This window comes from Ranitomeya variabilis, chromosome 3, assembly GCF_051348905.1.
Source record: "Ranitomeya variabilis isolate aRanVar5 chromosome 3, aRanVar5.hap1, whole genome shotgun sequence".
In the NCBI taxonomy this organism is placed as follows: domain Eukaryota; kingdom Metazoa; phylum Chordata; class Amphibia; order Anura; family Dendrobatidae; genus Ranitomeya; species Ranitomeya variabilis.
Window position 1 is genome coordinate 469,667,393 of NC_135234.1, and position 288,358 is coordinate 469,955,750.

Consider the following 288,358-nt stretch of genomic DNA (forward strand, 5'->3'; position numbering starts at 1 on the left):
CCAGCACTGATGTTACTAGGGTAGGGGATAATTGGATGGGTGCCTCTATATACCAGCACTGAGGTTACTAGGGCACGGGATAATTAGATGGGTCCCTCTATATACCAGCACTGATGTTACTAGGGTAGGGGATAATTGGATGGGTGCCTCTATATACCAGCACTGATGTTACTAGGGTAGGGGATAATTAGATGGGTCCCTCTATATACCAGCACTGATGTTACTAGGGCACGGGATACTTGGATGGGTCCCTCTATATACCAGCACTGAGCGGCCCTGTCACAGATCAGCGGAGAAGGAGCAGCTCTGCTGAGGCTCACACATTCAAATCTCGCGGTTCAGTTACTATTCAGCAGTTGCCTAGCAACTCAATCCAAGCAACTGCTGAAATATGTCCGCTCCTGAATACAACTGCGCCAGTGACAGAGGTGTGCTGCCATGGGGCAGCAGTGTACAGGGGCAATGCTCCTCAGGGATGGATCTATGCAAGAATGGGGCAGTGCATGTGGCATGTGCAGACCATAGCACTGTACAATACAACCGGGCATGTGGCATGTGCAGACCATAGCACTGTACAATACAACCGGGCATGTGGCATGGTGCAGCAGATCAGGTGTTATAGGGGAGCAGGGCTATCTCTCTGCACGTGTGCCACATACAGGTGCCATGCCCAACCCTTTATAGCGAGCGAGCTCTGAGCATTGCAGGGGGCCACCAGTGTTGGGCTGTAGTGTGCTGGAGCCGATGGGATCCCTTGGTTTAGAGGCAAAAATGACAGTAACCCCTTACATCGGTGGTCGGGCACTAAGCAATGTTCCGTGCACATTGGATAATGAGTGCCTATGGCAAGGTAGATTTTTTTTTAAAGTAATGAAATCCTGGCAGATACTAATATATATAATCCTGAACTTATCACATTACATCAAGTAAAAAACGGTATTAAGGTATGGAGCATATATAAATATAGAAATGTGTATATATGTGTGTGCGTATATACAGTATATAGAGAGAGATAATTATCTATCTATCTATCTATCTATCTATCTATCTATCTATCTATCTATCTATCTATCTATCCATGTGTGTATGTATGTATATGTGTATATATATATATATATATATATATATATATATACATACACACACTTATCTACATGTACATATGATGTACTGATATATATATATATATATATATATATATATATATATATATATATATATATATGTATATATATATATACTCCATGCCTTATGTATGTGTGTGTATATATATTAATAAACACACGCATACACACCGTGGCTCAGTTTAGTGCCGCTTTTTTTACTTTATTAAAATACTTTATTAAAATATAACTTTCTACAATTTCCTTGTCTGATACATAATATATATGTGTGTGTGCATATATATATAGATATATATATATATATATATACACATATATATATATACACATATACTTTTACAACTATATATATATGTAACTATACGTCTCTGTATACACAATGATAGATGGCTAAATAGATAGGTATCATTGTATATATGTGTGTGTGTATATATATATATATTATTTATATATATATATGTACCTATATGTACTTGATTACTTATATTTCTACATTCTCTGCATACGCCTTATGTAGCAGGGTGGGTTTGGAGAGTGGCATTGGGGTCGTGTACCCTCAGACTGCAGAGCACACTGTGAACCGTTCAGTACACTGCCCTCTTTCCTATATATTCTTACAGCTGTCATTGCTAGTTGCCACTCGGTATCCAGCAATATCTAAGGTAGAGCACAAATAGTTAAATTACCCATATTAACGTTTCCTTGTGAAGTGAAATAAGAAGTACTGCAGCAGGACCCCTTCCTGAGCCAGTGGCAATCGGCAGGCTGGGGGTGCTCCCGGCCACTGTGGCCCCCTGGCAGTTGAAGCCCCTCTGTGCCCTGTGTGCAGCACGTGTGTGTCCAGTCTCCGCCGTGTGTGTACAGCGCCGCATGCAGCGGTTATTAATTGATGGCTATACCGCGGAAATGACATTGCAGAGGGAATGTATACAATTAGTTGCTTCACAAATTATACCACACGGCAGATCTCCCACTTGTGCAATTAAGACAATAAATCGGCAAGCTCTTTGCATTTCGGAAGGTGTATGTTATCTGGGGGATTGGGTCCTGCAGAGGAGATGAATGGGAGTGAAATCAATATTCCATATAAAAGAGAACAGATTGGCGGGTACGGGCCAGCCAGCGAGACATTGGGGGGTCAATGGGGATCATCAGGTGGAGAGGGGGGGCTTGGTGGTCTCAGCGATCGGAGCATCGCAGGCACAGATATCGGGGTCTTTCTTCTGTTTTTCACTCTCATGTAACACGCTTTCATAAGAGAAAAATATTGACAAATCTATGTACATGCACACACATATTTAATGTGTCTATCTATTTAGTAATTATGTTTCTATTAAATGCAATAGAAAATCATTGTTCTCAGAATAAATGTGGGTGAAAGCAAAACAATACAAAATTGAGGAGGTTATTTCATATTTCATATTTTTTTTATTTATTTATGCAGCTTATGACATTGCATTATTTTTAAGAGAATTACTTCGATTGTATTGAGCTGTTTCTCACTTATATAGTTTTCTGCTCAGTTTATTCATCTGATGTAAGGGGATCAGTTTATAACCTGCAAGGGACATGTGTTATATAACTGTATATGGCAAGAAGGCACAACATTAAATTATGTCCATAAAGATCATTTATATGTGTGCGCCTTGTGTCATGCTATGAGACAACATGCCTTTAATTAGCTGACTTTAGTATATTTAGTTATATGTATTTTTTTTCCCCGATTTAGTTTTTTTTTTTTAAATGTTTTAAAGAGAAAAAGCCATACACCTTACAATTGTAGGTCAAATGAAGATACTTATATTTTAATAGATTTTTCTAGATACATAGATATTGTGTGTATTTATATAATGCATGATCTAAGCTATGGGAATTAGCATACAGATTTAGTATTCATAAATATCCATTTGTTTTTGCGTAATGCGGCGTTTCCAATACGAAGTAAATAAGTGGCGCGGCTATACAAATTCTGATGGTGCGTTAAGTTAACGCTGGACATTGCGAGTTCTTTTAATGCCTGCAATATCTGTACACTTGCAACAAAAAGTATAACAGCCACCACATTTTTCTAACACTTTCCTTCTAGTTTTTGGAACATGGCTGCAGGGAGTTCTGTCTATACACCCACGAGAACATTAGTGAAGTTGGGCACGGACGTTGGGTAATAACTTGGGCTGGCTCATGGTTGGAATTACACGTGACACCAAAAGTGTTGTATGGGATTGAGGTTAGGGCTTTATGCAAGCTAGACAAGTTCTTCTACATCAGGCTTGGCAAACACGATTAATGGAATGTACTTGAATAATAAGGCAAAAAAGAACAAGCTATTAGTGCTTTCATCTGACTTTCTTTATGGTTCCTTTTAATACATGCTTTTTCACTGTAATTTTTTGATATATAAAATAGCTTTTTCATGGACCAATCAGTTTGCAACTGTCATCATTATTTCTCATAAGGAAATGTTTAAGCTCCAAGACCCCAATACATAATCTGTAACAGGACCCCCTACCTCTCATGTGCCATATGCTAGTGTCTGTCTATGTGATACAGGGGCTGTGGGTCTTCTCAGTCACCAAAGCCCAGGTTTAGCTTCTACTTCAGCTCCACTAAGCATAGCTTCACACTTCTGGCATCAGAAGGCCAGGCCTGAACACTGAGCCTCCTAACCTAAACTAACTGCTTTAGACCATGTTCACACTAGCTGTATTTGGTCAGTTTTTTACAGCAGTATTTATAAGCCAAAACCAGGAGTGGGTGATAATTACAGAAGTGGTGACGTGTTTCTATTATACTTTTCCTCTGATTGTTCCACTCCTGGTTTTGGATTCTGAGGTAAAATACTGAGGTAAAATACTGAGGTAAAATACTGAGGTAAAATACTCAACGTGTGAACGTGGCCTTCTAGTCATATATGAAGCAGCTACGTGAAGCTGGAGACCAGGTGCTCAGACTGGATCCGCTTATCCGAGCACGGTTGATGTGCACAGACCATGTGAAACCCTGAGGCCGGGGTCACACTATCAGTATTTGGTCAGTATTTGGTCAGCATTTTACACCAGTATTTGTAGCCAAAACCAGGAGTGGGTGATAAATACAGAAGTGGTGACGTGTTTCTATTATACTTTTCCTCTGATTGTTCCACTCCTGGTTTTGGATTCTGAGGTAAAATACTGAGGTAAAATACTGAGGTAAAATACTGAACGTGTGAACGTGGCCTTCTAGTCATATATGAAGCAGCTAGGTGAAGCTGGAGACCAGGTGCTCAGACTGGGTCCGCTTATCCGAGCACGGTTGATGTGCACAGACCATGTGAAACCCTGAGGCCAGGGTCACACTATCAGTATTTGGTCAGCATTTTACATCAGTATTTGTAGCCAAAACCAGGAGTGGGTGATAAATGCAGAAGTGGTGCATATGTTTCTATTATACTTTTCCTCTGATTGTTCCACTCCTGGTTTTGGCTGGAAATACTGATGTAAAATACTGACCAAATACTGATAATGTGACCCCGGCCTTATTCAGACAGGTATATTAACCATCAGGGTGATGTCTGTTTGCAAAGCGAGTAGCATTCATATCACACTGACCAATGCAAGTCAATGTGATAATGCATATGAATGTTTTTACGCATGGACTGATGGTCTGTGTGTAAAAAATCACAGCACACACTTTAATCTGTATTTCACATAAGCATGATGCACTATATGGCATGTGTTTTTCGCACATCCAGTAAATTATTAACATAGCTGACTGTATTTGTCCTTTTATTAATTATTAAATTGTTCATGTGAAAACTGGATGCCATATGGATGTCCAAAAGAGACACATATATTGCATACGGATGATAACATGGATGAAAAATTGCTTTTTTTCCTGTTGAAAAATGGACAATTTTGTATATACTCAGATCTGAAGCTGGACTATGGCTGGTTTCATTTAAATCCATTGCATCAAATTTAGTTTTTTGGGACTGATGAAACATAACATATGAGAACTGATGCAAAACTGCATCAGTTGCCATAAGGCTTTTTCTCCATTTACCCTCTTGCGCTGGTTCAAGGCTGGATTCCAATAACTGTCCAGTTCAATAACTGATATGCTGAACAGGTGGAAATGATCCCTTTGCAAACAATGGGATCAGGTCCTGCATCAGTTTCTGCTGGATGGAAACGACGATGTAGTGCCAGCCATATACGACCTAGCCTTATTGCGATGCCCTGTGTCATGATTAGATTTTGCGCACAGAATGTAATCTATTTTTTTTTTAGATCAATAGAACAACTAAGGCAAATGTATGTCAAATTGTCAGCCGGTGTTAAACCCATTTAAGGTCTGTTGACAGGTACGTTTGTTCTTTTTTGTCAAGTTCTGCTGCTCCATAGCAAGCACAATAGCGTAGCATGCTGCACCATTTTATATAGCACAAAGAACACAAACCTAACGAAGCCATTTTTATGTAATGGCAACCATCATGATCTGTTATAAACTGAGAAATGAAAGGTCCATCACATTTTCAATGGCTTCTTAAAAAACTCAAACACTTCTGTGAATGTTGCTTAAGTTGCAGAGGAAAAAGACACATTGTAAAAATGCAAATGTGAACTTGACCGGAAGTGAGAACAATGGCAGGCAGCCTTTTATTTTAACTGTTGTATTGGGAGAAATTTGTTATTTTCTTATGGACCCAGTGCAGAACTAGTCAAATGAATTCCAAAATTTGCCATCATGTAGATAAAAGAATACAACGCTCTGGTATTGGTGCACTCATCCAATCACTTGGGTTCACTATTGTCTATCTATCTGTCTGTCTGTCTATCTGTCTGTCTCTCTATCTATCTATCTATCTATCTATCTATCTATCTGTCTGTCTGTCTGTCTGTCTGTCTGTCTGTCTATCTATCTATCTATCTATCTATCTATCTATCTATCTATCTGTCTGTCTGTCTGTCTGTCTGTCTGTCTGTCTATCTATCTATCCATACGGGGAATCATTTCTACAACCACAGCTATTGATATCAAGATTGAATGGACTAAGGTGTCATTGGCATATCAACTGTAAGGTCGCTTCTAGTGCCCGATTATGCAGGAAACTGTAAGACAGCCCTAATTATGTAACCAGGAATTTCTTATAGGACCTTGTACATTGACACTCCCAGGCCAACACAACCTGATTCACCAGAATGGACTGTATTGCGTTTTTCATCAAAGCGGGTGCCCAAGAGCACCATTGTGCAAGGAATGAGCCTAAGGGCTCCTAGCCGGATGAGTCTCGCACGGCAATACCCCGGCACTGCACCTGGCACAGAGGAGCGGAGCGTGCAGCTGCATGTATTCCTATGCGGCCGCACGCCCCGATCTGAGTGCCGGGTGCAGAGCCGGGTTTTAACCATGTGAGACTTATCCGAGTTGCTCGCAAGTGAGTAGGAGCCCTAAGGGTCCATAACCAGCACTTCTTCTCCCTCATTCTCATGATTTATGGGGTCCCAACAGTCAAGACCCACTGGGCAGCACATAATACCAATATTCTATCAATAACTATATTGAGAAAACGCTTTAACCATTTTGTGAAAAAATAAACAATGTAAGCATAGAATCTTTGTATATGTTGGGTGTATAATGTAGGTACAGAATAGAGCACATCCTAACGACTAAGTCATGTATAGAAGGGAGCAGCTCACATGGGAGTATGCACGGTACAATGGAGGCCACTTCCCCAATGCCTGATGCAGGGGTTCTGGGAGAACTCTTGTTTTGGAATGGAGAAATGATAATCATTTACAGTTTCTGACAGGTTTCATAAAAGCAGTGCTGCAATACATAAATATAAAGCCAGCACATTACACACATGATCATAATTAAGTATGCATTTAAGCTGCCTTCCCATATTTAATGCATTATCTCACAGTGCTTAACATACTAAGCTGAGAGGATTCACTGATCTCACCTCTAATAACAAGCCAGGCAGATAAAGAAAACCAGAAACTCAGCGGAAAAAGTTTACAGCTGCTAACAGATACTAGGACTATCCATGATTCCAAAAACTCAATAGTCATTGCAAAGGGAACTCTGTTACTTCTTTTTTTTTCAAGTGAATTTACAGTGGCATGTAAAAGTTTGGGCACCCCTGGTCAGAATAACTGTTATTGTGAACATTTAAGCAAGTTGAAAATGAAATGATCTCTAAGAGGGCTAAAGTTAAAGATGACACATTTCCTTTGTATTTTAGGCAAAAAAAATACTGTAGGTGCTTCTCACAAATGTATAATATCATCAAAAAGTTAATTTATTTCATTTCTTCAGTACAAAAAGTGAAACTCATATATTATATAGAGTCATTACAAACAGAGTGGTCTATTTCAAGTGTTTATTTCGGTTAATGTTACAGCCAATGAAAACCCAAAAGTCATTATCTCAGTAACTTAGAATAATTCACAAAAACACCTGCAAAGGCTTACTGAGCATTTACAAAGGTCCTTTAGTCTGTTTCAGTAGGCTCCACAATCATGGGGAAGACTGCTGACTTGGCAGATGTCCAGAACGCAGTCATTGACAAGGAGGGTAAGCCACAAAAGGTCATTGCTAAAGAAGCTGGCTGTTGACAGAGTGCTGTATCCAAGCATATTAATGGAAAGTTGAGTGTAAGGAAAAAGGGTTGTAGAAAAAGGTGCACAAGCAAACCAGGATAACCGTAGCCTTGAAAGGATTGTTAAGATGATTCAAAAATTTGGGGGAGATTCACAAGGAGTGGACTTCTGTTGGAGTCATTGCTTCAAGAGCCACCACACAAGGTGTGGACATGGCTACAAGTGTCACATTCCTTGAGTCAAGCCACTCACGACCAATAGACAACGTCAGAAGTGTCTTACCAGGGCCAAGGAGAAAAAGAACTGGACTGCTGCTCAGTGGTCCAAGGTGTTGTTTTCAAATGAAAGTAAACTTTGCTTTTCATTTGGAAATCAAGGTCCCAGAGTCTGGAGGAAGAGTAGAGAGGCACACAATCCAAGCTGCTTGAGGTCTAGTGTGAAGTTTCCACAATCAGTGATGGTTTGGGGAGCCGTATCTTCTGCTGGTTTAGGTCCACTGTGTTTTATCAACACCAAAGTCAGCGCAGCCATCTACCATGAAATTTTAGAGCACTTCATGCTTCCCTCTGCCAGCAAGCTTTTTGGAGATGGAAATTTCATTCTCCAGCAGGACTTGGCACCTGTCCACACTGTCAAAAGTACCAATACCTGGTTTAAAAACAACAGAGTTACTGTGCTTGATTGGCCAGCAGACTCCCCTGACCTTAACCCCATAGAGAATCTATGGGGTACTGTCAAGAGGAAGATGAGAGACACCAGACCCAACAATGCAGATGAGCTGAAGGCTGTAATCAAAGCAACCTGGGCTTCCATAACACCTCAGCAGTGCCACAGGCTGATTTCCTCCATGCCATGCCGCATTGATGCAGTAATTGATGCAAAAGGAGCCTGATCAAATATTGAGTGTATGTACTGAACTAATTTACTGAACATACATTTCAGTAGGCCAACATTTCGGATTTTAAAATAATTTTTCAAACTGGTGTTATAAATATTCTAATTTACTGAGATAATTACTTTTGGGTTTTCATTGGCTGTAAGCCATAATCATCAACATTAACAGAAATAAACACTTGAAATAGATCACTCTGTAATGACTCTATATAACATGAGTTTCACTTTTTGTATTGAAGAACTAAAATAAATTAACTTTTTGATGATATTCAAAAAGTATGTGCACACGCTGCGGAATGGTGTGCAGATTTTTCCGCACTGATTTTGGTAAATCCGAATGTAAACCGCACTGCGGATTTACCGCTGTTTTTCCGCGTTTTTTGTGCGGATTCCACCTGCGGTTTTACACCTGCGGATTCCTATTGAGGAGCAGGTGTAAACCGCTGCGGAATCCGCACAAAGAATTGACATGCTGTGGAATATAAACTGCTGTTTTTGTGCACTGCAGACTTTGTTTTCCATAGGTTTACATAGTACTGTAAACTCATGGAAAACCGCTGCAGATCCGCAGCGTCAAATCTGCTGTGGATCTGCAGCAAAATCCGCAGCGTGTGCACATAGCCTAATTTTGTGAGCAGCACCTGTAAATTCATCTTTCACATTTTAAAAATTACAAAAAATGAATTTTTAATTTCAGCTTTGTTTCAAATGTTGTTATGTTTGCATCAAGAATTTGTTGAAATGAAAATCATTCATGACTGGAGGTATTTTCATTTTTGCGTTTTCGTTTTTCACTCCCCTTCTTCCTAAAGCCATAACTTTTTTATTTTCCAGTCAATATGGCCATGTGAGGGCTTGTTTTCTGCGGGACGAGTTGTTATTTTGAAAGACAAGATTGCTTTTAACATATCAAGTACTGAAAAATGGGAAACAAATTCCAAGTGCAGTGAAATTGCAAAAAAAGTGCAATCCCACAGTTTTTTTGTTTTGCTTTTTTACTACTATGTTCACTAAATGCTAAAACTGACCTGTCATTATGATTCTCCAAGTCATTATGACTTCATAGACACCAAACATGTGTAGGTTCTTTTTTATCTAAGTGGTGAAAAAAAATTCCAAACTTTGTTAAAAAAAAAAAAAAAATTGTGCCATTTTCTGACACCCGTAGCGTTTTCATTTTTCGTCATCTCGGGTTGGGTGAGCGCTTATTTTTTGAGCGTCGACCTGACATTTTTATTGATATCATTTTGGTGCTGATGCAATCTTTTGATAGTTATTGCATTTTAATGTAATGTCGTGGCAACCAAAAAAACATAATTCTGGTGTTTTTGCTTTTTTTCTCACTACGCCATTTAGTGATCAGGTTAATTCTTTTTTTATTGATAGACCGGGGCGATTCTGAATACGGTGATACCAAATATGTGTATGTTTGATTTTTTTAAATTGTTTTATTTTGAATGGGGCTAAAGGGGGGTGATTTGAGCGTTCATATTTTTTTATTTTTTTTTATATTTTTAAAAACTTTTTTTTTTAACTTTAGGCATGCTTCAATAGCCTCCATGGAAGACTAGAAGCTGCCATAACCCGATTGGCTCTGCTGCATACAGGCGATGATCAGATCGCCTGTCTGTAACAGAATTACTCACGGGCTATGAGAGCTGACCACCGGGCGGCGCTCATAGCAATCCAGCGGTGACAACCATAGAGGTCTGCAGGAGACCTCTGGTTGTCTTGCCAACCTATCAATGACCCGCGATCACGGGACGGGGTCACCGATGGGCAGATTTTCAGCACGCTTGCTGGAAACGCGTGTTAACGGGTTAACAGCCACGGGAGGATCGCGATTCCTCCCGCGGCTGTTAGTGGCATATATCAGCTGTTCAAAACAGCTGACATGTGCCAGAAAAGATGTGGACTCACCCCCGTAAAATATTCCCCATGTCATTGGCTACAACACAACCCCAAAGCATGATTGGTCCACTAACATGTTTAATGGTTGACAAGATATTCTTTTCCTGAAATTCTGTTCCTTTTTAGCTTCACACACCTTTGATCATTGTGGCCAAAAAGTTCTATTTTAACCTCATCGGGCCACAGTACTTGTTTCCAAAATGTATCAGGCTTGTTTAGATGTTCTATTGCATACTTAAAACACAGAATTTTATGGTGAGGATGCAGGAGAGGTTTTCTTCTGACGACTCTTCCATGAAAGCCATAGTTGTGCAGGTATCTCTGAACAGTAGAAAAATGTATCACAACTCCAGAGTCTGCTAAATCTTTCTGAAAGTCTTTTGCAGTTAAGCAATGGTTCTGATTTGCCTCTCTAGCAATCATACAAACAGCTCTCACTGAAATTTTGCTTTGTCTTCAAGAAATTATCTTGACCTTCAATGTTCATTTAACTGCCATTTCTTAATGACATTTGAAACTGAGAGGCAGGCAACTGGAAACACTTTGCTATCTTCTTATAGCTTTCTTTTGCTTTGTTGGCCACCACCAGTTTAATTTTCAGAGTGCTAAGCAGCTGCTTATTAGAACTAGTGTTGAGCGATACCGTCCGATACTTGAAAGTATCGGTATCGGAAAGTATCGGCCGATACCGGCAAAGTATCGGATCTAATCCGATACCGATACCCGATACCAATACAAGTCAATGGGACTCAAGTATCGGACTGTATCCCTGATGGTTCCCAGGGTCTGAAGGAGAGGAAACTCTCCTTCAGGCCCTGGGATCCATATTACTGTGTAAAATAAAGAATTAAAATAAAAAATATTGCTATACTCACCTCTCCGACGCAGCCTGGACCTTACCGAGGGAACCGGCAGCCTTCTTTGCTTAAAATGCGCGCGTTTACTTCCTTCCGTAACGTCACGGCTTCTGATTGGTCGCGTGCCGCCCATGTGACGGCGACGCGACCAATCACAACAAGCCGTGACGTAATTTCAGGTCCTGAATGCCTAATTCTAGGCATTCAGGATTTGAAAATTACGTCACGGCTTGTGATTGGTCGCATCGCGGTCACATGGGCGGCACGCGACCAATCACAAGCCGTGACGTAATTTTCAAATCCTGAATGCCTAGAATTAGGCATTCAGGACCTGAAATTACGTCACGGCTTGTTGTGATTGGTCGCGTCGCCGTCACATGGGCGGCACGTGACCAATCAGAAGCCGTGACGTCACGGAAGGCAGTAAACGCGCACATTTTAAGCAAAGAAGGCTCCCGGTTCCCTCGGTAAGGTCCAGGCTGCGTCGGAGAGGTGAGTATAGCAATATTTTTTATTTTAATTCTTTATTTTACACATTGATATTAATCCCGATACCGATTCCCGATATCACAAAAGTATCGGATCTCGGTATCGGAATTCCGATACCCGCAAGTATCGGCCGATACCCGATACTTGCGGTATCGGAATGCTCAACACTAATTAGAACCCATTGTTGCAGATTTTTGTCATAAGGTTAGAAAAGGCTGGGTTTTTAAAAAGCTGGGAAATTTGCATCACCTGGCATTTCCTAGCGATGATAGTGATCAAGCTATAATCCTAACAGACTAAATAAGGTCTGAAATTTTGGTCATAGTTATCTTAGCACACAAATCTCCAAGGATGCCTAAATGTTTGTATCGGCCCATATTCTTTTTTGTAATTTTTAAAATGTCAAAAATATATTTTTTTATTTTACCTAAAATACAAAGGAAATGTGTCAGCTTTAACTTTAGGCCTTTTAGACATCACTCCATCTTCAACTTACTTAACTGTTCACACCAACAGTAATTTTGAGAAACTGTTCATGTAGGAATGCTTGGACCTGACACCCAAGATGGTGTGCCACCACATTATGGGTGTCAGGTCCGAGCATTCCTACATGAACAGTTTCCGGGAAAGTGGATTGGTCATCGTGGGCCAGTTGAATGGCCACCAATGTCTCCCAATCTGATCACCTTAAGGTACCGTCACACTAAACGACTTACCAACGATCACGACCAGCGATACGACCTGGCCGTGATCGTTGATAAGTCGTTGTGTGGTCGCTGGGGAGCTGTCACACAGACAGCTCTCTCCAGCAACCAACGATCAGGGGAACGACTTCGGCATCATTGAAACTGTCTTCAACGATGCCGAAGTCCCCCTGCAGCACCCGAGTAACTAGGGTAAACATCGGGTTACTAAGAGCAGGGCCGCGCTTAGTAACCCGATATTTACCCTGGTTACCATTGTAAAAGTAAAAAAAAAAAACACTACACACTCACATTCTGATGTCTGTCACATCCCCCGCCAGCGTCCACAGGGTTAAAACTGCTTTCGGCAAGAGCGCTACTAATATGCATGCGCTGCTGCCGAGAGCTTCCCTGCACTGAATGTGTCAGCGCCGGCAGTAACAGCGGTGACGTCACCGCTGTGCTCTGCTTTATGGCCGGCGCTGACACAGTCAGTGCAGGGAAGCTCTCGGCAGCGGCGCATGCATATTAGCAGCGCTCTTGCCGAAAGCAGTTTTAACCCTGTGGACGCCGGGGGACGTGACAGACATCAGAATGTGAGTATGTACTATTTTTTTTTTAACTTTTAAAATGGTAACCAGGGTAAATATTGGGTTACTAAGTGCGGCCCTGCGCTTAGTAACCCGATATTTACCCTGGTTACAAGTGAACACATCGATGGATCGGCGTCACACACGCCGATCCAGCGATGACAGCGGGTGATCAGTGACCAAAAAAAGGTCCTGATCATTGCCATCGACCAACGATCTCCCAGCAGGGGCCTGATCGTTGGTCGATGTCACACATAACGAGATCGTTAGCGGGATAGTTGCTACGTCACCAAAAGCGTGACGTTGCAACGATATAGTTAACTATATCGTTATGTGTGACTCAGCCTTTAGACTTTTATCTTTGGGGTCATCTGAAGGCAATTGTCTATGCTGTGAAGATATGAGATGTGCTGCATCTGAAACAATGGATGCTGGAAGCCTGTGATAGCATTTCTTCTGTGGTGTTGCTAACAGTGTGTCAAGAGTGGGAGAAGAGGGTTGCATTGACAATCCAACACAATGAGCAGCACTTTGAACACATTTTATAAGTGCTCATAAACTTGTAAATAACTAACAAAAGAATAAAGATACGTTAAAACCAAGCACATCATTGTTTTTCTTGTGAAATTCGCTATAAGTTTTATGTGTCACATGACCCTCTTCCCATTGTAAAAAATAAAGTTGGATACAAAATGTCTGACTTCAAAATGGCTGCCAAGGTCACCAACCATCTTGAAAAGTTTTCTCCCTCCCATATACTAATGTGCCACAAACAGGAAGTTGATATCACCAACCATTCCCATTTTATTTAGGTGTATGCATATTAATGGCCCACCCTGTATATTGGCAGTCAGACTGATGCCACAGATTATTTTACAAGATCTACTATAATCTTTTTGTATGTCTGTAATGAATGGTTATCTGATTAATGTCTTAATTTCAATTTATTGTAATGTACTGTATATGGATTGTTGTTGGGGTAGTATTACACTTTGTATATCGCACATGTAGGTGACAGTTTGACATACTTTGGCTCTATGGACACAGCCATTGCAGCACCCATACAAGTGTATGGTCCACTGCTATAAATTTGTATATACGGTAACTTCATATGGTAAAACACAGGATTTTTCTGTACAGTTCAGACTGAAAATACTGATGGACACGACATTGGAGGCTCTATGCACAAAGTTATTCTCTCTGAGAAATATGTTGGAGATAATTTGGAAGGCTGACACCATCAGATATTTCAATCCAGCAATCGTTGATTAATCCAAAGTGTAAAATAATTAATCTGATATGACTGAACAAATTTACTGGCATCAGTATCAATTTTCCAGAAACTAATAAGATCTAGTTTTCTAACAAATACTTTTCCTGCACTATATCAGTTCCTTGGGGGTGGAGTGCTGTATTTCTATAATACAACAGAAAAAAATGTAATGCTTAATGCAATTAAAGGGAACCTGTCACCCCCAAAATCGATGGTGAGGTAAGCTCACCGTCATCAGGGGCTTATCTACAGCATTCTGTAATGCTGTAGATAAGCCCCCGATGTTACCTGAAAGAGGAGAAAAAGAGGTTAGATTATACTCACCGAGGGGCGGTCCCGCCGTGGTCCGGTCCGATGGCGTCTCAGGTCCGTTCCGGCGCCTCCTATCTTCATTCCATGACGTCCTCTTCTGGTCTTCACGCTGCGGCTCCGGCGCAGGCGTACTTTGTCTTCCCTGTTGAGGGCAGAGCAAAGTACTACAGTGCGCAGGCGCCGGGCCTCTCTGACCTTTCCGGCGCCTGTGCACTGCAGTACTTTGCTCTGCCCTCAACAGGGCAGACAAAGTACGCCTGCGCCAGAGCCGAGGCATGAAGACCAGAAGAGGACATCATGGAATGAAGATGGGAGGCGCTGTACCGGACCTGAGACGCCCATCGGAGCGGGACCGCCCCTGGGTGAGTATAATCTAATGTCTTTTTCTCCTCTTTCAGGTAACATCGGTGGCTTATCTATAGCATTACAGAATGCTGTAGATAAGCCCCTGATGACGGTGAGCTTACCTCACCATCGATTTTGGGGGTGACAGGTTCCCTTTAAAGGGATTATGTCCTACTTAATGGGCCTAGGTTGGTTTAAAGGGAATCTGTCACATTTGATCTATGTAAGCTATTAATATGGACATACAGGTATAGACTCCTGAGGAGAGTGACACCTGTATGCCTCATCAGATGACTTGTTGTTGATAAATCATCTTTTAGCACTTTATGTAAATTACCTCATCCAGACCCTGGGGAGGATGGTGCCTGGAAGATAACTCTGCCTCCAGAGATTATTTTACATGAAGAAGGAGTGTGATGTGATGTTTGTACCAGTGTGATGCCCGCTCTCTGCTCTCTGCTCTCCTGATCTCACTGCAGAGCTATGTGTGATTATAACTGACACATCAGCAGGTTCCTCTCAGGCTTCACCTTCCATCTCACAGGCAGACAGGGTTGCAATAGTTTTGCAATACAGCAGAGCTGTGAGAGCTGCAGCTGCTAATGTGTTTGTTATGAGACAAAGTTCAGTTCTACTGTTTTGTGCTAGTACTTGTCTCACACTGGTAACTTCCCCTTTTATTTATAATAATCTCCAGAGACATAGTTATATTCCAGGGAACATCCTCCCCATAGCCTGGAAGAGGTCATGTACAAATAAGAAAAATGTGGATTTCTTTGGAATAAGACATCGGACTACAGATATCAAGGTATCCTTTTATTCCGCTTCCTATGTCCTACATGCCCATATAGACAGGATAGGAGAGTGGATTCTACTGACAGATTCCCTTTAAAGTTAACCTCCCTAAAATGCTATATACCAGCAGATATAGTGGTAATCTGCATGTAAATAGCACTTAAATCACATTAGGCTTGTTCATTGGACGTGCATTTATGCAGAGTAGATTGTCAGTTAAGGAGAGGGGGAGTGATTACAGCATGCACACAGGGTAGGGAGCAGTGACTGTTACAGCCGTCTGTACCGCCCTGATGACTGGAAGTGAGCAACTGTTGGGAAAATATACAGTAGCTTAATATTCTCCCTGTGTCTGCACTTCCAGTACATCAGCCTAAAATGATTGAAAGCCTAACAACTGTTTCCAATTGTATTTCATAAATTAATAGTGCACATGAAAATAAGCAACTTTGTAATATACAGTCTCTTACCAGAGGAATCCGATTCTTTTTCTGCCAGAATTGATCAGTCATTATCAAAATTCTCAATTCTGTCACTAGATTTCTAGCTCTCTGAAGAGACTATTTGCATAATTAGCATATTACCCAGAGGAGCATTGCGGCTTTAAGTCTCCTCATCTCGGCATACTTAGCATGTCAATCTCCGCAAGGAGAAACGATACTTCTTGGATAACGGTCGGACGCCTCTCACACAGCAAAACCAGATCTCCGCTTTGCACTGATGAAGGGCAGTACCTCGAAATACAGTCTGCAAATTCAGATTCTGGTTTGGCTATTATCCTAAGTCATGTGACAAGGCTCGTTAAAGGGTCAACATTGACTTGTAGGATTGCTACCTTCCAATAGGTGGCACTAGAGTTCTAGCTCTCTTCCTCTCTGAAGAGACGATTTGCATAATTAGCAATTCTGAGGTAAAATCTGTATTCAGTGAAGACAGACTTTCCCATTTCTGAGATATGAGATGTTCCTCTCTTTTGTTATCAGCAATACATAGAGAATGGCCTTCCGGATTTTGGTGGAATTTTTCAGATGTTAAATACCAGCCGTTGATAAACTACACCAGAAAATGCTTCAAGCACAGATTATTGCTAATTTTGCATGTTCTTTATTCACACCACAAAAGTTACGGGAGTAATGTTTAGGGTATAACACCCTTCATTATATGTATAGCAATAGAGTGGTGGATATTTAGTACAGGAATTCCCAGGTTCATGGTGGACTTCTTCAGGGAGCAAGCCAAGGAACACTTGTGTATCTCAGATGTTGTGCCTGATAAAAGGTATTATAGCTAAATGTTGCTCTCTGCTTTTATCTATCTGCTTCTATCTATCTGTGCCTATTGTGGTGAGAAATTAATAATCGTGTTTTTCGCATTTTCCTCTGCCGGTTTGTTCCTCCCTTTATCTGGCTTATTTCGAATGATGGGAGCAAAGTGGTCACCTCTTTAAGAACTAACACCCACCGTATCCCACATAACAATTTCTGGGATGTCCTGCCTCCCCTGTTTTTGATTTAACCCCCCCAGTCGGCAGGAGTTAACCTATTCTGACAGGTTCCATTTTTTTTCATCAGTGTAGTCAATGGAGAAACATTTTTCTATTTCTATACCTGAAAAATAGAAGCGTGACACTAGTGTGAACACTCCTTCACTATAGTGGTTCTTAATTACCTAGCAATAACATTAAAATAAAACAGCATAGGTTAAAACAGGGAAATAAATCATTGCTCATGAATATACAATGGACCGTATAGCTGAAATGTGATTTTCTGTACAGTACGGGCAGTACACAGCAAACATGCAATAGGAATACGTCACACTGTATTAGTTGCTTTCATGATACCACATCTATCTTTATCTATAAATATATCTGTAAAAAACAGGAAGATTTCATAGTACCAAATAAAATAATATATACAATACAGATCTAAGAATATATAGCTGTGATATCTGAATACCCACACAGTTCAGAAAGAAATACTTCTCTGGCTGTGTTCCCAGAAATAAATATGCCACATACATATAATCAATATGAAAAGAAAACCAGGACACAACTGTCTAAATAAAAAGTATGCACAGAGAAACCCCCACTACCACCTTCTGTCAGTATAGAATGTAGCTGACCAGGGCTAAAGAGAATCAGGAACCTGCCCCGTAGTACATGCACTGTGGACACCGTGGTATAGAGAAGGAAAAGCTGAGCAGAAGGATATATAGGTTGTTCGAATAGGTTTGGTATAACTTGCTATTTATCCATTGAATTTCCTAGTGTTTGTATGTATAGGAGTCCAGTGGGCAGTCTTAGTAGTGATTGACACCTATCGCTATATGCATAATCATACAGGGAAGACTGTCAATCACTGAATAGGACCGCCCACTGGACTCATATGTATGCACTACCAAGGATTTCCATGAATAAAATACAAATTTTACTGAACTTTCTCTCCACAAAAATGTACATTAATCTGATCAGCTACTTCTGCTCCATAACACCCTACCTGCAGGTCAGATACCATTTCCACCATGACAGGTTCCTGTTAAAGTACTGCAATCCGCAATGAGTTGTAGTTTTTAATGACAAAATTCCAGGTGCCGTGAAAAGTAAAAAGAATAAAGCAATTTTTCCATTGGTTTTGGGAATTTTTTTTTTTAACAGGCCTAGAAACTTGATTATTCAGCTAAGTATGATTATGAAAGTACCACAATTTCATCTCTTTTTTATCTAAGTTTAACTGGTAAACTTTTTTTTAGAAGTCTATAAAAAATATATTGTTTTTTGACAACACCATTTTCCGAGAGCTGTAATGTTTTTTTATTTATCTGTCAATAAAGCTGTGTTATGGCCCTTCTTGTACCCTAATCTGACAGTTTTATTGATAACAATTTGGGGAACATACATTCAGAGTTATTGCATTTTTTAGGGAGATGTGGTGGTGACCAAAAAGCCACAATAACATAGCCCATGTGCACATGTTGAGTATTTCAGTTTTTTACCTCATTATTTATAAACCAAAACCAGGAGTGGAGCAGTCACAGGAAAAGTATAATAGAAACACGTCACCATTTCTGTGGTTATCACCCACTCCTGGTTTTGGTTTATAAATTCTGAGGTAAAAAACTCACCAAATACTGAATGTATGCACGTGGTCTTACAAAAAAGGCATATATGCACAAAGAAATAAGTATAGGGCGCTACATCACCATTGATACAAGAATCAGAACCAAGAAGAAACCAATACTAAATGGTGTGCACACCAGTATATAGAAACACATATCAAGCTTTATTAGGCCAGTTTCACACGTCAGTGGCTCCGGTACGTGTGGTGACAGTCTCCTCAGGTACCGGAGACACTGACACATGTAGACACATTAAAATAAATGTGTCTCTGCACATGTCAGCGTGTTTTCACGGACCGTGTGTCCATGTGCAAAACACAGAGACATGTCAGTGTTCGTGGGAGCGCATGGATCACACGGACCCATTAAAGTCAATAGGTGCGTGTAAGCACGTACCGCACACGTCAAAGTCATAGGGTTAAAATTGAAACAAATTGTTTCAATACACGGATGGCATCCGTGTGCGGTACGTTTGATTCTCAAATCACCTATAAGATGAAAAACCCAGGAAAAGGTCTACTTTCAGACATGAAAATATTGTGAACTGAAAAATATGTCTCAATAATCCCCCATGATGAAGGTATGGTAATCCACCAGAATGACAACATCAAAGTATTGGTGCTTTCATTCTGATGGGCTACCCTTTACTACCCTTATGATAAATTGTGTCTTCTGAATGTCATTAAGAATCATGTCTAATAAAGTTTATTTTTATGTATACTGCTGTGCACACTATTTAGTATTGGCTTCATCTGGGTTTACGGAAAAAAAACACTATTCTCTCATTTTCATTTTTTTTTTCACATGGGTTTATTTATTTTAGATCTTAGTAGATCTGATTTTTACAGATGCAGTGATACCAAATAAGTTTATTTTATTTTTCATTTATTTATTTTTAATGGTAGAAAAGTGATTTAGGGATTTGATTTTCTTTATTATATATAAAACATTTTTACATTCTTCAGGGGAGTTTAACCTTTAGTATTGCAATATATGATAAAAACTTGGTCTCCCATGTAGCTGAGCCTGGGTGAGTTTCACTGAAGTACCAAGATGGCAGCAATGGGACCTTCAGAAGGCCCCTGGCTGCCATGGTAACTTATGGGAAATGGCTCCATTTAAATTCTAATAGGTTGACAATGTAATTTGTACGGTTAACAGAGGAGATCATAGCTCAGCTCCAGCTTCCGTTTTTAGACACAAATGCTGTGCTGGCTATGTAAGATTGCCACCATCTACAGCATGTGGAAAGAGCTAAGCTTCTGAGCCCACCTCTACAGATGTTCGCCCCAGTGCTGATGTACATATATATCATTTTGTATCAATGCTCACAAGCAGTCTTTATTAACGTGGCTAAAGCGGTGACATCATATGATATTCAGCAGTCTCATGTTCTCTACCTCGGCATGACCATTGACCGGTGGCAGAAAAAACATCTGTGTGACTGGCGCCTTATGCAAGCCTTTTCCATGTGCATTTCTGATGCTAGGCAACCACTCCCTCCATGAATTGGTAGATGTGTCTATGACTGTTTCATCAGTATTTTGCGCTTGTGTTGTCTCCGCCTATACCATAGGAATCTACTAAATCTTGTAAGTGCATTTGTTTTTTTGACCCGTGTTGGAAGATATGGCTGTCTTTTGTCTTTTCCCTGCCATGTTGTTTGGATTCTTTTGCTATGTTTGTGCAGCAGCAGAGACCACCAAGAAGTAGCTGAAAGGTAGTTTGGAGCGGCAAATAATAGATAATACACACTATTATCTATTTTACTATTTTCAAAAAGATCAATTCTTTGTGCTATTAAAGTTTAAAGGGAACCTAGTATTTAGCGTGTAAACTGTCCCCAGTGCGTTGTTAGTGGTGCAATGTGCATCACAAACATGTTTTTCTCCATAAAAAATGGTGCTTTTTAATCATGTGAAAAAATCACTTTATATAGTTAGATCATAACTGCTCATTTAGTCATAGGGGTGTGCTTCATTTCATTCAATCACGGTTGTCAGAGGCCACGCAATTTGAATGATGTTCTCGGGGTTGCGCAGACGTTACTCAAATCTGCTGTGAAAAACCCCGCGCTTGTGCAGTGTATTGTAGAGCTGTGCATGCGCCGTAACGTGTGCAATGAAGCTGTGTGTAGTATCCAGGTTCCCTAACTGTGTAATCGGAGCCACTAGTCATGGCGCAAGAGTGAGTACCCGCTCGTCGCGGCTCCCAGATCGACACTGCGCAAGCGTGGGAATTTCAAAGCAGATTTGAGGGAACATCATTCAAATTGCGTTGGCGGCGCCAACTGTGACTGAATAAAATGAAGCATACCCCTAAGACTAAATGAGCAGGTGCGATATAACTATATAAAGTGCTTTTTACAGACAATTTTAATGAAATAAACATGTTAGTGATGCACATTGCATCACTAACAATGCACTGGGGTCAGTTTACATGCTAAACATGGCATGGCGGGATCCCCTTAACACAAGAAAATGATGCCCCGCATTCAGCAAAATATATATGGGGATAGTTCATAACTGAAACATTGACTCACATAAATGTGTTCATAAATAAATTTACCTAATATCAGACCTAAAAAAAAAATAAAGTTTTGTATGAACATCATTTTTGTGTTGTCTAATCCATGATATGTGAACCTTTGAGTTTTTGTGCTAATAGACATTGTCTCAGTACTAAAAATAAAATCGTGCCAGATGAACCTAAATGCACAGTAGTCCTGGAATATTTACATATACATAATATATTAATGTAAAAAATTACACTTGCCAACTTTTTTGGACATCTGCGGACTAAAGGCCTTCTACATTACATGGAAACCTAAGGGCCCCTTCACACTGTGCAATCAAAGTCTGAACGAGCGTTCGATTTGTGACGTTTATCCGTCCTCGTTCCGAGGTTGCAAAGTGTGACATGGCGTTACGATTTGCGACGCAGCCCAGCATCGTACGATGTGAAAGAAAGAGCAGAACTTTCTTTCGTCGTAAATGTCTCGCTGTGGCGGTCGAAATCGTAGTATGTGACGGCGGTCATACGAGCTCGTAATGCGACTACGTGGGTTGGGCTTCCGCATACCTGTCTCCTGATTGGGCGTGACGTTTTAGCACGCCCATGCTGGTAATACGTCACGCTCGGAGTCGTAGGACTATGGCGGTGTGAAGGGTAGCGTACGATTGCGACGCGTGACGTTCACATCGCAACTACGTCAGAAAAAGCGTTAACATCGTAGAGTGTGACCGCTGGCTACGAGCTCGTACTGCGATGTCGAATATGACGCAAATGCGTCGTAATCGTAGCAGAATCGACCAGTGTGAAGGGGCCCTAAGCGCTGCTATTGAAATACGTGCGCTATCTACACATAACATCAGCCAATCCAGCTGGGCGACCCTTGTACAAAGCGTGTACTTGCAGCTTGTGTGCATTTCCTGCTGAGGAAACGTCCCACATGAGGCAACACTCTGCCAATATGCAAAATCAGTCCCTGGCATAATTTGCAAACTAGAGCTTGAAAAATACATAAAATACTGGCCTTGTGTTGAAAAACTGTTACGTTCTAAACAACCAATAAGATCACTTCTTTCTTTTCTAAATGTTCTCTAAAAAAAGTAAGGAAAGTGCTGATTTGTTACTTCGAGCGTCAGTGACACTTTTTCTACATGATTTTAATTTCATGCATTCAGCACCAGACACTAGCTGCCCGGTACGAACAACAAATTTTTATGTTCGGGTTCGTTCATTTCTAATAATTTTTAACTAATTGCAACTTTTTATGCATGTTAAAAAGTTAAGGTTGCCACAGTTATTTGCCCTCTAGAATATTCAATGTTTTTGCACCTTTTATATAGATATTCATCCATAAATAAGTCGTACTTCACACCAAAATATTAACCGTGCCCACTTTTTTCATGATTTAAAATTTTTGGTGTAGGTAATAAAAAAATCGTGTAAAAAATGGCATAAAACCTTGATAAACTTGACGCACAAATTGAGCAAATTTGGGGTGTAAACACAGTGATCAATGTCTCCCTGTATTTTTGACAATATAATTATGGGAGTGATACATAATACAAAGGCTTATGGAGAAAAATGGGGATCTCACAGTAAATGTACTGAATTTACAAAATTAATGTGCTCTTATCTATAGATAGGGGCTGCACAAAATTATTTTGGTACTATTAATTAAAAAAAAGTCATGCAAAGCATAGGCTTTAGTACTTGCCACAAAAAAACAAAACATTTGCTAAAAATGTGAATAAAATTGGTAAAAACAGAACATTTTTAAGTCTCTCTGAAGAAGTGGAGAATACATCTAAATTCTTGATTCATTTTTGATTATATTTCTTTGCCATTTGGAAAATATTAGCATTGTGAGTGCATTTATGTATTAGTGAATTGTTACAGTTTTTGTCCCAAACTTAACAAGTGAATGTATAGCAGTGCCAACAATGTTGCTGATCCTTTATACAGGAAACCGGATACCCTCCAGTCCTTAGCAAGGTGATGATTATTAAAAAAAAAGTGTAGGCAAAGGTAACCCCTTCAAATGGAAACATATGTTATTTTAATGTTTTCCTTCAAATATAAGAGCACTCTGACATGAGATGTAAGTGGCTCGATACGTCTCTATTCTACGACTGTAATAAGATCTGAAGGCAAAAATGTACTGACTTAGCAATCGTCCCAACAGAGGGATGGGGCACAGCGTTTATACTGTGTGGATGAATGGATTCTGGTTTTACAAAACATGCAGATATGCCTGACTTTTCACTAGCATCGTGTGCAATTTCCACTGATATTAGCCAGTATAAAGAAGCACAATGTATAATTTGTCACATATGCCTGCCTCCTCCTATTCATTACACCCACACACACACACCACATATACATCCTATACTCAAAGAAAAGATAATGCCCTGTGCTTGTTCTTTTTTCTGCCTCCAGCTTTGTGGCTCTTTTTCCCCGTACATTTCATGTTCTTAGTCTCTTCTTAATACTGCTTTTTCTATAAGCTGATACCATCATCCAACTTACTATGAGACATAATTGGAAATATTAATGTGTGTTTATTTTTTGGAACTAACGTGATTGATTCATCTTTCATTTTTTATATTAATACTCTACAGATGTTCATCTGTCCTAAGACGCTATCTTTGTAGGATACCTAAGCCTTTGTGTTTTTGGAACATTTTTCTGAATATTCGTGTTGTTTCTGCATGATATTTGTTTGCACTTTGAATAATGAGGACATTGATAAAAACTGGTATAATAGGATTATTTCCAATATGTTATATTCTGCACAAACCTAGATGCTGAAACTACATATTCTCCATTTAGCACACACGGCAATGAGCAACTTGAAATTTTCTTTGTTATCTCTTTAACGCTAGTGTTAAAGTCGTTAGACCATAGCTTCTACAGAAAATTATTGAGTTTCACAATTTGTGCAACTTGATGCTTCTACAACTTCTGACTTATTTGTTATTTGTTAGATCCTGTTAATATTAGCTCACATTCAGTGTATTTTTGATACTGGGGAAGAAATACCAATGATTTTTTTTGCTCAAGGACCCCTATCAACACAGATCAGTCCCTGGACACATGACATTGTGATCCAGTCTCGAATTGATGCACATTGTTTAATAGCAGCATCCATACTTTAAGATCAGTGCATTAGGGAAATGTGGCTGTGATGTTTTCCATCATATAATTTCTATTCTGTATAATTCACATGATTATGCTAATCAGGGCCGGGACAAGGTATTTTGGTGCCCTAGGCAGATGAATCTGACGGCACCCCTTCGACCCCTGATGAACCCTCAGCCCCCAAGTAAAGGAATGGGTCAAAGACTAAGGTAAAAGGACCCCTAAAGTACCCCCCTTTTCATAAAAAAATACTAGCAAAAGAAAAAAGTGATGTACTTTAGGAGTGAGGCTCAACAGGGGTGGGGTTATTTGGTTTCAATTAAAGTGTCCATCATTTGGCAGATGGCCTAATGGAAACTAAACAGACTTAATTATAGATAAAGGGATGTGGATACATATAATTGTTTTTAAACAAAGCACTCCTCCCATCAAAATTTACATTGTCTTAATATATTGCAGTCATCATATTATATAGCAATGTGCACTTACTATTGCTCATTTTGCCTTTCTACCCAGTTAAAAGGAACCTGTCACCCCCAAAATCGAAGGTGAGCTAAGCTCACCGGCATCAGGGGCTTATCTATAGCATTCTGGAATGCTGTAGAAAAGCCCCCGATGTAACCTGAAAGATGAGAAAAAGAGGTCAGATTATACTCACCTGGGCGGGCGGTCCGATCCGATGGGCGTTGCGGTCCGGGGCCTCCCATCTTCTTACGATGACGTCCTCTTCTTGTCTTCACGCTCCGGCGCAGGCGTACTTTGTCTGCCCTGTTGAGTACTGCAGTACGCAGGCGCCGGGCCTCTCTGACCTTTCCCGGCGCCTGCTCATCTTTCAGGATACATCGGGTGCTTATCTACAGCATTACAGAATGCTGTAGATAAGCCCCTGATGCCAGTGGGCTTAGCTCACATTCGATTTTGGGGGTGACAGGTTCCCTTTAATTCTTCCCTATTCCATTAGGTCTATGACATAATTTGATTAAAAACTGACTAGCTGAATCCTTCTAAGTCAGGTGCATATATATTTGTATCTCATGATCCTACAACTTGTCAACTTCCAGTATGTCCTTAACAATGGTAAGGAGATGCTGGCCGTTGTTATCAGTCATTATCAGACTGTGGACCATACAGGAACCAGAGTACTGATGAGATCTATTCTGTATCAACAAGAAAACATTTACATCCAGGTACCTTATGGGTGATCTCTTCTCTGATTGAGTGATTTCTTTCTTTTCGTCTCCATCTTGGCCATACGTCATGATAACTTTTCACATGATGCCCTTTAAAAATAACAGTGTTATTAAAATTCCTTCTACATAAAAAAATCTGTCCATCTGTACATACTAAATAAGTCTCCTTTTGTATATGGCCTTTACACTGTCCGCCTTAATGAGCTATAACCACCACACTGTCTGCCATTATCAGCTCTCACCGCCACAGCGGCTGACGTTATGAACCATGGCCTATAACATGTCTGTCCCCTCTTTAGTTTTCCTTTACACTCTCTATATCTTCACACTGTCTCCCCGCCCTGCTAACCTCTCTCCATACTGTGACCCCATTTCACGCTGCCCCCTCTCCATATCCATTCTGTGCCCCTTTTCACACCATGCCCTCATACTGCCCACCACGTTGTCCTCTCCAAACTGTATCCCCTCTCACACTGTTCCCCTACATAGTATGATGGTGAACACAGCCGCACTATGATGTCCAACACAGCCCCCCAATATACAGTATGATGTCCCCTAAAGCCCCTTATTCAGTATGATTTCCCCCCGCAGCCCCCTATTCAATGATGCCCCCCACATATCCTATATAGTGTGATGTCCCCCCAGCCCAGGTATAAGGTCCCCAATAGCTCCCAGTATAGTGTCCCCCATAGCTCCCAATATAATGTTCCCCACAGTCTCTGACATGTGATGTCCCACACAGCCCCTCTTGTGATAGCTCCCATAGCCAGCCTCTCATATGTCCTCAGAGCCAGCCCGACATATGTCCCCCACAGCCAGCCCATCTTGTTATCCCACAGCCAGCCCCTCAAATGCAAAAATATCTTAAAGGGGTTTTTCCATGAACGAAAGTTGATTTTGATCAGTAGATCTTGGAATAATAATGAGTTCCACAATTGGATGTGTTTAAATAAAATGTTCCTTGACTCCCTACCCTTCCCGTATCCCTACCCACCACTGCCCCTTGTTTTTTAAACTCTTCTTACAGCCCTTTTGGTTCGCAAATCTGCAGCCATGTAGTGTTATCGCTGTGGTTTATTAAGATTGTTTTTTTTGTTCTTTTACTATTTCTGGAAAATATTTACCCATTTTTCCTTTCCTGTTATATTATTGAAATTCTCTAAATAAAGAATATATACAAAAAAAAAAATGTTCCTGATAATCTTATAAATGTGCCCCTGCTGTGTACTGTGTGATGTCTGTATCTGTCTGTACAGGAACATGGTCTGATCATACCACATCTCCTTGGCAGGGGAGGGAGCAAAAAGTTATATAGAAATTACAGTATGGAATCACATCTGATTCTTTCCATGAGGTAAAACATTTCCCTGTCTGCTTTTAAACAATGTTTTACATCAAAGAAAGAATCAGCTGCGATCCCTTGCTGTAATGTCTGTATACTTTCTTTTGCTTCTCCCCTTCCCTGCAGCTGTGGTATGATCAGACCCTATCCTGTACAGTCAGACACAGCCATCACACAGTACACAGCAGGGGCACATTTATAAGATTATCTCAGCACAGGAACATTTTTTAAAACACATCCAATTGTGGAAATTATTATTATTCCAAGATCTATTGATTAAAATGTACTTTTGTTCATGGGAAAACCCCTTTAAGGCTATGTGCACACGCTGCGGATATTGCTGCGGATCCACAGCGGTTCCGCAGCTGCGGGTCCGCAGCAGTTTCCCATGCGTTTACAGTACAATGTAAACCTATGGAAACCGCAATCCACAGTGCCCATGCTGCGAAAAAAAACGTGCGCAGCATGTCAATTCTTTGTGCGGATTCCGCTGCGGTTTACACCTGCTCCATAATAGGAATCCACAGGTGTAAAACTGCAGGTGGAATCCACACAAAATCCGTATAAAAACCGCTGTAAATCCGCAGGTAAAACGCAGTGCCTTTTACTTGCGGATTTCTCAAATCTGCTGCGGAAAAATCCGCAGAGCTCCAAAATACGTGTGCACATACCCTTAATATAGTTTCTACCAAAAATTGCCAACAAGACATCTGGAAACATACCCCCCAAAAAGGAGAGATACAACTATATGCCACAAAATTTGTTTATAAAAAAAAAAAAGCTTACCGAAAAGTTGGATGGAAAATTAAAATGATATATATTATCTAATTCTAAAACATGTGGCTTCAACACAACATCAGCCAATCTGATAGTTCCCAATGGCATAAGAAGGGATAATATCTCATTCTTTAATCAATTGACTGCTGAAAACTGTGTTTAGCTGCCGAAGTTGAGTGACTAGAATGGGACATCATTGGATGAGTCTCAGCCGCTCTAGTCGACATCATTGTATGAGTCTCTGCCGCTTTAGTCGACATCATTGTGTGAGTCTCTGCCGCTCTACTGTAGTCGACATCATTGTATGAGTCTTTGCCGCTTTAGTCGACATCATTGTGTGAGTCTCTGCCGCTCTACTGTAGTCGACATCATTGTATGAGTCTTTGCCGCTTTAGTCGACATCATTGTGTGAGTCTCTGCCGCTTTAGTCGACATCATTGTGTGAGTCTCTGCCGCTCTACTGTAGTCGACATCATTGTATGAGTCTCTGACGCTTTAGTCGACATCATTGTGTGAGTCTCTGCTGCTCTAGTCGACATCATTGTATGAGTCTCTGCCCCTTTAGTCGACATCATTGTGTGAGTCTCTGCTGCTCTAGTCGACATCATTGTATTAGTCTCTGCAGCTTTAGTCGACATCATTGTGTGAGTCTCTGCCGCTCTAGTCGACATCATTGTATGAGTTTCTGCCACTTTAGTCGACATCGTGTGAGTCTCTGCTGCTCTAGTCGACATCATTGTATAAGTTTCAGCTGCTCTAGTCGACATCATTGTATGAGTCTCAGCCGCTCTAGTCGACATCATTGTATGAGTCTCAGCTGCTCTAATTGACATCATTGTATGAGTCTCAGCCGCTCTAGTCGACAAACTCGACATCATTGTATGAGTCTCAGCCACTCTAATTGACATCATTGTGTGAGTCTCTGCCGCTGTAGTCCCCTGATCACAGGCCTCAGCAACTGACAAAACCAGAGTTTTTTGATTCATATTCGCCTAACCTGCTATGAGCTATAGAGGGTAAGAACACATCATTTTATTATTTTTTACCCAACCTTACTAATGTTGGGCTACCTCTTTGATGCTTTTATTGAAGGAAATTTGGACATGCATTTGTTCAGAAAGCTTGGAGATTTTTTTTGTTTTCACCCTCCTACATTAATAGCCATAGTGGCATTACCTTTTTAATTTTTCCATAAATATTACTATATGAGGTCTTATTTATGTGAGATAAGCTGTATTTTACTTAGCTAGCACTTGACTGGTTTGTTATGTTTATTAAACCCCTTAAAGATGCAGACATTTTTTAATTTTTGAGTTTTCCTTTTTCTTTTCTAAGAGACATACCTTGATTTTTCCATTAGCATAGGCGTATGTAGGACGAGTAGTTTTCAATGACACTGTTCATTTAAACATATAATGTGCTGAAAAATGGAGAAAACCTTCCAAGTGGCTTAAAAAATTTGGTTTGTGTTGCTATTTTTGCGGCCCATAACTTTTTTATTTTTCCATCAATGGAGCTACATTTTGTTGTATTGTAGTTTATCGCTATACCATGGGATATATGATGTTTTGATTGCTTTTCATTGCTCTTCTGGAAGTGTGGAGACCAAAAATCTGTTAGTTTAGATTTTTTTTTCTTTACAGCATTTAATTTACGGATTAAATAATCTTGTTTTGTTAGATTGGACTTTTATTGATGAAGCAATTCTAAATATGATAATTTATTGAATTTTTTTAAATGCAGAAAAGTGGGATGAGTCGACTGTATTTTTAGCCCCTATAAAGCCTCATTCAGACGTCTATGTTGCATGTACATGTTGTATTCATGTCTTTCACGGATATAACACGTACCTATTCTAATTTATGGCACTTTTCACGTGTGTGTTTTTTTCGGACCTTGTATCTGCAAAAAGCATGGAGACGTGTGATTTTTTTACTGGTATCATTGATGGAAAGTACCAATACAAGTCTATGGGTCTGTGAATATCGAAGACAGCACACAGATGGCATCAGCGTGCAGTCTGTGTTCTGTATATATTCTGCATATATTTATACATACGTAAAAATCACTAATCACACCCAGATGATAAAAACGGACACTGACCGAATATTGCTGAAACTCAAATGCAAATCACCGATGACACAATATTTTCATGTACATGTTTAAGCGCGGGCGCCTTAATGAGGCCTAAGGTACATTGACTTGTGAGCTTTTGCTCACTTGTACAACATACTGCAATACTTACTTAATATATAGAGAAAATCATGATCGGCCATGAAACCCACACACTGTCTCCTATTAACCTGTGATCATTTGATCACTTATTTTGTACTGTATTTTCAGAATTGCAGTATATACTTCAGCAGAGGCAGTCAGAAATTGCACAGAGTCCCTGAGCAAGTAATGTCCCCGGGCCTCCTCTTCCCCAATACTGACAAAGTTACCCATGACGCCCATTGCTGATCATGAATTTTGCTTAGGATTTGTACTGTCCATATGTATGGCATAGTGTTGGAAAGCGTTAACCACTTAAGGATGGGGCTTATTTTGGCCTTGCAGATTATTTTGTATTTTTTTCTTCTTTGATGGTTTTCCAAAATCCCCTCGCTTATGATCCAGTAATCACTATTTATTGCTGGTATCTCAATTAATGTCATAAGTTTGCTTATGGTAGAATCACTTTTAGGGCAGAGACAGACTGCCGTATTTCTCGTGTCAGAATCGCACCGCACTGCATGGACTGGCATGTCACCTCTCCTGACCTGAGCAAGACAGCGTGAAGGAATACTATATAGCTGTCAAGCTCAGGTCAGGAGAGCCGACAGCCAGGATGAGGTTTACGATGTGATTCTCGCACGAGAAATATGGCAGTCTGTCTCTGCCCTTAGAAGGCAGATTTCCATTCTCACTGATAAAGTAGGGTCTTGAGTGTGGATTACCCTCTGAGATGCCTATATGAGTAAAAAGTTTATCTGGGGAGTAAATGTTTTCCTTTTTATGGAAAAGGATGGATGGATGGGTTGATGGATGGTTGGGTTGATTGGTGGATGAATGGGTTGATGGGTGGATGGATGGGTTGATGGGTGGACAGATGGATGGGTGGGTCCATGGGTGGGTGGCTGGATGCACAGGCAGTATTTTAGCCCCTGTATTTCAGGTATACTGTATATAATGAAAATCAAGGTCTCCTATGATGCCCAGCTGGCACTAGCTCGGTGTGAAGTGGGCTCAATTCCTGAACTCACTCTGTATACTGCCACTGTCATCCATGACAATGGTTGCCTAAATACATGCCCATCAGGACCCAGCAACTCAGATTAGCAATTAACTGACTTACCATATAATATTCTGACAAATGCAAAAATAACTGCATTTACTGTACAATATGCCTTGAAATCAGAATTCTGTAGTCAGAGAAAATTCTCTCTCACCCCGTAGTCCAGTCTGTAGGTCACTGATGGTGTTTTTGCCTTTCACACTACAGGACCTGGGTTTGAATCCCACCAAACACAAGCCACAATGAGAGGCTGTAAATTAAATATATAAAGGCTTCTTGTTAGCAAAAATAGCACAATGGAAAATATTAGCATTTAGTTTTTGCTTTATTACCAAATTATAGACAAAAAAACAAGAGATTCGTCAGAATTTGATTTTTTCCTTGAGTTATTCAAGTATCTTTCAAAGATGTGTCTGATGATGGTCAGCTTCTCATTCACGTTGCTGCAGAGAATCTTGCCTGAAGGTGGAGAATAAGAGACACCATTATATACTGAACCACTATGTAGAAAAGCAAAACAAGATGTGGTAATTTGGACCCATGACAAGTTTTTAATATATTATGATAGGCATCCTATTAAACTACAGCAAGTCTTGCTGACGGGGCTAGCTGAGGGTTACTGTGGGAAAACAGCTCTATTGTAGGAGAAAATATAGTGAAGTACTGCAGCAAACTAGACTTTGAAATAGTTTCAAGAACCCTTTTTTCTTGGCAGTGAAATGTTTACAGACATAGGATACAGCACAGAGCGGAGTTATGTGTGCAAGTTTCTCATCACAGATTTTAAGTGCACAATATGCTCTTTTACATATTTAAGGCTTCTGTATTCATCTCTGATTAAGTGCTTATAAATGTAGAATATTAATGCCGGATATTTCTTATTAATTAAATCATCATAAAGGTGAATGCACCAAGTGAGAACAGTTTAGTTTAAAAAATATATACAGTGTATATAAAAACTCTACACACCCCTGCTAAAATGCCAGGTTCTTGATATGTAAAAAAATATAAGACCATGAAAAGTCATTTCAGAACGTTTTCCATTTTTAATGTCATCTATGAGCTTTGATAATCCATTTGTAAACAAACTGAAACCTTTTTGGGTGAAAAAAGAAAAATAAAGCGCTAAAATTATGTAGTTGCATAAATTTGCCTACCGTTAAACTAATACTTTGTTGAAGTAGCCTTTGAATTTATGACAGCATTTAGTCTTTTTGAATAGGAGTCTATCAGTATGGTACATCTAGAATTAGGCTACTTTCACACTAGCGTCGGGAACAACCCGTCGCTGCGCGTCGGGCCGACGTTCCCGACGCTAGTGTGTTCTCCGCCGCACAACGGGGGCAGCGGATGCATATTTCCCACGCATCCGCTGCCCCATTGTGATGTGCGGGGAAGTGCGGGGAGGTGGGGGCGGAGTTCCGACTGCGCATGCGCGGTCGGAAAAAGCGGACCGTCGGGAGCAAAAAACGTTACATGTAACGTTTTTTTCTCCCGACGGACCGCTACCATACGCCCAAACGCCGCCAAACGCATTCACCGTTTTGAAATGCGTCGCAAATGCGTCGCAAATGCGTCGCTAATGTTACTCTATGACGAAACAACGTATCCAGCAAAAACTTTTGCTGGATGCGGCGTTTCGCAAAAACGACGCATTTGCGACGTATTGCAGTTAACGCTAGTGTGAAACTAGCCTTAGCAATCTTGTCCCACTCATCCTTGCAGTAGGGCCACAAAACTGTCAGATTGTGAGGTCATCTCATGCGTACAGCCCTCTTCAGGTCGCCCACAGATTTTCAATCCCATTCAGGTCTGGACTCTTTTTGAACTTCTGGTGAAGCCATTCTTTTGTTGATTTGGATGTATGCTTATGGTCACTGTTATCAAAAAGGTGAAATTCCTCTTAATCTTCAGCTTTTCAGTAGAAGTTTGAAGGTTTTAATGCAAAATTGGGTGCATTTTGAAACTGTTCATAATTTCCTCCAACCTTGACTTTGGCTTCCTTTCAAATTCCTTTTTTTTAGGGCTTTAACCTCTTCATGACCGGAGCTTTTTTTTGTTTTTGCGTTTTCGTTTTTCGCTCCCCTCCTTCCCAGAACCATAACTTTTTTAATTTTTTCGTCAATATGGCCATGTAAGGGCTTATTTTTTACGAGGCGAGTTGTACTATTGAACAATATCATTGGTTTTAGCATGTCGTGTACTTGAAAATGGTAAAAAAATTCCAAGTGCGGTGAAATTGCAAAAAAAGTGCAATCCCACACTTGTTTTTTGTTTGGCTTTTTTGCTAGCCTCACTAAATGCTGAAACTGACCTGCCATTATGATTCTCCAGGTCATTAAGTGGTAAAAATAATTCCAAAGTTTGCTAAAGAAAAAAAAAAAGCGCCATATTCCGATATCTGTAGCGTCTCCATTTTTCGTTATCTGCGGTAGGGTGAGGGCTTATTTTTTGCACGCCGAGCTGACGTTTTTAGCGATACCATTTTGGTGCAGATATGTTCTTTTGATTGCCCGTTATTACATTTTAATGCAATTTCACGGCTGCCAAAAAAACGTAATTCTGGCGGTTTGATTTTTTTTCTTCCTACGCCGTTTAGCAATTAGTTTAATCTTTTTTTTATTGATAGATCGGGCGAATCTGAACACGGCGATACCAAATATGTGTATGTTTGATTTTTTTATTGTTTTATTTTGAAGGGGGGCGAAAGGGGGGTGATTTAAACTTTTATATATTTTTAAAAAAATATTTTTACAAATATTTTTCTTTAAGTTTTGGCATGCGTCAATAGTCTCCATGGGAGGCTAGAAGGTGCCACAACTTGATTGGCTCTGCTACATAGAGGCAATGCTTAGATCGCCTCTAATTGACACCAAAGGAGGCTCTACAAAGTACAGACAGTAGGGGGTGAATAGTTATGCACATTGAAGTTTTCAGTCATTTTCTCCTATTTTTTGTTTGCTTCACAAAAAAAAAAGAAACAAAATGTTCACAGCTGTAGGCATGTTCTTTACATGAACTGATGCACACCCTCAGAAAAAACCACAGTGAAATTCTAGGTTGTGAGGTAGCAAAACACAAAAAATGCCAAGGGTGGGAGGGGTGAATACTTTTGCAAGCCACTGTACGTCTGCCATGCAGCCTGGTGCACTGAATGGCATTGGCAGCTAGCCACAATGAGCTTTATGACATAATAAAGAAAAAAATTAATGTCCACAGCTTAAATAGATATGTATTAATTGGCTTAAAAATATCAATGTGAAGCTAATGTAGTGGGGTGAATTTTTGGTGCTTGATACAGTGGCATTCCTAGCATAAGTTTACACATGGCTGCTGCTACAGTAGCAGAACACTTATGCCATTTAGACTAACAAGGGGCATTGGAAAAAGAATATCCTACTGGTTATAAACACTTGGCACATCATTGGGTGTGAATCTGATGATAAATCCCTTTCACCTTACACAGGGTGTTTCAGAATTTGTCAATAGACTTAAAGTTTAACAAAATGCTATAATAATAAAGGTTTTTTGTTGCTGAAGAAGAGCATATACCTCACCTTTATTTTCCTTTGAGCATCCACTTATAAACCCAAGGCGATTAAGACTGTTTTTCACTTTTCTGATTCCAAATGCCGTTTTTTTATTCACTTGTTCAGCGGCTTAAAAAAAAATAAAAAATGTGTTAATTTTTTTATATGCAAGGAAAAAACTGAAGAACTTAAGTGATTACTTAAAAAAATAGAAATAAAAATCACATATAATGAATACCATTAAATAAAGGTGATTCGCTGAATTTGGCTGATTTCCGTTTGCTTGCAAATTATTTGCGCACCTCTTACTAAATGGGTGCAATTTGTAAAACCTTGAACTATATCTGTTATGAAGCCTCTTTACTTCATAATTACAGAACAAGCTCCACTTTTTCATGCAATTGAGTCAAATTGTTAATGCAAGTTCCTACAATCTCAGTAAATGTATTTCATAAAAACAACTCTAAATGTTCAAATTGCATCAATTTAGTGTTTGCAGGTCTCCAAACGTCTTGTAATTAGCCACACATACAACCAGCCATCTTGAAATACTGTCTACTAGTTTTCTTAGGAAGAGTTGACTTTTTGATGCAATTTTTGCAGGTATTAATGCCAAATAGAGATGAGCAAATATATTTGAGTAGAATCGAATACTACCCAAAACATTTTGTAATTCTCTTCCGTGTGGATTCAGCAAAATGACGGCTGCTGGACCCATTTTTCTGAACCATAAATGTCAGTCAAAAGGTTAAAAAATAAAATCCTTATACTCACCTCACTTCTCCGACCCTACTTGTCCTCATCACATCTTCATATCACAGCCCTTTGTGCAAAAATCTATGGGCATCCTCATCCTGGGCCGGGACTTCCAAGTCTGATGAGATCCGATACTGTTTTGTGCATGACGACGTCACGAGCTTTTGCGTGCTTATGTAGAACCCACCCGGGACTCATCAGCTCAGGAAGTCCAGTGATTTCAGCATGAGAGGCGGTGATTAGGGTTGAGCGAAACGGATCGGACATTTTCAAAAGTCGCCGACTTTCAGCAAAGTCGGGTTTCATGAAACCCGACCCGATCCCACTGTGGGATCGGCCATGCGGTCGGCGATCTTCGCGCCAAAGTCGCGTTTCATATGACGCTTTCCCCGCCATTTTTTCAGCCAATGAAGGAGTGTGGGCAGCGTGATGACATAGGTTCCGGCTTGCTTTGTGCGGCGTCACAGGGGGTAAAACCGCCATCTTAACATTTGGGATATAGCGATTTGCACAGTGAAACACAAACTTTGCAGGGACGGAGGAGAGAGAGAGAGAGAGAGAGAGAGAGAGAGAGAGAGAATATTAAATAAATACCCATTGACCTGCATTGGGTTTCGTGTTTCGGTTGGCCCCCGACTTTTCACAATAATCGGCCGATTTCACACGATCCGGCTTTTGAGACAGTCGGGTTTCACGAGACCTGACTCGATCCTAAAAAAGCAAAAGTCGCTCAACCCTAGCGGTGATCAGAACATGCAGCGAGGACTGGGCGGGTGTCAGTGAGGAGCAGAAGGGCCGAAGACATGGACAATAAGGTAAGTATAAGGATTTTTTATATTTTTTACATCTTACATTTATTTTGATCCGGAGCCTGAAGAGACCCGAGTGCATAATAAGGGATGAAAATTGATGAAGAAAAACTGCTCTGGGAAAAGTTGTGCAAATTTGAATTTTGCCTCCTCTCTAAGGTCAAATAAGCTTGATGTAATATGTTCCAGCCAATGCTGTACACTGGGTGCACCGCAATGCACTTTTATCTGGGACTTGTATCCCTGATCTTTATAGTATTGTCTCAAAGTACTAGCTAGACTTTTTCATAAAAGAGTTTTGATTTCAAAAGTTTCCTAAACTTACTGTAGCAGCTAGGGTTTGCCGCTGGGTCTACCTTAAGGAAGCACTTCCATCAAAAATGTTATCCTCTTAATATATTGCAATCATCATATTCTATAGTGCTGTGTACTTACAATTGCTTATTTTGCCTTTCTATCCAGTTAGTTCTTTTCTTTTCCATTAGATCTATGACATCATGTCATTGAAAACAGACTAGCTCCCTTTAAGTTTTTTGTAGAAATAGGATGTCTCTATTCCCTGTCTAAGTCATCACTGCAAAGGTCCTTGGCAGGGGGAAGAGCAGAGCAGCTGGGTCAGGAGTTGAAGAGGAGGAGAAAGAAAAGAGAAAAATTAACTGGGTAGAAAGGCAAATACACAGTGCTATATAATATGACGATTGCAAAATATTGAGGATGAAAACTTTGATGGGAGTGCGTCTTTAACAAAAACTCCCTGTACTACCTTAAAATGAGTTTTACACTTTTTAGAAAAGTGGTCCCCAAAAGATATCAGATAGTAGTGAAATAATTACAGATAGCACTACAGTGACATTTAGAAGTTTGGGCACTCCTGATCAAAATTACTGATATTGTCAACAGTTAAGAAAGTTGAAGATGAAATGATCTCTAAAAGGCCTAAAGGAAAAAAAATATTGTCATTTAAAAAAAAAAAATAATTACAAAAAGGAAAATAGGACAATGCAAAAGTTTGGGCACCCTTGTAGATTTGTGTGCTCAGATAACTTTGATCAAGGTTTCAGACCTTAGTTAGCCTATTAGGGTTATGGCTTGTTCACTGTCATCATTAGGAAAGGCCAGGTGATGCAAATTTCTCAGCTTTATAAAAACCAAGCCTCCTCTAACCTTGTGCCAAAAACATCAGACATGGGTTCTTCTACACAGCTGCCTATCACTCTGAAAATAAAAATAGTGGAGGCCCACAAAGTAGAAGAAGGCTATAAGAAGATAGCAAAGCATTTTCATGTTGCCCAGTTTGAAATGTAAGTAAGAAATGGCAGTTCACAGAAGCAGTGGAGGTCAAGATAAGGTCTGAAAGACCAAGCAAAATTTCAGTGAGAGCTACTCGAAGGATAGCTAGAAAGGCAAATCAGAGCCCCTGCTTGACTGCAAAAGACCTTCAGAAAGATTTAGAAGACTATGGAGTTGTGTTACATTATTCTACTGTTCAGAGACACCTGCATTAATATGGCCTTCATTGAAAAATCATCAGAATAAAACTTCTCCTGTGTCCTCACTATAAAAGTATTCAAAAGACTATCTAAACAAACCTGTTGCATTTTGGAAAAAAGTCCTGTGGACCGATGAGGTTAAAATAGAACTCTTTGGCCACAAGAATCAAGGGTATGTGTGGAGATAAAAGGGCACAGAATTTCAGGTAAAGAATATTTGTTTATTTAATTATTCATTTATTTATTTATATTTATTTATATAGCACCATTGATACCATGGTGCTCTACATGAGAAGGGGTTACATACAAATTACAGATATCACTTACAGTGGGCAAACTAACAATTACAGACTGATACAGAGGGGCGAGGACCCTGCCCTTGCGGTTTACATTCTACAGGACGGTGGGGAAGGAGACAATAGGTTGAGGGTTGCAGGAGCTCCGGTGTTGGTGAGGCGGTTGCTTTGATAGTGGTGAGGAGGCAGTGGGGTCAGTGCAGGCTGTAGGCTTTCCTGAAGAGGTGGGTTTTCAGGTTCCGTCTGAAGAATCCGAATGTGGTTGATAGTTGGACGTGTTGGGGCAAAGAATTCAAGAGGATGGGGGATATTCGGGAGAAGTCTTGGAGGCGGTTGGGTGATTTACGAATAAGTGTGGAGGAGAGAAGGAGGTCTTAGGAGGACCGGAGATTACGTGAGGGAAGATATCGGGAGATTAGTTCAGAGATATATGGAGGAGACAGGTTATGGATGGCTTTGTAGGTTAGTATTAGTAATTTGAACTGGATACGCTGAGGGAATGGGAGTCAGTGAAGAGATTTGCAGAGGGGGAAGTGGAGGAGTAGCGAGGAGAGAGATGAATTAGTCGGGCAGCTGAGTTAAGGATGGACTGGAGAGGTGCAAGGGAGTTAGCAGGGAGGCCACAGAAAAGGATGTTGCAGTAGTCAAGGAGGGAGATTATGAGGGCATGCACAAGCATTTTAGTAGATTGACGGTTGAGAAAAGGACGGATTCTGGAGATATTTTTGAGCTGGAGGCGACAGGAGGTGGAAAGAGCTTGGATGTGCGGTTTGAAGGATAGGGCAGAGTCAAGGGTTACGCCGAGGCAGCGGACTTCCTGTACGGGGGAAAGCGTGATGTCATTAATTGCGATAGATCAGATAAGGAAGATCTATGAGATGGAGGAAAGATGATGAGTTCAGATTTGTCCACATTGAGTTTGAGGAAGCGAGAGAAGAAGAAGGAGCATATGGCTGATAGACACTCCCGGATTCTGGACAGCATGGAGGTGACGTCTGGGCCAGAAAGGTAGATCTGAGTGTCATCAGCATAAAGGTGGCACAGGAATCCATGAGACTTTATGAGTTGTCCCAGGCCAAGTGTATAGATTGAGAATAGTAGGGGTCCTAGAACAGAGCCTTGGGGGACTCCAACAGAGAGAGGGTGGGATGAGGAGGTAGTGTGGGAGTGGGAGATGCTGAATGTGCGGTTGAAAAGGTATGAGGAGATCCAGGATAGGGCGAGGTCTTTGATGCCAAAGGAGGAGAGGATCTGTAGTTGGAGGCAGTGGTCAACTGTGTCGAAAGTAGAGGACAGATCTAGAAGGAGGAGTTCAGAGTATTGTCCGTTAGCTTTGGCTGTAAGTAGGTCGTTAGTAATTTTGGTCAAGGCTGTCTCAGTTGAGTGATGGGGCGGAAACCAGATTGTATATTGTCAAAGAGCAAGTTAGATGAGAGGTGGAAGGAAAGTTCAGCGTGGGCGTGCTGCTCCAGGAGATTGGAAGCTAATGGGAGCAGCAATATTGGGCAATAGGTGGACATAGCTGTTGGATCGAGGGTAGGCTTTTTAAGGATTGGTGTGATTGTGGCATGTTTGAAACCAGAAGGGAAGGTGCCAGAAGTTAGTGATAGGTTGAAGAGGTGGGTTAGGGATGGGATAAGAGTGGTGGTGAGGTTGGGGAGGAGGTGGTATGGGATGGGGTCGAGCGCACAGGTGGTGAGGTGCGATTTGGAGAGGAGACAATTAAGCCCCCCTTCAGTGATGTTGGATAGGGAAGTTATGGGGTTTGGTCATTGGTCTGGTATACAAAGGGGTTGTGGTGGTTGAACAATAAAGACTTGCCTTGTTTGGTTGATCTGATTTTTAAAATGTGTAGCAAAGTCCTCAGCAGAGATGAGGGAGGTTGGAGGGGGCAGTGGGGGGCGGAGGAGGGAGTTAAAGGTTTTGAATAACTGTTTGGGGTTGTAGGATAGGGAAGATATGAGGGTTGTGAAGTAGGCCTGTTTAGCCGAGGTGAGAGCAGATTTAAAAGCAAGTGTTGCCTATTTGAATGCAGTGAAGTCATCTTGCGAATGTGTTTTCTTCCAATGCCGCTCTTCAACCCTGGACACTTGCCGGAGCTTTTTAGTGGTGTTATTATGCCAGGGTTGTCTATTGATACTTCGCACTCTGCCATGAACGAGAGCGGCAACCGTGTCAATAGCTGATGCGAGAGTGGCATTGTAGAAAGCAGTGGCATTGTCCGTGACGTGGAATGAGGATATGGATGCCAGTGGTAGGATAGAGTCAGAGAGTGTGTGGGCGTCTAGGTGTGCAAGGTTTCTGCGGGGGTGCGCATGTTGCTGGACATGTGTGACCAGTGAGGAGGACAGGGATGAGAAGGTGAGCAGATGGTGGTCAGATAGAGGGAGAGGGGAGATGGTGAAGTTAGATAGAGAGCAGAGACAGGTGAAGACCATGTCTAGTGTATTTCTGTCTGTGTGGGTGGCTGCGGAGGACCACTGAGTAAGTCCAAAAGATGAAGTAAGGGACAGAAGTTTGAAGGCTGTGGACTGAAGGGTATCAGTGGGGATGTTGAAGTCATCCATGATGATGGTGGGAATGTCAACAGAGAGAAAGTGAAGAAGCCAGGTGGAGAATTGGTCAATAAAGGCAGTGGCCGGGCCTGGAGGTTGGTGTATGACGGCCACTTGGATAATATATGAGGGCACACAGGGGCCAGTACTAATATATATGGGCACACAAGGGCCAGTAGTAATATATGTGGGCACACAGGGGCCAGTAGTAATATATGGGGGCACACAGAGGCCAGTAGTAATATATAGGGGCACACAGGGGACAGTAATAATAATAATAATAATATTGATTTATATCTCGTCAACCATTAAGCATAGGGGTGGATCAATCATGCTTTGGGGTTCTGTTGCAGCCAATGGCATGGGTAACATTTCATAGGTAGAGGGAAGAATGGATTCAATGAAATTTTAACAAATTCTTGCTGCAAACATAACACCATCTGTAAAAAATCTACAGTTGAACAGAGGATGGCTTCTACAAATGGATAATTATCCTAAACACACATCAAAAATCCATAGTAAAGTACCTCAATAGGTGCAAGCTGAAGGTTTTACAATGGCCCTCACAGTCCCCTCATCTGAATATTATAGAAAATCTGTAGCTAGACCTCACAATAGCAGTGCATGCAAAAATTGACTGGACATTGAATGACTGAAAATCCCTCAAACAAGAATTGAAAGACTCTTATCTGGCTACAAAAAGTAATTATAAGCTGTGATACTTTCAAAAAGGGGAGCTACTGGGTACTAACCTTGCAGGGTGCCCAAACCTTTGCATCTGCCCATTTTCCTTTTTGTAATTTTTAAAATGTAAAAGATGACAATATACAGATGTGTGAAAAAGTGTATTTTTACATGAAGTTCTTTATTATTAAGGGAAAAAGAAATCCAAACCTACAGGGACCTGTGTGAAAAAGTCATTGCCCCCTAAACCTAATAACTGGTTGGGCCATCTTTAGATTCAACAACTGCAGTCAATCATTTGTAATAACTGCCAATGAGTCTTTTACAATGCTCTGGAGGAATTTGGGCCCACTCATCTTTGCAGAAATGTTGTAATTCAGTCACATTGGAGGGTTACTGAGTATGAACCGCCTTTTTAAAGGTCATAGAAAAGAGGGAGACACAAAAGCGCAAATAGGGTCTTATCAAACGTTACACAAAGTTGCCCACCAAGAGAACTAGTCACCTGGTGAGATTGAAGGAAGGACATATATTAATGGTGGCTGCTGCAGATCCACAGGTCAGTGCAGGACCTGCTTGAAACACACACTTTGGTAGGAGAAAAAAGGATCATCCCCGCGCTGCCGCAAGAAGAATTCCAAAAATTGTAGAGGTTTCAACGTGGTTTATTCTACGCATTTCAGGGTTCAGGTGACCCCTTCATCAGGACATACCACAAATATTGTACAAGAGTCATAGGTTTACAGGGTTTAAGTACACATCAGCATTTGGAAGCGACGCCCAATGGATCAGATAACACCCAGTGTCAGAGTTCAGGCTCATCAGGAAGTTCACATGACAAGATTAAATATCATCAGAGAAATACAAATTGATATTTTACACATGTAGCCTTATTTTTGTTTATAGGATAACAAAAATTGAAAAGAGAGAAGGCCAAAAAAAAAAGAGAAGCACGGTCTCACTGAGAGTGGAACCGAACTCACATCAGAAAAAATTTGCCTTCACCTCTGAATTTGTTTCATTTTTTCCGATGTGAGATCGGTTCCACTCTCAGTGAGACCGTGCTTCTCTTTTTTTTTTTTTGTCCTTCTCTCTTTTCAATTTTTGTTATCCTATAAACAAATTAAGGCCAAATGTGTAAAATATCAATTTGTATTTCTCTGATGAATTTTAATCTTGTCATGTGAACTTACTGATGAGCCTGAACTCTGACACTGGGTGTTATCTGATCCATTGGGCGTCGCTTCCAAATGCTGATGTGTACTTAAACCCTGTATACCTATGACTCTTGTACAATATTTGTGGTATGTCTTGATGAAGGGGTCACCTGAACCCTGAAACGCGTAGAATAAACCATGTTGAAACCGCTACAATTTTTGGAAATCTTCTTGCGGCAGCGCGGGGATGATCCTTTTTTCTCCTACCTAAAGGCCCCGTCTCACTTAGCGAGATCGCTAGCGAGATCCCTGCTGAGTCACAAGTTTTGTGACGCAACAGCGACCTCAGTAGTGATCTCGCTATGTGTGACACGTAGCAGCAACCAGGCCCCTGCTGTGAGATCGCTGGTCGTGTCGGAATGGCCTGGGCCGTTTTTTGATCGTTGAGGTCCCGCTGGGTAGCACACATTGCTGTGTTTGACACCTTAACAACGACCTCGTTGACGACTCAGACACTGAATCGTCATAATAGCTCCCATGTGACATCGTTGTACAGGTCGCTACAGGTCGCTGGTGAGATGTCAAACAGTGAGATCGCAGCAGCGATCGCTGGAAGATCTCACTGTTTGACATCTCACCAGCGACCGCATAGCGACGCAGCAACGATCCCTGACAGGTCGTATCGTTGTCGGGATCGCTTTAGCGTCGCTAAGTGAGACGGGGCCTTAAGTGTGTGTTTTTCAAGGTCATGCCACAGTATCTCAATCAGATTAAGGTCAGGACTTTGACTATGCCACTGCAAAGTCATGCATAATTGCCCTGTCGAGTAACTCAAGTGCGCTTCAGCTTGAGGTCACTAACAGATGGCTGGATACTCTCCTTCAGGAATTTTTGGTAGGCAGCACAATTCATGGTTCCATTTACCACAACAAGTCTTCCAGATCCTGAAGCAGCAAAACAGCCAAAAACAATCACACTACCACCACCACCATATTTTACTGTTGGAATGATGTTCCTTTTCTGAAATGCTGTGTGTTAGGGCTGGCGGAATGCACCGAGTAAATATTGAGATTATATAGGTGCGTTCGCAGCCCAGGGTCCACCATGCAGGAGTGGAACCTACTTCTAGTATATGGCAGGACTATATGGTGGTACAACGCCTGAATAGACACGGGTTCAGTCACTCGGTCTATATAGGAGCGAGCTCTGTTGCTTCACAGAGTCGCCGGGATTAGGATAACACTGTGCCCTTTTAACCTCACAGAGGATCACATCTAACTAACAGAGCAGGTAGCATACAGTGGTCATACAGTCAGCATAGCACAAAAATAACTCCTCTCCGGAGGTACCGGAATTCTAGTGGCTATACACCAGCCCTAAATTCACATACACAAACTCCTCTCCAGAGGTGCCAGAATTCTAGTGGCTCTACAGCCGACCCTGAACACATGCAGACACAGACCACAAGGTAGCTAAGCTCATAAACATAGGTTGATAGTAGTGCAGCGCCCCAGAGTCCTGGTCGTTGCAGTACTGTTGCTCCGCCACTAAGGGGGGCTATGGTACGTCTGATGGCACTGAAGGAGTTCATCTGACCAGGTATCACAGACACCAATACATTTCACAGTCTGGCCTCCAGGGGGAGCTAAGGGCACTATGCATTAGGCCACTCCTCACAGTCTGGTAAAACTGGGGGTTGGATAGGAAGTTAGATCAGAAAGCTGACTGGGTTGGAACCAGGCAACACCTTGTGGCAGAGGGTGTTGTAGGGGAAGATTCAGAGGGGTCCCTGTCAGGGGTGGGATCCTGACAGAGGCCTAGCAACCAGAGAGAACGCTACGGGACCGTGCCTGCACGATATAGCGGCGGTACCCCAAGAAAGGACAAGAAGCGAGGTTTATTGTGCTGAGTGAGAAACGAGATCAACGCAACAAGGTGAATACCAGTAGGAGTCGTGCTGTAAGACGAGGCAACATCCTACTGAGGCGCGTAACCGGTGGCCGGAACGCCGAGGAAGTATAGAGCTCCAGGCCAAACTTCAAACCTACGGCAGGACAGTCAGTTATAGGCGGGCTGTCTCACCCAATTGACCTAGGAAGACACAGGGGGGTAACAACAGGAGTGGGGCGACGCTAGAGTCCCGGAAGAGCTCCGAGCCTCCCCGTCATACGGGTGCGTCCTAACCATAAGATCTGGGGGACGTGGAAGAACATCAGAATCGAGTTGTGAGGGAACACGAGAAACAGACACAACAGTTGTGGGGACTATCCCGTAAGCACAGCAGGGGAGGACCACAACACACAAGCGCTAGAAGGTAGGCACAGATTTCCACCTGCAAAGGGAGCTCTGGATGTGCCATCGGACTGGCCAGGCTTGCGCGGCCCGGTTAACCGTATTCCGGATTGAGGATCCTGAAGCCTTCAGTAAAGAGGTAAAGAGACTGCAACCTGGTGTCCTCGTTATTTACTGTGACCGGCACTGCACCGCACTACCACCACCATCCACACCTTTCATTGGGCGCCCCTCAGCAGGGTCACGGACCGGGCCTAGCCACCGTGACAATCCCAGAGCAGAGACTCAGAGGCCCGGTACCGGGTACCCGTCGGCCCTGCGGCAGTGGGGGCGCTACAACTTGGATCTAGGATCTACTTAAGCCTGAAGAATCAGGTCATGTGTGCCTTGGAACTGTGATTTATTATACTTGGACTGTGACTTATCGCAAAGACTGTGTATTGCCACTTGCCGCCAAAAGTTCCGCCAAAACCCGCCGCCATTGCAGCACCACAGGGAGCGCAGAGGAAGAAGGAGGGCGTGCCATGGGAGGAGACCACCAAAGCGGCGCCAAAAGTAGCGACCGCCCCCTCCGACTTCTGCTGCGAGATGACGACCTGCCCAGCAGCAGAGGAGAACCACCCCCTGATTTGCAACGGCGGGAACGAGGTGAAGAGGGAGCTCGACCTCGGAGAAATGGCGGAGCCAGGTGCATGCGTTGCCGCCGAATGCCGGACAGCGATGATGATCAGCAAGTGCCTGAGCAGCGGCGAAGTGATCCCGGCTTGCCCTCACCCACTAGAGGCGGACTCGCGTCCACCGCCGCTGAAGGAACTGAACTCCTTGGAGTCACAGGCGGAGGAGCTGAGCCTACCTATCCTGACCACGGAGCCAGCGGGTGCGGAGCCATGGAGAGCGGAGCCACATCGAGATGCCACCTTGGAAGAGCCGCGGTCCGGGCTGCAGCCGATTTCAGTGTCCTTGTCAGCGGAACGGATCGACATCGGTGGAATCACATCAGGCGCAGGTATGGAAAGCGCCCCTACTCCCCCGGCCGATTCTGCTCCCCCGACCGATCCTGCTCTCCTGACCGATCCCGCTCCCGTGACCGCTCCTCACCCCAGCAATAACTGTGTCCTCTCAGTGGAACGGGTGATCCTCACCCCCGACGCGATGGGGAAGCTGGTACCTCCACTACCGACCAAGATGGGAGAACCCATAGACGTGGGCCCAGACGGGGTGATCCTCCGGTGGGACACCCCCTGGATCGAGCCGGATGGAGCTCGGGGGGATGGCCTCACCCTTGTTGTGCTCACTTGGGAACAGTGTAAACAATGTTTAATCCTGCATTGGAGACACCGAAACGGGACGGAACAACCTGACACGCCAAAAATGCAACGCAGAAAGTCTGCGCACGGCAGGAAAGACGTGGTAAAGCGGGGAATGGTGCTGGCCTTCCACCCGAAGAGGGGTTGGGGCTCCATACAGGAACCGGGACTACCGACTGACGTCTTCGTTACTAGTTACAACGTGAAAACTCCCTGCTGCAACCAGTATGGCGACCCATTGCAAAGGGGGGATCAGGTGATCTACACCCGCCACCGGAGTGCGCAAGGATGGTGCGCTCGGAACGTCCAACGCTGTGAGCCTGAAGGGGCATCACCTGTTGCCCCGACCATGACTGATCCGGGCTTGACAGATCTTGTTACTATCACCACCGTCCGCCTTGTAGCGGCTACTGTCATGGTTCCCAATGGCAAGGGAACGTCAGAGAACATAAATAACAGAACAGCTCTTGGGTGATGGAATCTCGAGCTGACCGTGAGCTAAACCTACCACACAACTAACAGTGGCCGGGTGGCGTACCTACGTTTTATCCCTAGATGCCTAGCGCCAGCCGGAGGACTAACTAACCCTAATAGAGGAAAAGACAGACCTGGCTTACCTCTAGGGAAATTCCCCCAAAAAGGAGACAGAAGCCCCCCACATATATTGACGGTGAGTTCAGAGGAAAAGACATACGCAGTATGAAGGTAGGTTCAGCAAAGCGAGGTCCGCTTACTAGATAGCAAGAAGATACAATAGGGAACTTCACGGTCAGCTGAAAACCCTATTAAAATACCATCCCGAAATTACTTTAAGACTCATGTGTCAACTCATGACACCGGAGTGGCAATTTCGGCCCACAAGAGCTTCCAGCTACAGAAAAATAACATAACTGTGAACTGGAACAAAAATACAAAACAAACTTAGGACTAAGAGTCCAACTTAGCTGATAGTAGTCTAGAAGCAGGAACATGCAACAGAAAGGCTCTGGTTACATTGATGGCCGGCACTAGAATAACTGAGCAGCAAGGCTAAATAGGATACACCCATATCCTGATGGAAACAGGTGAACAGAGAAAGTGAAGCACACAAGTCCAGTACCACCAGTGACCACCGGGGGAGCCCAAAAACCAAACTCACAACAGGCTACCGAACTTGCAAACAGGGTTAGCCTTCAAATCCAGACACCGGGTGATCTGACGGCACCTGAGAGATCAACCACCGGTACTGACATTGCAGCGGCCGGGGACCAAGGATCGAAGCTGCCAGAAACTGAGTAAGCAAGAATGCTTCATCATTTGTATATAGTTAACTGTTTGTCCTTCTGATGTTTTTGCTGCTACAACCCGATCAGGGTTAACTCTTAAAGGGGTCCCTTTGTTTACCTGGGATCCCTTCTTCTGCTTTTTGTTTTGTTTCCTGTTTATTCATCATTGAAAGAACTGCTGAATCATGAACAATGCATGATTACAAACTTTTTTTTGTACATAGTTTGCACCTTCTTAAAGGTGCTCTCTACTGGTTTTACACAAGGAAAGGACTCTTTGTGAAGACACTGGTCTTGGAACCAGCACCGGAGTCCTTACTGCGAACAGACTTGCAGCTTGAGAAGTTGCACTACCTCATAGAGACTTGGTCCCCTCTTAAAGGGGATGTTCACATATTGCACTTATGAACAGTGTTGCCTTAAGATGGTTAAATGGCAATAATGTCTTGAAAGAAGAAGTTAAATGTAGCTAACTAGTTGATTGTGAGGAATGTTTAATGATGTTGATAGAAGAATGAGGACAGAAAGTGAACCCGTACGGGGTTAGTCAGTGAGTCCTCCTAGGAGCCATACAGAGATGGCTCAGTAATCCTGAACTGAAAGATGGATGATAAGTTCTATACCGTGTATAGTAGTAGAAAGGCAGTAGGCCCGGGCAGAAAGGGACGGTCCTGTACAGAAAGGAGAGGCAGTAGGCCTGGAGCAGATAGGACAGGCGGTCCTGCAGATGTAAAGAAGGAGAATGCAGAAAAGTTGATTAGCCTTATAATGTTTTATAAGAAGGTCTTTAGTGGATTCAGCGAGTACGTCCTTAAAGGCAAAGTTAAATTATTGTTCAAAAATTTGCACTTAGTAGAATACCCGGTTGGGTAAAAGAAGTTATTTATAGTATGTTACTTAAATATTTAACCATGTTTGTAACGTTCAAGTGTCCTCACCTCCCATAAAGGGAAGCTTTGTTAAAGTTTACTTGTTATTGCATTTCAAAAATTGTATGTCTTTTTGCTGACATGTATTGTTGTTTTCTTCCCAGTCCAGGAGTACTGGATATAACCGGGGGGGAGTGCAGCGCCCCAGAGTCCTGGTCGTTGCAGTACTGTTGCTCCGCCACTAAGGGGGGCTATGGTACGTCTGATGGCACTGAAGGAGTTTATCTGACCAGGTATCACAGACACCAATACATTTCACAGTCTGGCCTCCAGGGGGAGCTAAGGGCACTATGCATTAGGCCACTCCTCACAGTCTGGTAAAACTGGGGGTTGGATAGGAAGTTAGATCAGAAAGCTGACTGGGTTGGAACCAGGCAACACCTTGTGGCAGAGGGTGTTGTAGGGGAAGATTCAGAGGGGTCCCTGTCAGGGGTGGGATCCTGACAGAGGCCTAGGAACCAGAGAGAACGCTACGGGACCGTGCCTGCACGATATAGCGGCGGTACCCCAAGAAAGGACAAGAAGCGAGGTTTATTGTGCTGAGTGAGAAACGAGATCAACGCAACAAGGAGAATACCAGTAGGAGTCGTGCTGTAAGACGAGGCAACATCCTACTGAGGCGCGTAACCGGTGGCCGGAACGCCGAGGAAGTATAGAGCTCCAGGCCAAACTTCAAACCTACGGCAGGACAGTCAGTTATAGGTGGGCTGTCTCACCCAATTGACCTAGGAAGACACAGGGGGGTAACAACAGGAGTGGGGCGACGCTAGAGTCCCGGAAGAGCTCCGAGCCTCGCCGTCATACGGGTGCGTCCTAACCATAAGATCTGGGGGACGTGGAAGAACATCAGAATCGAGTTGTGAGGGAACACGAGAAACAGACACAACAGTTGTGGGGACTATCCCGTAAGCACAGCAGGGGAGGACCACAACACACAAGCGCTAGAAGGTAGGCACAGATTTCCACCTGCAAAGGGAACTCTGGATGTGCCATCGGACCGGCCAGGCTTGCGTGGCCCGGTTAACCGTATTCCGGATTGAGGATCCTGAAGCCTTCAGTAAAGAGGTAAAGAGACTGCAACCTGGTGTCCTCGTTATTTACTGTGAGCGGCACTGCACCGCACTACCACCACCATCCTCACCTTTCATTGGGCGCCCCTCAGCAGGGTCACGGACCGGGCCTAGCCACCGTGACAATCCCAGAGCAGAGACTCAGAGGCCCGGTACCAGGTACCCGTCGGCCCTGCAGCAGTGGGGGCGCTACACTAGCACATGGCCGTGCGGCCATGCAAACCTTTTATAGAGAGAGCTCTACAGGACCTTCCTAGTGGTCCAATAGGAACTGCTTCAGGACCTGAGCATGTGACCCCCAAACCCCAATGAGAGGTCGTCCCATGGGCATGCTCAGTAGCAGAAAAGCAGGACTTAGTCCCAGGAGCATCTGCTCGCCGCAGAACAGTGCTGGTTACAATGGCTGAGCCTGGAAGATCAGCAGTAACCAAGTGCACAGTATCTGCCTGAGCCAGACATTGGGACCGACATCTCCTCTGAGCAGGCTCCACTGCGGCTGAAGAAGAATGGGAGACCGCAGTGGAGGTGGCTCGAGATTCCTCTTGTGCAGTGGTGGGAACTCGACATCTAACACTGTGTTACTTCTATATCAGATGTAATGGGACATAAACCTTCCAAAAGTTCAACTTTTGTCTCGTCAGTCAACAGAGTATTCTCACAAAAGTCTTGGGGATCATCAAGATGTATTTCAGCAAAACTGAGATGAGCCTTTATGTTATTATTGCTCAGCAGTAGTGTTGAGCGATACCGTCCGATACTTGAAAGTATCGGTATTGGAAAGTATCGGCCGATACCGGCAAAGTATCGGATCTAATCCGATACCGATACCCGATACAAATACAAGTCAATGGGACTCATGTATCGGACGGTATTCCTGATGGTTCCCAGGGTCTGAAGGAGAGGAAACTCCCCTTCAGGCCCTGGGAACCATATTAATGTGTAAAATAAAGAATTAAAATAAAAAATATTGCTATACTCACCTCTCCGACGCAGCCTGGACCTCACCGAGGGAACCGGCAGTGTTCTTTGCTTAAAATGCGCGCTTTTCCTTCCTTCCGTGACGTCACGGCTTCTGATTGGTCGCGTGCCGCCCATGTGGCCACGACGCGACCAATCACAGCAAGCCGTGACGTAATTTTCAGGTCCTTCTAGGCATTCAGTATTTTAAAATTACGTTCCGGCTTTGTGATTGGTCGCGTCGCGGTCACATGGGCGACGCGACCAATCACAAGCCGTGACGTCACGGGAGGCAGGAGACGCGCGCATTTTTAAAATTACGTCGCGGCTTGTGATTGGTTGCGTGCCGCCCATGTGACCGCGACGCGACCAATCACAGCAAGCCGTGACGTAATTTCAGGTCCTGATGCCTATTTCTGCATTCAGGACCTGAAATTACGTCACGGCTTGCTGTGATTGGTCGCGTCGCGGTCACATGGGCGGCACGCAACCAATCACAAGCCGCGACGTAATTTTAAAAATGCGCGCGTTTCCTGCCTCCCGTGACGTCACGGCTTGTGATTGGTCACGTCGCCCATGTGACCGTGACGCGACCAATCACAAAGCCGGAACGTAATTTTAAAATACTGAATGCCTAGAAGGACCTGAAAATTACGTCACGGCTTGCTGTGATTGGTTGCGTCGCGGCCACATGGGCGGCACGCGACCAATCAGAAGCCGTGACGTCACGGAAGGAAGGAAAAGCGCGCATTTTAAGCAAAGAACGCTGCCGGTTCCCTCGGTGAGGTCCAGGCTGCGTCGGAGAGGTGAGTATAGCAATATTTTTTATTTTAATTCTTTATTTTACACATTAATGTTGTATTTTACACATTAATGTTGTTTCGATACCGATACCCGATACCACAAAAGTACTTGCGGTATCGGAATGCTCAACACTACTCAGCAGTTGTTTTCGTTTTGGAACTCTGTCATGCAGACCATTTTTGCCCAGTCTCTTTCCTATAGTGGAGTCATGAATACTGACATTAACTGAGGCAAGTGGGGCCTGCACTTCTTTGAATGTTGTTGTGGGGTCTTTTGTGACCTTTTGGAAGAGTCGTCGCTATGCTATTGGGGTAATTTTGGTCAGCTGGTCACTCCTGGGAAGGTTCATCACTCTTCCATGTTTTCACCATTTGTGTATAATGGCTCTCACTGTGGTTTACAGGAGTTCCAAAGCTTTAGAAACGGCTTTATAACATTTCCAGACTGATAGATCTCAATTACTTCATTTCTCATTTGTTCCAGAATTTCTTTGGATAGTAGCATTATGTCTAGCTTTTGAGTATCTTTTGGTCTACTTCACTTTGTCAGGCAGGTCCTATTTAACTGATTTCTTGATTGAGAACAGGTGTGGCAGTAATCAGGCCTTGGTGTGGCTAGAGAATTTGAACTCAGCTTCCCAAAATGTGATAAACCACAGTTAATTTTTGCTTAAGGGGGTAGGGCAATCACTTTTTCAAACAAGGCCTTGTAGGTTTGGATTTCTTTTTCCCTTCAGTTAAAAACTGCATTTTGTGTTTACTTGTGTTATCTTTCTCTAATATTTATATTTGTTTGGTGTTCTGAAACATTTAAGCATGACAAACATGAAAAAGAATAGGAAATTAGGAAGGGGCAAACAGTTTTTCACACAACTGTATATTATATAAAATATATCCCCCCCCCCACCTTAAATACTAAGGAAATGTGTCAAGCTTAACTTTAGGCCTAATAGATTATTTCATCTTAAACTTGGGTAACTGTTCACAATAAGGCTATGTGCACACGTTACGGATCTAGATGAGGATCCATAGCGTTTTTGGACTCGCAGAATTGCATTAAATCTGCAGTGTAGTGCACAAGCAATGTTAGTCAACGTGAAATTGACATTTGGTGTGCACATGCACATGACAAAAAACAGGCGGAATCGCAGGTTTTTTTTTCCGCAGCATGTCAACTCCATGGGTATTAACCCCTTCCCAGGCTAGAAACATCGGCCCCCAGCCATCGGTTTTCCCTCTCTGGTGCAGAAAATTGCGCAGGAGCCCACCCCATTTTTTTTTTAAATTAAAGATATTGTGTGCAGATTTGGTGTGTGTGTCTTTATTTAACTATTTATGTGCTATTTTATTAGGTTCATTACTAAACATCGGCCTTGGTATTATCTATCTATCTATCTATCTATCTATCTATCTATCTATCTATCTATCTATCTATATCATCTATCTATCAATCATCTATCTATCATATATCTGTCGGTCTATATCTGTCTGTGTAAACATTATTCTTCAATGCAATGGAGTATCTATATATATAATTGTTTAAGGGTTTTTCTGTCTGTCCTGGAAATCCCGCGTCTCTGATTGGTCGAGGCACAGTATCGACGTAGATGTCATAATGGTTGCCATGGCGACAATGATGTCATAAAGGTTGCCTCGACCAATCAGCGACGGGCACAGTCTGCCGCGAATTCTGGAATCATCATTGTCCATATACTACGGGGACATGCATATTCTAGAATACCCGATGCGTTAGAATCGGGCCACAATCTAGTGTAAAATAAGAGGTTGGACAAAGAAATTACATCACAATTCTTTTTTTTGTTGTTAAATAATAGATCTTTTCTTAGGTTGCAAAAACGCAGACAAATCTGCGTGAAAAGATGCATGAAAATCCGTGCAAAAAACGCATCAAAAAAGGGGTCAAAAGCGCATAAAAAACGCATCAAAAACGCATGGATTTTTACCTGCGTTTTCTGCCAAGAGATGCAGATTCTGTGCAGAAAATTCTGCAGACAAATCTGCAACGTGTGCACATACCCTAACAGTAATTTTGAACAGGGGACTTTCTGACCTTCCTATGTGGTATAACGTCCATGCTATATTCACTTTGCTTATTTCATTTTTTTTAAACATGATGAACGAGTTTATAGTTGTGCGATCATTGGCCACCAGTTTTCTCTGATCATATTCTTGTATATTTGTTCATAATTGTACATCTTGTATTCAACATTGTATATATGCTGTTTTCATATAGATAACCTTAACAAAGGCCAGCATGTCGAAGATTAACTGTAAACATTGAGGAATAATAAAAGCACTACATTATGCAAAGCAACTTACCATCTTCTTATTAATTCAGTACTGAAGTTTTCCTTGTATAGTAATGTTCTACTACAGTATTTGTACTAAGAATTATCACTAAAGAAAAAAATATAAATAATTTCAGCTCACCACTATGATGGCCGTTTCAGACGCTCCAGCACGGAAGTAGTTCAGTCCAGACTAAGCACAGCTGTTTGCAAGCAAAAAGAGGAGTGTATCCAGCGAGCCTTGAAGGAACAGTGAATCAAAAAATGTGAATCAAAAAATATTACATGTATACGTAAAAATTTAACCCCTCATCCCCCTAAAACTGTGTTTCGGCAGATGCCTTTTTCAAGTTGAAAAAGGCATCTGCCGAAATGCGTAGTTTTAGAGGGGGTGAGGGGTTAAATTTTTGTCTATACATGTAACATTCTTGGATTAATTAATTATTGTGAAGTTCTTTGCAAAAACATCACTGCTCCTTCTACGCTCGCTGGATACACTCCTCTTTTTGCTCAGAATTATCACTGTGTAATTCATGGCGTTTCATTAGGCTGCAGTAATAATGTACTGTATTATTTGTTCTCAGAGAGTTATCACTGTTATCCACAATGTTACGTAAGGCTCATTGGCTGCAATACAACTACCATATGTTGTTTATGGTAAATAATAATAATTTTTATTTCTATATCGCCAACATATTCAGCAGTACTTTGCATTTTAGAGGGCACTTTTACAGACATTAAAGATATTACAGAAAACACTTAAAATCAACAGATACCAAAAGGAGTGAGGGCCCTGCTCGCAAGTGTACAATCTATGAGGAAATAGGGGAGACAAGAAAGGAGAATGGTAAAAAGTACTTGTGTTGTGCAGTCCAGCCATCAATAAAATACATAGGGAGATTGACAATGCTGCAAGAACCGGTCACCAGCCAGTATATGTACAAGTACAGACACAGATGGCTAATAAGTGAGTGGAGGGTGTGCGAAGAGATGCTAAGAGGGTTCTGATTTGGAAGAAAATGTTGTGTGGGTAAAACAAGGGTAGTTAGATAAGTGTGTTGAGGTGATAGGTCAGTCTAAAGAAATGTGTTTTTTAGGCCACGCTTACAACTGTGGATATTAGGGATTTATCAAATTGTCCTGGGTAGTGCATTCCAAAGAATTTGCACAGCACGTGAGAAGTCTTGAAGACAGGGGTGGGAGGTTTGGATTATTGAGGATGATAGTCTTAGGTCATTAGCAGAATGGAGGGCACAGGTAGGGTAGTAGAGTGAGACGAAGAAGGAGATGTAGGGTGATGCTGAACCATGGAGCGCTTTGTAGATGAGTATGATAAGTTTATATTCAAAAACTCATAAGAAACAACAAAGAGCTTTACATGTCCTAGTAGTAGTATGGATATACCAAAAAAGCATCTGTAAAATTCAATTCAACAGAGACTACAAGAATATATATAAGAATAGTCTTTATTATAACAAAATATTTAATATCAAACAATACAAATTAAAAAATCCATACTGAATAAACAATTAGTATGTTAAAGAACAGCGGGCAGCAATTATATAGAACTCTATAGCGGATGGGCAGCCAGTGTAATGACAGGCACAGGGTGGAGGCATCGGTGTAGCAGTTGGAAAGGAATATGATCCTGTCTGCTGCATTCAAGACAGTTTGGAGAGGGAACAGTTTAGTGAGAGAGACCGATCAGTAGACAGTTGAAATAGTACAGATGAGAATGGATAAGAGCTACAGTTAGGGTACTGTCACACTCTGCAACTTTCCAACGATCACGACCAGTGATACGACCTGGCTGTGATCGTTGGAAAGTCGTTGTGTGGTCGCTGGAGAGCTGTCACACAGACCGCTCTCCAGCGACCAACGATGCCGAAGGCCCCGGGTAACCAGGGTAAACATCGGGTTACTAAGCGCAGGGCCGCGCTTAGTAACCCGATGTTTACCCTGGTTACCATCGTAAAAGTAAAAAAAAAAAAACAGTACATACTCACATTCCGGTGTTCGTCAGGTCCCTTGCAGTCTGCTTCCCGCTCTGACTGAGTGCCGCCGTAAAGTGAAAGCAGATCACAGCGGTGACGTTAGTATGTACTGTTTTTTTTTTTTTACTTTTACGATGGTAACCAGGGTAAACATCGGGTTACTAAGCGCGGCCCTGCGCTTAGTAACCCGATGTTTACCCTGGTTACAAGCGAACGCATCGTTGGATCGGTGTCACACACACCGATCCAACGATGACAGCGGGAGATCCAGTGATGAAAGAAAGTTCCAAACGATCTGCTACGACGTACGATTCTCAGCAGGGTCCCTGATCGCTGCTGTGTGTCAGACACAGCGATATCGTATGGATATCGCTGGAACGTCACGGACCGTACCGTCGTAGCGACAAAAGTGCCACTGTGAGACTGTACCCTAAGAGTTTTTGCTGAGTCAAAGGTAAGAAAAGGTTGAATTTTAGAAATATTTTTGAGGTGTAGATGACATGAGCGAGCAAGTGAACGGATGTAGGGGGTCAAGGAAAGATCTAAATCAAGAGTTACTCCAAAACAGTAAACACGTTGCTTGGGGAGAAATGGTAGCGCCATACATGGAAATGGCAATATCGGACATAGGTAGATTTGTGGAGGGAGAAGTTCAGTTTTTGACAAATTCAGTTTTAGATAGAGCAGGGGTGTGAAATCTTTGTTCTGCCAAGGGCCATTTGGATGTTTATACCATTGTTCGGAAGCCATACAAATTGTTTTCTACCTCTGCCCACAAATTACATCCTGAAGCTGGCACTGGTGTCAGGACATAATATTTCATTGTGTGTGCCTCGGCATCCAGCAGTAAATATTGTGTTCACTCACAAAGCAAACAAAAAAATTAATTGGCCAGCAGCCATCAAAATATAGCCACCGGCCCAAGCACTGCGGTCCCCAGGAATCTGCCCAGGTGCCGGATAAAAGGTCATCGAGGGCGTAAACGGCTCCCGGGCCTGAGGTTCCCCACCTCTGATATAGAGTGTGGACATAATGTCAGAGACAGCGGAAAGAAAATCCCCAGTATTTTCTAGTAATGCAGGGGTGATATGAGGAGACGATGTGTATAATTCAGTATCATAGAGATGGTACTGAAAATCGAATCTACGGTTGGTTTGTCCAATAGGGGCAGTATACAAGGAAAAGAGGAGGGGGCATAGGACTAATCCTTGAAGAACACTAACAGTAAGGGGAAGAGGAGAGACTATAGTGAGGGCAGTTTCAGTAGAATGTTAGGAGCGGAAACCAAATTATAAAGGGTCAAGAAGAGAGTGATCTGAGAGATAGCAGATTAGATGGGAGTGGGCCAAGCATTCCAGGAGTTTAGATATGAATGGGAAATTAGACATGGCCTCTGCGCGCCGGGAGCGCCTCCTCTTCCTCCAGTAGCGTCCCCGGCGCCTGCGCAGTTGTTTTTTTTTTTCGGGCATGTGCAGTTGCGCTGCCCTTCGAACTTACAGCGCAGACGCCGGGGACACTACTGAAGGAAGAGGAGGCGGGGAGGTGACAGGTTCCCTTTAAGCATAAATTTATAATGGATGAAATCTTTGGCCAGACTGGATTTTCTCTACAGACATTTAGCACAACAGGAGCACCGCTGGAGAAAACAAGTTTTCAGTATGTGCCATGTGTGCTGAGTTGTTCTATGTGTAGGAGGTGCAGCTTCATCCAGGGAACTATGCAATGTATCATTGTAATATTTCAGTGCAGAGTCAGAACATGAGAGGAAGGAGATTGGGGCTAATAATGATTGCAAAAGTTTCTGGATATTAAAGGCACGTATATTTCTATATGTGTGGTAAATGGGGTTGTCCTCAGCAGGGTGACTGTTCTTGACAGACAAAGAAAGAAGGTTGTGGTCAGAGAACGAGAGAGGGGAGTTAGTAAGAGCTTGCACTGAGAAAAGCCAGGAGAAGATCAGGTCCAGAGAATTTCTGTCTTTATGTGTAGGATAGTTAGTAGCTGTAAAAGGCTGAAGGAGGAAGTTAGAGATAAAAGTTGAGTGGCAGATGGGGAAAGGGGATCAGCAATGGGTATATTAAGCTCACACATGATGAGGGTGGGATGTCACAGGATAGGAACTGTGAGAGCCCGGAGGCAAAGTGATAAAGGAACTGACTGAAGGGGCCCAGAGAGTATTACACAACCGCCACTTGCAGGGAGAAGGGTCTTGTAGATTCTGACAGTGTGGATCTCAAAAGAAGGGAAGATAAGTGAGGGTACTGGGGGGATAACTTGAAAACTACATTTTAATGAGAGAAGCAGACCAACACTTCCAGTATGTGAAAAATGTAGGCCACCATATGAGAGAGCATCAGCAGTTGAATCTGACTGCTGGATCCAGGTTTCAGTAAGAGCCAGGAGTTTAAGGGAATTTGAATGGAAAAAGTCATGGATGTAGGAGAGTTTATTACAGGCTGACCTTGATTTCCAGAGAGTGCAGTTAAAAGAGACAGAAGGCATGCAAGGAATATTAATGAGATCTGCGGCCTTCTGAATGATGGAGGGATTAAACTTGCTAGTACAAGAAGGGCCGGGGATAGGAGAGATATCTCCTGGGAGAAGGAGAATAGAGAGAGTGAGCAGATGGTTAAATGATTTCTGAGAGCGTCTCTTGTGTTGTATGGTAGAAGTGAATGGATCACTGTGGTTCAAGATTGTGAAAAGAGCATGAGAGCTGTACATACGAGAAGACAAGAGAGAAGCTGATATGTATTGAGTGCACAGAGTATCAAAAAGGGCAGCTGATGTGAGTGATTACAGCAGCTAGAAAGTAAACAATACAAATACTGCACATGTGAATTTATGTCTACATGTACAGTGAATATATTTTGCAAATGACTTAGAAACAAATTTCTTTGAATGTTTTGCATATCTTACCTGCCTCCTTCCCTGTCTATCTGCCATGTTTAGCTGTCCTGGCACTTTAAAAAATATTAACTGCCCTGGCACTTTGAAAAATATGGCACTTGGATAACGTCAGCATAAGTGCGCCCGGCATGAATGCTTCTGCAGCGCCCCCACTGCCGCAGGGCCGAGGGGTACCCGGTACCGGGCCTCTGAGTCTCTGCTCTGGGGTTGTCACGGTGGCTAGACCCGGTCCGTGACCCTGCTGAGGGGTGCACAATGAAAGGTGGTGGTATGGTGCTGATGTTATGGTGCGGTGTAGTGCCGGTCGCGGTCAATAACGAGGACACCAGGTTGCAGTCTCTTTACCTCTTTACTGAAAGCTTCTGAGTCCTCAATCCGGAATACGGTTAACCGGGCTGCGCAAGTCCGGCCGGTCCGATGGCACCTCCAGAGTTCCCTTTGCAGGTGGAAATCTGTGCCTACCTTCCTGCGCTTGTGTGTTGTGGTCCTCCCCTGCTGTGCTTACGGGATAGTCCCCACAACTGTTGTGTCTGTTTCTCGTGTTCCCTCACAACTCGATTCTGATGTTCTCCCTCTACGTCCCCCTGATCTTACGGTTAGGACGCACCCGTATGACGGGGAGGCTCGGAGCTCTTCCGGGACTCTAGCGTCGCCCCACTCCTGTTGTTACCCCCCTGTGTCTTCCTGGGTCTGGGTGAGACAGCCCGCCTGTAACTGACTGTCCTGCCGTAGGTTTGAAGTTTGGCTTGGAGCTCTATACTTCCTTGGCGTTCCGGCCACCGGTTATGCACCTCAATAGGATGTTGCCTCGTCTTACAGCACGACTCCTACTGGTTTTCTCCTTGTTGCGTTGATCTCGTTTCTCACTCAGCACAATAAACCTCGCTTCTTGTCCTTTCTTGGGGTACCGCCGCTATATCGTGCAGGCGCGGTCCCGTAACGTTCTCTCTGGTTGCTAGGCCTCTGTCAGGATCCCACCCCTGACAGGGACCCCTCCGAATCTTCCCCTACAACACCCTCTGCCACAAGGTGTTGCCTGGTTCCAACCCAGTCAGCTTTCTCTCTAACTTCCTGCCTAACCCCCAGTTTTACCAGATTGTGAGGAGTGGCCTAATAAATAGAACCCTTAGCTCCCCCTGGAGGCCAGACTGTGAAATGTATTGGTGTCTGTGATACCTGGTCAGATGAACTCCTTCAGTGCCATCAGATGTACCATAGCCCGCCTCAGCGGCGGAGCAGCAGTACTGCAACGACCAGGACTCTGGGGCGCTGCACTCCCCCCCGGTTAAATCCAGTACTCCTGGACTGGGAAGAAAACAACAATACATGTCAGCAAAAAGACATACAATTTTGAAAATGCAAGTACAAGTAAACTTTTTAACAGAGCTTCCCTTTATGGGAGGTGAGGACACTTGAACGTTACAAACATGGTTAAATACTTTAAATAACTTACTATAAATAACTTCTTTTACCCAACCGGGTATTCTACTAAGTGCAAGTGCAGTGCCCCAGAGTCCTGGTCGTTGCAGTACTGTGGCTCTGCCACTAAGGGGAGCTATGGTACGTCTGATGGCACTGAAGGAGTTCATCTGATCAGGTATCACATACACCAATACATTTCACAGTCGGGCCTCCAGGGGGAGCTAAGGGTTCTATTCACTAGGCCACTCCCCACCATTGTGGGTAAACTGGGGGTCAGGCAGGAAGTTAGATCAGAAAGCTGACTGGGTTGGAACCAGGCAACACCTTGTGGCAGAGGGTGTTGTGGGGGGAGATTCAGTAGGGTCTCTGTCAGGGGTGGGATCCTGACAGAGGCTTGGCAACTTGAGTGAACGTAACGGGACCGTGCCTGCTCAGGATAGCGGCGGTGCCCAAGGAAGGATCAGAAGCGAGATAGATTGTGCTGAGTGAGAAACGAGATCAAAGCAATAAGGAGAATACCAGTAGGGGTCGTGCTGTAAGACCGAGGCAACATCCTACTGAGGCGCACAACCGGCGGCCGGAACGCCGAGGGAGTATTACAATATTCAGCTTCAAGCAATACTCTAAACAGCGGCAGGACAGTCAGTCTAAGGCGGGCTGTCTCACTTAAATCACCTATGCAGTCTTGGGGGGCAACCTGTGGAGAGGGGCGACTCTAGGGTCCCGGAAGAGCTCCGAGCCTACCCGTCAAACGGGTGCCGTCCCAACCGTAACATCAGGGAGGGACGGAGGATTAGCAGAACATCATCTAATCGAGTTGTGAGGGAACTTAAGAAACGGACACAACAGTTGTGGGGACTTTCCGTAAGCACAGCAGGGAAGGACCGCAACACATAGCGCTAGAAGGAAGGCACAGATTTCCACCTGTTAAGAGAACTCTGGAGGTGCCATTGGACCGGCCGGACTTGCGCAGCCTGGTGGACCGTATTCCAGACTGAGGACTCAGAGATCTTCAGTAAAGAGGTAAAGAGACTGCAACTTGGTGTCCTCATTATTTACTGCACTGCACCACCATCATCATCATCTATCCACACCATTTCTATCAGTTACCGTGCGCCCCACAGCAGGGTCACGGACTGGGCCTAGCCACCGTGACAACCCCAGAGCAGAGACTCAGAGGCCCGGTACCGGGTACCCCTCGGCCCTGCGGCGGTGGGGGCACTGCAAATGTTGGCGTCACGAACAGGATCTACTTAAGCCTGAAGAATCAGGTCATGTGTGCCTTGGAACTGTGATTTATTGTGCTTGGACTGTACTTTATTGCAAAGGCTGTGTGTTACCATTTACCGCCAAAAGTTCCCGCCAAAAGTCGCCGCCATTGCAGCATCACAGGGAGCGCAGAGGAAGAAGGGCGTGCCATGGGAGCAGACTACCAAAGCGGCGCCAGAAGTAGCGACCGCCCCCTCCAACTCCTGCTGCGAGAGGACGACCTACCCAGCAGCAGAGGAGAACCGCCCCCTGATTTGCAACGGCGGGAACAAGGTGAAGGAGGAACCCGGCCTCGGAGAAATGGCAGAGCCAGGTGCATGCGTTGCCGCCGAATGCCAGGCAGCGACGATGAACAGCAAGTGCCCGAGCAACGGCGTGGTGATCCCGGCTTGCCCTCACCCATCAGAGGCGGACTCGCGTCCACCGCTGGTGAAGGACCTGAACTCCTTGGAGCCGCCAGTGGAGGAGCCGAGCCTACCTATCCCAGCCACGGAACCATGGAGGGCGGAGCCACATCAAGAGGCGACTCCGGAAGAGCCGCGGTCCGGGCTGCAGCCGATTCCAGTGTCCTTGTCAACGGAACAGGTCGACATCGGTGGAATCACATCAGGCGCAGGTATGGGCGGCACCCCTACTCCCCCGGCCGATTCTGCTCCCCCGACCGATCCGGCTCCCCTGACCGATCCCGCTCCTGTGACCGCTCCTCACCCCAGCAATAATCGTTCCTTCTCGGTGGAGCGGGTGATCCTCACCTCTAACGCGATGGGGAAGCTAGTGCCTCCGCTACCAACCAAGATGGGAGAACCCATAGATGTGGGCCCAGACAGGGTGATCCTCCGGTGGGACACCCCCTGGACCGGGCCGGATGGAGCCCGGGAGGACGGCCTCACCCTTGCGGTACTTACATGGGAACAGTATAAGCAGTGCCTGATCCAACACTGGAAAAATCGAGATGAGACTGAACAACGTAAGACACAACGTAAAAAGTCTGCGCATGGCAGGAAAGACGTGGTAAAGCGGGGCACTGTGTTGGCATATCATCCGAAGAGGGGATGGGGCTCCATACAGGAACCGGGGCTACCAACTGATGTCTTTGTTACTAGCTACAACGTAAAAACTCCCTGCTGCAGTCGAGACCGTGACCCACTACAAAGAGGGGATCAGGTGACCTACACTCGCCACCGGAATGCACAAGGATGGTGCGCTCGGAACGTCCATCGGTGTGAGCCTGAGGGAGCGTCACCTGTTGCCCCGATCACAATTGATCCAGATTTGCCAGATCTTGTTACTGTCACCACCGTACGCCTTGTAGCGGCTACTGAACTTGCAAGCGGGGTTAGTCTTCAAATCCAGACACCGACTGATCTGATGGCGCCTGAGAGACCAACTACCAGCATGGGTGCTGCCTCAGCCAGGGGTGGGGAACCACCTTCTGTACCGAATGATGAGTAAGATAATACTACTCTTAAACATGTAAATAGTTCTTTAACTGTTTGTTCGTTTCCTGATTTTTGCTGCTAAACCCGTTCGTGGTTAACTTTTAAAGGGGATCCCTTTGTTGACCCGGGATCCCTATTGTTTCTGCTTCTTTTTGGTTTGTTTTCTAAGTTTTTGCACAAGTTTCCAGAACTGCCGCAATCATGAACAGTGCATGATACAAACTTTTTGTAAATAGTTTGCACCTTATTAAAGGTGCTCCCTACTGGTTTTACTTCAAAAAGGACTCTTTGTGAAGATACCACACTGGAACCTTTGTTGAGTATGGACTGGTAGCTTGAGAAGATATGCTACCTCATAGAGACTTGGTCCCCTCTTAAAGGGGATGTTCATTTGTTGCACTTAAAAAAATGGTATTGCTTTAAGACTAAGAGGTAGCAATAATGTTTTGATAAAGAGAACGTGATGATAATGTTTACGTGAGAAAGTTATATGTATCCAACTAGTTAATTGTAGAGAAATACTGATGATGTTCCCTGAAAGAAAGTGAAAGCTAGAGGAGGGATGCAGTGGGTCCGTAGGGGTAGACGTAGTGACCAGCATACATGTCAGTAAGAAAATAATGAGAAGGTTTGATGTTCTATAGAAAATGTTTGATAATGTTGATAGACAACGAGGATAGAAGGTGAACCCTGAGTCCTCCTAGGAGCCATGTAGAGATGGCTCGGTGCTCTTAAACTGAAAGTAATGTTATGTTCTATACTGTGTATAGTAGTTGAAAAGACAGAAGGCTCGGGCTGAAAGGAGCGGTCCTGTAAGAAAGGAGAGGCAGTAGGTCTGGTGCCGTTAGGGCAGGCGGTCCTGCAGATTTAAAGAAGGAGAATGTAAAAGTTAAATTGCCTTATAATGTGATTATAAGAAGGTCTTTAGCGGATTCAGAGTGTACATCCTTAAAGGCGATGTTAAGTTATTGTTCAAAAGTTTGTACTAGTAGAATACCCGGTTGGGTAAGAAAAGTTATTTATAGCATGTTGCTATGATATTTATCCATGTTTGTAACGTTCAAGTGTCCTCACCTCCCATAAAGGGAAGCTCTGTTTACATATACTTACTGTTATTGCACTCAACAAAACTGTATGTCTTTTTGCTAACTTGTATTGTTGTTTTCTTCCCAGTCCCGGAGTACTGTGTTTAACCAGGGGGGAGTGCAGCGCCCCAGAGTCCTGGTCGTTGCAGTACTGTGGCTCCGCCACTAAGGGGAGCTATGGTACGTCTGATGGCACTGAAGGAGTTCATCTGATCAGGTATCACATACACCAATACATTTCACAGTCGGGCCTCCAGGGGGAGCTAAGGGTTCTATTCACTAGGCCACTCCCCACCATTGTGGGTAAACTGGGGGTCAGGCAGGAAGTTAGATCAGAAAGCTGACTGGGTTGGAACCAGGCAACACCTTGTGGCAGAGGGTGTTGTGGGGGGAGATTCAGTAGGGTCTCTGTCAGGGGTGGGATCCTGACAGAGGCTTGGCAACTTGAGTGAACGTAACGGGACCGTGCCTGCTCAGGATAGCGGCGGTGCCCAAGGAAGGATCAGAAGCGAGATAGATTGTGCTGAGTGAGAAACGAGATCAAAGCAATAAGGAGAATACCAGTAGGGGTCGTGCTGTAAGACCGAGGCAACATCCTACTGAGGCGCACAACCGGCGGCCGGAACGCCGAGGGAGTATTACAATATTCAGCTTCAAGCAATACTCTAAACAGCGGCAGGACAGTCAGTCTAAGGCGGGCTGTCTCACTTAAATCACCTATGCAGTCTTGGGGGGCAACCTGTGGAGAGGGGCGACTCTAGGGTCCCGGAAGAGCTCCGAGCCTACCCGTCAAACGGGTGCCGTCCCAACCGTAACATCAGGGAGGGACGGAGGATTAGCAGAACATCATCTAATCGAGTTGTGAGGGAACTTAAGAAACGGACACAACAGTTGTGGGGACTTTCCGTAAGCACAGCAGGGAAGGACCGCAACACATAGCGCTAGAAGGAAGGCACAGATTTCCACCTGTTAAGAGAACTCTGGAGGTGCCATTGGACCGGCCGGACTTGCGCAGCCTGGTGGACCGTATTCCGGACTGAGGACTCAGAGATCTTCAGTAAAGAGGTAAAGAGACTGCAACTTGGTGTCCTCGTTATTTACTGCACTGCACCACCATCATCATCATCTATCCACACCATTTCTATCAGTTACCGTGCGCCCCACGGCAGGGTCACGGACCGGGCCTAGCCACCGTGACAACCCCAGAGCAGAGCAAATAGATAATGGCTGCACTCAAGTTTATTGTGCTAAAGCAAGGAAATGTGCAATACATGAAATGTGAACAGCATAATGGCTTGTGAAATTTATGAAAAAACACATGAGATTTTTAGCACAAAATTTGGCCAAATGTTGTGAGCCCATTCACCAAACGTCAAGGTAATCTCAGATCGAATGGGTAACTAACCTGTCTGCCTAGTGTGAACACTTACCTAATAGCCATAGGTAAGTGTTCACACTAGGCAGACAGGTTAGTTACCCATTCGATCTGAGATTACCTTGACGTTTGGTGAATGGGCTCACAACATTTGGCCAAATTTTGTGCTAAAAATCTCATGTGTTTTTTCATAAATTTCACAAGCCATTATGCTGTTCACATTTCATGTATTGCACATTTCCTTGCTTTAGCACAATAAACTTGAGTGCAGCCATTATCTATTTGCTATGTAAGACTTTTTGGTTATGCACCAGTTCAGACTAGATGGCTGTTCAGTCAGTTTTTCTATATTTTCTATGAACCCCAGAGCAGAGACTCAGAGGCCCGGTACCGGGTACCCCTCGGCCCTGCGGCGGTGGGGGCGCTGCACAAATCTTTGAACAATAATTTAACTTTGCCTTTAAGGACGTACTCGCTAAATCCACTAAAGACCTTCTTATAAGACATTATAAGGCTACTCAACTTTTCTGCATTCTCCTTCTTTACTTCGGCAGGACCGCCTGTCCTAACTGCTCCAGACCTACTGCCTCTCCTTTCTGTACAGGACCGCCCCTTTCCGCCCGGGCCTACTGTCCTTCCACTACTATACACGGTATAGAACATATCATTTTTCTTTCAGTTCAAGATCACTGAGCCATCTCTGTATGGCTCCTAGGAGGACTCACTAACTAACCCCGTACGGGTTCATTTCCTGTCCTCGTTCTTCTATCAACATCATTAAACATTTCTTACAATCAACTAGTTAGCTACATTTAACTTTCACATAACAGCATTATTACGTTTCCTTTTAGAGCATCATCATTCTCTAAGTACTATCAATGAACATCCCCTTTAAGAGGGGACCAAGTCTCTATGAGGTAGTGCAACTTCTCAAGCTGCAAGTCTGTTCGCAATAAGGACTCCGGTAATGTTTTCAAAAACAGTATCTTCACAAAGTGTCCTTTCTTTATGTAAAACCAGTAGAGAGCACCTTTAAGAAGGTGCAAACTATTTACAACATCAGTTTGTGAATCATTCACCGTCCATGATTCGGCAGTCTTTGGATAACTGAGCAAAAGTAAAAAAACAAACAAATCCAATAGGGATCCCGGGTCAACAAAGGGATCCCTTTAAGAGTTAACCCTGAACGGGTTTTAGCAAAGCAGCAGAAAAACAATGAACTATTTACAATCAATAAAGCATTTTTGCTTACTCAGTTTTCTTGTAATGTGTTAGGATAGTTACTTGAACCACTCAGGAGGCAGCACCGGCGGAGGCAACCCCCGAGGGTATTGCGCACCGCCTGGTACTGCGTAAGGGGAAGTGTTGTCCCATCTGGGGGTCTGCGTACCCACTGTCTTCAGTTCTGGAGCAGCAAGAGCACCACCCACCTGAAGAGGTGCCTCCTTGGCCACGAGGGTGGTCGAGGTGACAATGCTACATGTCGTGGTCTTGACCATAGTGCACGTTGGGGTGACCTCGGTGGTCCTGGTGACGATCATGGGCTGACCACAAGGGGGCACCTTTGCTACAGGAGTCAGCTTCACTGGCACCTTAATCGAGGGTATCACGGGGCTGCGCTTTTTGTGGACATTCAGGGCAAACCACCCCTTTTCCCCAAAGTGCCTGGTGTAACTAACTTCGTCCCCCGGGTAGAGATCCCGGTCTGGGTGGCCCTCTCTGAGATGCGACTCCACATCCCGCCGGTTGACGAAGACTTCGGCGTATAGGCCCGGCTCTTTGATAAAGCCCCAGCCTCCGCGGAGCTTGAAAGTGGTGATGGTGCCCTGCCTGCGCGGGGCCTGGTGAGCGGCGGGGTCCTTGCGGGCCCGGTCCTTGACCGCCAGGTCTTTTTGATGGTGGGCCTCCAGACCGGCCTGGTACTCCTTCTCCCTTTCCTCCCACTGCTGTTCCAGCTGGGTCTAGTATTCCTCCCAGCTCAGGGCCTGCACCATCTCCCCTTCCCGTGTCTTCACCCCGGGGAACCCCATGAGGTTGGATCCTGGGTTCACCCAGCGGCATACCGTGCGCTCTGCATGGGCTTCACACAGCAGGGTAGTTGGCAGAATCGGGGCTTTCAGGAGGTGCTCCATACCCGTTGTCTCCTCCCACGGTAACAGGCGCTGGAGTCTATGGGTCCCAGGGAGAGGGGGTGCCGCAACGGGGCCTACTAACAAGCCCTCTGCCAGCGGGACGGGGTCGGCGGACTCACCAGCCGATGCAGGCTCCTCCTCCACGGCGGGTTCCGCTGGCTGTGTCGGCGAGGGTCTCAGCAGCGACTCCGGTAGCGGTACAGGATCCGATGCCAGAGGTCTTCCTTCCGGCGCCACCTGGTGCGGAGCCTGGGCCTTCACGTTCAGCTGAAGGAGCTGGTGGATCAAGTTTCCCATCTCAGCCTGCAAGAGATCAGCGCTGTCCGTGGAGAATTGGCTGCGGTGCTCGTCCGGGTAGTTGGGGGAGACTTCTGTTCCAACCCCACATTCGGGTTCCGAGCTGCTGGCCATGGCGTCCTCCACGTGGGTCGCTTCCTGATCCTTTTCCCGCTCTCTCCTTCGTGGGCGGTTTCGTTTTCTCTGTCTCCGCCCACCATTGAGAATCAGGAGGCGGATCTCGGCTGCTGACGGACACGTCCTCACGGTGCAGAAATATTTAGACTGGGCGGCCATTGTTTTTCGCGCTCTCCAGCTTGTCTACGCCCACTCCACGCCCCTCTTCTTCTCCTGCGCTCTCCTCAGCGCTGTAATGGCGGATTTTGGCGGCAAGTGGCGTGGCACAGTCTTTGCAATAAGTCACAGTTCAAGCATAATAAATCACAGTTCCAAGTATAATAAATCACAGTTCCAAGTATAATAAATCACAGTTCCAAGGCACACATGACCTTATTCTTCAGGCTTAAGTAGATCCTGTTCGTGACGCCAAAATTGCAGCACCCCCACTGCCGCAGGGCCGAGGGGTACCCGGTACCGGGCCTCTGAGTCTCTGCTCTGGGGTTGTCACGGTGGCTAGACCCGGTCCGTGACCCTGCTGAGGGGCGCACAATGAAAGGTGGTGGTATGGTGCTGATGTTATGGTGCGGTGTAGTGCCGGTCGCGGTCAATAACGAGGACACCAGGTTGCAGTCTCTTCACCTCTTTACTGAAGGCTTCTGAGTCCTCAATCCGGAATACGGTTAACCGGGCTGCGCAAGTCCGGCTGGTCCGATGGCACCTCCAGAGTTCCCTTTGCAGGTGGAAATCTGTGCCTACCTTCCTGCGCTTGTGTGTTGTGGTCCTCCCCTGCTGTGCTTACGGGATAGTCCCCACAACTGTTGTGTCTGTTTCTCGTGTTCCCTCACAACTCGATTCTGATGTTCTCCCTCTACGTCCCCCTGATCTTACGGTTAGGACGCACCCGTATGACGGGGAGGCTCGGAGCTCTTCCGGGACTCTAGCGTCGCCCCACTCCTGTTGTTACCCCCCTGTGTCTTCCTGGGTCTGGGTGAGACAGCCCGCCTGTAACTGACTGTCCTGCCGTAGGTTTGAAGTTTGGCTTGGAGCTCTATACTTCCTCGGCGTTCCGGCCACCGGTTATGCGCCTCAATAGGATGTTGCCTCGTCTTACAGCACGACTCCTACTTGTATTCTCCTTGTTGCGTTGATCTCGTTTCTCACTCAGCACAATAAACCTCGCTTCTTGTCCTTTCTTGGGGTACTGCCGCTATATTGTGCAGGCGCGGTCCCGTAACGTTCTCTCTGGTTGCTAGGCCTCTGTCAGGATCCCACCCCTGACAGGGACCCCTCCGAATCTTCCCCTACAACACCCTCTGCCACAAGGTGTTGCCTGGTTCCAACCCAGTCAGCTTTCTCTCTAACTTCCTGCCTAACCCCCAGTTTTACCAGATTGTGATGAGTGGCCTAATAAATAGAACCCTTAGCTCCTCCTGGAGGCCAGACTGTGAAATGTATTGGTGTCTGTGATACCTGGTCAGATGAACTCCTTCAGTGCCATCAGACGTACCATAGCCCCCCTTAGCGGCGGAGCAACAGTACTGCAACGACCAGGACTCTGGGGCGCTGCACTTCCCCTTAGCTCTGTCTCAATATATAGGAGGTATGCTCTTATATTTAGCACTAATTTAACTCTTTAAGCATTAATCACATAACTTAAGACAGCAGGAGGCAATAAAATGCAGATACAAACAATCTTGCAGGCCAACATGGATCATCAACTGTAATAGTAAATGAGATGACCACAACATCAGGGATTAAAGAATTACATATGTATACCATTGAATAGTGGAGCTTTACATACATGGGAGTGGGATGCAAGCCTCAGAAGGGTTAAAACACAACAGATGAATGAAATATATACATATATTCCATTGCATAGCAAAGCTATATGGCACTAATCTCACCAAATGATGGAAAATATGCACTTCCTCAGTGTCCGAGGCCTTGCTGTAACTGAAATCTCTGCTCGACTTATAGCTACATATAAATAAATATATGTATATATATTAAACAACCCATATCCCCAAGGCTATGTTCACACATTGCATTTTTGCATCGTGTTCTTCATGCCAATTTTAAGTTGCGTTTAAGCTGCTTACAAAATGCAGGTTTTCTTAGTTTTTCTGCGTTTCGGTGCGTTTTTGTCAGGGCACATTTTTCTCTTTCGCATGTGGATAAAGGTTAGTGTATAAAAAATATGATTCAACTTCATCAAATTTTGGTACCAAAAATGCAGCAAAACCTGATACCTGCGTTTTTTCAGCGTTTTTTGCACTACCCATTACATTTAATGTGTGAAAAACACTGAAAGAAGTGACATGCTGCATTTTGCAATATGCAACTCTTTGACAAAACAGTCAGGAAAAAAAGACAAGGTGTGTGAATGAGATTTCTGAAATGTCATAGACTTTGCTAGTACTATGAAACACAGCTGAAAATTTGCATAAAAAATACTGAACAGCAAAAAAAAAAAACGCTATAAAAACGCAACATGTGAACATAGCCTGGTCAAAATCATTTGAGCACACAAATCTCCAAGGGTGCATCCGACCATTTTCTTTTTTGAAACTTTTAAAATGTAAAAATGACATTATATTTTTTGGGGCTAAAATACAAAGGAAATGTGTCATCTCATCTTTAACTTTAGGCTCTTTAGAGATCATTCATCTTCAACTTGCTTAACGGTTCACAATAACAATAACTTTGATCATGGGTGCCCAAACTTTACATGCCACTGTATGTATGTATGTATGTATGTATGTATGTATGTATGTATGTATGTATGTATGTGTATATATGTATATATATATAAATATATACAGTACAGACCAAAAGTTTGGACACACCTTCTCATTTAAAGATTTTTCAGTATTTTCATGACTATGAAAATTGTAAATTCACACTGAAGGCATCAAAACTATGAATTAACACATGTGGAATTATATACTTAAAAAAAAAGTGTGAAACAACTGAAAACTTGTCTTATATTCTAGGTTCTTCAAAGTAGCCACCTTTTGCTTTGATGACTGCTTTGCACACTCCTGGCATTCTCTTGATGAGGGTCAAGAGGTAGACACCGGAAATGGTTTTCACTTCACAGGTGTGCCCAGTCAGGTTTAATAAGTGGGATTTCTTGCCTTATAAATGGGGTTGGGACCATCAGTTGTGTTGAGCAGAATACACAGCTGATAGTCCTACTGAATAGACTGTTAGAACTTGTATTATGGCAAGAAAAAAGCAGCTAAGTTAAGAAAAACGAGTGGCCATCATTACTTTAAGAAATGAAGGTCAGTCAGTCTGAAAAATTGGGAAAACTTTGAAAGTGTCCCCAAGTGCAGTTGAAAAAACCATCAAGAAACTGGCTCACATGAAGACTGCCCCAGGATAGGAAGACCAAGAGTCACCTCTGCTTCTGAGGATAATTTTATCCGAGTCACCAGCCTCAGAAATCGCAGGTTAACAGGAGCTCAGATTAAAGACCAGGTCAAGGTTCTAGCAGCAGACACATCTCTACAACAACTGTTAAGAGGAAACTTTGTGCAGCAGGCCTTCATGGTAAAATAGCTGCTAGGAAACCACTGCTAAGGACAGGCAACAAGCAGAAGAGACTTGTTTGGGCTAAAGAACACAAGGAATGGACATTAGACCAGTGGAAATCTGTGCTTTGGTCTGATGAGTCCAAATTTGAGATCTTTGGTTCCAACCATCGTGTCTGTGCGACGCAGAAAAGGTGACCGGATTGACTCTACATGCCTGGTTCCCACCGTCAGGGCCGGTTTTAGGCAAAGTGGGGCCATAGGCAAAAGTTTAAAATGGGGCCCCAAATACTAACATATTGCACATCACACAGAAACATTTTGGTTGTAGCTACATGTGCTTATTTCAGGCCACTAATCGAGTGTGATCAACAATATTAAAGTCATTCGCTACTTGTTTCGCAGCCTCTTTACACTGGCTGAGGAATAATGATGGGGACAGAATGGTTACTAGTAAATAAATCATCTTAGCAGCATATCTGCAGTTTTCACTAGGCGATGTGCTGATGAGAACAATGATTTTTGTTCCGGCATAACCAATCTAATTACTTGATGAATATCCTGAATTTTGCACTCCCTCTAGTCCTCCATATAGTATAATACACCCCCATAGTCCTCCATATAGTATAGTGCACCCCCATAGTCTTCCATATAGTATAATATACTCCCCCTAGTCCTCCACATAGTATAATACACTCACCATAGTCCTCCATATAGTATAATAGACTCCCCATAGTCCTCCATATAGTATAATACACTCGCCATAGTCCTCCATATAGTATAATACACTCCCCAGAGTCATCCAGAGTCTAATACACTCCCCATAATCCCCCATAGAGTATAATACACTCCCAAGAGTCCTCCATAGAGTATAATACACTCCCCAGAGTCCTCCATAGAATATAATACACTCCCCATAGTCCTCCATAAAGTATAATACACTCCCCGTAGTCCTCCATAGAGTATAATACACTTCCCATAGTCCTCCATAGAGTATAATGCAACCCCCACATAGAATATAATTCAGCCCCCCCCCATAGAATATAATGCAAGCACCCATGGATTATAATTCAGTCCTACAGTATTATGGCCACCATATACTGACTCGCTCACTGATATATACCGTATTCATGGGCGTGCAGAGCAGTGAATATTCATTCCCTTTAGTAGAGGGCACATGTGATTGCCCAGCAGCAGGAAGCCTGCAGCTGAGGCTACTGTGCCCGCTATTAAAGTGAAATGAATATTCACTGCTCTCCACTCCTATAGTCCCACCCAGCTCTGGAAGCCGGCTTCAGTGCATAGCGGTGGGAGGGACTATGGGCATGGGGAGCAGTGAATATGAATTTTTCTGTAACAGCGGGTACAGGCACTAGCCACAGCAGCCGACTCTTGCCTCCAGTCACCCACTGCTCCGCTGCAGCTTCACTGACAACGGGCAGGCAATGGGGCCTGACTCAGGGGCCCCATAGCAGCTGCATGGTGTGCCGCTATTAGCGACACACCACTGGCTGGGGGCCGGGGCAGACACTAATAGCTTGGGGCTCCTGTTCAAGAACTGTGTCTGGGCCCCCTCCCTGCCCGGTACGCTGCTTTTGATGATTGCAATCTGGCAATGGGACCCTGGAGCCTCGGGCTCTGAGAAACAAGTCAGAATGCCCTCATTATTACTGCCCTGCAAGCAGGGCATACTTAGCAATCACAAGGCCCCCTCAACTATAAAAAATATGTATTTAGATTTTTTCACTGAGATGGAGATGACAGCAAGTGTGCAAAGTGCCTCCTCGTTGTTATGTGATACTAGATGGTGGCCCGATTCTAACACATCGGGTATTCTAGAATATGTATGTATGTATATAGCAACCACATAGTATATAGCACAGCCACGTAGTATATAACACAGCCCATGTAGTATATAACACAGACAGCCACGTAGTATATAACACAGCCACGTAGTATATAACACAGCCACGTAGTATATAGCACAGCCATGTAGTATATAGCACAGCCATGTAGTGTATAACACAGCCCATGCAGTATATAACACAGACAGCCACGTAGTATATAACACAGCCACGTAGTATATAGCACAGCCACGTAGTATATAGCACAGCCACGTAGTATATAACACAGCCCATGTAGTATATAACACAGACAGCCACGTAATGTATAACACAGCCACGTAGTATATAGGACAGCCACGTAGTATATAGCAGCCGCAAAGTATATAGCAGCCACAAAGTATATAGCATAGCCCACGTAACACAGACAGCCACGTAGTATATAGCAGCCACGTAGTATATAGCAGCCACATAGTATGTAGCAGCCACGTAGTATATAACACAGCCCACGTAATATATAGCACGGCCCATGTAATATATAACACAGCCCACACAGTATATAACACAGGCCACGTAGTATATAACACAGCCCACGCAGTATATAACACTGCCCACGTAGTATATAGCAGCCAGGCAGTATATAACACAGCCCACGTAATATATAACACAGCCCATGTAATATATAACACAGTCTATGTAATATATAGCACAGGCCACGTAGTATATAACACAGACCACGTAGTATATAACACAGCCCGCGCAGTATATAACACAGCCTGCGCAGTATGTAACACAGCCCACGCAGTATATAACACAGCCCACGTAGTATATAGCACAGCCCACATAGTATATAACACTGCCCACGTAGTATATAACACAGCCCATGCAGTATATAACACTGTCCACGTAGTATATAACACAGCCCACGCAGTATAAAACACTGCCCACATAGTATATAGCAGCAAGGCAGCATATAACACAGCCCACGTAATATATAGCACAGCCCACGTAGTATATAACACAGGCCATGCAGTATATAACACAGCCCACGCAGTATATAACACAGCCCACGCAGTATATAACACAGCCCACGCAGTGTATAACATAGCACACATAGTATATAGCAGTGTGGGCACCATATCTCTGTTAAAAAAAAAAAAGTTATATACTCACCCTCCGGCGTCCACCGAAGCTGTCCCGATGTGCGCGATGCTGCCGCCAGCTTCCTTTCCCAGTGATGCATTGCGAAATTATGCAGATGACTTAGCAGTCTCCGCTAAGTCATCTGGGTAATTTCGCAATGCATCACTGGGAACGGAAGCTGGCGGCAGCATTGCGCGCATCGGTGGATGTCGGAAGGTGAGAATAGCACAATTTTTTATTTTTTATATTATTTTTAACATTATATCTTTTTACTATTGATGCTGCATAGGCAGCATCAATAGTAAAAAGTTAGTCCGGGATGGGTCGACACACTGGCACTGACTGGAGGGGAGTAGGGAGGGGCCAATTCGCGGCTGAACTAAGCTTGTCGCTGATTGGTCGTGCCCGGCTGGCCGCGACCAATCAGCCACGTGGGATTTCCGTTACGGAAGTTACAGACAAACAGACGGTAGTACCCCTTAGAAAATTATATATATAGATTACATAACCACGATATGTCTGGTATCTGCTCTACATATACTGTACAAGCATACACACATATACCGTACATACATACACTGTACATACACACAGATACACATACAAATACAGTATATGCAAACACTCACATATACCATTCATACACACAGATACACATACATATACCGTCATACATACACATACTGTACATACACACATGCATATACCGTACATTCACACACATACCGTACATACATACAGATACACATACACGTACTGTACATACACACACATACCGTACATACACACATACAGTTATATACACATATTGTATACACATACCGTACATACATATACCATACATACACACAAATACACATACAGTACATATAGTATACATACATACATACACATACCGTACATACATATACCGTGCATACACACAGATACACACACATACTGTATACCGTACATACATACAGATACACATACACGTACCGTACATACACACATACAGTATATACACATAGTATAAACATACCGCACACACATACATACACATATACTGTACGTACATGCACATAAACATACATACACACATATACCGTACATACATACACAGATACACACACAGATAGAAACATACACATAGATACACACACATACACAGATGCACACATACATACATACACATACAAGCATATACATACACACATACCAATCTGTGATATCAGGTGATCAGATGAGCCCTTGGATGAGGTCACATAGTTCAGCTGGAGAGGGCTGCAGACCCCACTGTGGGGGATGGGACACAGAGGAGACAGGACTGATATCAGCCCCCTGATGAGGCTGTGTTGTCCCGTGCAGTGAGCTCCTCCCCCATCTCATCACAGTGAGGAGACGGTGCAGCCTGCTCTGAATAGAACAGTGGAGGGAGCAGAAGGCACACTGTAAGTCCTGCTCTTCCTCTACTGCTGTCTCTATGTGCTATGCCCTGGGGCCCCTGACTGTAGGTGAGGTGAGCACTCACCATTGGGATGCGCCATGCAGCAGGACAGATGGCAGCCAGTGAGGGCTCTCCTCAGTCTAGTGAGGAAAGCGTTCATTGGCCAGCGTTTCTCCCTGCATGACACGCCCCCTATTTGATCTCCTGCACTTCGTGCCCCGCTCTCTCCCCGACACCCAGTGTTCCATGATTACAGGAGGGAGTGAGAGGGGCCCGATCCTGCATGATACCGGGCCTGCCTGCAGGGGCCCCCTCCACCTCTGGGCCCTGGAGCAGTGCCATCAGCAATATGTCCACCACTGGCTGGGGGCCCCTAGGGCAGCAGGGGCCCTAGGCAGCTGCCTAGTCTGCCTGCCCCTAATGCCGGCACTGCCCACCGTGAAGCATGGAGGTGGAGGTGTGATGGTGTGGGGGTGCTTTGCTGGTGACACTGTTGGGGATTTATTGAAAATTGAAGGCATACTGAACCAGCATGGCTACCACAGCATCTTGCAGCGGCATGCTATTCCATCCAGTTTGTGTTTGGCTGGACCATCATTTATTTTTCAACAGGACAATGATCCCAAACACACCTCCAGGCTGTGTAAGGGCTTTTTGACCAAGAAGGAGAGTGATGGGGTGCTACGCCAGATGACCTGGCCTCCACAGTCACCAGAACTGAACCCAATCGAGATGGTTTGGGGTGAGCTGGACCGCAGATTGAAGGCAAAAGGGCCAACAAGTGCAATGCATCTCTGGGAACTCCTTCAAGATTGAACATGTGTTAATTCATAGTTTTGATGCCTTCAGTGTGAATGTACAATTTTCATAGTCATGAAAATACAGAAAAATCTTGAAATGAGAAGGTGTGTCCAAACTTTTGGTCTGCACTGTATATATTATATATATATATATATATATATATATATATATATATATATATATATATATATATATAGTAAAGATTGTTTGTTTTTGAATAGACTAACCAAAAGAGCAATTTCATTTAAAAAATAATGAATTTCTAATGTATTAAACTATGTATAAATGAACACGTTTAATGAAAACCATATGTGATCTTTGTCTTTCTATTTCGGGGTATGTCACATGAATTTTTTTTTGCACTTTTGGAAAACATGATTAGAAACTGAATCAGAAATTATAATGTTTCTCGGTTTACAGTTTCAGAAATCCGATATATGGTAATGAAAGCTGATGAATGATGATCCATTGAAATTATTATTAGTGATTCAAATTCTTTCAGGTTATAATCTGTAAAATAATAAGGTTAAAATAATGAGGTTAAAAGAGGTCAAAGAAAAATGCAATCCATGATTTGCCAGTTTCATTTTGCTAGTGGATTTTACAATAAATGCAATTGTTCTGTTTCTCTTCCAGTGTGGTGACGGTGCCCAGCTGTTACTATTGTGGAGGCGTTTTCTGATGTACCATCAATAAGTGCCAAAATTTGTTGCTGTTATATTTTTTTTTAGCTTCTCTTGATGGCAGTCCTGTTTCTAGTTTGTAAATCTGCTTAGTTTTCTTAGCTTTCTCCTTCACATGAAAACACTTCCAAGCAGATGCAATGGATATAGTTTTCTGTCTTACTCTAGCTGCATCTTCCTATCCATCAGGAAAATTGTTGAATTCCTCATTAAAAGGAATCTCTCACCAGGTTTCTGAAACCAACATAATAAAGAAGAAGAGACCCTGATTCCAATGATGTATCACTCAGTTTACTTGGTGCAGCAGTTGTGACACAATCTGAGTTCTAAGAAATAGCATGTAGCACAGCTGAGGAAGCTAGCCCCGTCCACACCAGGCTTTCTATGTACATTGTCTATTGACAGTGAGCTGCTTATCAGAGGAGGGGGTGTGGTCAGACCAGGGCTCATGGGAGCTGTAGTCCAGGCAGTGATAATCTCCTGGTGATAAAAACACTCATTGTATTGAAACAACAATACGCAGCCTAATAAGTCACACATCCCTGAAATCTACATCTTAACCCCTACCTTATGTTGTCCTCAGATTACATAGCAAAATCCTGCTGACAGATTCCCTTTAAATACTTTATTAAAATTGAAAGACGCTCTGAACTTTAAGGAGGTGTTGTTTTCAGCTAGTCATTAGGACACAATGGCATTTTTCTAAGCCCAAATGGTTGTATACATTTTAAGCCCCAATTCATTAAAGCTTTGTGAAAAGTTGTAGGGACTGCTAGTCCTAATATACAAGTCTGAAGAAAACATTTTCCGATATACATCTTTTTTGCCACCTCCAATGCGATTCCATTATTAAAGACTTGTAATCATATCAGTTGAATATGATTTTCCCACTAAGCAATAATAGTTATGGCCATGTGCAAATTTTATTCTTTAATACACTTAAAAAAAAAAATATTGATCTAAATAGTGGTGTAAATACTGAGCTGGAGGCACAGGGCAACCGATAGGCTTGACATCAAGATGCTTCTGAGAGAAAGTGATGAGGGGTTAAGAGTTTCTCAGGTTTGCTCTTGAACTATCACATCAGGTCAGGTTGGGGGGCTTTTCTTAATCACACACAGGTGAGTTAATCTGTTTGGTTTAGTCAGTAATTACTCCTCATGATCCCACCAAAGGAAACCCTTAAAAGTTGACCTATTGGGCATGTTTAATGACTAAAGTTGAGAAACTTTAGCTTAGAGTTCTCACCAGTAACCTGACCTTTAACCTCTCCCTCTATTACTTTCCCTACTCCATTGCCCTATGCTTCCTGCACTTTCAGTACCAACATGGGGAAAAAAATGACATTTTAGGCGCAACATTATAAAAATCCCCTGACCATAGCATACATGCAAGCAAAATATTTGTTATTAAACCTAGTATGTGTAGTGGAACTATTTCCATGCAAAGTACAAAATATTTCCCTAAAGGTTAACTATGAAATGTATGATTAATTATTAATGTAATGCAGATTATTTCATTATACTATACTGTCTATGTTACGTTTACAACAGTAAGACCACCCAAGGTTCTGCTGATCCAAACTAGGTTTATCAAAAAATTAAGGGGTTCCATCTATAGTGACCATAATATTGAAGTGCAACAAATGACACACGGGGGAAAATGCCTAATATGGTGCCATACATCTATTTATATGGTGCCATACATCTATTTATATGGTGCCATACATCAATTTATATGTTGCCACACATCTATTTATATGGTGCCATACATCTATTTATATGGTGCCATACATCTATTTATATGGTGCCACACATCAATTTATATGTTGCCACACATCTATTTATATGGTGCCACACATCTATTTATATGGTGCCACACATCAATTTATATGTTGCCACACATCAATTTATATGGTGCCACACATCAATTTATATGTTGCCACACATCTATTTATATGGTGCCACACATCTATTTATATGGTGCCACACATCTATTTATATGGTGCCGTACATCTATTTATATGGTGCCTTACATCAATTTATATGGTGCCATACATCTATTTATATGGTGCCATACATCTATTTATATGGTGCCGTACATCTATTTATATGGTGCCTTACATCAATTTATATGGTGCCATACATCTATTTATATGGTGCCACACATCTATTTATATGGTGCCGTACATCTATTTATATGTTGCCTTACATCAATTTATATGGTGCCGCACATCTATTTATATGGTGCCGAACATCAATTTATATGGTACCATACATCAATTTATATGGTGCCTTACATCAATTTATATGGTGCCGAACATCAATTTATGTGGTGCCTTACATCAATTTATATGGTGCCACACATCTATTTATATGGTGCCAAACATCTATTTATATGGTGCCACACATCTATTTATTTGGTGCCATACATCTATTTATATGGTGCCGAACATCAATTTATATGGTGCCTTACATCAATTTATATGGTGCCACACATCTATTTATATGGTGCCAAACATCTATTTATATGGTGCCATATATCAATTTATGTGGTGCCATACATCTATTTATATGGTGCCACACATCTATTTATATGGTGCCACACATCTATTTATATGTTGCCACACATCTATTTATATGGTGCCGAACATCAATTTATGTGGTGCCTTACATCAATTTATATGGTGCCACACATCTATTTATATGGTGCCATACATCTATTTATATGGTGCCACACATCTATTTATATGTTGCCATACATCAATTTTTTATGGTGCCTTACATCAATTTATATGGTGCCACACATCTATTTATATGGTGCCACACATCTATTTATATGGTGCTATACATCTATTTTTATGGTGCCAAACATCTATTTACATGGTGCCACACATCTATTTATATGGTGCCACACATCAATTTATATGGTGCCACACATCTATTTATATGGTGCCTTACATCAATTTATATGGTGCCATACATCTATTTATATGGTGCCACACATCTATTTATATGTTGCCACACATCTATTTATATGGTGCCACAAATCTATTTATATGGTGCCACACATCAATTTATATGGTGCCACACATCAATTTATATGGTGCCGTACATCTATTTATATGGTGCCACACATCTATTTATATGGTGCCATACATCTATTTATATGGTGCCACACATCTATTTATATGTTGCCTTACATCAATTTATATGGTGCCTTACATCAATTTATATGGTGCCACACATCAATTTATATGGTGCCGTACATCTATTTATATGGTGCCTTACATCAATTTATATGGTGCCATACATCTATTTATATGGTGCCACACATCTATTTATATGGTGCCACACATCTATTTATATGGTGCCACACATCAATTTATATGGTGCCGTACATCTATTTATATGGTGCCACACATCTATTTATATGGTGCCATACATCTATTTATATGGTGCCGTACATCTATTTATATGTTGCCTTACATCAAATTATATGGTGCCTTACATCAATTTATATGGTGCCACACATCAATTTATATGGTGCCGTACATCTATTTATATGGTGCCTTACCTCAATTTATATGGTGCCATACATCTATTTATATGTTGCCACACATCTATTTATATGGTGCCGTACATCTATTTATATGTTGCCTTACATCAATTTATATGGTGCCACACATCTATTTATATGGTGCCACACATCTATTTATATGGTGCCATATATCAATTTATATGGTGCCACACATCTATTTATATGGTGCCACACATCTATTTATATGGTGCCACACATCAATTTATATGGTGCCACACATCAATTTATATGGTGCCGTACATCTATATATATGGTGCCACACATCTATTTATATGGTGCCGTACATCTATTTATATGGTGCCTTACATCAATTTATATGGTGCCACACATCTATTTATATGGTGCCACACATCAATTTATATGGTGCCGTACATCTATTTATATGGTGCCAAACATCTATTTATATGGTGCCTTACATCAATTTATATGGTGCCATACATCTATTTATATGGTGCCATACATCTATTTATATGGTGCCACACATCTATTTATATGGTGCCGTACATCTATTTATATGTTGCCTTACATCAATTTATATGGTGCCTTACATCAATTTATATGGTGCCGTACATCAATTTATATGGTGCCATACATCTATTTATATGGTGCCACACATCTATTTATATGGTGCCACACATCTATTTATATGGTGCCACACATCAATTTATATGGTGCCGTACATCTATTTATATGGTGCCACACATCTATTTATATGGTGCCATACATCTATTTATATGGTGCCGTACATCTATTTATATGTTGCCTTACATCAAATTATATGGTGCCACACATCTATTTATATGGTGCCACACATCTATTTATATGGTGCCATATATCAATTTATATGGTGCCACACATCTATTTATATGGTGCCACACATCTATTTATATGGTGCCACACATCAATTTATATGGTGCCACACATCAATTTATATGGTGCCGTACATCTATATATATGGTGCCACACATCTATTTATATGGTGCCGTACATCTATTTATATGGTGCCTTACATCAATTCATATGGTGCCACACATCTATTTATATGGTGCCTCACATCAATTTATATGGTGCCGTACATCTATTTATATGGTGCCAAACATCTATTTATATGGTGCCGAACATCAATTTATATGGTGCCACACATCTATTTATATGGTGCCACACATCTATTTATATGGTGCCTTACATCAATTTATATGGTGCCACACATCTATTTATATGTTGCCTTACATCAATTTATATGGTGCCGCACATCTATTTATATGGTTCCATATATCAATTTATATGGTGCCACACATCTATTTATATGGTGCCAAACATCTATTTATATGGTGCCATATATCAATTTATGTGGTGCCATACATCTATTTATATGGTGCCACACATCTATTTATATGGTGCCGCACATCTATTTATATGGTGCCGAACATCAATTTATGTGGTGCCTTACATCAATTTATATGGTGCCATACATCTATTTATATGGTGCCATACATCTATTTATATGGTGCCTTACATCAATTTATATGGTGCCATACATCTATTTATTTGGTGCCATACATCTATTTATATGGTGCCGAACATCAATTTATATGGTGCCACACATCTATTTATATGTTGCCTTACATCAATTTATATGGTGCCGCACATCTATTTATATGGTGCCGAACATCTATTTATATGGTGCCATATATCAATTTATATGGTGCCGCACATCTATTTATATGGTGCCATATATCAATTTATGTGGTGCCATACATCTATTTATATGGTGCCACACATCTATTTATATGGTGCCACACATCTATTTATATGTTGCCACACATCTATTTATATGGTGCCACACATCAATTTATATGGTGCCACACATCAATTTATATGGTGCCACACATCTATTTATATGGTGCCACACATCTATTTATATGGTGCCACACATCAATTTATATGGTGCCACACATCTATTTATATGGTGCCACACATCTATTTATATGGTGCCACACATCAATTTATATGGTGCCACACATCTATTTATATGGTGCCACACATCAATTTATATGGTGCCACACATCAATTTATATGGTGCCACACATCTATTTATATGGTGCCACACATCAATTTATATGGTGCCATACATCTATTTATATGGTGCCATACATCTATTTATATGGTGCCGCACATCTATTTATATGGTGCTGAACATCAATTTATGTGGTGCCTTACATCAATTTATATGGTGCCTTACATCTATTTATATGGTGCCACACATCTATTTATATGGTGCCATACATCTATTTATATGGTGCCACACATCTATTTATATGGTGCCACACATCTATTTATATGGTGCCACACATCAATTTATATGGTGCCACACATCTATTTATATGGTGCCGTACATCTATTTATATGGTGCCATACATCTATTTATATGGTGCCACACATCTATTTATATGGTGCCATACATCTATTTATATGGTGCCATACATCTATTTATATGGTGCCACACATCTATTTATATGTTGCCACACATCTATTTATATGGTGCCACACATCAATTTATATGGTGCCGTACATCTATTTATATGGTGCCTTACATCAATTTATATGGTGCCATACATCTATTTATATGGTGCCACACATCTATTTATATGGTGCCACACATCTATTTATATGGTGCCACACATCTATTTATATGTTGCCACACATCTATTTATATGGTGCCACACATCTATTTATATGGTGCCACACATCAATTTATATGGTGCCGTACATCTATTTATATGGTGCCTTACATCAATTTATATGGTGCCATACATCTATTTATATGGTGCCACACATCTATTTATATGGTGCCACACATCTATTTATATGTTGCCACACATCTATTTATATGGTGCCGTACATCTATTTATATGTTGCCTTACATCAATTTATATGGTGCCATACATCTATTTATATGGTGCCACACATCAATTTATATGGTGCCACACATCTATTTATATGTTGCCTTACATCAATTTATATGGTGCCGCACATCTATTTATATGGTGCCATATATCAATTTATATGGTGCCACACATCTATTTATATGGTGCCAAACATCTATTTATATGGTGCCATATATCAATTTATGTGGTGCCATACATCTATTTATATGGTGCCATACATCTAGTTATATGGTGCCGCACATCTATTTATATGGTGCCGAACATCAATTTATGTGGTGCCTTACATCAATTTATATGGTGCCACACATCTATTTATATGGTGCCGCACATCTATTTATATGGTGCCGAACATCAATTTATGTGGTGCCTTACATCAATTTATATGGTGCCATACATCTATTTATATGGTGCCATACATCTATTTATATGGTGCCTTACATCAATTTATATGGTGCCATACATCTATTTATTTGGTGCCATACATCTATTTATATGGTGCCGAACATCAATTTATATGGTGCCACACATCTATTTATATGTTGCCTTACATCAATTTATATGGTGCCGCACATCTATTTATATGGTGCCGAACATCTATTTATATGGTGCCATATATCAATTTATATGGTGCCGCACATCTATTTATATGGTGCCATATATCAATTTATGTGGTGCCATACATCTATTTATATGGTGCCACACATCTATTTATATGGTGCCACACATCTATTTATATGTTGCCACACATCTATTTATATGGTGCCACACATCAATTTATATGGTGCCACACATCAATTTATATGGTGCCACACATCTATTTATATGGTGCCACACATCTATTTATATGGTGCCACACATCAATTTATATGGTGCCACACATCTATTTATATGGTGCCACACATCTATTTATATGGTGCCACACATCAATTTATATGGTGCCACACATCTATTTATATGGTGCCACACATCAATTTATATGGTGCCACACATCAATTTATATGGTGCCGTACATCTATTTATATGGTGCCTTACATCTATTTATATGGTGCCTTACATCTATTTATATGGTGCCACACATCTATTTATATGGTGCCACACATCAATTTATATGGTGCCACACATCAATTTATATGGTGCCGTACATCTATTTATATGGTGCCTTACATCAATTTATATGGTGCCATACATCTATTTATATGGTGCCATACATCTATTTATATGGTGCCGCACATCTATTTATATGGTGCCGAACATCAATTTATGTGGTGCCTTACATCAATTTATATGGTGCCTTACATCTATTTATATGGTGCCACACATCTATTTATATGGTGCCATACATCTATTTATATGGTGCCATACATCTATTTATATGGTGCCACACATCTATTTATATGGTGCCATACATCTATTTATATGGTGCCATACATCTATTTATATGGTGCCACACATCTATTTATATGTTGCCACACATCTATTTATATGGTGCCACACATCAATTTATATGGTGCCGTACATCTATTTATATGGTGCCTTACATCAATTTATATGGTGCCATACATCTATTTATATGGTGCCACACATCTATTTATATGGTGCCACACATCTATTTATATGGTGCCACACATCTATTTATATGTTGCCACACATCTATTTATATGGTGCCACACATCTATTTATATGGTGCCACACATCAATTTATATGGTGCCGTACATCTATTTATATGGTGCCTTACATCAATTTATATGGTGCCATACATCTATTTATATGGTGCCACACATCTATTTATATGGTGCCACACATCTATTTATATGTTGCCACACATCTATTTATATGGTGCCGTACATCTATTTATATGTTGCCTTACATCAATTTATATGGTGCCATACATCTATTTATATGGTGCCACACATCAATTTATATGGTGCCACACATCAATTTATATGGTGCCGTACATCTATTTATATGGTGCCTTACATCAATTTATATGGTGCCATACATCTATTTATATGGTGCCATACATCTATTTATATGGTGCCGCACATCTATTTATATGGTGCCGAACATCAATTTATGTGGTGCCTTACATCAATTTATATGGTGCCTTACATCTATTTATATGGTGCCACACATCTATTTATATGGTGCCATACATCTATTTATATGGTGCCATACATCTATTTATATGGTGCCACACATCTATTTATATGGTGCCATACATCTATTTATATGGTGCCATACATCTATTTATATGGTGCCGTACATCTATTTATATGTTGCCTTACATCAATTTATATGGTGCCATACATCTATTTATATGGTGCCATACATCTATTTATATGGTGCCATACATCTATTTATATGGTGCCGTACATCTATTTATATGGTGCCTTACATCAATTTATATGGTGCCGTACATCTATTTATATGTTGCCTTACATCAATTTATATGGTGCCGCACATCTATTTATATGGTGCCGAACATCTATTTATATGGTGCCATATATCAATTTATATGGTGCCACACATCTATTTATATGGTGCCAAACATCTATTTATATGGTGCCATATATCAATTTATGTGGTGCCATACATCTATTTATATGGTGCCACACATCTATTTATATGGTGCCGCACATCTATTTATATGGTGCCGAACATCAATTTATGTGGTGCCACACATCTATTTATATGGTGCCACACATCTATTTATATGTTGCCATACATCAATTTATATGGTGCCACACATCTATTTATATGGTGCCATATATCGATTTATGTGGTGCCATACATCTATTTATATGGTGCCATATATCGATTTATATGGTGCCACACATCTATTTATATGGTGCTGAACATCAATTTATGTGGTGCCTTACATCAATTTATATGGTGCCACACATCTATTTATATGGTGCCATATATCGATTTATGTGGTGCCAAACATCTATTTATATGGTGCTATATATCAATTTATATGGTGCCACACATCTATTTATATGGTGCCATACATCAATTTATATGGTGCCACACATCTATTTATATGGTGCCATATATCGATTTATATGGTGCCACACATCTATTTATATGTTGCCATACATCTATTTATATGGTGCCACACATCTATTTATATGTTGCCATACATCAATTTATATGGTGCCTTAAATCAATTAATATGGTGCCACACATCTATTTATATGGTGCCACACATCTATTTTTATGGTGCCAAACATCTATTTACATGGTGCCACACATCTAGTTATATGGTGCCACACATCTATTTATATGGTGCCTTACATCAATTTATATGGTGCCACACATCTATTTATATGGTGCCACACATCTATTTATATGGTGCCACACATCTATTTATATGGTGCCATACATCTATTTATATGGTGCCACACATCTATTTATATGGTGCCGAACATCAATTTATATGGTGCCACACATCAATTTATATGGTGCCTTACATCAATTTATATGGTGCCACACATCAATTTATATGGTGCCTTACATCAATTTATATGGTGCCACACATCTATTTATATGGTGCCACACATCTATTTATATGGTGCCACACATCTATTTATATGGTGCCACACATCTATTTATATGGTGCCTTACATCAATTTATATGGTGCCACACATCTATTTATATGGTGCCACACATCTATTTATATGGTGCCACACATCTATTTATATGGTGCCACACATCTATTTATATGGTGCCTTACATCAATTTATATGGTGCCACACATCTATTTATATGGTGCCACACATCTATTTATATGGTGCCACACATCTATTTATATGGTGCCTTACATCAATTTATATGGTGCCACACATCTATTTATATGGTGCCACACATCTATTTATATGGTGCCAAACATCTATTTATATGGTGCCATCCATCTATTTATATGGTGCCATACATCTATTTATATGGTGCCAAACATCTATTTATATGGTGCCATACATCTATTTATATGGTGCCATCCATCTAATTATATGGAGCCACACATCTATTTACATGGTGCCACACATCAATTTATATGGTGCCATTCATCAATTTATATGGTGTCATACATCTATTTATATGGTGCCATATATCAATTTATGTGGTGCCATGCATCTATTTATATGGTGCCTTACATCTATTTATATGGTGCCACACATCTATTTATATGGTGCCATACATCTATTTACAGTAGGTGCAGTGGGGGAGGGAGGACAGTGCATTGTATGAGGGGTTGGGAGATAACTTCTTGTTGGATATGGTAAATTTTTTCTTTGAAATAATTGGCCAGATCATCAGCGCGGAGATCCATGGTTGGGACTTACTCTCTTGGGTTGAGGAGGGAATGAAAAGAGTCAAAGTGAAGTTTCGGGTTATTGGACAGTGAGGTGATGAGGGTGTTGAAATAGGTTTGTTTGGAGAGGTGAAGGGCAGTGTTGTATCTTTTAAGCATAAACTTAAAATGGATGAAATCTTCGGGTAGATTAGATTTTCTCCAGTCTTTCGGCTATCACAGATAGAACTCGTAGGTGAAAAACTGGCTTCTGAATCACTCCTAAGTAGGGTTGAGCGACTTTCATTTTTTTAAGATCGAGTAGGGTTTTGGGAAACCCGATTTTGTCCAGAGTCGAGTCGAGTGCAGTCGGCCGATTATCGCTAAAAGTCGGGGATCGACCGAAACACGAAACCCAATGCAAGTCAATGGGGAAGCATAGTCGGCAGTGAGTGGAAGCCAGGAAAACACCTACAGTGCCCATTTTAATGCCAAAAACATCCATTCTTGTTTCTGAAGCTTGCCAATCTTAATTAACTGTATAATAATAGTTGGGCATAGGGAATTGGGGGAAAGTTGTGGGGGGAGTAGGGCTGGCTCAAGTTTTTCGTGGGCCCAGGAAATGCGGACTACGTCACGGCGGTGTTGCAGGGAAAGGTAAGTATTTAAAAGTTGCAAGTGCTGTGATCCTGAGCAAGCAGGGGGGGGGCCCACTCGTTCGCATTGCCACTGGCACAGGGCCCCTCAAAGTACGGCGGTGTGTTTGCATGGCGGGGGCGCCTCCCACCAGCAGCGACACTTTTGCGTACTCTGAGGGGCCCTGTGCCAGTGACGTCGCCAACGAGTATGCCCCCCCACCTGATGAAGGAACCTGCACTTTCATCTGCACCTTCCTCTTTGTCCCTGTGTAAGGTGGTATAACATGCGGGAAGGGGAACCTTACTTTCAGCAGGGACAGATTCTGGCTGTGTAGAGTACAAGGGGAATGTAGTGGTCTAGGTCAATGTACCAGCAGACTCATTTAGCAGTGGCTGGGCAATGGGCAGGATGAGGAGGAAACAGATATAGGGCCAAAGAATAAAGTAGGCTACATGCAGTTCAAAATTGGTAACAGGACTAAACAGGCGGCATTGCTTTGTTCAGTGGAGTAGCAAACCCAAGAGCAGCAGACACTGTTTCAAGGGCCTAACCACACTAGTAGGCCAAATGCAGTTTAATATCTGATAGTATAGGGCGAAAGCCAGAATGTGGAAGCTCAGCTTTGTTCAGTTGAGGACAACACCAGGGAGGGGCAGACACCTTTAGTAGGCCGGAAAAGCCTATTGCATTTTTTAAAATGGTAATTTGGAGCAGAAGGTTGAAGCTCAGCTTTATTTAGTTGAGGACAACACCAGGCAGGGGCACACAGACAGACACCTTTAGTAGGCCGGAAAAGCCTATTGCATTTTTTAAAATGGTAATTTGGAGCAGAAGGTTGAAGCTCAGCTTTATTTAGTTGAGGACAACACCAGGGAGGGGCAGAAGCCGTTAGTAGGCCCTAACCACCATTTTTTTTTTTTTAAACCACTTAATGAGAGCCGGAAGGTTGAAGCTCAGCTTTATTTAGTTGAGGACAACACCAGGCAGGGGCACACAGACAGACACCTTTAGTAGGCCGGAAAAGCCTATTGGTTTTTTTATAAAATGGTAATTTGGAGCAGAAGGTTGAAGCTCAGCTTTATTTAGTTGAGGACAACACCAGGGAGGGGCAGAAGCCGTTAGTAGGCCCTAACCACCATTTTTTTTTTTAAAACCACTTAATGAGAGCCGGAAGGTTGAAGCTCAGCTTTATTTAGTTGAGGACAACACCAGGCAGGGGGACACAGACAGACACCTTTAGTAGGCCGGAAAAGCCTATTGCATTTTTTAAAATGGTAATTTGGAGCAGAAGGTTGAAGCTCAGCTTTATTTAGTTGAGGACAACACCAGGCAGGGGCACACAGACAGACACCTTTAGTAGGCCGGAAAAGCCTATTGCATTTTTTAAAATGGTAATTTGGAGCAGAAGGTTGAAGCTCAGCTTTATTTAGTTGAGGACAACACCAGGGAGGGGCAGAAGCCGTTAGTAGGCCCTAACCACCATTTTTTTTTTTTTAAACCACTTAATGAGAGCCGGAAGGTTGAAGCTCAGCTTTATTTAGTTGAGGACAACACCAGGCAGGGGCACACAGACAGACACCTTTAGTAGGCCGGAAAAGCCTATTGGTTTTTTTATAAAATGGTAATTTGGAGCAGAAGGTTGAAGCTCAGCTTTATTTAGTTGAGGACAACACCAGGGAGGGGCAGAAGCCGTTAGTAGGCCCTAACCACCATTTTTTTTTTTAAAACCACTTAATGAGAGCCGGAAGGTTGAAGCTCAGCTTTATTTAGTTGAGGACAACACCAGGCAGGGGCACACAGACAGACACCTTTAGTAGGCCGGAAAAGCCTATTGCATTTTTTAAAATGGTAATTTGGAGCAGAAGGTTGAAGCTCAGCTTTATTTAGTTGAGGACAACACCAGGCAGGGGCACACAGACAGACACCTTTAGTAGGCCGGAAAAGCCTATTGCATTTTTTAAAATGGTAATTTGGAGCAGAAGGTTGAAGCTCAGCTTTATTTAGTTGAGGACAACACCAGGGAGGGGCAGAAGCCGTTAGTAGGCCCTAACCACCATTTTTTTTTTTTTAAACCACTTAATGAGAGCCGGAAGGTTGAAGCTCAGCTTTATTTAGTTGAGGACAACACCAGGCAGGGGCACACAGACAGACACCTTTAGTAGGCCGGAAAAGCCTATTGCATTTTTCAAAATGGTAATTTGGAGCAGAAGGTTGAAGCTCAGCTTTATTTAGTTGAGGGCAACACCAGGCAGGGGCACACAGACAGACACCTTTAGTAGGCCGGAAAAGCCTATTGCATTTTTTAAAATGGTAATTTGGAGCAGAAGGTTGAAGCTCAGCTTTATTTAGTTGAGGACAACACCAGGCAGGGGCACACAGACAGACACCTTTAGTAGGCCGGAAAAGCCTATTGCATTTTTTAAAATGGTAATTTGGAGCAGAAGGTTGAAGCTCAGCTTTATTTAGTTGAGGACAACACCAGGCAGGGGCACACAGACAGACACCTTTAGTAGGCCGGAAAAGCCTATTGCATTTTTCAAAATGGTAATTTGGAGCAGAAGGTTGAAGCTCAGCTTTATTTAGTTGAGGGCAACACCAGGCAGGGGCAGAAGCCGTTAGTAGGCCCTAACCACCATTTTTTTTTTTTTAAACCACTTAATGAGAGCCGGAAGGTTGAAGCTCAGCTTTATTTAGTTGAGGACAACACCAGGCAGGGGCACACAGACAGACACCTTTAGTAGGCCGGAAAAGCCTATTGCATTTTTTAAAATGGTAATTTGGAGCAGAAGGTTGAAGCTCAGCTTTATTTAGTTGAGGGCAACACCAGGCAGGGGCACACAGACAGACACCTTTAGTAGGCCGGAAAAGCCTATTGCATTTTTTAAAATGGTAATTTGGAGCAGAAGGTTGAAGCTCAGCTTTATTTAGTTGAGGACAACACCAGGCAGGGGCACACAGACAGACACCTTTAGTAGGCCGGAAAAGCCTATTCCATTTTTTAAAATGGTAATTTGGAGCAGAAGGTTGAAGCTCAGCTTTATTTAGTTGAGGACAACACCAGGCAGGGGCACACAGACAGACACATTTAGTAGGCCGGAAAAGCCTATTGCATTTTTTAAAATGGTAATTTGGAGCAGAAGGTTGAAGCTCAGCTTTATTTAGTTGAGGACAACACCAGGGAGGGGCAGAAGCCGTTAGTAGGCCCTAACCACCATTTTTTTTTTTAAAACCACTTAATGAGAGCCGGAAGGTTGAAGCTCAGCTTTATTTAGTTGAGGGCAACACCAGGCAGGGGCACACAGACAGACACCTTTAGTAGGCCGGAAAAGCCTATTGCATTTTTTAAAATGGTAATTTGGAGCAGAAGGTTGAAGCTCAGCTTTATTTAGTTGAGGACAACACCAGGCAGGGGCACACAGACAGACACCTTTAGTAGGCCGGAAAAGCCTATTGCATTTTTTAAAATGGTAATTTGGAGCAGAAGGTTGAAGCTCAGCTTTATTTAGTTGAGGACAACACCAGGGAGGGGCAGAAGCCGTTAGTAGGCCCTAACCACCATTTTTTTTTTTTAAACCACTTAATGAGAGCCGGAAGGTTGAAGCTCAGCTTTATTTAGTTGAGGACAACACCAGGCAGGGGCACACAGACAGACACCTTTAGTAGGCCGGAAAAGCCTATTGCATTTTTCAAAATGGTAATTTGGAGCAGAAGGTTGAAGCTCAGCTTTATTTAGTTGAGGGCAACACCAGGCAGGGGCACACAGACAGACACCTTTAGTAGGCCGGAAAAGCCTATTGCATTTTTTAAAATGGTAATTTGGAGCAGAAGGTTGAAGCTCAGCTTTATTTAGTTGAGGACAACACCAGGCAGGGGCACACAGACAGACACCTTTAGTAGGCCGGAAAAGCCTATTGCATTTTTTAAAATGGTAATTTGGAGCAGAAGGTTGAAGCTCAGCTTTATTTAGTTGAGGACAACACCAGGCAGGGGCACACAGACAGACACCTTTAGTAGGCCGGAAAAGCCTATTGCATTTTTCAAAATGGTAATTTGGAGCAGAAGGTTGAAGCTCAGCTTTATTTAGTTGAGGGCAACACCAGGCAGGGGCAGAAGCCGTTAGTAGGCCCTAACCACCATTTTTTTTTTTTAAAACCACTTAATGAGAGCCGGAAGGTTGAAGCTCAGCTTTATTTAGTTGAGGACAACACCAGGCAGGGGCACACAGACAGACACCTTTAGTAGGCCGGAAAAGCCTATTGCATTTTTTAAAATGGTAATTTGGAGCAGAAGGTTGAAGCTCAGCTTTATTTAGTTGAGGGCAACACCAGGCAGGGGCACACAGACAGACACCTTTAGTAGGCCGGAAAAGCCTATTGCATTTTTTAAAATGGTAATTTGGAGCAGAAGGTTGAAGCTCAGCTTTATTTAGTTGAGGACAACACCAGGGAGGGGCAGAAGCCGTTAGTAGGCCCTAACCACCATTTTTTTTTTTTAAAACCACTTAATGAGAGCCGGAAGGTTGAAGCTCAGCTTTATTTAGTTGAGGACAACACCAGGCAGGGGCACACAGACAGACACCTTTAGTAGGCCGGAAAAGCCTATTGCATTTTTTAAAATGGTAATTTGGAGCAGAAGGTTGAAGCTCAGCTTTATTTAGTTGAGGACAACACCAGGGAGGGGCAGAAGCCGTTAGTAGGCCCTAACCACCATTTTTTTTTTTAAAACCACTTAATGAGAGCCGGAAGGTTGAAGCTCAGCTTTATTTAGTTGAGGGCAACACCAGGCAGGGGCACACAGACAGACACCTTTAGTAGGCCGGAAAAGCCTATTGCATTTTTTAAAATGGTAATTTGGAGCAGAAGGTTGAAGCTCAGCTTTATTTAGTTGAGGGCAACACCAGGCAGGGGCACACAGACAGACACCTTTAGTAGGCCGGAAAAGCCTATTGCATTTTTTTAAATGGTAATTTGGAGCAGAAGGTTGAAGCTCAGCTTTATTTAGTTGAGGACAACACCAGGCAGGGGCAAACAGACAGACACCTTTAGTAGGCCGGAAAAGCCTATTGCATTTTTCAAAATGGTAATTTGGAGCAGAAGGTTGAAGCTCAGCTTTATTTAGTTGAGGGCAACACCAGGCAGGGGCAGAAGCCGTTAGTAGGCCCTAACCACCATTTTTTTTTTTTAAAACCACTTAATGAGAGCCGGAAGGTTGAAGCTCAGCTTTATTTAGTTGAGGGCAACACCAGGCAGGGGCAGAAGCCGTTAGTAGGCCTTAACCAAAGTTGAAGGCCAAATGCAGTTTAATTTCTGATACTATAGGCCGAAAGCCAGAAGGTGGAAGCTCCGATTTAGACAGTGGAGGACAATTTGAATTAGGGACTGCAGACAGACTTAGTAGGCTGTCCCCTGTGGACCATGCATCCACCACATTAACCCATTGCGCCGTAATGGACACGTAATCTTCCGTGGCCATGCCTACAGGTCCATGCGTCTGTTGTCAGGTGCACCTTTGTACTCACAGATTGCCAGAGTGCATGGACAATGCGGTCTTCTACATGCTGGTGGAGGGTTGGAATGGCTTTTCTCGCAAAAGAAGTGTCGACTGGTTAGCTTGTAGCGTGGTACAGCGTAGTCCATCATGGCCTTATTAATAGTAAATAAAATATATAACTAGGCTCTATGAACTTTTAAATAGGTTCCAGGGGTACACGGGCAGCATTGGTGTGGTCAGTGGAGGAGTATTGCAAGTAGGGGCTGCAGACAGGCTATCAAAGGCCTAAAATAACAAACAGTAGGCAGTCATGGCAGTTTTACATCGGTTACATGGATACACAGGCAGGCACTCCAGGCAGCATTGTGGTCAGTGGAGGAGTATTGCAAGTAGGGGCCGCAGACAGGCTATCAAAGGCCTAAAATAACAAACAATAGGCTCATTGCAGTTTTACAGCGGTTACATGGATAGACGGGCAGGCAGCTTGGTGGTGAGTGGAGGAGTATTTAAAGTAGGGACCGCAGACAGGCTATCAAAGGCCTAACATAACAAACAATAGGCTCATGGCAGTTTTACAGCGGTTACATGGATACACGGGCAGGCAGCTTGGTGGTCAGTGGAGGAGTATTTAAAGTAGGGACCGCAGACAGGCTTCAAAGGCCTAACATAAGAAAATGGGCTGGCTGTAGGCACTTTATAATTGGTTCCAGGGGTACACGGGCAGCAGTGGTCTGGTCAGTGGAGGACTAGTGGAAGGAGGGACTGCAGACAGGCTTCAAAGGCCTAAAATAACAAACAATAGGCTCATGGCAGTTTTACAGCGGTTACATGGATACACGGGCAGGCAGCTTGGTGGTCAGTGGAGGAGTATTTAAAGTAGGGACCGCAGACAGGCTTCAAAGGCCTAACATAAGAAAATGGGCTGGCTGTAGGCACTTTATAATTGGTTCCAGGGGTACACGGGCAGCAGTGGTCTGGCCAGTGGAGGACTAGTGGAAGGAGGGACCGCAGACAGGCTTCAAAGGCCTAACATAAAAAAATGTGCTGGCTGTAGGCACTTTATAATTGGTTCCAGGGGTACACGGGCAGCAGTGGTCTGGTCAGTGGAGGACTAGTGGAAGGAGGGACCGCAGACAGGCTTCAAAGGCCTAAAATAACAAACAATAGGCTCATGGCAGTTTTACAGCGGTTACATGGATACACGGGCAGGCAGCTTGGTGGTCAGTGGAGGAGTATTTAAAGTAGGGACCGCAGACAGGCTTCAAAGGCCTAACATAAGAAAATGGGCTGGCTGTAGGCACTTTATAATTGGTTCCAGGGGTACACGGGCAGCAGTGGTCTGGTCAGTGGAGGACTAGTGGAAGGAGGGACCGCAGACAGGCTTCAAAGGCCTAAAATAACAAACAATAGGCTCATGGCAGTTTTACAGCGGTTACATGGATACACGGGCAGGCAGCTTGGTGGTCAGTGGAGGAGTATTTAAAGTAGGGACCGCAGACAGGCTTCAAAGGCCTAACATAAGAAAATGGGCTGGCTGTAGGCACTTTATAATTGGTTCCAGGGGTACACGGGCAGCAGTGGTCTGGCCAGTGGAGGACTAGTGGAAGGAGGGACCGCAGACAGGCTTCAAAGGCCTAACATAAAAAAATGTGCTGGCTGTAGGCACTTTATAATTGGTTCCAGGGGTACACGGGCAGCAGTGGTCTGGTCAGTGGAGGACTAGTGGAAGGAGGGACCGCAGACAGGCTTCAAAGGCCTAAAATAACAAACAATAGGCTCATGGCAGTTTTACAGCGGTTACATGGATACACGGGCAGGCAGCTTGGTGGTCAGTGGAGGAGTATTTAAAGTAGGGACCGCAGACAGGCTATCAAAGGCATAAAATAACAAACAATAGGCTTATGGCAGTTTTACAGCGGTTACATGGATACACGGGCAGGCAGCTTGGTGGTGGTGAGTGGAGGAGTATTTAAAGTAGGGACCGCAGACAGGCTATCAAAGGCCTAAAATAACAAACAATAGGCTCATGGCAGTTTTACAGCGGTTACATGGATACACGGGCAGGCAGCTTGGTGGTCAGTGGAGGAGTATTTAAAGTAGGGACCGCAGACAGGCTTCAAAGGCCTAACATAAGAAAATGGGCTGGCTGTAGGCACTTTATAATTGGTTCCAGGGGTACACGGGCAGCAGTGGTCTGGTCAGTGGAGGACTAGTGGAAGGAGGGACCGCAGACAGGCTTCAAAGGCCTAAAATAACAAACAATAGGCTCATGGCAGTTTTACAGCGGTTACATGGATACACGGGCAGGCAGCTTGGTGGTCAGTGGAGGAGTATTTAAAGTAGGGACCGCAGACAGGCTATCAAAGGCCTAAAATAACAAACAATAGGCTTATGGCAGTTTTACAGCGGTTACATGGATACACGGGCAGGCAGCTTGGTGGTGAGTGGAGGAGTATTTAAAGTAGGGACCGCAGACAGGCTATCAAAGGCCTAAAATAACAAACAATAGGCTCATGGCAGCTTTACAGCGGTTACATGGATACACAGGCAGCTTGGTGGTGAGTGGAGGATTAGTGCAAGGAGTGTCTGTCCCAGTACTCCCAAAATATAAATAGATGTTAATGTCTCGCAAAACAACCAAAACAAAAAAAAAGGTGGCATACTTAGGTACAGGGGTGGGCTCATCTACTGAGTTTCTGACATAGTAATTTGGCAGTAACTATTTAATGGTGCCAATATAGGACACAGACACAGACTACTTTAAGTTGCATCATAGATGTCTACAAATTTGTATTGTCAGTGCCAGACATTGAATGATGTCAGCGAATAGACTAAAGATTGGTGGAGCTGTGCGACATAATTTTGGACGTGGTAGAGCACATTTTGAGCTGGGGTAGGGGGGAACTCTCTTGAGGCCGGCGGGACCGCCCCAGGGCCCCTCATGTTACAACGGTGTGTCTGACGTTGGGTGCGCACCACCACCGCCAGAGACACTACATTGTACTATGAGGGACCCAGTAGCAATGCCGTCAACCAAAAGCGAGCACACTCACCTCTTCAGACAAACAGCAGTCTCACGGGTGCTTGCGCCAAGTCGCGATACCACGGCCCCGTGTGGGGAGTTTTGCCATTTAGGGAGGTGTAAACATGTCGTATGCTGTACAATCAGCTGCAGCAAATTAGACATTAGAAAAGTAATTCACAGGCAAGAGCTTTTCATAGGAAAGCTAGGTGTCGGCCGGGCAAGGTGGGGCAAAAGATTTCGAAATCCAGTTGTGGTTCATTTTAATGAATGTTAGATCGTCAACATTTTGGGTAGCCAGACGAGTCCTTTTTTCGGTTAATATTGAACCTGCAGCACTGAATACTCTTTCTGATAGGACACTTGCTGCCGGGCAAGCAAGCTCCTGCAATGCATATTCTGCCAATTCTGGCCAGGTGTCTAATTTGGAGGCCCAGTAATCAAATGGGAATGACGGTTGAGGGAGAACATCGATAAGGGATGAAAAATAGTTAGTAACCATACTGGACAAATGTTGTCTCCTGTCACTTTCAATTGATGCAGCAGTACCTGTCCTGTCTGCGGTCATAGCAAAATCACTCCACAACCTGGTCAGAAAACCCCTCTGTCCAACGCCACTTCTGATGTGTGCACCCCTAACACTCCTAGTCTGCTGCCCCCTGGAGCTCGTGTGAGAACGATCACGTGCGCTGTGTGCTGGGAATGCCTGAAGCAAACGGTCAACAAGAGTTGATTGTTTGGTTGCTAATATTAGTTCCAAGTTCTCATGTGGCATAATATTTTGCAATTTGCCTTTATAGCGTGGATCAAGGAGGCAGGCCAACCAGTAATCGTCATCGTTCATCATTTTCGTAATGCGTGTGTCCCTTTTTAGGATACGTAAGGCATAATCCGCCATGTGGGCCAAAGTTCCAGTTGTCAAATCTCCGGTTGTGATTGCTTGAGGGGCAGTTGCAGGCAAATCTACGTCACTTGTGTCCCTCAAAAAACCAGAACCCGGCCGTGACACGCAACCAATTTCCTGTGCCCCCGGGAAAGGTTCGGCATTAAAAATATACTCATCCCCATCATCCTCCTCGTCCTCCACCTCCTCTTCGCCCGCTACCTCGTCCTGTACACTGCCCTGACCAGACAATGGCTGACTGTCATCAAGGCTTTCCTCTTCCTCTGGTGCAGACGCCTGCTCCTTTATGTGCGTCAAACTTTGCATCAGCAGACGCATTAGGGGGATGCTCATGCTTATTACGGCGTTGTCTGCACTAACCAGCCGTGTGCATTCCTCAAAACACTGAAGGACTTGACACATGTCTTGTATCTTAGACCACTGCACACCTGACAACTCCATGTCTGCCATCCTACTGCCTGCCCGTGTATCCTCCCACAAATAAATAACAGCACGCCTCTGTTCGCACAGTCTCTGAAGCATGTGCAGTGTTGAGTTCAACCTTGTTGCAACGTCTATGATTAGGCGATGCTGGGGAAGGTTCAAAGACCGCTGATAGGTCTGCATACGGCTGGCGTGTACAGGCGAACGTCGGATATGTGAGCAAAGTGCACGCACTTTGAGGAGCAGGTCGGAGAACCCAGGATAAGTTTTCAATAAGCACTGCACCACCAGGTTTAAGGTGTGAGCCAGGCAAGGAATGTGTTTCAGTTGGGAAAGGGAGATGGCAGCCATGAAATTCCTTCCGTTATCACTCACTACCTTGCCTGCCTCAAGATCTACTGTGCCCAGCCACGACTGTGTTTCTTGTTGCAAGAACTCGGACAGAACTTCCGCGGTGTGTCTGTTGTCGCCCAAGCACTTCATAGCCAATACAGCCTGCTGACGCTTGGCAGTAGCTGGCCCATAATGGGACAACTGGTGTGCAACAGTGTCATCTGCTGATGGAGTGGTTGGCAGACTGCGTTCTGTGGAAGAGCTGTAGCTTCTGCAGGAGGACGAGGAGGAGGAGGAGGAGGGGGTGCGAACGCCTACAGCCAACTGTTTCCTAGACCGTGGGCTAGGCACAACTGTCCCTAAATTGATGTCGCCTGTGGACCCTGCATCCACCACATTCACCCAGTGTGCCGTGATGGACACATAACGTCCCTGGCCATGCCTACTGGTCCATGCATCTGTAGTCAGGTGCACCTTTGTACTCACAGATTGCCTGAGTGCATGGACGATGCGCTGTTTAACATGCTGGTGCAGGGCTGGGATGGCTTTTCTGGAAAAAAAGTGTCGACTGGGTAGCTCGTATCGTGGTTCAGCGTACTCCATCAGGGCTTTGAAAGCTTCGCTTTCAACTAACCGGTAGGGCATCATCTCTAACGAGATTAGTCTAGCTATGTGGGCGTTAAAACACTGTGTACGCGGATGCGAGGATAAGTACTTCCTTTTTCTAACCAGAGTCTCATGTAGGGTGAGCTGGACTGGAGAGCTGGAGATCGTGGAACTTTCGGGTGTGCCGGTGTACATGGCAGACTGAGAGACGGTTGGAGACGGTATTGTTTCCGCCGGTGCCCTAGATGCAATATTTCCTCCTACAAAACTGGTGATTCCCTGACCCTGACTGCTTTTGGCTGGCAAAGAAACCTGCACAGATACTGCCGGTGGTGCGGAAAATGGTGGCCTTACAGTGACGGAAGGGATGTTGCGTTGCTGACTAGCTTCATTGGCCGAGGGTGCTACAACCTTGAGGGACGTTTGGTAGTTAGTCCAGGCTTGAAAATGCATGGTGGTTAAGTGTCTATGCATGCAACTAGTATTTAGACTTTTCAGATTCTGACCTCTGCTTAAGCTAGTTGAACATTTTTGACAGATGACTTTGCGCTGATCAGTTGGATGTTGTTTAAAAAAATGCCAGACTGCACTCTTCCTAGACTCGGATCCCTTTTCAGGGATTGCAGACTGAGCTTTAACCGGATGGCAACGCTGTGCTCCAACAGGTTTTGGCTTTGACACGCGTTTTGGGCCAGATACGGGCCCGGCAGATGGAACCTGTTGCGATGTTGATGCCTGCTGCGGCCCCTCCTCCACCTCCGCTTCTGAACTACTGCCGCCTGCACCCTGTTCCCCCAATGGCTGCCAATCGGGGTCAATAACTGGGTCATCTATTACCTCCTCTTCGAGCTCGTGTGCAACTTCGTCTGTGTCACTGTGTCGGTCGGTGGTATAGCGTTCGTGGCGGGGCAACATAGTCTCATCAGGGTCTGATTGTGGATCTGTACCCTGAGAGGGCAATGTGGTGGTCTGAGTCAAAGGAGCAGCATAGTACTCTGGCTGTGGCTGTGCATCAGTGCACTCCATGTCAGAATATACTTGTAATGGGCATGGCCTGTTAAATGTTTCACTTTCTAAGCCAGGGACGGTATGTGTAAAGAGCTCCATGGAGTGACCCGTTGTGTCGCCTGCTGCATCCTTCTCTCTTGTTGTAGTTTTTGCTGAGGAGGACAAGGAAGCGACTTGTCCCTGACCGTGAACATCCACAAGCGACGCGCTGCTTTTACATTTACCAGTTTCGGAAGAGGAGGCAAAAGAGCTAGAGGCTGAGTCTGCAATGTAAGCCAAAACTTGCTGTTGCTGCTCCGCCTTTAAAAGCGGTTTTCCTACTCCCAGAAAAGAGAGCGTTCGAGGCCTTGTGTAGCCTGACGACGAAACTGGCTCCACAGCTCCAGACTTAGGTGGAATATTTTTATCCCCACGACCACCTGATGCTCCACTACCACTACCATCATTACCAGCTGACAATGAACGCCCACGACGACCTCTTGCACCAGACTTCCTCATTGTTTTAAAATCTTAACCAAAGTAACTTTATTTGTTGCTGTCAAACAACTTACACGGTGAGCTATAACTTCAGTATGATTTCAATATCCCTTAACAGGTTGGTGAGACCACAAGGAAAATCAGGCACAATGTTACACACTCTGTTTTCTGTGGCACAAAATCACAGAGATGACACACACGCAGGACTGTCACTCAAGCACTAATGTCAATATTAATCTCCCACCTAATTTATTTATTTTTTTTCTCAGGGAGACTTTAGAAACCAAATAATATTAAAAAAAAAAAAAAAAAAAAAAAAAGGCTTTCTATGGCCCACTGAATGAGAGAGAGAGGTGGCACACCCAGGAGTCAAGCCTGGCACACAAGCTGAAAGGGCAATATTACTCTCCCACTGTTTTTTTATGTTTTTTTGTTTTTTTAAGGGAGACTTTAGAAACCCAATAATATTTAAAAAAAAAAAAATAAATAGGCTTTCTATGGCCCACTGAATGAGAGGGAGAGAGGTGGCACACCCAGGAGTCAAGACTGGCACACAAGCTGAAAGGGCAATATTACTCTCCCACTGTTTTTTTAGGTATTTTTTTTTTTTTCAGGGAGACTTTAGAAACCAAATAATATTAAAAAAAAAAAAAAAAAAAAATAGGCTTTCTATAGCCCACTGAATGAGAGATAGCACACACAGCAGTGGCACACAAGCCCTGACTGAGGCCAATATTTTTCTCCCACTGATTGATGTAGTGTTTTTGTGTTGAGGTAGATTTTAGAACACAAATCAAGGAAAAAAAAAAAATGCTTTCTATGGCCCACTGAATGAGAGAGAGAGGTGGCACACCCAGGAGTCAAGACTGGCACACAAGCTGAAAGGGCAATATTACTCTCCCACTGTTTTTTTATGTTTTTTTTTTTTTTTTAAGGGAGACTTTAGAAACCCAATAATATTTTAAAAAATAAATAAATAGGCTTTCTATGGCCCACTGAATGAGAGGGAGAGAGGTGGCACACCCAGGAGTCAAGACTGGCACACAAGCTGAAAGGGCAATATTACTCTCCCACTGTTTTTTTATGTATTTTTTGTTTTTTAAGGGAGACTTTAGAAACCCAATAATATTTAAAAAAAAAAATAAATAGGCTTTCTATGGCCCACTGAATGAAAGGGAGAGAGGTGGCACACCCAGGAGTCAAGACTGGCACACAAGCTGAAAGGGCAATATTACTTTCCCACTGTTTTTTGTATGTGTTGTTTTTTTTTTTTCAGGGAGACTTTAGAAACCAAATAATATTAAAAAAACCAAAAAAAAAATAGCCTTTCTATGGCCCACTGAATGAGAGAGAGAGGTGGCACACCCAGGAGTCAAGACTGGCACACAAGCTGAAAGGGCAATATTACTCTCCCACTGTTTTTTTATGTATTTTTTGTTTTTTAAGGGAGACTTTAGAAACCCAATAATATTTTAAAAAAAAAATAAATAGGCTTTCTATGGCCCACTGAATGAAAGGGAGAGAGGTGGCACACCCAGGAGTCAAGACTGGCACACAAGCTGAAAGGGCAATATTACTCTCCCACTGTTTTTTGTATGTTTTTTTTTTTTTTCAGGGAGACTTTAGAAACCAAATAATATTAAAAAAACAAAAAAAAAAATAGCCTTTCTATGGCCCACTGAATGAGAGAGAGAGGTGGCACACCCAGGAGTCAAGACTGGCACACAAGCTGAAAGGGCAATATTACTCTCCCACTGTTTTTTTATGTATTTTTTGTTTTTTAAGGGAGACTTTAGAAACCCAATAATATTTAAAAAAAAAAATAAATAGGCTTTCTATGGCCCACTGAATGAAAGGGAGAGAGGTGGCACACCCAGGAGTCAAGACTGGCACACAAGCTGAAAGGGCAATATCACTCTCCCACTGTTTTTTGTATGTTTTTTTTTTTTTTCAGGGAGACTTTAGAAACCAAATAATATTAAAAAAACAAAAAAAAAATAGCCTTTCTATGGCCCACTGAATGAGAGAGAGAGGTGGCACACCCAGGAGTCAAGACTGGCACACAAGCTGAAAGGGCAATATTACTCTCCCACTGTTTTTTTATGTATTTTTTGTTTTTTAAGGGAGACTTTAGAAACCCAATAATATTTAAAAAAAAAAATAAATAGGCTTTCTATGGCCCACTGAATGAAAGGGAGAGAGGTGGCACACCCAGGAGTCAAGACTGGCACACAAGCTGAAAGGGCAATATTACTCTCCCACTGTTTTTTGTATGTTTTTTTTTTTTTTTCAGGGAGACTTTAGAAACCAAATAATATTAAAAAAACAAAAAAAAAAATAGCCTTTCTATGGCCCACTGAATGAGAGAGAGAGGTGGCACACCCAGGAGTCAAGACTGGCACACAAGCTGAAAGGGCAATATTACTCTCCCACTGTTTTTTTATGTATTTTTTGTTTTTTAAGGGAGACTTTAGAAACCCAATAATATTAAAAAAAAAAATAAATAGGCTTTCTATGGCCCACTGAATGAGAGGGAGAGAGGTGGCACACCCAGGAGTCAAGACTGGCACACAAGCTGAAAGGGCAATATTACTCTCCCACTGTTTTTTTATGTATTTTTTGTTTTTTAAGGGAGACTTTAGAAACCCAATAATATTTAAAAAAAAAAAAAATAGGCTTTCTATGGCCCACTGAATGAAAGGGAGAGAGGTGGCACACCCAGGAGTCAAGACTGGCACACAAGCTGAAAGGGCAATATTACTCTCCCACTGTTTTTTGTATGTTTTTTTTTTTTTTTTCAGGGAGACTTTAGAAACCAAATAATATTAAAAAAACAAAAAAAAAAAATAGCCTTTCTATGGCCCACTGAATGAGAGAGAGAGGTGGCACACCCAGGAGTCAAGACTGGCACACAAGCTGAAAGGGCAATATTACTCTCCCACTGTTTTTTTATGTATTTTTTGTTTTTTAAGGGAGACTTTAGAAACCCAATAATATTTAAAAAAAAAAATAAATAGGCTTTCTATGGCCCACTGAATGAGAGGGAGAGAGGTGGCACACCCAGGAGTCAAGACTGGCACACAAGCTGAAAGGGCAATATTACTCTCCCACTGTTTTTTTATGTATTTTTTGTTTTTTAAGGGAGACTTTAGAAACCCAATAATATTAAAAAAATAAAATAAATAGGCTTTCTATGGCCCACTGAATGAGAGGGAGAGAGGTGGCACACCCAGGAGTCAAGCCTGGCACACAAGCTGAAAGGGCAATATTACTCTCCCACTGTTTTTTTATGTATTTTTTGTTTTTTAAGGGAGACTTTAGAAACCCAATAATATTTAAAAAAAAAAAAAATAGGCTTTCTATGGCCCACTGAATGAGAGGGAGAGAGGTGGCACACCCAGGAGTCAAGACTGGCACACAAGCTGAAAGGGCAATATTACTCTCCCACTGTTTTTTTAGGTTTTTTTTTTTTTTTCAGGGAGACTTTAGAAACCAAATAATATTAAAAAAAAAAAAAAAAAAATAGGCTTGCTATAGCCCACTGAATGAGAGATAGCACACACAGCAGTGGCACACAAGCCCTGACTGAGGCCAATATTTTTCTCCCACTGATTGATGTAGTGTTTTTGTGTTGAGGTAGAATTTAGAACACAAATCACGGAAAAAATAAATAGGCTTTCTATGGCCCACTCAGTGAGAGATGGCACACACAGGGATGGCACTGTAGCAGAAATGCCAATCTTAATCTCCCACAAAAAAAAAAAAAAAAAAACTGTCCTACAATTACTATCTCCCTGCAGTAATGTAAGCCAGGTATGGCAGGCAGCAATAGGAGTGGACTGATGCACAAATTAAATAAAAAGTGTGGACAAACAAAAAAGATAGCTGTGCAGAAAGGAAGGAACAAGAGGATATGTGCTTTGAAAAAAGCAGTTGGTTTCCACAGTGGCGTACACACAGCAATACAGCTATCACGGAGCCTTCTAGGGCAGCCCAATGAGCTACAGCGCTGAGGGGAAAAAAAAAAAATAGCTTCCACTGTTCCTGCACACCGAAGGTGGTGTTGGACAGTGGAAATCGCTGCAGCACAAGCGGTTTGGTGGTTAGTGGACCCTGCCTAACGCTCTCCCTGCTTCTGACGAAGCGGCAGCAACCTGTCCCTAAGCTCAGATCAGCAGCAGTAAGATGGCGGTCGGCGGGAACGCCCCTTTATAGCCCCTGTGACGCCGCAGACAGCAAGCCAATCACTGCAATGCCCTTCTCTAAGATGGTGGGGACCAGGATCTATGTCATCACGCTGCCCACACTCTGCGTTCACCTTCATTGGCTGAGAAATGGCGCTTTTCGCGTCATTGAAACGCGACTTTGGCGCGAAAGTCGCGTACCGCATGGCCGACAAGCACAGGGGTCGGATCGGGTTTCATGAGACGCCGACTTAGCCAAAAGTCGGCGACTTTTGAAAATGATCGACCCGTTTCGCTCAACCCTACTCCTAAGAGTTCCAAATAATTCTACTTGGACATTACGTGAAATGGTCCTGGACTCCGCTGCACTGAGACATCTCTTCTTTTGAGTGCCCTGATGGAAATCGAGGATGAAGATGACTAAAACTCTCAGCATCATGACGTGAGCATTGTTATATGGGTCACAAATTTAAAAAAGTGTCAACTGTAAGGAAAACATACTAACATTATAATAGATTGTTTTGTTTCTACATAACTTTTCTAACCTCTTACAAGGGTTAGTACTGAGACTAGGCTTAGGGTTAACTTTGGGGTAATAAAATAATTAATTAAAAAAAATTGTAATACATATAACAATACACAACGCTTTATTTTTAACAATTTCTTAAATAACAACTTGTGCTTGTTGCATAAAGTTCAAGACTGGTCAAGGAATGCTTCCAGTCCAAAGATTTGAAGATGCTAAATTCTTGCCTAGTTAGGCCAGGCGTTTGTTGCTTTCCCACCGCCATGAAGCTTTATTTTTAAGGCCACTGACCTAGTCTTCTTTGCATTATAAGTACAGTATGTTATTCCATTTTTTCCTCCAAAAAATCGTTACTTTGCCTGTAAGAATAGCCTGGAGTCGGTAGTGAGGCACTTTCTATTACTGAGCTGTAGGAACTCTGTGTGTCACTACATAGGATAGATGTATGGCACCATATAAATTGATGTGTGGCACCATATAAATAGATGTATGGCACCACATAAATTGATTTATGGCACCATATAAATAGATGTATGGCACCACATAAATTGATTTATGGCACCATATAAATAGATGTATGGCACCATATAAATTGATGTATGGTACCATATAAATTGATGTATGGCACCATATAAATTGATTTAAGGCACCATATAAATAGATGTATGGCACCATATAAATAGATGTATAGCACCATATAAATAGATGTATGGCACCATATAAATAGATGTGCGGCACCATATAAATAGATGTGTGGCACCATATAAATAGATGTATGACACCATATAAATAGATGTATGGCACCATATAAATTGATGTATGACACCATATAAATAGATGTATGGCACCATATAAATTGATGTAAGGCACCATATAAATTGATTTAAGGCACCATATAAATAGATGTATGGCACCATATAAATAGATGTATAGCACCATATAAATAGATGTATGGCACCATATAAATAGATGTGCGGCACCATATAAATAGATGTGTGGCACCATATAAATAGATGTATGACACCATATAAATAGATGTATGGCACCATATAAATTGATGTATGACACCATATAAATAGATGTATGGCACCATATAAATTGATGTAAGGCACCATATAAATAGATGTATGGCACCATATAAATAGATGTATAGCACCATATAAATTGATTTAAGGCACCATATACAGTTAAGTCCATAAATCAACTCCAGACCTTTTATCTGCTTAATTGAGAATGACAAAACAAAGGGATTGCCCACACCTGTCCATGAAATAGCCTTGGAGTCAATTGTCCAATTACTTTTGGTCCCTTTAAAAACAGGGTGGCACATGTTAAGGAGCTGAAACTCCTAAACCCTTCATCCAATTTTAATGTGGATACCCTCAAATGAAAGCTGAAAGTCTGAACTTCAACTGCATCTGAATTGTTTTGTTTAAAATTCATTGTGGTAATGTCTATAACCAAAATTAGAAAAATGTTGTCTCTGTCCACATATATTTGGACTTAACTGTAGTTAACCAGTCACAGAAGAAGAAGTAATCAGGCTCCTTGCATCTTCTCGCCCGACCACTTGCACCAGTGACCCAACTCCTGGAACGCTTGGTCCACTCCCGTCTTATCCGCTATCTCTCAGATATCTCTCTTCTTGACCCTCTACAATTCGGTTTCCGCTCTTTACACTATACTGAAACTGCCCTCACTAAAGTCTCTAATGACCTACTAACAGCTAAATCTAATTGTCACTACTTCATGCTAATTCTCTTGGATCTCTCCGCAGAATTCGACACTGTGGATCATCAGCTCCTCCTCACTATGCTCCGCTCCATTGGCCTCAAGGACACTGTTCTCTCCTGGTTCTCCTCCTATCTTTCTGACCGCTTCTTCACTGTATCTTTTTCTGGCTCCTCTTCCTCTTACCTTCCCCTTACTGTTGGGGTTCCTCAAGGATCAGTCCTAGGCCCCCTCCTCTTCACTTTGTATTGGTCAAACAATCAGTAGATTTGGTTTCCAGTACCATCTCTATGCTGTTGACACCCAATTATACACCTCTACTCCTGATATCACGCCTGCCTTTTTAGATAACACCAGTGATTGTCTTACCGCTGTCTTTGACATCATGTCCTCCCTCTATCTGTGACTGAACCTGTCAAAAACTGAACTCCTTGTGTTTCCTCCCTCTGCTAATGTACCTATGCCCGACATTACCATTTCCATGTGGTTCCTCCTTTACTCCCCAGCAACATGCCCGCTGCCTTGGGGTCATACTTGATTCTGAGCATTCATTCATCCTCCTCACATCCAATCACAGGCTCACTCTTGTTATCTACTGTACATCTCAAAAACATTTCTAGAATTTGACCTTTTCTTACTTTCGACTCTGCAAAACTCTTACTGTTGCTCTTTATTCATTCTCGTCTGGACTATTGTACTCTCTACTAATCGGCCTCCCTCTTACCAAACTCTCCCCGTTCCAATCTGTCTTGAGTGCTGCAGCCAGGCTCATATTCCTCACCAATTGGTATACCGATGACTCTACATTGTGCCAGTCATTACCTATCCACTCCAGAATCCAGTACAAACTTATTACCCTCACCCACAAAGCACTCCTTGGCTCAGCACCACCCTACATCTCCTCTCTGGTCTCAGTCACCCACCCTACCCGTGCTCTCTGTTCTGCTAATGACCTGAGGTTGGCATCGTCAATAATCAGAACCTCCCACTCCCATCTCCAAGACTTTTCATGGGCTGCTCCAATTCTCTGGAATGCACTACCCAGGTTAATCCCCAATCCCCTCAGTTTTAAGTGTGCCCTAAAAACGCATTTGTTCAGACTGGCCTACCGCCTCAAAGCATTAACCTAACTATCCCTGTGTGGCCCATTCAAAATTTGTACCATAACCAGGTCCCTTGCATCATGTTCTCTCATGATTTATGCATTTATAGCCCTCTGTATCTGTACTGTTACATACTTATGCCAATAACTGGTTCATGCAGCTTTACAGGAACACCTGATTATTACACTATGGCTGGTCCGAACATTGAAAGCAATTTACCATCCACCTCTCGTGTCTCCCCTTTTTCCTCATAGATTGTAAGCTTGCGAGCAGGGCCCTCACTCCTCTTGGTATCTGTTTTGATCTGTGTGATTATTGTTATGCTGTAATGTCTATTGCCTGTACAAGTCCCCTCTATAATGTAAAGTGCTGCGGAATATGTTGGCGCTATAGAAATAAAATTATTATAATTTATTATCATTATAGCATTCATACCTATTTTGGTCTATGGGGCTGTTTGCATGTCTGTATATTTTTGCAGACATGTCAGCACTATCCGATGCTTTACCGTGTAGCACTTGGCCCAATGTCACACTATGGGACATTGCAGATCTGCTTTTTTTCTCATGCTGATTCGGCATAAGAAAACAATTGCAGCATATTGCTGGTGTCTGATGATCTGATCACGCGCACCCATACAAGTCTATGGGTGTGACTGAAACATTGCACTGCACTTGGATGTCATCCGAGTGCAGTCCAATGTACATGCACAGAGATAATGGAAAAGATGGAGAAATTATATTCTCTCATGTGAGATTCTCAAATGCATTCACAGCATTATGTGATTGTTTTCTCATACCGAATAACATTGGACTGTCGTTTGATGGATTGCACTCATCCCCATGGTATTCAATGAGGCCGTGCACATGTCCAAAATATTGCAGCATGCACGATTTGTCTCCAATAATCAGATCACACTTAGCCATTCATGTCTAGGGGTTCATGGAAAACATCGGCCCACACTCAACTGACATACGAGTGCACTCCAATTTTCACGGACAGACTGAATGAAGAAGGTGGAGAATCTTTTTTTTCCTCGACCTCTGGGAAAATCAGATCATGCTATGTTCACTACAGGAGTGTGTTCCACTGGTTTTCATTTCCTACAGTTCTCATGCACTGGCCTAAATAGGATCTGTGAGAAGGTAAAAGTCAAGGTTTGCTCTCATTTTATTCCCTCTGCTTCTCTAAATATTCAGCTTTTTTATTTTATTTTTAAATCCATTATACGGTTCTAGAGATATGGGCAGTTTTATTTAGTGCCAATGTTTATGGTCTTTTCCAAGGGGGCAGTGCTCACAGGATTCTCTGAGGCTGCGCTGTATTATTACACCTTCTTGTTAAAGACCATAAAAATGAATGCTAAATTAAAAAGCCCATATTTCTGTAACTATATTGTAGATTAAAAAAAAAACTTGTGGGAGTAGCAGGAAAAGATTAGAATAACATTATTTATTTTTTTTTAACTGGGGCAGATTCTCTTTAACAAGGCAGATCCAAATGGAAAAAACTGGCACATAGACCCGGATTCATCAAGACTGGCATGAACAACGCTGGTTTTAATGAGGGGACATTTTGCAATCAGACGCTCCTTACTCATTAAGAAGCATGTCTCTTAATGAATCCACTGCATCTGACAAATCACGTGCGCCTCTGGGCGCCTCGGCACAAACCTTACTCCAGTCTGGGACTGAAGTAAGATTTCTGGAAAAAGCTACCCCACAGCTTGTTATAAATTAGGTAAGGTGTATCTTCACACTCCCGTTCCTCCCCTGTTCTGCCCCAGCACCAGGTATTTAGGCAGAGTTGACTAAAAATGGAAAAGATGCAAAATATTTGCTCACCTTTGGATTGCGCAAAAAATGTGTGACTTTTCAAATCGGTATTTTCCAGAATTCTGGCGTAATCAGATTGATGGATCAAGTCATAGAATCATAGAATATTAGAGTTGGAAGGGACCTCAAGTGTCATTGAGTCCAACCCCCGGCTCAATGCAGGAGTCACTAAACCATCTCAAACAGATGTCTGTCCTCTGCTGTCCAGCCTCTGTTTGAAGACTTCCATTGAAGGAGAACTCACCACCTCTCGTGGCAGACTGTTCCACTCATTGATCACCCTCACTGTCAAAACGTTTTTTCTAATATCTAATCTGTACTTCTCCTTTTCAGTTTTATCCCATTGCTTCTCGTGTTTCCATGTACAAATGAGAAGAATTATAATCCCTATACACTGGGACAGCCCTTCAGTCCTTGTCCTTAATTCTTCCTCCTCTTGGCTATTCCAGGACTTGTAGCTATTTTATTATACCGATCACAAAGCTGGAATTATAGCCTTCTATATAATGTTAAGGAATAATGTTAAGGATGTGAGAGTTGTATAAGATTAAAAGGAATAGTTTGTTTCTTGTTGAAGCAGAATTACTCTTTTTCAAAATCGGTGTGGGATATTTGTTATGCCGATTTCAAGGAAAAGCACACTGGCATAAAATGCACCTGACCTATTAAGAGTCACGCGCCTATTAATAAATTACACCAATTGCATGCACTTTTTAAGTGCTGTGACTATTGGAGAAAGCTTAAAAAGGCACATTTCTGACTAGTTTCGGTTGTAGTCGCACTGGTAAATATCCCCCTGGTTTTGTAGTTAACACCATTTACAACAATGTTTAGCAATACCAGACACAGACCGGATACATAAGGCTACGTTCACATTTGCGGTCAGCGCCGCAGCGTCGGGCGCCGCAGCGGCGCCGCATGCGTCATGCGCCCCTATATTTAACATGGGGGCGCATGGACATGCGTTGTGCTGCGTTTTGCGCCGCATGGCCGCAAGCGTTGGACGCAAGAAACGCTTCAAGTTGCATTTTCTTTGCGTCCAACTTTCGGCCAAAAAGGACGCATGCGGCGCAAAACGCAGCGTTTTAGCGTGCGTTTTGCCGCGTTTTTGTTTGCGTTGTGCGCTGCGGCGCCGACGCTGCGGCGCACAACGCAAATGTGAACGTAGCCTAAGTGGTGCTGTATCTACAAGGAAGAAGCCGTGTGTTCAGTAATCCCTTACAGACCTTCCAATATTGTGAATAATCTGCTACATTAATAAGGAATAGTTGATTTTATATCTTCTTAATATACTTATACTATTGTTTCCTCCACGCCATCATCATCATATACTTTGTTGTTTGAAATAAATAATGTATTATCTTGAATGAATGATATCAGAGGTTAGTTCTATACTCGCCGATAAGTGTTTAATGAGCACGACCTAATATTCTGTCAGATCTGATTCATTTTATATATAAAGCAATGAGAGTACCAATAAAACAAAACCTTTAATAAACAATACTAAGAAGAGCCATGCTCATATAAACACACGGAATATATAAAGGTAGAAATGTTAAAAATGCAAAATATTAATAGACAAAAAACTATGCTTTAGAATGCAAAAGTGCCCACTACGAAAACAGTGCAGTTAACAAAACGCAATGTTCTCACCCATATCATTGGTAGCCGATATAGACCAAAGGAAAAGGAGCTGGAGGAAGGAGAAGAAAATCAGGTAACCATGTTCAAAACGCGTCGCTTGCTCTTGTTCCTGTCCACCATTTTTTTAATTGTTTTTTGATGGAATAAATAGTACCCTGAAAATTTCACCAGAATTTCTTTTTGCAACCCTAATATCCCCTGTCCTGCCCCATTCATAGACTGTTGCCCTAACTAGGGCTGTACCCAAGAATAGACCTACTGTATAGGACCTCCAAAGTCCCAATGTGTATCAGCCTCAGTATCAAGACCTCAACAGGGGAATCAAAAGTTCTGGGGGAGGGGGAAATTGCAAGTAGCATGTCATATGGTCAGATAACATGGTCCTATGTAGGGCTGTGCAGTGGCACTGTACCCTGCTAGATGCTTAAGGGATCTAGCCTAAAGAGTTCCTATACCAGAAGAAAGATTTGTGGTCACCAGCAATAGGGATCACATCTAGCTGACTCATATCAAATCTGACTTATTTATCAAGGAGTGAGTCCCACTACATACTGTATGTGTAATTTGAACATGGCATTGGTCTTCTGAAAGTTTACACAAGATCTAAAAAACACATATGTTCCAACTTCTAGAACAGTAAACCATGTTACCATGTAAAGCTCCAGAGGACCCAAGGAAATGCAGCACTCCCACAATAGAAAACATTGTGTCAATGTCAATGAAATCCATCCATGAGACATTCCTGGTCTTTACTGGTTAGTACATGAAAAGTAACATTTTAGATATGTTTGTCATCTTATAACATGGCTAAATGATTACTCCATGTATCCAGTATGACTATACTGAGGGAATGAAGTGAGAAATGTAAGTAAATCTAAGATATAAGACATTTATTACAGTAACAATGAGCAGAATGTTTCCAATGTTATTGAGTTTCCACTGATTATATAAAGTATAGTGGTTTATATGCCTCAAGTAAACAGAATACAAGTCATTGAGCTCCCGAGTATCAGAGTAGGATCCCATTGCTCCGTAAAATCCCTGAGAGACTGATAATGAGATCAGAAAAGAAACTGACAGTTTAATCCCTCAGCCATAGCTCACCCCCTTCATAGACACAGAGCAATATAATTATTTCCAAGTAATGGGTGATCAAATTCTTCAGACATTATGTATTGATTTCAAATGTGCCACATACATAGAGATAATTGCTTGGTTCAATGAATACGGTCATGTTACAACTTACAAGCTAAAATTGTTGCACATGTTGGCAAGATTACTCAAATGAAATCATGTTGCTTTAAAAAAAATGACCATTCGTTCTTTCCTGATAATTCTTATATTCCTGTTTATAATTTCCTGCAGAAGTAAAGAGTAGCAGAACGACTGTCACATGTACTATTAGAAGTCATTGGACATTTGGTGCTACGAAAACCAAGTGTTCAAATGGTTTTAAGTGGATGACAATAGTCAACATCTTTGTTAGGCTATACTCATACAAAAATAGTACAGTATACTTCCACTTAGCTAACATACAGAACAAATGGAATATATGTCCTTTAAATATTGTACACATGTGGACAAAAACGTTGGAACCCTTCCGTTAAAGTGAGAAAAAGCCATATTGATCACTGAAAAAAACTTGAAACTGACAAGAGTAATGTTCAACTTAAATTTACTGAATATCAACTAATGAAAATCAGACATTGCTTTTGAACTATGGATCAATGGATCAACTGAAAAAAATCTCAATCAACTAATAAAAATGGTCAGGACAAAAATTATAGTATTCCTAGAAAAGATTGAAAAAATGTGACTATAGGGACATGTTAAACTAAGGTGTGTCCAGGGGTGGATTATAATAGGGTCAATCTGGGTGGTAGCCCAGGGCCCAGTGGTGTGGGGGGGCCCTGGGCTACCGCTCAGATTGCCCGCCACCATTGACCGGGCGTATGGGCCCAGTGGGCAGAGGGGGCCCACATCGGGCCCCGTCTCATCTGCTCACCGGGCCCCTTCCAGCGCTGCGGCACGCTATTGACGTGCGGGTGCGCGCCCGCACGTCAATAGTTAACAGCCACCAGCCAATCGGAGGCTGGCAGCTGACATCAGCCACAGCGCGCACGTCGCCGGCGTCTGATGTCATTGTCAGTCGCCAGCAAGTGCGCGCTGCTGGAGGGAGCTTTGCCGCTGGAGCACGGACAGGTGAGGAGAACTCGTTTTTTTTTTTTTAATGCGAATGGCAATCCAGGGGGCCCGGGGCAGAGATGCTGGACACACTGGGGGCATTATGCTGGACACACTGGGGCAGAATGCTGGACACACTGGGGGCAATATGCAGGACACACTGGGGGCAATATGCTGGACACACTGGGGGCAGGATGCTGGACACACTGGGGCAGATTGCTGGACACACTGGGGGCAATATGCTGGACACACTGGGGCAGAATGCTGGACACTGGGGGCAGATTGCTGGACACACTGGGGGCAGGATGCTGGACACACTGGGGGCAATATGCTGGACACACTGGAGGCAATATGCTGGACACACTGGGGCAGAATGCTGGACACACTGGGGGCAATATCCTGGAGACACTGGGGGCAGTATGCTGGGAAGAATGCTGGACACACTGGGAGCAGAATGCTGGACACACTGGGGGCAGGATGCTGGACACATTGGGGGCAATATGCTGGACACACTGGGGCAGAATGCTGGACACACTAGGGGCAATATGCTGGAGACACTGGGCCAGAATGCTGGACACACTGGGGGCAATATGCTGGACACACTGGGGGCAGGATGCTGGACACACTGGGGTAGATTGTTGGACACACTAGGGGCAATATCCTGGAGACATTGGGGGCAGAATGCTGGGCAAAATGCTGGACACACTGGGGGCAGGATGCTAGACACACTGGGGGCATTATGCTGGACACACTGGGGGCAATATGCTGGACACACTGGGGGCAATATGCTGGACACACTGGGGGCAATATGCTGGACACACTGGGGGCAATATGCTGAACACACTGGGGGCAATATGCTGGACACACTGGGGGCAATATGCTGGACACAATGGGGTCAATATGCTGGACACACTGGGGGCAGGATGCTGGACACACTGGGGCAATATGCTGGACACACTGGGGGCAATATGCTGTACACACTGGGGGCAATATGCTGGACACACTGGGGCAGAATGCTGGACACACTGGGGCAGAATGCTGGACACACTGGGGCAGACTGCTGGACATACTGGGGCAGATTGCTGGACACACTGGGGCAATATGCTGGAGACACTGGGGCAGATTGCTGGAGACACTGGGGCAATATGCTGGACACACTGGGGGCAGGATGCTGGACATTGGGGGCAGAGATGCTGGACATTGGGGCAGAGATGCTGGACACTGGGGGCAGAGATGCTGGACACTGGGGGCAGAGATGCTGGACACTGGGGGCAGAGATGCTGGACACACTGGGGGCACGACTGGAGACATGGGCAGAATGTAGATACGGGGCATGATTGGAGACACAGGGCAGAATGAAAGACGGGGGGCAGGATTGGAGACAGATTGTGCAGGATCATGGGGCAGGATGGATACGATGGAGACTGATGGGGAAGGATGGGGAGACCATATGGGGCAGAATGGATACTCATGAGGGCAGGATGGGAGAACATATGGCTGGAGCCAGGAATGAGCTACACGGGGCCAGGATGGGGGATATTATTATTACCATAGGGGCTAATTAAGGGATATTATTACTGCAGTGATGTATTTATTTTATTTTTTGAGGACACTATTTTAAATGGGGGGGGGGTCCTGTTACTGTGTAGAGTGACACTATGTTGCCTCTTTTTCTTCATGTGGTGTAATGTAGAAGTTGTGAAAAATTAAGTAATGTGTTCTGCAAGCGGAGCTCGAGATAACTTTTATTTCCTGTAGAGACGAGCCTGGCAAGAAGAAGTGATGGCGATCTGTGCTGGATGAAAGATGAAGGACTTCACCTAGAGACGTCACTGGTGAGTCAGTGTTACCTATACACTGACACTATACACTGTATACTATATACAGAGCTGCTGTGTATAATGTCACTGGTGATCACTGTATTACCTCTACACAGACACTGCATAATAAGTACAGAACTCCTGTGAATACTGGCACTTATAGTGATAGTATCGTGTTTTTTTTTTCCTTCCTAACTGAAGGGTAAATTGACTAGATCAATGGATGTTTGACAGGTTATAGTTTCACACAGCAACTATTTTTCTGGAATAATCTGGTTCAGGTATATGATGACCCCGTCGCATGACCCCATCACATGACCCCGTCACATGACCGGGGGGCCCAGAGTGTCTGAACAGCCCGGGGCCCTGGCTACCCTTAATCCACACCTGGGTGTGTCCATGTAATTAGTGTCACAGGTGACTACAAAATCCTGTAATCAGGCTTCCTATTTAGAGGGTGAAAAGTAGTCAATGTACTGTTTGGCATCCTGGAATGTACCACACTAAACATGGACCAAAGAAAGCTAAGTGTCACGGACACCGCATCGAATTCACCAGGTGCGCCATGTGGCTGCAGCTGTGAGTGAGATGTAGGTCAGCAGGACCTGCGGCATGTGACCACCGGGGAAGTGGCTGGAGGTGGAGTCACGCCCCAAACCCCCGAGGATGTTAGCGCGGGCCAGCAGAAATGAGAGAAGTGTCAAGCAAGCCAAGGTCAAACCAGAGGATGGCGGAGTAACCAGAGGGAAAGACAAATAGTGTAGTTAGAAGCGAGCCAGGGTCAGAAGCCAGAAAGAGCAACGTGGTATCAGAGGGACAAACTAGCAAAAAGTCAGGGGACATAGCTGAGGTCTAACCAGGAGAGACACAGGAGGTACAGGATCAGAAGACAGATATCAAACGGGAAACAGACCGGGTCATACACAAGCAAACTTACAGGAACAGGCAGTGCACACAGATATATGGGGTCAGTTGCTCAGCCGAGTACGGAAGTATCACTGACGAGGATCTCGACACAGAGGCGGGTACATATAGCCCACCCTAATTCAAATGGAGGCCACACAGAATTAACCCTAAGAAGATGGACAAGGGAATCCCATCTATGACCATGACACTAAGGAGAGAGTTGTCTCAGATTATTAAGATATTATTATAGATTATAGGCAAACATGTTAAAGGTACGAGATACAAGACCCTCTGCAAACAGCTTGATGTTTCTGTTACTATAGTTGTACAAATTATTGAGAAGTTTAATGTCTATGGGACTGTAGCTAACTGCTCTGGATGTGGCTGCAGGCAGAAAATTGATACATAAGTGTCAGATTGCACCAACTGCTGCTGCCTTGGACAAAGTGGACTTTATGGAAGAAGACCACTGTTGAAAGAAAATCATAAAAAAATCAAGACTGGAATTTGCCAAAACTGAACCTTTTTTGGCAAGTCACATCAGCTCTATGTTCACAGAAGCAAAAATGAAGCATACAAATAAAAGAACATTGTACCTACAATGAAACATGGAGGAGGCTCGAATATGTTTCAGGGCTTCGTTGCGGCATCTGTCACAGGGTATTTTGAATCTGTGCAGGGTACAATGGAATATCAGAGAATTCTGGAGCAAAGTGTACTGCCCAGTGTCAGAAAGCTTGGTCTGAGTTGTGGGTCCTCCAACAGGATAATAACATAAAATACACAGCTACAAACATCCAGGAGTGGTTAAGATCAAAGCACTGGGCTATTTTGAATTGTCTTCTATGAGCCTTGATCTAAATCAGGGATGTCAACCTTTAATACATAGAGGGTCAAACTTTAAAACTTGGACAAAGTCAAGGGCCAACCTTGATATTTATTTTAAAAAATCTACAATTGATGGAGTTTTTCAATAGCATCAAATATAATGATGAACATTTTCATATGGAAATAAACTTAAAGTGGTTGTCCCACAAATAAAGTACATTATAATGAATAAATCTTAGAGTAAAATAAACACATAATCGCAAATGAGGCACACTGGAATAATATAATATGTTACATAAGCAATAGCATGTAGCCTAATTACCTAATTTAATATGTGAAAGTGTAGAAAACCTTGAATTAATAAATACAGAAAATAAAGCATGATGCTAACAAGTGCCACTCACAGTATGATACCTCCAGTGAATTCCTCCACAGTACCCTCCACAGGCAGAGTATGATGACCTTACTCTACTCCTCAGCAAAGCATAGTGATCCCAACACAATATGATGCTCCAACTGTGATCCCCCCACAGTATAATGGTCTTCATATAGTCCTCCATACAGTATAATGACCCAACATAGCCCTTCATACAGTAAAATGGACCCACATAGTGCTCCATACAGAATAATGGGCCCCACATAGTCCTCCATAGAGTACAATGGCCCCACATACAAAAGAAAGAAAAAATTGTGTAAGCCTCACCATGTAGTGAAGATAATGATTGCTTTTATAAGCATCGCTTCAATCCATAAGCCGCTGACCATCGTAAGTATACAAAAAAAGTATAATGGGCCCCACATAATCCTCCATACAGTATAACGGCCACATGTAGTCCACCATACTGTATAATGACCCCACATAAAAAAAGAAAAAACTCACCTCACCCCAGTCCCAGCTGCTCCACTCTCCTCAGCATGGCTTTTGCAGCTCTGAATTGCTCAGCACAGCGGGCACAAAATAGTGACATCATCGCAATCGCTGCGATGTCTGATGCAGAGGGAGAGTAATGATGGAGGGAGAGATCCAGGATGCTGATACAGTTGAAAGTGAGATGATGGGAGGGGGGGAGGTGCAGGCATCAAGGGCCCAATATAATCATCTTGATCATCAGATTTGGCCCGTGGGCTAGAGTTTCACATGTATGATCTAAATACTGACTCTCAGCAACCCTGCAGTTCTGTTGATTCAAGGGTCTTGTGGCACTAACATGAGCGCAGTAGCCCCTTTAAAGAGAACCTATCAACAGGTCTAAAGTTTTCACTCTCATTTTTTTCTTGTTGCTCCCCAGAGCGTTCCTTTGTTTTTTTCTTAAAGAGCGTTCCTTTGGGTTTTTTAATACGGTTCAAGAACTATGTGATTTTTACTTAGTGCTAATTTGTATGTCCTTTCCAAGGGGTCGTTGCTCACAGGATTATATAGGGGTTTGTCTTTAGGCTGTTCTGTATTATTACCCTGTGACCCACGCACCCTTGGTGTATACAATAAAAATTAGCATGAAATAAAAAGCCCCATATCTCTGAAACCTCATGACGGGTAAGGAGTACTCAGGGGAGCAGTGGAAATAAAATAAGAGCAAAAACTGGCCACTTTTGACCTGGTGAGAGTTCTCTTTAAGGTTTTTTTACTATCGCACGCAATCGCTAGGACATGCATATACAATAAATGTGATAACTACCTTCATCCAGTTTTAGAGATAAACTTACATCCATTCAGGTTAATAGCATGCTTTTTTCTTTTCGACAGATGATCTGGAAGCAGTCCCAATCTTTCTGTAATATACATTTTAAACATTTGTAGACATTAAAAATATGTCATCACTCAATTTCATACACTTGCTTTTCCAATTATGACATTTTATTTAACTAATAATTGTATGTATGAGACTCACCTTACTAATAAGGAGCATCTGGATATTTCAAATCATTATTGGCGGAAATATGTTTCCAAGTAAAAAGAAAATAAACATACATACCTAGAAAATAAGTCTGAAATGGGGAGCAGAACTTTACTGATTTATGTTTACAACAGTATGCAAAAAGGAACCCATCAGGAAAAATGCATATTATATGATAGCATATGTGGTTTGATATACAATCATGGCCAAAAGTGTTGGTACCCTTCTAATTGTTCCAGAAAATGAAGTATTTCTCCCAGAAAATTATTGCAATTACATAAGTTTTGTTCTACACATGTTTATTTGCTTTGTGTGTATTGGAACAACATAAAAAAGAGAAAAAAAGGCAAATTAGACATAATTTCACACAAAACCTCAAAAATGTGCTGGACAAAATTGTTGGCACCCTCAACTTAATATTTGGTTGCACACACTTTGGAATAAATAACTGCAATCAAACACTTCCTATAACCATCAACAAGCTTCTTACACCTCTCATCTGGAATCTTGGACCATTCTTCTTTTGCAAATTACTCCAGGTCTCCCATATTAGAAGGATGCCTTGCCCCACCAGCAATTTTAAGATCCCTCTACAGGTGTTCAATGGGATTTAGATCCGGACTCATTGGTGGTCACTTCAGAACTCCAAAGCACTCTGTTTCCATCCATTTTAGGGTGCTTCATGAAGTATGTTTGGGGTCAGGGCCGTATTTGCCACTAGGCACGTGAGGACACGTGCCTAGGGCGGGGACAATGCAGGGGGCGGCACCTGAGCAAGGTTTGGTTGTTTTTTTTTTTTTTAAAGCTGGGTCACCTCCCGACCGACCCGCTCCCCCCCCGCCAAGGCCGCCCGCCTCCCACCCACCCTCCTTGAAGACGATACTCACCCTGCTCCAGCGATGCCTGGTCTTGGCATCTGGAGCTCGTCCTGAATTAGCATATTCATGACCTTAATGAGCGGTATCACCTGACCGCTCACGCAGGAAGAAGGTGCAGCGCCGGGAGTCGGGACAGCCAGAGGGACATCGCGGCCGCGCGGTGAGGAACAGGTGAGTATGAGGGATTTGGTCCACAAGTAGAATTGGCCATTTACACTCACTATAATAGACCCATTATGCACAAGGATCCATTCTATGCTTGTCTGAAAGAGCCCTTTGCCTGACAGGCGGCCAATGTATCCCCATCTCCAGAAGGATCGTACAGGCTATGGCATATGTCAGACCTGTATGGGGGGACAGGTGAGGGGGGAAGAAGGAGGATGGTAAGCCGCGCCATTCAAGATTGGGGGTGGTGGTGGAGAGATGAGCGATGCATACAGGGGGGGTGGAATATGAGCCATGCATAGGGGGGGTGAATGTGAGCCATGCATACAGGGGGGGAAGAATATGAGCCATGCAGGGGGGGTGAATATGAGCCATGCATACAGGGGGGTGGAATATGAGCCATGCATACAGGGGGGGTGAATATGAGCCATGCATACAGGGGGGGGGAATATGAGCCATGCATACAGGGGGGGAATATGAGCCATGCATACAGTAGGGGGGTGAATATGAGCCATGCATACAGGGGGGTGAATATGAGCCATGCATACAAGGGGGGGAATATGAGCCATGCATACAGGAGGGGGAATATGAGCCATGCATACAGGGGGGGGATATGAGCCATGCATACAGGAGGGGGGTCATTATACAGTATGGAGAACTGTAGAACCACAAAAGAATGGAGTAATAAAGTCTCAAACAACATAGTTGTAAAATAACCTTAACATCAAACTTTATTATAATAACAAAGACATATAACAATTATTGATGTATACACACTGTGTGCAGTATATACCAAACAGGAAGGTGTAATGGAGGAAACGTATCAGCACGCCGGGTTACATACAGTCAATACTATTCATCTCTGGGGTGTGCATAGTAAAGCATATCAAACACAAAGGGTCCTATATCTGCTGATCAGAAAACGTATACCCCTAATGGTGACCCCAGTGCATTTATAAATAAGCATGCTTACCCATCGGTAGATCAGAGGGATAGACTGCACTGCACCCGGCGACCCCCGGACGCGCGTTTCGCGGTTAGCTTTCTCAACAGGTTGAGAAAGCGAAACGCGCGTCCGGGGGTCGCCGGGTGCAGTGCAGTCTATCCCTCTGATCTACCGATGGGTAAGCATGCTTATTTATAAATGCACTGGGGTCACCATTAGGGGTATACGTTTTCTGATCAGCAGATATAGGACCCTTTGTGTTTGATATGCTTTACTATGCACACCCCAGAGATGAATAGTATTGACTGTATGTAACCCGGCGTGCTGATACGTTTCCTCCGTTACACCTTCCTGTTTGGTATATACTGCACACAGTGTGCATACATCAATAATTGTTATTGATCTGCTGCAAAATGTGACTTTCACATCAGCGATTCTTGCCAAGGTCACTGCCGATAGAGTCATACCCACCAAAGGGGGAGGCAGCGCTAAAAGTGCCTAGGGCAGCAGAAACTCTAAATACGGCCCTGTTTGGGATCATTGTCCTACTGTAAGACCCATGATGTACGATGCAAACCCAACTTTCTGACACTGGACACTACCTTGCGACCCAAAATCCATTGGAACTATTTCAGATTTCATGATGCCTTACACACAGTCAAGCCACCCAGTGCCAGAGGCAGCAATACAACAAGGAAGAGTTACCAGTGTGAGACATGTAACTAACACAGGACAGTAGAGCTGAACCTTGTCTTCTTACAAACACATTGGCTGCAGCTCTCACAGGTCTGCTGTATTGCAACACTATTACCACACTTACTGCCTATGAGATGGAAGGTGAAGCACTGAGATGAACTTGCATATGTGTCAGTTATAATCACACACAATCCATATAGATGGCTTAGGAAAGTTGGACCTACTGACTGATTTCCTTTAAATGCATCACGCTAAAATGGTATCCATGGTGAATGCAATATTTGAGTGAAAGCGGTGTAAACCACTCCTGTCTTGAGAATTATGTTCCCAGGTGGTCTCAGACTCCATTGCAAGGCATTCTCCATTTACTTCTATGGTAATTAAAAAAAAACAGCTAGCATACTTGCTTGGAACTTTTTAGACATCTCTTAGTTTTAAATGGAGGAACATGTAATTGACCACTCCCAGAGGCACAACACAGTTCCCCATTCTTAAGAATAGGGAACATTCCACAGTTGGGATCCACCTCTATCAGATATTTATGGCATATTCTATAAGTTATAAAAGTATAAGATAAGAATAACTTTCTAAACCATTGAAATGGACTCCACACAATATCTAGAATGCTCTCCAGACTACATCTGACCCACTTTCCCCCAGTCATTACAGGGTGTCCTCCCTCTAATTCAACAGAAATATGAGAACCTAATTTACATACACTTCTAATAATTTATTTATGAATACCAAATTGTAATCCTGTATAAATTTTCTCTTTATTAAATGCTCTTCCCACAAGGAAGCCTTTTGGCACCAGTCAGTATGCCTACAGATGAATCCAGACATTTTTTCTTAAGACTGCCGTCATAATGCGGGCAAATTGTAGTCTGTCATACATCTGCAGCACCAAACCGCCTGCTGTCCAGCAACTAACCAAACCTAAATCATGTCAGGGGGTTTGCAACTGGAATATGGTTACAGAAAGCATTACTGGCATCTGCAGGTGGCCTTGGGTTTAAATGCTGTTCAGTATTACAAGCGTAACACTTTACTGTTCAATTGACATTAACCCCTTCACCCCGAAGCCTGTTTTCACATATGTGACAGGGCCAATTTTTACAATTCTGACCACTGTTAATTTATGAGGTCATAACTCTGAAACGCTTCAACGGATCCTGGTGATTCTGACATTGTTTTCTTGGGACATATTGTACTTCATGATAGTCATAAAACTTCTTCGATATGACTTGCATTTATTTGTGAAAAAAAAAAAAAATTTGTCGAAAATTATGAAAATTTAGCAATTTTCAAACTTTTAGTTTTTATGCCCTTAAATTAGAGAGTTATATCACATAATATAGTTAATAAACAACATTTCCCACATGTCTGCTTTACATCAGCACAATTTTGGAAACATAATTTTTTTGTTAGGGAGTTATAAGGGTTAAAAGTTGACCAGCGATTTCTCATTTTTGCAACAAAATTTGCAAAACCATTTTTTTTACGACCACCTCACACTTGAAGTGACTTTGAGGGGTCTAAATGACAGAAAATGCCCAAAAGTGACACTATTCTAAAACCTGCACCCCTCAAGGTACTCAAAACCACATTCAAAAAGTTTATTAACCCTTCAGGTGCTTCACAGGAATTTTTGGAATGTTTAAAAAAAATTGAACATTTAACTTTTTTTTCACAAAATTTTTACTTCAGATCCAATTTGTTTTATTTTACCAAGGGTAACAGGAGAAATTGGACCACAAAAGTCGTTGTACAATTTGTCCTGAGTACGCTGATACCCCAAATGTTGGGGTAAACCATTGATTGGGCACATGGCAGAGCTCGGAAGGGAAGGAGCGCCATTTGACTTTTCAATGCAAGATTTGCTGGAATTGAGATCGGAACCCATGTCGCGATTGGAGAGCCCCTGACGTGCCTAAACAGTGGAAACCCCCACAAGTGACACAATTTTGGAAATTAGACCCTCCAAGGAACTAATCTAGATGTGTGGTGAGCACTTTGAACCTCCAAGTGCTTCACAGAAGTTTTAATGTAGAGCCGTAAAAAAAATGTCATACTAATTTTCACAAAAAATGATATTTTTGCCCCAAATTTTTTATTTTCCCAAGGGTAACAGGATAAATTGGACCACAAAAGTTGTTGTGCAATTCATCTTGAGTACGCTGATACTTCATATATGGGGATAAACCACTGTTTGAGCGCATGGCAGAGCTCGGAAGGGAAGGAGCGCCGTTTGACTTTTCAATGCAAAATTGGCTGGAATTGAGATCGGAACCCATGTCGCGTTTGGAGAGCCCCTGACGTGCCTAAACAGTGGAAACCCCCCACAAGTGACCCCATTTTGGAAAGAAGACCCCCTAAGGAACTTATCTAGATGTATGGCGAGCACTTTTAACCCCCAATTGTTTCACTAAAGTTTAGAATGTAGCGCTGTGAAAATTAAAAAATCGTTTTTTCTTTCCACAAAATGATGTTTTAGCCCGCAATTTTTTTTCCCAAGGGTAACAGGAGAAATTGGACCACAAAAGTTATTGTCCAATTTGTCCTGAGTACGTTGATACCCCATACATGGGGGGGAACCACTGTTTGGGTGCACGGCAGAGCTCGGAAGGGAAGGAGTGCCGTTTGAAATGCAGACTTAGATGGATTGGTCTGCAGGTGTCATGTTGCATTTGCAGAGCCCCTGATGTACCTAAACAGTAGAAACCCCCCTCAAGTGACCCCATATTGGAAACTAGACCCCCCAAGGAACTTATCTAGATGTGTTGTGAGGACTTTGAACCAACAAGTGTTTCACTACAGTTTATAACGCAGAGCCGTGAAAATAAAAAATATTTTTTTTCCACGAAAATGATATTTTAGCCCCCACATTTTATTTTCCTAAAGGGTGACAGGACAAATTGGACCCCAAAAGTTGTTGTCCAACTTGTCCTGAGAACGCTGATACCCCATATGTTGGGGGAACCACTGTTTGGGCGCACAGGAGAACTCGGAAGGGAAGGAGCACTGTTTTAGTTTTTCAAAGCAGAATTGGCTGGAATTGAGATCGGACGCCATGTCGCGTTTGGAGAGCCCCTGATGTGCCTAAACAGTGGAAACTCCCCAATTCTAACTGAAACCCTAACCCCAACCCTAACCCCAGCCCTAACCCTAGCCCTAACCCCAACCCTAACCCTAGCCCTAACCCTAGCCCTAACCCTAATGGAAAAATGGAAATAAATACATTTTTTAAAATTTTATTATTTTTCCCTAACTAAGGGGGTGATGAAGGGGGGTTTGATTTACTTTTATAGCGGGTTTTTTAGCGGATTTTTATGATTGGCAGCCATCACACACTAAAAGACGCTTTTTATTGCAAAAAATATTTTTTGCATCACCACATTTTGAGAGCTATAATTTATCCATATTTTGGCCCACAGAGTCATGTGAGATCTTTTTCTTTGCGGGACGAGTTGACGTTTTTATTGGTACCATTTTCGGGCACATGCCATTTTTTGATCGCTTTTTATTCCGATTTTGGGAGGCGGAATGAGCAAAAACCAGAAATTCCTGAAATTCTTTTAGGGGGGGCATTTATACCGTTCCACGTGTGGTAAAATTGATAAAGCAGCTTTATTCTTCAGATCAGTACGATTACAGCGATACCTGATTTATGTAATTTTTTTATGTTTTGGCGCTTTTACACAATAAAAACTATTTTATATTAAAAAAAAAATTGTTTTTGCATCGCTTTATTCTGAGAGCTATAACTTTTTTATTTTTCTGCTGATGATGCTGTATGGCAGCTTTTTTTTGCGGGACAAGATGACATTTTCAGCGGTACCATGGATATTTATTTATCGCGTGTTATTCCACTTTTTGTTCGCCTGTATGATAATAAAGCGTTGTTTTTTGCCTTGTTTTTTTTTTTTTGCGGTGTTCACTGAAGGGGTTAACTAGTGGGATAGTTTTATAGAGTGGGTCGTTACGGACGTGGCGATACCAAATATGTGTACTTTTATTGTTTTTTTTTAATTTACATAAATAAATGGATTTACTGGGAAATGTTTTTTTTTTCTTTATTTGGGGATTTTTTTTTTTTTTTACCTTCTACCATTGTCCCAGGGTGGGACATCACTGTATTAGATCAGATCGTTGATCTGACAGTGTGCATAGCACTCTGTCAGATCAGCGATCTGACAGGCAAGTTCAGGAGGCTTTCCGGTGCCTGCTCTCAGCAGGCGCCGGCTAGCCAGGTCATTTCATGACCCGGAAGGAGTCCCGCGGCCATCTTGGATCCGGGGACTCCTTCCGGATCACCAGAGCAACGTGATCTCATCGCGTTGCTCCGGTGGGAGAGCGCAGGGAGCCCCCGTCCCTGCGCGATCCCCCTCTATGCCACTGTCACTACTAACAGCGGCATCAGAGGGGTTAAATGCCCGAGATCGGCGCTAGCGCCGATCGTGGGCATTGCTGCGGGGTGTCAGCTGTCATATACAGCTGACACCCGCACCCGATCACCGCGGCGCTCAGCGCGAGACTGCGGTGATCGGTGCTCTGTACTAGTACTGCGGCTGGCACAAATGCAGTGCCGGCAGCGCAGTACTAGTACGGCGCATGGCGCGAAGGGGTTAATGATGAAAAAATCTCCATCTGCAGAATTATTGTCTAATAAAGTCGAACAAAGAAAATGTATATTCAGAAAAAGACAAATAATGACTGAAAATCAGTTTTTTTGTTCAATTAATTTTTTCAAAATTTTGGTAAGGGCTTTTTTTTTATCACAAATTGTATTAACAAATAGAAATCTTGTCATTTTCATTTGAGCACCTAATACTTAATGTTCCTTACAGAAGACTTTTCAGAAGTCTCATTATCATCAAAGGCAGGATTACAATAACACCTCTACACACATCTAATAACACCACATTCATAATGTCACAGCTGACCCTGCTCCCTCTCACTCTGCAATGAACTTTGCACCTGCTTATTAGACACTTCAAGGCAAACTGTAGGGCCAGAATCAGTCTGTTGCTGCTAATGTAAATGTCAACTTCCTAAAAGAACAGGAAGTATGAGTCTAGAATAGCACAAGTGGACAGTGTGAAAATTTCAAAATTTTTAATTTTTTTAATACAGATTGTGATTAGTAATATAAAAAAGACAAAAACCATAATGAGCCTGACCCGGGAAACAAAACAACACAAGTGTGATAATGAATAATAACCCGGGCGCTTAATTCATTGCTCCAGCAACATTATATGAAAAGGAGAAACAAGGAGCCGAAAGTACAAATGTACAAAGATAGTTTATTAATTAAAAATAGGACAAAAAGCAAAGTAATGGGGAATACCACAACAATACATAAGGGGGACAAGAAAGGGAACACCTCAGTCGGTCAACCCCCCCACACACAATGTAATGACCGTACATAAGTACAGATAAAAGATGGAAAGATAATACATGCCAATATAATACGCAGTGCTGGAGAAGTAGGAAGCACAAAGCACCTAATATAAGCACAGTGCTGTGCGGTCATAGAAAAGAGATAGTAGTAAAGTAAGGGCCAGTGCCCTATATATTTATACAAAATCTCGCCACACAGCAATAAAAATGGAAAGGTGCCATGCTTACCACAATGAGGGGAGGTAGACAAAAGAGGGTCCCACTGGTGAGAGTGCCCCAACGCACGTTTCGCAGCGCTCCAACGCTGCTTTCTCAAGGGGAAGTGGTGTGAAAGGAAAAAGGACCTGCTTTTACCCTCCCTGACCCCGATCACATGGTCAGTGACCACCAATCATGTCGGCGCTGTCGGCGCATGCGCACTGCGGCAGAGCGGCGCCGCACAAGGACCCGGCGTCAGGCCCGATGCGCAGACCGGGAGACAGATCTCCAGGTCCGCGCAGCAAGCCATGGAGACACCCGTCCCAGCACGGCAGCCACCCGCCCACAGCGCGATGCGCACGGCCGCATGGGGGCTCACACAGTGGGGACAGTGAAGAGAACCCAGTGCGATCCACAAAGGACGCACCATACATACACAGTGGATCATGCAGGAGCCCAAAAAGCGCAACAGTGCGAACATAGATGGAGACCAGAAAAGAAGCATACACAAACAAAATTTATGCGGATATTGCTGTAAATAAATAACACAGAAAAGATCCGTTTTCATAGGTGTCTTGTCGCTGGTGTCTGAAAAATCATCCAAATGTTCACTGGTGTGGTAAGATCGATAGTAATACCAGGATCAAATAGTATGTAGCAGGGAGGGAAGAACCGCAGGACAAGAAGAGAGATACTATAAATAAGGGAAAAGACAATAAAACAAGTTAAAAATAATTAAAAACACCAACGCAAAAAACACCGGGGAAGATGGAAAAGGTCACTGATCCGGAGAGAGCACAGCAAGGAACACACAAATCAGAGGTAGGGAGCGAAACTAAGGGATTCATTCAGGCCCCTAGGGGTCATGGTATCAAGCAAAGTAATCCACTTAGTTTCGATCTGTGCTAATCGTTTTTTGTTATCCCCACCCCTGATCCCCAGATGGAGCACATCAATGCCCCTCACTCTGAGCAGGCCGCCATCACAATGATGGTACGCCCTAAAGTGACGGGGAATTGTTTTGATCTCCACCCCCGGGGACACCGTCCTGGCCGCGCCAATGTCCCGCACATGCTCCCTAACCCGGACTCTAAGTTCTCGGGTAGTAAGACCAACGTATATCTTGGGGCACGGACAGGTGGCATAGTATATAACATTCGTAGTGCCACAAGATATACGTTCTTTGATCTGAAAGGTTTTAGTACCATCACTGGTAGAGAAATCAGAGCAGCGCAGGACATTGGCGCAGGCAAGACAGTGCCCACAGGGGGTACAGCCCGCTCGGGGGCCACTTGTACCAAAGAAATTCCTTGCGGGAGCTGGGATATAATGGCTCCTCACGAGCAGATTACTAAGGTTAGTGCCCCTTCTGGGGGTCATGAGGGGAGTAGTGCCCAGGGTGGCACACAGGGAAGGTTCGGCCTGAAGAACCGGCCAATGTTTTTTCAAAATGACCCGCATATTTTCCCATTCATGGTTGTAGGTGGAGATGAATCTGATGTGTCCATCTCCACCCACAGTACGGCGTCGGGCCCTCGAATGCAATAGATCACTGCGTTGTGTAGACCGTGCCCGGTCATAACCGGCCTTGATAGATCTACGACTGTACCCACGGACAGCGAATCTGTTCTTTAAGTCCAAGGCCTGTGATTCAAATTTGGCCTCAGTGGAACAAATCCGCCGCACCCTGAGGAATTGTCCAACCGGGACGGCCCTGATGGTGGCTGGATAGTGAGCAGAGGAGGCATGCAGTAAGGAGTTAACAGCGGTCGGCTTCCGATAGACGTCAGCCTGGATGCGCCGGTCAGAATCAACCTCCAGGCGGACATCCAAGAAGTCAACCGCAGCCATACTGCTCTGGTAAGTAAGATGTATATTAAGAGAATTTTCATTCAAATGCCTCATAAATTCCTCGAGCTGGCGTATAGACCCCCCCCACAAAAACAGAATGTCATCAATATAGCGGTACCAGCACAGCACATGGGCAGCAAGCGGTGGGCCCCCGTCGCCAAAAATCTCCCTCTCCCAGGCGCCCAGGAAGAGGTTGGCGTACGAGGGCGCACACGCCGCGCCCATGGCTGTGCCGCGCTTCTGGAGATAGAAATGGTCCTTGAAGACAAAAAAGTTGTGGGAGAGGATGTATCCAACCAGCTCGAGGATCAGCCCACATAGAGGGCCGCCCAGGTCGGAGGCCTCCAGGAAGCGACGGACAGCCGCCAGGCCATGCGAGTGATCTATGCATGTATAAAGGCTTTCGACATCAGCCGTAACAAAAATGGTACCCTGGTCCACAAGGATGCCATCAAATAAATTACTCAAGGCAACGGATATGCAAAACTCCACATGTACATAGATGGTCAATATTTATATGTGCGCATATACCTAAAATAATGGACGTGGTACTAGACAACTCGGAGAATACATGAATAAACATGAAGAACAAAAACCGAACTATTGTCCATATAGTAATTAATTTTATTAAAGAACAAAATAAAAATAAAAAAGATGGTACTACATGAATTGGTAGGGGCGAGAAAGAGACCAAAAAATATGGCACAAAGAGGATACAGCAGTATGGAGTACTCAGTCAAAATTTATAACAATACTGTATGAATCAATAAATAGATAAATAAATAAATAAATAAAGATGTACATATCATACAGAAAAGACTGGATAAGATTTACAGTGTCAGTCTGTTTTATATATGTATACACATATATATACACATACCCATGGGCAAAGTGCAGAAACTAGTACAAAAATAGTAATAATAAAGTGCATGGTGCAAAAATTACCATTGTTAGAGTGCACTGCTCAGGTAACAACTGACTGCAGGTTACTGCCATCTAAATATACGGGCACAGATCCAAATTTGGCTTCCATTATTCCCCATGAGTGATTGTAATGTTCACAACTGTGATAATCATAATACAAGGAAACAAAGAAAAAAAGGGGAAGGGAAAGAAGGAAAAAGTGCCCTGGGCAAATCTATACCTGCAATGCCGCTGTGTCCAGGATGTGCCAGTCCCCGACGCGCGTTTCGGCGCTAGCCTTCGTCAGGGGGTGGCAACATCCAGCAGGGAGGAGGATTATAAAGAAAGGGCGTCCAATAGGCGGCGGACACGAATGTGGGGCGACGCACAGAGCAGCTGGATGGAATCCCGGCACGCACACCGCCGCCGGACCATGTGGACCCCAGCGTCGCGTACCAGTGACGCAGCGCCGGGGGACATGAGACCGGAAGGCGGGGATGCCAGGACTCCAGCCACAATGCGCGTACCATCCGGTCCGCCGTCATTGGTTGGCCGGGAACACGTGACTTAAGGTCCTGGAGGGGTAAAGAGGACAGAACAAGACATGTGACCACAGGTCCTAGAAGGGTAAAATGAAAAATAGGAGAAACAACGGAACACTATGGCAATGGGAACCTGGTAATAATATATGCATAGAGAAAGGAACTGAAAAAGATTTGTAATGGACAGTTTGAATGCACATTTAACTGAATAAATATATAAATATATATATGTATATGTGGGCGAGTTAAATAACTCTATATATACCAAATATCTAACCAAAAATTAACGGAAATAATAAAAGAAAAATGATTGAATAAATATAAAATACTAAATGAAATAAACACAGGCTAAATAATGGAAACTAAAAAATAAAAAATAAAAAATAAAAAATAAAAAATAATAAATGAAAAATAAAATAAATATATGGGTGAGTATATTATATGAAAAGAATAAGTGTAAATGTGTATATGAATAAATAAAAAGAGAAGGTGAAAGTGTATATATATATATATATATATATATATATGAGCATATTACGAAATAAAATGAATAAGTGAATGGATGAATAGTATAAAATGTAAAAAATGTGTAAAAGAAGTGTAGAAAAATATATACATACAAAAGTGAGGTGACACATATGTAAACGTACAATATTGATACCAACAATAAAAAACCATAATGGTAGAGTGAAAATTATAAACTTGTGCATACAAATATAAAACCATCATACAAATGTGCAAGAAAAACAAAAAATAATAAATTTAATAATGAAAATTAAATTATTATTAATTAATAAAAAATTAATAATAAATAAATAATGAAAATGAATAAATATAAACTAATAATAAAAAATACATAAATAATAAATAATAAATAATAACTAAATGAAAAATAATAAAAAATAATAAAATATAAAAAAAAAATATAAAAAAATAATAAATAATAAATTAATAAAAAATAATAAATAATAAATAATAAAAAATAAAAAATAAAAAATAAAAAATAAAAAATAAATAATAATAAAAAAATATATAAATAATTAATAATGAATTAATAATGAATAATGAATAATTAAATAATAAGTTGATAATGATGATAATAAATCAAGAATAGACATGTAAAATAAAAACAAAGAAAATGAATAATAAATATAAAAATAAAAATAAAAATAAATATAAAAAAAAAAAAAAAAAAAAAAAATATAAAAAAAATATATAAAAAAAAAAAAAAAAAAAAAAAAAAAAAAAAAGCAAAAATAATAAATAGAAATAAAAAAATGAAAAAATAATAATGATAATAATAATCCATGCAATATAATACAATAATTCAATTGTTCCAAATGTCCATTATTTATTCCTTTCTATCTATATCTCTCTTTTTCTCCAAGGCTCTTCATTGCAGAAATCTTTAGCTAGATGTCCATTGATCTGATGCAGCAATCAAAGGGTGAAAGACGACAGTGCGCCCCAAGCAACAAAGACACAAAGCAAAACGAAATCTCCATCGGTAAAACACCAAGTAAGTAACAACTGAGGATAGAGAACAAAGAATGAATAAAATGAAATAAAAACCATGACAAAAACAATAACCATAGGACCCACGGATACAAAGTGCATATAACCATATATATAGCTCTAAAATTGATCAAATGTATGTATACACATGTGAGAAGAGTATATGCTCGTATACACAGCAGAAAACAAACAAAACGATACCCCCCCACAGACCAATTAAAACAAATTTTTTAATGAAAAATAGTAGCTAAAACCAAGAATAAAAACATGTACCAAGATGCAATATACAAAACCTCACTACTGAATAACAAGGTGGAACAGGGTAATTAAAAAATAATAAATAATAAATATAAAACACTATATCTATAAAAATGGAACAAAGCTAATGTTTTCATTTAAACCGCGGGGTTGTATTGTATTCAAAGACCAGATCCATCTAGATTCCATTTGTGCCAATTTTTGGCTTATGTTACCTCCGCGGATCGATGGATTAATTTTATCAATGCCTCTGACCTTAAGACATGAGGGGTCACAATTATGGAACAATCTAAAATGTTTCGGAATCGTTTTAAGGGTACTCACATCAATTTCTTCACCTTGCGCGGCAACTATGCCATTGACATGTTCGCGCACCCGTACCTTAAACTGACGGGTGGTGAGGCCAACATAAATTTTGGGGCAAGGGCATGTGGCGTAATAAATAACCGCCTTGGTCTCACAATTGATAAAATGTTTAATAGTGAATTGTTTGGCCCCATTGGAATCACAAAATGTATTAGTACGTTCGATATTGGGGCATGCCTTGCAATGGCCACACTGAAAAGATCCCTTCTTCTGTTGGGTCTGGGACAAAAAGGTTTTAGGACAATTCTCATAATGACTTTTTACCAGCATATCTCGAATATTCCTCGATCTACGGAATGTAATGCTAGGTTGTTCATTCAGGTATTTAGAAAGAGTCTCATCTGCGAGCAGAATAGGCCATGCTTTCTCGAGCACATGTCTCATTTTCCGATTTTGCGAATGATAGTCCGTGATGAACCGCACCTTCATTGTATCGGATGATGTAGGAACTGAATACAGTAAATCATTCCTTAAGGAATGTCTGGCTCTATTATATGCCCGTTTCAGGCAGCGATGGCTGTAGCCCCGATTTAGGAATCTTGATTTCAATTCCTGTGCACGTAATTCAAAATCTTCGTCGGTGGAACATAAACGCCTTAGTCTTAAAAATTGACCTACCGGAATAGATTTGATTAAAGATTTAGGGTGCGCAGAAGAGGCATGCAACACTGAATTGGTTGCGGTCTTTTTCCGGAATATATCAGTTTGCAAAATATTATTACTGTCGCGTTTGACAATGACATCCAAAAATTCGATTTTGGACCTATGATGGTGGTATGTCAGTCGAATGTTCAGATTGTTGTCATTGAGATGGGAGATAAATGAATCCAATAATTCAGTACTGCCTTGCCAGATAAAGAAAATGTCATCAATGTACCGTGTCCAAAATAGGACACGGTACATATGTTGATGACTGTCTGACATGAATAAGTCCCTCTCCCACAGCCCCAGGAAAAGATTAGCATACGCAGGTGCATAAGATGCACCCATTGCGGTGCCCTGGAGCTGTAGGTAGAGGGACTCTTTAAAAGTAAAAAAATTGTGTGTCAGACTGAATTCTAACGCTTCAATGATAAAATCAATCATTGAAGTCGGGTAATCAGATGTAGACAGATACCATCTTATTGCACACATACCGTCCGTATGTCTTATGCTGGTATATAACGATTCAACGTCACAAGTGACGAGGATTGTGTCGTCCTCAATGTGTAAGCCATCAACTTTCTTCAAAAAGTCACCTGTGTCCCGAGTAAAAGAAGGAAGGCATTCAACGAGCGGTTGCAATTTGCAGTCAATAAATTTTCCAACATTTTCAACATAATTGCGATTACCGGAGACAATCGGTCTACCCGGTGGTGACTCAGAGTCCTTGTGTACCTTGGGTAAGAGGTACAGCGTTGGTATACATGGTTCTTTAATAGTCAGAGCCTGGCAAAGTTCTTTAGATATGATACCTTCACTATTGGCCCTATTTAAAATGGTATCTAACTCAGATGTATATGCTGATAACGGATTGAAGGTGAGCTTTTTGTAGCACGTTTTATTTCTTAATTGCTTAAAGACTTCAGCTTCATACATAGTAGACGGCCAGATGACGATATTGCCGCCTTTGTCAGCAGGCTTGATTACGACCCCAGGTAGATTCCTCAATCTCTGGAGACTTTTTCGTTCCTCAAAGTTCAAATTACCATTGGTAATGTGTCTGGGAATCTTTTTAAATTCATCACTGACTATTTGAACAAACAAATCAATATTTGAACAAGTGGAGAAGGGAGGAAATTTCTTTGACCGTGGTGCTATACATGATGGGATCTTACCTCCTTCCGGTATTGAATTCTCTCGAGCCAACTCATTTAAGACTTGTAATGCCGTTTGCTCCGGTTCTGTTGGAAATAATTCATAAGTGGCTTCATCATGAAAATATTTTTTAAACATGAGAGATCTTGCAAATATATGTAAGTCCTTAGTTGCAGAGAAGGGATCAAAATGAGAGTCAGGGCAAAATGAAAGACCTTTATGTAATACCCTCAAATCAATCCGAGACAAGGAGTGCGTACTGAGGTTAATTACCTTTAGCTGATTATCATCAGAGTATTCGAAGTTGCGTCGGTAGGGTGTATTCCGTAAATGTCGTTTTCTTTTGGATACATCCTTATACGATGTTGATGAAGAAGCTGAGGCATCAGAGTATTCACTCAATGATGGAATAGATGATGAAGACATAGTCCGAATACGGGAAGGATCACTGATGGGTGACCTTTTCCATCTGTATACTCTATTCATTTGAACATCTTTCATATCTCGTGACAGTTTATTGGCATGGTTGTTCTGAATTTCTTTTACCCAACTATCTAACTCTTTTTCCATTGCTACATTAATTGATTGATAATCATCCACAGATAGTTGGGTTTTTGCCAGTGAATAAGTATTGTCCAATTGTTGGTCGATAGTCTCTATGCTTTTAGTATTAAGATTAATCAACAATTCCATAAATTTTTTAGATGTGTTGTTACATGTGTCTTCCCAATTTTTCATAAATTCATCATCGTCTATGACAAACGAGGGTATCACTTTAACCCTTAACCCCCTTGGGATCAGGTCTTTGGTAATGTAATTTTGTAAAAACGCTTTGTTCCACCACAAACGGGTACGTTTGTGTAACAGTTTTTTAATTGTGGTATTAAAATCAGTAAATCCTAGGCCACCAGGGCCATTGGAATCAGACCCACCACTACCAAAAAGTTGATTTATACGGCTGAGCCAGGATTGTTCCTTGGCTTTTAGGTCCATAACCAGAGGGAAAACCTGTGCGGAACACAGCAAATAAGATTAAATAAATTACTCAAGGCAACGGATATGCAAAACTCCACATGTACATAGATGGTCAATATTTATATGTGCGCATATACCTAAAATAATGGACGTGGTACTAGACAACTCGGAGAATACATGAATAAACATGAAGAACAAAAACCGAACTATTGTCCATATAGTAATTAATTTTATTAAAGAACAAAATAAAAATAAAAAAGATGGTACTACATGAATTGGTAGGGGCGAGAAAGAGACCAAAAAATATGGCACAAAGAGGATACAGCAGTATGGAGTACTCAGTCAAAATTTATAACAATACTGTATGAATCAATAAATAGATAAATAAATAAATAAATAAAGATGTACATATCATACAGAAAAGACTGGATAAGATTTACAGTGTCAGTCTGTTTTATATATGTATACACATATATATACACATACCCATGGGCAAAGTGCAGAAACTAGTACAAAAATAGTAATAATAAAGTGCATGGTGCAAAAATTACCATTGTTAGAGTGCACTGCTCAGGTAACAACTGACTGCAGGTTACTGCCATCTAAATATACGGGCACAGATCCAAATTTGGCTTCCATTATTCCCCATGAGTGATTGTAATGTTCACAACTGTGATAATCATAATACAAGGAAACAAAGAAAAAAAGGGGAAGGGAAAGAAGGAAAAAGTGCCCTGGGCAAATCTATACCTGCAATGCCGCTGTGTCCAGGATGTGCCAGTCCCCGACGCGCGTTTCGGCGCTAGCCTTCGTCAGGGGGTGGCAACATCCAGCAGGGAGGAGGATTATAAAGAAAGGGCGTCCAATAGGCGGCGGACACGAATGTGGGGCGACGCACAGAGCAGCTGGATGGAATCCCGGCACGCACACCGCCGCCGGACCATGTGGACCCCAGCGTCGCGTACCAGTGACGCAGCGCCGGGGGACATGAGACCGGAAGGCGGGGATGCCAGGACTCCAGCCACAATGCGCGTACCATCCGGTCCGCCGTCATTGGTTGGCCGGGAACACGTGACTTAAGGTCCTGGAGGGGTAAAGAGGACAGAACAAGACATGTGACCACAGGTCCTAGAAGGGTAAAATGAAAAATAGGAGAAACAACGGAACACTATGGCAATGGGAACCTGGTAATAATATATGCATAGAGAAAGGAACTGAAAAAGATTTGTAATGGACAGTTTGAATGCACATTTAACTGAATAAATATATAAATATATATATGTATATGTGGGCGAGTTAAATAACTCTATATATACCAAATATCTAACCAAAAATTAACGGAAATAATAAAAGAAAAATGATTGAATAAATATAAAATACTAAATGAAATAAACACAGGCTAAATAATGGAAACTAAAAAATAAAAAATAAAAAATAAAAAATAATAAATGAAAAATAAAATAAATATATGGGTGAGTATATTATATGAAAAGAATAAGTGTAAATGTGTATATGAATAAATAAAAAGAGAAGGTGAAAGTGTATATATATATATATATATATATATATATATGAGCATATTACGAAATAAAATGAATAAGTGAATGGATGAATAGTATAAAATGTAAAAAATGTGTAAAAGAAGTGTAGAAAAATATATACATACAAAAGTGAGGTGACACATATGTAAACGTACAATATTGATACCAACAATAAAAAACCATAATGGTAGAGTGAAAATTATAAACTTGTGCATACAAATATAAAACCATCATACAAATGTGCAAGAAAAACAAAAAATAATAAATTTAATAATGAAAATTAAATTATTATTAATTAATAAAAAATTAATAATAAATAAATAATGAAAATGAATAAATATAAACTAATAATAAAAAATACATAAATAATAAATAATAAATAATAACTAAATGAAAAATAATAAAAAATAATAAAATATAAAAAAAAAATATAAAAAAATAATAAATAATAAATTAATAAAAAATAATAAATAATAAATAATAAAAAATAAAAAATAAAAAATAAAAAATAAATAATAATAAAAAAATATATAAATAATTAATAATGAATTAATAATGAATAATGAATAATTAAATAATAAGTTGATAATGATGATAATAAATCAAGAATAGACATGTAAAATGAAAACAAAGAAAATGAATAATAAATATAAAAATAAAAATAAATATAAAAAAAAAAAAAAAAAAAAAAAAATATAAAAAAAAATATAAAAAAAAAAAAAAAAAAAAAAAAAAGCAAAAATAATAAATAGAAATAAAAAAATGAAAAAATAATAATGATAATAATAATCCATGCAATATAATACAATAATTCAATTGTTCCAAATGTCCATTATTTATTCCTTTCTATCTATATCTCTCTTTTTCTCCAAGGCTCTTCATTGCAGAAATCTTTAGCTAGATGTCCATTGATCTGATGCAGCAATCAAAGGGTGAAAGACGACAGTGCGCCCCAAGCAACAAAGACACAAAGCAAAACGAAATCTCCATCGGTAAAACACCAAGTAAGTAACAACTGAGGATAGAGAACAAAGAATGAATAAAATGAAATAAAAACCATGACAAAAACAATAACCATAGGACCCACGGATACAAAGTGCATATAACCATATATATAGCTCTAAAATTGATCAAATGTATGTATACACATGTGAGAAGAGTATATGCTCGTATACACAGCAGAAAACAAACAAAACGATACCCCCCCACAGACCAATTAAAACAAATTTTTTAATGAAAAATAGTAGCTAAAACCAAGAATAAAAACATGTACCAAGATGCAATATACAAAACCTCACTACTGAATAACAAGGTGGAACAGGGTAATTAAAAAATAATAAATAATAAATATAAAACACTATATCTATAAAAATGGAACAAAGCTAATGTTTTCATTTAAACCGCGGGGTTGTATTGTATTCAAAGACCAGATCCATCTAGATTCCATTTGTGCCAATTTTTGGCTTATGTTACCTCCGCGGATCGATGGATTAATTTTATCAATGCCTCTGACCTTAAGACATGAGGGGTCACAATTATGGAACAATCTAAAATGTTTCGGAATCGTTTTAAGGGTACTCACATCAATTTCTTCACCTTGCGCGGCAACTATGCCATTGACATGTTCGCGCACCCGTACCTTAAACTGACGGGTGGTGAGGCCAACATAAATTTTGGGGCAAGGGCATGTGGCGTAATAAATAACCGCCTTGGTCTCACAATTGATAAAATGTTTAATAGTGAATTGTTTGGCCCCATTGGAATCACAAAATGTATTAGTACGTTCGATATTGGGGCATGCCTTGCAATGGCCACACTGAAAAGATCCCTTCTTCTGTTGGGTCTGGGACAAAAAGGTTTTAGGACAATTCTCATAATGACTTTTTACCAGCATATCTCGAATATTCCTCGATCTACGGAATGTAATGCTAGGTTGTTCATTCAGGTATTTAGAAATGTCTCAATGACAACAATCTGAACATTCGACTGACATACCACCATCATAGGTCCAAAATCGAATTTTTGGATGTCATTGTCAAACGCGACAGTAATAATATTTTGCAAACTGATATATTCCGGAAAAAGACCGCAACCAATTCAGTGTTGCATGCCTCTTCTGCGCACCCTAAATCTTTAATCAAATCTATTCCGGTAGGTCAATTTTTAAGACTAAGGCGTTTATGTTCCACCGACGAAGATTTTGAATTACGTGCACAGGAATTGAAATCAAGATTCCTAAATCGGGGCTACAGCCATCGCTGCCTGAAACGGGCATATAATAGAGCCAGACATTCCTTAAGGAATGATTTACTGTATTCAGTTCCTACATCATCCGATACAATGAAGGTGCGGTTCATCACGGACTATCATTCGCAAAATCGGAAAATGAGACATGTGCTCGAGAAAGCATGGCCTATTCTGCTCGCAGATGAGACTCTTTCTAAATACCTGAATGAACAACCTAGCATTACATTCCGTAGATCGAGGAATATTCGAGATATGCTGGTAAAAAGTCATTATGAGAATTGTCCTAAAACCTTTTTGTCCCAGACCCAACAGAAGAAGGGATCTTTTCAGTGTGGCCATTGCAAGGCATGCCCCAATATCGAACGTACTAATACATTTTGTGATTCCAATGGGGCCAAACAATTCACTATTAAACATTTTATCAATTGTGAGACCAAGGCGGTTATTTATTACGCCACATGCCCTTGCCCCAAAATTTATGTTGGCCTCACCACCCGTCAGTTTAAGGTACGGGTGCGCGAACATGTCAATGGCATAGTTGCCGCGCAAGGTGAAGAAATTGATGTGAGTACCCTTAAAACGATTCCGAAACATTTTAGATTGTTCCATAATTGTGACCCCTCATGTCTTAAGGTCAGAGGCATTGATAAAATTAATCCATCGATCCGCGGAGGTAACATAAGCCAAAAATTGGCACAAATGGAATCTAGATGGATCTGGTCTTTGAATACAATACAACCCCGCGGTTTAAATGAAAACATTAGCTTTGTTCCATTTTTATAGATATAGTGTTTTATATTTATTATTTATTATTTTTTAATTACCCTGTTCCACCTTGTTATTCAGTAGTGAGGTTTTGTATATTGCATCTTGGTACATGTTTTTATTCTTGGTTTTAGCTACTATTTTTCATTAAAAAATTTGTTTTAATTGGTCTGTGGGGGGGTATTGTTTTGTTTGTTTTCTGCTGTGTATACGAGCATATACTCTTCTCACATGTGTATACATACATTTGATCAATTTTAGAGCTATATATATGGTTATATGCACTTTGTATCCGTGGGTCCTATGGTTATTGTTTTTGTCATGGTTTTTATTTCATTTTATTCATTCTTTGTTCTCTATCCTCAGTTGTTACTTACTTGGTGTTTTACCGATGGAGATTTCGTTTTGCTTTGTGTCTTTGTTGCTTGGGGCGCACTGTCGTCTTTCACCCTTTGATTGCTGCATCAGATCAATGGACATCTAGCTAAAGATTTCTGCAATGAAGAGCCTTGGAGAAAAAGAGAGATATAGATAGAAAGGAATAAATAATGGACATTTGGAACAATTGAATTATTGTATTATATTGCATGGATTATTATTATCATTATTATTTTTTCATTTTTTTATTTCTATTTATTATTTTTGCTTTTTTTTTTTTTTTTTTTTTTTTTTTTTTTTTTTATATTTATTATTCATTTTCTTTGTTTTTATTTTACATGTCTATTCTTGATTTATTATCATCATTATCAACTTATTATTTAATTATTCATTATTCATTATTAATTCATTATTAATTATTTATATATTTTTTTATTATTATTTATTTTTTATTTTTTATTTTTTATTTTTTATTTTTTATTATTTATTATTTATTATTTTTTATTAATTTATTATTTATTATTTTTTTATATTTTTTTTATATTTTATTATTTTTTATTATTTTTCATTTAGTTATTATTTATTATTTATTATTTATGTATTTTTTATTATTAGTTTATATTTATTCATTTTCATTATTTATTTATTATTAATTTTTTATTAATTAATAATAATTTAATTTTCATTATTAAATTTATTATTTTTTGTTTTTCTTGCACATTTGTATGATGGTTTTATATTTGTATGCACAAGTTTATAATTTTCACTCTACCATTATGGTTTTTTATTGTTGGTATCAATATTGTACGTTTACATATGTGTCACCTCACTTTTGTATGTATATATTTTTCTACACTTCTTTTACACATTTTTTACATTTTATACTATTCATCCATTCACTTATTCATTTTATTTCGTAATATGCTCATATATATATATATATATATATATATATACACTTTCACCTTCTCTTTTTATTTATTCATATACACATTTACACTTATTCTTTTCATATAATATACTCACCCATATATTTATTTTATTTTTCATTTATTATTTTTTATTTTTTATTTTTTATTTTTTAGTTTCCATTATTTAGCCTGTGTTTATTTCATTTAGTATTTTATATTTATTCAATCATTTTTCTTTTATTATTTCCGTTAATTTTTGGTTAGATATTTGGTATATATAGAGTTATTTAACTCGCCCACATATACATATATATATTTATATATTTATTCAGTTAAATGTGCATTCAAACTGTCCATTACAAATCTTTTTCAGTTCCTTTCTCTATGCATATATTATTACCAGGTTCCCATTGCCATAGTGTTCCGTTGTTTCTCCTATTTTTCATTTTACCCTTCTAGGACCTGTGGTCACATGTCTTGTTCTGTCCTCTTTACCCCTCCAGGACCTTAAGTCACGTGTTCCCGGCCAACCAATGACGGCGGACCGGATGGTACGCGCATTGTGGCTGGAGTCCTGGCATCCCCGCCTTCCGGTCTCATGTCCCCCGGCGCTGCGTCACTGGTACGCGACGCTGGGGTCCACATGGTCCGGCGGCGGTGTGCGTGCCGGGATTCCATCCAGCTGCTCTGTGCGTCGCCCCACATTCGTGTCCGCCGCCTATTGGACGCCCTTTCTTTATAATCCTCCTCCCTGCTGGATGTTGCCACCCCCTGACGAAGGCTAGCGCCGAAACGCGCGTCGGGGACTGGCACATCCTGGACACAGCGGCATTGCAGGTATAGATTTGCCCAGGGCACTTTTTCCTTCTTTCCCTTCCCCTTTTTTTCTTTGTTTCCTTGTATTATGATTATCACAGTTGTGAACATTACAATCACTCATGGGGAATAATGGAAGCCAAATTTGGATCTGTGCCCGTATATTTAGATGGCAGTAACCTGCAGTCAGTTGTTACCTGAGCAGTGCACTCTAACAATGGTAATTTTTGCACCATGCACTTTATTATTACTATTTTTGTACTAGTTTCTGCACTTTGCCCATGGGTATGTGTATATATATGTGTATACATATATAAAACAGACTGACACTGTAAATCTTATCCAGTCTTTTCTGTATGATATGTACATCTTTATTTATTTATTTATTTATCTATTTATTGATTCATACAGTATTGTTATAAATTTTGACTGAGTACTCCATACTGCTGTATCCTCTTTGTGCCATATTTTTTGGTCTCTTTCTCGCCCCTACCAATTCATGTAGTACCATCTTTTTTTTTTTTATTTTGTTCTTTAATAAAATTAATTACTATATGGACAATAGTTCGGTTTTTGTTCTTCATGTTTATTCATGTATTCTCCGAGTTGTCTAGTACCACGTCCATTATTTTAGGTATATGCGCACATATAAATATTGACCATCTATGTACATGTGGAGTTTTGCATATCCGTTGCCTTGAGTAATTTATTTAATCTTATTTGCTGTGTTCCGCACAGGTTTTCCCTCTGGTTATGGACCTAAAAGCCAAGGAACAATCCTGGCTCAGCCGTATAAATCAACTTTTTGGTAGTGGTGGGTCTGATTCCAATGGCCCTGGTGGCCTAGGATTTACTGATTTTAATACCACAATTAAAAAACTGTTACACAAACGTACCCGTTTGTGGTGGAACAAAGCGTTTTTACAAAATTACATTACCAAAGACCTGATCCCAAGGGGGTTAAGGGTTAAAGTGATACCCTCGTTTGTCATAGACGATGATGAATTTATGAAAAATTGGGAAGACACATGTAACAACACATCTAAAAAATTTATGGAATTGTTGATTAATCTTAATACTAAAAGCATAGAGACTATCGACCAACAATTGGACAATACTTATTCACTGGCAAAAACCCAACTATCTGTGGATGATTATCAATCAATTAATGTAGCAATGGAAAAAGAGTTAGATAGTTGGGTAAAAGAAATTCAGAACAACCATGCCAATAAACTGTCACGAGATATGAAAGATGTTCAAATGAATAGAGTATACAGATGGAAAAGGTCACCCATCAGTGATCCTTCCCGTATTCGGACTATGTCTTCATCATCTATTCCATCATTGAGTGAATACTCTGATGCCTCAGCTTCTTCATCAACATCGTATAAGGATGTATCCAAAAGAAAACGACATTTACGGAATACACCCTACCGACGCAACTTCGAATACTCTGATGATAATCAGCTAAAGGTAATTAACCTCAGTACGCACTCCTTGTCTCGGATTGATTTGAGGGTATTACATAAAGGTCTTTCATTTTGCCCTGACTCTCATTTTGATCCCTTCTCTGCAACTAAGGACTTACATATATTTGCAAGATCTCTCATGTTTAAAAAATATTTTCATGATGAAGCCACTTATGAATTATTTCCAACAGAACCGGAGCAAACGGCATTACAAGTCTTAAATGAGTTGGCTCGAGAGAATTCAATACCGGAAGGAGGTAAGATCCCATCATGTATAGCACCACGGTCAAAGAAATTTCCTCCCTTCTCCACTTGTTCAAATATTGATTTGTTTGTTCAAATAGTCAGTGATGAATTTAAAAAGATTCCCAGACACATTACCAATGGTAATTTGAACTTTGAGGAACGAAAAAGTCTCCAGAGATTGAGGAATCTACCTGGGGTCGTAATCAAGCCTGCTGACAAAGGCGGCAATATCGTCATCTGGCCGTCTACTATGTATGAAGCTGAAGTCTTTAAGCAATTAAGAAATAAAACGTGCTACAAAAAGCTCACCTTCAATCCGTTATCAGCATATACATCTGAGTTAGATACCATTTTAAATAGGGCCAATAGTGAAGGTATCATATCTAAAGAACTTTGCCAGGCTCTGACTATTAAAGAACCATGTATACCAACGCTGTACCTCTTACCCAAGGTACACAAGGACTCTGAGTCACCACCGGGTAGACCGATTGTCTCCGGTAATCGCAATTATGTTGAAAATGTTGGAAAATTTATTGACTGCAAATTGCAACCGCTCGTTGAATGCCTTCCTTCTTTTACTCGGGACACAGGTGACTTTTTGAAGAAAGTTGATGGCTTACACATTGAGGACGACACAATCCTCGTCACTTGTGACGTTGAATCGTTATATACCAGCATAAGACATACGGACGGTATGTGTGCAATAAGATGGTATCTGTCTACATCTGATTACCCGACTTCAATGATTGATTTTATCATTGAAGCGTTAGAATTCAGTCTGACACACAATTTTTTTACTTTTAAAGAGTCCCTCTACCTACAGCTCCAGGGCACCGCAATGGGTGCATCTTATGCACCTGCGTATGCTAATCTTTTCCTGGGGCTGTGGGAGAGGGACTTATTCATGTCAGACAGTCATCAACATATGTACCGTGTCCTATTTTGGACACGGTACATTGATGACATTTTCTTTATCTGGCAAGGCAGTACTGAATTATTGGATTCATTTATCTCCCATCTCAATGACAACAATCTGAACATTCGACTGACATACCACCATCATAGGTCCAAAATCGAATTTTTGGATGTCATTGTCAAACGCGACAGTAATAATATTTTGCAAACTGATATATTCCGGAAAAAGACCGCAACCAATTCAGTGTTGCATGCCTCTTCTGCGCACCCTAAATCTTTAATCAAATCTATTCCGGTAGGTCAATTTTTAAGACTAAGGCGTTTATGTTCCACCGACGAAGATTTTGAATTACGTGCACAGGAATTGAAATCAAGATTCCTAAATCGGGGCTACAGCCATCGCTGCCTGAAACGGGCATATAATAGAGCCAGACATTCCTTAAGGAATGATTTACTGTATTCAGTTCCTACATCATCCGATACAATGAAGGTGCGGTTCATCACGGACTATCATTCGCAAAATCGGAAAATGAGACATGTGCTCGAGAAAGCATGGCCTATTCTGCTCGCAGATGAGACTCTTTCTAAATACCTGAATGAACAACCTAGCATTACATTCCGTAGATCGAGGAATATTCGAGATATGCTGGTAAAAAGTCATTATGAGAATTGTCCTAAAACCTTTTTGTCCCAGACCCAACAGAAGAAGGGATCTTTTCAGTGTGGCCATTGCAAGGCATGCCCCAATATCGAACGTACTAATACATTTTGTGATTCCAATGGGGCCAAACAATTCACTATTAAACATTTTATCAATTGTGAGACCAAGGCGGTTATTTATTACGCCACATGCCCTTGCCCCAAAATTTATGTTGGCCTCACCACCCGTCAGTTTAAGGTACGGGTGCGCGAACATGTCAATGGCATAGTTGCCGCGCAAGGTGAAGAAATTGATGTGAGTACCCTTAAAACGATTCCGAAACATTTTAGATTGTTCCATAATTGTGACCCCTCATGTCTTAAGGTCAGAGGCATTGATAAAATTAATCCATCGATCCGCGGAGGTAACATAAGCCAAAAATTGGCACAAATGGAATCTAGATGGATCTGGTCTTTGAATACAATACAACCCCGCGGTTTAAATGAAAACATTAGCTTTGTTCCATTTTTATAGATATAGTGTTTTATATTTATTATTTATTATTTTTTAATTACCCTGTTCCACCTTGTTATTCAGTAGTGAGGTTTTGTATATTGCATCTTGGTACATGTTTTTATTCTTGGTTTTAGCTACTATTTTTCATTAAAAAATTTGTTTTAATTGGTCTGTGGGGGGGTATCGTTTTGTTTGTTTTCTGCTGTGTATACGAGCATATACTCTTCTCACATGTGTATACATACATTTGATCAATTTTAGAGCTATATATATGGTTATATGCACTTTGTATCCGTGGGTCCTATGGTTATTGTTTTTGTCATGGTTTTTATTTCATTTTATTCATTCTTTGTTCTCTATCCTCAGTTGTTACTTACTTGGTGTTTTACCGATGGAGATTTCGTTTTGCTTTGTGTCTTTGTTGCTTGGGGCGCACTGTCGTCTTTCACCCTTTGATTGCTGCATCAGATCAATGGACATCTAGCTAAAGATTTCTGCAATGAAGAGCCTTGGAGAAAAAGAGAGATATAGATAGAAAGGAATAAATAATGGACATTTGGAACAATTGAATTATTGTATTATATTGCATGGATTATTATTATCATTATTATTTTTTCATTTTTTTATTTCTATTTATTATTTTTGCTTTTTTTTTTTTTTTTTTTTTTTTATATTTTTTTTATATTTTTTTTTTTTTTTTTTTTTTTTTTATATTTATTTTTATTTTTATATTTATTATTCATTTTCTTTGTTTTTATTTTACATGTCTATTCTTGATTTATTATCATCATTATCAACTTATTATTTAATTATTCATTATTCATTATTAATTCATTATTAATTATTTATATATTTTTTTATTATTATTTATTTTTTATTTTTTATTTTTTATTTTTTATTTTTTATTATTTATTATTTATTATTTTTTATTAATTTATTATTTATTATTTTTTTATATTTTTTTTATATTTTATTATTTTTTATTATTTTTCATTTAGTTATTATTTATTATTTATTATTTATGTATTTTTTATTATTAGTTTATATTTATTCATTTTCATTATTTATTTATTATTAATTTTTTATTAATTAATAATAATTTAATTTTCATTATTAAATTTATTATTTTTTGTTTTTCTTGCACATTTGTATGATGGTTTTATATTTGTATGCACAAGTTTATAATTTTCACTCTACCATTATGGTTTTTTATTGTTGGTATCAATATTGTACGTTTACATATGTGTCACCTCACTTTTGTATGTATATATTTTTCTACACTTCTTTTACACATTTTTTACATTTTATACTATTCATCCATTCACTTATTCATTTTATTTCGTAATATGCTCATATATATATATATATATATATATATATACACTTTCACCTTCTCTTTTTATTTATTCATATACACATTTACACTTATTCTTTTCATATAATATACTCACCCATATATTTATTTTATTTTTCATTTATTATTTTTTATTTTTTATTTTTTATTTTTTAGTTTCCATTATTTAGCCTGTGTTTATTTCATTTAGTATTTTATATTTATTCAATCATTTTTCTTTTATTATTTCCGTTAATTTTTGGTTAGATATTTGGTATATATAGAGTTATTTAACTCGCCCACATATACATATATATATTTATATATTTATTCAGTTAAATGTGCATTCAAACTGTCCATTACAAATCTTTTTCAGTTCCTTTCTCTATGCATATATTATTACCAGGTTCCCATTGCCATAGTGTTCCGTTGTTTCTCCTATTTTTCATTTTACCCTTCTAGGACCTGTGGTCACATGTCTTGTTCTGTCCTCTTTACCCCTCCAGGACCTTAAGTCACGTGTTCCCGGCCAACCAATGACGGCGGACCGGATGGTACGCGCATTGTGGCTGGAGTCCTGGCATCCCCGCCTTCCGGTCTCATGTCCCCCGGCGCTGCGTCACTGGTACGCGACGCTGGGGTCCACATGGTCCGGCGGCGGTGTGCGTGCCGGGATTCCATCCAGCTGCTCTGTGCGTCGCCCCACATTCGTGTCCGCCGCCTATTGGACGCCCTTTCTTTATAATCCTCCTCCCTGCTGGATGTTGCCACCCCCTGACGAAGGCTAGCGCCGAAACGCGCGTCGGGGACTGGCACATCCTGGACACAGCGGCATTGCAGGTATAGATTTGCCCAGGGCACTTTTTCCTTCTTTCCCTTCCCCTTTTTTTCTTTGTTTCCTTGTATTATGATTATCACAGTTGTGAACATTACAATCACTCATGGGGAATAATGGAAGCCAAATTTGGATCTGTGCCCGTATATTTAGATGGCAGTAACCTGCAGTCAGTTGTTACCTGAGCAGTGCACTCTAACAATGGTAATTTTTGCACCATGCACTTTATTATTACTATTTTTGTACTAGTTTCTGCACTTTGCCCATGGGTATGTGTATATATATGTGTATACATATATAAAACAGACTGACACTGTAAATCTTATCCAGTCTTTTCTGTATGATATGTACATCTTTATTTATTTATTTATTTATCTATTTATTGATTCATACAGTATTGTTATAAATTTTGACTGAGTACTCCATACTGCTGTATCCTCTTTGTGCCATATTTTTTGGTCTCTTTCTCGCCCCTACCAATTCATGTAGTACCATCTTTTTTATTTTTATTTTGTTCTTTAATAAAATTAATTACTATATGGACAATAGTTCGGTTTTTGTTCTTCATGTTTAAGGATGCCATCAACCCTGGACAGGACGTCCGTCGTGTCTTTAACAAAGGATGGGAGAGTCTCAACTAAGGGTTTAAGATAATAGTCAATAAAACGGCAAACCGGATCACAGATACCGTCAATCCCAGACACGATAGGACGTCCCGGAGGGTCGAGGGCATCCTTATGGACCTTAGGCAGGAGATAAAAAGTGGGGACCCTCGGTGACCTCGCAAGCAGCCCATCAAATACCTGCTTGGGAATGATATTGTCATCCAGGGCCCTGATCAGAATATTTTGGAGTTCCTGCAGGAAGGGAGCCGTCGGATTGGAGGATAGCCTGAGGTAAGTATTTGAATCCCTAAGCTGCCGAAAGGCTTCCCGCTCATATTTAACACAGGGCCAGATCACCACGTTTCCCCCCTTGTCCGCTTGTTTAAAGACCACATCCTTTAAAGATTTAAGTTGTTGTATTGCCAGGCGGTGCCCAGAAGTCAAATTATCATAGGTCCGCCTTGTTGACAGTTTTTTGAAGTCTTCACTTACCAATTTGGTAAAGACTTCTATGGCCGGTGATAGGGACAAGGGGGGAAACCTGGCCGATCTAGACCGAGTGAAGGGGGGAAATTTACTTACATCAGGTGTCTGTTGTTCCTCAAGCAAATCCTCCAAATCACGAAGAGTCTCCCTCTCTGTCTCACTCAAATCTGCCATATGATCTCTGCTGGAGTGTAATTTCTTCAGAATGAGTTTGCGAGAAAATAAATGTAGGTCTTTTAGTGCTGAAAAATAATTAAAAGAATTAGTAGGGGAAAACATAAGACCCATACCGAGGACAAATAACTGGTCCTCGGTAAGGGTGTGGGTAGATAAATTCAGCACTTGCAAACAACCCTGTGTACCAACCTGGGCAACCCTCCCACCAGACATGTGGGCCCTGCTGTGCTGTCTCGTGGTCATTCTACCATCACCGGGACCCAATGGAGCAGAACCGCTAGGATGACCACTGATTGGAACGTTGTCATCACGGGTGGATTTATTAGATCGATTAGAGGTAGACTTGGATCTTGATTGGAAGGAGCTTCTTGACCTATTGCGGGAGCGGCCAGACGGATTCTGCCATCTGTACATTCTGGACTGTTGCTTGTCCAGTATATCCCGCTGAAATTTTTTTGCTTTCGTGGCCTGTATTTCTTTAGCCCACCTCTGAAGATCCCCATCGATTTCATCATTGAATTTTTTCAGCGTCTCACCTGACATATCTTTGAGCAAGATGGCCTGTAACTCATCAATTTCAGTTTCAATGGAGTCAAGGGACTTCTGATTTAACTGTTTAAGGAGGGTCATGAATCCTTTGGAACAGGTATTGGTGAGGCCCTCCCATTTACCCCTAAACTCCCCATCCTCAATTGGAAAGGATGGGAACACCTGAATACGGAGTCCCCTGGGGATAAGATCCTTTTGAATATAACGGTCAAGAAATTCAAAGTTCCACCATATGCGTGTTCTCTTACGCAGAAGGTCCTTAAACCGTGTAATAACCTCCTGCAGCTCTCTGTTGGGCCCGTTGATATCCCCTTCAGCATTGTCATGAAGTACCTCATTAAGTTGTGCACGCCAAGTGCGGTCGCGTGCACGAAAGTCCATGTTAGTAACAGAAAAAGCTGTGAAACACACAGAGATAGTTAATAATATAAAAAAGACAAAAACCATAATGAGCCTGACCCGGGAAACAAAACAACACAAGTGTGATAATGAATAATAACCCGGGCGCTTAATTCATTGCTCCAGCAACATTATATGAAAAGGAGAAGCAAGGAGCCGAAAGTACAAATGTACAAAGATAGTTTATTAATTAAAAATAGGACAAAAAGCAAAGTAATGGGGAATACCACAACAATACATAAGGGGGACAAGAAAGGGAACACCTCAGTCGGTCAACCCCCCCACACACAATGTAATGACCGTACATAAGTACAGATAAAAGATGGAAAGATAATACATGCCAATATAATACGCAGTGCTGGAGAAGTAGGAAGCACAAAGCACCTAATATAAGCACAGTGCTGTGCGGTCATAGAAAAGAGATAGTAGTAAAGTAAGGGCCAGTGCCCTATATATTTATACAAAATCTCGCCACACAGCAATAAAAATGGAAAGGTGCCATGCTTACCACAATGAGGGGAGGTAGACAAAAGAGGGTCCCACCGGTGAGAGTGCCCCAATGCACGTTTCGCAGCGCTCCAACGCTGCTTTCTCAAGGGGAAGTGGTGTGAAAGGAAAAAGGACCTGCTTTTACCCTCCCTGACCCCGATCACATGGTCAGTGACCACCAATCATGTCGGCGCTGTCGGCGCATGCGCACTGCGGCAGAGCGGCGCCGCACAAGGACCCGGCGTCAGGCCCGATGCGCAGACCGGGAGACAGATCTCCAGGTCCGCGCAGCAAGCCATGGAGACACCCGTCCCAGCACGGCAGCCACCCGCCCACAGCGCGATGCGCACGGCCGCATGGGGGCTCACACAGTGGGGACAGTGAAGAGAACCCAGTGCGATCCACAAAGGACGCACCATACATACACAGTGGATCATGCAGGAGCCCAAAAAGCGCGACAGTGCGAACATAGATGGAGACCAGAAAAGAAGCATACACAAACAAAATTTATGCGGATATTGCTGTAAATAAATAACACAGAAAAGATCCGTTTTCATAGGTGTCTTGTCGCTGGTGTCTGAAAAATCATCCAAATGTTCACTGGTGTGGTAAGATCGATAGTAATACCAGGATCAAATAGTATGTAGCAGGGAGGGAAGAACCGCAGGACAAGAAGAGAGATACTATAAATAAGGGAAAAGACAATAAAACAAGTTAAAAAGTGATGGTACTAAAACCTTTCAGATCAAAGAACGTATATCTTGTGGCACTACGAATGTTATATACTATGCCACCTGTCCGTGCCCCAAGAGTCCGGGTTAGGGAGCATGTGCGGGACATTGGCGCGGCCAGGACGGTGTCCCCGGGGGTGGAGATCAAAACAATTCCCCGTCACTTTAGGGCGTACCATCATTGTGATGGCGGCCTGCTCAGAGTGAGGGGCATTGATGTGCTCCATCTGGGGATCAGGGGTGGGGATAACAAAAAACGATTAGCACAGATCGAAACTAAGTGGATTACTTTGCTTGATACCATGACCCCTAGGGGCCTGAATGAATCCCTTAGTTTCGCTCCCTACCTCTGATTTGTGTGTTCCTTGCTGTGCTCTCTCCGGATCAGTGACCTTTTCCATCTTCCCCGGTGTTTTTTGCGTTGGTGTTTTTAATTATTTTTAACTTGTTTTATTGTCTTTTCCCTTATTTATAGTATCTCTCTTCTTGTCCTGCGGTTCTTCCCTCCCTGCTACATACTATTTGATCCTGGTATTACTATCGATCTTACCACACCAGTGAACATTTGGATGATTTTTCAGACACCAGCGACAAGACACCTATGAAAACGGATCTTTTCTGTGTTATTTATTTACAGCAATATCCGCATAAATTTTGTTTGTGTATGCTTCTTTTCTGGTCTCCATCTATGTTCGCACTGTCGCGCTTTTTGGGCTCCTGCATGATCCACTGTGTATGTATGGTGCGTCCTTTGTGGATCGCACTGGGTTCTCTTCACTGTCCCCACTGTGTGAGCCCCCATGCGGCCGTGCGCATCGCGCTGTGGGCGGGTGGCTGCCGTGCTGGGACGGGTGTCTCCATGGCTTGCTGCGCGGACCTGGAGATCTGTCTCCCGGTCTGCGCATCGGGCCTGACGCCGGGTCCTTGTGCGGCGCCGCTCTGCCGCAGTGCGCATGCGCCGACAGCGCCGACATGATTGGTGGTCACTGACCATGTGATCGGGGTCAGGGAGGGTAAAAGCAGGTCCTTTTTCCTTTCACACCACTTCCCCTTAAGAAAGCAGCGTTGGAGCGCTGCGAAACGTGCGTTGGGGCACTCTCACCGGTGGGACCCTCTTTTGTCTACCTCCCCTCATTGTGGTAAGCATGGCACCTTTCCATTTTTATTGCTGTGTGGCGAGATTTTGTATAAATATATAGGGCACTGGCCCTTACTTTACTACTATCTCTTTTCTATGACCGCACAGCACTGTGCTTATATTAGGTGCTTTGTGCTTCCTACTTCTCCAGCACTGCGTATTATATTGGCATGTATTATCTTTCCATCTTTTATCTGTACTTATGTACGGTCATTACATTGTGTGTGGGGGGGTTGACCGACTGAGGTGTTCCCTTTCTTGTCCCCCTTATGTATTGTTGTGGTATTCCCCATTACTTTGCTTTTTGTCCTATTTTTAATTAATAAACTATCTTTGTACATTTGTACTTTCGGCTCCTTGTTTCTCCTTTTCATATAAGATTGTGATTAGTGTTGATCTAGCACTGAAATGTTGAAGCACATTGGACACGATAGAGCATAATGGAAGTGAATGGCAAACATGAACATCTTGCCGGTGGACGGAAAAACTTTATCTCCCTCAGTGCGGCATCCAACCTCAGATAATTCAAGTGAGCCTCTTCCGGGACACAACGTGATACTCGCCGCTGCTCCATACCGGATGCTCAATTGAGTATCGAGCACTGCTGCGCACGCTCGCTCATCACTAATTGCGATATGAAAAATAAAATAAAAAATATTTACAAAAATACATTTACCATAACCTAATTTAGACACTAGATTATTTTCTGAAGGTGTACTCCTTTTATAACAGCAGGATGGCAGCCCGGAGAGGTCATTGGTCAAATATGCAAATCTCACTCAGATTTCGTGACCATATCAGCAAACGATAACGGCTTCTTAGTCACTTGGCAAAAAGCGATAGAATGAATGTAAATTCACAAAGAACGACGTTCTTGTGTGTAACTCTATAAAGTCACTTCAATGTGTTACAAATTAAGCCGGACCACAAAAGGAAAGGGCGGACCCCAGAACAGGAGAGTCTCAATACATTGACTGTTTATATTTGTATGACTGGCTTAAATTCGATGTTTACAGTTCCCAATGTAAGCAGCGAGCGGGAGACTGAACTTTTTATTTCAAATAAACTATTTGGAGAAAACATTGAATCGCTTTAAACAAGTTCTAGTCTTGCTCCTCTTTATGTTAAACCCCAGTGAGTGCGGCCAGACAGTAAGTCAGAAAATGAAACAGCACATTGTGTGAGTCATCAGCCTTTACACGTATTCACACTGCTTCATCTGCGGAGAGGCATCCGATTGTGTACACCACTAACGGGAACTCGCGGGACGGCACGGGCCTTTGGTAAATAAACTTCTGAAGTGTAGGTGCATATCGTGTATACAGTGCCTGTGTAGCATGAAGCACATGACGATAACACATTTTAGGTGTGCACATATACAGCTAAATGGAAAACAGATTTAAATGGCCAAAGCTTCTGGAATTCAATTAACCATCTATATGCATTCACAAACCTAGTGTATAAGTAGAAGCGCCTGTGACTGGCCAATAATCCATGACCTGACTGTTTTGTGCTTTGGCCTTGTGTATAATTTCAATTTGTGCAATTTCTGACCTCCTTTTGTCCCACCCATCACTAATTATTAGATATAATCATTGTTGGGGGTTAGTAGTTATGAAGGCTTTGGCACCAGTTTTTTGGTAACAAACATTCAAAAATTTTGTCAAAAAAATGTATACTCTTTTGCCATTTTACATTACTTTCGCCACTTTTAACCCCTTACGACCCGAGGGTGGTTTGCACGTTAATGACCGGGCCAATTTTTACAATTCTGACCACTGTCCTTTTATGAGGTTATAACTCTGGAACACTTCAACAGATCCCGATGATTCTGACAATATTTTTTTGAAACATATTGTACTTCATGATAGTGGTAAAAATTTCTTTGATATTACCTGTGTTTATTTGTGAAAAAACGGAAATTTGGTGAAAATTTTGAAAAGTTCACAATTTTTAAACTTTGTATTTTTATGCCCTTAAATCAGAGAGATATGTCACATAAAATACTTAATACGTAACATTTCCCACATGTCTACTTTACATCAGCACAATTTTGGAAACAAATTTTTTTTTGTTAGGGAGTTATAAGGGTTAAAAATTGACCAGCAATTTCTCATTTTTACAACACCATTTTTTTTAGGGACCACATCACATTTCAAGTCATTTTGAGGGGTCTATATGATGGAAAATATCCAAGTGTTACACCATTCTAAAAACTGCACCCCTCAAGGTGCTCAAAACCATGTTCAAGAAGTTTATTAACCCTTCAGGTGTTTCACAGGAATTTTTTGAATGTTTAAAAAAAAAAGAACATTTAATTTTTTTTCACACAAAATTTATTTCAGCTCCAATTTGTTTTATTTTACCAAGGGTAACAGGAGAAAATGGACCCCAAAAGTTGTTGTACCACTGTTTGGGCGCATGGGAGAGCTTGGAAGTGAAGGAGCGCCATTTGACTTTTCAATGCAAAATTGGCTGGAATTGAGATGGGACACCATGTTGCGTTTGGAGAGCAACTAATGTGCCTAAACAATGAAACCCCCCACAAGTGACACCATTTTGGAAAGTAGACCACCTAAGGAACTTATCTAGATGTGTACTGAGCACTTTGACCCACCAAGTGCTTCACAGAAGTTTATAATGTAGAGCCGTAAAAATAAAAAATAATATTTTTTCACAAAATGAATTTTTCGCCCCCAATTTGTTATTTTCCCAAGGGTACCAGAAGAAATTGTACCACAAAAGTTGTTGTGAAATTTGTCCTGAGTACGATGACACTCCATATGTGGGGGTAAACCACTGTTTGGGTGCATGGCAGAGCTCAGAAGGGAAGGAGCGCCGTTTGACTTTTCAATGCAAAATTGACTGGAATTGAGATGGGACACCATGTCGAGTTTGGAGAGCCCCTGATGTGCCTAAACATTGAAACCCCCCACAAGTGACACCATTTTGGAAAGTAGACCCCCTAAGGATCTTATCTAAATGTGTTGTGAGAGCTCTGAACCCCCAAGTGTTTCACTACAGTTTATAACGCAGAGCCATGAAAATAAAAATTATTTTTTTTTCCACAAAAATTATATTTTAGCCCCCAGATTTGTATTTTCCCAAGGGTAACAGGAGAAATTGGACCTGAAAAGTTGTTGTCCGATTTGTTCTGAGTACGCTGATACCCAAAATGTGGGGATAAACCACTGTTTGGGCACATGGCTGAGCTTGGAAGGGAAAGAGCGCCATTTGGAATGCAGACTTAGATGGAATAGTCTGCAGGGGTCACATTGCGTTTGCAGAGCCCTTAATGTACCTAAACAGTAGAAACCCCCCACAAGTGACCCCATATTGGAAACTAGACCCCTCAAGGAACTTATCTAGATGTGTTGTGAGAACTTTGAACCCCCAAGTGTTTCACTACAGTTAATAACGCAGAGCCTTGAAAATAAAAAATCATTTTTTTTCCACAAAAATTATCTTTAACACCCAGTTTTGTATTTTCCCAAGTGTAACAGGAGAAATTGGTCCCCAAAAGTTGTTGCCTAATTTTTCCTGAGTATGCTGATGCCCCATATGGAGGGGGATCCACCATTTGGGCACATGGCAGAGCTCGGAAGGGAAGGAGCACCATTTGGAATGCAGACTTAGATGGATTGGTCTGCAGGCATCACGTTGCATTTGCAGAGACCCTGATGTACCTAAACAGTAGAAACCCCCCACAAATGACCCCATATTGGAACCTAGACCCCCCAAGGAACTTATCTAGATGTGTTGTGAGAACTTTTAACCCCCAAGTATTTCACTACAGTTTATAACGCAGAGCCGTGAAAATAAAAAATCATTTTTTCCCACAAAAATGTTTTTTTTAGCCCCCCAAATTTTTATTTTTTCACGGGTAACAATAGAAATTGGACCCCAAAAGTTGTTGTCCAATTTTTCCTGAGTACGCTGATACCCCATATGTTATTGTAAACCACTGTTTGGGCGCACGGGAGAGCTCGGAAGGGAAGGAGCACTGTGTTACTTTTTCAACGCAGAATTGGCTGGAATTGAGATCGGACGCCATGTCGTGTTTGGAGAGCCCTGATGTGTCTAAACAGTGGAAACCCCAATTCTAACTGAAACCCTAACCAAAACACACCCCTAATCCCAACCACACCCCTAACTCCAACCCTAACCACACTCCTAACTCCAACACACCCCTAGCCCTAATCCCAACCATAACCCTAACCACACCCCTAACCCTGACACACCCCTAACCCTAATCCCAACCATAAATGTAATCCAAATCCTAACCCTAGCTCCAACCCTAACCCTAGCCCCAACCCTAACCCTAGCCCCAACCCTAACCCTAACCCTAGCCCTAACCCTAACCCTTACCCTAACCCTAACCCTAGCCCCAACCCTAACCCTAGCCCTAGCCCCAACCCTAACCCTAGCCCCAACCCTAACCCTAACCCTAGCCCTAACCCTAACCCTTACCCTAACCCTAACCATAGCCCCAACCCTAACCCTAACCCTAACTCTAGCCCTATCCCTAGCCCTAACCCTTGCCCTAACCCTAATGGGAAAATGGAAAAAAATACATTTGTTTAATTTTTTTTCCCTAACTAAGGGGGTGATGAAAGGGGGTTTGATTTACTTTTATAGCGTTTCTTTTTAGCAAATTTTTATGATTGGCAGCCGTCACACACTAAAAGATGCTTTTTATTGCAAAAAATATTTTTTGCGTTACCACATTTTGAGAGCTATAATTTTTCCATATTTTGGTCCACAGAGTCATGTAAGGTCTTGTTTTTTGCGGGACGAGTTGACGTTTTTATTGGTAACATTTTCGGGCATGTGACATTTTTTGATCGCTTTTTATTCCGATTTTTGTGAGGCAGTATGACCAAAAACCAGCTATTCATGAATTTCTTTGGGGGGAGGGCGTTTATACCGTTCCGCATTTGGTAAAATGGATAAAGCTGTTTTATTCTTCGGGTCAGTACGATTACAGCGACCTCATTTATATCATTTTTTATGTTTTAGTGCTTTTATACGATAAAAACTATTTTATAGAAAAAAATAATTATTTTTGCATCACTTTATTCTGAGGACTATAACGTTTTTATTTTTTTGCTGATGATGCTGTATGGCGGCTCATTTTTTTGGCGAGAAAACATTTTCAGTGGTACAATGGTTATTTATATCTGTCTTTTTGATCGCGTGCTATTCCACTTTTTGTTCGGTGGTATGATAATAAAGCGTTGTTTTTTGCCTCTTTTTTTTACGGTGTTCACTGAAGGGGTTAACTAGTGGGACAGTTTTATAGGTCGGGTTGTTACGGACGCGGCGATACTAAATATGTGTACTTTGATTGTTTTTTTATTTAGATAAAGGAATGTATTTATGGGAACAATATATTTTTTTTATTTAGGAATTTTTTTTTTCCACATCTAAATGTATATTTTTTTACTTTATAACATTGCCCCGGGGGGGGCATCATGTTATAGGGTTAGATCACTGATTTGACACTTTGCAGAGCACTGTGGCAGATCAGCGATCTGACATGCAGGGCTGCAGGCTTACCAGCGCTTGCTCTGAGCAGGTGCTTGGTAAGCCACCTCCCTGCAGGACCCGGATGCAGCCCCGTGGCCATTTTGGATCCAGGCCTGCAGGGAGGAGACGCTCGGTACAAGGTGAGCACATCGCCTTGTACCGAGGGTCTCAGGGAAGCACGCAGGGAGCCCCCTCCCTGTGCGATGCTTCCCTATGCCGCCGAAACACTGCGATCATGTTTGATCGCAGTGTGCCGGGGGTTAATGTGCCGGGAGCGGTCCATGACTGCTCCTGGCACATAGTGCCGGATGTCAGCTGCGATAATCAGCTGACACCCGGCTGTGATCGGCCTCGCTCCCCCCGAGAGCGCGGCCGATCGCTATGACGTACTATCCCATCCCTGGGAATTAAGTCCCAGGTCACCTTGATGGGATAGTACGTCATATGGGATTAAGGGGTTAAAAAGTGCAGTTAACTATGCAAATAAGGTTTAAGTGAGATTTATGAGTTCAACTCCAGATAGGGGTAACATAAAAAGTAATCTAGTAGCACAGCCACAAAAGAGCTCTGAAAATCCTCCAAAAATTCAAAAATACAGCTAAAAAGGGGGCAGCACCCCTTACCTGCCCAGGTCTCTGAATAAATGCACTGCAGGATGCAGCCAACCCTTGTAGCAAAGATGTTGGCAACACAGGTGCAAAATACTAAATAGACAGTCACTCACAGCCTACCAATTCATGGAGGGGGGGGACTGCTTGGTATATGTTTGCACAATAGAGGCCTGTATAGGGCTCTGTTCACATGTAGGTAATGCATAGTGTCTGGTTCTTAACCTATAAGTCACGCCCCTACTATTCGATCAGGCGGGCTGGCCAGCACTCTCTCAATGCATCCCATATGAACACCCCTGTATACAAGACCTAACGTGTTGCGTAGTGTTGAGCATTCCGATACCGCAAGTATCGGGTATCGGCCGATACTTGCGGGTATCGGAATTCCGATACCGAGATCCGATACTTTTGTGGTATCGGGTATCGGTATCGAAACAACATTAATGTAAAAATGTGTAAAAGAGAGAATTAAAATAAAAAATATTGCTATACTCACCTCTCCGACGCAGCCTGCACCTTACCGAGGGAAGCGGCAGCGTTCTTTGTTTAAAATTCGCGCTTTTCTTTCCTTACGTGAAGTCCCGGCTTGTGATTGGTTGCGTGCCGCCCATGTGACCGCAACGCAACCAATCACAGCAAGCCGTGACGTAATTTCAGGTCATTCAGTATTTTAAAATTACGCTCCGGCTATGTGATTGGTTGCGTCGCAGTCACATGGGCGACGCAACCAATCACAGCAAGCCGTGACGTAATTTCAGGTCATTCAGTATTTTAAAATTACGTCCCGGCTTTGTGATTGGTTGCGTCGCAGTCACATGGACGACGCAACCAATCACAAGCCGTGACGTCACGGGAGGCTGGACTCGCGCGAATTTTAAAATGCGCGCGGGTCCAGCCTCCCGGCTTGTGATTGGTTGACAGCGACGCAACCAATCACAAGCCGGGACGTCACGGGAGGCTGGACTCGCGCGCATTTTAAAATGCGCGCGTGTCCAGCCTCCCGGCTTGTGATTGGTTGACAGCGACGCAACCAATCACAAGCCGGGACGTCACGGGAGGCTGGACTCGCGCGCATTTTAAAATGCGCGCGTGTCCAGCCTCCCGTGACGTCACGGCTTGTGATTGGTTGCGTCGCCCATGTGACTGCGACGCATCCAATCACAAAGCCGGGACGTAATTTTAAAATCCTTAAGGACCTGAAATTACGTCACGGCTTGCTGTGATTGGTTGCGTCGCCCATGTGACTGCGATGCAACCAATCACAAAGCCGGAGCGTAATTTTAAAATACTGAATGACCTGAAATTACGTCACGGCTTGCTGTGATTGGTTGCGTTGCGGTCACATGGGCGGCACGCAACCAATCACAAGCCGGGACTTCACGTAAGGAAAGAAAAGCGCAAATTTTAAGCAAACAACGCTGCCGGTTCCCTCGGAGAGGTGAGTATAGCAATATTTTTTATTTTAATTCTTTATTTTACACATTAATATGGTTCCCAGGGCCTGAAGGAGAGTTTCCTCTCCTTCAGACCCTGGGAACCATCAGGAATACCGTCCGATACATGAGTCCCATTGACTTGTATTGGTATCGGGTATCGGTATCAGATTGGATCCGATACTTTGCCGGTATCGGCCGATACTTTCCGATACCGATACTTTCAAGTATCGGACGGTATCGCTCAACACTAGTGTTGAGCTTGGCTGCACCCTGAATAATAAAGTGCACAAAATACATATAAATATGTGAGGTATTGGTCGATATTTTGGCCAAGATATGCAAGCTCGCAACCCAACGTCAAGGGTCCTCATGCTTGCGAGTTCTATCACTAATCTAGTAGCAAAGCCACAAAAGAACTGAAAATCCTCCAAAAATTCAAAAATATAGCTGAAAAAGGGGCAGCACCACTTCCCTGCCCAGGTCTCTGAACAAATGCACTACAGGATGCAGCCAGCGCATAGAGCAAAGATATTGGCAACACAGGTGAAAAATACCAAACATTTTGGTATTTTGCACCTGTGTTGCTAACATCTTTGCTACATGGGCTGGCTGCATCCTGTAGTGCATTGAATGAGCGCTGCAGTTTCTTCAATGTTTACGTCGGCCTGCAGGCTGGAGCGTACCTTGGTTTAGTCTGTGTATTGCAGTGTTGTCCCATTCGATTGGATGGGACAACGCTGCAATGTCTACTACTGCTGCTACAAAAAGCTGTTTTGAACAGCTGAATTGTGCCTTCAACAGCCGTGGGTGGAATCGCGATCCACCCGCAGCTGTTAACTAGTTAAATGCTGCTGTCAAAAACTCTGACAGCGGCATTTAGCGGTCGCTTTCCGGCAAGCACACCAGAAATCCCGCCCTTCGGTGACCCTGTCACGTGATTGCGGGTCACCAATGGTTTGGCATGACCAGTGGTCGGTGCTCATAGCAAGTGAGCAATTTTGCTACATACAGGTGATCTGATCATTGCCGGTATGTAGCAGAGCCGACTGGACAACTGCAGCTTATAGTCTTCCATGGAGACTATTGAAGCATACCAAAAGTTAAAAAATATATATTTAAAAAAAAAAAAAAATATATATATATATATATATAAAAAAAAATTAAAGTTCAAATCACCTCCCTTCGCCCCATTCAAAATAAAACAATAAAAAAAAATCAAACATACACATATTTGGTATTACCACGTTCAGAATCACCCGATCTATCAATAAAAAAAAAATTAACCCGATCGCTAAACGGCTTAACGAGAAAAAAGTAAAAACTCCAGAATTACATTTTTTTTGTTGCCACAACATTGCATTAAAATGCAATAATGGGTGATCAAAAGATCAAAAAATGGTCCCTCACCCTACCCGAGATCTCGAAAAATAGAGACACTACAGGTATCGGAAAATGGCACAATTGTTTTTTGTATTTTTTTTCACCACTTAAACAAAAAAGAATCTATGCATGTTTGGTGTCTATGAACTCATAATGACCTGGAGAAATGGCAGGTCAGTGTTAGCATTTAGTGAACATGGTGAAAAAAAAAAAACAACTGTGGGATTGCACTTTTTTTTGCAATTTCACCGCACTTGAATTTTTCCAGTACACAATATGTTAAAACTAATGGTGTCTTTCAAAAGTGCAACTCGTCCCACAAAAAACAAGCTCTCACATGGCCATTTTGACCAAAAAATAAAAAAGTTATGGCCCTGGGAAGAAGGGGAGCAAAAATTGAAAATGCAAAACCAAAAATACTTCTGGTTGTTAAGGGGTTAAAGTCAGAGCACCCACCAAGGGAGGGTGTAGCCAAACCTTAGAACGGGCCATAATTTTTAATCTATGCTAAAACTGTATTGTCTTACAACTAGTGTTGAGCATTCCGATACCGCAAGTATCGGGTATCGGCCGATACTTGCGGGTATCGGAATTCCGATACCGAGATCCGATACTTTTGTGGTATCGGGAATCGGTATCGAAACAACATTAATGTGTAAAATAAAGAATTAAAATAAAAAATATTGCTATACTCACCTCTCCGACGCAGCCTGGACCTCACCGAGGGAACCGGCAGCGTTCTTTGCTTAAAATGCGCGCTTTTCCTTCCTTCCGTGACGTCACGGCTTGTGATTGGTCGCGTGCCGCCCATGTGGCCGCGACGCGACCAATCACAGCAAGCCGTGACGTAATTTTCAGGTCCTTCTAGGCATTCAGTATTTTAAAATTACGTTCCGGCTTTGTGATTGGTCGCATCGCGGTCACATGGGCGACGCGACCAATCACAAGCCGTGACGTCACGGGAGGCAGGAAACGCGCGCATTTTTAAAATTACGTCGCGGCTTGTGATTGGTTGCGTGCCGCCCATGTGACCGCGACGCGACCAATCACAAAGCCGGAACGTAATTTTAAAATACTGAATGCCTAGAAGGACCTGAAAATTACGTCACGGCTTGCTGTGATTGGTCGCGTCGCGGCCACATGGGCGGCACGCGACCAATCACAAGCCGTGACGTCACGGAAGGAAGGAAAAGCGCGCATTTTAAGCAAAGAACGCTGCCGGTTCCCTCGGTGAGGTCCAGGCTGCGTCGGAGAGGTGAGTATAGCAATATTTTTTATTTTAATTCTTTCTTTTACACATTAATATGGATCCCAGGGCCTGAAGGAGAGTTTCCTCTCCTTCAGACCCTGGGAACCATCAGGGATACCGTCCGATACTTGAGTCCCATTGACTTGTATTGGTATCGGGTATCGGTATCGGATTAGATCCGATACTTTGCCGGTATCGGCCGATACTTTCCGATACCGATACTTTCAAGTATCGGACGGTATCGCTCAACACTACTTACAACCACTATTGCAACTCTTGAATACATATTAGATAGCTTCCCAATCATCAAAGACTTTAGAGTGATGTTGGCACTTCAAAATTTTATCTAGAACAAAAGTTGGGTTAAAAAAAGTAAAATACATGTGGTATGTCTAATGAAATGGGATTACGTATATATACCTAATCACCTTTTGTGTGTGTGTGTGTAAAATATATATATATATATATATAGAAAAATTTTTGAACAGCACCAAACAAAATACCTTTACAAAGTGCACGCATCCCCAGCCAGCAGTCACAGAAGGCTTCTTTAGATAATGAAAGAAAAAGGGGAAACAGCACAGCAGACTTCCAAAAAAGTGATGTTTAATGCCCCTTTTTTGGGGGGCATTAAACATCACTTTTTTTGGAAGTCTGCTGTGCTGTTTTCCCTTTTTCTTTTAATATATATATATATATATATATATATATATATATATATATATATATATATAATATAAACTGTACATGTGGGTATATACAGCATATATATTTATTTATATATATACATATACACACATGTATCGTTTCAATTTAAGATTCCATTTTAAGTAACACAGAACAGTGCAGCGGATTGTACATCAAGAGCAATTGGAATATGGAATGGAACCTAAATGCCAGTGTGAACATAGCTGTACATAAATTGCATTAAAACCTATCAGTGCATATCCAACTCTATCAGTACATTAGAGGTCAATAAAAAATGTTGCAGTCTATATGCAAGTTGGATTGAAAGATTCTGTGTTCTTCTTTTAAGACACATCCAAACCTAGAACCCCAGAACACACCCAGAAATGGTGCCGATGACCATGCTGAAGGCTCTGTGCACTCATTTTCTAACTTAAAAGTACAAAAGCACAAACTGCAGAGACTGGGGCCAAGCATTAGACCGCCCATGAGGAAGCATGGTCATGTCCTGTAGAAGCCTCGAGTGGGACAAAGTACATAAGGTCATATATGTATCTTCTGCATAGTACATGGTCACAACATTGCCTCTCGGGTGCTAGGATTTAGGGTTCTGGTGGTGTGATGTAACATTTACAATTGGTAGTATTTTTCCAAGTCGATGTGCTAAATTCAGTACATCTCACACCTGTAGACCACCAAACACACAAGCACATGTCACATTATCCACTTACCACCTCCTGGACGTCACCTAAGAGAAATAAAAGGAGCAGAACAAGATTGCTTCAACCATTCTTGACACATTGAAAGTTTGTTAGAAGAAAGACAAGGCATAGAGGGTTAACGTCTTGAACATAGTACTGTCAGGTCAGCCCTGGGAACATCCTTGAAGTGTCTGCCGTAGTATGAGTCACAATTTAGGTTCATTTTACATACATTTTTCCAAAAATGGGGATTAATTCTAGGGAAGGAGGCCATTCCTAGACCTTTCATCAAGGAAGTTATTACCTAAGCAGGAATCTATTCCCATTTTTGTAAGAATCGGACAAGTATAAAAAGACAAACTGGGCCTGACGCAATCTACATTTGCACTATTAGATATTTGGATGACCTTAATACTTTTCGTACATTTCTTCTAAAAAGTTAATATTGAAGAAAAAAGTGTCTGTCTGTGATATCTTAGCTGCACACAGGATGATCTTTAGTTATTATTTTGCCACATCATATATGGAGGTTATGGAAACAATAATGATTCAGTTTGTGCCTTCAACCCAGACTTGCAAGTAGATGTTCAGGAATAAGCGGATAACAACTTTTTTTGCTTTATCTTTATATGTATGAGTGAGAAGAGGTATAAATGTAAAATAAACTGCCTGTGGCAGAGTATGGTATGTATTGGTGTAGTGGTACGAATATGGTGGGTTGCAGAATATGGTAGTTTTTTTTAATTACAGTAAATCTCTCAGAGAGACCATGCCAGGCGTTTGTCACCTAGAATCTGAGAATCTGTTGTCCAATTTATCATAATCACTTTTGCTCACAAATATATAAAAAATAATTGTGTTGATGAGTCCTAAGCAGATCTATGTTTGCATAGCTAAGCAAAGCCTTGGAGTATTTCTTTATTCCTTTATTTCAGTATGGAGGCAACCATGGATAGGCATTGAGAATGTCCTTGGCCTGCTTGTTTCCTGATAGAGTCTTTCTGTACAGCTAGCGTAACACTAGGCCTAACCAAATACCTGCCCGAAAGACACGTCTGCACGACCAACAATAGTGTTCAGTCCATTGAGCAGCTTACACCAAGGCAGACAATGAGTTAAAATATGATATCAATGATAATTATTATGATACATGAGTTTTGCATTTTTATGAGTTTACACATTATATGTACATATATATATATATATATATATATATATATATATATATATATATAAATATATATATTCTTTTTCAAGTTTCAAAATGTTGCAATACTAAGACAGGGGAATGTCCAGGTTTGTCAGCACATAGGGGAAATCATAAAGAAACCTGGTACATATAAAATCCAAACTTTATTTAAATTGCCTAAAAAAAGTCAAAAATATGACACACCACATCCATAGGACAGAAGACACACAAAACATACACAGGCTATTACAGATATCCACATATATGTTCCCTGATTTTCAGCACATAACAAAAAGTAAAGGGCGAAACATAAAATAGTATGGAAAAAAGTCATAAGGAAATCTAAAGTAATAATGTGTTAAGCACATAAATGTATAAAGTGTATAAAATATAATGCAAGGACTAATTAATGTACAAGCTAGTGCTCGTAACTGTGACATATTGGAAACTACATTCCGTTTATTTAGAAGTCTTGAGAAAAGCAATATTAGCAAGCAGTGAACACTTCTTTCTTGTAATCTCCAGACTGCTGCCCCGTAAGTCTCCTTCCATCTCTGCATCATCTATTGAACAGAGGCCACTTTCTACATATCGAGGGCATTGTCTGAGACTCCTTACACAACAGGGTGATTATATTCTACAGAATGTGGCCACTGCCCCAAGAGTAATCCCATATTTCTCCTATCATGCAGGCCTTCTCTACAAATATCTACAGCTCCTAAGGCTGGAGTAAGGACCATAGCAGGAGCTCGAGAGACTAAAAGTTTTGGGTGACTTTCCTCACCAATAAATGGCTTTGGTGTAACGTGAAGCAGAGCCTCCCAGCTACCATGTGCCAATAATAATAAGAACAATGACTTCTTATGTGGCAAAGTGCCATTGGACCCCTTTATGCAGCAGGACCCCATAGTGACGGCAGTAGGGCAGAATATATTTCTTATAAGGTGAAGCTTTCAGATTGTTCAGGGTTTACGCACATCTTCTGGTTTTGCCTTTAAGAATAATATAGTACAACATTACCCACAAAGGTGCGAAATATTTGTTGACACAACACTACATTTTTCACCATTAGTAATTTTGTGAAAATTTGTTTTCCACATTTTTGGTAAATATTTTATTGTTGGGTTTGGCTCAGGATGGATTTGAGGGCATTTTAGAGATCCTTGATTTGACAAATATGTTTCCCCCAAATTAAATATTGCACAGCATAACTCAAATATAATGCTATTACTGAGCTAGGTATGGGCAGAGAATGCATTTACAATATGTTTTATTAACACCTGTAGGCTCCTAGATGCCAACCAATCAGATTGCATGTACCCCAACGTCTCATTAGTTCCTATAGGTCCCAAATTCCCACAATCAATAGACAATGAAATATTGACTTACCCTTAATATGCTGTAATAAATAAAGAAAACAAGAAAGGAGACTTTTCATAGACAATCTGTCTCACTTCTTTACAAATAATATTTTACAAAGTCAGTTTCCACAAAGGATAACAATTTTTGTCACTTTTTATTCTATGTTTATCCTTTATGCCAGTAAAATAACAGTATTGAAAAAAGGATGTTATATGTGTATAATAAATAAATAATAATAATAATGTGTATATATATCATCACTGTTCTATGTGCTTGGTGTACCTGGATCTCCAATTCTCTTGCCAGTTACCCTCACATGAACAGGTTAATTAGATATAGGTACGTGTGTTGGTTTTCTAATCCTAATGGCGTTATTGATCATGCAAGAAGCCCATCTGATAAGAATCACAGTCTCAAAAGGAATCCATAGCTATCATTCAAGCCCAAGTCACGAATACAGACTAAATGACTGCAGAGCGCCATTTACACAAACATAATTAAGGCGTAAAATGACTTAAGCAACTCATTGTCTCCCAAACATTCGTATCAGTCTTGAAGTAAGGAGGATCGTCATATTAAAATATGCTCAACTGCAATTTTATGGAAAATGAACATGGGGAAAAATAGAATCTGCCAACTACTTAAAAGGCCTATAGGGATGTGAATCACAGTATTTAGTAAATATTGGATTTCACACCATTGTAAATGATATTAAGAAGATACCAGACACAAATGGAATAAATCATGTTATGTCTTTTTACAAATGTTCTCACCAGAAAGTGAAATAAAAGTACTCGTCACTTGTGTGGGAGGAAAAGCAGCCACAGTATACTGACAGAAAGTACATCGTCTGCTTACTAAGGCAGCCATACTTTCGGATTTCGAATACCCCTTACCCCTTAATTATAGTCAATAAACATATAGAGAACATCTATTTATCTATTATCTATCTATCTATCTATCTATCTATCTATCTATCATGTATCTATCTATTTATCTATCTAATATCTATCTATCTATCTATCTATCTATCTAATATCTATCATCTATCTATCTATCTATGTATCCATCCATCCATCCATCCATCCTATATCTATCTATTATCTATCTATCTATCTATCTATCTATCTATCTATCTATCTATCTATCTACTGTATCTATCTATCTATCTATCTATCTATCTATCTATCTATCTATCTATCTATCTATCGATCTATCTACTGTATCTATCTATCTATCTATCTATCTACTGTATCTATCTATCGATCTATCTATCTACTGTATCTATCTATCTATCTATCTATCTATCTATCTATCTATCTATCTATCTATCTATCTATCATCTATCTACCTATCATCTATCTATCTATCTATCTATCTATCTATCCTATATCTATGTATCTATCTATCTGTCTACCTATCTATTATCTATCTATCTATCTATCCACATATATGTGTATATATATTAATTACATTTATATTACAATTACAATAGATATTAATTACATTTCTTTTGCATGTCTAGATTATATATGTAGTTTATATATATATATATATATATATATATACAAATACAATAATGCTCATGTTACTGCTGCTTGTTACTGTCAGTGACTACTAAAATTAGACTATGGCGTTTAGGTCATGTCTATAATTATGCCAATGTAATAATGCCTATATCCATATAGCGTGATCAGCGGTAATCATATGTTAATATGATACTAGCAGCATAAATATTGATCTAAACAGTTCACTATATAGAAACCATATATCATGTTGTTTAGGCTAATACCCTGTAACAGAGTCAGATGTATAATGAAACTTTTCCAGATATAACACTCCCAGGCCTACAAGTCAGGGACAAAACCATTCTAATTTTATACACTTTTTTTCCCAAGCATGGAAATGTACGTGTCAGGCTCTCGCTGCGGAGCAGATGACACGCTGCAATCTCACATAGGGGAAGGTGTCCAATTAGTAAGAGGATGACAATTTCTTCTTAATGTGCCTTGTGTTAGGAGTAGAAACAGTTAAAACTGGACCCACAAGCACACAAAGAAAACGGCATGCAACACATAATGAAGAATAGCACTGTAATATAGTAAAACATGCATGTGACATGTGCACCGTGTGAATGAGGCTCTGCCTAGCCAGAGTTTACATATGGAGGAGAACAATGACAAAGAACAATGAAACACCTTTCCTTAGAAAACCCTCCATGCTTGGACTTACCCCAGAGGTGCAGTTGTTCTGGACATTTTCCTTACACAATCAGAGACAAATGCACACACTTAGGGCTTGGGCTGGTAGGGCTGATTGCTGCAGAGAAGTGCACCAGGCAGGGAAATGCAGCCTCCAACTGTGTCCCCAGCATTGTGATGGAAATGAGCCAGCTACCCCTCTCATCCCCTGCGCCACCATCATCTCATATTGTCAGCGCCAATGTTTGCAGCTCCGCTCAGGGATTGCAATCACAAGGTAGTTTAACATGTCGCTGCTTCTCTCCAGCACCTTTCAGATCTCCCAGTCTAAGTGAAGCTCCAACCCACATCATGTGGATAATGCAGGCAAAGTACATTAAATATTCATAGGGAATAGTTCATTTCTTAAAGGAGAATTACCAAGTCAGATAAGTAGGCAAAGTTATGGGAAACTAGGAATAGTCCGACATTCTCACCATCCCTAGTGTTCAGGTTATTATATTAAATGACAACACAATATTTTATTACACGTTATCTTTTAAGATGGCCATACATTTTAGCAACTGTTTATAATTGCCATGGCGGCCAATAATCAGTGCATCAAAAAGATCTGACACCATCAAGTTAAATTCAGCAATTTTTCATTTTTAAAATGATAATTGATCTCTAATGACACCTGATAATGATTATGGATAACTCACCGGGTTAACAATACCGGGCGTGCGTAATTGTCCACGTTGTTGGGATTGATCATCTCATTTATAGGACAGTAAGTCATTGTGAAGCGATCATGAGCTAACACCGGGCCATTTATTATTTTTACTGTTGTTTGTCATGTCTGTGGCCTCGATTAGACAGACACATTTAACTGTTCGTATTCCTGAAGTACTAAACTGTGCATACAGCACCATAGCGATCTGTGGAGGGGCGGACATAAATAGGACAGTGCCCCTGTGCAAGAACAATATTTGGGCCCTTTGCAGTCCAATAGCTTCTCATGAAACATAGTTCCACCTGCTTAGGAGATGGAAGAGGCCCCCTTACCCCTTGGGCCCCTCTGCGGCTGCATCTATGGTAGGCAGATATTATATAGATTAGAAACCGTTTAACCCCATGTACTATATGCCTCTATGAATTAGGCTTGAGGCCTTTGGGTAAAGACTTTCTTAAATTAAGATATTAATAGATTCTATCATTTTTTTTATCCTTTTTCTATGCTTTCTTACTATCTATATAATGTAGTGTGTGTGCCTTAATATACTTACAGATTGCCATCTTGCACAGTTTCCAGCGCTGCTCTGGTCCTCTTCTAGGTCACATGATGATCACTCCTCTTCTTTGCCGGCTCATACAGGGACGGTGATACTTTTTCAATATAAGTTTATGGAGATGCAGAATAAGGCTCCATGTATTGTCACTGAGAAAGCGACTTCTTGGCTACCGATAACCCTCCTGTCTGAATTCAAATCACATGACCTAGAAGAGGACCGGAGGAAACCATGGAAGACGGCGATCTGTAAATATATTAATGCACCTAAAATGCATTACATTGATAGCTAGGCAGGATTAGGGAAACAATGTTGGGATCACTGCTTTATAATATTATATATAATATAATACAATATATTGGTAATAGACTGAAGATAGAAAACCTGGCAAACCTCAGCAAAATAAAATCTTAGATTTCAATGGCCGACGGGCACTCTAAACTGAGTGTGCCTGCCCTCGTCAGATCGCAGATGATATTTTAATGGTTACTTTAAAGTGTTTGGGTGTGAAATCATATATAATATGTGTGAATTTTGCCATGCTGTAGTTTTAATCTCAAGGAGATTAGAAAAAGGATTTTGAGGATATTTTGAAAAGAGATACCGTATTTTGTTTTATTTAGCAGATCACATCTTAATATCTCCTAATATATGTAGCATATGGAATTCTAGTCTATGGCCTCCTCCACAAAATCTTAAAGGGGTTGTCGGGAGAAAATAAGTTATCACCTATCCACAGATTAGCTGATAACTTATTGATAGGTGGGAGTCCGACTGTTAGGGACCACACCAATAGGCAGAATGGAAAACTTCTATCCTGGTTAAAATGGAGTAGCAGTGCTAAATTCTGCACTGGGTTTTTTCCAGCATTCCCAGAATGGAGTGGTACTTAGGCATCTGATCTACCATGACATTTTGTCCCAAGGATAAAAAAACCCAATCTACCAGTCGGTGAGGGTCCCAGTTGTCACCTGTCCTTTGGATAGGTGGTGAGACAACCCCTTTAAGGAACAATCTGCAGGTGGTATACATGGTACACAAAGGCTGGAAAAGCTCAGCATGGAATTGAAAAGGCATGAGAGGTTTAAAAATTAGCTTCTCTCTAAAATCTGTTTCCTGACCTTCCACCTCTATTTGCAGTTAGCCTGGTTAACAATAAACGAGCCGCACAACTTAGCAGAGGGGAAATCTGTTCTAATAAGCCATGCACAGCAGCACCCTGTGTCTAGTTACCTAGTCACATACATTGGGAGCAACATATTTCCCAATACCTGTGCTAAAAAGAAACCTAAGCCCTGTTTATTCGGATGGGGAATTTAACCTGAGTGTTTCCCCGCTGGTTGAGAGTTCAGCGCCAAATAGTTCTAAGGGCATCAGCGCCATCTACTGGTGAGAGGATGCTGCATTGTTGACAGTAAAACTGCAATTTTGGGATTCACTCTGATTTTAACCCTTACAATAGCTGATGTCTGCAGATCTCTTTTGCCACAGCTTTGTGATTATTCTCGAGTAATATGCTCACCCATCAACATTTTGCCGATAAATATACACAGGATTTATTTTGGTTAAATAAATGAGGTTGACGTGAATATATTATATTATACATGATTCAGGCATAGCCTTAAAGTCGTGCAGAAATACTGTGTTCTTTCTGCTGCATATGTTCCACACTAAAATACGCAATGCTATTGTGCTCTATTTCTTGCTCTTTTATGAATTTTTCCCTTTTTCGATGCGTCTTTAGGGTGCGTTTTTTAAAGTGGAGAAATGTTACAGTTCCGAACTTAGAAACGCAACTACAACTTTATATAAAATTTTGCTTGCTATTTTTTCAGCCCCCCTTCTCCCATATGTCTAGAAAGAAAAAAATAGAAAAAAAAACACATCTAAGGTTACGGTCCCGCAATGAGAATTTGGTGAGTTTTAGGCTCTGCATATTTTCACTGTGCCAAAAAACGCAACATTTTACAGTTCCAGCAAAGTGGATGGGATTTGTAGAAATGAGATGGCCACTGTGCTTTCTTTTTCACACAGCGTAAACTGATCTGAGCTGCGTTTTTGAGATCTGCAACATGTGAATCTCTCTTGCAGTAAACTCTGACAGTAGCATTTAACATGCACGCGCAGGAAGCACATCGTTACCTTCTCCCATCGGCGCCTATGTCACATGACCGCGGGTCTCTGATGGGTTGGCATGACCATCTGGGGTCAGCAGGAGACCTGTGGTTATCATAGCGGGATAGCTATGAGCGCCTCCAAGTGGTCGGCGCTCATAGCAAGTGAGCATTTCTGCTACATAGACAGGGCTGCAGCCCTGGTCTATTTAGTACAAGCGATCGGATGATCGCAGCTTCTAGTGTCCCATGGAGACTAGTGAAGCAAGTAAAAAGAAAATGTTTTCAAAAATATAAAAATATATATATATATATATATATGAAAGTTCAAATCACTCTACATTCGCCCCATTCAAAATAAAACAATAATAAAAAAAACACATATTTGGTTTTGCCATGTTCAGAATCATCTGATCTATCAATATATAAAAAGAATTAATCCAATCGGTAAACGGCGTAGCCAGAAAAAAAATCAAAATGCCAGAATTAAGTTTTTTTGGTCACTGCAACATTGCAATAAAGGGTTATCAAAAGATCATATCCAGACCAAAATGGTATTAATAAAAACAACAGATAGGTGCACAAAAAATAAACCCTCACCCAGCCCCAGAGCATGAAAAATAGAAACGCTACGGGTCTCGGAAAATGGCATTTTTTTTTTTTTACAAACTTTGGAATTTTTTTTCACTACTTAAATAAAACAGAACCTAGACATGTTTGGTGTCTATCAACTCAAAATGGCCTGGAGAATCATAATGGTGGGTCAGTTTTAGCATTTAGTGAACATGGTAAAAAAAAATCCAAAAAACAATTGTGGAATTGCACTTTTTTGCAATTTCACCACATTTGGAATTTTTTTTTCCCGTTTTCCAGTACACGATATGGTAAAATCAGTGGTCCCGCAAAAAACAAGCCCTCACATGGCCATATTGATGGAAAAATATAAAAGTTATGGTCGTGGGAAGAAAGGGAGCAAAAATGGAAATGCGAAAATGGAAATACCCCTGGTCCTTAAGGGGTTAAGAAGGAAAATACTGTTTCTTTTTGCTGAAGATGTCAATGACCAGTGGAAAAAGACTAATTAAATCTAAAAAAGTATAGCTACATTATTTTTTATAGGATAGATAGATAGATAGATAGATAGATAGATAGATAGATAGATAGATAGATAGATAGATAGATAGATTCTTTCTTTCTGCAGATACTCCACAGTGCAAAAATTCATTTTAGGAACTTGACCGAATCCCACTTACATGCACAATTTCAGTCACCACAGGCATTTCCATGGCAGACATTTCCAACTATGCTGGATGATTTTTTTTTCAGGCCATTCAATAGTTTTTTTTATGCACAAATAAATACAAGAAACACTTGTATCAGAAAATATGATTTTTCATTTCTTTTATGTTATATGGTCTAACACTTTTCTAAATTGTACAATAAACTTTATTTAAAACCGAAGATACTTTAGTAATACATTATATCACTGTAATCTTAAGCAATCAAAATGAACAATGATACAATGTTTACCATATATCTTACCTAAGAGTATTAAGAGCTGTTCCAAAATGGAGTTGTGTAATTGCCACTTTTTCTTTTCTATTGAGGAATAGTTCTCATCTAACAAAAATACCTGTTAAATTCTCATTTACACATAGCTCTATTGCCCCAAAGAAAGCATTTAAGAAATCTATTATTTTTTTAATGTTCCATTGTAATATACTTATTGTGGAGACAATAGGGTCATTGGGTGCTCTGATCTGCTGGCCCGGCTGTCTTTAGAAAGACTGCATGCACCAGGGCTCATACCACTGAACACCCACTCTCTTTTTCCTTGGGCAGAACACTACTCAGACATCACAGGGTGAGGGTAAAATAGTGTGGCAATAATGTATTAATCCACCAAAAACAATAACATATAGAACAGTCCCAGCAAATACCGAAGATGGTGCAAATCACAGAGTCTCACCTTTCCGCTGACTCACTAGGATTAGAGCAACTGCGACTTTGGGGCTTCCAGGGCCAACTACCCCCCACCAATGGCACCCCACATTTTGCAGGTACCAACAGAGAGGAGGTAACGATAGGAAGCTGACCGTGATCAATGAGGTATGTGGCTAGGTGACCTGATTGTCTAGACCTGGATTCTCCAAGACATCTGTGAGGGTTCAGCGATTGTCAATGGAGCAGATCTGTATTCTTTCAGCTTGTGCCATGGTCCCCTAAACTGACATCCTGTAGAATGTTCCTGACTGTGGTTTTGTAAAGTTTCTCTGATTATTCTTGCAGAACTATAGAAATCCCTTTTTATACCCACATCTGTGGCTCAGGTCATCATCCACAGGTCAGGGGGGAGGTAGGATGACTTTAACTCTCATTGAGTATTTAATCAATCTGCATAGTTCATCCTTCTCTGCTTTGCAGGTCAACAAACTAGCTGGCCTGGTACAATGTGTAATCAGCATATTAACAAACATCTATTAACTTACCCTGTCCTTGTCCCTCAAAGATAGCAGGCAATGAGTTGCAGCAAACAGCAACTCAAAGGTCAATATTCAGGCTCATACAAACAATAGTCTGTGTTTCTTCATCAACCAAAGAAAAACACATAAATTCAATAGTCAACATAAAGATAATAGCCTATATCTCCTGCCATACTGACATTTATGTCTAGCATAATTAAGAAGAAATGCTGTTTCGTCACACTTATTAAGGTTGTTAGAATGGAAATTTTATTTCACTAAATTGTCATGATCTCTGCAGGCAGAGATCATAGCAAGCCTATAGAGGGACAAGCTCTCGGAAGATGGAACTATACTGACCATGAACTAAGCCTGCCGCGCAACTAGAAATAGCCAGGTAGCATTTCCTATTTATCGCTAGATGCCCAGCTCTGGCCTAAGACCTAAATAGCTAGCAGAGGGAAATATAAGACCTGGCTCACCTCTAGAGAAATATTTCCAAAGAAGACAGTAGCCCCCCACATATAATGACGGTGAGTTCAGATGAAACAACAAACGCAGCAGGAAAATAGTCTTAGCAAATTTGAGGTCCGCTTACTAGATAGCAGAAGACAGATAGTATACTTTCATGGTCAGCAGAAAAACACTAACAAAACACCATCCAGAGATTACCTTAAACTCTGGCATTAACTCATAACGCCAGAGTAGCAATCCCTGATCAACGAGAGCTTTCCAGACACAGTAACAAAACTTCAGCTGTGAACTGGAACAAATAGGCAAAACAAAACAAGGACAAAAGTCCAACTTATCTAGTAGTAGTCTAGAAGCAGGAACAAGCACTGAGAGGCATCAGATAACATTGTTGACCGGCAAGAAACCACCAGAGAAATGAGCTTAAATAGCGACACCCACTACTGATGGAACCAGGTGAAACAGGAAAGAGGATGACAAGTCCAATTCCACAAGCGGCCACCGGGGGAGCCCAGAATCCAAATTCACAACAGTACCCCCCCCTCAAGGAGGGGGCACCGAACCCTCACCAGATCCACCAGGGCGACCAGGATGAGCCCTATGGAAGGCACGAACAAGATCAGAAGCATGAACATCAGATGCATTGACCCAAGAATTATCCTCCTGGCCGTAACCCTTCCAGTTAACCAGATACTGGAGTTTCCGTCTGGAAACACGAGAGTCCAAAATTTTCTCCACAACGTACTCCAACTCACCCTCAACCAACACCGGAGCAGGAGGCTCAACTGAAGGTACAACAGGTACCTCATACCTGCGCAATAACGACCGATGAAAAACGTTATGAATGGAAAAGGACGCAGGGAGGTCCAAACGGAAAGAAACAGGATTAAGAATCTCCAATATTCTATAAGGGCCGATGAACCGAGGTTTAAACTTAGGAGAAGAGACCCTCATAGGGACAAAACGAGAAGACAACCACACTAAATCTCCAACACAAAGCCGAGAACCAACACGACGATGACGGTTGGCAAAACGCTGAGTCTTCTCCTGGGACAACTTCAAATTGTCCATAACCTGCCCCCAGATGTGATGCAATCTCTCCACCACCGCATCCACTCCAGGACAATCCGAGGATTCCACCTGACCGGAGGAAAATCGAGGGTGAAACCCCGAATTACAGAAAAACGGGGACACCAAGGTGGAAGAACTGGCCCGATTATTGAGGGCGAACTCTGCCAATGGCAAAAAAGCAACCCAATCATCCTGGTCAGCAGAGACAAAACACCTCAGATATGTCTCAAGGGTCTGATTAGTCCGCTCGGTCTGGCCATTAGTCTGAGGGTGAAAAGCAGATGAAAAAGACAAATCTATGCCCATCCTAGCACAGAATGCCCGCCAAAATCTAGACACAAATTGGGTACCTCTGTCAGAAACAATATTCTCAGGAATACCGTGCAATCGGACAACATTCTGAAAAAACAGAGGAACCAACTCAGAAGAAGAAGGCAACTTGGGCAGAGGAACCAAATGGACCATTTTAGAGAAACGGTCACAGACCACCCAGATGACAGACATCTTCTGGGAAACAGGCAGATCTGAAATAAAATCCATCGAGATGTGTGTCCAAGGCCTCTTAGGAATAGGCAAGGGCAACAGCAGTCCGCTAGCCCGAGAACTACAAGACTTGGCCCGAGCACAAACGTCACATGACTGCACAAAGACTCGCACATCTCGTGACAGGGAAGGCCACCAGAAGGATCTTGCCACCAAATCCCTGGTACCAAAAATTCCGGGATGACCTGCCAATGCAGAAGAATGTACCTCAGAGATGACTCTGCTGGTCCAATCATCCGGAACAAACAGTCTATCAGGCGGACAACGATCCGGTCTATCCGCCTGAAACTCTTGCAAGGACCGCCGCAGATCAGGAGAAACGGCCGACAAAATTACTCCCTCCCTAAGGATACCTGTGGGTTCAGAATTACCAGGAGAGTCCGGGTCAAAACTCCTAGAAAGGGCATCTGCCTTAACATTCTTAGAACCCGGTAGGTATGACACCACAAAATTAAAGCGAGAAAAAAATAAAGACCAGCGCGCCTGTCTAGGATTCAGGCGTCTGGCAGTCTCAAGATAAATCAAATTTTTGTGGTCAGTCAATACCACCACCTGATGCCTAGCCCCCTCGAGCCAATGGCGCCACTCCTCAAACGCCCACTTCATGGCCAAAAGCTCCCGATTCCCAACATCATAATTCCGCTCTGCGGGCGAAAATTTGCGAGAAAAGAAGGCACAAGGCCTAATGACGGAGCAGTCGGAACCTTTCTGCGACAACACTGCCCCAGCTCCGATCTCCGAAGCGTCAACCTCAACCTGAAAAGGCAGATTCACATCAGGCTGACGCAACACAGGGGCAGAGGCAAAACGGCGCTTAAGCTCCTGAAAGGCCTCTACAGCATGAGGGGACCAATTAGCAACATCAGCGCCTTGTCTGGTCAAATCAGTCAGTGGTTTAACGACATCCGAAAAACCAGCAATAAATCGGCGGTAAAAGTTGGCAAAGCCCAAAAATCTCTGAAGACCCTTAAGAGAGGAGGGCTGAGTCCAGTCACAAATAGCTTGCACCTTGACGGGATCCATCTCAATGGAAGAGGGAGAAAAAATATACCCCAAAAAGGAAATTTTCTGGACCCCAAAAACGCACTTAGACCCCTTCACACATAAAGAATTAGACCGCAGAACCTGAAAAACTCTCCTGACCTGCTGGACATGAGAGTCCCAGTCATCAGAAAAAATCAGAATATCATCCAGATATATTATCATAAATTTATCCAGAAAATCGCGGAAAATATCATGCATAAAAGACTGAAAAACTGAAGGGGCATTAGAAAGACCAAAAGGCATGACCAAATACTCAAAGTGGCCCTCGGGCGTATTAAATGCGGTCTTCCACTCATCCCCCTGCCTGATCCGCACCAAATTATACGCCCCACGAAGATCAATTTTAGAGAACCACTTAGCACCCTCTATACGAGCAAACAAATCAGTAAGCAATGGCAATGGGTATTGATACTTAACAGTGATCTTATTCAGAAGCCGATAATCAATACATGGTCTCAAAGAGCCGTCTTTTTTTGAGACAAAGAAAAACCCAGCTCCCAAGGGAGAAGAAGATGGACGAATATGTCCCTTTTCCAAAGACTCCTTTATATATTCCCGCATAGCAGCATGTTCCGGCACAGACAAATTAAACAAACGACCCTTTGGATATTTACAACCCGGTATCAAATCTATGGCACAATCGCACTCACGGTGCGGAGGTAACGACCCAAGCTTGGGTTCGTCAAAGACGTCTTGATAATCAGAGAGGAACTCAGGGACTTCAGAGGGAATGGACGACGAAATAGAAACCAAAGGTACGTCCCCATGAATACCCTTACATCCCCAGCTCAACACAGACATTGCTCTCCAGTCCAAGACTGGGTTGTGAGACTGCAACCATGGCAATCCCAGTACCAAATCGTCATGTAAATTATACAGCACCAGGAAACGAATAATCTCCTGGTGATCCGGATTGATACGCATGGTTACTTGTGTCCAGTATTGTGGTTTATTATTAGCCAATGGGGTGGAGTCAATCCCCTTCAGAGGAATAAGAGTCTCCAAAGGCTCTAAATCAAAACCACAACGATTGGCAAAGGACCAATCCATAAGACTCAGAGCGGCGCCAGAGTCAACATAGGCGTCCGTGGCAATGGATGACAAAGAGCAAATCAGGGTTACAGACAAAATAAACTTAGACTGAATGGTGCCAATGGAAACAGACTTATCAAGCTTCTTTGTACGCCTAGAGCATGCCGATATAACATGAGTAGAATCCCCACAATAGAAACACAATCCATTCTTCCGTCTAAAATTCTGTCGCTCGCTCCTGGACAGAATTCTATCACACTGTATACTTTCTGGCGTCTTTTCCATAGACACCGCCAGATGGTGCACCGGTTTGCGCTCCCGCAGACGCCTATCAATCTGAATAGCCATTGTCATGGACTCATTCAGACCTGCAGGCAAAGGGAACCCCACCATAACATCCTTAATGGCATCAGAGAGACCTTCTCTGAAAGTTGCCGCCAAGGCGCACTCATTCCACTGAGTAAGCACAGACCATTTACGGAATTTTTGGCAGAAAACTTCAGCTTCGTCTTGCCCCTGAGATAGTGCCATCAAAGTTTTTTCTGCCTGAAGTTCCAAATGAGGTTCCTCATAAAGCAAGCCCAAGGCCAGAAAAAACGCATCCACATCGCGTAACGCAGGATCCCCTGCTGGCAATGAGAAGGCCCAATCTTGAGGGTCGCCCCTGAGCAAGGAAATCACAATCCTAACCTGCTGAGCAGGGTCTCCAGCTGAACGAGACTTCAGGGAAAAATAAAGCTTACAATTATTTCGGAAATTCTGGAAGCTAGCTCTATTCCCTGTGAAGAACTCCGGCAAAGGAATTCTCGGCTCAGATACCGGAGCATGTACCACAAAATCTTGTAAATTTTGTACTTTCGTGATGAGATTATTCAAACCCGCAGTTACACTCTGGAGATCCATTATTGTCAGGTGCACACAGAGCATACAAAGATTAGGAGGAGAGAGAGAAAAAAGACTGCAGCAAGGCAGACTGGAGGAAAAAAAAAAAAAAAAAAATTCCAGCAGACTTCTTATAACTCTCCTTTCTCAACCTGGGTCTTTAACACTTTATTGGCCGGTCAAACTGTCATGATCTCTGCAGGCAGAGATCATAGCAAGCCTATAGAGGGACAAGCTCTCGGAAGATGGAACTATACTGACCATGAACTAAGCCTGCCGCGCAACTAGAAATAGCCAGGTAGCATTTCCTATTTATCGCTAGATGCCCAGCTCTGGCCTAAGACCTAAATAGCTAGCAGAGGGAAATATAAGACCTGGCTCACCTCTAGAGAAATATTTCCAAAGAAGACAGTAGCCCCCCACATATAATGACGGTGAGTTCAGATGAAACAACAAACGCAGCAGGAAAATAGTCTTAGCAAATTTGAGGTCCGCTTACTAGATAGCAGAAGACAGATAGTATACTTTCATGGTCAGCAGAAAAACACTAACAAAACACCATCCAGAGATTACCTTAAACTCTGGCATTAACTCATAACGCCAGAGTAGCAATCCCTGATCAACGAGAGCTTTCCAGACACAGTAACAAAACTTCAGCTGTGAACTGGAACAAATAGGCAAAACAAAACAAGGACAAAAGTCCAACTTATCTAGTAGTAGTCTAGAAGCAGGAACAAGCACTGAGAGGCATCAGATAACATTGTTGACCGGCAAGAAACCACCAGAGAAATGAGCTTAAATAGCGACACCCACTACTGATGGAACCAGGTGAAACAGGAAAGAGGATGACAAGTCCAATTCCACAAGCGGCCACCGGGGGAGCCCAGAATCCAAATTCACAACACTAAATACTACGGTAGTAAAGCTAAGTCTAAATTACATAATTTCATTACATTTGACTCAAACATTAATGTGACAGTAGTGCTACACATGACAACACTGAAAAGGTTAGTATAGTGCCATGTACGACAAAGAAAGGAAAGTAGACAGGAATGAAGGCTTATTGGCCCCAGTAATCTCAATATCTTACAAGGATGGACAAGAGAAAGTTGGGGTCTCTTAGCCTCACACTACCATCTACCTTCAATTTTGGTACAGAATATGTTGACATGCTATGAGCATTCTTTATTATATGTTACAGCTTGCCAGGTGTTTCCCTTGCCCTAAACATAATAATTATGTTAGGTTACTTGTATGTCTGCTGCCTCATAGTTGATAAGCATAACTTAAATATATAGTTTATATATGAATATGTTATATTTTTCATGTTATTATTTAGCTGTAAGAAATTTGATGGCTTGATACTATCAAGATAACATTGGAAAAGATCACGCTCCTTCCCCCTGTCAGCATCTGACATCGCAGACGCTGACATTGACAGCGGGCGTGATGACGTCACCACCTGGCGCCCGCTGTCAGGACAAGAGCGGAAGCAGGGAGCAGCGCTGGAACAAGGAGGAAAAGAGGTATTTATTTATTGTGCTTTTTTATGGGGTCTGCCTTATTACACTACAGGATCTGCTTATGGGGAGGTGCTGCCTTATATACTATAGGATCTGCCTATGGGGGGGTGCTGCCTTATATACTATAGGATCTGCCTATGGGTGGTGCTGCCTTATATACTATAGGATCTGCCTATGGGGGTGCTGCCTTATATACTATAGGATCTGCCTATGGGGGGGTGCTGCCTTATATACTATAGGATCTGCCTATGGGGGTGCTGCCATATATACTATAGGGTCTGCCTATGGGGGGTGCTGCCTTATATACTATAAGATCTGCCCATGGGGGATGCTGCCTTATATACTATAGGATCTGCCTATGGGGGTGCTGCCTTATATACTATAGGATCTGCCTATGGGGGTGCTGCCTTATATACTGTAGGATCTGCCTATGGGGGTGCTACCTTATATACTATAGGATCTGCCTATGGGGGTGCTGCTTTATATACTATAGGATCTGCCTATGGGGGTGCTGCCTTATATACTATAGGATCTGTCTATGGGGGGTGCTGCCATATATGCTATAGGATCTGTCTATGGGGGGATGATGCCTTATATAGTATAGGATCTGTCTATGGGGGGTGCTGCCATATATACTATAGGATCTGTCTATGGGGGTGCTGCCTTATATACTATAGGATCTGCCTATAGGGGGTGCTGCCTTATATACTGTAGGATCTGCCTATGAGGGGGTGCAGCCATATATACTATAGGATCTGCCAATGTGGGGGGTGGTGCCTTATATACTATAGCATCTGCCTATGGGGGGTACTGCCATATATACTTTAGGATCTGCCTATGGGGGGTGCTGCCTTATATTATAGGATCTGCCTATGGGGGGGTACTGCCTTATATACTATAGGATCTGCCTATGGGGGGTGCTGCCTTATATACTATAGGATCTGCCTATGGGGGTGCTGCCATATATACTATAGGATCTGCCTATGGGGGGTGCTGCCTTATATACTATAGGATCTGCCTATGGGGGGTGCTGCCTTATATACTGTAGGATCTGCCTATGGGGGTGCTGCCATATATACTAATTATCTGGCTATGGGGGGTGCTGCCTTATACTACAGAGTCTGCTGGGGGTGCTGCCTTATACTACAGAGTCTGCCTATAGGGATACTGCCTTTTACTGCAGGGTCTGCCTATAGGTGTACTGTCTTGTACTATATTGAGGACTATCTGGCACATTATACTATATGGAGGTTATCTATGGAGCCATCATACAGTGTGGGGATTACAGTGAAGGTGCCATCATACAGTGTTGGAGCCATCAAACAGTATGGAGTCTACTAAGGGGTCAGTATACTGTGTGGGTGGTACTATACAGTGAGGGGGCATCATACTGTGTATAGAGGAGCTGTACAGGGGGAGACTCGGGACATTATTAAATGTAAAGTGGGCACTTGTTGTAGGGGAACTCGGGTTACTGTGACTATCAAAGGGGCACACAGGGCAATACTACTTTCTAGGGGGCAAAATACGGGCACTGTTTTCTAGGGCACTTGCACCCGGCATTACTATATTATAGAGGGGTGCTTTAGAATTTACACAGCGGGTGCAGTAATAGGGACACATACGGCAGCAGAGTCTCAGTATCGGGGTATCAGGTGCAGTAATAGGGACACATACGGCAGCAGAGTCTCAGTATCGGGGTATCAGGTGCAGTAATAGGGACACATACGGCAGCAGCGGCTCAGTATTGGGGTATCAGGTACAGTAATAGGGACACATACGGCAGCAGAGTCTCAGTATTGGGGTATCAGGTGCAGTAATAGGAACACATACGGCAGCAGCGGCTCAGTATTGGGGTATCAGGTGCAGTAATAGGGACACATATGGCAGCAGTGGCTCAGTATTGGGGTATCAGGTGCAGTAATAGGGACATATACGGCAGCAGAGTCTCAGTATTGGGGTATCAGGTGCAGTAATAGGGACACATACGTCAGCAGAGTCTCAGTATCGGGGTATCAGGTGCAGTAATAGGGACACATACGGCAGCAGCGGCTCAGTATTGGGGTATCAGGTGGAGTAATAGGGACACATACGGCAGCAGAGTCTCAGTATCGGGGTATCAGGTGCAGTAATAGGGTCACATATGGCAGCAGCGGCTCAGTATTGGGGTATCAGGTGCAGTAATAGGGACACATACGGCAGCAGCGGCTCAGTATTGGGGTATCAGGTGCAGTAATAGGGACATATACGGCAGCAGCGGCTCAGTATTGGGGTATCAGGTGCAGTAATAGGGACAAAAAAAAAAAAAAAGAGAGAAGCCAGCACTGCTAATGGTCAGAACGCAATACAAATGGTGCACATGCACCTACTGAATTCTAACTGTAGTTCAAATATGAGACATTTAGCAAATAATTGATCAATTCTTTGAGCTACCCCGCCACTTCAGGGTCACATACAGCAGCAGAGGCTCAGTATTGGAGTATCAGGTGCAGTAATAGGGACACATACGGCAGCACAGCTCAGTATTGCAGTATCAGGTGTAGTAATAGGGACACATACGGCAGCAGCGGCTCAGTATTGGGGTATCAAGTGCAGTAATAGGGACATATACGGCAGCAGCGGCTCAGTATTGGGGTATCAGGTGCAGTAATAGGGACACATACGGCAGCACAGCTCAGTATTGGGGTATCAGATGTAGTAATTCGGTCACATATGGCAGCAGCGGCTCAGTATTGGAGTATCAGGGGCAGTAATAGGGACATGTACGGCAGCAGCGCTCAGTATTGGGGTATCAGGGGCAGTAATAGGGACACATACGGCAGAAGCTCAGTATTGGGGTATCAGGTGCAGTAATAGGGACACATATGGCAGCAGCGGCTCAGTATTGGGGTATCAGGTGGAGTAATAGGGTCACAAACGGCAGCAACGGCTCAGTATTGGGGTATCAGATGTAGTAATAGGGACACATACGGCAGCAGAGTCTCAGTATCGGGGTATCAGGTGCAGTAATAGGGACACATATGGCAGCAGCAGCTCAGTATTGGGGTATCAGGTGCAGTAATAAGGACACATACGGCAGCAGCGGCTCAGTATTGGGGTATCAGATGTAGTAATAGGGACACATATGGCAGCAGAGTCTCAGTATCGGGGTATCAGGTGCAGTAATAGGGACACATATGGCAGCAGCGGCTCAGTATTGGGGTATCAGGTGGAGTAATAGGGTCACAAACGGCAGCAACGGCTCAGTATTGGGGTATCAGATGTAGTAATAGGGACACATACGGCAGCAGAGTCTCAGTATCGGGGTATCAGGTGCAGTAATAGGGACACATATGGCAGCAGCGGCTCAGTATTGGGGTATCAGGTGGAGTAATAGGGACACATACGGCAGCAGAGTCTCAGTATCGGGGTATCAGGTGGAGTAACAGGGACACATACGGCAGCAGTGGCTCAGTATTGGGGTATCAGGTGCAGTAACAGGGACACATGGCAGCAGCGGCTCAGTATTGGGGTATCAGGTGGAGTAATAGGGTCACAAACGGCAGCAGCGGCTCAGTATTGGGTATCAGGTGCAGTAAAAGGGACACATACAGCAGCAGCAGCAGCTCAGTATTGGGGTATCAGGGGCAGTAATAGGGACACATACGGCAGCAGCGGCTCAGTATTGGGGTATCAGCAGGATGAGCAGTTTATGCAGGTTGGGAATAGATGGTGATGGGGCTGGAATATGAGAAGTGAAATGTGCCTTTGCTGTATTCTCTGCAGACGAGTCCTGGCTGGAAGAAGTTGTCATGACGGTCTGGGCCAGAAGGAAAAGACGGGAAAAGTGACGATTCCATCAGAGAACGTCAAAGGTAAATCACCACCTATAACTGTGCTGTGATCTCTTACATGTTCTGACCATATGGCGGTAATATCAATGTTGGTCTTTGTATAGAGATTATCTTCAGTAACAGCGCGGTCATCTGCTGAGATTCTCCTCCACTATTAGGATGCGTCACCGAGTTGTAATCAAGGTTACCTGGTTAGGGGCCCACTCAGAAGCTTCGCCCCCCCCTGAACCAAAACCCTAGCTACGCCTCTGATCAGAGCAAACATCCGTTCTGAAATAATATTGATGAGCTGCAGCTGATGAGGAGACAACCATTGGCTGCAACCTACACGTCATATAACAAGTGAGGTCACTCTCTGTGAACAGAGGCGCTGACATTGATAAAGCAGCACTGCTGCTTGAGGTGAGTATACATGATTTTCATTATAATAAGGGTTCTGAGTTGAGTACGCTGGAATTGTCCAGTATTGGAAACCCCCTTTAAGTTTCTGATATCCTTGAACTAGAGATATTAAACTAGCTGTCGGCCAGGTGGTCTTTGGTAAAAACATATGTTTTCTGCTATACAAAGAGACTGTACTTTTCATGTTATGCCAACTTGTGGCTAATTTTTCCTTTAAGACAAAGTAAAAAACTAGAGTTAATAGTGTCGGGCCTTTTTACTTATCTGTCTATATCTCTTCCTAAACATAACCTACACATTGGTCTCTAAGCATGAAGCAGCTGACATATTCCCCCTAACAGGATGCGACTTAAGGGAGGAATTTTGCCGATATCTAAGGGTACCGTCTCACAGTGGCACTTTGGTCGCTACGACAGCACGATCCGTGACGTTCCAGCGATATACTTACGATCTCGCTGTGTCTGACACGCTACTGCGATCAGGGACCCCGCTGAGAATTGTACGTCGTAGCAGATCGTTTGAAACTTTCTTTCGTCGTCAAGTGTCCCGCTGTGGCGGCATGATCGCATCGTGTAACAAAGGTGTGCACGATATTGTATACGATGTGCGCACAGTAACCAACGGCTTCTTCATCGCAAATACGTCATGAAATTATCACTCCAGCGCCGTGCATTGCGAAGTGTGACCGCAGTCCACGACGCTGGAGCGATAATGGAGCGACGCTGGAGCATCATGGATCGTGCCGTCGTAGCGACCTAAGTGCCACTGTGAGACGGTACCCTAATTCCGCATCCCTAAACACCTCACAAGCTGGTGTCCCTAGGTGTGTGCAAATGGTTGTGATACTGTTATTAACACCTTCAGGATATATTCTGGCACGATTCATATGACATGGGGTCCCTTAGCTCGATGTTGAAGAAGACAGACAGGTTTATGAAAATAAAGTCTCACTTACTGGGTCTAGAACATATGTACAATGGGTAGCAGGAATAATGCTTAAGTTTTTCATCTATACAGTATGACAAAAGTTCATACTTCACGGTTGCAGACGACGGCACATTACTTGTATAGAATTTTGCATAAGGATAACAAGCTACGCTAAGGGCCTCCATCTTCCCAGTGCACGGCCACACAGGGCAATTTATTGTGCTGTGACCCTGCACTCAAACTGCATTCTGTGAAGCACGTAGGGGAACTCTCAGACGCTAAGCGTCGCTTACATACCCACTTCCAGTAGGTGTCCCAACTTGCCTGCAGTGAGGAAAAACTGCTTCCTTTGTTGCTTGCTTGCTTAACGTGCAACCTGATGAAGTTTTAACAAAATGTGCGTTGGGGCAGCAGGTATGCCATTATCAACATTGCTACATACATCTAAGTTTACTTAATTTTGTCTCTTACATGCCCCTTTCTTGCTCACATTTATGAAAGTTTACCTTTGTATTATCGCATTATATAGGGGTTTCAACAATTGACATGCTCTGGGTATGGAAAGTATTAATACCGCTTTAACTTTTTCACTCTTTGTTTCATTGCCACCTTTTGGCAAATTCAAAAAAGTTCTTTTTTTTCTCATTAATGTACACTCTGAACCCCATCTTGACTAAAAAAAAACAGAAATGTAGTAATTTTTGCAAATGTATAAAAAAATAAAAACTGAAATATCACATGTTCATAAGTATTCAGACCCCTTGCTCAGTATTGGGTAGAAGCACCCTTTTGAGCTAGTACAGCCATGAGTCTTCTTGGGAATGATGCAACAAGTTTCCACATCTGGATTTGGGGATCCTCTGCCATTCTTCCTTGCAGATCCTCTCCAGTTCCATCAGGTTGGATGGTGAACATTGGTGGACAGCTATTTTCAAGTCTCTCCAGAGATGCTCAATTGGGAATAGGTCAGGGCTCTGGCTTGGCCAGTCAAGAATGGTCACAGAGTTGTTCTGAAGCCACTCCTTTGTTATTTTGGCTGTGTGCCTAAGCACAACATTGTCTTGTTGGAAGGTGAACCTTCGGCCAAGTCTGAGGTCCAGAGCACTCAGGAAGAGGTTTTCATCCAGGATATCTCTGTACTTGGCCGAATCCATGTTTCCTTCAATGACAACCAGTCATCCTGTCCCTGCAGCTGAAAAACACCCCCATAGCATGATGCTGCCACCATCATGTTTCACTGTTGGGATTGTATTGGGCAAGTGATGAGCAGTGCCTGGTTTTATCCATGCATACCACTTAGAATTATCACCACTAAGGTCTATCTTCATCTCATCAGACCAGGGAATCTTATTTCTCATAGTCTGGGAGTCCTTCATGTGTTTTTTAGCAAACTCTATGTGGGCTTTCGTATGTCTTGCACTGAGGAGAGGCTTCCATCGGGCCAATCTGCCATAAAGGCCCGACTGGTGGAGGGCTTCAGTGATAGTTGACTTTGTGGAACTTTCTCCCATCTCCCTACTGTATCTCTGGAGCTCAGCTACAGTGATCTTGGGGTTCTTATTTACCTCTCTCACCAAGACTCTTCTCCCATGATTGCTCAGTTTGACTGGACGGCCTGGTCTAGGAAGACTTCTGGTGGTCCCAAACTTCTTGCCTTTAAGAATTATGGAGGTCACTGTGCTCTTAGGGACCTTGAGTGCTGCAGAAATTCTGTTGTAACCTTGGTCAGATCTGTGCCTTGCCACACTTCAGTCTCTGAGCTCCTTACCAGTTCCTTTGACCTCATGAATCGCATTTGGTCTGACATGCACTGTGAGCTGTTAGGTCTTATATAGACAGGTGTATCCCTTTCTAAATCAAGTCCTATCAGTTTAATTAAACACAGCTGGACTCCAATGAAGGAGTAGAACCATCTCAAGGAGGATCACAAGGAAATGGACAGCATTTGACTTATGATTGTCTGAACAAAGGGTCTGAGTACTTATGACCATGTGATATTTCAGTTTTTCTTTTTTATTCAATTTGCAAAAAATTCTACATTTCTGTTTTTTTCAGTCAAGATCGGGTGCAGAGTGTACATTAATGTGAAAAAAATTAACTTTTTTGAATTTTCCAAATGGCTGCAATGAAACAAAGAGTGAAAAATTTAAAGGGGCCTGAATACTTTCCGTACCCACTGTATTTGTTTCCTGTATTTTTTTACTGTCTTATTTATCTGTATGGGTACCTGCAGTATTATCTAGCAGCCTCTGGTGCCATATAATTTTTTCTGTATTTTTTTTGGTTGTTTTTAAACTGTTCTAATAAAAATACTGTTTTATAGGCATATATACTCTCAGGGTTTTTTCTTACCCTTTTGTTTCAATACTGGCTAGTCTGAGTCTTGCAGTTGAGCACTTTATGCTATAGATAACCTGAAGATATGTTGTTAACGTGCTACGTTGCAGATCTCTATTTTGCAGATCTGCTTCTACGCACACACTCGATGACGAACAGAACTCATTGAGGGTTTCTTTTCGTCTCTCTTGCTCTCTCCAGACTAACTATAAAAACAGGAACTCAATAGTAGTGCGCTAGTCTATTCCTCCTCAACTGTAGACAGGTCCTACAGTTAACCTCGTCACCCCTGACTAACAGGAAACTGCAGCCTACATGAGAATAAAACACACAATAAAATAGAATTTGCACAAGATATAACGACAGGGGTCTTCAGAGAGAGTGTTAGCCCTCTTCTCCACATTTACAGACCCAGACAGAAGAGGTCCCTGTGGAAGAACAACATAAGGGCCCTTTGCAGTCCAACACCTCATCATAATGCACCATTCCACCTGCTTTGGAGGTAGAAGTGGACTTATCTCTCCAGACACATGCTGCAGCATGGGATATACCAATGTTATGTCCGCCACTGTCCCCTAATGTTACTGCTGATCAGTGTATATATAACTGAAAATTAAAAGTTGGAAAAGTATCTATGGTAAAAGAACTAACCAGAGGGAACTTATTCACTCACAAACAATTAAGTGGTTTTAATGTTAGAGGCAGAAGACACTCGTAACTTGAGTTACTATACATTAAGGAAACAGCATTTTAGAGTGTCTGTGGATTCCTGTGGTGACACAACACCCCAAAATCAAGGATTCTTGAATTCCTTTGGTATCTCAGAGACACAATAATCTATAATTACACAGTCAAATATGTCACATATATTTTCAGCTGCAGATACAGAGTTAATAAAGTCATATTTTTCCAAGAAATGCTCTCTGAATGCACAGTTACTTTGGCTTCATGTGATGTTGGTAAATTATGCACAGTATGTAGCATCTGATCTCTGTCAGCAACATCCGCAGAGCAATGCTGAAAAAAGGAATTCTGAGCTGCAGGCGGCCTACGCTGTGATTCCACTGGATGAGTAGTGGGTTTTCTCTTGCAGTCCTTTCTAGACTTACAATATTTTTGAAATATGGACAATTGGACATGTATGTTTCTTATGTTATATGTATGAAATTTTGAGATTTTGATCATTTACTACATATGAGCTCCAAGTTATTGATATTCATCTGTAGAATCAATGATCATTAGAGCTTGTGCACATGGCCGTATTTTTGATCCGACTGAAATCCAACAAAACATCGGATCACACTGAGATCATTGTCCTATGGGGCCATGCACATATCAGATTTTTTCCTCGGATCGAACTGGTCTTGAGGAAAAAAATCAAGCAGCACGACCGAGTTGGAATCGAAATTCAGATTGAAGCTCGGGAATGCAAGTCAATGACTCCATGGAAATAATCAGACTGTATTCGAATGACAACTGAGCATAGTCTGATTTCCATGGACTGACAGAATGGAGAAGATGGATCTTTTTTTTTCTCCTTCTTCTCCTCATCTGAGAGTATCGGATCACACTATAATCAAACTCTGATGAAACTTTGATCAGAGTGTGATTTGCATAATCGACCCAATTCTCTCATATGAGATTATATATGGTCATCTGCACCTGCCTTTAGGATAGGTCATCAATATCAGCCAACATCCGGCACCCCAACCAATCAGCTGTTAATAGGTCCTACAGGGGCCAAAGTGCATGGAGTCAGCACACTACAGCACCACTAGTGGCCATTCTTGGGTACTGCAGCTCAGCTCACACTGTAACATCCACATCACACAGAGTACGGAGCTGGAGTGCTCTAGGTCTGCACTGCACACTTTGTACTTCTGTCCATCATAGGTGGATGTGGGATTTCCAGTTGTCAGACCCCAACCAATGTGACATATATTACCTGTTCTGAGGATAAACCTATCAATATCAGAGTACTGGACAGCACAATTACACAATTAGTTTGTCCACATTAAAACTTTTTAATTAAAAGGAGATCAGGGGGTTGTTCTTCCATCTCCATATCTATGTAATATCCAATAGAATGGGATTCATTTTTAAAGGATTTACATAGAGAATAATTTATAGATTTACTGTTAAGTGCCACAGCACACCATACTTGTCTCAACCCACTGACTTTTGGGTAAGATATGATGTAATGACAGAGCAGCAGGCAGACCCTATGACTTAAGTCGGTCTGAGAAGACAAGCAGTAGATTTCAGACTACAGACAATAAGGCTAAACTGCAGCAACAATCAAAGTTGTGTATTAATGAAGGGAAGCATAAAAAATGCCAAGCTGTTGCCAGGTTTTACTTTGTATTTTACCAGTATTTTGCTCACTGCGTTCTAAGCACCAGACATTTCAAAAAGTCTGTTATGAATCGAGCAGCTCTTATGTCCTCACAGCAGGAAATGCCAGCAGTATCTAAAACGCACAGCTGACACTTCTCCACTCAGTTTTCAATACGGTTGTCAAGCAGCATGTATCTAGCAAGTTGTCTGCCTTGTCTGGGGAATATTTCTACTGTAGATACTGATTTTTATTTAAAAAAATATGTCTATTGGTAAATAGTAATGGTAGAAGCAGCAGTAGTAATAATGGTGGTGCTAATATGTAGTAGTAGTAGTAGTAACAATAGAGTGGCGCCCCAGGGTGCTGGTCATCACAGTAGTATTGCTTCCCTCATGGGGGAGAGTGATGTTACGCTTGAAGGCAAGAAAGGATAACTGTCACCAGGTAAACACAAATGCACAAAAAGTAGCCGCACTCAAGTCTTGATTTCAAAATGTGGAGAGTTTTCTTTGTTTTTATTCAAGTGCACAGGCACCACCAAATAATTTTACTGAAAAAGCAAGTGATTGCGGACAATAAGGTGACGTTTCGACCTGGCACGGTCTTTTTCAAAACCTCACTTAAGTAAGAGGAGTGGTTTAGGAGGAAGGAAAATAGGAAGAGAGTCCCCAAGGACAGCTCAAGGTAGACTTCAGGAGTAAGGTGCCCGTCTCATTGGTGGTGCACCAATTCATGTGGCGAGCAACTGGAGTGTCCCGTTTGTGCCTAATATCCCTGAGATGCTCGCCTACCCTTACCCTGAGCTCCCTCAGGGTCTTGCCTATGTAGTCCAACGGGCAGGTACAAGTGGCTTTATAGACTACACCAGTGGACTTACCGTTTCCAAAGTCTCTCAATGAGAAAACCTTACCATTTGATGCACTTTTGAAGGTCTTCCCTTGAGCCATAACATCACATTTTGTACAGTTACCGCATCTATAGAAACCCAACGGTCTTCTGTCTAACCATGTCCCTGGTTTTGGTGGTCTCTGGTATAAACTGTGCACCAGACGGTCCCCTATCGATCTACCCCTCCTTTATGTTATACTTGGTTTGAATAACTGTCACTGCCACGGTGGAAACCTCCGGGATATTTCATTTAGTATGATTGAACTGGTGAAACCAAAAATTAGAGGGGGTGATTTGGACAAGATTATACAGAGAAGAGAGACTGAGTGGATATACAGAATTCAATCATTGTCTCTTAGGGGTCTCAATGAGTCTCTGTCATATACTTGCTTTATTTAAATACCACTACGGTGGATTACCTGTGTGGTTCATCTCTGTTGCGCATAAAGCGGTTAAGAAAGATTTGGATATCTTCCGCATTATTCCCATATTCTTACATGTTTAGAACATGTTCCCGATTGCAGGGTGACAAATCTGGCATTACTCTTGAGTGTTGCTTATATTATTTTTGTTATAGTACTTATTTTGAGGCGTTTTTTTGACCCCGATTGTTGATAAGATAGATAGATTATGTTCTAGCCATCATTAATTCTAGGTGGCTTTTAACATGAATATATATAATTAGTTTGATCTATTTTCCTCTAACCCCTTCAATTGGTGATGTATTCGATTACTTCCTATTCTTCCTTTAGAGAATATGGTCCCGTAGTGATACGCAACCCGTACTTAGGGTAGGGGTATGCCGTACTGGCTATATTTAGCTTATGTCTAGCCTATTCGTATATCGGCAACAGTTCACGCCTCTGTATGACTACTGCGCAGTCTCCTTGTGGCACGCAAGCCAACTGAGGGAAGGATGGCAGTGCGTCTCACCGGGATATGGATAAGGGGTCATGCGCATGAGCAATATAGAGGAGGATGTGCGTAGCTGGGCTTTTGAGGACCCGGAAGTGATGGCATCATGAAGGTAATCGGTAACACAGAAGCATGAGTAATCATATTATATGTACAGTGGAGTATCGTTCTCCCTTTGGTGGGAGAGGAGGACCAGCGGTATCGTGATTATATTTGAATTGGGGTACCTAACGCTATATGACCCGGTTGGAATCCCGCTGTATCCGTGAGGGGGCGGGGCCTATTCAGGAGCACGGATTCAATGTGAGTTATTTAAGTCTTCACATTTCCACCGCCGGCGTATGCTACTCATCTATTTAGCATCCGGCATTATCAATGACCACATGATTTCCTCCTGATGAACCGTATGAACGGGGAAACGCGTCGGGGTGATACCAGCACACGCTAAGTCATTTTCATCATTACCTATCAAAATATTCTATCTGTTGATGTGGGTCCTGAATGGACTATGGTTTGCAATATATTTTGTCCATGATGGGTAATGGACTACTATAGCCACGTTTGGACCTAACATATTCTGATGGTTTGAGCCGTTATCTATGCGGTGTGTTGGATCATTATTATTGGTATTTGGGGGTGCCTGTTGAGGCCTTTAACTATTTTTGTGCATATTTTTGTGCCTTTTTTTCACCACTGCTCTTGACTATTTTGTTTTCCCACCTATATTGAGAGGGATATCGTAGGGAAGAGAGGGACAGCCTCCGTTGAGTGGGGGCGCCAATAAATCGTCTCTTAGGGTGCCAACCTCCACTGCAAGGCAGGCATGAGCAGTAGGTTATGTGTAGGACCTTAATAGGTTATCTATTTGGTGGTATTTTATATTTTATATGGTATCTAACCAATTTCTGTATTGGGTCAAGGTTTTTTATATTTAGATTATTAAAAGTGAAGTTTTAAAAGCGATTACATGTACACACTGCCTGAAGTCTTCAGTAAACCAGGTAAAGAGACTGCAAACCTGTGTCCTCGTTCTTTACTGCACCATTCACCATCTTCCATCTACACACCGGGAGCCCTGGGGATACACTTCACCTGTGGGAAGTTATACCATCTAGCTGCCATAACATCACCCCAGAGGATCCCCTAAAGCAGCGTCGGTCCCCACTGACTGAATACCACAGGTGGCGTCACGAACATAAACTTTATTCGATCCCTTTAAAGACTTTCCCCTTTTACATAGGCGCCCAGGGCCACGGACCGGGTCACCACCGTGACATCCCCCTGTGAACACCGGACCCGATGCCGGGTACCCCACGGCCCTGGCGGGAGACTCAATGGCAGTTGTAGTAATGGTAGTAGTAGTAATGTTACTGGTAGTCGCACTAGTAGTAGTAATGATAGCAGTAATAGTAATGGTGGTAGTAGTAGCAATGGTAGTAGAAGTCATAGTAGTAGTAGTGATAATGGTAGTCATAGTAGTAGTAATGATGGTAGTAGAAGCAATATTAGTAGTAATGATGGCAATAGTAGTAGAAATAGTAGTAGTAATGATGGTAATAACAATAACAATAGAAGTAATAGTAGTAGTAGTGGTATTTGGTAAAGACGGTAGTAGTAGTAGTGGTAATGGTAGTAGTAGGGGTAGTGGTAGTAGTAGAAATGATGGCAGTAGTATAATAGTAGTAGTCATAGTAGTAACAGTAGTAGTAGTAGTAATAATAGTAATGCTAGTACTAATAGTAGTAGTTATGATGGCAGTAGTAGTAATGGTAGTTGTATAGTAGTAGTAGTATAGTAGTACCCCCAAGGTTGTAAGCAACAGTATACTTTTGAACAGTTTATTAACCAAGGGACTTTTTCAAGAAAGTAGATGTGTCTGTTATTTTCCTGTCATTTCCATCATGTTATTGTGCTTGTAATTATCAGCAATCCATAGCTCTGAGGTTCACACTGAATGCTGCTGGTGTGTTCATACAAGTATTTTGGCCTGTGTACATACACCAATAAGCCATAAGATTAAAACTAATGAAGGGGCCGCAGTGCATTTTTTCTTGCACAGCTCCAAACATTGTGTCTAGATGCTGAATATTACTGCACCTTCCTCCCACTCACTTACATGGAAGAGTATTGCCGTGCAATTCACGCCTACTACAGATTGCATTTAGCTTTGCCAGTTCCAGTATACCATGGCCCTTTCAAACACTCAATCACTGGAACAAGTGTTGGAAGTCAGACTCCCACTAATCTAAGTATAAGTCAATATACAAAAGTTACAGAGGCCGTGTGGAGTCAGACCGGGTGGCACAAGAAGACCTACCCAATAGTAAGCCGGGTGGTGGACACGACTGTAGGGCTCTCACTCACTAACAGTATATGCTGTCTACTATTTGGAACATAGATACGGGTTCCCTTCTGAGGTCAATAGTTTAATTTATTAATTTCTACAGAAAATATTTCCAATTTAAATTTGTCACCAGATTTTACAATATAAACTGTATACAGTATTAAACAGATGTGATGACGCCCTTGCTGTTAATTTGCTAATCCATGTAGGAATGGCTGTATAATCTATAAATTCTTCTGTCTGAGATTAATATAAGCATTTTATGAGTCAACGTTGACCCATTAAATGCTCATTTTTAACGTCAGGATTATGTGATGTCATTTTTAATTATCAGGTGAATTTTCAAAGTAAATACGTCACCTTCATCTGGTCTGAGATCTATTTAATAATGTCTACAGTTTAGGCCTCAGTCAGACATCCGTTTTTTGTGTATGAGTGTTATCTGTGTTTTCCATGGATAGCTCTCGTGATAGTCTGAGGGTCGGATCAAAATCGTCAATGCAAGTCTATGGGTCCATGAAAAGATCATACCACACTTGGATGACATTCCAGAGCAGTCTGACTTTTACAGACTGTCAAAAAGGAGAAGGTGGAGAAACTTTTTTTTTCTTCACGTACTAGTAAATGTGATGACACTCAGACCAAATTCTGAATAAACTCTGCTCAATGTCTAATCAGTACATTTTCCTTGTATGTGAGAAAATCGGACGTGTGAATAAGCTCTTATGTTGTGAAACCTGGTGGTGAGCCAGTCGAATACTAACAGGACATGCATATGCGATATAGATAGAAAGATAGATAGATAGATAGATTAGATAGATAGATAGATACGATAGATAGATACGATAGATAGATAGATAGATAGATAGATAGATAGATAGATAATACCCAGAAAAATGGAACAGCACAACTCCTTATACTTAGCTTCGGGTGCAATGCCCATAGACCACCCGTCCACCGGTCGTCTCCAATCAATATTCAAACAAAAGCAGGCAGCACTCCGTTTTCAGAAAAATATGCAGGACTTTAATGAACCCACATGTCTCAGCGACGTTTCGGCTCAACTGAGCCTTTCTCAAGCAGTGAGTGTTACATCTTAGTGCATATATATAGAGACATTTTCATCATCCAATTAAGGTGCCATATTACAATTATGTTAATATATATTGTTACATAAAGTGCTACTGTGCTAAAAGTGTCCAGTGTTCATATTATTTTTTTGTGAATTATTGTTCTTTACCATAGTTATTTCTGCTTACCCACGAGGAGACATGCTGGTAATGGGGGATATCAGCGTTCTAACTTGCTTACTGCGCATATCCCAGTGTTTCCTCATACATCACGGCCATGTGAGCGGCTAGAGGCCAATCAAATGCAAGGGGCGGTATTTTGTATCCGGCGCATGCGCTGTAGCGCTTAATAACGCCATATTGTGTGTGGCAACTACACATATCTACATTATCGCCATCTTAGTTGTGGAACATTCTATCTTCAGATATTCCCACAATATGAAGCTACAGACAGCGAAACTTACACATATGTGTGCGCTTATATATAGCGCTTGTTTAGTTAAATAATCAGCCTGTTGTTATATTATTTTAAAAGGGATAACTCATTCAGACTCCACATATGCCGCACGGACTTTCTTGTGCTTCATCTCGCCTTGGCCACCAGAGCTGACCTTATTACAGACCATCCTCCAGTGGCCACACAGTGTCAAGAGGGTGCATTAAGCCTTGTCTGGCAAAATTGCCTCACCTTATGACCCCTGTATAGCGTTAGCCATATAGTCCCAGCTACCATTTACACCACACCTATACACTCAGGCATGTCATTATTCCCTTTGAAAAAGGATGATAAATTAACATAATAATGCCAGAAAAAATTGTTAATATATATTATTATTTTATTAATACATTGGCCTTGCTTCACTTCACAAATATGGCTCTTAGAATTTAATCTCATGAGAAGTACATTTTTTAAACATTTTTTAGCAGAACGCCTAAATATCTCCCCATCCTCGCATATCTCCTATGGCAAGATCTTGTAGCCATTCATAGGCAGCAGAACGGCCTAGGTAAAAACACATACATAAAATTAGGAACACAGCCTAACAAATCAATTCTAAAATATAAAAACAACATGTCAAAGCCTTCAACGTCACTATGTTTGAGTGAAAAACTATTTTTTATACAATTGCATGCATTTTAAAATCTACATTTAATCCTGAGGGTCTGAGTGTATTCAGTTTGTAGAGCCACATTAATTCCCTTTTCTTCAACGTTTGTTCTCTATCACCACCTCTCCTATTCAATGGCACCCTATCTATAATTTTAAATCTTAGATCTCTTTCGGAGTGGTTACAATCAATAAAGTGCTTTGGTACAGGGAGATCAGTTCTCTTCTTTCTAATGGTGTATCGATGCTGGTTCATCCTAACTTTAAATTCGCAGGTCGTTTCCCCGATATACCATAGATTGCAAGGACAACTCAAAAGATAAATGACATAGTCCGAATTACATGTCAGATAATGTTTAATTGTATAAACCTTTCTCGTTATGGGGTGCTCAACGGTATCCCCCTTGTCCATATGTGTACAATTCACACAACTAAGGCAAGGGAAACAGCCGTTTTTTCGGGAACCTGTTAGGAACATTTGTCTACTCATCTTACTGGGACCTATATCTGATTTGATCAAATAGTCTTTTATATTTTTGTTCCTTTTGTATGAAAATAGAGGTGGCAGTCTCAGCTCTTTTATATCCAGCAAGCACTTCCCCAACATCCCCCAATGTTTAGTTATTACATTCGCCACCAATTTACTCTCCTCTCCATATGTGGTGACGAATGGAATACGTCTTTTTGTGTTCTTACCCTTCTCTCTTATATCCTTTTGTATGAGTTCAGTTCTACTTTTTTGTAATACCTTACTCTTAGTTATTTCCAGCAGATTTCTAGGGTAACCCCTGTCCATGAATTTCTCAACCATCAAGTCTACCGCCATATCTAAATTTTCCTCCTTTTTAATAATACGCCTTACTCTCAACATCTGGCTTAACGGAATTGATCTCATCATAGACCGTGGATGTTGACTGTCAAATAATAGTAGATTGTTTTTATCCATATTTTTTACAAAAAGTGTAGTACTCAATTCTCCCTTATCTAGGCTGACAAGTACGTCGAGAAACTGAATATTTTCCTCAGACGTAACCAGTGTGAATTTAATGGTGTCATTAATAGTATTCAGATACTCATGATAGTTCTCCAATTCACTCTGAGACCCTGTCCACAGGAGGAAGACATCATCTATGTATCTCCACCACACCAAAACATGTCGGAAGTAGTGGGATACATAGATGAAGTCCTCTTCCAAGACCTCCATGACCAAATTTGCGTACGCAGGGGCCATATTGGCCCCCATAGCGGTTCCACAATTTGCGTATAAAACGCGTCACCAAACATAAAGTAATTCTGTTTTAAAATAATTTCAAGAATCTTAAGCAAAAAAGTTTTTCCTTCCAGTGTGCACTTTGACAAATTTAGCTTATTTACCTACTGCTTTCAAACCCTGTTCGTGGTCAATGGATGTATAAAGAGACACCACATCGAAGGATGTGAGTATCACCTCTCCTTCCAAATGTAGTGCCTCCAGTTTGTTCAAAAAGTCAGTCGTATCTCTAATAAATGACTTACATTGTCTAGCTATAGGGTTGAGGATTCTGTCAAGAAAGATGCCCATTTTGTTGAAGATGGAACCCACCCCCGACACTATAGGTCGTCCTGGTGGGTTGACCAGTGTTTAGGAATTTTCGGATTTATGTAAAGCACCGGAGTGCGTGGATTATTTTCAAATAAATAATCATGTAAATCCTGGTCTATCACACCACCCTCCAAGGCTTCTTTCAAACAATTTTTAATCACCTTATTGATCTCAAACTTTGGGTCACCCCCTAGTCTCTGGTACACACCGTCATCATTTAATTGCCTTAAAATTTCAGCAACATACATTTCCTTGTCCATGACGACGACTGCTCCCCCCTTATCAGCGGGTTTCACCACAATGTCGCCGTCATGGACAAGTTCCTGCAGTGCTTCAAATTCCTCCTTCAGTATGTTTGGATGTGCATATTCTTTAACTGCCTTGTTTTTTATTTGCTCAATATCCGTTTTCACTGCCACCTCAAAGGCCTCAATTACTGCTGAATATGATGGTGGAACAAATCTACTATTTTTCTTTAATTGTACAGAATTTAAGTCAAACTCACTTGATCTCATCTTAGTATTCACATCTATACCACTAAACCATTCCGTTAGTTTAATTTGTCTGAGAAAACGTTCAATATCAAGTTGTAACTCGAACCAGTCTATGTGTGCACATGGGCTAAAACTCAACCCTTTGCTTAGTACTGAAATCTGCATGTCCGTTAGTACCTTTTTAGAAATATTCACTATGAGGTCTGTTCTCTCTTCCTGAGGTTTATTGTCCTCTGGGGTTGCCCTTTGGATTTCTCTGGCTTCTTTTTGCGTCCGGTGCTGGCGTCTGCCACCCCGCCTTTTTCTTCTTCTGTTGTTTTGATCATATCTATAGGAAACAAAGTCATCATTAACACATTTATAACTGTTGTTATTAGTACTAGTTCTTCCCGTTCTCACAGGACCTCTGCTCTTCCATGACATTTTTGTATTGTCCATTTGCCAAGTATAGATCCGACCAGTCTCATAGTCCCCAACATCTCTGCTCCATTTTTTTCTTTTATTTTCCTCCAATTCTCCCCGAAACTTGCAAATGTCTCTGTCCACTTTCTCTTTAAATAATGTTCAATCATCTTTATCTAAGAGGTCCTGTATTCTTTCCTCCAGCTCCCTTGTACTCTGTTGCAATTTTTTGACTTCATCTTGCAAAAACTCGACATTTAATAACTAGTGTTGAGCGATACCGTCCGATACTTGAAAGTATCGGTATCGGAAAGTATCGGCCGATACCGGCAAAGTATCGGATCTAATCCGATACCGATACCCGATACCAATACAAGTCAATGGGACTCAAGTATCGGACGGTATCCCTGATGGTTCCCAGGGTCTGAAGGAGAGGAAACTCTCCTTCAGGCCCTGGGATCCATATTAATGTGTAAAATAAAGAATTAAAATAAAAAATATTGCTATACTCACCTCTCCGACGCAGCCTGGACCTCACCGAGGGAACCGCCAGCGTTCTTTGCTTAAAATGTGCGCGTTTACTTCCTTCCGTGACGTCACGGCTTGTGATTGGTCGCGTGCCGCCCATGTGGCCGCGACGCGACCAATCACAGCAAGCCGTGACGTAATTTTCAGGTCCTCAATGCCTAATTCTAGGCATTCATGATTTTAAAATTACGATCCGGCTTGTGATTGGTCGCGTCGCGGTCACATGGGCGACGCGACCAATCACAAGCCGTGACGTCACGGGAGGCAGGAAACGCGCGCATTTTAAAATTACGTCACGGCTTGTGATTGGTTGCGTGCCGCCCATGTGACCGCGACGCGACCAATCACAGCAAGCCGTGACGTAATTTCAGGTCCTGTATGCCTAATTCTGCATTGAGGACCTGAAATTACGTCACGGCTTGCTGTGATTGGTCGCGTCGCGGTCACATGGGCGGCACGCAACCAATCACAAGCCGTGATGTAATTTTAAAATGCGCGCGTTTCCTGCCTCCCGTGACGTCACGGCTTGTGATTGGTCGCGTCGCCCATGTGACCGCGACGCGACCAATCACAAGCCGGATCGTAATTTTAAAATCCTGAATGCCTAGAATTAGGCATTGAGGACCTGAAAATTACGTCACGGCTTGCTGTGATTGGTCGCGTCGCGGCCACATGGGCGGCACGTGACCAATCACAAGCCGTGACGTCATGGAAGGAAGTAAACGCGCGCATTTTAAGCAAAGAACGCTGCCGGTTCCCTCGGTGAGGTCCAGGCTGCGTCGGAGAGGTGAGTATAGCAATATTTTTTATTTTAATTCTTTATTTTACACATTAATGTTGTTTCGATACCGATACCCGATACCACAAAAGTATCGGATCTCGGTATCGGAATTCCGATACCCGCAAGTATCGGCCGATACCCGATACTTGCGGTATCGGAATGCTCAACACTATTAATAACATTATGTCCATAGCATATTTGTTTGATATTTGTGTGAATCTATTGCAAAATGCCATATTACCAAAAAACAGATTTGGGCGGATATGGGATCTCAAACCTCTTGGTATTTTACGCTCCCTTAAATAATGTCCCAGTGTTGTTAAATGCAACTGTGAACTATTCAGGCGCTTCATATCATTCATATACTTATGTTTTAATTCCATATGTGAGGGGATTTTCAAGAAAGCTGCATCCCCCTCTATGTTCCTTAATATACGTTCTTCATCTTCCACAGTATAGTTGAAGACTCCTGGGTTCCATGGTATGTAATTCCATGTCCCAAAAAAATGGCTTAAGGATGTTGAAAAAAATCAAAAAAAGAAAAATTCTATATGTGCAAAAATTTCCAGACCACAACATAATACCCAGAAAAATGGAACAGCACAACTCCTTATACTTAGCTTCGGGTGCAATGCCCATAGACCACCTGTCCACCGGTCGTCTCCAATCAATATTCAAACAAAAGCAGGCAGCACTCCGTTTTCAGAAAAATATGCAGGACTTTAATGAACCCACATGTCTCAGCGACGTTTCGGCTCAACTGAGCCTTTCTCAAACAGTGAGTGTTACATCTTAGTGCATATATATAGAGACATTTTCATCATCCAATTAAGGTGCCACATTACAATTATGTTAATATATATTGTTACATAAAGTGCTACTGTGCTAAAAGTGTCCAGTGTTCATATTATTTTTTTGTGAATTATTGTTCTTTACCATAGTTATTTCTGCTTACCCACGAGGAGACATGCTGGTAATGGGGGATATCAGCGTTCTAACTTGCTTACTGCGCATATCCCAGTGTTTCCTCATACATCACGGCCATGTGAGCGGCTAGAGGCCAATCAAATGCAAGGGGCGGTATTTTGTATCCGGCGCATGCGCTGTAGCGCTTAATAACGCCATATTGTGTGTGGCAACTACACATATCTACATTATCGCCATCTTAGTTGTGGAACATTCTATCTTCAGATATTCCCACAATATGAAGCTACAGACAGCGAAACTTACACATATGTGTGCGCTTATATATAGCGCTTGTTTAGTTAAATAATCAGCCTGTTGTTATATTATTTTAAAAGGGATGAAGCACAAGAAAGTCCGTGCGGCATATGTGGAGTCTGAATGAGTTATCCCTTTTAAAATAATATAACAACAGGCTGATTATTTAACTAAACAAGCGCTATATATAAGCGCACACATATGTGTAAGTTTCGCTGTCTGTAGCCTCATATTGTGGGAATATCTGAAGATAGGATGTTCCACAACTACGATGGCGATAATGTAGATATGTGTAGTTGCCACACACAATATGGCGTTATTAAGCGCTACAGCGCATGCGCCGGATACAAAATACCGCCCCTTGCATTTGATTGGCCTCTAGCCGCTCACATGGCCGTGATGTATGAGGAAACACTGGGATATGCGCAGTAAGCAAGTTAGAACGCTGATATCCCCCATTACCAGCATGTCTCCTCATGGGTAAGCAGAAATAACTATGGTAAAGAACAATAATTCACAAAAAAATAATATGAACACTGGACACTTTTAGGACAGTAGCACTTTATGTAACAATATATATTAACATAATTGTAATATGGCACCTTAATTGGATGATGAAAATGTCTCTATATATATGCACTAAGATGTAACACTCACTGCTTGAGAAAGGCTCAGTTGAGCCGAAACGTCGCTGAGACATGTGGGTTCATTAAAGTCCTGCATATTTTTCTGAAAACGGAGTGCTGCCTGCTTTTGTTTGAATATAGATAGATAGATAGATAGATAGATAGATAGATAGATAGATAGATAGATAGATAGATAGATAGATTCTTATTGTTCTTACTGTGATTTTTTTGGGGAAAAATATTATTTGACCCCCATGACTGTTTCTTGTAGTAACAGCATAATATATTGGGTGAACCCTCATATATATTATACACAGTCTAAGCCAAGTGTTTTGTTCACTAGACAAAAAAAAGCAAAAACAAGCTGAAGAGAGTTTACATGTTACTACTAAATGGCAGGGTATTTGCTGCCAGGCAAATCTCTTTAAGCTTATGTGGATCAAGGAAGATGTATCTGCAAAAAAAAAAAAAAATTGTATTGATGCCAAGCAAAATAATCACTAGTTCTGGTATAAAGATGAAAAGACAACTGAATACTAGAAAGATTTCAAGACAATTGTAAGAAACTCACTTGAGATAGTCCAAATACAAAAGGAAACCTGGAAAATATAGAGTATAATACTTCTAAAACTCGCAGTTTAGTTTGAAGGACAGGAAAACCCAGGTGAACGTTTCGCGCATGAAACATAGACTTAAATGCTATGTTTAGATTTACTGAGTCTCCACCAAATCTCTATTTATAAGGAGAAAGTGATGGAGCATTTTCCTTCTGCATATCTAAAAACAAACAGAAGACACAAAGTGTGAGCTACACCTAAAAGAGACAAATTTTGATTTTTTGTTATTACCGGGAAGAAGTATCTTACATACTGTATATTTGAATTTTACCCACATAATCAAAACATTCCACTGTACACAGGTACCATGCCTATTCTGTACTGCTGCTGAGTGACTTCTGTAGGCCGTGAGGAAAGCAAGATCAATACTACAAGCAGGGTCAGTTTTAGGGGATCGCAATCTGGACAACTGCTCAGGACCCCAATCTTATGGGGAAACTACAAGAAATGCAGCCCCACGAGAAACCTATGCGTAGAACATGTAAACTGTGACTCACCATCATTTACCAGATTTAGCAGTGATCCCTTTACCATTTAGTAGATATTAGCAAAACAGTTAGAGGTGAAGAGAATATCCCTCAAATTTTACAAAAATTTCTTATTATACTAAATGGGAATATTTTTATGATTCGCTTTGTGCAAAGGAGGGTTGGGAAAAGGTGTAAAAAAAATTAGACCTGGCTGCTCACCAATGCCTTCTGCTCCCCATCTGATTCTCCATGCAGCTCCCTCTGGCTTTACTTCTCCATGGCACGTTATGTCCTCTTCCTCCATCTTCACTCTGCACCAGGGCTTCTGGCACTGAGTAGGCCTCTGATGTCAAAAAGCAGGTCATGACTTCATGATGTCCTAGTTAGCAGTTGCGTTAAGACGTCAGCGGCCTACATGGAGCTGAAAGCCCTGGCACAAAGTGAAGATGGAGGAAGAGGATGTTACATACTGTGGAGTAATAAAGAAGAGGTCGAAGGGAACTGTACAGAGAACAGGACAGGTTAGTGGAGACTTATCATTTTTTCACCATACATTTATTATGCTCTACGTATGGTCTGGACAGACCCTCAGTACATAATAAGACACAAGTAAATAGGTTACAAATTGATTTTCCTGGCCAGGTTAGATTAAAATGCCAAATTTAAATTTTGGCAGATTTGCTCCTCATTACTACTTTGTACAACAGTGCTGTTTGGAAAGGCAGTTTTATTTGGGTAGTACTGTGTGGCACTGATTGGTAGCATTTGGGAAAAAAAGTGCAAGCAAGTGGTAAGCCAGTTTTCTTATTTTGCAAGTACCAATTTTCTGTAAAATTAGCATAGATAATATTAATAATAATTTTTTTTTTAGCTTGTTCCCTAATTTTGCTCATATTTTTTATTTCCTACATATTGGATGTAAAGCATTAATTTGCAATATAAAACTTCTGGCAGCTCTATAACCGCAGGGACTATAAAGGTTAGACAGCTCAATAGCAAGATGGATATTGGCATCTAGTAGTAAATGAGTGCTATCCATCAATCATCATACTCGACAGACATGCGTAATATCAGCACCTTCTGTCTGCATTCTACATGTTGTTCACAGAGATTCGAAGGCTTGTAATCTACTGTCACAACAGCTGACAGATCTGTATTCTGCTGCCACAAGTGATTTCGCTTCTACAGTACATTGTATTTCCACTTTACTGGTCGCTGAATAGTACAAAAGATACATGGCCGTCTACAGTACATGACACAACATGTACATTACATAATAGGAAGGGTCTTCTTAGGGTATAAAAAGCAAGAGAGTTTTGAATTTTCAAATAGACTTGAAATTTGAAGGTCATTTGTATCTATGGTAGAATGTTAAATTACCAATGTGATGTGATTTTATTTATATATTTTTTCTCGCTTATTGAGCGCCATTAATTCCAGACATCATCATCACAGTCCCAAGTGTGGCTCACAATGTAAATTCCCTATCAGTATGTTTTATTAAGTCTTGCGGAGTTCCTTAGCTGGTGGCTTACTAGATCTTAAAATAGGCATCCCGGAGGTCTTCTTTATTTGCTCTTTCAGGTTTGTAGAGTCCATAGATGGGGAAGAGGGTCTTTTCATTGTTGGGGGCTTGCTTCTCTGGCTGGTTGATGCCTCTGGATTGAATGCAGTGGAGTCTGTACCTGTGCCGTGTGACCGCTTCCCGGCCTGATTCAGAGCAGATAAATTACTCTTTTATGGGATTTTATTTCTTCTGGAAGGTTTCCTAAACACAGTACTGGAAGTCTTCTGCCTTTGTATAGTCAAATAAATCCACTTATAAGACCTTGGAAGTTGCTTTTTGTAGAGTATTTGCTCACTGTAAGGACGTCTGCTCCAGAGCTCCAGCAAAGCACGCCACCAGTATGTTTTTTCTATATCTTCATCAATGACCATTAAAGGGATCATGACAGTGGGATTTACCACTATAATGTCTTCAGGGTTTTGTATCAGCCTCCTAATAATGTTTGTAATCATGTCTGTATTATCAAGATTTATGTAGTTACTGCATTACTACTCATCCCTGCCCTTCGCTGGTATCACAACCACATCGACCGCCAGCAGCATGATTGACAAACCAGTATGTGGAAGAAGAACAGGGAGGAGGAGAACAAGTCTTCCCTTTCTCCTTCTCTATGTTCTCCCTGGACATTCTGGTTTGTCAATCACGCCGCTGTCGGTCGATGTGGTTGTGATAACAGCAAAATGCCAAGATGAATAATGGCGCTCCTGGACTACTCTGGGACCGGTGCGCTAAGTTTAAGCTTCAGTTTTTCAGTAACTACATAAACATTTATAATAAAGACATGATTGCAAACCTTAATACGGGGCCAATATAGAACTCCTAACACATTATCGGATAAATCCTGCTTTTGGGATCACTTTTAACAATTTGGAATTAAAATATACTAAATCAGATTACATAGTGTGAGACAGTGACCAGCATTGTTGTGAATGGCCGGTATGTGTTGCAGAGGAGGAGGTCATCTGTGCTGTAAGCCTGAAATGTTGCTCTGGGACCTGTAGGTCTCCAAGGTTTGTTTAGCTTGTAAAGGGCTGGGCTTACAGGGTTGGGCGGAGAGCTGGGTTGGTCTGGCCAACCACCTACCTCCCACCAAGGGGTGTGTCTCAAGTGATATAATCAGACTGTGGTGTGGTCACATTGTCTCTTGGTTGGAAGGTCCTGTGAGTGGAGACTTCCTGAAGAGCACATGGTGAGGCAATGTACCTGGATGGTCTGTGTTGGAAGGTCCTGAGAGTGGAGACTTCCTGAATAGCACGTGGTGAGACCATGTACCTGCAGAGTCTGTGACAGCTAACTGTGTTGGGGAAGCTACCATCCTTCTATGGACCTGGAACTGTCGGGTGGGACATTGCGGAACAAGTCATCATACAGGACAGTGATCCTAGTAAGGCAGCTTTCCTGGAAGCTAGGACTGACAAGGAGTCAGCGAGTGGAGCAGAGCTCCAGGAAGGTAACCTCAGACAAGGAGGTTGCAAGAAGGCAGAGAGGTGTATCTGCTACATAAACAGACTGGTGTCTTATTATGTTTCGTGGATGTAACGGTATGGACTGTACTCTATCCGGTTTATGCTGCATTTAAATAAACCAGATGGTATGATTAAGTGAGAAACCGTTCCTGTGTGCATTAATCCCGTTACCAAGTGAGTGTCCCCAACACACTCAGGGAGCGCTATCTCACATAATACATAAGAGAAGTTCAAACAAGGTCACTTTGTATTTTTCTTCACCTGTCTTGCATCATATCTGATGCAAAAAATCCTTCCAAGGCTAAATTATGATAAATTCTCTAGTAATACTATGATTCTTGTTGTCATCTCACTATTAAATATCATCTGTATTTATACAGCAGGCAAGGAAGTAGAATGACAAGCAATGCAAACAGATGCACAATGACCAGTGATGACGCAGAGCAAGGGGCCACAGAGGCAGTTGCCTAGGGTCCAAATCTCTTTGGAGCACAAAAAATTGAAAAGAAAAAGTGAAAAGAAGCAGTGGTTTTGATAGTACCAAAAATCCAGGACAATATACAGTACAGACCAAAAGTTTGGACACATCTTCTCATTTAAAGATTTTTCTGTATTTTCATGACTATGAAAATTGTACATTCATACTGAAGTCATCCAAACTATGAATTAACACATGTGGAATTATATACTTAACAAAAAAGTGTGAAATAACTTTTGTCTTATATTCTAGGTTCTTCAAAGTAGCCACCTTTTGCTTTGATGACTGCTTTACACACTCTTGGCATTCTCTTGATGAGCTTCAAGAGGTAGTCATCGGGAATGGTCTTCCAACAATCTCGAAGAAGTTCCCAGAGATGCTTAGTAATTGTTGGACCTTTTGCCTTCACTCTGTGGTCCAGCTCACCCCAAACCATCTCGATTGGGTTCAGGTCTGGTGACTGTGGAGACCAGGTCATCTGGCGTAGCACCCCATCACTCTCCTTCTTGGTCAAATAGCCCTTACACAGCCTGGAGATGTGTTTGGGGTCATTGTCCTGTTGAAAAATAAATGATGGTCCAACTAAATGCAAACTGCATGGAATAGCATGCCGCTGCAAGATGCTGTGGTAGCCATGCTGGTTCAGTATGCCTTCAATTTTGAATAAATCCCCAACAGTGTCACCAGCAAAGCACCCCCACACCATCACACCTCCTCCTCCATGCTTCATGGTGGGAACCAGGCATGTAGAATCCATCCGTTCACCTTTTCTGCGTCACACAAAGACACGGTGGTTGGAACTAAAGATCTCAAATTTGAACTCATCAGACCAAAGCACAGATTTCCACTGGTCTAATGTCCATTCCTTGTGTTCTTTAGCCCAAACAAGTCTCTTCTGATTGTTGCCTGTCCTTAGCAGTGGTTTCCTAACAGCTATTTTACCATGAAAGCCAGCTGCACAAAGTCTCCTCTTAACAGTTGTTGTAGAGATGTGTCTGCTGCTAGAACTCTGTGTGGCATTGACCTGGTCTCTAATCTGAGCTGCTCTTAACCTGCGATTTGTGAGGCTGGTGACTCAGATAAACTTATCCTCAGAAGCAGAGGTGACTCTTGGTCTTCCTTTCCTGGGGCGATCCTCATGTGAGCCAGTTTCTTTGTAGCGCTTGATGGTTTTTGCCACTGCACTTGGGGACACTTTCAAAGTTTTCCCAATTTTTCGGACTGACTGACCTTCATTTCTTAAAGTAATAATGGCCAATCGTTTTTCTTAGCTGCTTTTTTCTTGCCATAATACAAATTGTCTATTCAGTAGGACTATCAGCTGTGTATCCACCAGATTTCTGCACAACACAACTGATGGTCCCAACACCATTTATAAGGCAAGAAATGCCATTTATTAAACCTGACAGAGCATAACTGTGAAGTGAAAACCATTTCCGGTGACTACCTCTTGAAGCTCATCAAGAGAATGCCAAGAGTGTGCAAAGCAGTCATCAAAGCAAAAGGTGGCTACTTTGAAGAACCTAGAATATAAGACATATTTTCAGTAGTTTCACACTTTTTTGTTAAGTATATAATTCTACATGTGTTAATTCATATTTTTGATGCCTTCGGTGTGAATGTACAATTTTCATAGTCATAAAAATACAGAAAAATCTTTAAATGAGAAGGTGTGTCCAAACTTTTGGTTTGTACTGGTGCTGCAGAGTTTAACACACCCATACAGTTAACAGTAGCATAGCTCTGGGTGGGCGCCTCAGAGCGCAGGGCCGGGGCTACGCTATTGAGCGTCATTGAGGAATAACATAGTGCCCGATTACCACAAGATTGGCTAGCAGGACCGTGTCAGAAGGAAAGGGTCCTATAGTACAGTCGAGACGGTTTTCCGGAAGCGCCTGTAGCCTAAAGAGAGGAAGCAATGCTGTTGGACCAGTGACCCCTCTGCATCGACAGTGGGATGAGACTTTCCCGGACCCAGAAGAAGAAGGAATCATTAGCCTAAAGGAAGAGTGCAGCACAGCAAATTCGGCTCCACTACATTGGGACCAAGGAGAAGCTGACAGGCTTTCTCCTCAACACTGCAGAACTGTGAGTGTCTACCGGTGTTCAACTGCATTAGGGTATAGAGCAGATTCCACTAGTTAGGGCGCTGTAGCAGCGCAGCCCGGTTAGGAAAAGCCAGGTAGGAAGTTAGAAGAGCGTAGCCTGTATAAATTGTTATACTGTTGGAATTGAACTTTAAATTGCAATAGCTGGAGCGTTTCTTGTGGGAAATGCTCCAGCTATATTTTCTTGTATTTGTTATTACTGTTATCATCATAGGAACTGATAGTTTCATTTTCCGGCATAAAACTCTTTGTCCTTCAATAGAGCCGGTGTTTGGTTTCTGCCTCCTCGTCTACCGTACCGTATTTGAGCCCTGCCCGGCGATGCTGTTTTGGCACCACTTCACACTCGTAGCTTTATTTGTTTAAAAGGGAATCTGTAAGCAGGTTATTACAATTTAATCTGAGGACAGCATGAGGCAAGGGTTAAAACACTGAGTTCAACAATGTGTCACTTATCAGGCTGTGTACTGTTGTTTACTTGCAATGAATGTTTTATCACCAGGTGATTAAATACATAAAAAAAAAGAAGAAAGAAACTGCAGCTTGGGTCAGGGGTTTTCTAAAACCAGAAAACCTCTTTAAGGATGTCATTATTGTTATAAAAACATGTTAAAAATTAGAATTGCAGGCTGATTTTTTCCTACCAGTTACCGGTATTGCTGCTTTTTCTCCCTCCTATGGATTTCTCCAGCATAGTGCACAGTGATTTAAATCAAGTGTCACAGACCTATAACAGAAAAGAAGATTTATTGCTCAAAAGTAAGATTTCAAAACCTGTCCCAGTTTGGTCTAAAAAAATAAGACACAACTCTAATGGTTTAGGGCACTACAGCGTTCGCTATATCTTCAAAACATTCTTGGAGTTGACAAAATTAATGTCTTATTTTGTCATCTCTGGCTGAAAATATATTGTATGCCCTTGGTCATAATTTTACTTCAAAAGTTAAGACATTTTTATTGATATAAAAAATGAGAGATCGATTTTATCTGCAGTAAGGGAACATTTCTTTGTGAAGGGTGTAGTTAAACTACATGTGATATAGTGTTTTCCACTAGATCTTCATTGTATTGTTGTGGTGGGAGAGCAGCCAAATAATGGTCAGTAATATTTTATGGCTGTGTGCTGGGATCTGTGTCAAATCACGCTGTTGCTTTTATGATCTTGTCATCAAATATATATGCCCTGGAAAGGGCTACTTCCTTATCAAAATGCCTATGTGCCTATTATACACCTATTTTCACTATATCAGAGATAGAATAATAAGTAAAAGGAGTAATGAGTCCACTTAGGAGACTCATTATTCTATTTGAATATATTTGTACAGCAATGTCCTATTATTTGATAACTAATTTTATAAAATGTATAAAAATGTACTAAATCAAAAATGGAAACTAATAATAATCTACTATATGTGTCTAAGGGTCACTTCCGTCTTTCTGTCTGTCCTTCTGTCTGTCTGTCTTTCTTTCTGTCTGTCACGGATATTCATTGGTCGCGGCCTCTGTCTGTCATGGAATCCAAGTCGCTGATTGGTCTCGCCAGCTGCCTGTCATGGCTGCCGCGACCAATCAGCGATGGGCACAGTCCGATTAGTCCCTCCCTACTCCCCTGCAGTCAGTGCCCAGCGCCCGCTCCATACTCCCTGCAGTCACCGCTCACACAGGGTTAATGCCAGCGGTAACGGACCGCGTTATGCCGCGGGTAACTCACTCCGTTACCGCCGCTATTAACCCTGTGTGACCAAGTTTTTACTATTGATGCTGCCTATGCAGCGTCAATAGTAAAAACATCTAATGTTAAAAATAATTAAAAAAATAAAAAATCATTATATACTCACCTTCCGCCGCCTTTCCCGCTCCTCGCGACGCTCCGGTGACCGCTCCATGCAAGCGGCAGGTTCCGTTGGCAAGGATGGTATGTGAGAAGGACCTGCCATGATGTCATGGTCATGTGACCGCGACGTCATCACAGGTCCTGCACGCCTGCGCGAGAAGGACCTACCATGACGTCACGGTCATGTGACCGCGACGTCATCACACCCTGGGACCGGAAGCTGCCGCCTGCACCACACACAGGCGACAGAACTACAAGGGGCCCTCGGAAGGTGAGTATATGTTTATTTTTTATTTTTTAACCTCTGACATACGTGGCTGGGCAATATACTACGTAGCTGGGCAATATACTACGTGACTGCCCAATATACTACGTGGCTGGGCAATATACTACGTGGCTCTGTGCTATATACTACGTCGCTGTGCAATATGCTACGTGGCTCTGTGCTGTATACTACATCACTGGGCTGTATACTACATCACTGGGCAATATACTACGTCACTGGGCAATATACTACGTGGCTCTGTGCTGTATACTACGTCACTGGGCAATATACTACGTGGCTCTGTGCTGTATACTACGTAACTGGGCAATATACTACGTCACTGGGCAATATACTACGTGGCTGGGCAATATACTATGTGGGCTGTGCAATATACTACGTGGACATGCATATTCTAGAATACCCGATGCGTTAGAATAGGGCCACCATCTAGTAATAATAATAATAATATAATTAAACCAGCAAACATGTGTGCTGTTCTTTACTTACCCTGAAGGTTTTGTCACTTGGTGATTAAAAAATACAGCAAAAAAGGCAACCGCCCACAGCCTACCAATTCATGGAGGGGGCGGTTACTTGGTATATTGTTGCACAATAAAGACTTGTATGTGGCGCTGTTCACATTATGGCAATGCACAGCATCCAGGTTAACAGCCTAGTAGTTACACCCTTCTATTAGATCAGGCGGGCTGCCCAGCGCTATCAAAATGCATCCCATGTGAACAGACACCACAGTTTATAAGACAGAATGGGCCCAACTGCACCATGGGAAAAAGTGCAAAAAGCAAATATAAAAATGTGAGGTATTAGTTAATATTTTGGCCAAAATACGTAAGCTCGTAACGGGTTTTCATGCTTACGAGTCCTAACTCTAAACAGCAATAGCACAAAAAGAGGACTTGAAAATCCTCCAAAAATACAAAAATACAGTAAAAAGGCATAGATCCTTACCTGCACAGGCTAAAATACGTATGTTCGTAACCCCCTTTGTGCTATTGCTATCACTTGGTGATTACCATCGCTGTGACTAGCTGTCATACACTTGCAAGTGCAACTACACCCCTCTTCCTGTGATAGGCAGCTCACTGTCTTTAGGCTTACACATACATAGCCTGGTGTGGATGGTGTGGCGACAACGCATTTAATCTGAATTATCCAGACATCTTATTTCAGTGAGCTACTGTTCATGTGAGAATGACTATTGACCCTTATTGTCATTGAATTGTTGTTCACTGGCTGTATTTGTTGACTGGCTGCTGATTACCTATTGTGTCTGTCCTAGTATTGCAGTCCTAGCATTGTTCTACTATCTTTGGGAAACAAAGGCACAATGTTTAAATGTTTGTTAATATGTTGATGACTAGGGTTGAGCGACTTTAATTTTTTTAAGATCGAGTCGGGTTTTGCAAAACCCGACTTTGTCCATTTTAATGCCAAAAACATCCATTCTTGTTTCTGAAGCTTGTCAATCTTAATTAACTTTATAATAATAGTTGGGCATTGGAAATTGGGGGTCATTTGGCAAAAGTTGTGGGGGGGTTGGGCTGGTTCAAGGTTTTAGTGGGCCCAGGAAACGTGGACTACGTCACGGCGGTGGAGCAGTGAGAGGTAAGAATGTCAAGTTTGCAAGTGCTGTGATCCTAAGCAAGCAGGAGGGGCCCACTCGTTGGCATTGGCACTGGCACAGGGCCCCTCAAAGTACAGCGGTGTGTTTGCACGGCGGGGGCGCCTCCCACCAGCAGCGACACTTTTGCGTACTCTGAGGGGCCCTGTGCCATTGACGTCGCCAACGAGTATGCCCCCCCACCTGATGAAGGAACCTGCACTTTCATCTGCACCTTCCTCTTTGTCCCTGTGTAAGGTGGTATAACATGCGGGAAGGGGAAGCTTACTTTCAGCAGGGTCAGATTCTGGCTGTGTAGAGTGCAAGGGGAATGTAGTGGTCTAGGTCAATGTACCAGCAGACTCATCTAGCAGTGGCTGGGCAATGGGCAGGATGAGGAGTACTAAACACAGATATAGGGCCAAAGAATAAAGTAGGCTAAATGCAGTTCAATATTGGTAACAGGACTAAACAGGCGGCATTGCTTTGTTCAGTGGAGTAGCAAACCCAGGAGCAGCAGACACTGTTTTAAGGGCCCAACCACACTAGTAGGCCAAATGCAGTTTAATATCTGCTACTATAGGCCAAAAGCCTAAAGACTGAAGCTCAGCTTTATACAGTGTAGGACAACACCATGGAGCGGCAGACACCGTTAGTAGGCCGTAACCACCAATTTTTTGTTAAAAAAGCACTTAATGAGAGCCAGAAGGTTGAAGCTCAGACAAGGCAACCTGGAGGAGAACACCAAGGAGGAGGAGAACACTCAGGAGGAGGACAACACCAGGGAGCGGCAAACAGAGGTATTAGGCCCCAACCACCAATTTAAAAAAACAAAAAAACAAAATGAGAGCCAGAAGGTTGAAGCTCAGATTTATTCAGTTGAGGAGAACACCAGGGAGTGGCAAACAGAGGTATTAGGCCCCAACCACCAATTTTTTTTTTAAAAAGCACTTAATGAGAGCCAGAAGGTTGAAGCTCAGATTTATTCATTTGAGGAGAACACCAGGGAGCGGCAAACAGAGGTATTAGGCCCCAACCACCAATTTTTTAAAAAAAAAGCACTTAATGAGAGCCAGAAGGTTGAAGCTCCGATTTATTCAGTTGAGGAGAACACCAGGGAGCGGCAAACAGAGGTATTAGGCCCCAACCACCAATTTTTTTTTAAAAAAGCACTTAATGAGAGCCAGAAGGTTGAAGCTCAGATTTAGACAGTGGAGGAAAATTTGAATTAGGGACTGCAGACAGACTTAGTAGGCTGTCCCCTGTGGACCACGCATCCACCACATTAACCCTTTGCGCCGTAATGGACACGTAACCTGTCAGGTGCACCTTTGTACTCACAGATTGCCAGAGTGCATGGACAATGGAGGTGGTGCTGGTGGAGGGCTGGGATGGCTTTTCTTGCAAAAGAAGTGTCGACTGGGTAGCTCGTAGCGTGGGACAGCGTAGTCCATCATGGCTTTTTTAATATTACATAAAATAAAGAAATAGGCTCTATGCACTTTAAAATAGGTTCCAGGGGTACACGGGCAGCATTGGTGTGGTCAGCGGAGGAGGAGGATTGCAAGGAGGGACCGCAGACAGGCGTACTAGGCCTAAAATAACTAAAAATAGGCTCAAGGCAGTTTTAAATCAGTTACATGGATACACAGGCAGCATTGTGGTCAGCGGAGGAGGAGGATTGCAAGGAGGGACCGCAGACAGGTGTACTAGGCCTAAAATAACTAAAAATAGGCTCAAGGCAGTTTTAAATCGGTTACCTGGATACACAGGCAGCATTGTGGTCAGCGGAGGAGGAGGATTGCAAGGAGGGACCGCAGACAGGCGTACTAGGCCTAAAATAACTAAAAATAGGCTCAAGACAGTTTTAAATCGGTTACATGGATACACAGGCAGCATTGTGGTCAGCGGAGGAGGAGGATTGCAAGGAGGGACCGCAGACAGGCGTACTAGGCCTAAAATAACTAAAAATAGGCTCAAGGCAGTTTTAAATCGGTTACATGGATACACAGGCAGCATTGTGGTCAGCTCAGTGGAGGAGGAGGATTGCAAGGAGGGACCGCAGACTGGTGTACTAGGCCTAAAATAACTAAAAATAGGCTCAAGGCAGTTTGAAATCGGTTACATGGATACACAGGCAGCATTGTGGTCAGCTCAGCGGAGGAGGAGGATTGCAAGGAGGGACCGCAGACAGGCGTACTAGGCCTAAAATAACTAAAAATAGGCTCAAGGCAGTTTTAAATCGGTTACATGGATACACAGGCAGCATTGTGGTCAGTTCAGCGGAGGAGGAGGATTGCAAGGAGGGACCGCAGACAGGTGTACTAGGCCTAAAATAACTAAAAATAGGCTCAAGGCAGTTTTAAATCGGTTACATGGATACACAGGCAGCATTGTGGTCAGCTCAGCGGAGGAGGAGGATTGCAAGGAGGGACCACAGACTGGCGTACTAGGCCTTAAAATAACTAAAAATAGGCTCAAGGCAGTTTGAAATCGGTTACCTGGATACACAGGCAGCTGTCATGATTCTCAATGGCGAGAGAACATAGCCCAGCATATATGAGAACTAGCTCTTGGAAGATGGAAACTATACTGACCATGAACTAAACCTGCCGCACAACTAGAAGTGGCCGGGTAGCATGCCTACGTTTTTTTATCCCTAGATGCCCAGCGCCAGCCGGAGAACTACCTAATCCTAGCAGAGGAAAAGACAGTCCTGGCTCACCTCTAGAGAAATTTTCCCAAAAGGCAGACAGAGGCCCCCACATATATTGGCGGTGATTTTAGATGAAATGACAAACGTAGTATGAAAATAGGTTTAGCAAAATCGAGGTCCGCTTACTAGATAGCATGAAGACAGAAAGGGCACTTTCATGGTCAGCAGAAAACCCTATCAAAACACCATCCAGAAATTACTTTAAGACTCTAGCATTAACTCATAACACCAGAGTGGCAATTTCCGCTCACAAGAGCTTTCCAGACACAGTAACGAAACAGCAGCTGTGAACAGGAACAAAATGCAAAAACACACAAGGACAAAAGTCCAACTTAGCTGGGAGTTGTCTAGTAGCAGGAACATGCACAGAAAGGCTACTGATTACATTGTTGACCGGCATGAAACTGACAGAGGAGCAAGGCTATATAGCGACTCCCACATCCTGATAGGAGCAGGTGAACAGAGGGGATGATGCACACAAGATAAATTCCACAAGTGGCCACCGGGGGAGCCCAGAATCCAATTTCACAACAGTACCCCCCCCTCAAGGAGGGGGCACCGAACCCTCACCAGAACCACCAGGGCGATCAGGATGAGCCCTATGAAAGGCACGGACAAGATTGGAGGCATGAACATCAGAGGCAGTGACCCAAGAATTATCCTCCTGACCGTATCCCTTCCACTTGACCAGATACTGGAGTTTCCGTCTGGAAACACGAGAGTCCAAGATCTTTTCCACAACGTACTCCAACTCACCCTCAACCAACACCGGAGCAGGAGGCTCAACGGAAGGCACAGCTGGTACCTCATACCTGCGCAACAACGACCGATGAAAAACATTATGAATCGAAAAGGATGCAGGGAGGTCCAAACGGAAGGACACAGGGTTAAGAATCTCCAATATCTTGTACGGGCCGATGAACCGAGGCTTAAACTTAGGAGAAGAAACCCTCATAGGGACAAAACGAGAAGACAACCACACCAAGTCCCCAACACAAAGCCGAGGACCAACACGACGACGGCGGTTGGCAAAAAGCTGAGTCTTCTCCTGGGACAACTTCAAATTGTCCACCACCTGCCCCCAAATCTGATGCAACCTCTCCACCACAGCATCCACTCCAGGACAATCCGAAGACTCCACTTGACCGGAGGAAAATCGAGGATGAAACCCCGAATTACAGAAAAACGGGGACACCAAGGTGGCAGAGCTGGCCCGATTATTGAGGGCGAACTCCGCCAAAGGCAAAAAAGCAACCCAATCATCCTGATCCGCAGACACAAAACACCTCAAATATGTCTCCAAGGTCTGATTAGTCCGCTCGGTCTGGCCATTAGTCTGAGGATGGAAAGCAGACGAAAAAGACAAATCTATGCCCATCCTAGCACAGAATGCCCGCCAAAATCTAGACACGAATTGGGTCCCTCTGTCAGAAACGATATTCTCCGGAATACCATGCAAACGAACAACATTTTGAAAAAACAGAGGAACCAACTCGGAAGAAGAAGGCAACTTAGGCAAGGGAACCAGATGGACCATCTTAGAGAAACGGTCACACACCACCCAGATGACAGACATCTTCTGAGAAACAGGCAGATCCGAAATAAAATCCATCGAGATGTGCGTCCAAGGCCTCTTCGGGATAGGCAAGGGTAACAACAATCCACTAGCCCGAGAACAACAAGGCTTGGCCCGAGCACAAACGTCACAAGACTGCACAAAGCCTCGCACATCTCGTGACAGGGAAGGCCACCAGAAGGACCTTGCCACCAAATCCCTGGTACCAAAGATTCCAGGATGACCTGCCAACGCAGAAGAATGAACCTCAGAGATGACACTACTGGTCCAATCATCAGGAACAAACAGTCTACCAGGTGGGCAACGATCAGGTCTATCCGCCTGAAACTCCTGCAAGGCCCGCCGCAGGTCTGGAGAAACGGCAGACAATATCACTCCATCTTTAAGGATACCTGTGGGCTCAGAATTACCAGGGGAGTCAGGCTCAAAACTCCTAGAAAGGGCATCCGCCTTAACATTCTTAGAACCCGGTAGGTAAGACACCACAAAATTAAACCGAGAGAAAAACAACGACCAGCGCGCTTGTCTAGGATTCAGGCGCCTGGCAGACTCAAGGTAAATTAAATTTTTGTGGTCAGTCAATACCACCACCTGATGTCTGGCCCCCTCAAGCCAGTGACGCCACTCCTCAAAAGCCCACTTCATGGCCAAAAGCTCCCGATTCCCAATATCATAATTCCGCTCGGCGGGCGAAAATTTACGGGAAAAAAAAGCACAAGGTCTCATCACGGAGCAGTCGGAACTTCTCTGCGACAACACCGCCCCAGCTCCGATTTCAGAAGCGTCGACCTCAACCTGAAAAGGAAGAGCAACATCAGGCTGACGCAACACTGGGGCGGAAGAAAAGCGGCGCTTGAGCTCCCGAAAGGCCTCCACAGCATCAGGGGACCAATCAGCAACATCAGCACCCTTCTTAGTCAAATCAGTCAATGGTTTTACAACATCAGAAAAACCAGCAATAAATCGACGATAAAAGTTAGCAAAGCCCAAAAATTTCTGAAGACTCTTAAGAGAAGAGGGTTGCGTCCAATCACCAATAGCCTGAACCTTGACAGGATCCATCTCGATGGAAGAGGGGGAAAAAATGTATCCCAAGAAGGAAATCTTCTGAACCCCAAAAACACACTTAGAACCCTTCACACACAAGGAATTAGACCGCAAAACCTGAAAAACCCTCCTGACCTGCTGGACATGAGAGTCCCAGTCATCCGAAAAAATCAGAATATCATCCAGATACACAATCATAAATTTATCCAAATAATCGCGGAAAATGTCATGCATAAAGGACTGGAAGACTGAAGGGGCATTTGAAAGACCAAAAGGCATCACCAAATACTCAAAATGGCCCTCGGGCGTATTAAATGCGGTTTTCCACTCATCCCCCTGCTTGATTCGCACCAAATTATACGCCCCACGGAGATCAATCTTAGAGAACCACTTGGCCCCCTTTATACGAGCAAACAAATCAGTAAGCAGTGGTAACGGATATTGATATTTAACCGTGATTTTATTCAAAAGTCGATAATCAATACACGGCCTCAAAGAGCCGTCTTTCTTAGACACAAAGAAAAAACCGGCTCCTAAGGGAGATGACGAAGGACGAATATGTCCCTTTTCCAAGGACTCCTTTATATATTCTCGCATAGCAGCGTGTTCAGGCACAGACAGATTAAATAAACGACCCTTAGGGTATTTACTACCCGGAATCAAGTCTATGGCACAATCGCACTCCCGGTGCGGAGGTAGTGAACCAACCTTGGGTTCTTCAAAAACGTCACGAAAGTCAGACAAGAATTCAGGAATCTCAGAGGGAATAGATGATGAAATGGAAACCAAAGGTACGTCCCCATGAGTTCCTTTACATCCCCAGCTTAACACAGACATAGCTCTCCAGTCGAGGACTGGGTTATGAGATTGCAGCCATGGCAATCCCAGCACCAAAACATCATGTAGATTATACAGCACCAGAAAGCGAATAACCTCCTGGTGATCCGGATTAACACGCATAGTCACTTGTGTCCAGTATTGTGGTTTATTACTAGCCAATGGGGTGGAGTCAATCCCTTTCAGAGGTATCGGAGCCTCCAATGGCTCCAAATCATACCCACAGCGTTTGGCAAAGGACCAATCCATAAGACTCAAAGCAGCGCCAGAGTCGACATAGGCGTCCGCGGTAATAGATGACAAAGAACAAATCAGGGTCACAGATAGAATAAACTTAGACTGTAAAGTGCTAATTGAAACAGACTTGTCAGGCTTCTTAGTACGCTTAAAGCATGCTGATATAACATGAGTAGAATCACCACAATAGAAGCACAACCCATTTTTTCGTCTAAAATTCTGCCGCTCGCTTCTGGACAGAATTCTATCACATTGCATATTTTCTGGCGTTTTCTCAGTAGACACCGCCAAATGGTGCACAGGTTTGCGCTCCCGCAGACGCCTATCGATCTGAATAGCCATCGTCATGGACTCATTCAGACTCGTAGGCACAGGGAACCCCACCATAACATCCTTAATGGCATCAGAGAGACCTTCTCTGAAAATCGCCGCCAGGGCGCACTCATTCCACTGAGTAAGCACAGACCATTTGCGGAATTTTTGGCAGTATATTTCAGCTTCATCTTGCCCCTGAGACAAGGACATCAAGGCCTTTTCCGCCTGAAGCTCTAAATGAGGTTCCTCATAAAGCAACCCCAAGGCCAGAAAAAACGCATCCACATTGAGCAACGCAGGATCCCCTGGTGCCAATGCAAAAGCCCAGTCTTGAGGGTCGCCCCGGAGCAAGGAAATTACAATCCTGACCTGCTGTGCAGGGTCTCCAGCAGAGCGAGACTTCAGGGACAAAAACAATTTGCAATTATTTTTAAAATTTTGAAAGTGAGATCTATTCCCCGAGAAGAATTCAGGCAAAGGAATTCTAGGCTCAGACATAGGTGCATGAACAACAAAATCTTGCAAATTTTGTACCTTTGTGGCGAGATTATTCAAACCTGTAGCTACACTCTGAAGATCCATTTGAAACAGGTGAACACAGAGCCATTCAAGGATTAGAAGGAGGGGAAGAGAGGAAGGCTGCAGTATAGGCAGACTAGCAAGTGATTCAATTAAGAGCACACTCAGAACTAGAGGGAAAAAAAAAAAAAAAAAAAATTGTAGCAGACTTCTTTTTTCTCTCCTTTCTCAGCCAGTAATTTAACCCTTTTTTTTGGCCGGTCAAACTGTCATGATTCTCAATGGCGAGAGAACATAGCCCAGCATATATGAGAACTAGCTCTTGGAAGATGGAAACTATACTGACCATGAACTAAACCTGCCGCACAACTAGAAGTGGCCGGGTAGCATGCCTACGTTTTTTTATCCCTAGATGCCCAGCGCCAGCCGGAGAACTACCTAATCCTAGCAGAGGAAAAGACAGTCCTGGCTCACCTCTAGAGAAATTTTCCCAAAAGGCAGACAGAGGCCCCCACATATATTGGCGGTGATTTTAGATGAAATGACAAACGTAGTATGAAAATAGGTTTAGCAAAATCGAGGTCCGCTTACTAGATAGCATGAAGACAGAAAGGGCACTTTCATGGTCAGCAGAAAACCCTATCAAAACACCATCCAGAAATTACTTTAAGACTCTAGCATTAACTCATAACACCAGAGTGGCAATTTCCGCTCACAAGAGCTTTCCAGACACAGTAACGAAACAGCAGCTGTGAACAGGAACAAAATGCAAAAACACACAAGGACAAAAGTCCAACTTAGCTGGGAGTTGTCTAGTAGCAGGAACATGCACAGAAAGGCTACTGATTACATTGTTGACCGGCATGAAACTGACAGAGGAGCAAGGCTATATAGCGACTCCCACATCCTGATAGGAGCAGGTGAACAGAGGGGATGATGCACACAAGATAAATTCCACAAGTGGCCACCGGGGGAGCCCAGAATCCAATTTCACAACAGGCAGCATTGTGGTCAGCGGAGGAGGAGGATTGCAAGGAGGGACCGCGGACAGGCGTACTAGGCCTAAAATAACTAAAAATAGGCTCAAGGCAGTTTTAAATCGGTTACATGGATACACAGGCAGCATTGTGGTCAGCTCAGCGGAGGAGGAGGATTGCAAGGAGGGACCGCAGACTGGCTTACTAGGCCTAAAATAAATAAAAATAGGCTCAAGGCACTTAGAGTTATCTCGCAGGGGTACACAGGCAGCATTGGTGTGGTCAGCGGAGGACGATTGCAAGGAGTGTCTGACACAGTTAGTACTCACAAAAAATAAATAGATGTTAATGTCTCACCAAAAAAACAAAAACAAAAAAAAAAAGTGTGGCATACGTAGGTACAGGGGTGGGCTCATCTGCTGAGTTTCTGACATAGTAATTTGGCAGTAAGTATTTACTGGTGTCAATATAGGACACTGACCCAGACTTCTTAAACTAGCATCATAGATGTCAACAAATTGGTATTGTCAGTGCCAGGCATTGAATGATGTCAGTGCATAGACTAAACATTGGTGGAGCTGTGAGAGATAATTTTGCACGTGGTAGAGCACAGTTTGAGATGGGGGGGGGTGAACTCTCTTGTGGCCGGTGGTACCGTCCCAGGGCCCCTCATGTTACAATGGTGTGTCTGACGTTGGGTGCGCGCCACCACCGCCAGAGACACTTTATTGTACTATGAGGGACCCAGTGGCAGTGCCGTCGACCAACAGCGGGCACACCCACCTCTTCAGACAAACGGCACTCTAATGGGTGCTTGCGCCAAGTGGCGAGACCACAGCCCCGTGGGGGGAGTTTTCCCATTGAGGGAGGTGTAAACATGTCGTATGCTGGACAAACAGCTGCTGCAAATTAAGAGATTGGAACACTCAGTAAGACCAGTCCACAAGCAAGACCTTTTTATAGGAAAGCTAGGTGTCAGCCGGGAAAGGTGGGGCAAAATAATTTGAAATCCAGGAGTGGTTCATTTTAATGAAGGTTAGATCATCCACATTTTGGGTAGCCAGACGAGTCCTTTTTTCGGTTAATATTGAACCAGCAGCACTGAATACTCTTTCTGATAGCACACTAGCTGCTGGGCAAGCAAGCTCCTGCAATGCATATTCTGCCAATTCAGGCCAGGTGTCTAATTTGGATGCCCAGTAATCAAATGGGAATGACGGTTGAGGGAGAACATCGATAAGGGATGAAAAATAGTTAGTAACCATACTGGACAAATGTTGTCTCCTGTCACTTTGAATAGATGCTGCAGTACCTGTCCTGTCTGCGGTCATTGCGAAATCGCTCCACAACCTGGTCAGAAAACCCCTCTGTCCAACGCCACTTCTGATTTGTGCACCTCTAACACCTCTGCCCTGTAGCCCCCTGCAGCTCGTGTGAGAACCATCACCGGCTATGTGTGCTGGGAATGCCTGAATCAAACGGTCTACAAGAGTAGCTTGTTTGGTTGTTAATATTTGTTCGAGGTTCTCATGTGGCATAATATTTTGCAATTTGCCTTTATAGCGAGGGTCAAGGATGCAGGCCAACCAGTAATCGTCATCTCTCATCATTTTAATAATGCGTGGGTCCCTTTTGAGGATACGTAAGGCATAATCCGCCATGTCGGCCAAAGTTCCAGTTGTCAAATCTGCGGTTGTGCTGGTTTGAGGGGCAGTTACAGGCAAATCTACGTCACTTGTCTCCCTTAAAAAAACAGAACCCGGCCTTGCAACGCCACTAATTTCGGTTGGCCCAGGAGAAGCTTCCTCATTAAAAAAGTACTCATCCCCATCATCCTCCTCGTCCTCCTCCTCCTCCTCTTCGCCCGCTACCGCGTCCTCTACACGGCCCTGACCAGACAATGGCTGACTGTCATCAAGGCTTTCCTCTTCCTCGGCTGCAGACGCCTGCTCCTTTATGTGCGTCAAACTTTGCATCAGCAGACGCATTAGGGGGATACTCATGCTTATTATGGCGTTGTCTGCACTAACCAGCCGTGTGCATTCCTCAAAACACTGAAGGACTTGACACAGGTCTTGTAGCTCCGACCACTGCACACCTGACAACTCCATGTCTGCCATCCAACTGCCTGCCCGTGAATGTGTATCCTCCCACAAAAACATAACAGCACGCCTCTGTTCGCACAGTCTCTGAAGAATGTGCAGTGTGGAGTTCCACCTTGTTGCAACGTCGATGATTAGGCGATGCTGGGGAAGGTTCAAAGACCGCTGATAGTTCTGCATACGGCTGGAGTGTACAGGCGAACGGCAGATATGCGAGCAAAGTCTGCGCACTTTGAGGAGCAGGTCGGGTAACCCCGGATAACTTTTCAGGAAGCACTGCACCACCAGGTTTAAGGTGTGAGCCAGGCAAGGAATGTGTTTCAGTTGGGAAAGGTCTATGGCAGCCATGAAATTCCTTCCGTTATCACTCACTACCTTGCCTGCCTCAAGATGTACAGTGCCCAGCCATGACTGAGTTTCTTTCTGCAAGAACTCGGACAGAACTTCCGCGGTGTGTCTGTTGTCGCCCAAACACTTCATTGCCAATACAGCCTGCTGACGCTTGCCACTAGCTGTCCCATAATGGCACACCTGGTGTGCAACAGTGGCAGCTGCGGATGGAGTGGATGTGCGACTGCGGTCTGTGGACAAGCTCTCGCTTCTGCAAGAGGAGGAGGGGGGGCGAACGCCTACAGCCAACTCTTTCCTTGACCGTGGGCTAGGCAGAACTGTCCCAATATTGCTGTCCCCTGTGGACCCTGCATCCACCACATTCACCCAGTGTGCCGTGATGGACACGTAACGTCCCTGGCCATGCCTACTGGTCCATGCATCTGTTGTCAGGTGCACCTTTGTAGTCACAGACAGCCTGAGTGCATGGACGATGCGGTCTTTAACATGCTGTTGGAGGGCTGGGATGGCTTTTCTAGAAAAGAAGTGTCGACTGGGTAGCTCGTAGCGTGGTACAGCATAGTCCATCAGTGCTTTGAAAGCTTCGCTTTCAACTAACCGGTAGGGCATCATCTCTAATGAGATTAGTCTAGCAATGTGGGCGTTCAAACCCTGTGTACGCGGATGCGAGGATGAGTACTTCCTTTTCCTAACGAGAGTCTCATGAAGGGTGAGCTGGACTGGAGAGCTGCATACGGTGGAACTAGCGTTGGTGCCGGTGGACATGGGTGACTGAGAGAGGGTTGGAGATGGTATTCTTGCCGGTGCCCTACATGCAGTGTTTCCTACTACCAACCTGGTGATTCCCTGACTGCTTTGGCCTGGCGACGAAAGCTGCACAGATACTGCAGGTGGTGCGGGAAATGGTAGGCTTACAGGGAGGGAAGGGATGTAGCATTGCTGACTAGCTTCATTGGCCGAGGGTGCTGCAACCTTTAGGGACGTTTGGTAGTTAGTCCAGGCTTGCAAATGCATGGTGGATAAATGTCTATGCATGCAACTTGTATTTAGACTTTTAAGATTCTGACCTCTGCTTAAGGTAGTTGAACATTTTTGACAGATGACTTTGCGCTGATCATTTGGATGTTGTTTAAAAAAATGCCAGACTGCACTCTTTCTACCATCGGATACCTTTTCAGGCATTGCAGACTGAGCTTCTTTAACCGGATGGCCACGCTGTCCTCCAACTGGTTTTGGTTTTGCCAAGCGTTTTTGGCCAGATACGGGCCCGGCAGATGGAACCTGTTGTGATGTTGATGCCTGCTGTGGCTCCTCCTCCTCCGCTTCAGAACTACTGCCGCCTGCACCCTGTTCCCCCAATGGCTGCCAATCGGGGTCAACAACTGGGTCATCTATGACCTCCTCTTCTATGTCGTGTGCAACTTCGTCTGTGTCACCGTGTAAGCCGGTGGTATAGCGTTCGTGACGGGGCACCATAGTCTCCGCTGGTTTTGATTCTGCCTCAGTACACTGCGAGGGCAATGTTCTGGTCTGAGTCAAAGGAACAGCATAGTAATCTGGCTGTGGCTGTGCATCTGTGCACTCCATGTCCGATTCAACTTCTAATGGGCATGGCCTGTTAACTGTTTCACTGTCTAACCCAGGAACGGTATGTGTAAAGAGCTCCATGGAGTAACCTGTTGTGTCGACTGACGCATCCTTCACTGTTGTTCTGGGTGAAGGACACAAGGAAGCGACTTGTTCCTGACCGGGAGCATCCACTGACGATGCACTGCTCTGACATTTGGCACTTTCCGAGGAGGAGGCGAAAGAGCTAGAGGCAGAGTCAGCAATGAAAGCCAATACTTGTTCCTCCTGCTCCGGCTTCAAAAGGGGTTTTCCTACTCCCAGAAAAGAGAGCGTTCGAGGCCTTGTGTAGCCAGACGACGAACCTGGCTCAACAACTCGAGACTTAGGTGCTGTACTGCTTTTACCACGACCACCTGATGCTCCACCACCACTACCATCATTACCAGCTGACAATGACCGCCCACGGCCACGACCTCTTCCACTAGACTTCCTCATTGTTTGCAAAACGTAACCAAAGTAACGGTATTTGTTACTGTAAAACAACTTATAAGGTGAACTCAAACTTCTGTAGGATTTATATATACCTTTATAGGTGCCTGACCCTGAAAGGAAAATCAGGCCCAATGTTACACACTAGGTTTTCTGTGCCCCAATAATTTGAGACAGATGGCACACACAGGACCGGCACGGCGGCACTCAAGCAGAAATGCCAATCTTAATCTCCCACTATTTTTTTTTTCAGGGAGAATTTAAAAAAAAAAAAAAATGGCCCAGTATTACACACTGGTTTTCAGTGGCACACAAGGAGAGACAGATGCCACACACAGGACTGGCACAGAGGCAGACTTGCCAATCTGTTGTGAAATTGGATTCTGGGCTCCCCCGGTGGCCACTTGTGAAATTTAACTTGTGTGCATCATCCCCTCTGTTCACCTGCTCCTATCAGGATGTGGGAGTCGCTATATAACCTTGCTCCTCTGTCAGTTTCATGCCGGTCAACAATGTAATCAGTAGCCTTTCTGTGCATGTTCCTGCTACTAGACAACTCCCAGCTAAGTTGGACTTTTGTCCTTGTGTGTTTTTGCATTTTGTTCCTGTTCACAGCTGCTGTTTCGTTACTGTGTCTGGAAAGCTCTTGTGAGCGGAAATTGCCACTCTGGTGTTATGAGTTAATGCTAGAGTCTTAAAGTAATTTCTGGATGGTGTTTTGATAGGGTTTTCTGCTGACCATGAAAGTGCCCTTTCTGTCTTCATGCTATCTAGTAAGCGGACCTCGATTTTGCTAAACCTATTTTCATACTACGTTTGTCATTTCATCTTAAATCACCGCCAATATATGTGGGGGCCTCTGTCTGCCTTTTGGGAAAATTTCTCTAGAGGTGAGCCAGGACTGTCTTTTCCTCTGCTAGGATTAGGTAGTTCTCCGGCTGGCGCTGGGCATCTAGGGATAAAAAAACGTAGGCATGCTACCCGGCCACTTCTAGTTGTGCGGCAGGTTTAGTTCATGGTCAGTATAGTTTCCATCTTCCAAGAGCTAGTTCTCATATATGCTGGGCTATGTTCTCTCGCCATTGAGAATCATGACACCAATCTTTATCTCCCACTATTAATTATTTTTTTTACAGGGAGAATTTACCCCCCCCAAAAAATGGCCCAATATTACACACTGGTTTTCGGTGGCACACAAGGAGAGACAGATGCCACACACAGGACTAGCACAGAGGCAGACTTGCCAATCTTTATCTCCCACTATTAATTTGTTTTTTTACAGGGAGAATTTACCCCCCCCAAAAAATGGCCCAATATTACACACGGGTTTTCGGTGGCACACAAGGAGAGACAGATGCCACACACAGGACTGGCACAGAGGCAGACTTGCCAATCTTTATCTCCCACTACTAATTTGTTTTTTTACAGGGAGAATTTACCCCCCCCAAAAAAATGGCCCAATATTACACACTGGTTTTCGGTGGCACACAAGGAGAGACAGATGCCACACACAGGACTGGCACAGAGGCAGACTTGCCAATCTTTATCTCCCACTATTAATTTTTTTTTTTACAGGGAGAATTTACCAAAAAAAAAAAAAAAAGGCCCAATATTACACACTGGTTTTCGGTGGCACACAAGGAGAGACAGATGCCACACACAGGACTGGCACAGAGGCAGACTTGCCAATCTTTATCTCCCACTATTAATTATTTTTTTTACAGGGAGAATTTACCCCCCCAAAAAAATGGCCCAATATTACACACTGGTTTTCGGTGGCACACAAGGAGAGACAGATGCCACACACAGGACTGGCACAGAGGCAGACTTGCCAATCTTTATCTCCCACTGTTAATTTTTTTTTTTACAGGGAGAATTTACCAAAAAAAAAGAAATGGCCCAATATTACACACCGGTTTTCGGTGGCACACAAGGAGAGACAGATGCCACACACAGGACTGGCACAGAGGCAGACTTGCCAATCTTTATCTCCCACTATTAATTTGTTTTTTTACAGGGAGAATATACCCCCCCAAAAAAAATGGCCCAGTATTACACACTGGTTTTCGGTGGCACACAAGGAGAGACAGATGCCACACACAGGACTGGCACAGAGGCAGACTTGCCAATCTTTATCTCCCACTAATAATTATTTTTTTTACACGGAGAATTTACCCCCAAAAAAATAATGGCCCAGTATTACACACTGGTTTTTGGTGGCACACAAGGAGAGACAGATGCCACACACAGGACTGGCACAGAGGCAGACTTGCCAATCTTTATCTCCCACTATTATTTTTTTTTTTTACAGGGAGAATTTACCAAAAAAAAAAATGGCCCAATATTACACACTGGTTTTCGGTGGCACACAAGGAGAGACAGATGCCACACACAGGACTGGCACAGAGGCAGACTTGCCAATCTTTATCTCCCAATATTAATTTGTTTTTTTACAGGGAGAATTTACCACAAAAAAAAAAAAGGCCCAATATTACACACTGGTTTTCGGTGGCACACAAGGAGAGACAGATGCCACACACAGCACTGGCACAGAGGCAGACTTGCCAATCTTTATCTCCCACTATTAATTTTTTTTTTTACAGGGAGAATTTACCCCCTCCAAAAAATGGCCCAATATTACACACTGGTTTTCGGTGGCACACAAGGAGAGACAGATGCCACACACTGGACTGGCACAGAGGCAGACTTGCCAATCTTTATCTCCCACTATTAATTTGTTTTTTTACAGGGAGAATTTACCCCCCCAAAAAAAATGGCCCAGTATTACACACTGGTTTTCGGTGGCACACAAGGAGAGACAGATGCCACACACAGGACTGGCACAGAGGCAGACTTGCCAATCTTTATCTCCCACTATTAATTTTTTTTTTTTACAGGGAGAATTTACCAAAAAAAAAAATGGCCCAATATTACACACTGGTTTTCGGTGGCACACAAGGAGAGACAGATGCCACACACTGGACTGGCACAGAGGCAGACTTGCCAATCTTTATCTCCCACTATTAATTTGTTTTTTTACAGGGAGAATTTACCCCCCCAAAAAAATGGCCCAGTATTACACACTGGTTTTCGGTGGCACACAAGGAGAGACAGATGCCACACACTGGACTGGCACAGAGGCAGACTTGCCAATCTTTATCTCCCACTATTAATTTGTTTTTTTACAGGGAGAATTTACCCCCCCCAAAAAAATGGCCCAGTATTACACACTGGTTTTCGGTGGCACACAAGGAGAGACAGATGCCACACACAGGACTGGCACAGAGGCAGACTTGCCAATCTTTATCTCCCACTATTAATAATTTTTTTTACAGGGAGAATTTACCCCCCCCAAAAAATGGCCCAATATTACACACTGGTTTTCGGTGGCACACAAGGAGAGACAGATGCCACACACACAGGACTGGCAAAGAGGCAGACTTGCCAATCTTTATCTCCCACTATTAATTTGTTTTTTTACAGGGAGAATTTACCCCCCCCAAAAAAATGGCCCAGTATTACATACTGGTTTTCGGTGGCACACAAGGAGAGACAGATGCCACACACAGGACTGGCACAGAGGCAGACTTGCCAATCTTTATCTCCCACTATTAATTTGTTTTTTTACAGGGAGAATTTACCCCCCCAAAAAATGGCCCAGTATTACACACTGGTTTTCAGTGGCACACAAGGAGAGACAGATGCCACACACAGCACTGGCACAGAGGCAGACTTGCCAATCTTTATCTCCCACTATTAATTATTTTTTTTACAGGGAGAATTTACCCCCCAAAAAAAATATGGCCCAATATTACACACTGGTTTTCGGTGGCACACAAGGAGAGACAGATGCCACACACAGGACTGGCACAGAGGCAGACTTGCCAATCTTTATCTCCCACTATTTAATTTTTTTTTTTTAAGGGAGAATTAAAAAACAACAAAAAAAACCCCAACAATATTACACACTAGGTTTTCTGTGGCACACAATGAGAGACAGATGCCACACACAGCACTGGCACAGAGGCAGACTTGCCAATCTTTATCTCCCTGCAGTAATCTCAGAAAGTATGTCAGGCAGCTATAAAAAGGACTGCTGCACACAAAAGTGTGGACAAACAAACAAGATAGCTGTGCAGAAAGGAAGGAACAACAGGATTTGTGCTTTGAAAAAAGCAGTTGGTTTGCACAGCGGCGTACACACACAGCAACGCAGCTATCAGGGAGCCTTCTAGGGCAGCCCAATGAGCTACAGCGCTGAGGAAAAAAAAATGTAGCTTCCACTGTCCTGCAAACAAAAGGTGGTGTTGGACAGTGGAAATCGCTACAGCACAAGCGGTTTGGGGGTGAATGTACCCTGCCTAACGCTCTCCCTGCTTCTGACGAAGCGGCAGCAACCTCTCCCTATGCTCAGATCAGCAGCAGTAAGATGGCGGTCGGCGGGAACGCCCCTTTATAGCCCCTGTGACGCTGCAGAAAGCAAGCCAATCACTGCAATGCCCTTCTCTAAGATGGTGGGGACTGAGATCTATGTCATCACGCTGCCCACACTCTGTGTCCACCTTCATTGGCTGAGAAATGGCGCTTTTAGCGTCATTGAAACGCGACTTTGGCGCGAAAGTCGCGTACCGCATGGCCGACCCCACACAGGGATCGGGTCGGGTTTCATGAGACGCCTACTTTGCCAAAAGTCGGCGACTTATGAAAATGAACGATCCGTTTCGCTCAACCCTATTGATGACCCATTGGTGCTCTGCAATGTGAAGAACAATCTATGCATGTTGTTTGCACACTCCAGCAGTGAGGGATGACCTCCTTCCCCCTTCCTCCAAGCCTGTGGGGGAATATGACTGAATGAGAAATTGTGACCTATAAAAAGGTGGATTCGCCTGTGTTTAGGGAGTCTATATTACAGAAGTCATGGCATCATCACTCCAACTGAAGAAATACAGAGCTGCTTCATTGACCAACACTGAACCCTCAAAGACGTTTAGAGAATCCAGGTTGGGACAATCAAGTCAACTGGCCTTGTACATCAATGGACTGTCAGCTTCCTAAGCTTGTCATTACCTCCTCACTGTGGAGGCCCGTCAAAAGCAGGGAGCCACTGGTAGGGGTATTCAGCAATGGAAGCAGTTCGAATCCCGGGGAGTCAGGATTATGATGAGACTCTGTAATTTGTAACATCTTGAGTATTTGCTGGTACTTTTATGTATGCTATTGTGTGTTGGTGGTTCAATAAATTACTGCCACACTGTTTTACCCTCACCCTGTGTTGTCTGAGTAGTGTTCTGCCCATGGGGATAGAGAGGGGTATGAGCCCTGTCCATGCAGACTTTCTATCGACAGCCGAGTCAGCGGACGAGAGCACCCACTGACCCCCGTGTCTCCACACTTGGTGGCAGCAGTGGGATACTACTCAGCCCAGAGGAACTAAGGGAGCTGTAGGGGACTGGTGTTCGTATACACCATCCAGGGTTCCACACTCAGGGAGGCATACAGACAGACCCAGCAGACCATTGATGAGGCATACGCAGTAGGTTTCGGACTCCACTGTGCCCAACCTCACCAACTCGACCTTGGGAAGAGGACCAGAGTGGATGCATAGCTGTTGTGGATTCTGTTGGTGGGCTCCCTCTGGTGGTTACTGCTGGTACTGGGTGACTTTGGTGGGTTGCGGCTTTTGGTTTCCACCTGTCCATCAGAGGCTGGGTGTTTCCTATTTTACCTGGCCTTTCTGTCATTTCCCTTGCCGGCTATCAATGTGTTCAGATGTGCTCTGTTTGGTTCCTGCCTACCTGCTCCCAGATCTTTCAGGATAAGCTAAGTGCTGATTTTCAGTTGTTTGGTTTTTTGGTCCAGCTTGCTTAGAATGTCTCTATGCTAGCTGGTTGCTCTAGTGGACTGAGGTTCTCCCCATGTGCCATGAGTTGGCACATGGGTTCTTGTAATCTCAGGATGGTTTTTTTGATTAGGGTTTTTTGCTGACCGCTCAGTCCCCTTTTGTATCATTCTGCTTTCTAGTTTTCAGCGGGCCTCTATTTGCTAAAGCTATATACATCATCTCTATGTGTGTGCCTTCCTCTCATTTCACCGTCAATACATGTGGGGGGCAACTATACCTTTGGGGTTAATTCCTCTGGAGGCAAGTGAGGTCTTGTTTTCTCTGCAGTACTAGTTAGCTCTTAGGCTGGTGCGTGGCGTCTAGAACCAACGTAGGCACGCTCCCTGGCTATCTCTAGTTGCGTTTGTCAGGCGTAGGGCAGCGGTCAGCCCAGGTTCCATCACCCTAGAGCTCGTCCGATATTTGTTATACTTTGCTTGTCCTGTGCTATCCCTAGCCATTGGGGATTCATGACAGTATAGCCGGCCCACAAAGTGTTAATTGTTTGGGCTGAAGCAGGAGGAAAAGAAGTGTTCAAGGAAATTTTTTTTTTTTTTTTTTTTCCCTTCAGAGTTTTGCTGCCTAGCCCTTAATTGCTGTCTAGCTGCTTCTTACCTCCTCTTAACCCTTGAATGGCTCTGATCTTAGCTGTTTATCATGGATGTCCAGAGTTTGGCTTCTAGCCTGAGTAATCTCGCGGCAAAGGTTCAAAACATACAGGATTTCGTTGTTCACACTCCCATGTCTGAACCTAGAATTCCTATTCCAGAGTTTTTTTCTGGAGATAGATCTACCTTCCTGAATTTCAGGAACAATTGTAAATTGTTTCTCTCTTTGAAATCTCGCTCCTCTGGAGACCCTGCTCAACAGGTCAAGATTGTTATATCGTTCCTACGGGGCGACCCTCAGAATTGGGCATTTGCATTGGCACCAGGGGATCCTGCGTTGCTCAGTGTGGATGCGTTTTTTCTGGCATTGGGATTGCTCTATGAGGAACCTAACCTAGAGATTCAGGCTGAAAAGGCTTTGTTAGCCCTCTCTCAGGGGCATGATGAAGCGGAAATATATTGTCAGAAATTTCGGAAATGGTCGGTGCTTACTCAGTGGAATGAGTGCGCCCTGGCTGCAAACTTCAGAAATGGTCTTTCTGAGGCCATTAAGGATATTATGGTGGGGTTCCCTGCGCCTACAGGTCTGAATGAGTCTATGGCTATGGCCATTCAGATTGATCGGCGTTTACGGGAGCGCAAACCCGTGCACCAGTTGGCGGTGTCTTCTGAACAGGCACCTGAGACTATGCAATGTGATAGAATTCAGTCCAGAAGTGAACGGCAAAATTATAGGCGGAAAAATGGTTTGTGTTTTTATTGTGGTGATTCAGCTCATGTTATATCAGCATGCTCTAAACGCACAAAAAGGGTTGATAAATCTTTTGCCATTGATTCTCTGCAGTCTAAGTTCATTTTGTCTGTGACTCTGATTTTTTCACTGTCTTCCATTTCCGTCGATGCCTATGTGGATTCAGGCGCTGCCCTGAGTCTTATGGATTGGTCATTTGCTAAACGCTGTGGTTTTAGTCTAGAGCCTCTGGAAGTTCCTATTCCTCTGAAGGGAATTGATTCTACACCATTGGCTATGAATAAACCGCAGTATTGGACACAAGTGACCATGCGCATGACTCCCGTTCATCAGGAGGTGATTCGCTTCCTTGTACTGTATAATTTACATGATGTATTAGTGCTTGGTCTGCCATGGTTACAAACTCATAATCCTATCCTGGACTGGAAAACAATGTCTGTGCTAAGCTGGGGATGTCAGGGGGTTCATGATCATGCACCTCCGATTTCTATCGCTTCATCGACTCCTTCGGAGATCCCTGCGTTTTTGTCAGATTATAAGGATGTTTTTGAGGAGCCTAAGCTCAATTCGCTCCCTCCTCATAGAGAGTGTGACTGTGCTATAGAATTGATTCCTGGCAGTAAGTTCCCTAAGGGTCGTTTATTTAATCTGTCACTGCCAGAGCATACTGCTATGCGGAATTATATTAAGGAGTCCTTGGAAAAGGGACATATTCGTCCATCTTCGTCCCCTCTGGGAGCAGGTTTTTTTTTCGTGGCAAAAAAAGATGGTTCCCTGAGGCCTTGTATAGATTATCGCCTTCTGAATAAGATTACAGTCAAATACCAGTATCCATTGCCATTATTTACTGATTTGTTTGCTCGCATTAAGGGGGCTAGGTGGTTCACTAAAATAGATCTTCGTGGTGCGTATAATCTGGTGCGGATAAAACAGGGTGATGAGTGGAAAACCGCATTTAATACGCCTGAGGGCCATTTTGAGTATTTGGTAATGCCTTTTGGACTCTCCAATGCTCCGTCAGTCTTTCAGTCCTTTATGCACAATATTTTCCGTGAATATCTGGATAAGTTTATGATTGTGTATTTGGATGATATTTTGGTGTTTTCTGATGACTGGGAGTCTCATGTTCTACAGGTCAGGAAGGTGTTTCAGGTTTTGCGGGCCAATTCTCTGTTTGTGAAGGGCTCAAAGTGTCTCTTCGGAGTCCAGAAGATTTCTTTTTTGGGGTACATTTTTTCTCCTTCTACTATTGAGATGGATCCCGTTAAGGTTCAGGCTATTTGTGACTGGACACAACCTACATCTGTTAAGAGCCTTCAGAAGTTCTTGGGGTTTGCTAATTTTTATCGTCGGTTCATTGCTAATTTTTCCAGTATTGTTAAACCTTTGACTGATTTGACTAAAAAGGGTGCTGATGTTGCTGATTGGTCTCCTGCGGCCGTGGAGGCCTTTCGGGAACTTAAGCGCCGGTTTTCTTCTGCTCCTGTGTTGTGTCAACCAGATGTTTCACTTCCTTTTCAGGTGGAGGTTGATGCTTCCGAGATTGGAGCGGGGGCGGTTTTGTCACAGAGAAGTTCTAATGGCTCGGTGACGAAGCCATGTGCTTTCTTCTCTAGAAAATTCTCGCCCGCCGAGCGCAATTATGATGTGGGTAATCGGGAGCTTTTGGCCATGAAGTGGGCATTTGAGGAGTGGCGTCATTGGCTTGAGGGTGCTAAACATCGCGTGGTGGTCTTGACTGATCACAAGAATCTCATTTACCTTGAGTCTGCCAGGCGTTTGAATCCTAGACAGGCTCGTTGGTCATTATTTTTTTCTCGTTTCAATTTCGTGGTTTCATACCTGCCAGGTTCAAAGAATGTGAAGGCAGATGCTCTTTCCAGGAGTTTTGTGCCTGACTCTCCTGGAGATACTGGGCCTGCTGGTATCCTTAGGGATGGGGTAATATTGTCTGCCGTATCCCCAGACTTGCGACGCGCATTGCAGGAGTTTCAGGTGGATAAACCGGATCGATGTCCACCAGAAAGACTGTTTGTTCCGGATGATTGGACCAGTAGAGTCATCTCCGAGGTCCATTCTTCTGTGTTGGCTGGTCATCCTGGAATATTTGGTACAAGAGATTTGGTGGCCAGGTCTTTTTGGTGGCCTTCCTTGTCTAGGGATGTGCGTACCTTTGTGCAGTCTTGTGAAGTGTGTGCTCGAGCTAAGCCTTGCTGTTCACGGGCTAGTGGGTTGTTGTTATCTTTGCCCATCCCGAAGAGGCCTTGGACGCACATTTCCATGGATTTTATTTCTGATCTCCCGGTTTCACAGAAAATGTCCGTTATCTGGGTTGTGTATGACCGCTTTTCTAAGATGGTTCATTTGGTGCCCTTGCCTAAGTTACCCTCCTCCTCTGAGTTGGTTCCTTTGTTTTTTCAGAACGTGGTTCCTTTGCATGGGATTCCGGAGAATATCGTTTCTGACAGGGGATCCCAGTTTGTGTCTAGATTTTGGCGGACGTTTTGTGCCAAGATGGGCATTGATTTGTCTTTCTCGTCTGCATTCCATCCTCAGACGAATGGCCAGACGGAGCGAACTAATCAGACCTTGGAAACTTATTTGAGGTGTTTTGTTTCTGCTGATCAGGATGACTGGGTTGCTTTTTTGCCACTGGCCGAATTTGCTCTTAATAATCGGGCTAGTTCTGCCACGTTGGTCTCTCCTTTTTTTTGTAATTCGGGGTTTCATCCTCGTTTTTCTTCGGGTCAGGGGGAATCTTCGGATTGTCCTGGAGTGGACGTGGTGGTGGACAGGCTACATCAGATTTGGAATCAGGTGGTGGACAATTTGAAGTTATCTCAGGAGAAGACTCAGCAGTTTGCTAATCGCCGTCGCCGCGTGGGTCCCCGACTTCTTGTTGGGGACTTGGTGTGGTTGTCTTCTCGTTTTGTCCCTATGAAGGTCTCTTCTCCTAAGTTCAAGCCTCGGTTCATCGGTCCTTATAGGATCTCGGAGATTCTTAACCCTGTATCTTTTCGTTTGGATCTCCCAGCATCGTTTGCTATTCATAATGTGTTCCATCGGTCGTTGTTGCGGAGGTATGAGGTACCCGTTGTTCCTTCGGTCGAGCCTCCTGCTCCGGTGCTGGTGGAGGGAGAATTGGAGTATGTTGTTGAAAAGATCTTGGATTCTCGTGTTTCCAGACGCAAACTCCAGTATTTGGTTAAGTGGAAGGGTTATGGTCAGGAGGATAATTCCTGGGTGGTCGCCTCCGATGTTCACGCGACTGATTTGGTCCACGCCTTCCATAGAGCTCACCCTGATCGCCCTGGGGGTTCTCGTGAGGGTTCGGTGACCCCTCCTCAAGGGGGGGGTACTGTTGTGGATTCTGTTGGTGGGCTCCCTCTGGTGGTTACTGCTGGTACTGGGTGACTTTGGTGGGTTGCGGCTTTTGGTTTCCACCTGTCCATCAGAGGCTGGGTGTTTCCTATTTTACCTGGCCTTTCTGTCATTTCCCTTGCCGGCTATCAATGTGTTCAGATGTGCTCTGTTTGGTTCCTGCCTACCTGCTCCCAGATCTTTCAGGATAAGCTAAGTGCTGATTTTCAGTTGTTTGGTTTTTTGGTCCAGCTTGCTTAGAATGTCTCTATGCTAGCTGGTTGCTCTAGTGGACTGAGGTTCTCCCCATGTGCCATGAGTTGGCACATGGGTTCTTGTAATCTCAGGATGGTTTTTTTGATTAGGGTTTTTTGCTGACCGCTCAGTCCCCTTTTGTATCATTCTGCTTTCTAGTTTTCAGCGGGCCTCTATTTGCTAAAGCTATATACATCATCTCTATGTGTGTGCCTTCCTCTCATTTCACCGTCAATACATGTGGGGGGCAACTATACCTTTGGGGTTAATTCCTCTGGAGGCAAGTGAGGTCTTGTTTTCTCTGCAGTACTAGTTAGCTCTTAGGCTGGTGCGTGGCGTCTAGAACCAACGTAGGCACGCTCCCTGGCTATCTCTAGTTGCGTTTGTCAGGCGTAGGGCAGCGGTCAGCCCAGGTTCCATCACCCTAGAGCTCGTCCGATATTTGTTATACTTTGCTTGTCCTGTGCTATCCCTAGCCATTGGGGATTCATGACACATAGCCACAACAACAAATGACAACTACAGGAGCTGTGCCAGGTTTGACGGATTAAATACTGGACCACCGACCCTAGGTCAGATTTGATCAAGGAATTGAGATGCCCAGAACATCATGGAGGACCATGAAAGCTCCGCTGAAGTGGACCCATAGGAATTAGGCTGCTTGCCAAATCCAGGATCCAGTGGTAGTCTGAAGGAGTGGTGGAGGAGTGGAGTGGAGGAGTTGGTTTTCTCCTGTCAGATAACTGCTCCTTCACCCAGATCCCACTGCCACCCTCTGTTATGCTCCTTTCCTTTGAGGAGCACTCAGTCCACATCTATTCCCCAACCAACCTACAACTGGCTGTCAATTACCGCCCACCAGGGCCCACCACCACCTTCTTTGACTACTTCCCTACCTGGCTACTTCATTTCCTCTCTGCTGACATCCCCACTATCATCATGGGTGACTTCAACATACCCATTGACATCCCACTGAGCTGTCACTAAACTTATGTCTCTCACTTCCTCCGTTAGCCTCGCTCAATGGTCTTCCGCAGCCACTCACAAAGATGGCCACACACTGGACCTTATATTCACCTGCCTCTGCTCCCTATCTAACCTCTCTAAGTCACCTCTACCTCTTTCTGACCACAACCTACTCATATTCTCTTCCCTTTCTTCTCAAGTAGAGTTGAGAAAATTTGTTTGGGTTCCCTCTTATTTGGCAAGCTATAGCACTTGATGAGTAAGCTGCAGAGGGAACCCGGCTTCCTGGATCGCATCGGCCAATCAGCTGATCTGTGCCTCAATTGCATGTGTTGCGGCTGTGTCACAGTCACAGCACATGCATGGAGAGCCTGTTTGTTTGTTTCTCTACTCCCCTCTTATTTCCTCTTCCCACAATCGCATACAAGCTTTCTCCCACACCCCCCTACTCTGGAACTCTCTACCCCAACATATCAGACTTTAGCCTACCATGGAAACCTTCAAAAGTAACCTGAAGACCTACCTCTTCCTACAAGCCTACAACCTGCAGTAACCACCTATCCACCAAAACGCTGCAGGACCAGCTCTGCACTCGCATCACCCATCCCTTGTAGATTGTGAGCCCTTGCAGACAGGGTCCTCTTCGCTCCTGTACCAGTCGTGACTTGTATTGTTAAGATTACTGTACTTGTCTTTATTATGCATACCCCTTTTCACATGTAAAGCGTCATGAAATAAATTACGCTATAATAATAATAAATAATAATAATAAAAAATCCAATACCCAGTCACCAGCAGCCCAAATCTAGGAATTGTTGATTGCACTGGGACCCACAGCCTCAATTGTTGATTGCACTGGGACCCACAGCCTCAAGTTGATTGCACTGGGACCCACAGCTTGTGTTATTGAATCAGTTTTTGGAGTTCCAGTACCCCTGCCACCAGCGCCGGACCCTACTTCCATGATGGCCCACTACCAAAGAAATCATGTTCGCTACAGAGACGTGCCTTTGTTTAATGAGTCAGTCTAACACAGAGGTTGATGAACATCTGCAAAGCTTTGAGACCCTAATGATGATGCACCAGGTGTCCACAGCTGATTGGGCCAAATGCTTGTGGACTAGCTTCACTGGCCGGGCACAGGATGCTGTTCGGTCTCTTTGGCCTCAAGACTGTCTGGACTATTGGGAGTATTAAGGACACCTGTTGTCCCTTTTTACCATCACCCCTAAAAGATATTGCACCAAGTTCCGGACACTGTCTCTCCTGGGGGTCTCCTATGTAGACGATGGGTTTAGCTTTCTCAGCTCTGCTGCATGCTAAATTTAAAACTGCACATAGTAAACTAAGTGATACATTGTTGGAGTCATGGTCTCTTTGCCTACATCATTCTTCTTTCAGATCTCCTCCAGGAGCTGCTCCTGCAACTTCTGCTTCTGTCGCAAGACGCCACTCTATTCACTCTGCAGTTGGCACTGGTGATAGAGAAGATGTCAGAACCAGAAACTCTGGATGGTGGGCTCTGTGCAGCCACTAAGGTTAGAGTAGTTGGGTCTGTAGAGCCGTCCAGTCTGGCAGTATGGGTGTGTGCTATTGTGTCGCCCACCAGGGCAGCGGGTTACTAGGTACCGAGTCCGGTATCAAAGGGGAAGCCACGGTGGCCGTGACCCGGCGCCCAACAAAGGGGATGGTCTTTTAAAGGATAAGTGTTTATAAGTCTGTTGTGACGCCACCTGTGGTGTTCGGTCAATAGTGAGACCGACGCTGCGTTAAAGGGGTCCTCTGGGGGATGTTATTGCAGCACTGATGGTACACCTCCCACTGGTGCAGCGGGGTCCCCAGGGGTCCTAAGGTGTATGGTGGTGATGATGGTTGCCGGCAAATGAGTAAAGGACACAAGTTGTAAATCCTTTACATGGTTTACTGTAGTTGGCAGGCCACAGTCCAGGGTACCGGCAACAGGTACATAGGAGTCCAGGCAGCCCGGAAACAAGCGGAATCCCCTTGGCAAGTCAGGTTAGGAGCCTACCACTCTGCGCTTGCTAAAGTCCCTTGCTGCCTGAAGTGTTCCAAACAAGGTCCTAATTCTTTCAGTTCTTTCACCTGTCCTGGGACAGGTACCTGTATGGCAGGCAGCTTGAGTCGTACTTTCTGGGGTCTCTACACGGTGATTACAGGCTCCAGGATACTGCTGTGCCACAGACGTAATTTGGGCAATGTCTGTATGATCTTATGCCCTCCAGTTCTGCTGAGTGTCCTGTAGTTCCACTCAAGCCTCGGGCTCCCGGTACCTGGTCTCTGCGCACTGACTCTTCGGAGGCCTATTCTCAGCCTCCTTGAGCCCTGAATCTCTCCTCCGCTCCTTTTCTGTCGATCCTCGCCCTACTCTACTGTAACCTATTAAATATTTGTTAAAATCTGCAATACAATTTAGGTATACACTATGTTCCAAATTATTATGCAAATTACATTTTTCTCTGATTTTCCTAAATGGTTGGTGCAAATGCCAGTCAGTCTAATAAAAGTAATCACCTGTTAGAGTATACATAGAATTTTATTGAATAAACCTCCCAATGATAACAGTATAATCTCCAAAATGAATAAAAATTTAAAATGCACTGTTCCAAATTATTAGGCACAGTAGAATTTCTAAACATTTGATACGTTTTAAAGAACTGAAAATGCTCATTTGTGGAATTTGCAGCATTAGGAAGTCACATTCACTGAACAAAAAGCTATTTAACTCCAAAACATCCTAACAGGCCAAGTTACATGTTACCATAGGAACCCTACTTTGATATCACCTGCACAATTCCTGCATCCATTGAGTTTCTGCTTGTATTTCTTTGCATGAAGTCTAAATAGCCTCCCAGAGCTGCTGTTTTGATGTGAACGGCCTCCTACCCTCATAGATCTTTTGCTTGATGATACTCCAAAGGTTCTCTATAGGGTTGAGGTCAGGGGAAGATGGTGGCCACACCATGAGTTTATCTCCTTTTATGCCCATAGCAGCCAATGACTCAGAGGTATTCTTTGCAGCATGAGATGGTGCATTGTCATGCATGAAGATGATTTTGCTCCTGAAGGCACATTTCTGCTTTTTATACCATGGAGGAACGTTGTCAGTCAGAAACTCTATATACTTTGCAGAGGTCATTTTCACAACTTCAGGAACCTTAAAGGGCCCTACCAGCTGTTTCTCCATGATTCCGGCCCAAAACACGACTCCACCTCCTTGCTGTTGTTGCAGCCTTGTTGGGACATGGTGGCCATACACCAACCATCCACTACTCCATCCATTTGGACCATCCAGGGTTGCTCAACACTTATCAGTAAACAAGAATGTTTGGAAATTAGTCTTCATGTATGTGTGGGCCCAATGCAACCATTTCTGCTTGTGAACACTGTTTAAGGGTGGCCGAATAGTAGGTTTATGCACCACAGCAAGCCTTTGAAGGAGCCTACATCTTGAGGTTCGAGGGACTCCAGAGGCACCAGCAGCTTCAAATATCTGTTTGCTGCTTTGTAATGGCTTTTTAGCAGCTGCTCTCTTAAGGTACCTTCACACTAAGCGACTTTACAACGATAACGATAGCGATCCGTGACGTTGCAGCGTCCTGGATAGCGATATCGTTGTGTTTGACACGCAGCAGCGATCAGGATCCCGCTGTGAGATTGCTGGTCGTTGCTGAAAGTCCAGAACTTTATTTCGTCGCTGGATCTCCCGCTGACTTCGCTGAATCGGTGTGTGTGACACCGATCCAGCGATGTCTTCACTGGTAACCAGGGTAAACATTGGGTTACTAAGCGCAGGGCCGCGCTTAGTAACCCGATGTTTACCCTGGTTACCATTGTAAAAGTAAAAAAAAAAAACACATACTCACATTCCGGTGCCCGGCGTCCGCTTCCCTGCACTCCTCCTGCATCCTGTGTAAGTGCCGGCCGTAAAGCAGAGCGGTGACGTCACCGCTCTGCTCTGTGGGAGATGCCGGAGATGTTCGGCGCTGACACAGGATGCAGGAGGAGTGCAGGGAAGCGGACGCCGGGCACCGGAATGTGAGTATGTGTTGTTTTTTTTTACTTTTACAATGGTAACCAGGGTAAACATCGGGTTACTAATAGTGTTGAGCATTCCGATACCGCAAGTATCGGGTATCGGCCGATATTTGCTGTATCGGAATTCCGATACCGAGATCCGATACTTTTGTGGTATCGGGTATCGGTATCGAAACAACATTAATGTGTAAAAGAAAGAATTAAAATAAAAAATATTGCTATACTCACCTCTCCGACGCAGCCTGGACCTCACCGAGGGAACCGGCAGCGTTGTTTGCTTAAAATGCGCGCTTTTCCTTCCTTCCGTGACGTCACGGCTTCTGATTGGTCGCGTGCCGCCCATGTGGCCGCGACGCGACCAATCACAGCAAGCCATGACGTAATTTCAGGTCCTTCTAGGCATTCAGTATTTTAAAATTACGTTCCGGCTTTGTGATTGGTCGCGTCGCGGTCACATGGGCGACGCGACCAATCACAAGCCGTGACGTCACGGGAGGCAGGAGACGCGCGCATTTTAAAATGCGCGCGTGTCCAGCCTCCCGTGACGTCACGGCTTGTGATTGGTTGCGTCGCCCATGTGACCGCGACGCGACCAATCACAAGCCAGAACGTAATTTTAAAATCCTGAAGGACCTGAAATTACGTCACGGCTTGCTGTGATTGGTTGCGTCGCGGCCACATGGGCGACGCGACCAATCACAAGCCGTGACGTCACGGGAGGCTGGACACGCGCGCATTTTAAAATGCGCGCGTCTCCTGCCTCCCGTGACGTCACGGCTTGTGATTGGTCGCGTCGCCCATGTGACCGCGACGCGACCAATCACAAAGCCGGATCGTAATTTTAAAATCCTGAATGCCTAGAAGGACCTCGGTGAGGTGAGTATAGCAATATTTTTTATTTTAATTCTTTATTTTACACATTAATATGGATCCCAGGGCCTGAAGGAGAGTTTCCTCTCCTTCAGACCCTGGGAACCATCAGGAATACCGTCCGATACTTGAGTCCCATTGACTTGTATTGGTATCGGGTATCGGTATCGGATTAGATCAGATACTTTGCCGGTATCGGCCGATACTTTCCGATACCGATACTTTCAAGTATCGGACGGTATCGCTCAACACTAGTTACTAAGCGCGGCCCTGCGCTTAGTAACCCGATGTTTACCCTGGTTACCAGGGGACTTCGGCATCGTTGGTCGCTGGAGAGCTGTCTGTGTGACAGCTCTCCAGCGACCACACAACGACTAAACAGCGATGCTGCAGTGATCGGCATCGTTGTCTGTATCGCTGCAGCGTCGCTTAGTGTGAAGGTACCTTTAATCCAATGAACTTGCCTGGCAGAAATCTTCATTATGTCTTTATCAGCACAAACACATCTGTGCTCAGATACAGCCACAAATCTCTTAACAGTACAATGATCACGCTTAGGTTTTCGGGAAATTTCTAATGTTTTCATCCCTTAACCAAGGCATTGCACTATTTGATGCTTTTCAGCAGCAGAGAGATCCTTTTTCTTTTCCATGTTACTTGAAAACTGTGACCTGCTTAATAATGTGGAACATCATTTTTAAGTCGTTTTCCTTTAATTAGAATCACCTGGAAAACTAATTATCCCATGTGTTTAAGATTGATTTCAGTGATCCATTGAGCCCTGAGACACAATACCATCCACGAGTTTATTTGAAAAACAAAACAATTAAATCTTTATAACACTTAAATCCAATTTGCATAATAATTTGGAACACAGTGTATTTTGACCAATAATATCACATACAAGGAACAAATACTACCGCGCCATGACCAGACCACAAATTACAACCACAGTGATTGAATAATATCACATACAAGGAACAAATACCACCGCACCATGTCAAGACCACATATTACCACCGCTTGGTGACCAAATAGCACATTCAAGGGACAAATACCACAACACCATTTCCAGACCACATATTACCACCACATAGTGACTGAATACTACAATACTGATCAGTAATTAAAAAAAAACAAAAAAAAAACAACACAATACTATCACAATAAGTGCCAGTATTCACAGGAGATCTGTACTTAGTATGCAGTGTCTGTGTAGAGGTAATACAGAGATCACTGGTGGTATTATACACAGGAGCTCTGTATATAATGTATAGGTAATACAGTGATCACTGGTGACATTGTACACAGGACCTCTGTATATAGTATACAGTGTATAGTGTCAGTGTATAGGTAACACTGACTCACCAGTGACGTCTCTAGGTGAAGTCCTTCATCTTTCATCCAGCACAGACCGCCATCATTTCTTCCAGCCAGGACTCATTTCTGCAGGAAATAACACAGTTATCTCGAGCTCTGATTGCAGAACACATTACTTAATTTTTCACAACTTCTACATTACACCACATGGAGAAAAAAAGGCGATATAGTGTCACTCTGTAGAGTAACAGGATCGCCCCCCCATTTAAAACAGTATACTCAAAAAATAAAATAAATACATCACTGCAGTAATAATATCCCTTAATTAGCCCCTATGGTAATAATATTCCCCACCCTGGCCCCGTGTGTCTCATTCCTGGCTCCAGCCATATGTTCTCCCATCCTGCCCTCATGAGTATCCATTCTACACCATATGATCTCCCCATCCTGCCCCATCTGTCTCCATCGTATCCGTCCTGCGCCATGATCCAATCCTGCCCCATGTCTTTCATTCTGCCCCGTGTCTCCAATCATGCCCCGTGTCTACATTCTGCCCATGCCTCCAGTCCTGCCCCCAGTGTGTCCAGCATATTACCCCCAGTGTGTCCAGCATATTACCCCCAGTGTGTCCAGCAATCTGCCCCAGTATGTCCAGCATATTGCCCCAGTGTGTCCTCCAGCATTGCCCCCAATGTGTCCAGAAATCTGCCCCAGTGTGTCCAGCAATCTGCCCCAGTGTCTCCAACATTGCCCCAGTGTCTCCAGCATTGCCCCAGTGTCTCCAGAAATCATCTGCCCCAGTGTGTCCTCCAGCATTGCCCCCAGCGTGTCCAGCAATCTGCCCCAGTGTCTCCAGAATTGCCCCAGTGTCTCCAGCAATCTGCCCCAGTGTCTCCAGCATTGCTCCAGTGTCCTCCAGCATTGCCCCCAGTGTGTCCACCGTTAGCTTATCAAAAAACAAAACAAAAAAAAAACAAACAGAGTCTCCTCACCTGACCAGCGCTCCAGGTGGCGAGCTCCCTCCAGCAGCGCACACTCGCCGGCGACTGACAATGACGTCAGATGCCGGCGACGTGTGCGCTGCGGCCGACTTCAGCTGGCAGCCTCCAATTGGCTGGCAGCTGTTAACTATTGACGTGCGGGCGCGGGCCCGCACGTCAATAGCGTTAAACAGCTGCAGTGCTGGCCATGGCCCGGTGACCCACTCCCCGCATTGTGCCGCCCGGGGCAGCCCGCCCCCCCCGCACCCCCCTTCCTACGCCACTGTGTGTGTGATAGCCTGCCAAAGGGAATGTCACTTGTCTCTAGGCATAGCACTACCCTCCCTGAGAGGAAGGCAGCACTACTGTGGTACCGAACTCCTGGGGTGCCACATTATCCAGCTGAAGTTATCCTTGCTCTAGCCAATGTGAGAGCACCATACTCAGGCTTTCAGCTTGCTGCTGGAAGCTGCCAGATATAGTTTAGTGTTTCTATGGCTAGGTGTGACTCCTGTTTGGTTTAGTGTATTCTTGTTTTGACCCCAGCATGTTTCTGACTATTCTTACACATCCTGATCTTGTCCTTGACGTGACCTTTGGGCTCTGATCCTGCTTGGTGACCATTCCTACTTCTGGAGAGCAGCCCAGGCGGTAACATTCCACTGGGTCCTATTATAAAACCAGATCCCTGTACAGGGGTTAAAAGGTATTGGGATTTCTCTGAAGTCTGCCAGATGGAGTGGCTTGTGCTAAGTCTGTCTGAGGCAGCCATTTGAGCGTTTGGCCTCAGGCAGACTTTACAGCTGCTCTCAAATGAGGGAACAAAAACCTGGTGACAGACTCTCTTTAAAAAGGACTGCTCACTGGATTTTTCTAATTGAAACAGAAAACCTCCAATTGTCATTGTTTCACTAATTCTGGAGCAGATTTTCTTCTGTGTCCCTCCTCTCCAAAGTTATACCCCCAGGTGATAAAAAAAAAAGGTAATTTATCTTCAGTCAACTGGACATATAGTATATTAAAGAATTTCTGTCATAGAGGAGAAAAAGTTAAGGCCATCAGAGATGTTCTGTGATATATACCCAGCTGCTTGAAGGGGAAAATTATTCTTTAGTACTGAGATAACTTTGGGACATAGTGACACAGAAGGAAAACTGTTCAATAATCAATTAAACAGCCCCAATTGGAGAAGTCAGTCTTTTTAAATTAAGAGATCCAGTAAAATGTCCTCTATAAAGCATACAGACCATCCATCAGCAGTAATAATCCTATTATATTTCTTGTATAATTTGTGGTCAGCAGTTTTTTTTAATCTTCAGGCTCCATCTTTAATTGTCATTTTTTTCTAAACTGATATCACTAAAGGTACCTTCACACTGAACAACTTAACAACGATAACGATAGCGATCCGTGACGTTTGCACCATCCTGGATAGCGATATCGTTGTGTTTGACACGCAGCAGCGATCAGGATCCTGCTGTGACATCGTTGGTCGGAGCTAGAAGGCCAGCACCTTATTTCGTCGCTGGATCACCCGCTGACATCGCTGAATCGGCGTGTGTGACGCCGAATCAGCGATGTCTTCACTGGTAACCAGGGTAAACATTGGGTTACTAAGCGCAGGGCCGCGCTTAGTAACCCGATATTTACCCTGGTTACCAGTGTAAATGTAAAAAAAACCAAACACTACATACTTACATTCCGGTGTCTGTCGCGTCCCCCGGTATCCGCTTCCCTGCACTGTGTCAGCGCCGGCCGGCCGTAAAGCACAGCACAACGGTGACGTCACCGCTCTGCTTTAGGGCCGGCGCTTACACAGTGCAGGGAAGCGGACGCCGGGGGACGCGACAGACACCGGAATGTAAGTATGTAGTGTTTGGTTTTTTTTACATTTACACTGGTAACCAGGGTAAACATCGGGTTACTAAGCGTGGCCCTGCGCTTAGTAACCCGATGTTTACCCTGGTTACCCGGGGACTTCGGCATCGTTGGTCGCTGGAGAGCTGTCTGTGTGACAGCTCTGTTGTGAACTCTATTTTTAGGCTCCCTCTAGTGGTCACAAGCGGTACTGTGTAGTGTTGTCTTTCTGCAGGTTGGCTGCATCAGCTGGTTCGTTATCCTTGGTTGGTTTCCTATTTAGCTCACCTGGATACTCAGTTCCTTGCCTGCTATCAATGTATTCAGTGCTCTTCAGATTCCTTGTGATTACCTTGCTCCCAGCCTCTCCAAGACAAGCTAAGTTTTTGTCCATTCATTTTTTGATTATCAGCATTCATCATGTTTCTTGTCCAGCTTGCTAAGATGTGATCTCCTCGCTTGCTGGTTGCTCTAGGGGACTGAGTTTCTCCCCCCACACCGTTAGTTGGTGCGGGGGTTCTTGAATCTCAGTGTGGATATTTTGTAAGGGTTTTTTACTGACCGCACAGACCCCTTTACTATTTTCTGCTATCTAGTATTAGTGGGCCTCATTTGCTGAATCTGTTTTCACCCCTGTGTATGTGCCTTCCTCTTACCTCACCGTTATTATTTGTTGGGGGCTTCTATATCTTTGGTGATTATTTCTCTGGAGGCAAGAGAGGTCTTTCTTTCTCTCTAGGGGTAGTTAGTTCCTCAGGCTGGCTCGAGACGTCTAGGATTTTTAGGCACGTTCACCGGCTACTTCTAGTGTGTTTGGATAGGTTCAGATTTGCGGTCAGTCCAGTTTGCCACCTCCCTAGAGCTTGTCCTATGTTTGTTACTTAGCTGGAGTAATTCGTGATCCTCAACCACAAAGGATCATAACAGTATAGCAGGCCACAAAAAAAGTGTTTAATGCATCGCAGAAGTGGGATAAAAAGAAGACCTGAGTACATTTTTTTTTTTTTCCTCCCGCTTTTCCTTTGCTGCAGTCTGTTTAGCTTCTTTCATCCCCTTGAACTCTGGGTGGTTTTGAGCTCAGCTGCAGACATGAATGTTCAGACTCTGACTTCTAGTGTGGATCATCTTACTGCACGGGTGCAAAGTATTCAGGATTTTGTTATTCATAGCCCTATGTCAGAACCAAAGATACCCATTCCTGAGTTGTTTTCTGGAGATAGATGTAGGTTTCAGAATTTTAAGAATAATTGTAAGTTATTTCTGTCTCTGAGACCTCGTTCCTCTGGTGATTCCGCTCAGCAAGTTAAAATTGTTATCTCCTTGTTGCGTGGCGACCCTCAAGATTGGGCTTTCTCTCTGGCGCCAGGAGATCCTGCATTGCTTAATGTAGATGCATTTTTTCTGGCTCTTGGACTGCTTTATGAGGAGCCTAATCTTGAGAATCAGGCAGAAAAAGCGTTGCTGGCTATCTCTCAAGGTCAGGATGAAGCAGAGGTGTATTGTCAAAAATTTCGGAAATGGTCGGTGCTTACTCAATGGAATGAGTGTGCCCTGGCTGCAAATTTCAGAGAAGGTCTTTCTGAGGCCGTTAAGAATGTTATGGTGGGGTTTCCCACCCCTACAAGTCTGAGTGATTCTATGGCTTTAGCCATTCAGGTTGATCGGCGTTTGCGGGAGCGCAAATCTGCTCATCCTTTGGCGGTATTTTCTGAACAGAGACCTGAGTCTATGCAATGTGACCGAACTCTGACCAGAATTGAGCGACAAAGTCATAGACGTCAAAATGGGTTGTGCTTTTACTGTGGTGATTCTACTCATGTTATCTCAGCATGCCCTAAACGTTTAAAAAAAATCGCTAAACCTGTCACCATTGGTACGATACAGCCTAAATTTATTTTGTCTGTTACTTTGATTTGTTCTTTGTCGTCCTACCCGGTTATGGCTTTTGTGGATTCGGGTGCTGCCCTGAATCTGATGGATTTGTCGTTTGCCAGGCGCTGTGGTTTTGTCCTGGAGCCTTTGGAATTTCCTATTCCTCTGAGGGGAATTGATGCTATGCCATTGGCTGAGAATAAGCCTCAGTATTGGACGCAAGTGACCATGTGCATGACTCCCGTACATCAGGAGGTGATTCGCTTTCTCGTTCTGCATAGTTTGCATGATGTTGTCGTTTTGGGTCTGCCATGGCTGCAGGCTCATAATCCAGTTTTAGATTGGAAAGCTATGTCTGTGTCAAGTTGGGGTTGTCAGGGAATTCATGGCGATACTCCGTTGGTGTATATTGCTTCTTCCACTCCTTCTGAGATCCCTGAGTTTTTGTCTGACTACCAGGATGTATTTGATGAGCCCAGGTCCAGTGCCCTGCCCCCTCATAGGGATTGTGACTGTGCTATAAATTTAATTCCTGGTAGTAAATTCCCTAAGGGACGACTTTTTAATTTGTCTATACCAGAGCATGCCGCGATGCGGAGTTATATAAAGGAGTCTTTGGAGAAGGGACATATTCGCCCATCCTCTTCCCCTCTTGGTGCAGGACTTTTTTTTGTGGCCAAGAAGGACGGTTCTTTGAGACCTTGTATAGATTATCGTCTTCTGAATAAAATCACAGTCAAATTTCAGTATCCTTTGCCACTATTGTCTGATTTGTTTGCTCGGATTAAGGGGGCCAGTTGGTTCACTAAGATAGATCTCCATGGTGCGTATAACCTTGTGCGCATTAAGCAGGGAGATGAATGGAAAACAGCATTTAATACGCCCGAAGGCCATTTTGAGTACTTAGTGATGCCTTTTGGACTCTCTAATGCTCCTTCTGTGTTTCAGTCCTTCATGCATGACATCTTCCGAGAATATCTGGATAAATTTATGATTGTTTACCTGGATGACATTTTGGTCTTTTCTGATGATTGGGAGTCCCATGTGAAGCAGGTCAGGATGGTGTTTCAGGTCCTGCGTGCTAATGCTTTATTTGTGAAGGGCTCAAAATGCCTCTTCGGAGTACAGAAGGTCTCCTTTTTGGGTTTTATTTTTTCTCCTTCTACTGTGGAGATGGACCCAGTCAAGGTCCAGGCTATTCATGACTGGACTCAGCCTACGTCTGTTAAGAGTCTTCAGAAGTTCTTGGGTTTCGCTAATTTTTACCGTCGTTTCATCGCTAATTTTTCTAGCGTGGTTAAACCTTTGACGGATTTGACCAAGAAGGGTTCTGATGTGACTAATTGGTCTCCTGCGGCCGTGGAGGCCTTTCGGGAACTGAAGCACCGGTTTTCTTCAGCTCCAGTCTTATGTCAACCAGATGTCTCTCTCCCCTTCCAGGTCGAGGTTGATGCTTCTGAGATTGGAGCAGGGGCTGTTTTGTCGCAGAGAAGCTCTGATGGCTCTGTGATGAAGCCATGTGCTTTCTTCTCAAGAAAGTTTTCGCCTGCTGAGCGGAATTATGATGTTGGTAATCGGGAGTTGTTGGCTATGAAGTGGGCATTTGAGGAGCGGCGACATTGGCTCGAAGGAGCTAAACATCGTGTGGTGGTCTTGACTGATCACAAAAACCTGATTTACCTCGAATCTGCCAAGCGCCTGAGTCCTAGACAGGCTCGTTGGTCGCTGTTTTTCTCCCGTTTCAAATTCATGGTCTCATACCTGCCTGGTTCGAAGAACGTGAAGGCTGATGCACTTTCTAGGAGTTTTGTGCCTGACTCTCCAGGAGTTTCTGAGCCGGCTGGTATTGTCAGAGAGGGAGTGATTTTGTCTGCCATTTCCCCAGATTTGCGACGAGTGCTGCAGAAATTTCAGGCGGATAGACCTGACCGTTGTCCACCAGAGAGACTGTTTGTCCCGGATAGATGGACCAGCAGAGTTATTTCCGAGGTTCATTCTTCAGTGTTGGCGGGTCATCCTGGGATTTTTGGTACCAGAGATTTGGTGGCTAGGTCCTTCTGGTGGCCTTCCTTGTCACGGGATGTGCGTTCCTTTGTGCAGTCTTGTGGGATTTGTGCTCGGGCTAAGCCTTGCTGTTCTCGTGCCAGCGGTTTGCTTTTGCCTTTGCCTGTCCCGAAAAGGCCTTGGACGCACATTTCCATGGATTTTATTTCGGATCTTCCGGTCTCTCAGAGAATGTCTGTCATCTGGGTGGTGTGCGATCGTTTTTCCAAGATGGTCCATTTGGTGCCCTTGCCTAAGTTGCCTTCCTCCTCCGATTTGGTTCCTCTATTTTTTCAGAATGTGGTTCGCTTGCACGGCATTCCTGAAAATATTGTGTCTGATAGAGGATCCCAGTTTGTGTCCAGGTTTTGGCGGACTTTTTGTGCTAAGATGGGCATTGATTTATCTTTTTCGTCGGCCTTCCATCCTCAGACTAATGGCCAAACCGAGCAAACTAATCAGACGTTGGAAACTTATTTGAGATGTTTTGTTTCTGCTGATCAGGATGATTGGGTGACTTTTTTGCCATTGGCCGAGTTTGCCCTTAATAATCGGGCTAGTTCTGCTACTTTGGTTTCGCCTTTTTTCTGCAATTCTGGTTTCCATCCTCGTTTTTCCTCGGGTCAGGTTGAGTCTTCTGACTGTCCTGGGATGGATTCTGTGGTGGATAGGTTGCAGCAGATTTGGAACCATGTGGTGGACAATTTGAGGTTGTCACAGGAGAAGGCTCAGCGCTTTGCCAACCGCCGCCGCGGTGTGGGTCCCCGACTTCGTGTTGGGGATTTGGTGTGGCTGTCTTCTCGGTATGTTCCTATGAAGGTCTCCTCTCCTAAATTCAAGCCTCGCTTCATCGGTCCTTATAAGATCTTGGAAATCCTTAACCCGGTGTCTTTTCGATTGGATCTCCCAGCATCGTTTGCCATTCATAATGTGTTCCATAGGTCTTTGTTGCGGAGGTATGTGGTACCTGTGGTTCCTTCTGTTGAGCCTCCTGCTCCGGTGCTGGTCGAGGGAGAATTGGAGTACGTGGTGGAGAAGATTTTGGATTCTCGTGTCTCTAGACGGAGGCTTCAGTATTTGGTGAAGTGGAAGGGCTATGGTCAGGAGGATAATTCCTGGGTTGTCGCCTCTGATGTTCATGCAGCCGATTTGGTTCGTGCCTTCCACGCGGCTCATCCTGATCACCCTGGGGGTCTTGATGAGGGTTCGGTGACCCCTCCTCAAGGGGGGGTACTGTTGTGAACTCTATTTTTAGGCTCCCTCTAGTGGTCACAAGCGGTACTGTGTAGTGTTGTCTTTCTGCAGGTTGGCTGCATCAGCTGGTTCGTTATCCTTGGTTGGTTTCCTATTTAGCTCACCTGGATACTCAGTTCCTTGCCTGCTATCAATGTATTCAGTGCTCTTCAGATTCCATGTGATTACCTTGCTCCCAGCCTCTCCAAGACAAGCTAAGTTTTTGTCCGTTCATTTTTTGATTATCAGCATTCATCATGTTTCTTGTCCAGCTTGCTAAGATGTGATCTCCTCGCTTGCTGGTTGCTCTAGGGGACTGAGTTTCTCCCCCCACACCGTTAGTTGGTGCAGGGGTTCTTGAATCTCAGTGTGGATATTTTGTAAGGGTTTTTTACTGACTGCACAGACCCCTTTACTATTTTCTGCTATCTAGTATTAGTGGGCCTCATTTGCTGAATCTGTTTTCACCCCTGTGTATGTGCCTTTCTCTTACCTCACCGTTATTATTTGTTGGGGGCTTCTATATCTTTGGGGATTATCTAGGGGTAGTTAGTTCCTCAGGCTGGCTCGAGACATCTAGGATTTTTAGGCACGTTCACCGGCTACTTCTAGTGTGTTTGGATAGGTTCAGATTTGCGGTCAGTCCAGTTTGCCACCTCCCTAGAGCTTGTCCTATGTTTGTTACTTAGCTGGAGTAATTCGTGATCCTCAACCACTAAGGATCATAACACAGCTCTCCAGCGACCACACAACGACGAAACAGCGACGCTGCAGTGATCGGCATCGTTGTCTATATCGCTGCAGCGTCGCTCAATGTGATGGTACCTTAAGGGGTGTGCTTTAACCACTATGATGCTCTCTTACACACAGGAAGCTGATCAACGTGTCTGTCTACCGACAATATACTTGACGATTGTTATTAGTTTAATATCCTTGAAGCACACTGAACAGTAATAGATTGTTTAGTGCACATAGGAAGTCATTATACTAAAACACAAGCCCTGTTTACACAGGAGAATGCACTGCCAAGAACGATGATTTTGTGTGCAAAGTGAGAGATCATTGTTCCTGATGAACGAGCATATCGCTCATTGGATCAAGTGATTGGCAACCACATTAGAGTGCACAATTATATTGATTATTGTGCAGTAGAGAGAAGCAGATCGATCTCAACTCGAACTCAAGTCGAATATCCTGAAATTTGTGGTTTCATGTAAATTCGATTACTTTCAGGTCCTATTTGTGGTTTACCACCATTTCCCACACTGATGAAGCATCCAGGAGCTGGCGAATGTTTTTTTTGTGTTGCCACCTGGGATTCCCCATAATGGCCTGCAGCTATGATGAATTACAAATTATCATTTGTAGTGCAATGGTGGTCAGTACTTGGGCCATCACAGATCAACAGTTCCCATCGGAGCATAGTTTGCATGGCAGGGTCATTTTTCTATTCAGAGTTAATGAGTAAGTATTTCCTGTGCTGTGTAAGCCCATATAGTCAGCAGGATCCTCTGTCTCTCCTACAGAGTGTAAGCTCCTATAGTCAACGGGGTTCCCTCTCTGTCCTGTAGACTGTAGCCCTTGTGGTCAGCAGGGCATCCTCTCTCTCGCTTGTAATGTGTAAGCTCTTATGGTCAGCTGATGTCTCTCACTGTAGCCAATAGCCAGGCTCAGGCCTTGTGCCAGCTAAATCATCATGACCATCAAGGAAGTTTACATATGGTGAGCTTTTGTGGCATACTGTATCTACCCAGAGCAATGCTTGAAGCATTGCCAAAGTGTCTGCAGCTTTTGAGGTTCTTTAGAAGTGAATCGATATAAGGGAGCAAAAATATAGGACAAAAATATATGGAGGTGAAAGTAAAGATTGCATAATTGGAAATATATCACTTTCTATGACCTACGTCCCCATGTGAATGGCTTAAGGGGGAATGATCCTACTGACAGAGACCCTTTATTACAGTTTAAAGCAAACTTATCCATGTTAAAGGACCTTTTCCTTCCTTAGTCAGCTGTAGATGTGTACTCTATTTAGTACAGACAGTAATGTGTTCATAGATGACCAATCATGCCACAAAAAATGATTTTACACCATACTTTTATTTCTGTGTTTTTCATGATTACAGAGCATTTAAGATTTAGGTTAGATCATTAATAAATTCAAAAAGCTTCAATGGTGCATGAACCTGACTTACTTGGATTCTCTGCAGTTAGTGTCAACAGCATCAAACCTCATTAGTGACACTTAGGTCGGTTTCACACTTGCGTTTATGTAGAGTGCGTAGTGCTGCGTACTTCCTCCCTTAAGCTCTGCCAAATTCTGCACTTCTTCCCTTAAGCTCCGCCTACTTCCGCATGCGTCCTGCGTACCTATCTTTAACATTGGGTATGCAGGGATATGCGTTGTATGCGGATGCGTCCGCATGCGTCGTTTTGACGTGCCTGCCGACCGCACGGGAACGCAACTTGTTCCCATGGATATGCTCTTTGCCTTATGCTGTCTGAACAGCATGTGACCTCATGAGATGATGTAATTCTAATGATAGCACGCTGCTGGGGCTATCTCCATCATACAGTGTTAGGTAGTATTCACACTATATTTTTTTCTGGAGGTCAAGGAGTTCTGCTTTTTAAGCAGAAAGCGCCTCGGGTATTTTGTTTGGCGTTTTGTAATCCTGATTATCTTTTTCTTTGCAATTTTTGGTCTCTTCCTGAACACTTTTGTTGATGGTTTTTTCTGTCGGTATTTTAATTAATATTTTCCCCACATTTTTAAAGTATCTTTTTATTGCCATTTTCTATCATTTTTTAAATCCATTAAGCAATTAGTAAAAAAAACTTGCATTGTTTTTTAGGGAAAAGAACTTTCAAAACACTCAAAAAGATGCCCGGTCATTTAGTATGTAGCATTTTCTGAGCTGAAACCACCTGAAGAATTGACATGTCATTTCTTTTAAAAGATTGGATTATTTGAAATCCTGCAGCAATTAAAAGCCAATCAAACAACTGAACACATGAACACCAATTTTCCGTAGAAATTTTTGATTGTTTTGTGAGCACTCTTTCCGGCATTTTTATGATCAGATTCACTGAAATAAACACATGAAAAAGATGCAGTGTGAACATAACCTTGCTTAAGCATCAACCTAAGCTATTCTGACACTGTCCAATAAGCTATTTATTAATGAATCGGGAGAAAAAAAAAGACTGATCTGCAAAGGTGGGAAAACTAGTAATAAAGATGTGGTCTTTGTTATTTTTTTGTGACATGTTATCCTTGTATAAGTGCACTAGATTGTGGCCCGATTCTAACGCATCGGGTATTCTAGAATATGCATGTCCCCGTAGTACATGGACAATGATGATTCCAGAATTCGCGGCAGACCGTGCCCGTCGCTGATTGGTCAAGGCAACCTTTATGACATCATCATCGCCATGGCAACCATTATGACATCTACGTCGATACTGTGCCCGTCGCTGATTGGTCGAGGCCTGGCGGCCTCGACCAATCAGAGACGCGGGATTTCCATTATGACATCTACGTCGATACTGTGCCCGTCACTGATTGGTCGCTGCCTCGACCAATCAGAGACGTGGGATTTCCAGGACAGACAGAAAAACCCTTAGACAATTATATATATAGATATTCTTTCTCTCCATGTCTCTACTATTGTGTTGTCAGGGCTTACTCATTCATAAGAGTTTTACATACTGTAGTTTCTCTCGTGCCCTATTTCCCAATAAACTATATAATTGCTCTGAATGTGTTATTTAAAAAAAAGAAAAATAAAAGAAAAATATGTATCACAAAGTCTCTCATATTCAAATGTACTACTAATTTGTGCATTTGTGAGCTCTCCCTTATCATTTCCCTCATACGTAAGATGTTTTATTTCCTTTTTAAACGTTATTGATTCATACATACTACAATACAAACATGAATGGTTACCTGTAATATGAACAAATTGTTGCTCAATATATGCTAGAAAATAGGAACAGAAATAAGAATCTTGCTTGCACTATACTGTATGTGCAAGAAATGACATAGAGGAATAGGGCCGATTTTAAACAAAGTGGGGCAAAGGTTTAAAGTAGGACCCCAAATGCTAACATATTGCGCTATCACAAATAAACATTTTGGTCAGTGGCGTAACTACAAAGTTATGGGCCCCGGTGCGAACTTCCAAATGGGGCCCCCCCGCCATACAATTCAATGTAACCCCCATAGAATACAATGCAGCCCCCCTCATAGTATAATGCAGCCCCTCCATACAGGGGCAGTGAGAAAGACACGAGCAAATGGTGACGAGGGGGCAGGGGAGAGGGCAAGGAAGACAGGCACAAGGGGACACATGGGGGCTAGGAGGCAGGGGAGAAGGTTACAAGGGGACTAGTGGGCAAGGGAGACTGACACAAGGGGACTAGTGGGCAAGGGAGCCTGACACAAGGGGCACACGGGGACAAGTGAGCAAGGGAGACTGACACAAGGGGCACACGGGGACCAGTGGACAAGGGAGACTGGCACAAGGGGACACAGGGACTAGTGGGCAAGGGAGACTGGCACATGGGGACAAGGGACACAAGCATAACGGAGACAGGCTCAAGGGGACACACGGCCCCCTGACCTGCCAGAGCCGCTTGCAGCTGCGATCGTGGTAGTTACGCCCCTGCCTCACACACACTACAGATATCACACACACACATCATACTACAGATATTACACACACACATACTACAGTTATCACACACACACTACAGATAACACACACACACACATACTACAGATATCACACACACACACACCAGATACCAGCTCATATACACAACTCACAATCTCCTCTCTGGTACAGGGGTGGCTGATGTAAACCGGCTGCGGCTCCTCAGCTTCTCCTGACTAAAGCGGCTCTGTCCCGCACCTCCCCCCTGCTCTCGCCTTCTGTCCCGGGGTTATTTTGGCTTTCTCTTAAATACGATCTCATTCAGACGTACATGAGATGTATGAGGGGGGAAAATACAGACTGAGAAGCTGTCTCATCGTGATGACTGGAGCTGCTTCCTGTCTCTCACGTGCCCCGGCTGCCCCCTTCCCCTAGATACGCCTCGGACTGTTGCCGTGCAGGAGGAATCTCCTGCACTGCAACATGGTGTTGGGTGCCAGCACAGCCCACACAGTGGTCTATCCAGCACAGCCCGCACAGTGGTCTATCCAGCACAGCCCGCACAGTGGTCTATCCAGCACAGCCCGCACAGTGGTCTATCCAGCACAGCCCGCACAGTGGTCTATCCAGCACAGCCCGCACAGTGGTCTATCCAGCACAGCCCGCACAGTGGTCTATCCAGCACAGCCCGCACAGTGGTCTATCCAGCACAGCCCGCACAGTGGTCTATCCAGCACAGCCCGCACAGTGGTATATAGAGCACAGCCCGCACAGTGGTATATAGAGCACAGCCCGCACAGTGGTATATAGAGCACAGCCCGCACAGTGGTATATCCAGCACAGCCCGCACAGTGGTATATCCAGCACAGCCCGCACAGTGGTATATAGAGCACAGCCCGCACAGGGATATATACAGGACAGCCCACACAGTGGTATATACAGCACAGCCCACACCGTGCTATATACAGCACAGCCCACACAGTGGTATAAACAGCACAGCCCGCACAGTGGTATATAGAGCACAGCCCGCACAGTGGTATATACAGCACAGCCCACACCGTGCTATATACAGCACAGCCCGCACAGTGGTATATCCAGCACAGCCCGCACAGTGGTATATCCAGCACAGCCCACACAGTGGTATATACAGCACAGCCCACACTGTGCTATATACAGCACAGCCCGCACAGTGGTATATCCAGCACAGCCCGCACAGTGGTATATCCAGCACAGCCCACACAGTGGTATATACAGCACAGCCCGCACAGTGGTATATCCAGCACAGCCCGCACAGTGGTCTATCCAGCACAGCCCGCACAGTGGTCTATCCAGCACAGCCCGCACAGTGGTCTATCCAGCACAGCCCGCACAGTGGTCTATCCAGCACAGCCCGCACAGTGGTCTATCCAGCACAGCCCGCACAGTGGTCTATCCAGCACAGCCCGCACAGTGGTCTATCCAGCACAGCCCGCACAGTGGTATATCCAGCACAGCCCACACAGTGGTATATACAGCACAGCCCGCACAGTGGTATATCCAGCACAGCCCGCACAGTGGTCTATCCAGCACAGCCCGCACAGTGGTCTATCCAGCACAGCCCGCACAGTGGTCTATCCAGCACAGCCCGCACAGTGGTCTATCCAGCACAGCCCGCACAGTGGTCTATCCAGCACAGCCCGCACAGTGGTCTATCCAGCACAGCCCGCACAGTGGTCTATCCAGCACAGCCCGCACAGTGGTCTATCCAGCACAGCCCGCACAGTGGTATATAGAGCACAGCCCGCACAGTGGTATATAGAGCACAGCCCGCACAGTGGTATATCCAGCACAGCCCGCACAGTGGTATATAGAGCACAGCCCGCACAGGGATATATACAGGACAGCCCACACAGTGGTATATACAGCACAGCCCACACCGTGCTATATACAGCACAGCCCACACAGTGGTATAAACAGCACAGCCCGCACAGTGGTATATAGAGCACAGCCCGCACAGTGGTATATACAGCACAGCCCACACCGTGCTATATACAGCACAGCCCGCACAGTGGTATATCCAGCACAGCCCGCACAGTGGTATATCCAGCACAGCCCACACAGTGGTATATACAGCACAGCCCACACTGTGCTATATACAGCACAGCCCGCACAGTGGTATATCCAGCACAGCCCGCACAGTGGTATATCCAGCACAGCCCACACAGTGGTATATACAGCACAGCCCGCACAGTGGTCTATCCAGCACAGCCCGCACAGTGGTCTATCCAGCACAGCCCGCACAGTGGTCTATCCAGCACAGCCCGCACAGTGGTCTATCCAGCACAGCCCGCACAGTGGTCTATCCAGCACAGCCCGCACAGTGGTCTATCCAGCACAGCCCGCACAGTGGTCTATCCAGCACAGCCCGCACAGTGGTCTATCCAGCACAGCCCGCACAGTGGTCTATCCAGCACAGCCCGCACAGTGGTATATAGAGCACAGCCCGCACAGTGGTATATAGAGCACAGCCCGCACAGTGGTATATAGAGCACAGCCCGCACAGTGGTATATAGAGCACAGCCCGCACAGTGGTATATCCAGCACAGCCCGCACAGTGGTATATCCAGCACAGCCCGCACAGTGGTATATAGAGCACAGCCCGCACAGGGATATATACAGCACAGCCCACACAGTGGTATATACAGCACAGCCCACACCGTGCTATATACAGCACAGCCCGCACAGTGGTATAAACAGCACAGCCCGCACAGTGGTATATAGAGCACAGCCCGCACAGTGGTATATACAGCACAGCCCACACCGTGCTATATACAGCACAGCCCGCACAGTGGTATATCCAGCACAGCCCGCACAGTGGTATATCCAGCACAGCCCACACAGTGGTATATACAGCACAGCCCACACCGTGCTATATACAGCACAGCCCGCACAGTGGTATATCCAGCACAGCCCGCACAGTGGTATATCCAGCACAGCCCACACAGTGGTATATACAGCACAGCCCGCACAGTGGTATATCCAGCACAGCCCGCACAGTGGTATATCCAGCACAGCCCGCACAGTGGTATATCCAGCACAGCCCACACAGTGGTATATACAGCACAGCCCGCACAGTGGTATATACAGCACAGCCTGCACAGTGGTCTATCCAGCACCACTGTGCGGTATATACATACCACTGTGCGGGCTGTAAAATAAAGAGGAGAAATCACGCTGCAGCCGATCACAGCTATGGGCCCCAGGGGCCCGAGCTCCTGCCGCACTGTGCCCCCGTACCTGTCCCTGGTGGTCGATGTAGTAGAAGTACTCCTTGGTTTGGGGGTCAGGATTCTGGCCCTGGACATAATGAAGGCTCCTGAGGGCCGGGGACAGGCGGCAGAGTCGGAGCCGCAGTGCGTGACAGGACATGGCTAGGACGGCCGCGGGTCACTATGGAAACAGGTGCTGCCGCTTCCGGGCACCGCCGGAAACATGGGAACTGAAGAAAGCATCCGCACGCGAGAGCTGGAAGTGCCGGGACGCCTCACCAGTCTGTGTAGTGGGCGCGTCAGGGGCGTGACGGCGGATACAGAGAGCCACCCCCTGCTATGGATGGGAGGAGCCGCTCTGCAGCGTCACTGAGCCTGCGCACTGCTGCTTATCTATAGATAGAAGTAAGTGACGGAAGTGTGCGGGAGCAGGAGGCGGACATAGTGCGGTGACCAGGGGCGTCTGACCTGCCGGCCCTGGGCCCCTGACCTAGCGGGGCCGGTCGCAATGGCGACCGCTGCGACCGCGGTAGTTACGCCCCTGATTTTGGTTGCATTTATATGTTCCGAGTTCAGGCCGCTAAATAATAAACAATATTGAAGTCATTCAGCACTTGTCAGCCTCTGATCTTTACCCAAGATGCCAGAAAATAATGGGGACAGAACAATCATTAATAGTGATGGGCGAACCCGAACAGTAAAGTTCAGGGTCCACACCGAACACCTACTACATGAATTTCTCCAGGAAATCCGTTTTACTATTCAGTCTCAGCACCCCAAACATCTGGTGTTTGTCACGCTGTCAGAGAGCTGCAGTTCCCATGCTGTCAGATGACAGCGTGAGTCAGCAGCTGTGACCAGCAGTAAAAAGTTTACCGCTGGTCACAGACGAGCTGATGTGAGTACTACTTCCATCAGCCTACATCTGCTGTTGCTGATAACAGTGAGAGCAGGCATTGCTGATGGGAGTAGTCATCAGCCGGAAGAGGAAAAAAAAAGTAATGCTGGATCCTTGAGATAAAAAATATCCTTGTTTTTATTTGAAAATCATTTAGAAAATCACATCAGGGTAGTCAGTAACTGGTTGACGCGTTTCGGCAAGAGCCTTAGTTGTAACCACTGGCGCCTGTGCTTTAGATAAATAAATAAATACAGTAAAATGACATGAGGTCTGTTCTATTTTTGATAACCAGCATGGGAAAACTGACAGCCGTGGGCTGCAATCATCAACTCTCAGCTTTAACATGGTTGCTTATCAAGAATAGAGGGGTCTTTATGCCGTTTTCATAAATTATTTAAATGGACAGCCAGCTAAGCTAAAGCAGACAGCTTAGGCTGGTATTTTCAGGCTGGTAAGGGGTCATGGATATTGGTCCTCCTCAGCCTAAAAATAGCAGACCACAGCTGCTACAGAAAAGGCGCATCTATTAGATGCTTCAAATTTGGCGCTTTACCTTGCTCTTCCCACTTGCTCTGTGGTAGCGGCAAGTGTGGTAATATTTGTGGGGTTCATGTCATCTTTGTATTGTCAGGTGACATCAAGCTCACAGGTTAATAATGGAGAAGCGTCTTTAAGATGCTTATCCATTACTAACCTCATAGTCATTTTGTAAATAAAAAAAACACCTTTAAAGTCCTTTATTTGAAATAAAAATCCACACTCTGTTTTACAAATTATTATTAAAAATAATTAAAATACTTAAAAATAACAAAGTTATACTCACCTTACACCCATTCCATTGCAGCCCTTGTCCCCTGTAAAAAAAGAAAAATAATAAACAACCCATATCCCTCATCTGTCTGAAGTGAAGATGTCCCACACCATTATCCATGTCTGTGATATGTGATTTACAACCTAGACAGTGCCATGATGTGACCATCCAGGCAGAAATCCACAGGAGAATGAGGTGCTGTGAGTTCTGCCTCAGTGACTAGGGGTGATGTAGTTGCAGTTACCCCAGGTCACTGAGGTTGCGTTCCCACACTTCACTGTGAGCTGGGACGATGAACTGCGGTGACCTCAATGAGATCGCCGCGAGCACTGTGAGATTCTTATACAGAGACAAGCATTCACATAGATACAAAGACGTGCATGCACAGGCACATACACACAGAGACATAAAGACACATACATGCAGAGACATGCATGCACATACTTACAGATACATGCATACATAGGCACATACGTAGAGAGACATGCATGCACAGGCACATACAAACATAGACAAGCATGCATATACTGTATATACAGAGACATGCATGTACAGGCCCATACATAGAGACATGCATTCACAGGCCCAAACATACAGAGACATGCATGGGTGACACCCCAGGGTCCTGGTTGTCACAATGACATTGCTTTCCTCACAGGGAGAGTGATGTTACATTTGGAAGCGATGAAGGAGATCTTTTATCAGGTAACCACAATGCATACAACATGTTCACACTCCAGGCCAGAAGGGGAAGCTCTAAGGGAGCAGACCGACATAGAGTGTCAGAAGGTCTGAAGGGGCCGTGTAGTCTGAAGCACTACAGCTCCTGGAAAGAAACATACAGAAAGCCGAACATTTGTTGAGTGTCCAGGAGAGCGAAGCACAGGAGAGTGACATCAGGGGAGACCAGCTGCGAGTGAACTATCTTCCTCTGAAGCACAGATCACCGGCAGCCAGATTACCAAGGTTGTAAGGGACTCTACAACTTACATCAGAGACCGGCAGGACAGCTGAACTGCAAGTTACCTGTCCAACACACACACCTGAAGACACAGTAACATATAGCGCCTGGAGTGTGATAGAGTCCCTATAAACAGGCTCGAGTTACCTGTCATGCAGGTATTGTCCTATCCTATATGGGGGACAGAGAGAACATCTGTGAGGACCTTATCTGAAGCCATAGGCAGTAAGGGACTACAACACCACCGCGCTAGAGGAAGGCTTTTAACTCCACCTGGTAAAGGGGACTCTGGATTCGCTTCCAAGCCGGCCGGACCCTGCCTGCCCTGTGATCTGGTGCCCTGGACTGGGGCTGCTGAAGTCTTCAGTAAACAGGTAAAGAGACTGCAAACCTGTGTCCTCATTTTTTACTGTGCCATTCACCATCTTCCATCTACACACCGTGAGCCCTGGGGATATACTTCACCTGTGGGAAGTTATACCATCTAGCTGCTATAACATCACCCCAGCGGACCCCTTAAAGCAGCGTGTAATAAGATTATGCTAATGTTCTATGGAGACCGATGACATGAGTCAGAATGATGACAAACACAGTATATCACAGTTCAATATATATATATATTGTAGGAAGATGAACTTCAGATAACTGATGCAAACTGCAGCTTTACAGGTAAGCAAGTAAACAGTCTCAAGAATATGCAGATATTAGAAGTACAGACCGAGGGTGCAAGTACAAGTCCAGCAATGCAGTATCTAGAGGTCAGAGCCTGGGCTGGCTCCTAGCAGAGGGGCAGACCGTAGCAGAGGTGGGTGCAGAGCAGGTGAAGAGTAACAGAGTCTTTCCGGTGGTACGTAGATCCAGAAGCAAGCGGGGTATCCCGAGGAGTAGAAGAACAAGCAGGTTGCAAGTCCTTGAGCTTGGCAGCAAGTGAGATACAAGATACACAAGCAAGGTATAGTGTGCAGAGTTCCTTTATATATGCAGCAGACAGGAAACAAGGAGGAGTATCAGTCAGGAAACAAGATGGCCCCCATGAAGCCAGCCACTCCATCTTGGGTAAGGGCAGAATCCAACAGAACTAAGGGCAAGAACAGACAAAAACAGGTATGCAGTCTCAGTCCTTACACAGCGTCGGACCCTACTGACCGAATACCACAGGTGGTGTCATGAACATAAACTTAATTCCCTTTAAAGACCTTTCCCCTTTTAAATGGGCACCCAGGGCCACAGACCGGGTCACCACCATGACATCCCCCTTTGAACGCAGGACCCAGTACCGAGTACCCCACGGCCCTGGCAGGCGACTCACATGCATAAGAGCATATAGCTCTGACAAAAATTAAGAGACCACCACATCAAAACCCTGTCATGGGCAGCCCAATCTCCAGAACTGAACCCCAATGAAAACCTCTGGAAAGTAATCAAGAGGAAGATGGATAGTCACAAGCCACCATACAAAGAAGAACTGCTTAATTTTTTGCACCAGAAGCAGTGTGAAAGATTGGTCGAAAGCATGCCAAGGCGCATGAAAGCAGTGATAAAAAATCATGGTTACTCCACAAAATATTGATTTCTGAACTCTTAATTTTTTCCAGAGCTGTACATAGGCAGAGACATGCATGCACATACATAGAGAGAGATTCATGCACAGGCACATACATACAGAGACATGCATTCACAGGCCCATACATACAAACAGGGCTGCCACTAGGAATTTCGGGGCCCCATACTGGAAAAATTTTCGGGGCCTCCTTGAGACTCTGCCCAGGCTCCACCCATCAAACTGTCCACAGCCCCACTGCTCTCTCTTGGAAAAACTCCACTTCTCACTAGTGTTGAACGATACCGTCCGATACTTGAAAGTATCGGTATCGGATAGTATCGGCCGATACCCGAAAAGTATCGGATATCGCCGATACCGATACCCGATACCAATACAAGTCAATGGGACACCAAGTATCGGAAGGTATCCTGTATGGTTCCCAGGGTCTGAAGGAGAGGAAACTCTCCTTCAGGCCCTGGGATCCATATTAATGTGTAAAATAAAGAATAAAAATAAAAAATATTGATATACTCACCTCTCCGACGCAGCCTGGACCTTACCGATGTAACCGGCAGCTTCCGTTCCTAAGAATGAGCGCTTGAAAGATCTTAGATGACGTCGCGGCCTGTGATTGGTCGCGTGAGCGGTCATGTGACCGCCACGCGGTCATTTTTACACATTAATATCGATTCCGATACCGATTCCCGATATCACAAAAGTATCGGATCTCGGTATCGGAATTCCGATACAGCAAATATCGGCCGATACCCGATACTTGCGGTATCGGAATGCTCAACACTACTTCTCACATTAACAGCTCCCATCACCAGATCACACATAGAGCCAGCAGCTTACTTATGTTTTGGCCAAAAGATTTTTTAAGTCGCCACCACGACAAGTTAAACTCTTTTGGTCGAGCACTACTCTACTGTATCCTATTAATCATTTGTTAAAATATCCAATACAATTTTGGTATATTATATTTTTATTAATTTTTCAATTTTTAAAATGACCAATAATATCACATACAAGGGACAAATACCACCGCACCATGACCAGACACCATATTACCACCACATAGTGACCTATAATATCACATACAAGGAATAAATACCGCCACACCATGTCCGGACCACATATTACCACCACATTGTGACCAAATAATAGCACATACAAGGAACAAATACCACCACACCATGTGCAGACCACATATTACCACCACATTGTGACCCAAATAATAGCACATACAAGGAACAAATACCACCACACCATCACCAGACCACATATTACCAACCTATAGTGACCAAATGACAGCACACACAAGGAACAAATACCGCCACACCATGGCCGGGCAACATATTACCACCACATAGTGACTGAATACTACAATACTGATCATTAGTAAAAAAACAATACTAATATCACTATAAGTGCCATTATACACAGGAGATCTGTACTTAGTATGCAGTGTCTGTGCACAGGTAATACAGTGATTACCGGTGACATTATACACAGGAGCTCTGTATACAGTAATACAGTGATCAACAGTGACATTATATACACGAGCGCTGTATATATTGTGCAGGTTATACAGTGATCAATGACATTATACACAGGAGCTCTGTATATAGTGTCAGTATAAAGGTAATACAGTGATCATTGGTGACATTGTACACAGAACCGCTGTATATAGTATTCTACATTCTGTAGAAGGTAAGCCCGCAAGGGCAGGGTCGTCACCCCTCTGAATCAGTCTGCAATTGTTAGTTTGCTTAAAGTAAGTGATATCTGTAATTTGCATGTAACCCCTTCTCATGTACAGCACCATGGAATCAATGGTGCTATATAAATAAATAATAATATAGTATACAGTGTATAGTGTCAGTGTACAGGTAACACACTGACTCACCAATGATGTCTCTAGGTGAAGCTCTGTATAGTGTTAGTGTAAAGGTAATACAGCGATCATTGGTGACATTGTACACAGGACCTTTGCATATAGTATTCAGTGTATAGTGTCAGTGTACAGGTAACACACTGACTCACCAGTGATGTCTCTAAGTGAAGTCCTTCATCTTTGCTTTTCATCTTCATCCAGCACAGACCACCATCACTTCTTCCAGCCAGGACTCATCTCTGCAGGAAATAACACAGTTATCTAGAGCACCGCTTGCAGAACACATTACTTAATTTTTTTTTCCAACTTCTACACTACACCAGATGAAGAAAAAAAAGGCAACATAGTGTCGCTCTGCACAGTAACAGATCCTGCCCCCTGTGTCTCCATCATGCCCCATCTGTCTCTATCCTGCCCCATGATCCTGCCCCATCTGTCTCCATCATGCCCCATGATCCTGCCCCCTGTGTCTCCATCCTGCCTCCTGTGCCTCCATTCTTTCCCATGTGTCTCCATTCTTGCCCCGTGTCTCCATTCTTGCCCTGTGTGTCTCCATTCTTGCCCCCTGTGTCTCCATTCTTTTCCCTCTGTCTTCATTCTTTCCTGTGTCTCTATTCTTCCCCCTGTGCCTCCCATCCTGCCCCCCTGCCGCTTTCAATAAAAAAAAAAAAATTCTCCTTATCTTGCCATGCTCCTGCGGTGAAGTTCCCTCCACGCACTTCAAGTGCGCACTCACTGGCGAATGACATACGCCAGCAACGTGCGCGCTGACGTCAGCTGCCAGCCTCCGATTGGCTGGCAGCTTGTAACTATTGCCGCATGCATGCACAAGAACATACATAGAGAGACATGCATGCACATACATAGAGAGACATTCATGCACAGTCACATGCATACAGAGATATGCTTGCACATGCACATACATACAGAGACATGCACACACAGGCACATACATACAGAAACATACAGAGACATGCACACACAGGCACATACATACAGAAACATACATGCACAGGTACATACGTGCAGAGACATGCACACACAAGCACATACATACAGAAACATACAGAGACATGCACACACAGGCACATACATACAGAAACATACATGCACAGGTACATACGTGCAGAGACATGCACACGCAGGCACATACATACAGAAACAGACATACAGAGACATGCACACGCATGCACATACATACAGAAACAGACATACAGAGACATGCACACACAGGCACATACATACATAAACATACATGGACAGACACATACATGTAGAGACATGCATACATACATAAATACAGAGACATGCATGTGCAGGAACATACATACAGAGATATGCATGCACAAACACACAGAGACGTACATGCACAGACACATACATACAAAGACATGCATGTACATACATCCATGAATGATTTCAGATACATGCATGCACATACATACAAAGGCATGCACGAACAGGCAAATAAATAAAAAGACATGCATGCACATACTTGCATACAGAGACATGCATGCATGTAAACATTTAAAGGGAACCTACCACCCCGTTTTTTAAAAATTAGATAAAAATAGTGTGAAATAGGGGCAGAGCTGGGCTGTACATTAGGGCCTTTTCGGTGCCTTTACACCCCCGTTAGGCTGCCCAAATACCTTTGTGAAGTGGCCGTTTTCTGCTGTCACTCAAGTGGGTCAGGTCGGATGGGCGTGGTCACAGCGCTGTTTGTCCCCCAGGATCCTGCTCATCATTACGTTGGTGGCGTAGTGGTGTGCGCATGTCCAGCAGGCGAATCCACTGCCCAGGAGATGAATAACGGCGCGGTCTTCGCTATTCAGCCGTTTACCGGTGGGCGCGGCCATCTTTCCTGTGGCCGCGCCTGCGCAGATGGAGCGCTCTGCTGCCCGGGGCTTCAGGAAAATGGCCGCCGCGATCTCCATCTGCGCACGCGCGGAATCCCGCGGCCATTTTCCTGAAGTCCCGGGCAGCAGAGCGCTCCATCTGCGCAGGCGCGGCCACAGGAAAGATGGCCGCGCCCACCGGTAAACGGCTGAATAGCGAAGACCGCGCCGTTATTCATCTCCTGGGCAGTGGATTCGCCTGCTGGACATGCGCACACCACTACGCCACCAACGTAATGATGAGCAGGATCCTGGGGGACAAACAGTGCTGTGACCACGCCCATCCGACCTGACCCACTTGAGTGACAGCAGAAAACGGCCACTTCACAAAGGTATTTGGGCAGCCTAACGGGGGTGTAAAGGCACCGAAAAGGCCCTAATGTAAAGCCCAGCTCTGCCCCTATTTCACACTATTTTTATCTAATTTTTAAAAAACGGGGTGGTAGGTTCCCTTTAAAGGGGTTGTTCCATGAAATAAGTACATTTTAAATGATCCGGGAATAATAATAAGTTCCACAATTGGCTGTCTTAAAAAAAATGTTCCAATGCTCACAATCGTATAAATGTGCACCTGCAATGAACTGTCTTATTTACTGTGGCTGACCATTCAGAGCTACTCCATTACACACTACATAAGGGAGGAAGCATAAGGCAGCATATAGACGACACAGCAAGGGCTTACAGCTTCTGCTTTCTGCGAGATATCACATTTCCCTGCCTGTTTTACAATAGGAGGGAGTGTTTCTGCTGCATTTCCAGCCCTATGAGCTCATCATAAAATAAGCCAGTGACAAATGCGCTCAGAGACTGATGAATCTTCTACATCACTGATGAAATTTATGATGAGCTCAGAAGGCTGGAAGCAGAAACAGTCACTCCTGTGATAAAACAGGCAAGAAAATGTATTTCCTCACAGAAAGAAGACACTGCTGGCCTCTGCCGTGTAGTCTGTATACTCTCCTATGCTTCCTACTGTGGCCAGGGGCTGTGGTATGTGCTCACCAAGAACTGGAGCAGCTCTGCATAATTGGACAAACCAAATAAGATAGTACATAGCAGAGGCACATTTATAAGTGTCTCTCAGCGCAGGAACATTTTTTTATGAAATCACATTTTGAAACTATTACTATTCCAAGTTCTATTGATTAAAATGTACTTTATGCTTGGAAAAGTCTTTTTAAGGCTGCTGTCACACTAGCAGTATTTGGTCAGTATTTTTCATCAGTATTTGTAAGCCAAAACCAGGAGTGGGTGATAAATGCAGAAGTGGTGCATATGTTTCTATTATACTTTTCCTCTAATTGTTCCACTCCTTGTTTTGGCTTACAAATACTGATGTAAAATACTGACTAAATACTGCTAGTGTGACAGCAGCCTAAGCCCCACGCCAGGAATGTCCAGAACGGTTGAAAAAGGAAATCTTCAATTTACACAGCAGATGGTGAGGATCCCTTTAAGCTGTAGCTATCCTGTTTTTACCATGCCAGGAAGAACCTTAAAGATAGATGTTACATCACATGGTATGTTTGATCAAGCCTCTCCTGTTAGTGCTCCATAAAACGTTTTAATTTATACAATGTCTGTGAAATAATGAATTTGGTGAACATAAAGGTATAAGTTGTAACTAATACCACAGGTCTCAAACCAATAACAACCACATAAAGAATTATATTAGAAAATAGTAGTATAATTATCTAGATTATGCTAAGAGTGTGGCAGAAAATAAGTGGTGACCACTTTGTTAAAAGGTGAAACCAAAACCAAAGCACAGATTAAACGAAGGAAAATCATCCAGACATAGAACCATATAAAATAAGTTATTATTTATAACATCTGATAATACAGAAAGATACAATAAAAGGTTAAAAAAACACAATGTGCACGCAATAAAGAAAATTTATCATATTTATAAATGATAAATAAATCCATAAAATCCCTTCATTGACTAATAGAAAAATGGGATACAATTATACTGAGCAGATAAAAAAGTGAAAATTCTTATAATTATATACATGCACCATGTGCAACGTAAAAAACAGGGGGAGAAGGAAAACCCCCCCAAAAATGAGTGACCAAATAAAAATGTGCAAAAAGTGCAATGTGATTAAAGACCAGTGCAAATCTCACAAGAGGCACTGGAAAAAGTGCTACAACAAGAAAGTGCCAGTAGAATGAATATCACCGCACATGTAGTATGCAAAATATCTTGAGGGGATTCCAAATCTATGCACACGTGCGCCCTGAAGCGCGTTTCGGTCAAACTTCCTTCATCAGGGGGAGTGAAGGCAAAAATGAAAGGCGCCCTATATTTATACCTACTATTGTTGGTGATATAGCGCGGTCCAGGAGTGTTCGGCGCTTGCGCCACCAGGAGGTCTCAGAGATCCCGCTGCGCCGCATCACGTGACCGGACACACGGCATTGTGGGTCCGGCGTTACCAAGGCCACAGCGACGCGGCGAACCAGGACACAGGGACATGGGCCCCCCTATTGTCGACGTGCCCAGTTCTTGATATATTTGTGAAGACAGATAATAAGGACTGATAAAATTCCACGTTTTCCTGAAATGGCAAATTTAAGTAAAGAGCATTGCAGGGCCAATAAAAATCTACAGAATATGAGAGATGTCATATTCAAACAGGCAGACAAGGGAGGCAATGTGGTTGTCTGGCCTAGGGAATTATACGAAAATGAAGTGTTTAGACAGTTAAGGGCTAGAAACTGTTATCAAAAGTTTACATTTAACCCTCTTAAGAAATTCCAGTCTGAACTTTTAACCATCTTACATGGGGCTCTTGATGATGGCATCATTTCAAAAGACTTCTTTTCAGCATTGCAAATATTGGAACCTATAATTTCCACATTTTATATTCTTCCGAAGATCCACAAGAACCAGAGGATCCCTCCTGGTAGGCCGATTATCTCTGGCTGTGGCAATTTCTTGGAGAACGTAAATAACCTTGTGGACTCAATATTACACCCTTTGGTGGAAAGGCTTCCATCACAAGTGATTTTGTTAGGAAAATTGAGGGACTCCACATAGACCACAATGCACTTTTAGTGACATGTGATGTGGAGTCTTTGTACACAAATATAAAGCATAATGATGGCGTCCAAGCTGTTCAACATTTCTTAAACTCATCTTCTATCTTGCCTTCTATGAGAAGACTCACTATCGATTTACTTAATTTCTCATTACGTCACAATTTTTTTCTTTTCAAGGGGTCCCTCTACCTGCAGCTCCAGGGCACCGCCATGGGGGCTGTTGTGAACTCTGTTTTTGGGCTCCCTCTTGTGGTCACAAGTGGTACTGTGTGAGTGCTGTCTTTGGGCTCCCTCTGGTGGCTCTGTGTGTCATTCTGCAGGTCTGAGGCCGGATCAGCTGTCTCGTTATCTGTTAGCTGGTTTCCTATTTAGCTCACCTGGACTATCAGTTGTTGCCTGCTGTCAATGTATTCAGTGCTATTTTGATCTCCCCTGAATTCCTTCGCTATCAGTCTCTTCAATAGAAGCTAAGTTTTCTGTTTGGTTATTTTTTGCTCATCAGTGTTCAATATGTTTCTTGGTTATTTATTTGTCCTTGTCCAGCTTGCTAATATGTGATTTCCTAGCTTGCTGGTAGCTCTAGGGGGCTGAGTTTCTCCCCTCACACCGTTAGTTGGTGTGGGGGTTCTTGAATTCTCAGCGTGGATATTTTGAATAGGGTTTTTTACTGACCGCACAGTTTCCTGCCTGTCTTCTGCTATCTAGTATTAGTGGGCCTCATTTGCTGAATCTGTTTTCATTTCTACGTTTTGTATTTTCCCCTTACCTCACCGTTATTATTTGTTGGGGGCTTCCTATATCTTTGGGGTCATTTCTCTGAGGCAAGTGAGGTCTTACTTTCTCTATAGGGGTAGCAAGTTTCTCAGGCTGCGTCGAGACGTCCAGGAATTTAGGCACGTTCACCGGCTGCCTTTAGTGTGTTTGGTTAGGATCAGGTTTTGCGGTCAGTCCAGTTACCACCTCCCTAGAGCTTGTTCTATGTTCAGTAACTTAGCTCGTTCATTCTGTGATCCTCAGCCACTAAGGATCATAACAGGGGGCGTCTTTTGCGCCCGCGTATGCCAATCTATTCCTGGGGCTGTGGGAGAAGGACCTCTTCTCCTCTGACCTTTTTTCGTCTATGGATCGCATTCCATTGTGGGTGCGCTTCATAGATGATATATTCATTATTTGGCAGGATTCCGAGGAGGCTCTTCATTCATTTATGTTATCCTTAAACCAGAATAACCATAATATACATCTTACTTATAAGTTTGATAGGCATCTGATTGAATTTTTGGACGTCAACATCAAGAGAGGAGAGGATGATTGCCTGCAGACTGATTTGTTTCGTAAATCTACATCAGTGAATGCCCTCTTACATGCTACTTCTTCACATCCCCCTGCAATGATTAGATCCATCCCTATTGGCCAATTTTTACACCTCTGGAGACTATGTTCGAATGATAGTGAATTTGAAAAACAGGCAAGTGATCTCAAAGTGAGATTTCAGGAACGTGGATATAGCCAGCGCTTTATTAAAAGGGCCTACCACCGTGCTAAATATACATCAAGACATCAATCTCTCTACTGTTCAAAACCTACCTCACCTAATAACATAACTAGGTATATTACCCAATTTCATGGCCAGACTGCTGGATGCCCTTTTATCTTTCCAAATCATAGTCAATTCTTTGGGCTGACCCTATTATATCAAAATTTATTGGAAATGCCCCTAATATTACGTACAGAAGGGCGAATAATTTAGGTAATTTGCTTGTTAAAAGTCATTATGACCATAATTCTACTGTCCCTTCTTTTTTGTCACAATTTAAAAAATGTTTTGGCTGCAAACCCTGTACGGGCTGTGTTGCTTGCCCTAATATTTTGAGAACTCGGACTTTCTTAAATTCCAAAGGGACGGTAACCTATGACATTAAAAATGCAATAACCTGTACAACAAAGGCAGTAATTTACTATGCCACGTGCCCTTGTGGCTTGATATATGTAGGTATGACCACCAGGCAATTGAAAGTTCGTGTTCGTGAGCATGTCCTGGGGATACAAGCAGCCAAGGAAGCTAATGATGTCTCCACCCTAAAAACCTTACCCAAACATTTCAAGATCTTTCATAATTGTGATGCATCATTTCTGAAAGTGACTGGCATTGATATGATTAAGCCTAATGAACGGGGTGGCAAGATTAGCACACGTCTGGCCATGATGGAAACAAAAAGGATTTGGACCTTAGATACTGTCTCACCTAAGGGGCTGAATGAAAATCTATCCTTTGCGTCCTTTTTATGATTATTTTTATGATCTCTTTGTATTCCACTATTGGTACTTTTATCTAGGTTTTTTACTATTTTTTATGCCTTTTTACTATTTTAATTCTTTTAAAATATTTTATTTTATTTATGTGATTTTATTGCTTCTTATGACTATGGCTATTTGTTGATGAATCCTAGTTTGGAACATTCCTGATCCCTACTTGATGTCTACTATGCTTCCATGGATATACGATATTTGGATTCCATATGGACTTCTTTGCTGATCTGCACTTGGGATTATTTATTACTTTTATATCTATATGGCTTTTTTTCATTATTATTATTATTATATTTTTTCTTATCTTATTACATCATGTATTTGATTTAAATGTATATGACTGTATACTTATGTGAGCGTGGGTATGCATATGTGTATGCATTTGTGTGCACTTATTCTTGGGCATTAATTAATCATCTCTCTTTTTTCTTTTATTTTCAAATATACGTGGTCTTTTGTCTATATTGGTTTCTAATGGGATATACAGTTGTGGCCAAAAGTATTGACACCCCTGCAATTCTGTCAGATAATACTCAGGTTCTTCCTGAAAATGATTGCAAACACAAATTCTTTGTTATTATTATCTTCATTTAATTTGTCTTAAATGAAAAAACACAAAAAGAATTGTCCTAAAGCCAAATTGGATATAATTCCACACCAAACATAAAAAAGTGGGTGGACAAAAGTATTGGCACTGTTCGAAAAATCATGTGATGCTTCTCTAATTTGTGTAATTAACAGCACCTATAACTTCCCTGTGGCACCTAACAGGTGTTGGCATCAATTAAATCACTCTTGCAGCCAGTTGACATGGATTAAAGTTGACTCAACCTCTGTCCTGTGTCCTTGTGTGTACCACATTGAGCATGGAGAAAAGAAAGACCAAAGAACTGTCTGAGGACTTGAGAAACCAAATTGTGAGGAAGCATGAGCAATCTCAAGGCTACAAGTCCATCTCCAAAGACCTGAATGTTCCTGTGTCATCAAGAAGTTTAAAGCTCATGGCACTGTGGCTAACCTCCCTAGATGTGGACGGAAAAGAAAAATTGACAAGAGATTTCAATGCAAGATTGTGCGGATGTTGGATAAAGAACCTCGACTAACATCCAAACAAGTTCATGCTGCCCTGCAGTCCGAGGGTACAACAGTGTCAACCCGTACTATCCGTCGGCGTCTGAAGGAAAAGGGACTGTATGGTAGGAGACCCAGGAAGACCCCACTTCTTACCCCGAGACATAAAAAAGCCAGGCTGGAGTTTGCCAAAACTTACCTGAAAAAGCCTAAAATGTTTTGGAAGAATGTTCTCTGGTCAGATGAGACAAAAGTAGAGTTTTTGGGCAAAGGCATCAATATTGAGTTTACAGGGAAAAAAAAGAGGCATTCAAAGAAAAGAACACGGTCCCTACAGTAAAACATGGTGGAGGTTCCCTGATGTTTTGGGGTTGCTTTGCTGCCTCTGGCACTGGACTGCTTGACCGTGTGCATGTCATTATGAAGTCTGAAGACTACCAACAAATTTTGCAGCATAATGTAGGGCCCAGTGTGAGAAAGCTAGGTCTCCCTCAGAGGTCATGGGTCTTCCAGCAGGACAGTGACCAAAAACACACTTCAAAAAGCACTAGAAAATGGTTTGATAGAAAGCACTGGAGACTTCTAAGGTGGCCAGCAATGAGTCCAGACCTGAATCCCATAGAACACCTGTGGAGAGATCTAAAAATGGCAGTTTGGAGAAGGCACCCTTCAAATATCAGGGACCTGGAGCAGTTTGCCAAAGAAGAATAGTCTAAAATTCCAGCAGAGCGTTGTAAGAAACTCATTGATGGTTACCGGAAGCGATTGGTCACAGTTATTTTGGCTAAAGGCTGTGCAACCAAGTATTAGGCTGAGGGTGCCAATACTTTTGTCTGGCCCATTTTTGGAGTTTTGTGTAAAATGATCAATGTTTGCTTTTTGCTTCATTCTCTTTTGTGTTTTTTCATTTCAGATAAATTAAATGAAGATAATATTACCAAAAAATTTGTGATTGCAATCATTTTCAGGAAGAAGAATCTGACAGAATTGCAGGGGTGTCAATACTTTTGGCCACAACTGTAATATGTATTAATGTTTGTTGTGATGGTTCATGATATGTCTTATCTGACCACCACTATGGTTATTATAAGCAGAGTTTTTCTGTTTTGCTCCCATTAACTGAATGATATTGCGCTCCTGGTAGTGCGCGTGTGCAGCCTGTGTCCCTGTGTCCTGGTTCGCCACGTCGCTGTGGCCTTGGAAATGCCGAACCCACAATGCTGTGCGTCCGGTCACGTGATGCGGCGCGCCGGGATCTCTGGGACCTCCTGGTGGCGCATGTGCCAAACACTCCCGGACCACACTATATCACCAACGATAGAAGGTATAAATATAGGGCGTCTTTCATTTTTGCCTTCACTCCCCCTGATGAAGAAAGTTTAACCGAAACGCGCGTCGGGGCACACGTGTGCATGCATAGATTTGGAATCCCCTCAAGGTATTTTGCATACTACATGTGCGGTGATATTCATTCTACTTGCACTTTCTTGTTGTAGTACTTTTTCCAGTGCCGCTTGTGAGATTTGCACTGGTCTTTATTCATATTGCACTTTTTGCACATTTTTATATGGTCACTCATTTTTGGGGGGGGGTTCTTTCTCCCCCTGTTTTTAACATTGCACGTGGTGCATGTATATAATTATAAGAATTTTTATACTCATTTATTTTCACTTTTTTATTTGCTCAGTATAATTGTATCCCATTTTTCTATTAGTCAATGAAGGGATTTTATGGATTTGTTTATCATTTATAAATATGATAAATTTTCTTTATTGCGTGCACATTGTGTTTTTTTAACCTTTTATTGTGTCTCTCTGTGTTATCAGATGTTATAAATAAAAACTTATTTTATATGGTTCTATGTCTGGATGATTTTCCTTCTTTTAATCTGTGCTTTGGTTTTGGTTTCAGGTATAAGTTGTGTTGATCCATCATAAACAATTTTAAATAGGGGTTGAAATTTCGAAAGAAGAAACATTTGTTTTGTTTATTTAAATTTAGGAATAAACTTTCTTGGAATAACTAGCAGATGAAAATTTGAAGGTAGAATTATTCAGCTACAATATTATCTCGGGAAACAAAACAGTATCCGGAGCCAAATGTGGTTTGAGTGACAAGCAGAATGGAGAAGGCATCTGGTTATGCATAATAAGTAAACTAGCTACAATATATATTCTCTTGTATCTTTGTTATCATGATTACATTGTTTTATTGCCACTGTGAAATCTGTGTTACTCCTACTGTTTTCTTGAGATCATCCATGTGCAGTGACCTTTTCAAGCTATATTTTACTATGCAGATGTCTGGAAAAACATAGATCCACAAATATGCCTAGGTATCTAGGTATATGGCATTTGTAATTGCTGGTCATATATATACAGTTGAAACCAGAAGTTTACCCACACTATATAAAAAGGCAAATATGCATGTGTTTTTCTCAATATCTGACATGAAATCAGAATAAACCTTTCCCGTTTGAGGTCAATTAGAATTACCATAATTATTAATATTTGCCAAATGCCAAATAATGAGAGAGAGAATGTTTTAAGGCATTTTTATTACTTACTGCAAAGTCAAAAGTTTACATACATTTCATTAGTATTTGGTACCATTGTCCTTAAGCTGAAAGACTTGAGACAAATGTTTGGGATATCCTTCCACTAGCTTCTCACAATAGTTGGTCAGAATTTGGGCCCATTCCTCCTGACTAGTGTTGAGCATTCCGATGCTGCAAGTATCGGGTATCGGCCGATACTTGCTGTATCGGAATTCCGATACCGGGATTCCGATACTCTTGTGGTATCGGGTATCGGGTATCGCAACAACATTAATGTTAAAATGTGTAAAAGAGAGAATTAAAATAAAAAATATCGCTATACTCACCTCTCCGACGCAGCCGGGACTTCAGCGAGGGAACCGGCAGCGTTGTTTGTTTAAAATTCGCGCTATTACTTGGTTACGTGAATTCCCGGCTTGTGATTGGTCAGGTCGGCCACGTTGCCGGGACGCGGACCAATCACAGCAAGCCGTGACGAAATTACGTCACGGCTTGCTGTGATTGGTCCGCGTCCCGGCAATATGGCCGCCCTGACCAATCACAAGCCGTGACGTCACGGGAGGCTGGACACGCGCCCATTTTAAAATGAGCGCGTCCAGCCTCCCGGCTTGTGATTGGTTGACCGCGGCGCAACCAATCACAAGCCGTGACGTCACGGGAGGCTGGACACGCACCCATTTTAAAATGAGCGCGTCCAGCCTCCCGGCTTGTGATTGGTTGACCGCGGCGCAACCAATCACAAGCCGTGACGTCACGGGAGGCTGGACACGCGCCCATTTTAAAATGAGCGCGTCCAGCCTCCCGGCTTGTGATTGGTTGACCGCGGCGCAACCAATCACAAGCCGTGACGTCACGGGAGGCTGGACACGCGCCCATTTTAAAATGAGCGCGTGTCCAGCCTCCCGTGACGTCACGGCTTGTGATTGGTCAGGGCGGCCATATTGCCGGGACGCGGACCAATCACAGCAAGCCGTGACGTAATTTCGTCACGGCTTGCTGTGATTGGTCCGCGTCCCGGCAACATGGCCGACCTGACCAATCACAAGCCGGGAATTCACGTAACCAAGTAATAGCGCGAATTTTAAACAAACAACGCTGCCGGTTCCCTCGCTGAAGTCCCGGCTGCGTCGGAGAGGTGAGTATAGCGATATTTTTTATTTTAATTCTTTCTTTTACACATTTATATGGTTCCCAGGGCCTGAAGGAGAGTTTCCTCTCCTTCAGACCCTGGGAACCATCAGGAATACCGTCCGATACATGAGTCCCATTGACTTGTATTGGTATCGGGTATCGGTATCGGATTGGATCCGATATTTTGCCGGTATCGGCCGATACTTTCCGATACCGATACTTTCAAGTATCGGACGGTATCGCTCAACACTACTCCTGACAAAACTGGTGTAACCAATCTAGGTTTGTAGGTCGCCTTGCTCGCACCTACCTTTTCAGCTTTGCCCATAAATTTTCAATAGGATTGAGATCAGGGTTTTATGATGGCCACTCCAAAACATTGACTTTGTTATCCTTAAGCCACTTTGTTACCATTTTGGCAGTATGCTTCGGGTCATTGTCCAGTTGGATGACCCAAGCATTAACTTCCTGGCTGATGTCTTGAGATGTTGCTTCAGTATTGCCACATAATCTTCTTTTTTCATGATGGCATCTATTTTCTGAAGTGCACCAGTCCTTTCTGCAAAAAAAACAACCCCACAACATGATGCTGCCACCCCCGTGTTTCATAATTGAGATGGTGCTCTCAGGCTTCCAAGCTTTTCCCTTTTTCCCCCAAATGCAACAATGGTCACTATGCCCAAAAAGTTCAATTTTGGTTTCATCAGACCACAGGACAGGTCTCCAAAAATTAAGGTCTTTGTTCATGTGTGCATTTGCAAACATTAATTTGGATTTTTAATGTTTCTTTTGAAGTAATGGCTTTTTCCTGGCAGAGTGGCCTTTCAGCCCATATTGATACAGTGCTCGTTTCACTGTGGATATTGACAGTCTTTCCAGCTTCTGCCATCATCTTCACAAGGTCTTTTACTTTTGTCCTTGGGTTGATATGCACATGTCGGACCAAAGCACATTCATCTTTGGGACACAGAACTCGTCTCCTTCCTGAACGGTATGATAGCTGGCTGTACATTCATCTTGGACATCTCATGTACTTGCGTATAATTATTTGTATAGATGAATGAGGCATCTTCAGGTATCTCGAAATTGTACCCAAAGATGAGCCAGACTTGTGCAAGTCCACAATTCTCTTAGGGATATCTTGGCTGATTTCTTTAGACCTTTCCATGATGCTACACAAAGAAGCAGTGTGTTTCAGGTGTGCATTAAAATACATCCACACATGTGTCTCCAGTTAACTCAGATGTTGTCAAAAAACCTATTAGAAGCTACCAAACACATGACATCATCATATGGGCAGTCCAGGATTGTTTAAAGTCATAGTAATTTTAGTGTATGTAAACTTTTGACTTAGCAGTACGTAATTTAAATGCTTTAAAACATTATCTCTCATTATTCTGGCGTTTGCCAAATATTAAGAATTATGGTAATCCTAAATGACCTAAAACGGGAAAGGTTTATTCTGATTTCATATAGAAAAGCCGCGGAGACACCATCACGTGTTTCTCAAGGCAAGCAATGAATAGCCAGGTCTTTCACCGGGAAGGAACAACCACGGGAAGGGCAGCATCCAATAAAGGAAAACCACCTATGCCAAAACATGGTATCCATCCACAGACAGCTGTTTCGGGGTATTTGCCCCTCATCAGTGTGGAGTAGGAAACTGACTATTAGGAGCAGTGCCTAGTGAAAAGACTATAAACATAAGGATGAATGACCTCGGGGAGATCAAAACATCCAACACCACGGAGACACCATCACGTGTTTCTCAGCGCAGTGATCCAGAACACTGCCCCCATCCCTAAAGGGAAATTGTTGTGAATTTACCTTTTGGCTCCCTCTAGTGGCTACTAGTGATTTTACTCTGGGTATGTCTTTCATCCCTTGTATGCTCACCTGGGTCGTTAGGTCAGGGGTGTTGCTATATAAGCTCCCTGGACCTTCAGTTCAATGCCTGGCAACGTTGATATCAGAGCTAATCTGTAGTGCTCTTGTCTACTGATCCTGGTTCCTGCTTGATTAAGCTAAGTCTGCTTTCTTGCTTTTTGCTATTCGTTTTTGTTTGCATTTTTTGTCCAGCTTGTATATTATCTGTATCCTGACCTTGCTGGAAGCTCTAGGGTGGCTGGTGTTCTCCCCCCGGGCCGTTAGACGGTTCGGGGGTTCTTGAATCTCCAGCGTGGATTTTTGATAGGGTTTTTGTTGACCATATAAGTTATCTTACTACATTCTGCTATTAGTAAGTGGGCCTCTCTTTGCTAAACCTAGTTCATCTCTGTGTTTGTCATTTCCTCTTACCTCACCGTTATTATTTGTGGGGGGCTTGTATCCAACTTTTGGGGTCTTTTCTCTGGAGGCAAGAGAGGTCTTTGTTTTCCTCTTCTAGGGGTAGTTAGCTCTCCGGCTGGCGCGAGACATCTAGCGACCAACGTAGGCATGTTCCCCGGCTACTTCTAGTGTTGGCGTTAGGAGTAGATATATGGTCAACCCAGTTACCACTGCCCTATGAGCTGGATTTATGTACTTCGCAGACTTGCTGATATCTCTGAGACCCTCGCCATTGGGGTCATAACAGTTTGCCAGGCCAGTATTAAATGTTAAATGCATTGCAGAAGCGGGATTATAAGAAAGAAAGCTCTGAGGTTTTTTTTTCTCTCTCTCATTTTTTTTTTTTTTTCTTTTCCCCTTTACCTCTGAGTGGCTTGTGATTGCTGCAGACATGAATGTCCAGACCTTGATTACAAGTGTGGACCAGCTTGCTGCTCGTGTGCAGGGCATACAAGATTATGTTACCAGAAATCCTATGTCAGAACCTAAGATACCGATTCCTGAACTGTTTTCCGGAGACCGATTTAAGTTTAGAAATTTCAGGAATAATTGTAAATTGTTTTTGTCCCTGAGACCCTGTTCCTCTGGAGACTCCGCTCAGCAAGTGAAAATTGTTATTTCTTTTTTACGGGGCGACCCTCAGGATTGGGCTTTCTCGCTGGCGCCAGGAGATCCGGCATTGGCTGATATTGATGCGTTTTTTCTGGCGCTCGGTTTGTTTTATGAGGAACCCAATCTTGAGATTCAGGCAGAAAAAGCCTTGCTGGCTATGTCTCAGGGCCAGGACGAGGCTGAAGTGTATTGCCAAAAATTTCGGAAATGGTCCGTGCTGACCCAGTGGAACGAGTGTGCATTGGCTGCAAATTTTAGAAATGGCCTTTCTGAAGCCATTAAGAATGTGATGGTGGGTTTTCCCATTCCCACAGGTCTGAATGATTCCATGGCCCTGGCAATTCAAATTGACCGGCGGTTGCGGGAGCGCAAAACCGCAAATTCCCTCATGGTGTTATCTGAACAGGCACCTGATTTAATGCAATGTGATAGAATCCTGACTAGAAATGAGCGGAAAATTCATAGACGCCAGAATGGCTTGTGTTACTACTGTGGTGATTCTACACATGTTATCTCAGCATGCTCTAAGCGTCTTACTAAGGTTGTTAGTCCTGTCGCCATTGGTAATTTGCAACCTAAGTTTATTCTATCTGTAACTTTGATTTGCTCACTGTCATCGTATCCTGTCATGGCGTTTGTGGATTCAGGTGCTGCCCTGAGTCTTATGGATCTGTCATTTGCCAAGCGCTGCGGTTTTGTTCTTGAGCCATTAGAAAATGCTATCCCTCTTAGGGGTATTGATGCTACGCCATTGGCAGAAAATAAACCGCAGTTTTGGACACGGGTTACCATGTGCATGACTCCTGAACATCGGGAGGTGATACGTTTTCTTGTTCTGCATAAGATGCATGATTTGGTTGTTTTGGGTTTGCCATGGTTACAGACCCATAATCCAGTCTTGGACTGGAAGGCAATGTCAGTGTCAAGTTGGGGCTGTCATGGAATTCATGGAGATTCCCTGCCCGTGTCTATTGCTACTTCTACGCCTTCGGAAGTTCCGGCGTATTTGTCTGATTATCAGGATGTCTTCAGCGAGTCTAGGTCAAGTGCATTGCCTCCTCATAGGGAATGTGACTGTGCAATAGATATGATTCCAGGCAGTAAGTTTCCTAAGGGAAGACTGTTTAATCTGTCGGTACCTGAACATACCGCGATGCGTTCATATATCAAGGAGTCTCTGGAGAAGGGGCATATCCGTCCTTCTTCTTCCCCTCTTGGTGCGGGATTCTTTTTTGTGGCCAAAAAGGACGGATCTTTGAGGCCTTGTATTGACTATCGGCTTTTAAATAAGATCACTGTCAAATTTCAGTATCCTTTGCCGCTGTTGTCAGACTTGTTTGCCCGGATTAAAGGTGCCAAGTGGTTCACCAAGATAGACCTTCGTGGTGCGTACAACCTTGTGCGCATTAAGCAAGGAGATGAATGGAAAACCGCATTCAATACGCCCGAAGGTCATTTTGAGTACTTGGTGATGCCATTTGGGCTCTCTAATGCACCTTCAGTTTTTCAGTCCTTTATGCATGACATTTTCCGGAAGTATCTGGATAAATTTTTGATCGTTTATCTGGATGATATTCTGTTTTTTTCTGATGATTGGGACTCGCATGTGGAGCAGGTCAGGATGGTTTTCAAGATTTTGCGTGAAAATTCTTTGTTTGTTAAAGGCTCAAAGTGTCTCTTTGGTGTACAGAAGGTTGCCTTTTTAGGGTTCATTTTTTCCCCTTCTGCTGTGGAGATGGACCCAGTCAAGGTCCGAGCTATTCATGATTGGACTCAACCCTCGTCAGTTAAGAGTCTTCAGAAGTTCTTGGGTTTTGCTAACTTCTACCGTCGTTTTATCGCTAATTTTTCTAGCGTTGTTAAACCGTTGACGGATATGACCAAGAAAGGCTCTGATGTGGCTAACTGGGCTCCTGCTGCCGTGGAGGCTTTCCAGGAGTTGAAACGCCGGTTTACTTCGGCGCCTGTTTTGTGCCAGCCTGACATCTCACTTCCCTTTCAGGTTGAGGTGGATGCTTCGGAGATTGGGGCAGGGGCCGTTTTGTCGCAGAGAGGTCCTGGTTGTTCTACTATGAGACCTTGTGCCTTTTTCTCTAGGAAGTTTTCGCCGGCAGAGCGAAATTATGATGTGGGCAATCGGGACTTGTTGGCCATGAAGTGGGCATTTGAGGAGTGGCGTCATTGGCTCGAGGGTGCTAAGCATCGTGTGGTGGTCTTGACTGATCACAAAAATCTGATGTACCTCGAGTCTGCTAAACGCCTGAATCCTAGACAGGCCCGCTGGTCATTGTTTTTCTCCCGTTTTGACTTTGTGGTCTCGTATTTACCAGGTTCTAAGAATGTGAAGGCCGATGCTCTGTCTAGGAGCTTTGTGCCTGATGCTCCTGGAGTCGCTGAACCTGAGGGTATTCTTAAGGAAGGAGTTATCTTGTCAGCTATTTCTCCAGATCTGTGACGTGTGTTGCAGAGATTTCAGGCTGGTAGGCCTGACTCTTGTCCACCTGACAGATTGTTTGTGCCTGCTAAATGGACCAGCAGAGTCATTTCCGAGGTTCATTCCTCAGTGTTGGCAGGGCACCCGGGAATTTTTGGCACCAGAGATCTGGTGGCCAGGTCCTTTTGGTGGCCTTCCTTGTCAAGGGATGTGCGGTCATTTGTGCAGTCCTGTGGTACTTGTGCTCGAGCTAAGCCTTGCTGTTCTCGTGCCAGCGGGTTGCTCTTGCCCTTGCCTGTCCCGAAGAGACCTTGGACACACATCTCTATGGATTTCATTTCGGATCTTCCGGTGTCTAAGGGCTTGTCTGTCATCTGGGTGATATGTGATCGTTTCTCCAAGATGGTCCATCTGGTTCCTTTGCCTAAGCTGCCTTCCTCTTCTGATCTGGTTCCTGTGTTCTTCCAGAACGTGGTTCGTTTGCACGGCATTCCTGAGAATATTGTGTCGGACAGAGGATCCCAGTTTGTTTCCAGGTTCTGGCGATCCTTTTGTGGTAGGATGGGCATTGATTTGTCGTTTTCGTCCGCTTTTCATCCACAGACTAACGGACAAACGGAACGAACTAATCAGACTCTGGAGGCGTATTTGAGGTGTTTTGTCTCTTCTGATCAGGATGATTGGGTGACCTTCTTGCCGTTGGCTGAATTTGCCCTTAATAATCGGGCTAGTTCTGCCACCTTGGTTTCGCCATTTTTCTGCAACTCCGGTTTCCATCCTCGTTTTTCCTCGGGACATGTGGAGCCTTCTGACTGTCCTGGAGTGGATTCTGTGGTGGATAGGTTGCAGCGGATCTGGAATCATGTGGTGGACAACTTGAAGTTGTCACAGGAGAAGGCTCAGCGTTTTGCCAACCGCCGCCGCGGTGTGGGTCCCCGACTTCGTGTTGGGGATTTGGTATGGCTGTCTTCTCGATTTGTTCCTATGAAGGTCTCCTCTCCCAAATTTAAGCCTCGATTCATTGGTCCTTACAAGATATTGGAGATCCTTAATCCTGTATTCTTTCGCCTGGATCTTCCGGTGTCGTTTGCCATTCACAACGTATTTCATAGGTCCTTGTTGCGGCGGTACGTTGTGCCTGTGGTTCCTTCTGCTGAGCCTCCTGCTCCGGTGTTGGTTGAGGGCGAGTTGGAGTATGTGGTGGAGAAGATCTTAGATTCTCGTCTCTCCAGGCGGAGGCTTCAGTACCTGGTCAAGTGGAAGGGCTATGGTCAGGAGAATAATTCCTGGGTGGTCGCCTCTGATGTGCATGCGGCCGATTTAGTTCGTGCCTTTCACGCCGCTCATCCTGATCGCCCTGGTGGTCTTGGTGAGGGTTCGGTGACCCCTCACTAAGGGGGGGGTACTGTTGTGAATTTACCTTTTGGCTCCCTCTAGTGGCTACTAGTGATTTTACTCTGGGTATGTCTTTCATCCCTTGTATGCTCACCTTGGTCGTTAGGTCAGGGGTGTTGCTATATAAGCTCCCTGGACCTTCAGTTCAATGCCTGGCAACGTTGATATCAGAGCTAATCTGTAGTGCACTTGTCTACTGATCCTGGTTCCTGCTTGATTAAGCTAAGTCTGCTTTCTTGCTTTTTGCTATTCGTTTTTGTTTGCATTTTTTGTCCAGCTTGTATATTATCTGTATCCTGACCTTGCTGGAAGCTCTAGGGTGGCTGGTGTTCTCCCCCCGGGCCGTTAGACGGTTCGGGGGTTCTTGAATCTCCAGCGTGGATTTTTGATAGGGTTTTTGTTGACCATATAAGTTATCTTACTACATTCTGCTATTAGTAAGTGGGCCTCTCTTTGCTAAACCTAGTTCATCTCTGTGTTTGTCATTTCCTCTTACCTCACCGTTATTATTTGTGGGGGGCTTGTATCCAACTTTTGGGGTCTTTTCTCTGGAGGCAAGAGAGGTCTTTGTTTTCCTCTTCTAGGGGTAGTTAGCTCTCCGGCTGGCGCGAGACATCTAGCGACCAACGTAGGCATGTTCCCCGGCTACTTCTAGTGTTGGCGTTAGGAGTAGATATATGGTCAACCCAGTTACCACTGCCCTATGAGCTGGATTTTTGTACTTCGCAGACTTGCTGATATCTCTGAGACCCTCGCCATTGGGGTCATAACAGTTTGCCAGGCCAGTATTAAATGTTAAATGCATTGCAGAAGCGGGATTATAAGAAAGAAAGCTCTGAGGTTTTTTTTTCTCTCTCTCATTTTTTTTTTTTTCTTTTCCCCTTTACCTCTGAGTGGCTTGTGATTGCTGCAGACATGAATGTCCAGACCTTGATTACAAGTGTGGACCAGCTTGCTGCTCGTGTTCAGGGCATACAAGATTATGTTACCAGAAATCCTATGTCAGAACCTAAGATACCGATTCCTGAACTGTTTTCCGGAGACCGATTTAAGTTTAGAAATTTCAGGAATAATTGTAAATTGTTTTTGTCCCTGAGACCCTGTTCCTCTGGAGACTCCGCTCAGCAAGTGAAAATTGTTATTTCTTTTTTACGGGGCGACCCTCAGGATTGGGCTTTCTCGCTGGCGCCAGGAGATCCGGCATTGGCTGATATTGATGCGTTTTTTCTGGCGCTCGGTTTGCTTTATGAGGAACCCAATCTTGAGATTCAGGCAGAAAAAGCCTTGCTGGCTATGTCTCAGGGCCAGGACGAGGCTGAAGTGTATTGCCAAAAATTTCGGAAATGGTCCGTGCTGACCCAGTGGAACGAGTGTGCATTGGCTGCAAATTTTAGAAATGGCCTTTCTGAAGCCATTAAGAATGTGATGGTGGGTTTTCCCATTCCCACAGGTCTGAATGATTCCATGGCCCTGGCAATTCAAATTGACCGGCGGTTGCGGGAGCGCAAAACCGCAAATTCCCTCATGGTGTTATCTGAACAGGCACCTGATTTAATGCAATGTGATAGAATCCTGACTAGAAATGAGCGGAAAATTCATAGACGCCAGAATGGCTTGTGTTACTACTGTGGTGATTCTACACATGTTATCTCAGCATGCTCTAAGCGTCTTACTAAGGTTGTTAGTCCTGTCGCCATTGGTAATTTGCAACCTAAGTTTATTCTATCTGTAACTTTGATTTGCTCACTGTCATCGTATCCTGTCATGGCGTTTGTGGATTCAGGTGCTGCCCTGAGTCTTATGGATCTGTCATTTGCCAAGCGCTGCGGTTTTGTTCTTGAGCCATTAGAAAATGCTATCCCTCTTAGGGGTTTTGATGCTACGCCATTGGCAGAAAATAAACCGCAGTTTTGGACACGGGTTACCATGTGCATGACTCCTGAACATCGGGAGGTGATACGTTTTCTTGTTCTGCATAAGATGCATGATTTGGTTGTTTTGGGTTTGCCATGGTTACAGACCCATAATCCAGTCTTGGACTGGAAGGCAATGTCAGTGTCAAGTTGGGGCTGTCATGGAATTCATGGAGATTCCCTGCCCGTGTCTATTGCTACTTCTACGCCTTCGGAAGTTCCGGCGTATTTGTCTGATTATCAGGATGTCTTCAGCGAGTCTAGGTCAAGTGCATTGCCTCCTCATAGGGAATGTGACTGTGCAATAGATATGATTCCAGGCAGTAAGTTTCCTAAGGGAAGACTGTTTAATCTGTCGGTACCTGAACATACCGCGATGCGTTCATATATCAAGGAGTCTCTGGAGAAGGGGCATATCCGTCCTTCTTCTTCCCCTCTTGGTGCGGGATTCTTTTTTGTGGCCAAAAAGGACGGATCTTTGAGGCCTTGTATTGACTATCGGCTTTTAAATAAGATCACTGTCAAATTTCAGTATCCTTTGCCGCTGTTGTCAGACTTGTTTGCCCGGATTAAAGGTGCCAAGTGGTTCACCAAGATAGACCTTCGTGGTGCGTACAACCTTGTGCGCATTAAGCAAGGAGATGAATGGAAAACCGCATTCAATACGCCCGAAGGTCATTTTGAGTACTTGGTGATGCCATTTGGGCTCTCTAATGCACCTTCAGTTTTTCAGTCCTTTATGCATGACATTTTCCGGAAGTATCTGGATAAATTTTTGATCGTTTATCTGGATGATATTCTGTTTTTTTCTGATGATTGGGACTCGCATGTGGAGCAGGTCAGGATGGTTTTCAAGATTTTGCGTGAAAATTCTTTGTTTGTTAAAGGCTCAAAGTGTCTCTTTGGTGTACAGAAGGTTGCCTTTTTAGGGTTCATTTT

General features: G+C 43.0%; 1 long non-coding RNA gene across 4 annotated transcripts; it reads right to left on the reverse strand.

Moving 5' to 3' along the window:
* Positions 1 to 31,518: 31,518 nt before the first annotated feature.
* LOC143818318 (uncharacterized) lies at positions 31,519 to 169,625 on the reverse strand. 4 transcript variants are annotated; one of them, XR_013224462.1, is made up of 5 exons: positions 169,319 to 169,625; positions 119,076 to 119,141; positions 117,144 to 117,214; positions 34,764 to 34,865; positions 31,519 to 31,665 (listed from the first exon to the last, which is right to left on the reverse strand). It is a non-coding gene; the product is annotated as an uncharacterized LOC143818318 (long non-coding RNA). The 4 variants fall into 4 exon arrangements; XR_013224461.1 differs by lacking the exon at positions 117,144 to 117,214; XR_013224460.1 differs by lacking the exon at positions 117,144 to 117,214 and having other exon boundaries at positions 119,048 to 119,141.
* Positions 169,626 to 288,358: the final 118,733 nt, after the last annotated feature.